General features: G+C 39.5%; 5 protein-coding genes and 1 long non-coding RNA gene across 10 annotated transcripts; all 6 read right to left on the bottom strand.

The window, feature by feature from the left end:
- Positions 1-11675: 11675 nt before the first annotated feature.
- On the bottom strand, positions 11676-13805 carry LOC131236661 (zinc-finger homeodomain protein 4-like). Its single transcript, XM_058233979.1, has one exon. It carries the CDS (start codon positions 12808-12810, stop codon positions 11989-11991), a length of 822 nt encoding a protein of 273 aa, XP_058089962.1. The 5' UTR covers positions 12811-13805; the 3' UTR covers positions 11676-11988.
- A 13139-nt stretch (positions 13806-26944) lies between these two features.
- Positions 26945-27481, bottom strand: LOC131224319 (uncharacterized). Its single transcript, XM_058219841.1, has one exon. It carries the CDS (start codon positions 27479-27481, stop codon positions 26945-26947), a length of 537 nt encoding a protein of 178 aa, XP_058075824.1.
- Positions 27482-80434: 52953 nt separating this feature from the next.
- Positions 80435-165803, bottom strand: LOC131236659 (uncharacterized). Of its 3 annotated transcripts, XM_058233976.1 has the most exons (17): positions 165512-165803; positions 164868-165001; positions 158461-158518; positions 158146-158361; positions 148085-148360; positions 139304-139438; positions 139097-139222; positions 124902-124946; positions 124010-124117; positions 114014-114156; positions 113795-113918; positions 101503-101577; positions 99657-100064; positions 99482-99574; positions 99241-99400; positions 92585-92880; positions 80435-80693 (listed from the first exon to the last, which is right to left on the bottom strand). In XM_058233976.1, exons 1-16 carry the CDS (start codon positions 165707-165709, stop codon positions 92618-92620), a joined length of 2562 nt encoding a protein of 853 aa, XP_058089959.1. In that variant the 5' UTR covers positions 165710-165803; the 3' UTR covers positions 80435-80693; positions 92585-92617. The 3 variants fall into 3 exon arrangements, with proteins under 3 accessions (XP_058089959.1, XP_058089960.1, XP_058089961.1); XM_058233977.1 differs by lacking the exon at positions 101503-101577; XM_058233978.1 differs by lacking the exons at positions 164868-165001; positions 165512-165803 and having other exon boundaries at positions 158146-158375; positions 158461-158501.
- Positions 165804-181172: 15369 nt separating this feature from the next.
- LOC131236658 (22.0 kDa class IV heat shock protein-like) lies at positions 181173-182854 on the bottom strand. Its single transcript, XM_058233975.1, has 2 exons — positions 182383-182854; positions 181173-181616 (listed from the first exon to the last, which is right to left on the bottom strand). The coding sequence occupies exons 1-2, from the start codon at positions 182837-182839 to the stop codon at positions 181297-181299; spliced, it is 777 nt and encodes a 258-aa protein (XP_058089958.1). The 5' UTR covers positions 182840-182854; the 3' UTR covers positions 181173-181296.
- Positions 182855-197223: 14369 nt separating this feature from the next.
- On the bottom strand, positions 197224-198630 carry LOC131236657 (uncharacterized). Of its 3 annotated transcripts, none has more exons than XR_009166823.1 (3): positions 198037-198574; positions 197653-197974; positions 197224-197518 (listed from the first exon to the last, which is right to left on the bottom strand). It is a non-coding gene; the product is annotated as an uncharacterized LOC131236657 (long non-coding RNA). The 3 variants fall into 3 exon arrangements; XR_009166822.1 differs by having other exon boundaries at positions 197653-197769; positions 197855-198567; XR_009166821.1 differs by having other exon boundaries at positions 197653-198630.
- Positions 198631-228178: 29548 nt separating this feature from the next.
- Positions 228179-246228, bottom strand: LOC131236656 (methionine S-methyltransferase). Its single transcript, XM_058233973.1, has 12 exons — positions 245883-246228; positions 244046-244239; positions 243570-243776; positions 243275-243370; positions 240607-240795; positions 240210-240398; positions 239884-240120; positions 233677-233811; positions 231840-232151; positions 231371-231550; positions 229657-230622; positions 228179-228696 (listed from the first exon to the last, which is right to left on the bottom strand). The coding sequence occupies exons 1-12, from the start codon at positions 246109-246111 to the stop codon at positions 228376-228378; spliced, it is 3255 nt and encodes a 1084-aa protein (XP_058089956.1). The 5' UTR covers positions 246112-246228; the 3' UTR covers positions 228179-228375.
- Between the last annotated feature and the right edge of the window lie 15169 nt (positions 246229-261397).

Raw genomic sequence — 261397 nt, 5'->3', positions numbered from 1 at the left:
AATAAAATATTTAAAAATATTATTACATACTGCTAAATAATTATTAAATAAAACCCTGAGATTTTTAAGTATTAAACGAATTATTTTAATTTCTAAATGATTTTTTTTTCTGCTAAAATCACAAAAACATAAAAACTGCAGAGATTTTAGAATATCACCAAATTTTCACAATAATATTGTCTAATAAAAATTCGGTGAAAATAATTTCAAAATCTCCCCCAACAAGAGGAACAGATGGTGTTTAACAGATTTTTTCAAAAGAATCTTTAGAGATTTGTTTTTTTCCCAAAGAGCTTTCAAATTGCCACATGGCATATGATTCAGCACTCCCAATTTAAAAATATTTTCATGAAATGTTTGTTGTCCTATGCTATTTTCAACGTTCTTAAAAGAATTGCTGGGACATGGAAAACTTTTGAATGAAATAATATACTTTTCCTTTGTTTGGGCAAAAAAGGTAATGTTGAAAAATCAGATTTTTGTTTTTCAGCTTTTCCCAAAAAAAAAAGAAGGAAATTTGGAATCCAGATTCAAACAAACAATAGAAGGAAAATCGAAATCCATGATTTTTCATTTTTCTAAGGGTTTTATGAGATTTTGTGCATGCACTTTAATCTTCCTTTGTACGCAAATACATGAAAATAGTTGTACTTTAATCTTTTTTATATATACAAATACACAAATATTATTCTGAAAAAACACCAGTGATCAATGTAAGACAAGTAAACTAAACAAAAAGCCAAGAGGCCAAAATAAATAAATAAATAAAACAAAAGAAGAAAAAAAACCAAAAAGAAGAATATGGCCAAAAATTTCATGGCTAAAAATCAATCTTTCTATGAAAGTAGCATGTTAAGATACAAGCTATTTACTAGCGTCTGATAAAACCTACTCATGACTATATTTGGTAGTTGGAATCTTTCATCACATGGCTTTTAAGTTGAGTGCCCGCCCACAAACCCTAAAGTCATGTTGATTGACAATTCTAATGGGCATATTGTAAGAATCCTATAAGGTGGGCCTTTTGATCAATGGTCTCGATTATTCTAAGAGTTGGATAATGTGATCAAGTTTACCAATGAGCTCCATTAGATTGTGATACATTTAGAAATTCATGTAAGGGGTGGAGTGCTACAACTGTAATATACACACAATGTTTTAAAGGAATTAAGATTATCAAATTCATGTGGAGCCATATGGAGAGGAGTTTTGATAGGTTTCAAACTCATCTACATTCTGTAACTATAAAACTAGGCTGGGTCTTCAATCCAACACCATCGACAGAAGTTACAGTCACATTACAACTTCTCTAAAAGGGTGTAAGGAGAGGAAGATCTCAGCATCCTATCTCTCGCAATGGCGTCATAAAAAGGTAAGCCATCTAGCCCCTTTAGTTCTCCATATCTAATGCACAATGAGGTCTTTTGGCAATTCCGCATTATCAAATCTTACAATTGTTATCAGAGCCAATAGTGTATTAGGTATGGTGAATCTATAAGGATTATCGCATCTTATTTAAATTCCTCTGAGCTAAATCTATGTTCTGATCCAAGTATAAATAAACTCAGATCAAGTTGTTGGAATTCTGTTTCGTATTTTATTTGGCATCCAGCAATTACAGACTTACAGTAGTATAGACTGTTGTGTAGGAGATGATAATAATAAAAATAAATAAATAAATAAATAAAATGTTTGGAGGTTCTCTATAAATAATAAGAGCATACATTTCAAAATTGAGAAGACTAGCTCTCTCTTGGAAACTTAATTTTAAAAGAATTAAAATATTCTTTTTATATTTTGAAAATAATCTTTTATTAAAAATTATGTTGTAAAAGAGCAAGTGGTTAGATGGAGATATATTGAGAGACTTAGTGAGTAGAGCCGCACATGAACCAAGTTAGCTTGGTTAACTCCCTCGACTCTATTTAGAAAAGCATGACTTGACTCGGTTCGAAACTAGGTTTGAGTCGAGTTGAGCCGATTTTTTTAGCTCGAAATTTTTTTGAGCTGAGTTCGAGTTAGGCCAAATTGGACTCGACTCGGCTTGGAACTTGACTCAATTCGAATTAATTCGATTCAGATCAATTTACTTAATATAAATATTTTATATATATTTATATATTTAAATAAATTATATTATATATATTAAAAACTTTAAAACCAAAACTCGAACTCAATTCGTAGGCTCGAACTTGAATTCAACTCGAAAAATCGAGCTTAAGATTGGCTTGAACAAGCTCGAGCTGCTGACCAAGTTGAGCTGAGTTGCCCAATCAGGCTCAAATACCGAGCCGAGCTGGACTGAATTCGAGCTGAGGCCCAGCTTGACTGGGTTCAATTTTAAGGTTGGTTTTCCTTTTCATATGCAACATCGTCTAACTTATACATTCCATTTTCTATTTTTCTATATCTTGTTTTCTTGATGGATAAGTCCTGCGTGGCTGCCATTAGCCATGAAATAGCGTGCCCAATGCTTCTGTAAGGTAAACGACTTAACGTGTATGAGATTAGAAGGGATTAGGTGGGATGGGATTCATCTGGTCCTGTGCCAATTCCAGTCCATGTTTGGGAGGAATGGAAAAAAGCTTGGAATTTGATAAGATGGAATTGAGTTGGGTCTCGTGCCAGTTTCACTCAATGTTAGCAAGTTGTGTAGGTCCCACCATGATGTGTGGGCTATATCCACACCATCCACCCATTTTTGAGATCATTTTAAAAGCATGGGCCAAAAAATAGGTAGCCTAAAGCTCAAGTGGACCCCACCATAGAAAGCAACAGTGGATTGAATACTTACCATTGAAAACTTCTTTGGGGCCACATGAGTTGAGCTGAGTTGCCCAATCAGGCTCAAATACCGAGCCGAGCTGAACTGAATTCGAGCCGAGGCCCAGCTTGACTGGGTTCAATTCTAAGGTTGGTTTTCCTTTTCATATGCAACATCGTCTACCTTATACATTCCATTTTTCTATTTTTCTATATCTTGTTTTCTTGATGAATAACTCATGCGTGGCTGCCATTAGCCTTGAAATAGCGTGCCCAATGCTTCTGTAAGGTAAACGACTTAACGTGTATGAGATCCACCCCGTCCATCAGCTGGAGGACCACGTTTTTGAACTTAGTACCAAGAATTAAGATGATTCAATAATCAGGTGGGCCACCCCATCTGGATTGTACATAAACATCTATGTTCACCCAGTATAGCCCACCTGAGATTTGGAATACCGTGTTTTTTGGGGACTGCTCTTATCATCACGATGAAGGTTAGATGAACGGATTGGATGAAATATAGAGAGCATTGTGAGCCCTACACAAAACTATCCATACCCACCGTGTCCTATGCAGATTCGGATTCGGTAGTGATCCCTCCAGCATCCAGATGACGGCAGTGCTCGAAAATCTCTGTGGGCCCTACCATGATTTATGCGTTTTATCCATGCCGTCTATCCATTTTTGGATTATTATTTTAGGGCATGAAGCTAAAAATGAGTCAGATCCAAATATCAGGTGGACCACACAACATCAATCTATGTTGATTAAACACCCACCATTTAAAAGTTCCTAGGTCCCACTGTAATGTTTATTTGCAATCCAACCTGTTGATCAGGTCACAGAGATCTCTGATGAAGGGAAAACACAAATGTCATCTTGATCTGAAACTCTGTGGTCTCCAAGAAGTTTTTGATGGTGGACGTTCAATCAGTCACTACTTTTCCCTGTCGTGTGGTCCATCTGAGATTTCTATCTGCCTCATTTTCGGGATAATTTCTAAAATAATCTGGCAAAATGTATGGACGGCATCGATACAACACAACACCTACCGGTACTGACCTCGGTACTAGAAGGATCACTACCGAATCCAATACCTGTTGTGTCCCACCTGAATTTTCGACGATCATGATTTCTCTGTTTCAGCCTCAAGGAGTAGCAGCGTACCCGATGAACGGTTTGGATCTAACGAAAGATTGATCCACGTGGCGTTAGGTACACGCTCGACGCGTACAGTTGTTTGTTGATAGAATTTAATTCGGTTAACGGGTTTCTCGTTAGTTTCCCAAGAATGCATGAGACATGTAATAATGGTGTTTGTGAGGAACATGTGGCCCTCATCGGATTTACTTACTCGCGTGAAAACGCCAATACAATCATCAGCTCATGTTTTTAACGTCTTCATGCATCATTCATTTCATTTTCATCTGTCTCATCACAAAATCCCCACGCAAGCACACTTGCCATTATGCCACATGTGTCCAAGAACCCAACTTTCCATCAGGTGGGCCACACCTGCTGGATCTTATGGCTTCAAAGATCAGGACTGTTTGCCTCCTCAGCCTGGCTGCACTCTACAAAACAAATGTTTTGAATATATATATATATATATATATATATATATGTTTTTAATGTACATTGTCTGGCCTACCTGATCGTCATCTCAGCTCTTGTAAACACGTGCCAATACGCAGGATTCTGTGGGGCCCACCGTTATGTGTGTGTTTTATCTACACGGTCCATCCATTCTGCCAGCTCATTTTAGGGGATTGAAGGACTACCGTTGAAAACTTCTCATGAGTCACAGAGGTTTTGGATCAAGGTGATATTTGTGTTTTCCCTTCATCCATGTCTGTGAGACCTTATTCCCAATATTTCCTATGGTGTGGTCCACTTAGGGTTTGAATTTGCTTCCATTTTGGGATCATGCCTAAAATGATATGGAAAAAAGGATGAACGGAGTGGATAAAACACAGACATTGCGACGGGCCCCACATAATCTTTACACCACGTAGATACGTGGTCGTGGTGAAACCACGCAATCCGCATCCTTGTGCTCGCGTGTGGGGCTTCACGCTTCGGTTTCTGTACCCTGTCGGCTGGCGTTTTGAGAAAGCGGAGTTACTTGGTACTCTGGCGCCATATGAGGCCTGATATACAGGCACTTAGAAATTATACAAGTGGCATACATTAACTCAAATTAAACCGTTGACATTGTGGACCCCACTTTTCTCAACTTATTATCTCAAAATCAGAATTGTTAAACATTACCGACCTCTGATTCGTGGACACTTTCTTGTTGAGATAAGACCTTTGGTATATTTTACATTTAAACCGTCCAATAAATGTCATAAATCCGACAGTCAGATGATCAGTAAATGTAATTTTTTGTTTCAAGACTCATAATTTAGACAGTTTATTGTGTGCCGCGTATGAAAATCTATAGTGATTTCTAAGTGCCTGTGTATCATCCATCACACTCTGCCAGAGTATCAAAGTTTTTCTCTTTGAATAAAATACAAAAGATTAAAATAATTATATACTTGGCAGCTAAATTAAGTCTCTGAATCTTAAAGTGTTAGGGATTGATGAAGATTAATCATTACAAATCTTGATTAATCTACCATGTCGTTCATATGATTAATCATAGTCCACATTGGCTGCTGAAATGGTGGCCCACACACCAGACACTTGTCCCTTCATATCTTTAGTGGGTCCCTTGCCCACCCACCGCATAATATTACATTGGAATTTTCCATTTAGATGCATGGCACCACATGTGCTGACGGGGCGCAGGTGTGTAATATCTAAGCCGTTGATGTAGAGCGGGTCGTAGGACAATTTCATGGCCAAGATGGACTAGAAAGTAATAGAAGTGATTCAGATCGTTAGAACATTAAAAGGGACCTACCCTACAAAACAAAATGAGTTATCCAACATACCATATATGATTTTGGGTAGGAGAAGCTACTTTAGCTACCCATTCTTTTATGCCGTGTTTCCAACGCCGAATTTGTGAGATTCTATCATATCAACAGTCGAAAATTGATTTTAATTTCATTTTTACTGTTTGTATTAGGTTTTAGTTTGATTGTAACTCAGTTGGTCTTTAAGTGTTGTTTCCGACATGAAAAGCGCTTAGAAAAATTAGGAGAATATCATGTTTGAGCCAAATAGGATACTTTTTTTTAACAAAAACCACGAGGCTAGTGGAAGTCATCACCGTTTGCTATTTATAATAAGTCATGATTTTTTGAAGTTTTAGTTGTAGTTTGATTCTAAAACTTCTCTACAGGGTTCATAGCATTATTTAATGGATTATAAATTTGTTTTTGAGTATCAAGCCATTTATTCTCATTTTTCTAGAATTATTTTTATTTCTTATTTTTCTTGTGAATTCGAGGTATCTCCGTGAGGAGTGTAGATAAGCTCCATGGATTCGGAGAAGTTATCCCCAAAGGAAGACAGTGAAAACTGTGGACGGTCTGATCAGTTGATTGGCTAGATTTGTGGAAGTAGGCAAGATGGAAGACTTGGGTCTCACACCCGTGTGTCACATTGGCACATGTGGTAGTAGGTAGATAGACATCTTTATGGTGCTTTCGAATTAGCCAGATTCAGCAATTATAAACTAGCTTTATTAGGCTGAATGACCCGTCGACATGAGAGTCAGAGAAAAAGGATCCCAAAAAGAATAGTTATGGAAAAAGCTCACCATCTAATAATATGGCGCATGTTGTACGATCTGAGCTGTCCATCAGGTGGGCCGCACTGCTTAGATCCTCTCGCCTTACAATAAGGCTCTTGTACTCGTCAGGTGTGCCTCAGTATACAAAACGTAAGGGCATCTAATACATTATTTTTTCAAACCATCCGTTTGTTTGATAGACGGTCCAGCTGAGCAGAAAGTCTGATTTTCAGCTACACAATTTTAGCAGTGTGGTCCACCTGATGGAAAGTTCATATCTTGCACACGTATGCTATATTCGCACGTGTTCTTGGTGTGGATGGACAGGCCTGAGCAGACTTCCTAAAAACAGTAAGAATACGTTGAATAAAACAGCCATCAGGATTCAGATTACAAACATTATAGAGATTTTTTCTCCCACATTTGAATATAATATTTTGACAAACACATGGCCTGTAATCCTCGATCGATCTTCAGTTTGTTACAACTGGGGCCATAGGATGTAGATCATTGATCTGGTGGGCCCCGCCATGGATTTACCATACCCAAAACATTATCCTCCATTTCAAATTGATTACCTTTAAATATATGGTTAATTCCACCAAAAAAGGGCCGTTGGTGGGGATTTGGACGTTCGAATACAAATATTTTTCTCAGCATGGTCCATTCATGGTGGGCCCCAAGAGATAAATTGATGTAGGGATGGACGTGATGAAGTCGAGCACTGTCTTCGAAGTTTCTCTGGACTTCTCACAGAGATTCCTTGAATCCATGAGGGAAGAAAATAGAAAATAATTTCTAGTAAGTCTGAAAATAAATTGATTGATAATAAAAATGAGTTTACAATATTTACAATAGTGATATCAAACCTATAAAGAAGTTTTGGAATCAAACTCCAACTCAAACTTCCTAAAATCGTGACTTACTATAAATAGTAAGATTACTATTTATTGACAATCATGATTTATATTAGACTTCATGATTTTTTGCCAAAAATAATAAGCCTCCAATTTGGCCTACCCACGTTATTATCCCCTAATTTTCCGAAGCCCTTTTCATGTTGGGCACGACTCTTAAAACTCAATGGATCAAAAGTTATGATGGAACTAAAACTTATTATAAATAGTAAAAATGGAAATAAAATGGATTTTCGACCAACGATCTAATGGAATATCACAAATTCGGTGTGGGCAACAATGCGTAGCAGGTTGGTTGGCTAAAGTAGCTTCTCCTCCCCAAAATCATATATGCTATGTCGAATAACTCATTACGGTTTGCAGTATATGCCTATTTTAAGGTTCTGACAATCCGGATCACTTCTGCCTCCGATCAGGCCTTCTCTAGTCCATCTTGGCCATGAAATTGTCCATGACCCACTCTACATCACCAATGGTTTGGATCACTAAACCACAAGCAAAAATAAATAAATAAATAAACAAACAATTTTCTATAAATTACTCTCTTATTACAATCGGCATGAAAATATTTCCCTACAGTAAGTCCACTAGTTAATGTCTCATTAATTAATATGAAAGGGAGATGGTCCAAGTTAAACTAACATGTCCATTGATAGGAAGCAAGGATCAACCAATCAATGTGAGTTTGTGGGCCCAACCTTCTACACGGGCCAACATTTTGGATTGGAGGGCCCACTTTTGGCTCACCTATTGTCGCCAATGATTGTTGGATGCCAACAAATTGCCTTAACCTGGGTTCGAATTCAACCAGTTAAGAAGCTATAAATCAAGGTCACAATCTATTTTGTAGCTAGTTGTAATCACCTGATGGTATTGGAACAAGTTCAATGAGCAATGCCCATTTAAATCCTCACCGTTGTCACAGGTGGGTTTGCCTGGGATCAATGGAGGAGATTTTATGCATTCCTATTCAATGCTCCACCGTTCAATCTACCAAAATGCTACTGTGCTATGCCCCACAATCTAAAAAACCACTCCCAAGCATCACACATTGGCTATGGGTGTTGTCTAATGTCTTAAATTTGTTTATAACAGAGTTTGTCAATGTTATTAATAGAATACTCGATTCTATTGAGCAGATGTCGATGCCATCGACAGATGCTTGATCCCATCGAGAAAATTTGAAAAAATCCAAGTTAATTGTTGTATAGTAGTTTTCAAAAGTTGCTACTTGATGGGATCAAAGGTTCTTTGATGTCATCAATTGGTCCTCGACGGGTGTCGATGCCATCAAAGGTCTCATTGAAGGCACATGCAGAACTGTGTAAGTGCATGATTTGTTTATTATTCCAATTGTGGTAGTATATATGCTTGGTGTAATTGAGATTAAGTCACAGTTAGGGTTCTCTAAGACGTTCCTAAGAGTTCAAGAGCTTAATATTGCTAGGGTTTCAAGGATGATTTTTGGGGTTGTTCAGATCAATAAATCCATCTATCCCGTGGGGATTTTTCTACGTAAAATTTGTATGCTCTTCACATGTTTGGTTTCTGTTTGATTTCATCTTGTTTAATTGGATTCAAGTTTGCTTCCGCACGACACCCAACAAACACTACATCATTTGTTCAAGTCACGTAAGGTACTATTTGTGGAAAGGTTAACTTGGATAGCCAAAGTGCCATAAAGGAAAAAAGGCATATGGGTTAGGTTCTTAACATTTGGTAGTAGAGTCCACCCTACATCATTTGTTCAAGCATCATAAGATACTATTTGTGGAAAGGTTTACCTGGATAATCAAATTGCCATACATAAAAAAACATATTGATTAGGTTCTTAACATTTGGTAGTAAAGTCAACACTACACTGTTTGTTTAAGTCATATTAGGTACTACTATTTATGGAAAGGCTACCTAGATAACCAAAGTGCCATAAAAAAAAAAAGAAGTATTAGCTAGATTCTTAACATTTGGTAGTAGAGTCAACACTAGATCATTTGTTCAAGTCACATAAGGTACTATTTGTGGAAGGTTTACAAAGAAAAAAATGGCGTATTGGTTAGGTTCTTAGCATTTGGTAGTAGAGTCAAAACTACATTGTTTGTTCAAGTCACATGGGTTACTATTTGTAGAAAGGTTTACTTGAATAACCAAAGTGTAATAAAGAAAAGTACATATTTGGTTATGTTTTTAACATTTGGTAGCTGAGTTAATACCACCTTGTTTGTTCAAGTCACATAAGGTATTATTAGTCGAAAGGTTTACCTAGATAATCAAAGTGTCATAAAAACCAGCCTATTAATTAGATCCTTAACATTTGGCGACCGAGTCAACAGTACCTTATATGCTCGAGTCACATGAAGTCCTATTTATTGAAAAGATTATGGTTTACCAGTATAAACCAAGGTGCCATAAAAAAAAGGCATGTTGGTTAGGTTCTTAACATTCGGTGGGTGAGTCAACACTACCTTTTTCAAGTCACATAAGGTATTATTTGTGTTAAGGGTTATCTAAATAACCAAAGTGACAAACATAAAAAGAACATATTGGTTAAGTTCTTAACATTTGGAAGCTGAGTAGACATCAGCTTGTTTTTTCAAGTCACATAAGGTATTATTTGTTAAAAGATTATCAAAATAACCAAAGTGTCATATAAATAAAGAAGCTAAGGAGACGTTAGGCACCATGAATTTGGGGGGATTTGACGGGGTTTCAAATCCCCTGGTTGTTTGGCACCATAAAGTAACTAGAGGTTTCAAATCCCCTCAAACACGTGTTAGAAATCGAGAGTGAAAGTTTGGATTACCTCTAAAATCTTTCCAAGAGTTGCATGTGTAACATATGTGTCACTATACTATTAATCTATTGGACACATGGTCCATGTAAATTAATGGTTAAAAATCATTGGTTAGTCACTTGAACGTGATCTTGTGCTTGTAGCTCATCTGAGACTTGGAATTTTATCATTTTCGGGCAAAGTATATATTTCAATGAGCTTATTACAACTATTGCGTCAAACATTACATATGTTCACTAATTAGAGATATTAAAGTTGATTTAGTAATTAAATTCAAACCCATGTAAATATATTATGCACAACTACTTTGGATTAAAGTTGATTATAAATCCAGGGTGCCAAACACAATGGAAGGATTTCAAATCCAGAGGTTTCCAAATCTAAGGGGTTCCAAATCAATGCTCTCAAATGGGCCATAAGTGACTGCTTATGTGGACAAGCCGCTTGTAGATTGGTGACACATATGTGAAATGCTTAAAGATTAATAATAGCACATGTGGCGCTATACAGGTACAACGCTAAAACCCGACCCACTGAATCCAACAATCCAATCATGTGCATCCCTAATTGGTGATGGGGGTGAATTTAGTGGTACTGATAAGTTTGGGGCAGGTGGAAGTTTCGATGGTGGAAATTTGGGTGGAGGTGGTGGGCAATGGGGCCAGATTTAGTGGCGATGGCAAAAGAAAGTAAAAATGAATGACACACCTGTGTGAAGTTTGTCAGAACATTTGTTTTCTATATTATTAGTGAAAAGGCAATGCATTGCCTATTTGAATTCTTGTAGAACTTTGATAGAGGTCCACTCGTCCGGATGGCTAACAAAACATTAGACCATTTGACGGTCCACAATCAACATATATTACATCCTTTTTTTTCGTGTATTAAATCATAATGATGGAGTGATATTATCAGTTCTTTGGTGGGCCATAAAAAAAAATCACAGTAACAAATGACTAAATAATATTAAACATGGACGATTTTTGCCCATGCTCAAGGTGGTTTCTCTATTGTATGGTTGGATTAATGGGCTTGGACCCACATGATGGACGGATAGATAGCTGAGCGAAAAAACAGTAACTGTTGAAAAGGTAAACGGTTGTAGGGCCCAGATCATCCAATCCAGAAGATATTATGGAGCCTGCGTCAGATAATTAATCGTTTGGACCACCAAACCATGAACCTCACCTGTACGGACACCCATGAACGGCTATGTTCACCTGATTTTGAGTGAGACCCATGTAATGGACTACTTGAAGACAACATTAATAATATGTTTCCCCTAACATATTCTTGGAATTTTTTGCCATTATAATAGAATTGGAAATTCCATGGAAAGTTTCAGAATCTATCAAATCCAAAATCTAAGCAAATCCAAGAAAATGTCGAGTCTAAGGATTTTCCATTTCCATTTTCATGGAAATGAAGATCCTACCCCATTTTCTCAAATCCCAAACAGTGCCTAAACACAAACAAATATCACCCAAAATCACTACAACACAAATGTAGGGTGTAAGAGAGCTTTCCCAAAATTAAAACAAGACAAAGGACTAGATAAACAAGACAAAAGTAAAACAACTTGAAAATAAAGTGAGTTCAACCATAGAAGAGTAAGACCCAAACCCATTCTAATGTTAAAGATTTTAAATCATTTTCTACGCTGGAGATGAACACATACACCACTCAATTCAAAAAATATACCAAACCTAATAAAACTACATCATGCACCCTCCTAATGCAAAAAAAGAAAAAAAAAAAGAAAAAAAAAAGACCAACCTCTCTCCATCATCTTGCATTGATCTTTCTAGAAAAAGGAAATAAAAAAATCAGCCCTCAGTGGAAGTAGGTGTAGAAACCTTCTTTGCAAGGTTATGCTTGTTGTTGTGCATCCAAACCTTGAGAACTCTCCTCTTCACACCAATCTCTTGGCAGAACTGCTGCACCACTCCTTCCTCTTGCTTTTGAATCCTCCACCCAACCTTGTCAGCAAACTCCAACATCTTTTCCTTCTGCTCTGCTGTGAACTTGGTCCTAAACCTCTTCTTCACCATTGGATGCCTGGCCTGGGCCCCACCACCCCCCTCCTGTTCATCTGACTCTGATGGCAGCCCTCCCAAGTTGTATGACATTATCATCTGAGTAGTGGGCCTGGGGGTCATGAGGCTGCCTGCTGTGGGGTACCCAAATGCATCTGGCCCAGCAATCAGGACACCCTTCTGGCCAACTACCTTCCTGGGCCCCACCCTGAGATGATGGTACAAGTCACAGGAGGGGTCGCCTTCTATGTCTTTCCTGTGGAAGTTCCTGTGACAGCTGCAGGCTGAGCATTTGAGGGCTTCAAGGGTTCCTTCCTCTCCACCTGGCATGAACTCACCACACCCATCTGTGGCATTCCCACCCATGGCTGCTGCATGGTTCTTTAGGCATTCTTTGTACCTGATCGATTTCTTGTATGGCGTATGGTCCTCTACTACTAGTGTTGGAGGAGGGATAGGCCCATTTGAGGGAAGGAGCTGGGTAGCTGATGATGGGATGATGTGGTGGGGGTCATGGATCATGTGGGCATGAACATGAGGTCCATGTCCACCACCTGCATAGCTGCTGCTTATTGGGATTGGGATTTCTACTTCATGAGTGGAAATATCCATTTTTTTCTCTCCTCTTTCTGGGTTTTGTTTGGATGACAAAAAAGACCAAAAGAAAAGAGAGAATGAGACCCAATCCAATAAATTAGCAGTTGTTTTGATTCTGAGGTTCTTGACTCTTTCAAATAAACATTAAAAATAAAAATAAAAATAACTTCAAAAAAACACACTTTTCTAGTAGAAATACACACACTAGAGAACTGTAGCAACTGAGATTCTTAAGAACCTTTTCTTAATACCCATTTCTTCAATTTTGCTAACAAACCCATAAGAGATTTTCATTTTGGGACTGAGATTTAGGCGACCAAGCTACATACACATTTCTTTTTTCTTTTTTTCCTTTTCTTTTCCTGGTAAGCCCAATTGAAGGAAGGAAGAAGGAAAGAAAAAGACTAGAAAACTGGACCCGGCTAATTAAATTCGCAGTTTCTTCTGGTCTGAGATTGTTGGAGACTCTAAGCTAAGTACCAATATCTTGTTTTCTCTGGAGAAGCTATGAGAGAGGAAAAGCACAAAGAGAAAAAAAGAATTAGAAGGTGGGAGATACTGACCTTCCTGAGAGCCTTTTGTCTAAGAAAACCAGATAACATGACACAGTAGTTTCGAATAGTTGGAGTTTTGCTACAATGCAGAATGCTGGTGGGTCGGTAAGGAGACTTCTCCCAAATTCAAACAAATGAGAGAGAGAGAGAGAGAGAGAGAGAGAGAGAGAGAGAGAGAGAGAGAGAGAGAGAGAGAGGTTGGGTTGGAAAGGTAAAACAAGAAGCAAGCTCCTCTTATTTTTTCCTACTTTAGAAATAGAGTATGGAGGAAGAAAATGGAATGCAGACCATCAAAACAGCATGGGTATTTCCTCTATTATAACCATGATTGATTACCCATATCAGTTTCTCTGTACAAAGCTGAAGCAAACAAAGGAGAAAAAAAAACTATCTTCTTCTAAGTTCTATCTTGTTCAGAGAGAGAGAGAGAGAGAGAGAGAGAGAGAGAGAGGTGGGTAGAAGAAAATGGAGAGGTTTTGTGGGTGGGTTTTGCTAGTAAATGCACTAAACTAGAGCTTATAGCACTAGTGGGGATGAGAGAGAGAGAGAGAGAGAGAGAGAGAGAGAGAGAGAGAATAAAAGGGGATTTTTACGGGAAGAGATAAAAAAAAAAAAAAGAAAGAAAGAAGAAGATAAAAAGTGGGGTGTGCTTTGCTTTGCTTGCACTATCCGGTATCAGGCTTACGCCATTCAGAGCGCTGTGTTTGTCAGACTCTTTGAGAGAGAGAGAGAGAGAGAGAGAGAGAGAGAACAGCCCACGGAACATTCTTTAATAAAAATAAAATAGCCCAATTTACCCAAATGCCCCAGTCAATGTCGAAATTGACTCCATGACAACCGTACACATGCCTGTTCGTACGGTTATCCCCATTTTCCAAATCTCCGACCCATCTGCGGATACAGCACAACCATCCATTACATACCATTAATCGGATGGTTGGGATCAATTCATCAGTCTGACTTTTAAACATATGGCCCCATCCATGATGGGCCTCACAAATTTAGACGGTCTGGATAGCTGCCCATAATTGCCACATTTGAGGAGGATGAGCCACAAAATACACTTTAATGCTGTGAGTCTGTGACGTATGACGCACTGGCACCTGTAAAAATTACTTACAAATTGCTCAAGTAGCATACAAGTAATTGGAACTAAACTGTCCAAATTACGGGTCCTAATTTAAGTGTGTTATAAACAAAAAATCAAGCTTGTCTGATTATAATATTGGTGAATGTTTATTCAACTCTTAAAACTGAAAAATAAAAATAAAAATAATAAATAAATAAATCCAAGGGGCCTATTTAAACAAAGAAGCTCCCATGAGTCAGATATTATGATTATCCAACTAATCTGATTTTGGTACCTTTTCCTCCTTTTTTTCTTTTACACCCACTCACCCCCACATGGGCACTTGAACCCATGTTTACACTCACATATCCACATGGGCACTTGAACCCATGACTTTAGTCTTAAAATGCAGAGCATTTGCCACTGGGCTCTGCACCCTTGAATTTGGCAATATGACCCAGTGATGGTCTATTTAAATTGAGTTAATGTCTGCCCCATATGTGTAATTTCTAATTGCTTTTGTATAAAAAATCACTCAACCCAATTGTCCAAGATGCATTTAAAGAAAATTGAGAACTGGTGCCTGCACCACTCCTAGTAATATCATCGGATATATTAAATATTTATTTTTCAATGCACCTGAGGGCTAAGAATATTCAATGGCTAAAAGTTCCTTGTACCAATGGAGTGGTGCAAGTGCCCCAATTCATAGAAAAACTACTTAATGCCGGCACTTATTTATACCCTTAATGAGTCATCAATTACCTCAGTGGTAGACTCTAAGGAGTTTCAACACGAAAGTCTTGGGTTCCAGATCCACACGTGGTGAAATCCCACTACGGTGTGCATGGGTGTGTGCGTCGGTGCGTGTGTTAAAAAATAAAAAACAAACAAACAAACTACCACCAGGCCATGTTATTATACTACCATTTCGGTTTCTATCTTAATACAAGTGAAGCCCGTCATTCACTGATCCAAACGGTCAACCTTGTTGGGCCCACTTTGGATTGTCTGCACACTAAATCTAAAGCCACGACGATGTTTATTATTTAACTGGTAAAAGGCCAAATATTGTATATGTGGACCTTGTATCTTCCACTTTGGGGAACTTTTGAGTGCATGGACCATCCATGGTAGGTCCCATCATGTCAAGGTTTTGGACCACTTAATCATGGGTCCACTTAGTGTCTAGTTAATTAGGGTTTAGAGATCATAACTTTCTAGCACTAGGTGCCAAACTCTGTGAGTTGTCAATTTTTTTGGAACTGGAATAATCTTCCAACTTAAGTCCCTTTAGCATATTTAGCTTTGCCTCATTAAGATGGTGAAAAAGAATAATTTTATTCATATTCTTTTAAAAGATAGGATATTTTTTGTGTTTTATTGAAGCTTGTTGGACAACTTAAGACTTGAAAGTGTTATATTTAGAATCTATTACACCATTGTAAAAAGGTACTCCGAATTTATATTCAATTCAAATAGATTATTGTATGTTTGGTTATCTTATAATTTAAATTTGAAGAAATTAAAAAAAATCTTCTCGATTGTTTGTTGGTTATTTTTAGAATTAGTTATGGTGAAATCGTCTGCCTACATTTCTTAGATCCATGGCTAGGATTTTTTCAGTCCATGAGATGCTGGTAGTGGACCATGATGCAAACATCTTCTCAATAAGAGATCTTTTCCCCCATTGTCCGTTAATGATATGGCCATCAAATCATGCATGCACTAAATCACTTTGATATCCAACCATCTGATCGATGAATACAAAATGGAAGATCTTGTTATAATAGAAAAGGTTCAATCATCCTAAAAATCACTTTGATTTGATGATCTTGACCATCCAATCAATATAAAAGAATTGGAGGATCCTTGCACAAAATATTTTGATATGATCATCCTAACCATCTGATCAATGAATACAAAATGGAATATCCATATTTGTTATAATAGAAAATGTTCAATCATCCTAAAAAAGCTGACTTTAATTTGATGATCTTAACCATCCAATCAATGTATAGGAAATTAATGGAGGATTTATTTTTATTGTCTAGAAAAGATTCACTAAGTGGTCTTGACCATCTATCACATGGGGCCGCCTCTGATTACTGATCACCACACTTTGACTACATGATTCTGACCATCCAATCCATGGCTACAAAAGTGGACAATCCAATCAATGGCTACAAATGAATGGTCCATGTTATAATATAGAAGGTTTAGTCACTGAATGGGACCATCCATCATGAGTGGCCACGCCCATCCCTATTGAAAGTGTTTTTGATTGGATATGGTCCTAAACATCCAATCAATGATTTATAAAATGAGCAATACATATTGTTGATAAGAGATAAGATCCAATCATTGATCTGGCCTATTAATCATATATATATATATATATATATATATATATATGTTGCATCTTTGATTGCCCATGCCTCTGAATGTCATTTTGGTGGTAATATCCTAACCATAGGATCAACTATTAATAAAATGGATTGTCCACATTGATTATAACAAAGAAGGTTTGGTCACTGACAACATCTTCCAAAACGTGAGCCCACCTGTCCCTCCTAAATGTCACTTTAACAGATGACCTTAGGCTTCCAATCAATAGCTAGGAAAATGGATGGTTCTTATTGATTGTAATAGGGAGTCCCATCATTAATGTGGACAATGTGGGTCCATCTTTAGATTCTTCCTTTTTCTATTACACATTTGATAATCAGTCATTGAAGCTGCTTCACCTGCTAATGGAGCAATCGACCGGTCACATTTTAAACGATTACTTCGCACAGGGGAATATTGAACCACATGCCATGGTCCAAGTCTGTATAAGTCAATATAAATATACCAAAAGCACACGCAATTCAATAAGAATCAATCTAGATCTTAATGTAAGTAATCTAAACCTCAAAATAGAGCTAAATTAACAATTTGGCAGAAAAGCAAGTTTGCTCCTACATTTTTCTTCTCGGGACGCTCTCAAGTATTTACGCAATCAACAACCAATCAATCAAATGTCAAGAGTATGTTAAATATAAGGAGCAAAACTTAAATGGGTCCTTACTCATGCCTTGATGAAAGACTCACAAGAGTTTCAACACGAGGTCATGGGGTCCAGAACCCATTGTGGTGAAATTCTACTGTTGGGGTGTGTGTGGTGTGTGTGTGGTGTGAGTGCGCACGTGTGTAAACTTTTTTATAAAAATGTTTGCTTCTTGAAGACGACCCAATTATGACAACATTTTCACCGCTATGTGTCTAAGTTATGAAGACGGGGTGAGGAAGTCTTAGAGAAAAGGGTAAAATGTTTCCATTTCTCTCTAAGATTTATCCTCCAAGCTTCATGTGAGAAGGTCATAAGGGTAGGGTGCGGATCAAAGAGCTCTACTTATTTTCTTTAATCAAGGTTCTTCTTTCTCTACTCGCATCATTGATTAGGGTTTCTCGTCTTGTGACTAAAGATTTTACAAAGTAGATTTGAAGATCTAAAAGATCCTCTACTTTTTGCTTATTGTATTGCTACATTTCTTGTCTCATACACCCTCCCATTGTAGTTCTACTTTATTTATTCTTTAGTTCATTTATCTACCAGTAACAAGCTAAAGCTAAATTCTAAATAATCTTAAATACTGTAAAATCGAGTTGTGGAAGGTTGCCTCACACCTTCTTTCCCATCAATTGAAGCCCTTTCTTCCTTTCTTGGAATATGTAGTGGTAGACCACATGGAGTTGTTCAAATCATAATGAAACATTTTGCCCCCTAGTTGTCATGGTCCTACTACATCTAGTCTATCATAAATTTTGAGATTTTGGCACATGATCGATGACTTGTAATGTTAGCATTTATCAGAAAATGGGCCACATATGGTATTAGTGTTTGGATAAGTTTTTAGATGGTTTGAATAATCTAAAAGAGCAGTACTTGATGGGGCTCACAAGGAGGTGATTAATTGCATGCACACTATAATAAGACCACATGTACCATACTTTTACCTATGTAAAAGTTAAGTTGAAGGACTTCTCTCTTCTAAATAAGAGGTGTGGAGACTATGAATTTGGAGTAGCTAGGATGATGCTTCGGAGTCAAAGTTCATCTATAAAAATAGTCTTGGTCACCAGCTCTCCTTAGATTTTTTCTGGCATAGTTTCTTCCCATTGAGAAGTGCATTCCACCAAGGAAGAGGAGGAAGATCCAAAGACAAACTATTCAATTGCTTTTATATATGAACATATAAGTATAGAAATATATGTGAATTTTTTTTTTTTTTTTTTTAAGAAAAAAAGAAAAGGAGAGCTTTCCATTAAACAAAATGGCCAATTACATTCAGGAGGCCCCCAAGAGAAAAAAGACCCAAAGGACTCCTATCATAGGACCGAAGTATAAACAAAGCTCTATACAGAGAAACAAAAATAGAGAGAACCCGCATCCTAGTGACGACCCATCTCGACTCTCGAACCATCCCTAATGGACTCGAGCCCCACCTTGTCAAGGAATAACAAACCTCTAACCTTAGCAGGAAGGTTCCCATGGCAATGAATCAGCACACTGTCTTATCCCGAACTCCCCAAACGGGCCATCTGGTCAGCCACGGCGTTTCCTTCCCTGAAGATATGTTGGAAAATAAAATTTCTACATTGCCTAATGTGGTGGATCCTCTGGATCCAATACCCCCATTTCCAGCCGAGGTTATGAACGTCAGATAGGAAATTGACCGCCAGCTGCGAATCTGATTCCACAATCACAATCGTAAAACCGCTACGAATGCATAGATCCATTCCATCCACGATTGCTCTCAGCTCTGCATTGACATTCGAGCCCATCCCATATCCAATGGAGAAGGCGAATTGAAAATTACCTTTATCGTCTCTACACACACCTCCCCCACCTGAGTTACCTGGATTGCCGAGAGACAAACCGTCCACATTAATCTTCACCCAACCTAGTTGCGGTTTGACCCATCTCACCACCTTGGGCTGGTGGGAGGGGCCAAGATGGGGGCTTCAACGGCAGGCAGAGAGAGAGAGGGGCGAGCCTGACATGAATTCCAGCAGTGGCCGCTGAACGAGCAACATGGGCCGTGCTGCCGTGAAAACCCAGTAATGCTCCCTCCCCCAATTCGCCATTGATGAGGGAAAACCACCAATTATCTCTGGCAATCACAAAATTAGTCAAAGGAGTTATGTCATCAAAGAGAGCAGTGTTCCTACACTTCCAGATGCACCATAAAATGATGGACGGGGCCAACTTATGCAATGTAGATCTCGCCGAGCCAGAAGCAGTGGCAGCCCACCACTGGGCCAATCTGGCCTTGACCGAGTCAGTCTCCAAGACATGGACGCCAAACAGCCTGCTGAAGAAGGACCAGGCCACAGTTGCAAGCTGGCTGTTCAGGAAAAGATGGGAACTGGATTTAGAGGAGTGGCCTTGCCGAGAATTACGACAGCAACAGACACATTTGGATGCCAAACTAACTTCATGAGATTGGATAGCTTCGTCGACTGCAATTGCTTTCGATAACAACCTCCAGGAGAGCAAAGCGATCCTCGGCGAGAGTTTGCCATGCCACACCCCACGCGCCCAACTTCTGTTAGGCAACGGAGAATGGCATTTCTCCCAGGCCGACGCCAGGGAAAACCAACCCAACGCGGAAAAAGGCCATATAGGGGAATCAATCCCTTCAGAGATGCAGAAACCACGTTGAAAAATAAAGTTGATGACCCACTGAGGCAGGAAATTGAAAGACGCTGAGGGGGCTAGGGGGCCATTTTTGTCTTCAGCTGAAGGAGGGAGGCCGGAACAGGGGGCTGAAGATAATAAGTGGAGTGGGCTGAGACCAGTCCAATTGTCCAACCAGAATTTGCAGCTACCTTCGCCCAAATGCCACTGAACGAAGGAATCCATAGCAGGGATCTCAGCGAATTTTTTTTTCCAGATTGAGGACGCGAACGTAGCCGGTTGAAGTAAGTCGGGCACGGATAGATCATGACTATATTTGGCAGCAATGAAGGAGCACCAAAGACTTTTTTCTGCCACAACTCTGATCTCCCAGGCCATCTTTAGCCGATATGCAGACATGATATCCTTCAGCTTCCTAATCCCCAGGCCCCCCTCTTCTTTGGGGGAAGCAATAGACTTCCAGCTCTCCCAATGACATTTGCTTTTACCATCTTTCCGGCCCTAGAAAAATGCCGCAAACCTCTTCTCAAGGTCTTTCAGAACAATGGACAGGATATGGACGGCTGCCAAGGTGTGAATGGGAATGCTGGTCAATACATGCTCGATCAAGACCGCCTTCCTCGCTTGCGATAAACATCTTAACTGCCAGCCCCTGATGCTCCCTTCTACCCTGTCTATCAGAGGGCAAAAAAAGGAAGCCTTCAGTCTCCCTATGACCAAAGGGACCCCTAAATAAGTAAACACCCCTGTCGCTCTAGTAATCCCAAGGACCGACTCAATGGTGCGCACCCTCGGTTCACCCAGCTTGGTGGAATGGATGAACGCGCTTTTTTATAGATTAACTTTCTGCCCCGATCCCTGCTGATAACTGTCGAGGAATGACTTTAAAATCCTTAACGACGAGAGCCCATCGTTGAGAAACAACAGTGTGTCATTCGCGTACAGAAGGTGGGAGACTATAGGGCAACCACTCCTAGTCTGATACTGCTTAAAACGACTGTTGATGCCTAAAGATTTGAGACCTTTTCTCAGAACTTCTGTAGCAATAATGAAGAGACTAGGCGAGATCAGATCCCCCTGCCTCAGCCCTCTCGAGGACTTAAAGAAACCAGAAACCTCCTCGTTAACTAGAACCGAGAACCAGGAATTTGCCCAACGTTTCTCAACCAACTTGATCCACGTGGAACAGAAGCCGAACTTAGCCAAGACCTGTTTAAGGAAAATCTAATTGAGCCTATCATATGCTTTTTCTATATCCAACTTGAGCACAATATTACCTCCCTGAACCTTTCTGTTTAAATCTCTGAAAAACTCTTGAGCGAGAGCAATGTTATTCGCAATCGATGTTCCTTGCACAAAGGCACCTTGTTCTTCCGAGATGAGGAGCGACATAAGCTGGTTCAACTTGTTTGCAATAAGCTTAGAAAACAGCTTGTACAGAATGCTACAAAGACTGATTGGCCTAAAGTCGGAGAATTTATTCGGTGTCGCCGCTTTGGGAAGCAGACAAATCAGAGATGCGGAGATCGCTCGAGGGAGATTGCCACCTTGAAACAGGAAGGAGATAACCTCAAACAGATCTCTGCTCACAATGCTCCAGCAGGCAGAGAAGAAGGAGGCTGTAAAACCATCGGGGCCAACCGCACTTTTCACAGGAATTGACTTTAACGCTTGCTGAATCTCCAATTCCGATGGGGGGGCCGTCAGCAACGCATTTTGGTCAGGGGAAATTGTAGAAGGGATGACATCAAACAGGTCATTACACATGACACTCGGTTTCGCCTCAAACAAACCAGAGAAATGGACCACCGCTATACGTTTGATGTCTGCATTTACAACAAGAGTCTACCCCGAATCAAGGGTAATGCTATGAATGACTGATTTTCGATGCTTTTCTTTCGCTATAGCGTGGAAAAACCTAGTGTTCTTGTCATCCGCAGCGAGCCACACCACCCTAGATTTTTGCTGCCAAAAGGATTCCTCTAGGAGTTGAAGGCAGGAGAGGTTCGAGACCGCTGCATCAAATTCAGCTGCAAGTCGCCATTTGATAGGAGCCCATCCGGATGATGTTGAACCAATCTTTCACATTTCTCGACTTCTAGTTCTGCCAGAGCCAACATGAGAGAAAATATTCCTAAAGACATCTCTATTCCACACCTTCAAAGCCTGCTTGACACTTTTTAATTTCGCTATGACGTTGTGTATTGGGTGATTGGAACCGGTTGAAACCCAGGCTGAGTTTACCACCTGATGGAAAGATTCGTGACGAATCCACATATTTAGGAACCGAAAAGGCTTCACAATGCTGGGCGAAAGTGGGGGGCACTGGAGTAAGAGCGGAGCATGATCTGAGTTAATTCGAGGAAGATAGGTAACATGAAAACCAGGAAAAGATACGGACCAGGCCGCATTCAATAAGACTCTGTCCAATCTGGCCCACCCATGGGCCAAACCGCCTCTATTGTTACTCCACGTGAACTGGTTGCCAGAGAAACTGGCATCCTGCAGGCCCGCATAGTCAATAGCAGCCACAAAGTCAGCCGAACTCGCAGTGTCTGGGACAGTCCGACTACACCTTTCATCTGCAGCAGAGGTTGCGTTAAAATCACCAGAAACTGGCCAGGGGCTATGAATGGCCAAAGATAGAGATGCTAAATCACTCCATAGGCCACGTCTTTGGAGCCTGACACAACTCGCATAAACGAAGTCATCGTAATAGGCAAAGAAAATTGCTGCAGAGTAAATGTAATAGATAATGATTGGTTAGTAGAATGAATAAGGGAAGTTGAAATCTGAGATCTGCAAAAGACCCAAATCTTTCCTCCACAAGCGGCGTTAGAGAAAGATTGGTAAAAGCCCAGCGATAAGCCAACCCCCACTCTCTTATTATCTGAGAGCATAAGTTCAAGGAGGGCCACAATGAGAGGATCGAACTTTTGAATGAGACACTTAGCAGAGAACACAGAGCAGCGATTTCCGATACCGCGCACGTTCCAAACGATGACTTTATCCATCAGTAACACAGCCTGAATTAACCGCCATTCTCTTTAGTCTTCTGAGCCGAGATCCCCAATCTCCTTTTGAGTATAACACCCTAGTCCGCCTCAATGAGCAAGGTTTCCTAGTATCCTTCTGGGCTACCGTTGAGCTTGGAGAGAGTTGTCCTATATGAGGCTGTGGAACCAACTGAGAGGGCGTTGCGATGCAATCTGCTGAGGGCTGCTTAGGATCAGTGGCTGAGCCCAAAATTACCGGTGACCCAACTTGAAAAAGAGAAGATACAACCTGAGGGTGCTCAGTTCAATGTCTCTCCATCCTGACCTCGGGAGAGAAGAATGGAGACAGATCAATTTCCAGTTCCGTGCTGCGAGGCGAGTGTTTAGGGGTTGTGAAGAGGCCGGTGGGGTCGTCATCCTCTGCTGGCTCTCCAACAGCAACAGTATTAACCAGATACTCCTGACTACGAATATCAGGAATACGATCTTCAGGTAGACTGTTATTACTGATTTCAACAGGGCGGTCTCTGCTGCATTGCATCCCAACGGTGGATAGAGGGGAACAACCAACGGATCTGGATCGATGATAGACCATAGTCTTGTGACTATTAAATCGGAGCAATGCCCCTTTGACCTGAAGCAGCATAAGAACCTGTGGCTCCTTACGAGGCTACCCGGCCGACATTTTCTGCTCAGCCACCTCCCTCAGCGAACTAAGATCCTGAGTTGGGGCAAATTTGACTAAAGGGAGAAGAGGACAATGAGATGAGGGCGCCACCACCGCAAAGTCTGATGTGAGCAGACCAGAAGCCTCCCTTAGGCGAGGCTGGGAATTGCCTGCCAAATCTTCCATCTGCTCTGAGAGTCGGAGTGGGACAGATTTTTGAATAGTTGGAGTGCGTTCCAAGGCGCCTACTATTACTAACGGCTGAGGCTGAAAGGGGATCAACTGGTTGTTTTGCTGCAATTCCCCTGTTAATCCAGTTAAACCAGACTCCTCTCCTCCTGAATTCGTGTCTGAGTTCTGTAGGGCTGGACCATGGAATAGAACGATCTTTCCACCCATTCTTTTGTGTTGCCCACTTCCTTAGCTACGGGAAGGGGCGTGCGCTGGCCCTGAATAGCTTCCATCGGCTCCAAAACAGCATAAATAGGGAAGTCCTTGTCCAGAACCCGCAGACCCAATACTCGGCTTAAGTCCACCCTTGGGCGCAGCTTAACTTTCAGTCTAGCAAACACCTGGAAGAGCCCAAGCCTCACATTGGCATCCACTTGGATTACCTTAATTAACAAAGTAATTAGCTAAATCAATAATCACTGCCTCAAACCATGCGTGAGTGGGAATGCCGAATAACCTTATCCAGCATCCATCTTCAGATGGGTTCCGATTTGAAGACCAGGGGGAGGTAGACACTATACCCATGCGGGTCTGAAGAGACTTATCTTCTTGAAATTGTATGAAGTGTTGTTTGTTCACTCCCCAAGTATAGGGTTGTGATGTAGTAATAAACTCGGTAAGACCGAGGTCGAATCCACAGAGACTAATACCTATACGTTATCTGAAACCAAGTAGAACTAGAACTGGACTAAGATGTGATCTAAACCAAATAGAATTTAAGGAATAATTGTGGAATAATTATCTAAAACTTTAAGGAATTCAGAGGAAGGAAACTAGGGATTCAGAGGATCCACTTGTAGAGATCAGGGAAATTTTATGCCTGCTTCAAAAATCATGAAAATTAAACTGAACTTCTTCTGATATAATTTTAAAGAGATGAAAGGTATATAAATTAGAATGGATTCCATCACCACATCATGCCCAGGAGACAAAGTTAACAAAAGAATTAAACTGATTACCAACCAATCAACATGCTATGAAGGTCAGGAAGGGTACCGTCATCCAACCATGCCCAGGAGACGATGGCGAACAACAGGGCTTCCTGACGTCATAATCAAAATAAGGAAAAAGAAATACTCAAAGCCATTGCAAACCCATTGTAATTTCAGTTACAACAGGCCATTAAAAACTAAAAATATTCTTATATTAAAATTACATGAAAAACCTCTTCAATTTAAACAAAAAGCCACAAGCAACATCTCTCCCATCAGACTACAAGCTTCACCTCTTAGCCCTAGCTAAGAGGTTTAGCCGACCATGATTAAGCTAGGTTCAAAAAATAACAAGAGAAGAGAAGAAGAAGAAAAACAAGTACTAACTCTCTCTCTCCATGTGCTCCCGTGCAGCTACCTCCAGCCCTGTCCCATATCACTTCCAGCTTCCTTCATTTTTTTTCTTTCAAAAAAACCAAGCTGATTCTTCCTCCAAGCTCCCTGACATCCAACTCCCCCCCTTTCCCTTTCTTTCTTCTTCTTTTATAAACAACAAAGATCCCCTGGTGGATGCTGGAATCGGTGCATAAGTAGGTTAGAAGAGAACAAGGACTCACGCACTCCTCTTTCGCAGCGAAACCGCAAACAGCCTGATTTTTGGATTGATTTCTGGAACAGCGAACCTCCCCACCTTGGAATCTGACTGCATGGCGAGGTTGAAGGCCCAGCTTTGTAGAGTTTGGACGGTTCGGATTGGCCATCCGACCCTCTTTATGGATATGCAATAGCCCGAAAAATCTGGGTTTCTCCGGACTGCGTAAACAGAGCTTGCGTAGTCGTTACGCTGTGACGATGGTGGGGTCCACAATCCATTTCAAATGAGAAATCCAAGCCGTTCATCGGATTTCTCTCGGAATTTCGATCGGGAAAGAATGGTTTTTGCCGTCCGTTGGTGCGGCCCACGTGATCAATCTTAAGCCGTTCAACCTGCGTTGAAATGGTTGAGACGCCATTGTCGTTGGTATTTTGAAACTCTTCCACCTAGGCCTTGGTAATATGGACCATGGGAATATGATGAATGGTCCAGATTTGTCATCTGGAGAGCGAGTGGGGCCCACTGCTGAAAAACGGACGGACGCTGTCCGTCCGTTGTTGTTGCGGGAGAAGAAGATGGGTCAGCCCGTCTTTGACCGGGCTGACCGTCCGATGCACGGCCGGTGCACTTCAGTTTATGTGCACACATTGTACATGTAGGTCCCACGGAGATGTTTGTGACAAATCTGCTCTGTCCATCCTCGTTAGAACCTCATTTACGTGGTTGAGACCAAAATTGAGACATATCCAAAGATCTAGTGGGTCCCAAATCATGATTTTAGTGGCTGATCTGTCCGTTGGGACACTTGCACAGGGATTAAACGGATGAAATTTGACATGTACGGTTAATTTATGGTCCTCGGGCGATGTAAGAATTTTTGATCTGAACGGATGGTGGGAACCCTGTGATCTTGCATTCTGGATGTCTTTCGGGCCATTTGAGCTTCAGTTTCTCGATTTCCTTGAATCTCTGGCATGCACATCCGTCGATCTTGGTCTCCTGGGGTCCGTCGCTTGCCTTGGTGATTTTAGACCGTTAAATCCATGCTTTTAGTACCTTTTCCTAGTCCAGGCTCGTGAACACGCCCTGCAACACAAACACGATTTAAATCGGGCCTTTAAACAGTATCATGTTTGAAAATCCCGGCAATAATAGGGTCTGATATGCAATATTTGACCCTCAACATTGTTTGGATTTAAAAACTAGAAGGAAATGGTAAGGGGATAACCTGGAGATATCAATCGAATCCACCGTGTACGTGGACTCCCGTAAACCATCAATTAAATGGAGGATGGAGATGGACGGCAGGGTAATCCTACAGATAAGCCCCAGCTGTAGTCTCTTCAGATTTTGCTTCACCGCCCTTGGATCCACCATTGATGATGGGATATTGGGAATGAAAACTCTGTGAATCTTTTTGCTCTAATCGGAGGCTGCCACTGCCAAATACGATCTCTGCCCCCCATCAGATTCGACGACAAAAGGGGGGCTCACTTGATCCGTCGAACCCTTGGCCGGACAGGGGCCCTGATTTAACGACCCCACCTCCCTGTTTTTGTGCTTTGCCCAACTCACATTGATGATTTTGCCATCTACTCGTCGTTCATTGAGAATGGCTATCGCATTCGCTGCATCTTGCTCGTATGCAAATCTCACAAATCCATATCCCCAGGGTTTCCTAGTGCTAGGTCTTGTTGGGATGTATACATCCAGCAGCCGTCGGTATCTGTTGAAGATACCCCACAGATCCTTGCTTGTAGTATCAAAGGAGATGTTCCCAACGAAGAGACTGAAATCTGATTTGGGGATTGTGGGAGGCCGAGAAGTCAAGGACAATCCCCGTCGCTTTGATCGAGATCTTAGAACAGGGGAAAATCTCTGAGGAAGGAAGGGGGAAGGAGGTCTCGCAGGCCGCTGAGTTGTTCCCCTAAATCTGCGGCGAGGGGAACGACCCCTCATGAGAGAGCGGCGCAACAAACCCTAATGATTAGTGAGTGGAGATCATCCATTACGAATTTGAGATATAGTGTGTGCATGATATATGTGAAAAATCAGATCTACTCTAATCTCATGCACAAGATCCTATGGAATAAACATTAATATTTGGTATAAGAGCTAAGTATAAATTAATGGAGGATTGTGTTAGATCACGTCCCTCTTCCTTCAAGTACCTGTGTGGTTTCTGATGGTTTGGATCGCACATGCTTTCATTGCGATTTGAGAACCGTTAAACCCTACAAATTTGCATAATCTACAGCTTCATTGTATTCTTTTTCTTTTCTTTTTCAGTGATGGAGATTGGTTCATGACCAATTCACGTTAAAGAATCCCATGAAAAATCAATGAGGAGGAACCGTCATGATCTTGGATACCATGAGCACATCACTCAAAGCTATAGCTAATATGTTTGATAGTGGCATTCTATGTTGTCCTATCCTACTTTTTGGACTGATAATCGTCAAAGAACAGAGGCTGTAACCTATATCACTTGCAGTGGATTGAGAAATTAATGGCCTGTTTATTAAATATCTCAACCACTTGGTATAAGGTGTTTTGCATATGGCAATAATTCATTGAGACACTTGTATCTAGCATCTTATACCTTCATGGTGTGATGCTGTTACCACCACATCACCAACTATGCTTTCATCACCACAGCTCATGGTGTGATGCTTCTACACATCTTTATGTTGTGCTTTCACCATCATGTCTCATGGTGTCACTTGCGACATGTTGCAGCTTGAAAGGGTTATATGGGGATTGACTATATGTTGGCAAAGGGTCCTTACTCTTACTCCAGTGGTAGACTCTCAGGAGTTTCAACACCTGGTTGAGGGTTCCAGTACCCATAGGTGGTGAAATCCCACCATGGCGTAAGTGTGTGGTGGTGTGTGCGTGTGTAAAAAAAAAAAAAAAAAAAAAAGACTATATGCTGACAAAAATTTAAGTGTAGTGACCCCAATTGACCCAACAACCCCGTCTCCTTGTCCAAGGACATTGATAATGTCCACTAGAAGCAATGGAGTAGGTAGAATACTAGTTTATGGGGATTTGAGGATCAAATGGTTTATGTGCTCCACTAAAATGGTGAGAGTTAAGGAAACACGCCTCTTCTTATATTGAAAGAACAGGGAATCTTTAATTTTGTTGTTACTATGCATTAAGGGTCAATAAGGTGACATTTGTTTCCAAATAGGTGGTGTTGGATTCAAAGGATTTCACCATTTGGTAGGAGTCAAACAAAATGGGGCGGATGATGTTAAATGCATCATGTCAAAGGATTCATCTTACTACAAAGATGCTGAGCTATTTGGGCCCGTGTTATTATCATCTACCCAATCCCATGTTATGAGACCCATTCACGTGTTGCAATCTCGGCTTAAAGAAATGGATTATGACGTTATACTAGGTTCACATCAGGTTTGACATTTAAGCTCATCATCGTGAGTAATCTAATTGACTACCACGTTGAGTGGATAAAGATTAGCATTATTTTATAATATGAGGAATTTATTCATGCTTAACATAATGAGATATTTTTCTAATGTGAGCTTTTAAATTTCCTGTCACAAACATGCATGTCGTGTCAATTATCTTCCAAATTAAATGCAGTCCACCACGTATCTTTCAGTTTTAACTTTCAAAAGTGAGATGAGATCATCAAGAACCATATATTTCATTTTAAAAGTTATCAGTGGGATCATGTCCGTAAAAAGGAAACTAGTAGTAAAATATAAGGATGATGCACTCATCTATTTTGAATGAGCTTGATTAGGAGCTTGTAAATGGAGGTGAATAAGAAATTAAATTAGAGGAAAATGAATTGGAAGTAAATGGCTTACCTAGTTGTGTTTGGATGGGAGTAAATGAAATGCATTTTAAATCCAAATATTATGTTTGGATGAGAGTAAATGAAAAGAATTAGAATGCATTGGAATTTTTCAATATATTAATGGGACTTTATATGATATTCCAAAGCAACTTTAATATTTCAAAACATTGTACATATGTGATACTTTATAAAATGATTATGATAAGCCCATTGAAATATTTACTTTAGCTTAAAAAAGAAGAAATTTTGAGCTTCAGGTAGGCCACAACTTTAAGGATCATGAACAAGCAACTTGTTAACATTTTTTTAACCATCCATTTAGATAGTTAACCTTTGGGCGGTTTGGATCATTTTATTGGTGTGATTTTGGTAATCTAGTTGATAATTAGATTGTTTGGGAGTGTCATTTGTGTGCGCCATATGTATGGTGGACGTATACGTAGTGGCACTCGTGTAACTTTCCAAGGAGCTCAAAAAGGCATTGCACCCCATTTACTTTCAAATCCTCTCTTACTCTTATTTCATTTTATTTCCATGCATTTATTCTCCTCCAAACATACTTCATTTAACTCTATTTACTCCTATTTACTCCATTTACCTTCATTTACTCCCATCTAAATGGCCCTTAAGTCTAATTAATGCACCTGAAAATTGTAGGTGGCTGGATTTAGGAGCTACCACTCACATTTCAAATTCCATGCAATGGTTTACAAGGAATTGACAAGCCAATAGTGTGAAACGCTACGTTTTCATTGGCAATGATGTTCATGACAGATGTTAAGACTCCAAGGGTTTCTAGGTTAAAGTTACAGTTAAGATTTATTTAGACCTTGACGATAAGTAGCTTATTTGAGATAAGTAAATTTGATTTATAATAAAGTCAATAAGTAACTTTTTTACATAAAATTACTTATGCACTTAAAGTTCATTTATTTAGATTTTCTACTTTTCATAAGTTGCTGAAGAGAGGCATAGGCAAGATGAAAGAGAGGAGAAGCTAAAAAGTAAGTTGTTTACCCAACATATTTATTTTCTTAATAAGTAAAAACTAAGATAGGTCATTTGTGGCGTTTGTAACTTATCTTAAGCAACTTACAATCCAAAGGAGACGTAAAAGATAAACATTTTTCTTTGGTAATGGAAAGTTTGTGCTGTCACCTGCCTATGTTTGGACAATCTTGGATGTCCATGTATAAGGTGTGAACTATCACCACACACTAAGACACTTTGATTTCGTCCAAAGTATTTTATTCTTCATACTTTATTCGACAACACTTCATTTAAAGTCCCTTTTTATCTGATTTTTTACCTTTTTGTCCACTAATAAGTCCCATTATGGAATCCTGGCTAAAATTTTCACCATATCATCATAAATGAATTGATTATGTTTTTATTTGGTGGTGGATATGCTATGTTTAAGGGTGAAATATATGATATTTCATGACTAATCAGTCGGTGCAAAATTTCATAATATTTCTTGTAATTTGGAGTAACGAAACACACATTAAACTACCACCTTTCGTTAGATTTTTTTTTTTTTTTTTTTAAAAGAACTAATGAGAAATGTTCTAGTGCTCGCAGAGCATTTATAAGTTATAGGGCTTATAGTTGCAATGGAACACTTCAATGGTCCAAAACATTGATCTAGATCGTTCGTTATGTCCAATAAACATTTTATGGATGGCCATGTAAACACCACACTAATTCAACAAATATTAACCATCTGATCAATGACCTTTAATATGGACAGTCAAGACTGTTCACACAAAAATATGTCCAATCCACAATTTGATCCATCTATTTTTAGGCCCATCATTGATTCTTAGGATTCTAAAGAATGACCTTGTTATGCTGGGAAAAAAGGATGGCTATATAAAAAAAAGAGGCCAAATTAAGGTTGGATTGGATCATCTAATCGGTACAATTTTTGTGTGAAAGTGCATGAAATGTCCTCTGGACTTAATGGACAGTTTAGATCAGTAGATCAGAGTGTCCAAGTGAACCGATGCAAATAGGAGCACAATAACTTATACAGTAACATGAGAGCATTGGAGCATTTCTCTAACGTGATCATTTAAATGTTTTTTTTATTTTTATTTTTAACTTTTCTAATTCGAATCTTCCCTTTTCAACACAAAATAAATAACCCTATAATTTAATTAAATAGATTAAAAGAAAAGAGCTTGGAATTTTCTTGTTATTAACATCCCTTTCAATATAAGATCTGGGAATATCTCGTCGTGGTCCTCAGACCTCAGTGGCAAGTGTGCAATCGAGGCTCTTGGTGCACTACAGAACACGTGGACAGTCTAACCAGTGATCTGGACCGCTATTAGATTCGCCACAGTATTCATGAGGTCTTTTTGGAAAGCTCATAGTCATTGGAGGATGCTCACCTTCCAAACATTGGCCTATTACTGATGGATGGTTGTGGTCATCCGATCAAAATGGGCCCTCGAGATTGAATGTACTCTGTTGAATGTACGGCATGGATCGGATGGATCCAAGCCCATCCTAAGTGAACTCTATTTAATGTACGGCATTGATCGGATGTAAATATTTCTCTTATCGATCTGAGGTTTTTTAGGTAGCCCACTAAAAGTGGGTTGAACCTAACGGACGGTTCAGATTGTTGATCTAATGGATCACTCATTGAATAGAGTTTGCATTCGAAGATAGACACTGATCTTTGGCCTTCCACCAGTCTACCGTGGAAGTTTTGCTTTAGGCCTTTTCTCAACCGTCTATTTTCAGGGCACCAGAGGAATCGCTGGATTGCCCGGTGAATAAGATTTTTGTGGCATTATGTATCCACTATACCGCCCATCTGATCAACCGTGTGGATCACTTAAAAGCGGACCCCACTTGTATGAACGGAGGGCCTGGGTATGCTTGGTCATATCCACCGTTAGAGGATAAAAGTAGTATTTACATGCATGGCAACCCAAATCATGGGTTCTGCTATGAATGGACCGTCGTGCTAAATTCACAGCTATAGAATGATCCTTCCAGATTATTTTAAACCATCTATTTGATGGTTAGAATCGTTCAATTCAGTGTGTTTTTCATCCAGAATAGGCCCTACAACGTGGACGGTCTGGATGAGATGGAAGCAATTTGTTTGGGTACAAGAACACAGATTTGGATAGCCAGGACAACCTACATTTGAATGTACGGTTAAAACATGGCACGTATTTTAATTGTAACAAGGACATACATTTTGGTGATGGGAATCTGAGAGAGAGAGAGAGAGAGAGAGAGAGATGTACTGCAGCAATTGGAGTGAGCTGGGCCACCAAAATAAATGGTTTTGATGACACTTAGATCACACTTTTCAAAAACCCGAATCCGAATCCCTTATCAACATACATCCATCTCAATCAGTGACAGCCCGTATTTATCTTTATTATGGATATCCATGCATCTACCTACCTATCTATCTCTCTCTCCTTTGCACCACGCATTTCAATACACCCATTATCCATAACACAACTTACATACCTTCTTAGAATTTTCCTTTTATCCACATCTTTCTACCATAACTTTTAAGTATTCTGCCTTTTTATTTCATTCTTTTAAGAGGGGAATGCTCAAGCTGTGTGGGGCCCAGTCATCCCAAGAATCATCTGCATCAAAAACTCAGGTAGAACATACCACATGGAGCAATCTACAGTCACGTACAAAAACTATTTATTCACTTGCTGTGGCCCACCTACATTTTGAAATGGCTTGCTTTTCATTGGGCCACTTCATTCACGTCACGTCCACCTGATGATTGGATTGGATGACATATACACAATACCATGACATTCCATCTGAAAGTTTCTATGGTGGGCACTTCCTCCACAATGTCCCCCATTGTTCCCTTATCTGAATTATGGGTCAAGCTGGAAATCACGTGTATTCCATTGAGATAGCTTTAAGGTGTTTTTCTTTTCTTTTCTTTTCTTTTCTATTTCCACACGAACTCGTACAACCTACAAATGCCCATGCACTCACACCACAAAGGGTGCTCGAACCCATGAGCTCATGTTGAGCCATAAGCTATAAACAGCTGCGGGGTTGTACACATGTATTTATCCTAACATGTGTATGAGCCTGTACATTGGCACGTTTCTCTATAGTTTTTTTTAAAAAAAAAAAAAAACCTTGACTCTTATCAAACCTAGTCGAGTCCAGGCTACTCAAAAAACTCGGGCGAGTTTCTCCAAAGCTAATACTACTACTAGTACTAGTACTAGTTTAGTTTCTTTCTTTCTTTCTTTTTCTTTCTTTCTTTCTTTCTTTCTTTTTTTTTTTTTATTAAAGTTATTAGATATTTACAAAAATAGATAATATATAAATAATATCGAGTTGTGTCAAGTCGAGTCAAGTAATAGAATTTTTTTTTTTGAGTTCTGTCGAGTCGAGTGCGGGTAAACTCCAGTTTTGACCTAGTCATTACCAGATGTAGTCTCTCTAGTTGCCAAGAAATCTGATTGAGTCTTTTAAAAAAATAATAATAAATAAATAAAATTTTTAACCGAGTTTTTAAACTGTGGTTACATCAAAACATGGTCTATATCTCATCATGGAAATAAGGGTGATTTAATTAGTTTTCTAGCCATCACAACTCTCAAAACAGACCTTTCACTCAATGGGTAATCTTGATTTGTGTGGATTTGATCATATAATTTCTCATATATATTATTTATTCCTCCATAAATCTTGACCATTCATCTATCCTCCCTTTTTCTTTTCTTGAAGAAAAAAGATGGAAAGACTTGATTGTTATAGATTTAATGATATATGCTTAGACTATGGTTGATTACGTCTACGTCGCCATTAAAATATTCCCCAAGGATAATGACATGGAAGAAAATCTGTATTATTTGAACCGTCCTTACTTTGATTTATGATGTTTTGGACTAGTTAATTCATTAATTATTAAAAGAATCTCACTTTATGGAAATGCAATTATATCAAATTTCATACTTAGGCTTCAAAAAGCAATTACAAGGGGTTGCTTGAAAGGGAGGAAATAGACAAACCCAAGCTTAGGGAAAGATCTTCCTCTTCTTTTAAGCCATCCCATCTAATTTTGTAATGTGATTAAGTCAAAAAGGGAAATGCATATGGACTTAAACAAAACCCAATTTTTATCGAAGGGATTGCTTTTCAATTATCTTAAGAAGTGTTCATTTGAATCAGTGCTTGTGGCCCATTTGACGCAACTTTGAAATTCTGTGAGTGGGACTCAAGTTGATAAGTCGCTTCCTGGCCGTCCATTTGTATTCCACAAATTAAAAAGTTACAAATCCCATATGATTCTTTGGCCATGGTGGGATGCAACATCCCACTGATGGGCAGAGTGGTCACACATGTTTGAATGTAATCATACGTTGGAGATGTGTGGGGCCCACCCATGATGTCTATGTGGAATCCAAACCGTGCATCTGGTATGAATTTTTCTGTTCATCTTAGATCCTCATCTCATCCTGTAACTCAGGTGGAAACCAATTCAGTTAGCAATGTACAATATGAATATATTCACGTGGTGTGGCCCACATGAGTTTTGGAATGGCCCGAGTTTCATGGTGTCCCTTCATCCGAAGGGACGTGGATTGCCTGCGATCTCGATTATAAGAAATTCCTGCAGTGGGAAGATTGGTGGGAACACCGGGGTGTTTGTGAGATCGACTTTGTCCATCCATTTTGCCAGATCATGCAAAGACACGAGTCCAAACGAGGTAGATCCAATACTCAAGTAAGCCTCGTGTGGTTTGCTCCATTAGATGATCTTAACCGTCTGATTGTGCCCCCGGTAAATGGGAACCGTGGGTGCATGTTCCACTGGGAAAGCCCAAATCTGATGGCTGGGATAGCGGTAGCAGGCATGCCGAAGTATACCCCATCTTATGGTGTGGCCCTCCAGATGAATGGCTCCTATTACTGAAAGGTAGGGCCCACTTGTATGCAGGGGTGGGCAGAGACGAGTTTGAACCAATTTTGGTTTCATTTATTTATGTCACGCCTTCTTTGAGCTTTACATGAGCCGAGCTTCGAGCCTAAACTTGATTTGGTCCACATTATACAAGCTTAAGTTTGATTTGATTTGGTTCAATTATCCGAGTTGAGCCAAATTGAGCAAAGTTCAAATTGGTACTTATTTCTTTTGTTAAATAAACAATATCATAATGGGGCCATGGAGCTTGGACACCCGCTATGGGGTCACTAGCCAATTCAATCCTGCTTTAACATACTGATTAAACTTTGTGGGCCCGCCATCACACACACACACACACACCACCATGTTCGTCCTTTTCTGTGTATTATTTTAAGACATTATCCAAAATTGAATCGTATTCAAAGTTTGAGTGGACAAAATGAGCAAATAGTATGCATTATGTATATGTATCATGTATTATTCATGTCGCCATATATATATATAATCCATGCGATCTATGTCTATCCGGTTTTGCATGTCATTTTAGGACATGATCTCAAAATTGAATTATATCTAAAGCTCTAATGGATAACAACATAGAAAACAGTGTACATGTAATCTATGAGCCATATCAAGTGGAGTCTATCTGAGCTAAACCAAGCCAAGCTTTTTGGTTTGAACGAACTTCTATTGGAACCAACCCGACCCTTGGAGCTGGTTAGGTTTGTGTATAAATCTACGGGCGGTTAATTTATTACTAATTTTTTTTTAGAGAAATGAAGCGTAAAAGGAGATATGGCCTCGAGCCTCCGGGCATGTAGGTTGTCTGATGGCGGGTGCAGATTAGGTGCGGCCCTTGCCATGGGGCCCACCTTGATGCATCCATTCTATATCCATGCCATCCATCCGTTTTTCCAGATATGGCATGAGACCAAAAATGAAGAAGATCTAATTCTCAGGTGGACCATACCATAGGAAACAGTGTTGCTTGAACACCCTACCATTAGGGCATGTTTGGATTCGCGTATAGTATTGTATTGCGATGTAATACTGTATAATGCATATACTCCGGACATTGTACACTGTATCCATGAGCATTATCATTGATCAGTAGAATGTTTGGTATGGAAATTAATGTAATCAATGGATTCACCAAATTCAATGTTTGTTCAAGGAACGGACTCCCTAATGCGAAAAGTCCCCTGATTTGCACATCTTCTAATCATTTATCCTGTGGAGAGATGGCTCTACCATTTCACAGTTCTTCTGGCTCTACTGTATCTCATCCCCTCTAAAAATATTCCAACAGCCCTGCTTTTCTTCTTTCGTTACCCTTCTCCAAAGCAACCTCTCTGTCTCTCAATTTTTTTTTTTAAAAATATGATTAATTATTAAACATCGATCTGAAGATGAACGATGGAGAAGAGGCAGTGCGTCGCCGCAACGTCGTCAGTTAGTATCGGAAAAAGCTCCTCCAGCACAAGGAGCTTGATTCCAAAGTCCGAGCAGGTCTCTCCATTGAAAAAACCCTAATTCCTTGTTTTTTCTGGCATTTAAACCCTTAATGTTGATAATTCCACCCCAACATTGCTGAATTCGTTAAAAAATATCATTGTTTCCTTTGATTGCTTTCGCAAATTTCTGCTATGAACAAGCTGCCTTTTTGAGATGGAAGTAGCTATTTGAAGGGGGTGGAATTCAAAATCCCTCTTTGGATGATTGAGAGTGTGATGGGGCAAAGCGGGATTAGATTTGATTTGTTTTAGCGTCTTTGGTTGATTGAGAGTGTGATGGGGCAAAGTGGGATTATGGTCTTGTAATGGGTTTGATTGGTTACAAAAATTTGGGTTTTTCTTTGAAGACTAAGGTTCTGATAGTAAATTGGGGTTCTTTGCAGATTCGTTGTCTGAGTACATGTTAGAACAGAGATGCGTGCCCATCCGTTTTTGGTTCGGAGATGTATATGGGCTGCTAATGTATATCGGATTTCAAATCTAATTCAAACACAAGATAATGTATTATTTTAAAATAAAACAATATAGTACGTTTTGGGCCTGTGATCTAAACACGCCCTTAAAAACTTCCTAGGACCCAATGTAATGTTTTGGAATGTTTATTTGCACACAACTGTATTGATAAGGTCACAGAAACCTGGATGAAAGGAAAATATAAATATCAACTTGATCCAAAACTTTCGTAACCCATTAAAGGTCGATCATCATTGTTTCCTATTTTATGGTCCACCTGAGAATTGGATCTTTTTGGAAGATGTAAAATGATCTGAAAAAATGGATGGATGGCGTGGATATAGCATACATCCATCATAGTGGGCCCCACGGTAAGGGCTACACTGTCTTGCGTGAGGCCGGACCACACCTAATCCGCTCCTGATGGACCCGTTTGCATAATTGGGACCTATCGTTCTCCCATCCAAACGGTTGATTTGATGATCCCTACCGTGATGGACCATGTCAAAATCTCCCTGACTGAAACACAAGTTTGGCCTTCCTCAGATGGAATATGGAATCATTACTGTATTGTTCTCTAATCCATTAAATTTCAATTTTGTGGCTTGCACATGAAAATGTTATAATTGTATAATTCAAGCAGGGGTTGGTTAATTTGTGGCCAGGTCCATCAGATCAATGGTGTTGATCACCGTTTCTGTAAGGACTGAAAGCAAATGAATAGACCATAAACATTGATGAGAATCAGGAGTGCCCTATAACGAAAACCAGGTTGTTCCGGTGAAAAATGAGGTACGGATGTTAAGGTGACACGAGTGCCTACAGGAATTCCTTGCAATGGGAACATGGCCCCTAAGATAGGTCATATCCTTTTCATAGCACAAATGCCAATGTCTCACACGTGTATGAGATCTGGATCATTCATAAGTTAGTTTCTACTGTGGACGTGCTCTGGGTCAAGGAAACGCGCAGGTAAGGTCAACAGATGGGTCATGCTTATGAGAAAAATGTATCGCTGTGAAAAAAAGAGAAGACTGGTATTGTCTATTTCAATGTGTATGTGTCGTTTACCCTGGGAATGAACCAACCTAATCTTTTGGCCATTTATGATGTAACTTGTTTACACCCGTGATGGTACTATGTAGAGTTGGGCATCGAGTCAAGTCAGACTGAGTTAGGGCTGACCCAACTCGATTTGGTTTTGAAATATGCTTGACCCGAACTCGAATCGACTCGATACCAAGTCCAGCAAGCCTGACCCAATCCGTGTCTGGTATGCCCTAGACTGATCCGGACCAAGTTTGAACCGATCAAAAGTACAAGTCAAGTTGAGTTGGCACCGAGTCGGATCAAGGGAGGGAGGGAGGGAGTGGAGAGGAGAGAGAGAGAGAGAGAGGAGGAGGAGGATGAGGAGGGTGGTGGGTAGCCACCAGATTTTGAAGAAGAGGAGGATGAGGGAGGGAGACAGAGAGTTTGGGTTTAGATTAGGGTTGGGTGTGGGGGTAGGTTTAGGGATACTTAAAAACTAGGGTTACACACACACACACACACACACACACACACACACACACACACACTCGAATCCGAGTCGAGTCGGGTTTTGGATCGAGTTACTTGGTAACTCGGACTCGACTTGGTTCGAGTTTGGATTGGGCAAAGCGTACTCGATTCAGACCGACTCACCCATTCAGTTCTCATCGAGTCGGGTTCGAAAGAGTCGGACAAGTCGAGTTAGTCAAGTCGAGTCGTCCCATGCCGAGCTCTAATACTATGTATAAATAATGGAAGAAATTTTAGTCACGCTTAGATGATATGTTCCCCAATATCATTCAACGACACTTAACTTATAAAAAATAGGACTGTTCAGAGTAACCTACCAAAAGCAGAACAACTAGATGAGACACTACAATAAAGGACATACAACCTTCGCATGAGTGACATATGTGGTCAAGCAGTATGCTTGACAAGTTTATAAAGATCTACCGAGATAAGAAACACATCGCAATTCAGATATGCTTGGCAAGGCCATCTCACAAAATCAAATACTAAAATAATAATAATAAAACTTTCTAGAGATGATTAGTGCCTTCATAACGACTACAAGGTTCAAGAAGTGGGTTTCTCCCAAATTAAAAATACTTCAAGGGATGTGATGAGGAATATGTGTCCGAGGGTAATATGGATTGATCCTGTAAACTTTAAAGATCTTGAGCTGGCAAGGAAAACCAATTATAGTTGCTGCCCTCCCAATCTATATAACAAGCACACAATGAAGAGCTTAAGCACTAAATGAGACATCACACACAACCTCTTAATGTATAATGTTGTCTTGTCTAAGTTTTAGTTTTAGATCCCTCAACTTATGTCCAACCTTGCTATAGAATGTATGGAGTTTAGCATAGTTTTGATCATTGTTATCTAATGCAATGGCTACAATATGCATAAAATTACTGTAAATATCAATGACCTACCATTGTCAGATTCCAATCAACTGAGTCCATACTTGGAAGATCACCTCGGTTACATCCTGCTAACCATTCACCTCAATTATTTGTCCACACAAGTGATCGCATGTATTCATCTTTTATTTTTATTTACTTATTTTATGTTTATGCTGATTATAATGATCTTCAAAGTAAATCAATAAAAATTGATGACCAATCTTAATTTTTTATTCTCTTACTCTATTAGTGTATTACTGAGAAACATAAGGCCTACGATCACCATTGAATGAAAAGTTCTTAGCTCAAAGACAAAAAAAAAAAAATCTTATTCACAAAGATTAACTCTCATCATCTAAATTACTCGATCGCTGCAACATTGGTGGTTGGACATTCAAATAAAGCTTCATACGTCTGATCGTATGAATCATTTGGCATCGAGGGTTGTAAGCGTTTCAATTAAACTTGAGTTGAGTATAATTCTAGCACACTCACACTATCTTAATTGTACTTGTTTGATCAAATAAGGACCACTTGTTAACACACGTGGTCTCGTGTTTGATTAAACTACAATAGAATCCACTTACTAAATGGCCTAGATATCACTAACACGTGACATAATTCCCACCCCAAAATTCTTATCGGAAGGATGGTTTCTCATTTGCAAAATCACATGATCTTCAACCTTAAGAAGACATGCAGAGTACTCTTAGATCCTTAGTATGTGGGAATGAGGTCCATGTATTGGTGATCAAGATGGTTGATCTAATGGGCCCTGAGGTGATCGAAATTTTTTCTTGGACGTCCCTAATCTTGATGTGACATGTAAATACATGTTTAAAAAATATGGCTAAGGATTGAATGGCTAGGATCTTTTAATGTGAGAGATTTTTGGTTAATGACCCATCCATGGTGAGGCCCATCAAATGAATGGTTTGAACTGTAGAATAATGGTCTTATTGTACATACCTGAAACCAAAGACATTGCTTTTCCTTCTTCATTGCTGGGGGAGATGCTATTAAGTAGAGCTGGGCATCTGTCCGGATTGGATCGGAACCGAGCCAACTCGATCCGATCCGAAATCCCATTGGTCTGACCCGAACTCGAACCAATCTGTTACCGAGTCTAGGTCACCTGACTTGGACTGATCCAAAATGTAGATTGTCTGATCCGATCCGAGCCTGACTCGGTCAGGAAAACCGAGTCGGATCGGATTGGGCTAGGTTCGGATCGGTCCAGATGTGAGTTATTATATATCACGTGTGTAATATTGGAGTGCCTGTGTATCAAATGTCATACGGAGCGGGAGTATCATACAAGAAAAGCAAGAAAAGCAAGCTCTCATCCGTTTTTTCCTCTTTTTCAATCGTTTTTCCTTCTTTCTCTCTCCTCCTTTCCAGGTGTCATTTTCTCTTTTGCTTTCCGTCCAAAATGGAGAAAGGAAACCCTAGCTCAGAAATCCAATAGATGTTCCATTTCTAGTTGGTAGAAGATGGAATCATCAGTCAAGCTATCGATGCTCCATCGGTACATCGCTGTTCCTCTCTCTCTCTCTCTCTCTCTCTCTCTCTCTCTCTCTCTCTCTCAGCTATTGCTGTAGATTGATGAGAGTATCGTTTCATTGTCGTCGCTGTTCGGGTTCTTTTGATATTTGATTTGGATTTTTTTTTTTTAATTTCTACTCTGAATTAACGTGATTTGGGTGTGAGAAATTGATTGCTGAGATGATTTTTTTTTTTTTTTGGGGATATTGTTTTGGAATTTGATCGTTGGAAGGTGGCGGACGTAGAGCTTGTATGCTTTGATGACTGAGATTCTTGTTGTTAATTAGCAGCACTGGAGTTGTATACGCTTTGATGCATCTGATGGTTGTTGTATTTTATCTGCTGTAGAAATCGATAGTTGGTGCTACCACTTATCGGTGGTATCTTCTCCATGTTAGAGCTTTAAAGTAGCTGTTACATTGAGAGCAAGGTCCGGATCGGATCGAATCAGATCCAATTGAATCAGATACCGGATCGAATCGGGTCAGATTAGGCCCAATTCGAACTCGACTCGAAAAGATTTCGGATCTGGATGGAGCTACCTGATCCGCACTGATACAGACCGTCAATTCGGTTCAAATCGGGTCGGATCCACCGGATCGGATCTGAAATGCCTAGCTCTACTATTAAGGGATGAAAGTACCAAAAATGCCTTTATTTAGCTCATTTCTTTGAAAGCAGTGAAGTCGAAAATTATGGAGCCCACACATGATACGTGTAATATGAAGCCCGCTATGAAGGGAAACGGATTGGCTACTCCCCCTGACACCAGCCAATGGCTAGTGATCAGTGCTCTGTGGGCCCCACCATGATGTATTTGTTTCATCCATGCCGTCCATATATTTTTACAAATCATTTTACAATATGAGACCAAAAATGAGCTATATCCCAATCTCAACTGAACCACATTACAGGAAACAATTTTGAATGAGCATCAACCATTAAAAACATTTTGGGGGCCATAAAAGTTTTGGATCAAGCTGATTTTTGCTTTTCCCCTTCATCTAGGCCTATATGACCTAATAAATAGATTGGATGTCAAATAAACAGTACAGTGGACCTTAGGAGGATTTTAATGATGGATATCCATTCACTGTTATTTTCATGTGGTATGGTCTACATGATATTTATATCCCTCTAATTTTTTGTATCAAGCCATAAAATGATCTGTAAAAATGGATGAAACAAATACATCATGGTGGGGCCCATAGAGCACCGACCATCAGCCACAGGGCTGGTGGCAGGGGGAGTAGCCAATCCGCTTCCGCTATGAAGTTCACACCACCTAAAATCTGGCCCACCCAATTACCATATCAGCTGCACAAGAATTTAGATGCTTTTTAGTGTGTGTGTGTGTGTGTGTGTGTGTGTGTGTGTGTGTGTGTGTGTGTGTGTGTGTATAGCACCCGTTTGCATTGAACTGGTGCGGATTTTTTGAGAACTCATCACATGTGATATGAGTCCAAAATCTGAAATGGTCCACGTGATGCAACACCCCCATGAAACTCCAAGGCCCAACTTCTACTTTAACTCAAAACTTGGTGGGCCATGAAAAAAGAAAATAACTTCCTCCTTTGGTTTGCATGTCTCCTTGCTATGGCCCACTAGAGTTTTAGATCAAGGTGAAAATTGGTCCCTTGGGGTTTCATGGGATGCCACATCACATGGACTGTTCAGATTAGACACCCATGACACGTGCAAAGATACGCAAGTGAAATGCGTCAAACATCTACTCCATCAGTCAAGAAGCACCATTCCATGGTGGGTGATGGGCCTAAAAATCAATTCAACCCATGACTTGGACAGGCCACACCACATATAACAGTTGAGAGGGATTACCCCCCCATTAAAACATTCATAATCATTTATTGGGCCCACCGAGATGTGGTTTTAAAATCTAGCCCATTCATTGTGTGTTGTACTTAGATGAGCGGTCAGACCAAGTTTCAGCCGCATCCAAAACTCACGAGGCCCCCACCAAGTGTTTTTATATGTTTTACGCATGTCTTCACATAATTTTAGATGGTATGACCCACTTGAGTTCTGTATACGGCTGATTTTTGTGATAACCCATAATCTAAAGGGTTCCCATCAAATGCACGGTGTTGATGTCCCACACACATCATGGTGGGGCCCACACAACTCGATCTCATGGGAAGTTCCGATGAGATCGACCTCATAGTAATAATTCCATATATATATATATATATATATATAAAATACCCATCTTGTCCTTTGATCTGCTAGAATTTTGGGCGCACTGTGATGTATTTGTTTATTCAGGCTGTCTATCCCTTTTCTTATATCATTTTAATGTATGAGCTAAAAAATGAGGCAGATGCAACGCTCAAGTAGACTTGAGCGTTGGACCTATCTCATTATTCGGTTCATCTCTTAAAATGATCCAAGAAAAGGGATGGACAAGGAACGTGGATAAACGATACATCAAGGTGGGCCCACACACAGATCTGCCCGTCTCTGGCCAGGAACGTGCGGGGGTAGGACGCAGTTAGCAACCAGAAATTTGGTCCTTCTATTAGTTACCTCACGATTCTCGATTCTCTACTTTTAAAAAGAAAAGTTAAAATGAGGCAATTAAGTAATATCTCTCTTCAATAAGCATTACTTTGTAATTTCGGTACGTGGAGGCATTATTTAGTAAAATCCTTTCTCACAAAATTTCCATTACAAATTTGCGAAAACATTTTTATTTTCTTCTTTTTTTGGTTTTTCTATTTTCGTCTGTTCTACTATGGAATGAGAGAGGGAGAATCTTCGTTGCAAGCTCCCATCAATAATCAAGCACTAATGCATGCCATCGCTCTGCACGTGTGCGTACATTGATTGATTCTGTGCACTTGAGCTTGTACGCCCATTTACACCATGTGTCACCTGTGGGGTGCACTCAACATTCACTTCACAGCGACCGTTCTGATCACACGTACACCATTCAGATGTACGTACACATACACCCACATAAATACATGCACACGTACAAGTTAATGACCGCTCGTTGGGTTACAGTAGATTTTACCTACAGGCCAAAGTTTATTCTCTGAGTTGTTTTTTTTTTTTTTTCTGCTAATACATTATTTCCTGTGTGGGGCCCACCATATTGTGCATATGCATCCAACCTGTGCATTAAGCCAGCCCCAAGATGATGATGGGATCACATAAAAATCAGTCTTATCTAATCACTAGATAGGCACACAATAAAAAATTACGAACAACCAAACAGAAACTTTCAAACTTATAAGCCATACCACATTATAGTTAGGTTATCCTAAAATTCTTTCAAATATAAATTTTAATAGTAAAGCTATCCCACTAGATATATAGATTAAATGTCTTATACACATTAAGGTAAGCCTCATACATATAACCGGTGCTGATTAAGCTTATTCTACTATGACATGTAGAAGAGCTGGCTTCTTTTACCCAAGCCAAGTTATAAGCTATTTCCTGTTTGGATGTTTGGAAGGTATTTGGGTGTGGGAAACACTTTCCAAGAAAATGTCATTTCTCATTATTTAGAATTCATTTTTTTGGTGAAAACCATTTTCTAATAATGTTTTTTGTAGAAAAAGTCTCAAAATTTTCACGTAAGTCCCCTTTTTTTTTTTTTTTTGGCTTTCTTTTCTTTCCTATCCAAATTACACTATGACCAACATACATGTATAAGCTGCGTATACATATGTTGATAGATGTCTTAAATCTATAAATCATCTGTCTGTCGATGACAAGGTCGATACCATTGAGATTTTTTTGAATTAATCGATTTGATTGCTGGACACTTTGGTGCCTTTACGATGCCATCGAAGACCATTCGATGTCATCAAAGGTTTGGTCGGTGTCATCAGTAATGTCCGGATTTTCATATTTGGTCCCTGGAACATTTTGGTAATTTTTCGATGTCATCTTGACGCAGGGGAGGACGTGAGGTCGAGCACCATCTTCCTCAAGAGGATAACTATTCTGAATCCACGGAACTTCTCTGGACTCCTCACAGAGACTTCTCGAATCCACGAGGAAAGAAAGCAGAAAATAGAAATAAATTCTAATAAATTCGAAAAAATTCGAAATTGATTGATGAATTCTTAAAAACGAGTTCACAGCCCTTATAAGGGTACCAAGCAATGGGAAAGAAATCAGAATCAAACTACAACTCAAACTCCTAGAATCCGCGACTTACTATAAATAGTAAACTTACTATTTATAGACGGTCCTGATGTCTACTAGTGCGTAAGGTTTTCGGCAAAAAATAGTAAGTGTCCTATTTGGCTTCACCAAACCGTTCTCCTAATTATTCTAAGCTCTTTTCACGTTGGGCACAACTCCTAAAGCCCGACGGATGAAGAGTTATAATCAAACTAAAACTTACTATTTATAGTAAAAACGGAATTAAAATAGGGAAACGACCATCGATCAAGGGGTTTTTCGCAATTCTGGGCTGCGCAACCGGGCATAATAGGGTTGGTTGGCTAAAGTAGCTCATTCTACCCCAAAATCATATATTTTATGTCAGATAACTCATTCCGGATTGCGAGATACGCCCGATCTAAGGTCCGATGGTCCGGATCACTTCTGTCGTCGACTAGGCCTTTTCTAATCCATCTTGGCCATGAAACTGTCCGCTACCTACTCTACATCACATCTAAATGGCTTCGAGGTCATCGAATGTTAAATTTTGATGACATCGAAGTGTGTTCAATGTCATCGAACGATTTTACACAGATCTGCAAATTTGCAAAATTTGTTTATGATTTTGATTGGAATTCTCGTAAAGGCTATATATTTGGGTATAATCGGGATTGGGAGATACCTAAGGCTTTTTAATTTGTTTCTACGATTTTAATAGCTTGTAAAGGGAGATTCATGGCTTGTTTGAATTAGTTTTATCTCTATTTCTTATAATTTCTACTTTTATAGTGCTTTTTATCACTTTGTGCCGTTGTTTTTTTCCGTAAATATTTTTCTACGTTAAATTCGGGGTTTTTGCGTTGTGTTTGCTTGGTGTGATTAGATTACTTCACTTGATTCATCTCCCTGTGCTTCCATGGTCTCCCAACAACATATATCAACATATAAAGTATGTATTTTAGTTATATCATGGCGGATGGCTATGATGGAGCCCATGACCTACATGTTGCAACAGTAGGGGTCTGAATGGCTAGGGCAAAGGTCAAGTACTCTGCATGCATCATGTATACATACATATCTTTCAGCCCGGCTCTTGAGATGGGGTGACTCAAGTATCAAGCTGGTCCGACTGAGTCGGAGTCAATTTGGATGATCGGCCTAGGAAAAGTCTTAAAACAGTGCTCAGGACACATGTAGAGGCCCATTTTTCGAGAACACACTAAACGTTTAAGGGTTAATTATTTTTCTAGAGACTGACATTTAAAGGGTATTTGATTATTTATTTATTATTATTATTATTATTTTTGGGTTAACTTGTTAGTACACACCCATGTCAGTACACACACTCCATGTTAGCCACCCCCGCTAGGGATCGATACCAAGACCTCAAGTGTTGAAATGAGGTATCTCCACTCAGTCTGCCAGTTGAGCTATGGATCTGGGTGTGAAAAGGATATTTGTTTGGATGACACTAATTTGATGATCCAATCCATATTTAATTTGGACAATTTTTTAGCCATTCTTTAATAGAATAGTTAGAATTATCTAACAATACGGATCATTTACCATCCTAAGTAAATCATGTTGAAATTTGAGTTTTGAAAAACTATTTCAATTGTATTTATAAAAGTAAAATAAGAAAGAAAAATTATTAGTTCGAAGAAGTCGAGGTGCGATTTAGAATCACTCTAACTTGAAACTGAATTTGCCATCCATGGACCACCTCCCAAGTGTAACATAACTTTTCATGCAATCGATCATCAGGATATAATAACTCTCACCTAATGCCAACAATGCACTCACTGTATATGGGCTTTAATCATTTGTAGTTTTAACCTAAATGAAAAAACATGTAACCACACTTTAAAGGTAAAATTAGACTTTTTCTTTTATTTATTTATTTATTTATTTATTTTATGCTTGAAGGCTAGACAAAAGAAGTCTATTTATAGACTTTATGAAGACACCCTTGAAAGTGTAGATATGCCCTTTTAAAAGGAGTTGTGACTATTGAGTTGAAACCCAATTGGTGTCCCCAGGTTTGAGAAGACAACTTTTCAAAATAAAAATGAAAGGGTACTAACTTTCCAACTTGTGTGAAAAGACATGTCCATAGACTTGCACACATCCATGGCTATAGCCTTGGCCCGGCCCAACGGAAATTTTCAAAAACACTAATTTATTTTAAAATGCAACAAACCATGATAAACCCCAGCAAAGATGTTGGTGAAATCTTCGAATTCCAAATGTTTGTACGTTTGTGTGTAAATGATCTTGGCCTTCAATATTAAATGATTGATTAGATAGTTAAGATGGGCATGTATGGTAATCCATTAAAGGGCAGTGAACCTAATGAATTGTATAGTTTAATGGATTAGACTTAAGTGTCCCAGTGCAGGCAACTAGCAGCCCACAACTTAAAAAGAGTGCTCTATCTTTATATTGTTAGCATAAGGACTTAGTGGCCTTTAAATCCGAAGGGGTGATTGGAGGAATCCAAATGGGATGATTCAAAGGACGAAAGATCAGCCGGATAAAGAAACTTAGATGGGCTAAAACTCTACATTCACATGGTGTGGCCTGCCTGAGTTTTGGATCAAGCTCTTTTCCGTTATTAACTTCATCCCAGCGAACCATGCCTGATGAACGGGTTTGATAGAAGATACAAACCATGGTGGCCCCACATACAAACCCATAGTTAGAAACTCGTCCCCATTGTTTACTGTGGTGTGGCTCACCTGGGTTGTGTATCTGGCTAATTTTTGGCAGTGCGGCCTAGCAACGAGTAACGCACCCGATGGACAGATTGGATGTCACACAGACAGCACAGTGGACCCACTTATATATATATATATATATATATATATATATATATATATATATATATATATATATATATATATGGAAATGGTACTATATATGAGGATGACCTCATGGGAACTTCCCATGAGGTCGAGTTGTGTGGCCCCACCGTGATGTGCATCAAACATCAATACCGTGCATTGCTCGGACCCTTTCCCTCCGCTGCCCTCGGCCAGTACAAGATAAAAATGGAAACATATCGTACGTACTTTCGCCTTACCATTTTGTAATTTTGGTGAAAAGCTTTCATACCCTTCAGTGAATTGACTACTCAGGCATTCACTAACAAGTTGTACCAGTAGCATGTATGTAAGTCAATTTAATTCGTCCAAATCATGGACCCCACTTCAAACTTGTCATTAAAATAAAGAAATTACATCCTCACCTGAACGGCTTATTGCTGTGAATTTAATACGGTTAAAATGAAATATAACCAATGGTCCTTATTCACTGAACAAATGGTCCATTAATCAGAGTTTAGAGCTCTTTGATCAATCTAATTTTGAAATTATGACCAATCTACAGTTGGTATGTAGATTTGGACAGTTTAACTTGAGTTATGCATATTAGAATATTTAAGTTCTTAGTGCATGTATATGAATCATTATACTCTCCAGCAACCAAGAGAGTATCCTACATAACTCCTTGGCATTTTTACCTCAAAATTCTATAGTAATTCTGATTTTAACAAAGTAGTAAAATCGAGAATTTTGGGCTGTATAGTATATGTATGACATCTAATCCGTCCAACAAATACAATCCACCAAGACAATCCGATGAACTAAAAATATGTATGATTTAATCATAAGGCGAGTCCACAAAAATATACAACACCCTATCTATTCAAAATTCACATGTAACTCATATGATGAACGGGTTGGATGTCATATATATGCCACATGGGCCCCACAAATTTTGATTTTTCCCTATTTAAAAAAAAAAATAATAATAATAATAATGAAGGCATTTTGGCCGTTTCTCTCCCAAAAAACACTGCCCTGATAGCATTATAGGATGAAATGACAACTCCCAAGAAATTTCGTGATAAAAAATCATTTTTCCTTTAAATTTTCCTTGTAGTAAAGGAGAAATTCTACTGATTTTCCTGCCAACTGTTTTGAAGTCACCTTTCTATGGATTGGGGGATCCCTGATGTGTGACATTGGTGTCGTGTGGCCCATCTACTGTTGGACATTCAAAATGAGCGGTATGGATATTGCCTTGGTGTGCCAGAAGGGGCGAGTCTCCTTAGCATTTCTCTTGGAAGATCATATATATATATATATATATATATATATATATATATATATATATATATAGAGTTTTAGATTCCACATGTGTACTGAAGACGTGCTTGGACAGCAAGACCGCCAAACTATCATTTTGGCTCACTTCATACTCATACAACATCTCTTCCCTTTCTTTCCTTTTTCATTGCTATTGTTTCTCTCATTTCTTTTTCTTTTTCTTTTTCTTCTCTAAATGCATTAATGTTTCATGCATTTCTATTTTCGGGTGTGTTTGGTTGCACCAAACATCATAAACTTGAAATTTCAGGATATTTAGTGCAACCAAACGCACCCTTAAAAACCCCAGGATTAAGAACTTGAGAATGTAGCATAACTGTTAGATACCATTTTAGCTCCCTTCGATTGTGGGCTTTTCCTAATTTTTCATTGCTAAGTATAGTTATGGTTTTGTCATCTGCTTTGCCTATTCAGCACATAAATTCAAGTTCTATTTATCAATATCCATGTTGTTGGATTCTTACAGCTTTTAGTTTTTTTTTTTTTCTTCACTTGAAATATGATCTTTCATGCATTTTCTATTTTCTAGCTAGCAGCTTTGCAATTTCAATAATTGATAGGATTTCTACCGTGTCATGTTTAGTCTTGTTGTCAGACTGTCAGATTTGCGTGATTTTGAGCCTACATGATGAATGGACCAGTCCAATTTTTTTGCGCTAGGGATGTTTGTGGTGGGCCCCACCTGATGAATGGCCTGTCATCTCAAGTGGCCGAGTACACCTTGGCTCCCTACATAATGCCAAGATCATGTCATGCCGTTGGTGTTATTAAAGGCTCTGTCATCCCAGAGAGTGTACGTTGCACCACATAATATGGCTTTACATATACAAACCACTGCACGAATGTGAATGTGTTGTACGGAAATGATCACATGAACACTTGGACAGTCCAGTCCTCCAATCCTCATTAGGCCCAGGACCCATTCTATGGGGACCATGAAAATATATCACAATCCAAACAATAACTTATAAATTGGATGGTTGAGATTGTTTATATATAGGATGTTTGGGCTACATCACACTATTAGTCAGCAGTTGATCTTTGCAGTGACTGATTTTCTAAAAAAATTATTTAACAAATTACTATTTCTAACAGTTTTAAGGTGTTTGCCCCCCACCACATTTAAAATCCCAATCCACAACTAGGTGATTAACGATTCATCCTCCTTCTACATTGAAGCCAAGATCTTCGTGCCGAGCGTCAATCAAATCATAATGAATAGCTCTAGAAAAGACAAGTTTGTTATTTACATCTGCAACAACATGATATCCATCTAAAATCAATGAAAATGACGGTAGAAATTTGAGAGTTAGTAGATGACATAGAAGATCATAATTTCTAATAAATGAAACTTGTTTGAATTTGCAAAACCCATCTCTCTCTAATTTTTCTATTTTAAAAAAAATAATAAAAAAATATGTACATTAGAATGAGTTTTTCTTATCTAACTTTAAATAGTCACGTGATTGTTCAAGGCCCCTTTACTATCTAATTAAGAAACTACTTTAATTGGAGGTCACATGAACCCAATGTCACCCAAGTCTACGTTCAGCTTTAAAATGGTTTAGGACTCGTAGAAAGGGAAAAGTGCATCTTATGTGCCCTTGTTGTAATGTGCATTGTTGTTTGGATGTCTTTAATATGTCATAAACAGGGGATCTCGATCAATTAAATAACCTAGTTGATCAATTGAGCAAATTTCAGATTAAACGAATTGATATCTAGATAGTTTTGGATATGTTCAATTAATTGAACTTGGCGGATCAATCAATTAATGTGACTTGAAAAATTCATGTTAACTATCTGGATACTTTTGGTCATGTTCGATTAATCGAACATGGGGACTTAATTGATGTTGATCGATCAATTTTTAGATTGACGGCATATGCAGTTTTGCATAATTGCACGATTTGGGTAGAAAAAGAATGACTAAATCAATTCTAGGGTTTAGAATGGAGAAAATAATGGTTCTCATATATGTAAGTGATTCATTTCTTGTACTTTCGTTTTCATAATGGATTTGCTCGTTGCTTTGTACCGTGGTTTCTTCCCGCAAGGATTTTTCATGTAAAATCGTGTGTTTTTATACATATTTTGTTTGTATTTATCTTTCGCTGTATGATTTGAATTCAGAGTATTACTTCCGCGATTCCCCAACAAGTGGTATTTGATCTATACATTGGAATTTGACTCTGAATATGAAACATAACGATAAAGGGAACTAATGTAAAGTGTAAGACATATAAGTTCACCGAAAAAATAATAATTTTAAACTATGGAAGGTAAAGATGAGAAGCCTTATAGTTCAATAAGGATTGCAACAGGTACTCTTTGGTGTAGCGAAGAGTCCTGCGATTATGAGCAATGAAGAGTGGAAAGAACTAGATGAGAGAGCGAAAACCTTGATTCAATTATGTCATCCAACGAGATCCTTTATAATGTCCTTAATCGAAAGACCACCACAGGGCTTTTGACGAATTTAGAAAGCTTGTACACGACGAAATTAATCAATCTTAAATCGTCTGTATCTGAAAAAGAAATTCTATAAACTAAAGATGACGAAAGAGTCTGATATTAATGAATACATCAGCATGTTTAATCAATTACTTTGCAAGTTGATAAGTATGAAAGTGAAGATTAATGAGGAAGACCAAGCCTTAATTTTGTTGAACTCTCTTCCAGAGTTTTATGAGAGTCTCGTAAAAACTATGCGCCATAGTGAGGAGACTATAAACATCAAAACTATCATCTCAACCCTTCATTCGAAGCAGTTGAGAAAGAAGGGCAGTGGCGGTGGTTCATCTACGGATACATTAGATGTTATGAGAAGAAATTTTGAGCGGGAGAAGGGAAACTCACGATCTTGGTCTTAGTGTAAGGGAAAATGGAAAATAAAGTATTGAAATTGAAGGAGACATAAGTATATGAAAAAAAAATATCGAAATCCTAAAGCCCAAAAAGGAGAAAAATAAATGAAATGTTGAGGGAGGCCGACATAGTGGAATCCAATGAGGAGGTGGGTGGTTGTGACGTTCTAACTACATTCAAATCCAAGTATCTCACTAATGAGTGGATTTTGAATTCAGAGGCTTCATACCACATGACCTTTCAATGAGATTAGTTCACCAATTATAGCAAATGCGATGGCGTCAGGTGTTTATGGGCAATGACTTTACATGTAAGGTTGTTGGTGTCGAAACAGTGCACATTAAGATGTTCAATGGAATGAAATGTATCCTGACAGATGTGAGTCATGTTCATGAACTAAGAAAAAAATCCGATATCCTTGGGTGCTCCCGATGTATTTTAGTGCAAGTTCACCGAATTTGATCGTGTTATAAAGGTTTCAAATGGGGGTCACTTATTGTAATGAAAGCGTAGCAAAGCGGTAACCTTTACAAGCTGATCGGGAATTTCATGTCGGGTGGAGTTACATCGTCTGTAGTAGAATCTACATCGACACGTTTATGGCATGCGTGCCTAGGTCATATGAGTGAGTGTGGTATGAAGGTCAACTTCTAGTTGCTCATTTGTACTAACGGACGGAGTGATCAACTGGATGTCGAAGCTTCAGTTTGTGGCTTCTCTTTCCATAACCGAAGCTGAGTATATGACAATGATGAAGGCTTTCAAGGAATGTATTTGTTTGAAAGGAATGATGAACGAGCTTATGCTTTAGCAGGAGGCTGTGCCGGTTAATTATGACAGAGAAAACGCGATCAAGTTGATAAAAAATTCGGTTTAGCATTCTAGAACTAAACATATTGGTGTTCGTCATCTTTTTATCCACATGCGCTTGAGGGATGAAGAATTACTCTTGAGAAGATTTATACCAGCGTAAATCTAACAGATATGCTTACAAAAGTGGTTCCCACAGAGAAGTTCAAATTATGTTTGAATTCTTTAGACTTGGCATTGAATTGATGAAGCCAGAATGTGCATGAGAAGCGATGATAATAGTAAAGCTATGATGGAGGTGATTATAGATGAAGCTTGGAGCTGTGATTCATGATGATTAAAGGCATGATGGAGATTATTGTTTGGATGTCTTCAATCTGTCATAAACATGAAATCTTGACCAATCAAACAACCTAATGAATCAATTGAGTGAACCTCAAATTAAATAAATTAGTCTTTGGACAGTTTTGGACATGTTCGATCAATCCAACTTAGCAAATTGATCAATCGACAACTCAAAAAATTCATATTAACTCTTTGGACACTTTTGGCCATATTCTATTGATCGAACATGGGAGCTCGATCAATCGAGGGTTTCTCGATCGATGTCGATTGATTGATGCTTAGATCGATAATATGCATATTTTTGTATAATCGCGCGATTTGTTTCTTATTTTAAGTATAACACTATATATATGGGTGTAATTACACGATTATGGTAGAGCAAAGAGGGCTAAATCGATTCTAGAATTTGAAAGGGAGAAAACAAGGATTTTCATATCTGGAAGTGATCCATCTCTTGTATATTTGTTTCACAGTGGATTTGTTTGTTACTTTATACCGTGGTTTTTATTTTATAAGGGTTTCCCACGTAAAATCGTGTGTTCTTATACACATTTTGCTTATATTTATCTTTCATTATGTGATTTGATTTGGGATTCGCTTCTACAGTTCCTCAACATGTATGTGTGTTCAGTTACAACCCAGCAAGCATTATCCATTGTGCTATGTAACATGGCTCTATGTAAATGGAAGACTCTACATGACAATTTAATTCTCATTCACTTTCAATATATATATGACTAAAATTTTTAATTTTGATTTTGAAAACTTATGAAGGAATTGGCAATGAACTTTTTTAGAAATAAGAAATGGGCATTTAATTAATTTCTTAATCGAGGAATCCTTTTCCTTCTGCAATCAGAATGTTACTTGCATTCAAGTTGTCATGTTCAGAGTGCAAACTCAGGTGGGACACACTGATAATGTACAATCACTCTTATAACTTATATTCCATCTGAAAGTTTCTATGGTGAGCATCACCTTATCCAATGTTTCCATTATTTTCTTTGCCTCACCTGTATTTATGGGACAAGTTAGGTTTTGGAATATAAGCCTAGCACTTAAAAGGCCCATCTAATACACGTATTAGATAATACCCAAACAGCACAGTTGGCCCAACACAGCTACCTCCTTTTGACGATTCACTTCTTTTTTCCCATGGAGTGCGACTTCGCTGCGAAACTGAACCAGCTATGTGGGTGAAACCCTGACCTTAGGGCCCACCTTGATCTAGTCATTGTATATCCACGCCGTCCATCTGTTTTTCCCATTTATTTTAGGGTATGGTCCCAAAAATGAAGCAGATAAAAGTTTTGGGTTAATCACACCACAGGAAATAATGGTCATTGAATGCTTGCTATTAAAGCCTTCCCAGCATCTACCTTAATGTTTATTGACCATCCAACCTGTTGACAAAGTCACAAAGTAAAAATAAATAAATATCAGCTTGATCCAAAACTTCTGTAGCCCACGAAAGATTTTTAATGGTCAATAACCATTGCTTCCAATGGTGTGGGCCTCCTAAATTTTTTTCTGCTTTGGTTTTATAATTCTGGCCTAAAATAAGCTGAAAAAAAATATGGACAGCCTGGATATACAATGCATACATTGAGGTGGGCCCCTACGGTCGGGGTCTCACCAACATCACTGGCTCGGGTAGCAGCCAAGCCGCGCTCCTTTCCACATACACTGCAAGTCTCACGTTCACTGGCTTCTAAAATTTAGGCAAATCACAAAATTTCTCTCCACTTGTGCCACGACTTAGAAAGTAAATTAGAGATTAGAAAATTTTTTCTTCTTCTTCTAACCATTCATTTGTTTTAATATGTTATGGCCCACATGAGACATGAAATGGCCTAAATTTTATGACAGAAGATCTAAACAGCATATTGCACTTGATGGAAAGCTTAGATTTCATGCACGTGTCATATTATGACACATGTGCCGGCGTGCAAATGTATAGGCTCCCACACACGTGTGAAATGTATCTATCCATCCAACCAGAGACCTTCTTTTTGTTTTGTTTTTTAATTTTTTGTTCGCTTTTTTTTTTTTTTTTTTTTAAGCAACGATAATACGGTTTGCATTGTTCTTTGGAACCGTGATCAGTCAACCCAACAGCTAGATTGTTCAAATAGATTAAGTGGATATTTTTCTACAATACGGACCATCCATTTTCTGGGGTGTTGATTGATGGTTGTAATCTTCTTAAGAATGTGTGTGTGTTTTCTTGGGAATGATTGAAAGGACGGCTGCGATGAGTTGATAGGACTAGCTTGTCCAAAATCGATTTATGGCATCATAAGATCAGCAAGAGTATTGTCGGATCATTTCTCAGCTATAAATAACAGCAGTACTGCAAGAGTACTCTTATCTCTGTGCAAGAAAGTGTACTGTACCATCGCTATGCAAGAAGAGAACTGAGCACCTCCAGACAAGGTACCGCAGCTTGTGGTACCGTGTCATCTTTCTTGCCAACAGGTCACTTGTGTGGGAAATCATTACCATTAAAGCGGTAGGCCCCACTATGGAGATTACTGTCACAAAATCAAGCAGGTTCTCTCATCAGGTGGGCCGCACATTAAGAAACAATGGAAAACTGACGGTTAAATTCAACATACAGGATTAGGCGTCCTAGTAAACATATCAGCCTGAATTCAAGAAGGATGTGGGGCCTATCGTTTTCATGGTACTGATCTCCTAAAAAGATGGCATGTTAGCCGAAAGATGGGACGGTATCACAAGTTGTAGTACAGTTGTAGTATCCATAGGTGGTGAAATTCCACTAGCATGAGTGTGTGGGGGTGTGTACGCGTGTGTAAAAAAAAAGAAGTTGTAGTACAGATAGCCTGTAGCTGATCTGTTCTCGTACGAGAAATTGCGAGTCATTTTCAAGCACGAAACACAAAGGAACCAACTTAGCCAACCCGCACATACGTGCAGGATCACGGACGTTCATCAAATGATCCTCAGTGCATCTGCCCTATGTTAAAAAATCAGGCTGGCCCACTGATCATGTGAGTAGCACGTGCACATTGGATGTAGACCTTTGGTTATGACTTTTCCATACCATCCGCCTGAGAACTAGACCCACATCTCTGACCATCGACCAGAATCGTCTGCCCCACCTCTTACAGGAATAACATGCAATACCAAAGCTCTGTGGGCCTACTGTGATGTTTATGTGAAATCTACTCTGCCCATCAGTTGTTACACGTCATTCTCACAGTACACAATAAAAATCAGCTCTATGGAAAACTTAAGTGATCCACACTGTGGGAACAATATGAAATCTAATTCATGCATTGTAGCTCACCTGACTTTTGGATCATGCTGATTTTTGAGGAATAGATTCATCCTGATGATTATCACCCAATCAACGGACTGAATGGTATTTTAAATAACATGGTAGTCCCTGGAAGGTTTCCATGGTGGGAGTCCTCTCCCCACTGTTCTCTACTTGTGTGGTCGACCAAAGATTTGAATCGGCCTGATTTTCTACTTTAGATACTAAAATGAGGCATCTCATCTGATGCACGGAGTGGATTTCATACAAACATCACCGCAGGCCTATAGGGCGGGTGTTGCACACTCTTTCTACAGAGGTGTTGTGAATATTCCATCCCATGACATGTACATGTGTGTCTTTATGTATGGCTATGGAGAGAAACGAAAGGAACCGTTCATCTGGTGGGTCCCATGGTGAATGGACCATAATAACTCAGGGGACAATCCTAAGTCTTCAATGTGTGGCGCACACATGAACACAAAAGACAAAAATAAGCCACAGCTCGCATTCAATCCATCATCAGAAGGTTTTTATTATTATTATTATTCAATCTACGCTACGGCCAACGGACGGCAGTCCCGTTGTGTCATATTGGACAGCGGATTAGGTGTGATCCGGAAATAGGTTGGGTGTTGTCCAGACCATGGGGCCCACCTTGATGTATTTGTTGTATATCCACGCTGTCCATCAGTTTTTTCATATCATTTTAGACCATGGACCCAAAAATGAAGTACAATACAAATCTCAAGTGGACCACACCACTGAAACAGTTATCATTAAATGCCCACCATTAAAAAAATTCCTAGGACCCACTGCAATGTTTATTTGCCATCCAACCTGTTGATGAGGCGACACAGACCTGGACGAAGATAAACACAAATATCAACTTGATACAAAATTTTTGTGGCCCCGGAAAGCTTTTAATGGTGGTTATTCAATCCCTACTGTGTGGTCCATTTCAGATCTGGATCTTCTTTATTTTTGGTACCATGCCATAAAATGAGCTGAAAAAACTGATGCATCGCATTGATCTACATCAAATACATCAAGGTGGGCCCCACGGTAAGGGCAACACCGAGTATTCACCCGGCTCACACCTAATCCGTTCCCAATATTGTCATCATGTTGGTGGGCCTGATCTCCTAGTTCCTTCTGCCCCACCCCATGATGATCATCAATCATCAACGAGTCCCACCATAGATCATATGGTAAAAATTTTAATTCATCAGAGATCTAATCGTCCACAAAAAGGTGCACTTGGTATGGAACATGGAGGTCTCCAATCAGTGAGATATTTTTCATGTGAGAAATGTATGATGTTACCTTCTACGTGAACGGTCTAGATCGTCAAGTGGTTGGGCCAAATAGGCGAGCCACGACGGGGCGAGCCTTGCTAGAAATCCCACCGTTGGAGTGGATTTGCAAACTCGGATTGGATTCTCCATTTATTGAATTTCATGGTTAGTCCATGAATGACATAAGTGGCCTTTGTGTGCGAGCGCGTGTCAGACAGAGAGTGTATGTGGTGGGTCCCCCTGCTTTAACGCCAATGGGAAGATTAGACCATATCAAACATGAAACTGTCAGAGGACAGAGATGGGGAGTCAACATGGCCATTTTCTACCAATCAGAAGACACCGTGCCTCAATGTACTACGAAACTGTCCAAGATGTGTGGTCCACTTTAGATAGGTCACTTGCCTGAAATCAAATCGGTTGAATGATCCTAACCGCTGATTCGAGTGCATTTGTTTACTGACTTGTGAAATTCTCCTTTTAAAAAAAAATAAAATCTCAACCGCAAACTAAATCTCGACAAACTGATCATTTGAATATCTGAATCAGTGTAATTTTTTGTTTATGGATCATCAAAAGGTGGGCTCACCATTTGAACAGTTTAGTTCAAGTTAGGTACGTTCCATGTGTACAATTTCTAAGTGACTGAGTATAGACCATTAAACGCTTCCAGAGTACCAAAGCTTTTCTCTTGCAAACACTTCAGCATCGTCCGTCCATGAAAATGCAATCACATGAAAACAAAGGTATGGTACGACTGTATTATTAAAACAATAATCAAAACCTAACCTATCATATCTTCTTTCTTTCCCGAAATAAATTTCATATGTATGGTACACTCAACTTCCAAGGGAGATGTTATGTTACAGATAGTAGAACTGGAATAGTGTACAGCAACCTCACAACAGCCCATGGGTGGAAGGATGTTGCATCGATTGTAGCCGTCCGTGTAACAGTTTCCACTACTGTGGATGGGAAAGGGTTAAGTAAGGACATCCATCAAATAATTCTGAGTGTCTTATCGGTGACTTAATTTCATGGCTTCACTGTCAACATTAGGATGACGTGGGGAGCCACCTCTTACATTGATACATGTGTGTGTCTGTCTGAAGGTCTTAAGTCCAACCGGTTGGACTAATGCTTACGGTCTAGATAAGCTCTTACCTGTTAGGTGCATGGGACATCCAATCGATTCAATAGATTGGCCTCACCGTGATGAACTCTTCGTGCAAAAATCAACCCTATACACAAACCAAATGATCCACACCATAAGAAATAATTTATAACCATTGACAAGTAGCAAAATATAAGTGTCATCTACTTGACGAGTGGATAGGTCTGATTTGTTCACGAAGAGCTCATGTCTGGACCAATCTATTGAATGGATTGAACTATATATATATATATATATATATATATATATATATATATATATAGACACACACATGGGCTGCCCAAAGTGGCATCTGATCCCTCCAACAGGATTGCCCTGTGCATGAAAATGGGACGGTCCAAAAATTTATGCAGATTAGGATACCCCGTACCATATAAATTAAACAATGAACAACAGGCTAGAAACCTCCAAATTCACTTCAAATGTAATTGGTGATTCCTCTATATATGCTTATTTATGCTCTTCCGTAGGATGGTCACACACATTTGATAATAGTATGGGTTTGTGGGGTATTCTATTTTCATGGTAAGGTCACCATTCCAAATACTTAGATGATATACACAGGCAGCGTGGGCTCATACACAACTGCAGTAGATTTAACTGTTTTAGAGTATCCTTTTATAAGTATGATTCTGACCGTGCTTTATTTATTGTAAAAGGCCAATTCCAATACAAATCTTAGTAAGTTGAGCTCAAACATACAAAATGCTCCTTAAGTGCTTCAATGTACGTTTAGGTGCATACAATTGTCTTCTAGTTTGAGTTGGGAAGCAGTTAAGACTCAAATATTGCATAATTTTCTCCATTTACATCTTAGTTTTATGAACATGAATCAGCTTAATGTTCTATTTTATTTATGTATGTGTTGTAAGGTAAGTTTAAGAGCTTGTATTGAAAAAGGGTGTTAAAAAACATGAATTTGATGCTTAAGAATCACAAAGGCAAGGGATGGATATTAGGAAACTAAGATTGAAAAATTCACATGTTAAATATCTAAGAAAATCAAGTGGGGAATGAAAAGAATCGAAGATTTGAAGTAAAGAATCCTGAAATCGTCCTGAAAAGTGTATTATGAAGCTTTGAAGTTTATTTTGAAAAACTGTGCAGCGGAAAATATATTTTGAACAAACTGTGCAGCGAGAAGTATATTTTAAAAAACTGCGTAAATATGAGGCGGTTTCTAGAGTTTTCCAACTTTGTACGAAAATTAGAGTTTCCCACTTATAAATAGGGCTTCCTAAGGTATTCATAAACATCATTCAAAGCATCCCAAAGCAAAATTTAGAATTTTTAAAGAGTTTTTAATTTTATTAAAGTTTTATAAGTTATTTTTTTTATTTTAGATATTTTCTATTTGCATTTTTTTCTTTTTTATTGCTTTTTAATTCTGCAATTTAATTGTGTTTTTCTACGTTCCTTCTAACTCAAGCTAGAAAGGAAGCACATGAGTTTAATAATTCTTTAAATTATGATGATTGATTGTTTTAATGATGAGAAGAATGGTGTATGCGTGTTATCTATTGTTTATGTTTTATTTTTTTATTATCTTGTGAGATCTATATGTTTCCATCATATGAGATTCATATTATGGATAAGATTACCCTATATCAATCAGATTTCCTAGATAGGAGAGGTTCTCAACCTGCTATATTTATTTGACTTTCATTATCTCATAGATATTGAATACTTAAAATCACTAGCGCTTGAGAATATATTTTATGTCACTTATTAAAATATTTAAACTGTTTTATTTTTCGATTAGGCTGACCATAGTGCTCAGATCCTAGTTGTATTATCCAAGTCATCATAATTTTGGAACATTAACATATGTGTGGAACTTTGAAGCTTGAGTGTTATTTTAATTCAGTTGAATTACATCCATTCAAAATTTTCAAAATTAAATCATCAGTTTAGTTTTTATTACTTAGTTTGTTTTGCATTTGATTTTTTCCTTCTCACAATTCATCTCCTTATGTGGTCGACCATGTATTCACGAGATACTACTTACGAACCTCTGCACTTGGAGGCAAGCAATCAGCAGTGAGTCCAATCAGACCGAGTTAGGGTTGACCTGACTCAATCTGGTTTTGAAATAGGCCTGACCCAAACTCGATCTGACTCGGTACCGAGTCCAGCATGCTTGACTCGATCTAAGTTCGGGTCCGGACCGAGTCAGAACCTGTCAAAAGTACCGAGTCGAGTCGATTTGGTACCAAATTGGATTGAGAAATGAGGGGAGGGAGTGGAGAGAGAGAGAGAGAGAGAGAGAGAGGAGGGTGGTGATGGTGGTGGGTAGCTGCCAGGCTTGGAAGAAGAGGAGAATGACAGAGGGAGAGAGAGAATTTCGGATCAGATCAAGTTGGGGTTAGGGTTGGGCTCGAGCGCACAGGTAGGGTTAGAGATACTTATAAATTAGGGTTTTTTTTATTATATATATACTCAAATCTGAGTCGAGTTAGGTTTCGGGTCGAGTTACTGAGTAATTTGGACTCGACTCGGTTTGAGTTCAGATTAGGCGAAGCTTAATCAGTTCGGACTGAGTCACTCATTCGGTTCAGATCAAGTCGGGTTTGAATGAGTCAGATGAGTCGAGTCAAGCAAGCCGAGTCGTCCCGTACGCATCTCTACTTTTAGTATGTTAAAATATTGTTTTAAGAGTACAAGTGCACTTATATACACTAGGCCTATTTGTCTTTTAAATTACAACTGTTGTAAATGGCCATAAATGGATGATTAATGATTATTTACTCTTGTAATTCTATGGTAAATGAGTAATTAATAGTTTTATAATATAAAAATGTAATAATTATAATTTACTTTACCTATCTCCTTGATGAGTATATTTGAATCTCGATTTTCGAGCCAAAATTTCTATTTAAACATACACCAAAAAATAATAACTAGGACTCATTTTCTTTACATTTTGTAGGAAATTCAAAAACCAAACAAGCTCTAGATGCAATTCCCTAGGTATTCTTCCTTAAACAAGCCTTAGATTATGGTCATCATCAATGCATAAGTTTACCAAACATCTATTTTATGAAATTTTGACACGTCAAATAGAATGTTGAGCATTTGATACACTTAAGGTTTGTTTGGTTTTCTAAATTCCTATGAAAGCGAAGTAAATGAGCCATCATTATCATTTTTAAGTATTTATTTAAACAAGAATTATGGCTTAGTCAAATAGGGTGAAGGTAAAATAAATTATAATTATTAAATTTTTACATTATAAAACTATCATTTTTATAATGATTCCAGGCTGAAACAAACAAGTAAAAAAAAATCAACATTGCAATTAAATGCAAGTAATGTCACCGCACAATTACAAGAGTAAATAATCATTACATATTTACGATCACTTATCGTTTTAATTTAAAGCCTATTTGGTTTTCCAATTTTCTATTAAGTTTAAAGTAAATGAGCCATCATTATAATCTCTAAGTGTTTGTTTAAACGGGAATTAGGACCTGTAGATGAAAGTAAAAAACACTTATACAATAAGTAGGTAAAGTAAATTGTAATAATTGCAATGTCACTTTATAGAACTACTATTGTTATAGCGATTTGTGGGCAAGTAGCTAAATCATTATTACAGTTAAATATAAGTGATACCACCACACAATTACAAAAGTCAATAACCATTGCTCATTTACAATCATTTATTGTTGTAAAAAAAAGTCATATATATTAACAATGTTATCATGCATTCACAACATTTACATGATTTCCCAAGTACCATTTTGCGCATAAAAAGAGTAAAATGAGGATAATATATGCGCAAATATAACAATTATTTGGGTATAGTTTATCATTGCTTAAAAAAAGTTTAGGTAGACATATATGTTGAAAAACTTGTGTGGCGCATGAAATTAAGAATATAATTTTTAGGTCACATGTGCCAAATATTCTATATGTATAATCATCTATGTTTAAATAATCACATGTCTCATGTGTCATCATTAATCCTCAAACACCTCACATATGTCATATGTATCTGTGGACGTTGAGATCTCATGTCAGAATCAACTCGAGGCCGCTTTTCGATGGGTTGTCCCTTTCGAAGCTTTGCATTGTAATTGATTGATTATGTTTGACCAGAATTGCTACAAGCTAATTTATTTGTTTCTACAGTCAGCTAGACCTTATAGAAATGTTGAAGTATGGATCTGAAGATTTCCTCCCCTAAGATGACTCTTTGATTTTACCATCTGAGATTCTGAGTAAGAGACTGCGGTTATAGAGAGAAAATGTGTTATGCACCCACTTTGCGCGTACAAATGTACAGTCTCTACTTCATAAGATCTTACTGTTCTTGAGGGTTAGGACTTAGTTCTCATATATAAATATATGCAATGCTTATGACAAAACATAAGGTAATTGGTAGTTTTTTTTTTTTTTCACAGGATCCAATTATATCGGCAAGCCTCATAACATACTTTCGAGCCAATTTGGTGCAAAGTATGTTGAATGATGAGATGAATGTTGCGCTATGTAAATGTTATGGGTAGATAAAGCTTTATGGAAAACAGTTAGGTGGACTGTAGTGTCATAAGGATTGTATCGAGTGAATTGGATTGAACTTGGGTCATCCCAAGAGGCTAGTGTTAGGGCTGGACCTGGGCTAGGATCTCTTCCTCACTCTCACTCTCCTTGGTGAGGTAGATGGATAAGGGGATTTAGGATACTTGAAGGAGGCTTCTTGATAAGAGGGATGGTTGGTAAAATATAAAAGAATGATATGGGATACTAGATTGAGGATGCTTTTGGATTGGTAAATGATGATCTTTAATGTGAAGGCTGAATGGAATATTTATATCCCACTAGCTTGTTTTCTGATGATTCTTGCAACCATGGGATAAACTTAATTCCCTTTTTTATTTGTAATACGGTGGTACATTGAAAGGATATACCCACCATCATTTGAAACTATTGACAATAACATACATGTGTTATATCTAAACCGTTCATTTGTTTTGTAACCTCATTTTATGGCATGGGCCTAAAAATGAGGCAGATCCAAAACTTATGTGGCCCCAAAGAAGTTTTCAACGGTAAGTATTCAATCCCCATTGCTTTCTATGGTGGGGTCCACTTGAGCTTTAGATCTACTTGATTTTTTGGCCCATGCTCTAAAATGATCTCGAAAAATGGGTGGACGGTGTGGATATAGCCCACACATCATGGTGGGACCTACACAACTTGCTAACATTGAGTGATATTAGCACGGGACCGATACGATTCCATCTAGCCTACTTCCAAGCTTTTCCACTCTTCCCAAACATGGAGTGGAATTGGCACAGGACCAGATGCAATTCCATCCCACCTAAGCCCATGCTTTTGGATTGGTAAATGATGATCTTTAATGTGAAGGCCGGATGGAATATTTATATCCCACTAGCTTGTTTTTTGATGATTCTTGCAAAGCTTGAAGTTAAAAAGGATTTAGATGATTGGGATTTGAGATTGCCACGTGGTAAAATCTCATGTGTTGGTTTGAATAGAAAAATGTGTAATTTTGTCTCAAGAGATGGGCATCAAATTAATTTTAAAGTTTTGCACGTGTATAAAATAAGCAAGGAAGACGAGTGCACACAAGTGGACAACTGCTGGCCAAAGTATGGCTAGTGCCACATGGTGAGAGGAACCCTGGGTGCTGCTTATCCTCCACTTTTACTCCAGCTTAAGAGGAAGGCTCCTCCTGTACACGTGAATTACTTTGGTCCGTTGAAGCTGCTTTGTTATCTCCTCTTTCCTCCGATTTAGGCTTTGGAATTGGCTTGAGCCAAAATGGATTTATGGACTGGTTTAACAATGTGAGCTGACTGAGTAGGCTATGTGGGTTGACTGGGTGAGTTGACTCAGTGGGTTAACTCTATAGGTTAGGTTTTTCCTAAAATTTGATTTTGGGATCAAGTTTAAGGTTTTGTCAAGTTATCGCAATTGGGTTAACTGAATTTTATACTTGGTTCTTAGGGTTTCTAGGGTTTGGATTCGAGTTTAGCTTGGGATTAAGGGTATGAAGTGGGGTTTTTATTCAATGTTCATCAAGCTTATCAGCCCAATGTGAGGTGTCTACGGTATTAATTAATCAGTATACAAATATATAATAATAATATATATGTCACTAACCATCTTAAATTCTCTACATGCTTCACTAATTTATCTTAGGTGCGTATAGTACCAACATTCACGCATTCATGTATTTAAGAATCTCCTTTAAGAGATGTAACAAACTTTTGAATGGTGGCCAGCTTGTAAGGGGCATTGAATGCTTCTTCCAGGCTAGAAGCCTTATAATTACTCCAGGAATTCAAATCTGTTTGGGCCAGCTTGCAGGAGTTGGTTATGTCCTTTTTTTTTTTTTTTTTTTTAATGCATGAATGCAACTCCCAGAAAATGGAGCCAACAAGGATCCAGTTCCAGTGCCTCTATGGTACCTCCACGTCATTGCTGCATGTTTGGCATAGGACCGGATCAAAACCGTTTATTTGATAGGTCAAACGGTGAATAGATTGTATTCCAAAAATCACACTCTTTGAGTCGTTGTAAACTTTTAATCTGTCACATACAAGTGGCATTTAAAAGATAAAGAATTAGAAATGGATCGTGGTCAGTAAGAAAACGTCCATTTTTATATGGTTAGGATAGTGAAACAAAAGCAGTTTTTCATTGGTAGCTTATCAGTGGTCACGACATCAGGATGCTCCATTAGGATCATATACACATGTGCCACGTGTACAGTAAAAGACGTAGTGACACGAAATCAGGTACGTCTAAGCTCCTGAGAAACAAACCAAGGAAAAGCAAAAAATAAAAAATAATAATAATAAATTAAAATTAGAAAGAGGGTGTCCACATAGGACGTTACCTGCGATCAGAGGAGCTCAAGCTAAGGATACGCAATGTCCTGGAAACTCGAATTTGGACAAACGGGGCCCATAGATGGGTAATCCAGACCGTTGACATTATGGGCCTGGAGTGGATGGAGGATTCCCGGCAATTCTTCCTGATTGTAAAATTCTAGACAGTATAACATGGGCCTGCTAATAGACGGCTAGGAAGAGAATAGAACAACGGTCCACACTGAAAGAACAAGAACCACTTGTCCAAACGCATCTGTACATAGTAGATATGCGGTATAAATAAATAATCAACCATCAGATGATTTCTAGTTCAATCATCTATCTGAACGTTACATTCAGTAGGCCCGACCTTGGATTGCCCAGGATTCTCAAGAATCACTTCAATCAAAATGATCCTAACCATCCCATCAGTCACTTGAAAAATAGACGGTTATTTAATAAAATAAAATAAAAAGACAGTTGGCTATTGGACGGGTACGATCTTGGGATGGTATTCCACAAAAATGTGGCGGACTGAATGGATGGTCTATGATCAATTGATTAGGCTGACTACATGTCCAGATGCAATTCATGTGCTCCACAGGCTAATGATGCCGTGAGTCAGTGAGTGGTGATGGTGGGGTGAGGAGTGGCGATGGGTGCCCACTTCTAAGGTGGATTTGGGTCGAGCTAGATGATATTGGGCTGTGTGGCCCATCTAAGTAAACGGATCAGCTTTATCTTAAAGACTACATAACTTGACTTGCCCATGTAGCTTATCAATGTGTTGGGCCAGACAACCCCAACTAAAATCCAAACAAAACTAATATGCTACTATACACACACACACATAATGTATATATGTTTCTTTTAGACTTGGAATACCTTTAGCGTCGTTTTATTTGTGCTGAGTTTGGACTGGTTGGTCAAACCCAACCCAAATGGATTGGGACAAATTGGGTTGATGAATTTTAAGTGGATCCCTTCATACCACAAGGTCATGAACTGTCGAATATCTAGGTCCTAAAATATACATATAGGCATGCTCACTTGTGCACCTTTGCACGTGTTATGAGTGTCTAACATGAACAGTCCATGTAATGCGGCATCCCATGAAACCCTAATGGATCAATTTTCACCTTGATTTAAAACTCCGGTGGACCATAGCAAAGAGAAATGCAAATCAAGAGTAAACTGTTTACTTTTCTCATGACCCACCAAAATTTTGGATCACAGTAAAAGTTTATCCCGCAAGGTGCTACATCACTTGAACCATTCAAAATTTGGACGTATGGTGAGTTCTCAAAAAGTTAGCAAGAGTTCAATGCACCTGAGCATTTAGCCAACTATATATATATGTGTGTGTGTGTGTGTGTGTGTGTGGGTTGCAATAACTTTTGGCATAAATATAAATCCAAACAGTGCACTAGATGAGTCACCCGGTGGAATCCTTAAACTAACTTTTCGCCCTAATATAAAATTTTTGGTGAGTCCCAGTAAGGTGAGAGACAGATCATGGGCACGAAGATTTTACCATTGCATATTTTAAACAAGTCAGGGGGTTAGCTGGGAGGATTCCATGAGGTGACTAGATTCTATACCCACATCACGTGTTAAAAGTTATTGCATTAGAGTTACACAATTCACATGAGAGCATTTGCGTGTATATGATATACTTAAGTATTTTAAATATGTTTAGTGACAGGGATGGTTGATTTCGTGGCACACATTGGAAGGGCCACATTATAGAAATCAGATTCATTCGACAACACTAACTACCCGTTGTTATAAGATTTTTGTGGATGAATATTAACCGCTGCACTAACCTATCAATTTGCAACATTCTAATCAGTTAGCTAACATATTCCAAACCTGTTTGCTTTTGAAATATGTCCTACCCTCATAGTGGGTCACTAAATAAGCAGTCCTGATCACCAGCTAGGATCGTCACATGTACCACCAAGATGAGAGAGATGCATAGGAGTTTCTATGCATCGACTTGCATATTACCATTTCTCCTCGTGGTGATAACTGATAATAATGCATGCGTAAGAAAAATGATTATACGCATGAGCAAAACCCAGTACTGAATTCTGTCGGTTTGCTTTGCTTTCATCTTAAAGATTTTTCATCCTACTTTTCACTTCCAGATGCCTCCATGCACCTCCTTCCTCAGTATTAACGTGGCAAGCTTTTGTTTTTTATTCTGACCATTTATCTGGTGGGCCACTGTGTGGATCGGCTATATTCCAAAGGAAAAATAATTCGACCGTGGAAAACATCCGATCAGTTACCTGAAAATAGGACCGTCAGAGGAGCAGTCTGTATTCAACACTCAAATTTCACAAAAAAGGGTTGATCAGACAGCTCCAGCCGTTGGATTTTGGACCCATCGATGATCAATGGGATGGATGAGCAGATTAACCGTCCTAATTAGCAGACATGTTTGCCACTTGCATGGTGAGAGGCATGATAGCATCTCTCTTTTAGTTTTGGCGGTTTGATTTTCTTCTTTGGCATTTGTCGTTGGAGACTTTGTTGGAAGAGAATCTGGTTTTTGAAGCTTTTTAGCTGAGATAAGTAGAAAAAGAAAAGCCGTTGGGCGGATATTCCCGCCACTTTTTAATTTTGTCTGGACGCAGCCAAATGCACGGAATTCTTGGAGGGATAAGATTCAAAGTGGAAAAGGGCCCATCTTTTAAACCGTTAGTATCCTCGCTGGCCTACCACCACCCAACCGAAAGAAACAAAAAGAGAAAGGGTATAAACAAAAGCTCTAGAGCTCTAGCGTTTTGCTCAGTGCTTTATTCTTCATGAGCTAAAATATCTTCTATTTATCAAAGTTGGTTTCTTTTTTTTCTTTTAGATCTTTTTTATAATAGAACTTTGGCCTCATTTGGTAGATAGGATTTAGTTTTGCAAATTTTTAGATTTCAAACATTGTGCCTGAGGGCAGCGAAATTTACTCTTGCAATTAACAAAATTATTTTATGAATATATTAAAATAAATATAATAAGTTAAATACTTTTAAAATGCTAAACATAATATATCATATGTAAATATAAATCATTGTACTAAATTCATTATAAAACAATCTTAATCAAAAAATGAAAAATAATAAAAATTTTAAAATACCATTGTACTGAATTCATTGTGAAACAGCATTAATACAGTGTTCTTCATTAGATGCACCACCATATTAGGCCAAGAATCCAAAATCAAGTCCAATCTTAGGGGCCACACCAAAGGAATCAATGAGGGAAATTGGGATGGCCACACCCACCATAGAAACCTGCAGATGGCATGTGGGGTCTACCATAGTTTGTATATGATGTCCAACTCAATCATGTGGTGCACTCCATGCACCAAGATGGAGGCCAAAAAGTTTAGATCACTAATATTCTTTTTTCACCACAATGGTTTAGCATATGAGAGATTCTGATATATTAAGTAGGTTGTTGGTAGGATTCCAGAACACAAGCTATTCCAAAATTCGGGTGGGCTCCACCTTACGGATATATAGTTAATGCTCAGTTGTGCACCAGTTTGTACGTAACTATTATACGTGATGTGAATCCAAAATCTAAACGGTCCATGTGAAGAATCAACTCATGAAACCTTATAGGCCTAATTATTACTTTGATCCAAATCTTTGGTGGGCCATGAAAATTGAAAATAGTTTCCTCCCTTGATTTGCATTTATCTTTGCTATGGCCCACCAGAATTTTAAATCAGGTTGAAAATTTGTCCCTTACAGTTTCATGGGATTCCACATCACATGGACTGTTCGGATTAGATGCCTATGACACATGTGTAAAGGTGCAAACGTGCATAGGTGTGCAGGTGAGCATGACTCCAGATATATATATAGTTTTTAAGTGTGATTATACATTACTCCTATGGTGTGTCCTACATGAGTTTTGATGAAAAAAAAAATATGATTCTTGGAATGTACAATGAACATAAGTGGGCACACCAGATGCACCATTTGGGTTCCACTTAACATGTCATAGGTGGGCCTCCTAAACGAATGGTAATTACAATAGGTTCAAACATATGTGAACATTCCATGAATTTCTATTGAAGTGGATTGCAATTTATTCATTTCATTATGGCACCATCCTAATTCATAAATAGGACAACGCGTAATTGCAACTCCATGAGTTACTAGCCACTAGTTGCAACCTTGGGCTAACCCCTTGTCTTGAAGCATAGGACTGAACCACTTGGGTTATTAAGCTTTTACCCGACCATATTGCAATTCATTTGACTTGATGCAACTTTAATATTCTTTCTAATGAGCTTAGTATTTTCTGGGAGTACTATAGAGAACTCCAAGCTAGCCCAAACTAAATTAAGTGCATTCAATTGACCCATTGAGCCATTGGTCCCAATGGTTCTAACCATAACATCACATCACTAGAGACTATGATATACCAATAAGCCATTGCACTGGTCACTGTTTAAAACCCAAATGAACAAATGAAACTTGCAACTAGCCTATTTAACTTTAATTAATATTGTAATATTTTATGATATTTGGTGCAACCAAACACACCCTTAAGCCTCGGTATTCTAATTTTAGTTATTGTTTTCTCCTGTTCCCATCACTAAGTTTCAATCCAAAGGCACACTAAAAAGCAAATGTGTAGCAAAGAAAAAACTTCCAAAAAGATGCAAATGCCAACTTTAAAGAAAGGTGATTCGACCCTCTTATAAAGGGGAGATGGAACACTTGTACCTGGTCCATGCCGTTCATCAAGTGCAAGAATGGAGATGATATGAACGTGTCGTGTAACATAAATCAGGATAGTACACCCCCAAAAATGAACCACGTAAGTACATTGAATTTAGGCTATTGGACGTTTTTCTAGCCACTCATTTTTATCGTACAAGCTTGACATGCTTATCAATGGATGAATATTATTTTTGCCCATTGCATGCTTATAGTATACGCTACCGAATGAATTGCCCAAATATATGAGGTGTTCCACCTCCTCACATACAAGGAGAGAGAGGCATGCACGGGGAGCAGATTAGGGGCGCCCATGGGTCCCACCTTTATGTATATATATATTTTATATTCATTAGATCATTTAGGACATGATCCCAAAATGAAGAGGATACAAATCTCAAGTGGACTTTACTATTGGAAATAGTGTTGAATGAACGTGTTATCATTAAAACTTCTTAAGGCCCATGATGCAAAACTTCAGTGGCCTTTTAATGGTTAATCACCACTGTTTCCTTTGATATAACCTGAAAATTGGACCTACTCTATTTTCTGGTTCATGCCCTAAAATGATCTCATCATAAAATGGATAGATAGCTTAGGTATAGAAAACATACATCAAGGTGGGGCCCATGGCAGGGCCCGCACCATCTTGAGGGGGGTAAAAATTAGGCAGATCAAAACTAAGGTCAGCCGCACCAACAAAACAGTGGGAATATCCACCGTTGAAACTTTCCTGGAGCTGACCATGATGTTTATATGCCATCCAAACAGTTCATAGAAACCACTCCGAGATAAACCGTAGGAACAAATATTGTCCTGGTATAAAACTTCTGCCACTGCCTGGCGTTCAATCCCCACTGTTTTGTGTGGTATGGCCCACATGAGTTTTATATCAGCCCGTTTTTACTACCCTGTCCTTTTGTTGTCTTTCAAAACAGATGGACGGAGTGGATTTTTCACGGACATTTCTATGGCCCCCACACAGCCCCGGACCCCGGGTCACACGCGGAAACAGTGGGGAGTGGCTCACATGATGAAAATGCTGAAGAACCCCCTCAAAATTTAAAAAATAAAAAACAGAAAAAAAAAAAAGACCCTGAAAGCAGTACATGTGAGCTGTAAGAAACAGAGATATTACAACGACCAGCTCATCACATCAGTAAGTGTACCATCTGCTGACATGAAGAACCATATATCCAAACCGTTGATGTCATAAGTCCTAAAAAGGATGATGGTCCCCTAGAATTCTCCTAGAATAGAAATTCTCTCCCGTTTTATCATTGCTCTACGAAGTCATGATTAGGGGGGAAAATAAAGCAAAGGCCCTTGGTCAAAGGAAAACAGACCAACAATCAAAGGGTTAGAAATCATAGATCTTTGATATCTCAGCCACATCTCCTATCTGCTGTAGGGCCCATCAGATCAACGGTATGGATCACCAAACCATGGTTCCCTGCCACCCCGTGCAGCGTTTGCTTATGCACAGAAACGTAAACTTCTGGTACGAAAGAAAAGTAAATGAAAAGTTACCGTCCCGACTCAGATCGCCAGCATGTGTCGCCACATAGGGTACACGTGCGACACATGCTGAGATTCTCTGATGATTTAAGCCGTCCATTTTCTTGTTGACATCATTGAGAAGCCATGATCCTATGGTCACACTTCATTGATGATCCTCACCTACGATTTCTTAAGTTGAATGAGGCCATCGAAAATCTTAAATGTGATGTTCTAAATTCATATAAAATAGATTGTCCAAGTCATTTGTCCAGTATGATTTTCCTACAATGGCCTGTATAAGATAAAATAAAGAGTATGAACGGTTCCAATATCAGACCATCTCAGAACGCGGGCCCCAGTCGAGCGTCGCATGCTGGTATTATGTACCGCGATATTCAAGAGTTCTGATTTCTACCGAAGAGCGTCTTCCATTTGAAGCCCGGACACGTGTGGATGAGAAGTGGGAGCTTTGGGGCCCACCGTGAAGTATGTATTTTATCCACGCTGTACATCCGCTTTGAAAGATCATTTTAGGGAATGATCTCAAAAATAAACAAGATTAAAAGCTCAAGTGAACCACACCATCGGAAACATTGGTGATTGAACTCCAACCATTAAAAACTTCCAGGGACCTGCAAAACTCTTCGATCAAACTGATATTTTCGATTTCTCTTCGTCCAGGTGGGTGTGACCTTATCAACGGGTAGGATGGAAAATAAACATTATGGTGGGCCCTAGGAAGGTTTCACGGTGGTAGTCAATATCCTTACTGTTTCCTATCGTGTTGGTCCACTTGAGCTTTGGATCTGCTTCATTTATGGGCCCATACCCTAAAATAAGCTAGTAAAGCGGATGGATGGTGTGGATATAAAACACATAAATCACGCTGGCCCCGCAGCGCCCAACACCACCTAGCTGGGTGGTGTTGAGGTCACCACCCAATCCCCTCCCGAAGAAACCGACACAACCTCTTTTCTTTTCTGGAAAGTGGGGTTGAACATTGTGGGGCCCAGGTGATTGTGAATGACATCCATCCCATCCATAGGAGCAGTCCATCATATGATCTGCAGAACAAAAATTAAAGCCGATCCAAATCATCAGTTGGACAACACGTGAATTTAGAGATGTTGGGTCGTGTACATTTTTTTTTTATTTTTTTTGGGTCTGGCGCACCTGATGGTGGGATCACCATGATAGTTTGTTTGTCCGATATCATAGTGGATTTAGGGATGTCAATGGGCCGGGCTCGGGCCGGCAAAATAAGAATTTTAAATAAGGCAGCACAAAATCCTGGCCCGAAACAGTTCAAATCCGGGCTAAGACCAACCTCAGGCCCGACCCGTTGACAGCGTTAGAAGAAGAGAGATGCTCCACAGCTCCAGTGCTCTCAGAGCACCATAAGTTACAGTGCTCCTGGTCGCACTGAGACACCTAGACTGTCCAGTCCATTGGTCTGGACTGTTCATCAGGTTCAGCGCACATTTCATAGGCTACCATGTAAGTATCACACCAATCTCGGAAAAGTATGAACCATTTGATCGAAGATATTTAATATGGACGGTTAACATCAATCACATAAAATAGGTCTAATCAACAATCAGATCTGTCGACATGTGAGGGCCATCATGGATTACTTTATTATTCGAAGGCATCACATTTGTTAGGTAATTGTAACCATCTATCCATGGCTTTGAATGGTACAAATGGCTGTGTAAAATAAGACGACAAAAAAAAAGAGACTGGGTCATCTTCTGTTAAGTACAATTATTTGTATGAAATCCTAACAAAGATATTTTGGATTTAATGAACCGTTCAGATTGACCGATTAAACTCTCCAAGCAAACAAATGAGATTGTGAGCACCATAACTTAGTGTTTTCAGAGCACCAGAGCATTTCTCTTTTTAGGAAAAAATAAAAAATAAAATTGTACAAGGGCACTCGGATGATCGCATGGTGGCGCCAGCTTTAGCTGGATCCTATTAGTACATGGAACCAAAATTTAAGCAGATTCAAATGTTAGGTAGACCGCAACAAAGGAAACAGTAGTTATTGAACACCTACCATTAAAAACTTCTTAAGACCCATAATAAGTAGATCATTAATGCTTACTTGCTATCCAAATGCTCCATAAGGTCAACCAAACATGGACGGAAGGAAAATACAATACAAATATTAACTTGATTCAAAACATTTGTGCCTTACAAAGATTCTAACAGACATTCACCATTTTTTCTAATAGTGTGGTCGGCCAAGGTTTGGATCTACCTAAGTTTTGGGATAACATCCTAAATTGAGTTTTTTTTTTAAATGGATGGAGAGTATGAATGTACAACAAATTCATCAAAGTGGCAGCCACACACTAAGAGTAATACTAGCTAATGTGGTCCGGGGTAATACCTAATTCACAAGGAATATGATCACCTAATGACTTTCAAGCATGCTTTGTGCGATTGACATTTAATAGTGACAAATGACCAGATCAATAGCCATCATGGCCAGAGATCACTTCGTCAAAATGTGATAAAGTAGATGTGGATTGCGTGGTGGACACCACCGACTTTTGTGGAAATCTATATTTGACAACGAAATGGCCCAACTAAATCTCACCACATCAAGTAACCACCGAAGCCAATATGCTCGGGTCACAACTCAATCCACGTCCAGATCCATCCATCTGCAGCACACGTGGCATGGTTCTGCATCAATCCAGTTCGTCCATCTACTGCGCCTTATGATGGGTGGTTTGAGTTTAAACAATCAAACCTATCATCCAATCAATTCCATCCATTTACCGCAACTTTCCCTACTAAATATTTAACAATTGACCATTTTCATATCCTAGGGTCGCTTTAGGGCCAACCATAGATGGATGTGACCATTGACCATCAGAACTTAGTCTCACGTGATCTGATATTTTAAACCCACTTTCTGATGTATGCACCCACTTTTCCACCTTTGGTAGTGAAATCATATACCACTTGTAATAAATGCATATTTTATTTTATTATTTTTTTAAAGGACATGAAAACCGGATTCCGTAGAAAACTAAAAGAAGTAAATTTCGAAAGTTCTAAATTTTTTTTTTTAAAAAAAAAAAAACAAAACAGGAAATCGTTCAAATTACGGACGCGGATTAGGTGGTGTTGCCAACACCAACCCCAGTGGCAGTTTGTGGATGTGTTGGGCGCTGTGGCCCCAACTTGATGTATTTGTTTTATATCCACACGGTCCATCTAATTTTCCGGCTCATTTTAGAACCTGAACTCAAAAACTAAGGAGGCTTGAAGCTAAATAAGACCACGCCACAGGAAACAGTGGGTATAATGATATCCACCGTTGAAACATTTTAGGGCCCACCGTAATGTTTATTTGTTATCCAACCTGTTGATAAGGTCACTCAGACCTGTACGAAGGGAAAACACAAATATCAGCATGAAAACACAAATATCAGCCTAATCCAAAAAAATTTCAGCCCTCAAGAAATCTTTAATGGTGGGCATTCAATCACCACTGTTTCCTGTGGTGTGGTCCACTTGAAATTCACATATTTTTAATTTTTGTGATCATGTTTTAAAATGAGGGGCTAAAACAGATGGACGGCGTAGATATGCTGGGCCCCACAGCGCCTAACACATCTACAAACTACCGGTGGGGGTGGTGTTGGCAACGCCACATGATCCGCGTCCTCAAATTACAATAATTCAACCAGAGAGTACGTTTGCGTTGGCATAGGAATTTGAGCTGTTGATCCTGTGGGGCCCGCTGGCCACATGGCCCAATTATGTATCCCATTCTGCCTGCCTGCCAAACAAATAGACACGTGACACATGGCATCTCATGACATCACCTAAGCGAGAGAGAATCTCCCTCTCTTACTTTTTTTTCTTTTTCTTTTTTTCAAAAATAATAATAATCAAGTGATTTGTTGATTTGCAATGAAAGAAATTGAAAGAGGGGGGAAATGGGCGAAAGAGAAATTCGTTTGTATGATCTTAAATAAGAGATTAAGGGACACTTTGACAGTCGAATCCATTCATCTAGACTGCTCACTGGGTTCATTGCACATTTAATGAGAAACCTTGAAAGAAATCGCACTTATCTTACAAATATTTACCATTTGATTGATAGTCTTAAATACAACACCTAAGACCATTCATACAAATAAAAAAGGTCTAACCAACAATTTGATCCTTCCATTTGTTAGGGATTATTATGGATTGCTTATGATTACAAGGCATTGCTATTGTTGGGCAATCATAACCATCCTAGGAAAAAGGATGTCTATAGAAACTAAGACCAAATAAAAAAATGGATTAGATCATCCAATGAGGATTTTTGCATGGTAGCCCATGAAATGTATTCTGAATTTATTGAATAGTTCGGATCCGTACCTTGAAATGTATTCTGAATTTATTAAGTAGTGCATATAGATAAATTGAATTGTCCAAGCAAACTAATGCAACTAAGAGCACTGTAGTTTCTAGTACTTGAACATTTCTCCTCAATTAAAATTTTATTTTTTAAAGTGATGTGTTTCTGTAGGTAGGTTAGATTAACTCTTTTTATTATTTTTATCATTTCTATTTTTGGCTTTGCTTTGGTAGGATAGCTTTCGTTTCCATGTTTGCTTGCTTTAGTGGTATAGCTTTCGAAGGAGAGAGAGAGAGAGAGAGGGAAAAAGGGAAAAGGGAAGGGAGGGTGGACCACAAGGAAGAGAGAGCACGCTGACATCTTTTTTAAGCAGCGAAGAGGATGCTTGCAGGGATCATTCTCAAAGCCCTCACCCACTTAATACTCTCTCTCTCTCTCTCTCTCTCTCTCTCTCTCTCTCTCTCAGAGTATCAACGAAGGAAAAACATTTATACTCGAGCAGTGTGACCATCCAAACACCTGCACGCAGCTGTTATGAAAGAGGAAATCCTTGTACCTCAATCAGAACCATCTAAATTATGGACTCCAATTTTGGATGGCTCATTACCCAAAACGGCACTGATGTGAATTAATAATCAACAGCTGGATTGCAACCCAATACTTTCCATTAATACAAAGGTTACAATCATCTAATCAATCCCACTAAAAGGGGCCCATGATTTCAACAAATGAGATTTAAAATCAACATCCTCTCAGTGAATCATATAATTCCTCTATTAACATAATATTGTTCACAAAATGCATGGCATACATTCTCTCAAATTAAACTGAATAAATTGTCTAGTTTAATATCCTTTAAGTCACATTCCCAAAATCAGCTTGGTTGGACATTCGCAAACTGTGATATGAGGACACTTATTTGTTGAATTAGGACCATTGGTTATTTTTCATTTTTAACTGTCCACTAATCATATAAACAATAATTTTAACTTCTTAATACAACTAAAGTGCGACCATAATTTGAACATTTTCATTTTAACTTGTACGTCGTGAAGGAAATTGTCTACTTGTTATGGCCTTTAGTTGTTTGGCTGTAATCCTCCTACCCAACAGTTTTTATTAATCATCGGTGAGATCAGTTGGACCCCACAAGGGTCGAACAATCCGTACTCGTTCTAGTAGCGTAGTACTGGAGCGTATATGCTCTTGATTTTTAGCCATGTGCGTGCAGTGTACCGTACGAGGAGGGAGGGGGAGAGAGAGAGAGAGAGAGAGAGAGAGAGAGAGGGTGCGTGATCCGAGGCCGCGCACGCCCGCACTGCAGCACAAGGACCAACCTCTTCCGACCAAAGCCTGCCCACTAAGCGACAAAATTCCTGAAATGGCTGTGGAGCCCCACAATTGAATGGAGAGCGACATTGTCAGCCTCTCGCACCCGATCAAGTGCAACCAATTGCACTTTGCCACCTGTACCCAACACCCTTCGTGAGGACATTTGCAGTGCTGTGATGGTTTGCATATGCACCCTGAAAATTTAAACGTGGCATACATGTTACTCAACTAAAACCGTTGATATCTCGTGCCACACTTCAGACCAGATTGATTAACGAATCCTCCAAACAAGGGACATTTGTCGATTGGAATCGAGCAGTTCCATTTTTTATTTTTTATTTTATTTTATTACTATCATTTAAAGGGTCTATTAGATATCCATCAATCAGCCTCTTAGAAATTATCACCCACATAAAATGCCGTACAAGATTGAGGACAGACGCGATTCGTCCATTACACCTGTTTTACACAGCTGGCGTAAGACGCCCAAGCACTGTGAAGACCATGTTTTTATATGTAAACCTACTCCGTCCATCAGGTAAAAACCCTTATCCTCTTAAAGTACACACCGGTGGCCCGCCTTATATTTGGATCAGCCTGATTTTTTGTATTTTACATTTAATCCGGATGAGTTAAACGGGTTTGACGAAAGATACCACACCGTTGTAGCCCCCACACGCAAACCTGTGGGTTGGCATCCCATCCCATTGTCCCCCTGTGATGTTGTCCATGAGTTGTCCATGATGCTGATTTTTTGCTCCCAATGCCTTGGAATCGGGGATGGAACCTGAATGAGGAAGTGGATTTTACATGTAAAACATGGGGTATGGCACAAGATTTGAGCGTTTTGCTTGCTACATAAAGAGGTGTTGTAGAGGATTTGGGTCCAATGAGGACGGTGTAGAATTTCAGACAGACAGTTCACCGTCTGACATCTAGTTGGTGGACAAGTGCACCCTTTCCTTCAACCTTTGGAACATCACCACTGTACAGTATAAACAGAACCATTAAAGAAGAGAAATGGTACTGCCACAATCGTTGAGAAGTTCAAGGGGCACAAATGTTGATGATCCATGAAGTAACATGTCGGGCCCACCATGAACCGTCCGTAATTCAGTTAAAATCAATTCAGGAGACCCAACTTGTCTTTGCAACAGGGCATGTTGACAACGAGCCCCCCTGCGATAGGTACAGGATCTTACACACAAATTATGAGTGCAAATCAGTTAATCCCATTCGAAAAATATCATCAGTATACTTGGGTCCTTCATACAAGTGTGGCCCATGGTTCTGTGATCTAGACATTCAGTCTATGCACAGCGCAATTTATAGAACCTGGCCGAAAATGTTATCTATGCGTCAATCCTAAAGCTTTCACAGGTCACCTGCGAATGGATAGTCAAGGTATGAATCATGGAAATGGTAAAAATTCGGAGAAGGCCAGAGATAGGATGCCTAGGATCTTCAACGTGAAAGATTCATGATGGAAAACAGGACACTGAATGGCAGGCCCCAATGTGTTCAAAACCAAAAACCCAAGGATGTTGCACTTCCTCAGATTGAGGCTTTATGTAATTCCCATCACATGGCCCAATTCACCATCTCCTAGTGGTTAGCCCATATTAAAGCCATAAATCAATGCTACTCGCTATTATGTTACCGTTACATTATGGTAGCAAGGACAGATTAGCAGCTAAAACTTCATAGGATTTGGGGAATGGTTTTGATTTCCAGATTCGAGAAACAAATCACCAACAAATAGGTTGGCCGCCCACAACATGATTGCTGGGATTTTAAACATTGTTAACAACACTACTAAATGCAAAAACACCAAAAAAAATGCACACCCACTCATGGAGCATCTCAGTGGAGCAACTTTTGGACCATGGGATGGGTGATCATCAATGGTCAGAACATCCACTTCCGCTGTTAGAATACTGCAGCATCATAATACGCTGCAATATAGATGCATTAGGTCCAAAGAACAGGAGCAGGTTTCAAGATGAGGGTAAGGATAGGGTTCTGTATCTGAACCCCGCCACATTTGTAAAAGCAGAGTGGTGGGCCTCATTAACGTGGCTTTATTAAGGCCATTGCCCCTTCAAGTATGATGCAGATGAGTGGATCTCTCTCACTAAACACAAGACCTAAGATCTAATGACAAGTCTAAGAATGACAAGGCTATCACGAGGACCCAAGCTTTGATGAAATGTCTAAGAATGACGAGGCTATCACAAATTGAAGAAAGTATGGGGAAGGTGCAGTGGGACGGCAGATGCTAGGAAATATCAGACATTCCACGCAGCATACAAAAACTTCACTAGTCGTCTAAAGCATAAACCCCAGTTAGCTCAAAACTCATCTGGGCCAGTGTAAAGGCTTTCACTAAGGACACTCGCAAATTGGAACCAATACATGAACCACAATTTCTGTTTTTTATCTTTTTCCAGTACTTAACGCCATTTTTGTGACTCATGCACTAAAATGTTACAAAAACTAGTATACCAAGAGCAATATACCTGACAATCTCCCAAACATAAGACTCGAGAGCCACAAAATACCAACACCAGTTGTTCCAAAACAGCATCCTGTAAATATATTTTCAGAAATATTAGACAGCATTAAAGGCAAGATGCAGAACCACATAAATATATAGAGATGAAATGTGAGAACCATCTGATCATGAGAAAAACAAAAATGACAGGTTTGCACTTTGGAGCAATAATAATACCCTTTAAACTGCTTGCTGAAAAAGCCAACCATAACATGGAAGCAGACAAAGTGTCGAATAACAACCCTGGATAAACAGACCCTGATACATCCACATATGAGTTTTGCTGGCTCAACATGCATACATGCACTGGCAACCCATCTACAAACAGCACACAACAAGGTAGCATGGGAGTTCCTAGCCATCCATCAGGTGGACCTTACCATGTAGGCGCTTTGGTCCAAATATCAGGCCAGTGCAATCATCGTGTGGACCAGTGCAAGAAACGAATAGATCGTAACATTTCTATTCCATATGCTGGCCCACATGACAAGGGGACGCATCATTTTTGGACAAATTCACCACACAGTGAAACCCAACTGACAGTTTGGATGTCTAGCACAGGTTCCAGCCTGGCAAGCGGGCTTAAATGTAAATCGGTTGGTTTTGTACAGATGAGTAGCAAACATCACCATGCATATATACACATGCCGAGTCATCATTATCATCATCTAAAGCTTTATCCCAATTAATTGGGGTCGGCTACATGAATCATGTTCTGCCATTCCACTTTATCAAGGTAACGCCTTAGCATGAATTTGGAATGTCAATTTTTTTAGATTAAGATTTTATTAATAAAGGCCTAAGCCAAAGAATTACAAACCAAACCAAGAAGGAGAGGAAAAACTCTTGCCTAGAACCTCCAAGGACCACTAAATTACATTCAAATCCCCTATTAAATACCTTCACTACAGGCCCAATTCGGTTCCTAAAACCAGTGTTTATGATATCGGTATCATGTTACGTATCTCACACTTAGGATACAGATACGTATCGATTACCGCATGGGATATATTGTTTGTATTGGGGAATTTATCGCACTTTTTGGCAAACATGGGGAAACATTGAAAATTTTGTTAATGAAAATTTAGGGATTGTTAAAAAGGATATTAATACACACTTTTTAAATCATAATATTACAAAAAAAAAAAAACTTGTGCACATAATAGGTTTCCTTTGTATAGGGTCTTAAGCTATGCGTTGTCTAACTGTTGTCTAACTGGACTGATACAAGTATATTCAAAGTCTATTCATATAATTTATAAATGTAAGAAGACATGTATGGAAAACACAAGCAAGACAGTAAGATTGCAACCAATTTGGGAGAGTGCGGAAATTTTGGATTTTTCCCAATTTTCCCCAAATCGCAACACATAACCCCAAATTCCAAAATTATAGTGTATGTGATGATGATTTCATCAAACACTCCTACATACTCTGAAATTAGGCCCAATTGGTCGCTAATAGAAGTGGAATTTTGAAGTTTTAATATATTTTTTTAACTATTTTTCAATGAAATAATATTTTTTTTCCAAAAAATCTCCAAAACTACATGAATCAATAGATCAAACCTTATATATGTTTGATTTCATGTTTGGACAGTAAGATTGCAACCAATTTGGGAGAAATTGCAGAATTTTTTATTTTTCTCTAATTTCCCCCAAATCGGACCACCTATCCTTAAATCTCGAAATTGAAGGTTCAAATCCTTGCTCTTTCATGCAAAACATGTTGAATTTTGGCACCGATTTGATACGATTTAAATAAAAAATGATCAAATGCAAAAATACTCATCGAATCGAAACCGGCCCCAAATCTTCTTTGATCTTGATTCTGACTTGAAATCTTTGTTTTTCTCGCAAAAGATTCAAGAGGATAGACCGAAATCCATCCTAGTGGCGTTTAGAAGAGAGAAGAAAGAAGGAAAAAAGATGAGAAATTGAGGTTTTTTGCATTTTCTCTCAAATAGAGTCGCGGTTCCCGGACGTTATCGACAATATCTGCCGATATTGTCAATACATAGGAAAAAATCAAAAGGAGTTGTAACGATAGCTCACAATATATCACGATATTTGCAATATCGCAAGATACATCACGATACATTAGCAATATCGAGAATTTGATATGATTTAAACAAAAAAAATAAAATTACCAACGTGCAAAAATACTCATCGAATCGAAACCGGCCTCAAATCCGCTTTAATCTTGATTTCGACTTGAAATATTTGCTTTTCACCCAAACGATTCAAGAGGATGGACCGAAATACATGTGTTTAGAAGAGGGAAGTAAAAAAGGAAAAAGACGGGAAATTGAGGTTTTTTGCATTTTCTCTCAAACACAGATGCGGTTCATTGACAGTATCGATGATATCTGTCGATATCGTCAATACATAGGAAAAACTCAAAAGGAATTGTAACGATATCTTGCAATATATCACGACATTTGCGATACCGCACGATACATTGCGATTCATTAAATGATACCGAGGATTTTTAATACTCCAGTGGAGTCTCATATCCCCGAGTTGCGATGTTGATAATATCATCCAATATATCAACTGATATTATTGATATTGCAAACACAGTCTAAAACATTGGTTATTTCTTTCTTCCTAAAGGAACAATATGCAATCCAGCAAGAACAACCTCTATATTGCTCTCCCTATCCTACCCACTCCTCCCCCGTGCCAAGCTTGTCCATTGAACCTGGCATTACCCACAACACTCCAAACAAGGTAGAAGGGCTTTCATAAAACTCCTTGGCAAAGGGACAAAAGATGAAGAGATGATCGACTAACACCTCGGTTTCCATACATAATAAATACATTTGGGAGCACCATCTTAGACAAAGATTGTCATCGCTAGCACCTAGTTACTTCCCACTAACCACGCCAAGACTCCTACGTTGGGTAGGGCACAATAACACCACACAAAAGTTGCAAGACAAACCCCGCCTTCCGATGGTTGCTAGATAAATAATTTATAAAGAGATTTGATAATGCATAGATGGGACTTCTCCTTATCCATACCATTTCCCAATGAGAAAGCCACCCCTTCCAAAAACTCCTCCTGCCTCAAATATTTTGTCTTCATGATCTCCTTCCAAAGACAGCTTCATCGAACCAAACCTCCATGGCCATTTTCCTAGGAGAGCAGCATTCATCGCCTATAAATTTCTTAAACCCGCTTCCCCATCTTCGTATGTTCTGCACACTTCTTCCCATTTCATAAGGTGAAATTTGAGCTTCTATGAAGCTCTCTACCATAAGAGATCCCTCCTAAGCCATTCTAGATTATTCAAAATTGCTTTTGGGCATCACAAAAGAGACATAAAAATAGACCAAAAGATTGAACATTGCTGCCTTTATCAACTTGAGGCTTCCTCTCAAAGGAAAGGTGCATGCTCTTCCATCTTGAAAGTTTTCTTTTGAATTGCTCACTCATTTTGTCCTACAAATGCTTGACCAGTTTCCCTATACACAATGGTAACCCGCAGTAGGAAAAAGGAAATGACCTCGAACAAAAACAGAAGATACTTGCGAAGCCTGCTCACCTCCTCTTTTGGAAGGCGCACCCCTAATAACTCGTTCTTGCTAATATTCACCTTTAGACCAGATACTGCCATAAAGAATGTAATAATTTTCCTCAGATTATCCACTTTTTACTTCATCCGTGTCATAGACGATGATAGTGTTGTCTACATACTGAAGATGAGATACTTGAAAATCAGACTTGCCTACCTTGAAGCCATCTATAAGCATAGTAACTACACCTATGGAGAAAGCGGGTCTCCCTGACGCTAGCCCCTAGATGCAGAAAAGAAGCCTTTTGAGGATCCTTTTACCAAGGCTGAGAACTTAGTTAATCATATACAAATTTGGACCCGGTTTCTCCACTTCTTCCTACAACTCAACTGACCCAACATATAGTCCAAAAAATCCCAATCCACGTGATTATATGCCTTTTATATATCTGACTTGCAAATCACCTCTTTATTCCCTTCCTTGTGGAAAGAGTCTATGAATTCATGAGAAAGTAGGGCATTGTGCACTATCTACCTCCTAGCCACAAAAGCCCCATGAGTCTTCAAGATTATCTTAGCCAAAATCACCCAAAAGCTAGATGTCAGAATTTTTGCTAATATTTTGTAAGGACCCCCAAGGAGAATGATTGGCCTTAGGTCCCTTGAGCATTCCACTCATTCCTTTTTCGGGATGAGAACAATAAATGCAGCACCTAACTCAACCGCAAGATGTATGCCTGCACAAAATTCACAAATCCACTCCTCCAAGTCACCTTTTATGCTCCCCCAAAATCTTTGGAAAAAAAAACTAGAGTAGGAAGTCCATCCAGGTTGGAGGCCTTATCACTTCCCAAGTCCTCCACTTTCGCCTTTAATTCTTTCTTCGAAAATCAGCTTCTCTAAAGCATCAGCCTCTTCTTTTGAAATCTGGTCAAAGTGCAAGTTGTCTAGTCGTGGCCTCTCCCACCCTTCCCTAGTGAGAAGTTTCTTATAGAAATTCACAATTGTCACACTTTTGCTTTATCCTCAACTCTCTCCCTATCCACCATGATACTTTTGATCTTGTTGGCTCTAACTCGGCCACTAGCCAAGGAAAAAGAACTTTATGTTTTCGTCGTCTTCTTTTTAGCCACATCAACCTTGATCGTTGCTTCCATCTAATTTCTTCTTCCCTCATCGCCAAGTAAGTCTCACACCAAGCAATGTCTTCGTCCAATAAGCCTATCCCCTCTTCCTTCAAATCTAGCTCCTGAATATCTCCCAATAGTGTCTCTATCTCCACTTCCCAACACCTAAGCACCTCTTTCTTCCACACACATTAATCTTTCATTTAAGAAGCCTCATTTTCTGAAATAACGAAATGCATGCATGACCTTTAAACGGGAAATATGCCCACTACTCTCTCACTAGCTTCTGGAAACCTTCTGCCTCGAGTCATGACAGTTCAAATATGAAAGGCCGTGGATCCCAATTTTCCTCATCCACTTCCAACACAAACAAGCAATAATCCGATACCAAGCGCGAGAGGACTCTTTGGTGCACGAGGAAACCTTTTTTGCCAAATCTATGGAGACCAAAAGGCGATCCAATTTTGAATTGACAACATTCGCCAAGGTGTATTTCGCATCCCCCATTAAAAGATCCATCTAATTCCTCAAGATCCAATTAGAGAACTCCTTCATGCTTCGATTAATGCAGCCCCCCATTTGAATTTCGAACACAAATTTGACCACAATAAAATCTCTTCCCATACATCAAGGCAATTAGCATCTGCTTCAACACTCATTCAATTCTTCCTAAAGTTGTTCCCGACGACCTAGGCAATTAGACCCATAGACCGCAACGAAAACCCATTGAAAGCCTGATAGCACATCTCTCAACAACAACGAAAGGGGTAAACTCCCTGCTCCAGAAATCTTCTTTGGCCCTAAAGTTAGTGTCCCAAATTACCATAATGCCCCCTATTGTACCCAGTGTTCGAAGTATCGGTATCGTTACAAGTTTTGTTGGCCAGGGATACGGAAACAATATCGATATCGCCGATAATATCGCTAATAACCGAAAATGCAAGGAAACATGGGAAAAACGGTGGAATTTTCAGTGAAACTTATGGATATGTTAAAATGTACATATTTGCATATTTAGAAACAAATACACACACACACACACACACACACACACACACACAAAAACACCAAAAAAATAAAAAAATAAAAAACATACATAAGAAGTTTCCATTTAATGGGGCCTTAAAAGCAGTGTTTTCAGTAGCACCCGTAGCGTAGCGGTAGCGTACGCTACGTAGCGTAGCGTAGCGATTTCGCTACGTAGCGTTACAAATAGCGTTTAGCGTACGCTACGGATACATAGCGTGTAGCGCAGGTAGCGTGCGCTACCTGTTTGGTATTTTTTTTTTTTCAGTGCAGGAAACAGTGGTGAACTCACATCACAAGCCAAACTAAAGTTAAAAAAGCAAAAACCTAATTCGAAAGGGCTTCCACCCCCAAACCGAAGCAGCCGACGCAGTTGCTGTCCCCACCCTTCCATTTGGAGACTAAAAATCCTCTCACAGGGCCAATCCGACGCTGTCGACGCTGCTCCTCTCCCCACCCTTCAATGTTGAGGTCGAAAATCTGCTGTCAGGCGCAAACAGTTGAAAAAACTACTTCCAGAGGCAAACCGATCGCTGTGGAGCTTCAATATTTACAGTTTTCAGCGATTCAATCTCATCTTGAGACAAAAATAGGTACGCTCCTTCCTTTTTCTTTTTTCTTTTTCTCCTTCTCCTCTTCCTTCTTCTCCTTCTTCTTCTTCCTCTTCTTCTTCTTCTCGAACTGCTGCGGGTTCCTGTTCTTCTTCTTCTTCTTCTTCTTCTTCCTCTCTCTCTCTCTCTCTCTCTCTCTCTCTCTCTCTCTCTCTCTTCTTTCCCTCTTTTCTTTCGGTTTCCCCCTCTCTTCTTTTTCATTTCCGGAATAGACTGCGTGGCTGTTTCACAGCCACGCACTTATTATTATTATTATTCTGTGTTCTGCGGTGCACGTTGAACAGTGCACTTGCACTATTTTGTTACACGGTCCGCTGTAATGTTTATTTTCCATCTAACCTGTTAATTGGGTCACACTGACATGGATGAAGGGAAAACACACATGTCAGCTTGATCTAAAACTTTTGTAGCCCCCAATAAATTTTTAATGGTGGACATTTAATTATTACTGTTTCTTATGGTGCGGTCCACCCGAGATTTGGATTTGCCTCATTTTTGGGCTCATGCCCTAAAATTATTTGGCAAAATGGATGGACGGTGTGGATATAACACATTCATCACGATGGGGCCCAAAAAACTTTGACACTTGTGTGCTACACTTCACAATCCGAGTCCCGCCTAATTCGGGCCCTTAAAAAATTGTACACGAGACATGTATTAACTTAAAAATAATAAGACCCTATCCATCAACTTCTTACTATTTAATATTTATCATATAATATATATATATATTAAAAAAATAAAAATAAAAATATAAGTATCGTGTAGCTTACGCTACACGCTACGCTATTTCGCTACACGCTACGGAGGGTTGAACGCTACGCAACACGCTACCGCTATTTAAAACACTGCTTAAAAGCATGTGTTGTTGTAGGAAATCAGTCCAACCATCCCATCTTCCCTATTTAACCATCCAAACATCCATCAATATTGCAAAATATCAACAACACATGATATTTTACCAAGAAATCATCAATAATTGGAAAGAAAACGAAAGATTCTGGTCTCAATATCGCGCATATTGCGATATCGATAATTTCGAGATATTATCAATATTTATCAATGACAAATTGAACACTACATAAAACTGTGCCCATGAAAAAAAAATAGAAATAAATTTTTTTTTTCTAATAAACAAAATTTTGATGATATCAATACGTTGGCGATATTATTGAAATATTGCCAATACACTTATGATACAAGCATTACCTAGAAGTTACATAGTCGAAAATATTTGCAATACATTGGCGATATTGATGCATTGGCAATACAAGCGACACCTAGAATTTACAGAGTTGAAAATATTGGCAATTACATTAGCGATATTGATACATTGGCAATACTTAGTAATACATTGCCAATACCTAGAATTTTTGCTACTACCAGCATTATCGGTATCGCTACGAGTGCTATCAGTATCGCTGAGCTGGAGATAAAGATAGTATCGGAGATAATTTGAACACTGATTGTACCCATGCGTCTAACACAGCCCAATCATTTAATATACCTCCCCATATAGAATCCACTATAATCTGATCTAACGATTGCAATTTTGTTTCTTGAAAAGCTACCAACTGAGCATTATATCGCATGCATAAATCCCAATCCTCGAACATTCCAACTAGTCAGCTTTATTGGTGACAACTCCTTACCCTTTCCCCATTTCTTCACTCCTAGGAGAAGCGCTCCTGTCATAATTGATGGATGAAATTAGATTAACTAGCTCCTTTCTACGCTTAACAAATTTTTGGAATTACATATTTGCATCACCTAAAGTCTCTTACACCCCCTTCCTCTACAAATTGGAATAATGCAATATAATCCACATCTCTATCGAACAGCTGACCTATCGTTACTTGAAGCCCTCTCAACGAGCCTTAAGACGTAATCTACAGAGGGCCTTCCTTCCACAACTTCTTTGATCACTTGCCTAGACCTTTGAACATCTAAATCTTCTGACCCCTCTATCAATGCTTCCTCCAAAATATAGTTTCAATCATATACATCCCTACCTGATCATGTGGCAACTCCCTAGCTTCATACACCACCATTGCCTTTTCCACTTCACCTAAGAAATCGAAGACTTGCACTTGCAACATTGCCAGCTGCTAGTCGCAAGTCCCACTATCGGCGGCTGACCGACTTCCGAGATATGTTTCGAGAGGATCCAACTATCACTTACCTTTGACTTTAACCTAGGTTTAAAAAAAACTAGTGAAAGCACTTTCCCGCATGTATCACCATTTAACCTTCTTGGCACTTGAGACTTCCATCAGGCATGCAACGATATTTTCGAGGCTCTCGTCTTCCACTAGGTTACGTGTTGCATCCTAACTAGTCCCCTCTGAGACTCGTGCTGATCTCTCGCACATATCATCTCTTCCTCACCTTTTCTATCGAGAAATGACTCCCCACCACGTGTCGTCTCCTCATTCTTTTTTCCGCCACCTACCCCTTGACAGCACAATGTGTCCCCTTCCTTTGCTACCTCATCTCTGCCATCGTTGTCAATTGAAATACATGTCACCACCTCGCTCCGTTTCTCCTCACCTACCCTTTGTGTGCCAATCTATGCCTTACACGGCCTTCCCTCCTTTGGTATTCTGCAGGAGCACTGAACATCTATGCCTTCTACCTCCGGCATTGTTTCTGACAAAGAGAGAGCCTCTGGGTTGAACTTTTGAGATCTATTTTCTAAGCTGAAGACTACAATCATGGCCTCCCCTACCATGACAAAAACCTTCTCCAACACCAAATCAATCTTCTTCCTCTTTATACGAAATCGACCAAATCGCGGCATTTCACAAGCTTCCAACACTAGATCAATCACGACCACATCTCCGGTGTTGGAGCCGATTTTCACAAAAACTTCATGGATCCAAGACCCCAGAGGGAGCTCCCGATTATGATACCATGATTCTTCCCAACCGAAGATGGACCAATCGACCCACCTGCAAACATCTCAAACCATCTCATCCCTAAACAAATTGCATGCCATTAAGAATCTATCAATGCTTACCTAAGGATGCAACGAAATCCACATCTCAAAGTCGCTTAAACGTTTGAAAACCCTTTACTAGATCAATCGCGGCATTTCACAACCTTCCAACACTAGATCAATCACGACCACATCTCTGATGTTGGAGCCAATTTTCACAAAAACTTCATGGATCCAAGACCCCAGAGGGAGCTCCCGATTATGATACCATGATTCTTCCCAACAGGAGATGGACCAATCGGCCCACCTACAAACATCTCAAACCATCTCATCCCTAAACAAATTGCATGCCATTAAGAATCTATCAATGCCTACCCAAGGATGCAACAAAATCCACATCTCAAAAGTCCCTTAAACGTTTGAAAACCCTTTACTCTTCTTTGACTTTGCAATTCTATGATATCCAATCTCATGCCTCCTCCACTGAAACTCCCGACTTGACAAGATGCTACCATGCTCCATTGGAATGAATTCCACGCACTTTCCGCCACCACAGTATGGACATTTACTTCTGGTCTTCCATTTTTAGATCTCTCCACAACCACAATCCACACCCACTGGCTTTGTTGAGTGAGGGAGCCTCCTTACTTCTGAGGTTTTTCGACAGGGGCATTAATTCCATGGGTTGGAATTCCAACAACCACATCTTGAAACAATGTGCCTCCCTCCTGCCTCCTCTTCCTTTCTTCACTGGAACCTTCCCCGCTTCTCCCTATTCTCCCTTTCCCTTCCCTTTCTTCGATCCCCAATGCACATTGTTTCACTACCTCTGAGCCATACCTAGCCCAATTAACTATCATCTTCCTTCTCCAAAACAAGTACCATTCATCACCTTGATTACTACTTTCATCTCCTCCAGATTTTCCATTCTTACAAATGCAAAAGCCTCCTATCACCACCAATCCTTGTACTTGGGTATAACAACTTCTTTCACCTCTCCATATTTCCCAAACACCCTTCAAAAATGCAACTTGGACCATTCCTCTAAGAAGTTCCCAGTGTGTGTGTGTCGTCGATAACTCTTGTAGCAACCACTTCTTGGCACCCTTGCTCTACTCTTCCCTTGGCTTCCTTTTTTGGACTATCGGAATACACTCCCCTACCTTCACATATCCCCGAAGTCAGTGATCCCATTTTATGAACCTTCCCATGTATCCTAACTCCCCACTTGAGTAATCCAGTTGTCATTACCTCGATTCGTTTCCTTACCTTTTCCTTTCAATTACACTAATTCATCATTGGCATTTCCCTCCAATGATTCTGAAGAATCTATCACTCAAAAAATTTTGAGAATACTAAACTTGGTGTGGGTCACTTGAGTTTCAGAACAACTTGATCTTTTAAACATCACTTAATCCTGGTGATTTGCGTCAGATGAATAGATTTGATGGCATACATAAACCACAGTGGTCCCCACACTAAACTAATGGTAGGTGTCACATCCTAACCTTTCCCCGCAATGTCGCTTACTTGAGTTTTGGACTGGCCCGATTTTTGGTTTTAAAGTGAAAATGAGGCAACGCGCCTAATGAACGGGGTGGATCTCATGCATGTTGTCCCCGCATAACGCTCAGTTAGAGCAAGCATGTTGTTTATGCATATGCCTTGTCAAGGCAAGCGAGATCCGATGGAAAAGATTTTCAAGGAGACCGGCTACCAGTTTGTAGACCAAGACTTCGGTTCCTCTAACAAGTCCTTATATGACAATTGTTGTGCATGGGTCCCACTGGCTCAAGGTATGACAAACAACCTCTATCAAGCTCGAGAAAAGATTCAATCAATAAAAAAAATAAATTTTTGAGCTTCATAGCCATACGGATGGGAAAAGGGGGAATTTGTTCTTTTTTACTTCGTTTGGGCTCCGATACTCTTGAAATATACCAAATGGATCTTCTTGTAGGGACAATTGATCGGCCAAAATCTCCTCTTCAACAGCTTTGTGAATTTCTAGAATTGAAATGTGGTTTTAGGAGCCATAAGTTTAGGATAGTAGAAAGCTTAGGGCATGAAGTTCAAATGCCATATTGTCTGGAGTCATGATCAAAATAATGGCATAAGTTTGATGTTAGCTGCCAACCTGACACAACCGTTTCCCTTATCGGGCTGGGGACAACAATGAGAGCACAAAACTCCCACAGGTGCAATGCAATATATTATTACATAGTTTAATTACAAAAATGCTATCTAATAGTCTATTACATAGGTTGATTACAATCAACAAGTTTCACATGTGTTGTGTCATATATCATAAATAAGTGAATATGGAAGAATCAAAGTAGAAGAAACTATATAAATAGATTACAAATGAGAGATTTGCCAAGCCTATGCATGTTTATGGTCGTGACCATTTACACACCAGCACACGTGCCAAAACAGCAAAAATGTGTGAGATCCAATTCTTCTATCAGGTGGGCCAGTGTCGATATTCAAGCCTAAACGTCTGACAGATGAACTTATCAGGAGGGCCACAGTGAATTAAACAAATGGACAGCTAAAACAGTTTTCTAGTTGTCAATTAGTTTCCTCACAGTGACGCACCTAATGAGTTAACCTACCTAATTTCTGGACCAAAAGATAGTGTCCCACCAAAATGGAAAGTAACAATCTGCTTGTGGCTTACATGAAAGCCAATATGACACTCACCAAACTATCACCTTCGCATATGCTGCTGCAGATTCACTTTTTCAGAAGCATGTTCCTGAACTCATCATTTGATTTTGGTTTATCATCACCTTCATTCTTCAGTTCACTCTTGCCCCACCCAAGAGGTCTAGCCAAAGTTCTAGGCAACGCAAATGTGTTCTTCCCCACAAGTTGCACATGACCTCCACGCCTATGAGAAACAGAAGATGTGGTATTACGTGGTACGGACTCTTTGGAGCCCTCAGCAGGCTCCTCCGCTGTATTATTATGGTCGCTACCAGATGCCACTCTTCTACCTACAAAAGAAGACAGACATAAGATTATCAATTTTTTATTTCTTTTTTAAAAAAAAAAAAAACATACCATATCTTACTGTAGGAAGGAGGGATGCCATGATATTGAACTAGATAGATACATGGTTCTACATTTAAAGAGGAATCTGCTGGATCTTCACAGAACTGTTTCTTCATAGCAAAGCTTGGTTCAGGGAAAAAGGTGAATGACACAGGTGCTTCTAGGACAAGCGATTAACCACACATGGAAAACAGAGTACTTCCACAGTGGTTATCTTGGTAAAGATGATAACTTGATAGTCGAAACTATTCCTTTTTTCTCTCTTTATTAAATAATGGAAGTTGCTGCAATCTGATTCCAATAAGACCAAGTCCTACTGATAACAAATTGCAGACAATACAATCAAGGGTAATGAGTGTCAATAGAGATCAGAGAACCATGACATGAATGCAAGGGTCAGGGTCGTAAAGGCACTGCAGGTGTCAGACATAACAACCCATTTAAAACCAACAAGCCAACACATCCATATGATTGCATGATGATATTGAACAGTAACATTATAATAAGGGGAAAAATACTATGAGATGTGGTTTACCTCCCATGAGATGCAAATGATTAAGACAAACGAGTGACAATGTGGCATCAACATAATCTGGCTACATCTAATGGAACCCACCATGGAGATGCCGTAACCAAATCAGGGGATCCCCTGGCAGATGTTGGGGTCACCAGCCAAACAGCATCCCACCACGCATCATGAGGGTGGGTCCACCATTGCATTTCATGGGAGCTCTCATATAAGTTCATCTCACTGTATTATTGCCAATATAAATCTTAATTTACAAAATCATAAAATGTAATAGTATCAAGAAAAACAGAATTACATCAAAGATCAATATTCTTCTTATTCTGTAGTTATATGATTAGTATACAAATATACCACAGCTAAAAGAAAAAACAACATTCAGGTTTTGTTAAATAAATGTATTGACAAATGTCCCACATTTGTTAGACATGATTTTTAGAAATTTGGAACATCTTGGTTACATGAGTCAGAAAATAGGCCACCTCAAGAAATTCCAAAATCAGCTCTCTTTTGCATCCAAAAATAATAATAATAATAATAATAACAATAACAATAATAATAATAAAAAATGATAATAACTTGGTCCAAAAGCTAGACCTATGAGAGTATCAATGCCTAGTTCACTAAGAATTTTATTTAGTTCACAAGAGAATGGAATTTCTTGCATACTTGGACAATCACGGAACCCAATGACATATCATATGCTAAACGAATAGTGTTATCATATGAGTGACATTTAACCAACTTGATTTCCAACTCATCATCATGAGAAACATGTCCATCCACAAAGGTGGAATCTATTCCGAGGTTATTCTAACACGAACATCCTCCAATATTATACTAGAGTTATTATTGTGTTCATTTCCTCGCGCTGACCAAGACAACCGCCTAAGGTTATACCATGAGTGCACAAGTTAACCAAAGGAATTTTCGTGACCAAATTAGAGGAACTTCTCAATATACATCCCTTAGGTGTAGATTTGATTGGTATCGTCCAAGTAACACCACAAATCAAGTTAACTTGGCCAGCAAACACACCCAAGTAATCATCCCGTGTCATGGTGACAATTATCTCGTCACATAGTGCTCACGATCGGGTGAGGTAAAACATGTCATTCTATTAAATTCATGCAAAGCAATTGTGAAAGCTATCACAAACCAGTGATCCATCATGAATCACCAGATGATAAACCTAGAGCTATTGCTCTCATTATCACTATCCAATATATGTGATATAGTGATAATGAGAGCGGAAACAATTAATCACATGAATTTTTCAGCATGAATTACAAAACAACAGATAATCATAGAGTAGAACTAATGAGGAAGAACCATATAAACCAGACGAATAATAATCAAACTATTGTTTCACAATGAACGGATAGTAATAATAATAATAATAATAATAATAATAATAATAATAATAAATTCATAGAACGGGTCCAATAAACCAAATTAGATCAACTAAGGTCAAGGACATAAAAAGGTTATGTACTCCTCAAGCGCTACTCTACTACTATTTGGCTCGACCTACAATACTCCCCAGCTCCTAGCTAATACATACTCATCATCCACTTCACTTTCAATAATGTCCATTCTAACCTTTTGTGCAATCAGATTGATAGCTTGTCAATCCAAGTATATAGAATGGTTTTTCTTAAGGGAATCATGAAAAGTAAGAGAGAGTCGTACCTGCATTGGCCTCCCGAGCAAGTTGCTTCTTGCAAGCAGCACTCCTGGCCGTGAAATGGCCAGGCTTTCCATGATGCCAGCATGCCTTGTTTCCCTTTCCTTTTTCCTTCCCCTTACCTTGCATACCAACAAGATTACATACCCTACCCTCTTAGGGTTTCTTCTTGCTCCTTTATTCACCATCTCTCTTATGCTTTTGAGAATTAGACTTGCCATTTGAGAAGCTTTTCGCTAGCTATAGTACGTCATTTCTAATGTCTCAAAAGGTTAGTTTTGTAGAGGACTATTTGCGTGTGCAGCTTCCCTTCATTTTACTTGAGTTCCTTCATATTATAATTCCCAATGAACCTATCAAACGTGTCAATGATATGAGGATGGCATTTATATTGACTCATCTTCCTTAGCATGCTCAATTAGCTCCATTTCATTAGCAACCTTAAGCATTTTCATCACATGTTTATTGACTGAGGCACCTCCTCAAGTCCCATGATGTACAATTTTCTCTCAAGGGCTTGGACTTGAACATTGACCTGGGCGTCAAAATACCCTTTAGGCGTAGGAAGATATCATTAGCCTTTAGCATGTTCCGCATTTGCAAAGTACATAAGCTACGAAGGCCAATATATACAGTTTGGCCACCTCATTGTCTATTTCCCACTTAGCGTATTTGGTAGAGACTCAAGGTTCATCATTAGTTGCGGGGATGGGTTCAAGTGGAGGAGACTCGGGAATGGCATATATTAGTCGCTCCAAGGAATGTAATAGTTTGAGCTTCTGGAACCAATTTATAATATTCTTCCTAGTGAAGTTCTCCTCCGCCTGCTCTTCAAAAAAAAAAAAAAAGTTCTCTTCCGCTTGAACGTGGCCTTGAAACCGATAATGAACCCTTGGGTGTCTCTTCCAAATATGCTAAGTGGGAAAGCGAATGAGGTAGCTAAAGTGTACCTATTGGCCTTCGTAGCTTATGTACTTCACAACCAAATGTGCAACATATTAAAGGTTTCCTGCACCTAAAGGTTATGTTTGATGCCCAGGTCAATGCTCAAGTCCAAGCCCTCAGAGAAAAAATTATATACCATGAGACTCAATGGGCACCCCAGTTAATAAGCATGTGATGAAAATGCTCGAGATTGATAATGAATTAGAGCTATTAGGACATGTCAAGGAAGATGAGACAATTATAGATGACATCCTCATGTCATTGATACCTATTCATGATAGGTTCATTGATAATTATAATATGAAAGAGCTCAAGTACAATAAGAAGAGGTAGCACACACAATTGGTCCTCTACAAAGCCAACCTTCTGAGATGTCAAAAATGGAATATGTATAGCTAGCGCAAAACACTTATGGTGACAAGTCCAACTTTCAAAAGCGTAAAAGGGATGATGAGCAAAGGGACAAGAACAATAACCCTAAGAGTGCAAGTAATCCTGCTAGTAAGCAAGGGTAAGGGAAAGGAATACTAGCATTGTGGAAGGCTAGGCCATTTCGAGGCCAACTGTGTTGCCTACAAGAAGTAACTCACTAGCAAGGTGTTCCATGTCCATTAAAATACAATCGTGAATGCCAGTATGTATAGGTAACGGTCATAACCATTACACGATATGGGGATGAAACGAGGCAGTTGGTTTTTTGGGACCGTATCAGCCGTTACGAGGGTCGTAACAGCCATTATAGGACATGATGACCATTACCCCCGGAATGGTAAAAAAACCACTTTTTTCTATTAAATTCATTTTTTCACTTTTCTTATTCCAAAAACTTTTCTAGATTATTTTACGACAGATTTCGACCACTCTTACTATAGTTTTTAGGATTAAAACCATATATTGAAGCAATTTGGGCGAATAGAAGCCCTAAGGGCCATTTTTTCAGAAAATAGAAAAAATGGTATTTATGCCTTTTTTCGATTTATAGTTCTAATGCTTGATTGTGATGAGTAAATATTAGAGACACATAACCATGTTCATAAATTCGCCAAGAAACTAGATACGCTCTCATAAACATCTTAAAAAAAAAAAAAAAAAAAATACATATTTGGAATATTTACATTATTTTAAATTTTCTAAATATTTTTTCAGAATTTTTCAGGAAAAAAACAATAATAATAATCTACCGTTACGAGGGTTGTAACGCTCGTTATACCACCCTATTGACCGTTACGACCGATACTTGTATCGGTAATGGTGATGACCGTTATGGAAACCATTACCAATATAGGATACCTTGCTCGGAAGGGAGACGAATGTAGGTATGACGCTCTCCTCTCACTTTCTGTGGTTCCCTTTTTTAAAAAAGGCATTCTATGCACTTAGACTGATAAGCTACTAATCTGATTGTGTAGAAATCAAAAGAGACGGGATGGAAAGTGAAGTAGGGAACGAGCATGCATTAGCTAGAAGCCGACGAGCATCATAGGCCAAACCTGATGTAGTAGAGTGGCACTTAAGGAGGACGTAGCCTTTTTGGGTTTGTGACCCTAGTTGATCTATTTGGTTTATTGGACTTGTTCTATGGATCTATTACTATCATTTGTTCCCTGTAAAATGGTAGTTTGATGATTATCCTTCTGGTTATGTGATTCCTCATTAGCACTATTTTGTAATTATTTGTTGTTTTATTATTCACATTGAAAAATGTTATATGACTGGCTATATGAACTCTTTAAGGTATCCCATGTTAGACATAATGGTATTAGATTCCATCCAAAGACCTAGGGGAGATACCATGCAATAGTTGCAAGATTTCCACCAAAGACATCAGAATACGTATCCATATTATTACCTCATTTAGATGTCTAAACAGTTGGAATTTTGGACAGGACAGTATGTTACTGTTAAGAACATAACATTGATCTTATGGTTGTCACCAATGTGCTAGATGGTAAGATAATGAGAGTAATAGCTCTGTGTGTATTAATTTATGATGCATGAGGGATCAATAGCTTGGGATGGCTTCTACATTTGCTTTGCATGGACATAATATGTATCCCATGTCAGGGAGAATGACATGCTTTATCTCGCCTGATCGTAAGTACTTTGTAACGAAATGATTATCATCATGGCAAGGGATAATTACTTACATATGTGTTCATGCCAAGTTGATTGGATCTGAGGTGCTACACAGACGATACCAATCGAAGGTACATACCCAAGGGATGTACACCGAGAGGTTCATCTAATTTGCCCACAAAGATTCCCGTTGTTAACATATCAGCTCATGGTATGACTATAGACAGTCGCCTTGGTCAGATGAAGGAAATGAACATAGTAATGACTTTAGTATGGTAGTGGAGGACATTTGTGTTAGAACAACCTTGGAATGGATTCCATTTGTGTGGATCGACATGCTTCTCATGATGATGAATCAGATAGCAAGTTGGTTAAATGTCACTCATATGGTAACACTATCTGTTTAGCATATGATATCTCAATGTGTTCCATAATGATCCAAGTGTGTAAGAAACTCTATTCTCCACACGATTAATCACATGCAAGTATAATTTAAACCATCCACTTGGTTTGTTTATTTCTAGAAATTTGATGCTATGGCACGCAGGTCATTCCTAGTAATGGATCCATTGTAAATCATGAAAATCATGTGTAATTGTTGCATTTACACTTAAGAGACCCAAATGTGCACATTATTGCAGTTCAATCCTCCATTTGTTTTTTATAAAATCCACAATCGCAGATAGAACCATCAGAACCCTTGATCTGATCCAAAGGGTTGATCTGGTCAATCTAGACCCTTGACGTGATCCAGATATTCAGTAAGGACAGTTGAATGGTCCATATATTGCAATATGAACAGTTGGATAAACCTAAACTGTACATTGGACCCTTGGATGGGCTGGATTTGGGTCCTATCTGCAATCTAATGGCCTTAGCTTCAATAGACCGGGAAGACAACCATTCTTTGGTCTCCCCATTAGATGGTGGAACCATCCTACATCAATGTTGGTCTCCCATTGGATGGTGGAATAGTCCTGCATCAATGTCTCTTGTTCGAACATTTACTGAGATTTACAGAATTATCAGTCCTTTTAAATTCTTGAAATCCATGACATGGAAACATACCCTGCCCCCTTGCAGCACTGCTTCCGGAAGATGCTCTCTTTCGGCTCTGCTTTGGATCTGACCTTGCAATGCTCAATTTCTCTCCAAGCAGCTTCTGCCTGTTCTTGGCAACAGCAGCTTCAAGATGTGCATCATCGGAGAAATCCACATAAGCAAGTCCCTGTACAAAGCCAAGGGGAGTCACTCAAATACACAACAAAAAGAGTTTATATACAAATTCCAAGATCAGAGGGTGACAGACCCTTGATTTGCCAGTGAACTTATCCTTCAATAAACGAATAGCAGTTACACCACCACTATCACCGAAGAATTCACGTAGATGTTCCTCCTTTGCCTATACAGGGATGCAGGTGTTAGTTTAGGTCTACATACATGACTGAAGCTTAAGATCATTCACTTATGTGACAGTAACTTGCCTGAAGGCTAATGTTTGAAATAAAGACTGTGCATTGGTCTGTGTAGAAGCTTGGTTTGGCTTCTTTGGAAGGGGAATCTCCTACAACTTTCTCATTTGTGGTTACAGGGTCTGCAGCTCCAGGTAAATTGGCTCCCTCTGAAATATTGATAGATCCTGCATTATTTTTTTCAGATGATTTCTGCACTGTATCTTTCTGGCCTGCGTTGTTTCTGACTACTTCCATTTTCTTAGTTGTATCCTTTTGTCGCTTTGGAGGAGGCTGTTCCTCAGTGGATCTGGTAGCTGTTTTCCTTTTTTGGGAGGCATTTTTTGCAGGAGGGTTCTCTTTCGGAAATGCTGAGGCAGCTGTATTTTTGGATTCCTGTTGTGATCTAAATAACTTGAGCTCCTCGAGGCGGGGCAACACCTATGATTAGAAAGAGGAAAACCATCAAAGGCTCTGAAATCTACTTCAAAGTTGGCACTTCAGTCACACAGAGGCCTAGAACACAGCAGAACAGAAAAGCTGAGGTGTATCCAGAAAAAAAAAAAAAAAAGGCTACTGCAAGGACAATGACAAGCAAATGTTCAAAAACTTGGACTCCAATTGGGAATCAATCTTCCTATTTCTAAGCTGCTCAGCCTGGTGACAGGCCACAGATCACCCAGACCTATCGTCAGCAGTATAATGATGGGCCCCACGGTCTGCCAAATCAATGGATGGGCCCCCATGATCAGTATGATCAGTTAGGACGCCCACATATGCAAAGCAAACCGAATGTAGACGATCCAACTTGTTGGCCCCATAAGACAATTCACTTGATTAGTGGACCCCACAGATTCATGTTGTCGGGTTAAGTAGTTTCATTTACTAGAAATTTCCAGTCCAGTTTCAACTGTTGGTTGCTTGATGCACAAGTTGATAAGTGTTCTAATTTTAGCAAATGGTTTTACAAAACGAATATGTAGCAGACAGGTTTTCAAGAAAGACTAGTGAAAACAATTACCATCTATGAAGCGATTGGTAACTCTTTGGAACAGTGACACTTCTAGTTTCTAGTGGAGCAACTGCCCAAGAAACTGTTCGAACACCATGTTCAAAGAGCCCCGGCAGTGTTGTATGTTTAAGTGGAGATTTGGCAAATGTAAAGCCATATATGCTGCTGGAATTCATAATATTGGTCGGAATCCAAAAAATTGGAATTCACCTTGGTGTTGTGTCCTTGTCACCTGGTTGATGCAAACCTCCATATAGTCTTTCGAATCAATACTCAAAAGTCAGGCAAAACCAAGTCAACTCAGTTGAGTTTCAAGTCAAGCAACAAGGTTTCATGCATTCAGTTTTATGGCAGAAGCATAGTCTCAAGGCCGCACAAGATAGCAATAGTTCATGCTTGAGGTTTCTTTACCTGGAGTTTCTCAACTTTCCACGTAGGTATAACAAATCCGTCGTCATAGTATTTGTCCTACCAATAGTAATGATTTCTTTTCTTCTTCTTTTTTTCTTTTTTTTTTTCTTTTTTTTTTTTTTTTTTGCCTTTTAATTTTTTGCGCATTTGATCATTATCATGTGCAAATTTGCATTCTCTTTTTAGCACATGGATTAAATACATTATTTAGGTGGTAACAATAACAATTCTCATCAAAATCACAACCATTGTGTGCATGTACTGGGCAAAGTATTGGTTATACTAACCACCTGAAGTTCTATTAAGCCTGCTTTAATTGCAGCAAAGAACCACTAGTAAACATTACATAAAGTACTTAGCATTTCATGAAAAAGTTACAGATGAAGCTACGATTAAAAAGCAAAAGCCACATGATACCTAAGCAAGCAAATTGAAACTAGTGCCAAGAAATCATACCTTCCTTTCAGCATGGTCGAAATCTTCCAGAGTACCAAATTCTCTCTCAAACCGTAACCAAGAATAGCAGATGTCCTGAATGATTCTGTGTTTTAGGAAAGGAAGGTATCATCTAATCCATAATATACTACATATCAGAATGGACAATCAAAGCCTATCCAAGATTAGGTCAAAGACGTGAAAAGAATATACATTATATGAGACCTATTTACAAAAACATATCCCAACTGAAAAGCAGCATCAGATATAAGCATGGATCCCCTGTCTTTATTAATTATGTAAAGAAGTCAATACTATTATTTAGAAGACGGGGATCCAGAAGACTTCATATTACTCTCCAAAGTGATTAGCCACTGTAATAAAGGTTAGGAAAAATGGAACTCTCCACCCGAAGCCAACTCCTGCTGACTGACAAGCTCGGCATGCAGCTTGAGTCATCACCTTGTGGATACAAGAGGCCAACAAAATATTAATACCGATGAGAATGTCAAAATTCTCATGAGAAAGAGACAACCTCCCAAGAGGAGATTATTTTATCAAGCAACTGGAATTCAAAGAGTCATTCTGAACTATCAGGGCAGAGGTTACATAGTTAGCAATTTGTTGAGCTTGGCCTACTTTGAGTAATTTTGTGAGAGTAATGTGCTAAAACAAGGGACTCTTAAATGGGGAACGAGGCACATTTTACAGCAGGTTAATCTGTTCTATTCATGAGCTTCCTAGAGTTATCTTAAATTGTGAGTGGATGAGGGGATCTATTGTTATGTAACAGAATCTTTTGTTTTTGAAGTCAATAGTTAACTCAAGAGAGAAGTCTTATTTCTGATCAAATAGGTCTCCTGTAACACATGCACTGAGCAAGGATGCAATCAAATGTCTGACATGATGAGGACATAGCAATGAAGTTGTATTTGGTCGTACAAAAGCCCTCCCAGAGTTTTAGTTTTCGCTTGGTTGGTTGGTAAAGGTGCTCATCTTAGATAATTTGCAGAAGGGACACATGATCACCCCCAATGTTTGCACAATGTGCCTCAACAGCCAAAGGTTGGAGCACCCTAGAGAAAAGTCCTCAAGACCCCCAATCCCTCAAACAAAGCTTTACACGATCCAGTAACCTTTTATTACAAAAGCACCTATTATTCCTTTCACCCCAAATGGACCACAAAGAAGCAAGGAAAACCAATCTCCACTTTTTCCTACCAAGCTTCCCACCATCAGAGCCATGCCAAGAACGAAAAAGACCTTCAATGGAAGAAGGCAAAACCCACGAACAGTGTCAAAGACTCAAAGTACAGATGCCGAACCAGGTGAAGGAAGAGATGGTCGACGGATTCCGCATCTTCAAGTCATAACAGGCAGACATTGGGGAGGATGAGGGCCCTCTCGATGAGATCGTCTTCCGTTAGTATGAGGCTCCTACTGGCCAACCAAGCAAAGGCAGTGGACCTTCAAAGGGGCTCCATAGGACCAAAATGGGCCTGTATAACAAGTATTGCTACGAGGAGCTAGGAGCTTCTGACTAAGCAAGATGAAGGCAGAAGAAGCAGACGGAGAATGCACCTGAACTTCCAAGCCTCCAAAGCAATGCATCACTATCTCGTAAATTTGACAGGAACCCCTACACCCAGGATAAAAGGCTAACCAAATCATCTATTACAAGCAGTGTTCGAGTTGTCGGTATCGCTACAAGTTTCGTTGGTCGGAGATAAAGATATAATATCATTATCGCCGATAATATCGCCGATAACTGGAAATGCAGGGAAAATGGGGGAAATATGGGAAAAATGGTGGAATTTTTCAGTGAAACTTCAGGACATGCCTAAATACACATATTTACATATTTAGGAAAGAAAATTTTGCAAAAATAATGCATTAAATTAGAAGTTTCCATTTAATGGGGGCCAAAAAGTATGCGTTGTCATAAAAAATCACTCAAATAGTAACCAAAATTAATTTATATAATACAAATGCAAGCTTACAACAATTAAGACATGCAAAAGTAAATGAATTAAAAAAATACACATTTCTAGCCATGTTTCATCCCCACATAGAGTGACGAGGTGGCTCGTAATCATTGTCCAAATCCCGTGGCAGTTGAGAGTAGTACTGCTACCCAACATATTGGCAGCACTGTTCCCAGGTCATCCTCTGCTCGTAGCAATTGAGGAACTCTCTTATGTACCTCTGATAGTCATCCTCCCCAAACTGTATGAGTAAGCCTAGACGTGGAAATTGTGTGACATACATCGATGGCATTTCCTGACCAGGGTACTGAGGGAATAGATCAAGTCCAACCCTGACTCCTTGATAGTATTGCTGCCAGTCATATTGGTACCCCGAATATCCTCTTGTCAAAGGGTCATGACTCGAAGAACTATCTTCCGGCTGCCTGTACACATGGGTAGATGAGCGTAACTGAATGTTAGAGCTGCCATGGTCATACCCGTGATATCCCCCATGAGCATAAGGTGGGACAGAGGTGGAGCTCCCCTGATCTGAACTTATGTCCATGATGACAAGCTGCGTGTAAGAGCATCAGCCGCGGCGCGTCCGGCTTTCTTCTTCAAACGACGCTCGAACATATATCTGGGCTCTGATGCTTTCGCCCTGGGTGGTGGACGAGATCCATGATCCTCGTCCTGAGTGGCATGGTCAAAGCTCTTCTCCTCAGTGAACTAGCCAACGGATCGTTGGCTCTGAGCCGTCGTGTACCCCCCACCACTACCATCCCCACTCCCACTAGTACCACCTATACTAGTGTCGGTGCCTCCGTCCCCTCCCTCATCAACGTCGTTGTCGTTGTCGTTTCCAGGACCAGTGTCAAGTGGGGGTTGAGTCTCATCATCATCATCACTCATTACGACTTGATGATGAGGAAGGGGCCATGAAGATGCTTCTTCACCCTAATTGGAATGTGCCGAACTCCTCACCAAAGGATTAAAGGAGTCTGTATCCGCCTTCTGTTCCTCTACTACCTGATCGACATCGATACCCAGAGCCGCTACTCCCTGGGCTACCTATGGAGCAAGGCCTCCCTCCACATCATCTAAATCAGCTGATTTGACCCACTCATAAAGTGGGTCCTCATCATCATCACCTATCTGTGCCATGTTACCTATAGACAACAGGTCTAACAGGTCTTGATTTTCCTCCATGTCTCGGTCTACCCGCAACTGCCTCTCTCTTAACTTCATATTGTAATGGCAGTAAACAAGCTTTTGCGGCTTCTCATATGCTAGTCTGTTCCTCTTGCTGGTGTGTATGAGTGACCATGCGCTCCAATTCCTCTCACACGGTGAGGAGGATTCAGTCGTACGAGAACACGGACTGCCAATAACTGCAACGCGGGCATGTCGACTCCGTACATCGCCCACCACTCACTTATATATCCATGAGGAGCTTGTTTTAGTTTGAAGTTAAAACGAAAAATGCAATTACCTAATTATGTTACCATACTCACACGGCATCATCGTTTTAGTCGATGCTTTTGCTAGTGCGGATGAGAATGTACCCCTCGCATCCCTAAACCGCAACAACTGTAAACACGGATTTATAGGTTATTATTTTTAATCACTCATATTTCTAGAGGCTATAAGGAAGAAATTTTATTGCATTACCTGGTAACGAAAATCTACTTACGCTGTTGATTCTGAGAACAATCGTTCAAACACCTCATGGACGGCTATCGTCAAATCTTGATTCTCATGGAGCCGACGTTTATAATGAAATTTGGGATTCAGGTAGTATGTTGAAACCCAAATATTAGTTACTCAGTTGTATTAACATACAAACAAAAGTAATGCTTAAAGTACTCAGTTGTATTAACAAACTTACCAGCTTGGTGGAGTGGATGCTCGAGAGTCTTAGTCTATCGACGATCGATGATATCAATCACCCACTGATACAAAGTGGGGATTGCAATCATTATCCCCTATCTCATAATTCTCATAAGTTCATATATTGACCCTCGAAGGCCACATCTCATTATCTACGGCTCGTAAGACACTGTATATCGGATGCAGGAAGGAAACGACGTTGTGAACTTTATCCCAGAATGAATCGGAAAGTACTATATTCGAACGGGTCTTTGCACCCTCAGTCTTCTTCTGATTCCACTCCATGTATCTCTCAGATCTGAACAAATTTCTGAGACCCACGCGGTGCCTGTATAAGCTGTCAAGTGCAATGAAGTTCGTGGCGAATCGTGTCACGCCTGGTCTAACGATGTCCTCTCCACAACACTCACGCGTTGCAGCCAACAACCATGAGTAATTGTATATAAAGTTTGTCATTTTCCTCGCATCGTGGATGGTTTTCCTGACAGAATCCCTCTGTCCTATCTCCTTGAGCATTAAATCAATGCAGTGTGCCGCACACGGGGTCCAATAAAGATTGAACTTCTGTATCAATTTCTTCCCTGCCTTAACAAACACACTGCCTTTGTCCGTCACAACTTGGGCAACATTTTAGGACTTAACCTCTTTAACCACTCCTTTTAGGAGAGCATATATGTATTCGTGATCTTTTATTCTGGCCAATGCATCAATGGATTTGAGGAAAACCGGTTGTCCTCTGCAGTACACCATGAAATTGATAATGGACAATTTCGTGGGTCCTGTCCACCCATCACACATGATTGTTACCCCATACTACTTCCAGTTTGGCTTAAGTCCACGTACCCAAGCCTACAACTCCTCGTGTTCCCAATCGAGGTAGACGCTAAGAATCTCCTGTGGCGTAGGAGGCTTCACGCCGGGCCCGGCACGCTGCACCTTCTCAATCGTATTTTTGAAGTAAGGACTGGCTACTCCATTTGCTGGTACATGGCTCGAGATGAACTATTTAGATATAGCGCCACCCACTTTCTCTCTGAGCCCCTTGCTCCACATATTTTTTAATCTTTTTTTTATTAACGCCTGCGATGGGTGCATCTGGGACACGAGCGCTTTGCGTGCGTTGTAGGCCATGCCCGCTGCCTCCCCCAAATCGTTTGCTGCTCCCACCAGCCTTATGTCGGGACGTCTCAAACGACGGCCTACTCTCATCAATCCGTCTTCTTTGCTCCCCCTCCCACTCTGAAGCCCGAGATTCACAAATCACTTGTCTAAAATCACTCATTGCTCGAGCTATAATACAGTCATTGGGGTACACGATCCCCTCATCGTCGTCATCATCGTGTTGGTCGATAGCACCTAGGCCCCGTCCAGTGCCTCGTAGCTCCTCCCTCATATCCCTCCCAATCCTTTTGCTGCAGCTTGCGTGACTTTGCTTCGGTCAACACTCTTCTCATCTCCTCTCTCACTGGCCTTGTTACACTTAGACAGTCTCTTACATTCTTATATCCCCCTGCCAAATGTTCCTTTAGCCTAGACACTCTCCCACTCCGTATCACTTGGCCACAATAGTTGCATATGGCCCCATATTTATTCCCCTCCACTGGCCGTCCATGTTTCCACCCAATGTCCCTTGCTCCTCCTTTTCCCGATCCAGACGACATTTTACTCCCCAGTAGTATACAAATTTGCAATAATCGACAAAAGAAAAAAGTGCATCAGCTCGTATTCAGTGTAATAAGCCCAAATCATTTCAAGGGCTAAGATGTTAGATCAAATCAAAATTTCATATAAATTACAATTGAGGAAAGAGTTTGCAGATTACATAACAAGTAAACTTTATGGGGCCTATTGTGATTTATACGTACAACATGATGGGCCATGTAAATAAAGGGTGGACGTTATCTCCCAACTTGTTCCCTCTGGTGTAGCCCATTTATTTAACTAATTATCTTGATTTTTGGGAATTTGATATATTTATTCTATATCCACCCCATTCATCAGTTTTTGTATTTAATTATAAAATGATGTAGGTTGTCCACGGCACATATTTTGTATCCATGTTGTCCATCCATTTGGAGAGATCATTTTAGGGCAAGATCCAAAGAATGAGTTAAATCCAAATCTCCAGTGGACCCAGCACAGAAAATAGTGGGGCAGTAACGCCCACCATTAAAAACTTCTAAAAGGCACAAGAGTTCTGGATCAACCTGATATTGGTGTTTTCCCTTCTTTCATTGCTTTTTTAACTTTTGAACAGGTTGGATTTCAAATAAACATTATGGTGGGCCGTAGGATAGTTTCAATGGTGGGAATCACTCTCCCCACTGTTTTCTGTGGTAGGGTCCACTACAGATTTTTATCTGCTTCATTTTTTGGTTCATACTCTAAAATGATATCTCAAAATGGATGGACGGTGTGGATACAACACATACATTATAGTGGGGCCCACAGAACTTGGTGACGTCACTTTAGTAGCCAACTCGCTACTTAACCTGTCAGTATCTAATCCGTGTCCGTAGTTAGCACAGGACACAGATTGCGTACTGAGTAAGTCAGCGTGCTGAGTAAACTCTCTAGGGCCCACCGTGATGTATGTATCTTATCTACGTTGTCCATCCTGTTTTACCACTTCATTTTAGAGTAGAAGTTGAAAATTGAAGCATTTTCAAAGATCAAATGGACCACACCACAGGAAACGGTGGGATGATGACGTCCACCGTGGAAAACTCCTGAGGGCCATGGAAGTTTTTGGATGAAGTTGATATTTTATAAAATGATGTAGGAAAATAGATGGACGGCATGGATGAAACACATTCATCATGGTGGGGCCCACTGAGCATAGACCACCAGCCATTGGTGGGTGGCAGGGGCCGTAGCCAGTCCGTTTCTTTTGGCTACGGCTCTTGTCGGTAGCCAATCCACCCCAAATTGCATGTACGCTCTTATTGTGCCGAGAAAACTCAGTTGGGCCCACTGTGAATTTATCTGGTTTATCCACACCTTCCATACGTTTTTCCATCTCATTTTAGGCGTTGAGCCCAAAATTGAAGCTTATACAAATCTCAAGTGGACCATACCACTGGAAACATTGGAAATAATGATTTCCACCGTTGAAACCTTTCTCTGCCCCTGAGTGATGTTTATTTTTCATCCAAACTGTTCATAAGATCAAACAAACATGGATGAAAGGAAAAAACAAATATAATCTTGATCCAAAACTTCTGTGGCCCCTAAGAATTTTTCAACGGTATAACTTCAATTCACACTGTTTCCTGTGGTGTGGTCCATTTTAGCCCTATATATCCTTCAGTTTTGATTTAAGGCCCTAAAATTATCTGGTAAAATGGATAGACAGACTGGATAAAATACATAAATCACGGCGGACCCCACAGAGTTTACACAGTACGTTGTACTGAGTATGCAATCCGCTTCCATCCACCCCCTTTCAACAGCAACACGGGACTCTTCCTTCCTGTGCTGTAAGCTCAGGTGGGGCCCATTGTGATGTTTGTGAAAAATCCTTTACGTTCATCTGTTTTGTGAGTTCATTTTAGGACCTTATGGGAAAAACGAACTGTATTTAAAGCTCAAGTGATCTTAAAACGTGATAATTAAACGTCCACAGTTGAAATATTCGTGGGGCCATAAAATTTTTGAATCATGCCAATATTTTTGTTTTCAGTTCATCTCAATAGTAATGACTTTATTAACGATACAGATGGCTTCTAAACATCATTGTTGAACCCAGGAAGGTTTCAACGGTAGGAATTTCCCTAACCACAATTTCCTTTAGTACGGCTTACTTGAGCGTTGGAAACGGATTGGCTACTCCCCTACCGTGCTTTGTGGGCCCCACCATGAGGTATGTGTGTCATCCATGTCGTTCATCTATTTTTATAGATAATTTTATCTTATGGAAAAAAAAAGAGGTATATCCCAATCTCAATTGGACCACATTACAAGAAACAATGTTGAATGAACTTTGACCATTAAAAACTTTTTGGAGGGCCGTAAAGGTTTTGGAACAACCTGATCTGTGTTTTTTCCCTTAATCTGGGTCTATATGACCTAATTAACAGATTGGATGTCAAATAAACTGTACAGTGGGCCTCATGAGGATTTAAATGATGGATATCCAATTACTACTATTTTCCTGTGGTGTGGTCTACCTGAGATTTTTATCCATCTCAATTTTGGGATAAAGCCCTACAATGATCTGTAAAAATGGATGAAGGGAGTGGACAATATACATACATCATGGCTGGACCACACCGCAGGAAACAGTTGAATTGCACGTCTACCGTTGAAAAATTGTTGGGGGCCACAGAAGTTTTGTATATGCTTCAATTTTGGGCTCATCCCCTTGAATTAGATGGAAAAATAGATGGACGGCTTAGATAGACCACATACATTCAAAGTGGGCCCCGCTGAGTTTAGTCAGTACGATAGGAGCGTACTCCTCTTCGCACCAGTGCATCCATACCCTTTTCCTCCCACGGCGAGAGAAGCTTTCACACTCGCGGGGTTTTCGCGAGAGGGATTTTCGCGCGAGAGGGATTTTTGCTCGGCGAAATTCGATTTCCCGAGAGCAATTTTCGTTCGGTACGAAATCCGATTTCCTGGCGCGAGAAGGATATTCACTCGAAGGAAGAAATTAAAAAAACCCTAAAGAGGGGAGATGGCGAGTTACTGGCTTTGTCGATCGAGAAGCTCCTGTTCCAACTCCGGTTCCGACTTCCGATTAACCAGGTACTCTAAAATTTATTTTCCCCGATATTCCCGATATTTATCAGAGAAAAGAGGGGTAGGTAGCGCTACAGTCGAGATTTCGAAAATATCGGACGGACGCCGATAATATCTCCCAATATTTCATCGATAATGGAGTATGAAATGGCTTTCGCCGATAATATCGCCCATCTAAAAAAAATTGCCGATTTTTCGCCAACAACTGGCAGAGAAACGAATTTAGGGGGTTTCGGTGTCGCAGCGCTAGCGGCTCCGATATTATCATCGACATTATCGACATTTAACCGATAACTCGAACACTGATTACAAGAACAGTCAAGTTATGCCTAAAAGGAGGAAGCCATGCCCCTCCCCCAACAGAACTAGAGAAGCAGTCAGCCACCAATAACTCCACCACAGAGTACTTCTTTGTCAACAATCTTGACTAATTCAACGTTTCTACTCCTATTTTTACTAAAATTGCATTTCACATGCGCTGTTTAGTTTGACTAATTATAAAATCTTTAGATTCTAAAACATTCCTCCATAGTTCTAGCTTTGTGTTTACCACCTCATCTCATTAATGAAAACTAATCTACAAAAAATATACACCATAGGACACCTTCCTATAAATGCCCCCATTAACCCATCCATAAATAATGCAAAAAGATATAAGCTCAATGCCAACCCCTAGGGTATGCCTACAGTATTTGGGAACTCACTTGTCTCTCCATTAGCAGTCTTGGCAATTGTTACTGCTACCTCATATATATCTTTAATCACGCCACTATATCCACTTGAGACTCCTTTCCCAATACCCACCAAATTAACTTATTAGGCATTTCAAAACCTGTTGTGGGAAACAATGTTCGAAATATCGGTATCGCGTTACGTATCGCACCCTTAGGATACGGACACGCATTTTTCAAATTATCCCTAATATTATTAAAATATCTCTGATATTATCTTTATCTCTAGCTCAGCAATACCGATAACACTGGTAGCAATACCGTTAACATTGGTAATACAAAAAATTCCAGTTATCAACAATGTATCGCTAAGTATCACCAACGTATCGATATCACCAATCTAATCGCCAATATTTTCAATTGTGTAAATTCAAAGTGTCGCTTGTTGTCAAATCACCACTTTCTCTAAAAGCTTGAGCCGTTAGGGGATGGCGTATCAATGTATATCAAAGGACTTTAACACTCCCCTGCACGTGCAGGGTGGAACTATGCACGGGAACAAACTAGGCAAAGGTGGAGAGACACTCACAACTCACACCATAAACGGCCCCCTGTGGGAGATTATATTAGGGAGCCATATTTGTTACTCTCGAGATTCAAACACTAGACCATTCACTCTAATACAATGTCAAATCACAACTTCCTCTAAAAGCATGAGCTGTTAGGCGATGGCACATCAATGTATATCAAGAAGCTTTAACACTTGTATTGCTAATGTATCGATATCGCCAGTGTATCGCCAATATTTTCGACTACGTAAATTCTAGGTGATGCTTGTATCACGAGTCTATCACCGATATTTCAATAATATCGCCAACGTATCGATATCACCAAAAGATTGTTTATTTTAAAAAAAAAAAAAAAAAAATCATTTCAATTTTTATGGGCACATGGTTGTATGCAGTCTTCAATTTGTCATGGATAATATCTCAATATTATCGTTATCGCAAATATGTGCGATATCAAGACCACAATCTTTCATTTCCTTTCCAGTTGTTGATGATTTCTTGGCAAAACATCATTTGTTGTTGGTATTCTAAAATATCAATGGATGTTTAAATGGAAGGTTGGATGGTTAGATGGGATGGTTAGACTAATTTCTTATGACGGCACATGCTTTCAGGCCCCCATTAAATAGAAACTTATTATGTATGCATTCTTTTTGCAATTTTTTTTTTATTCCTAAATATACAAACGTGTATTTTTGCATCTCCTAAAGTACCACTAAAAAATCCACCGTTTTTCGTATGTTTCCCTGCATTTCTGGTTATCAACGATATCGACATGTTTTGGTATCCCTAGCCAACGAAACTTGTAGCGATGCCAATACTACGAACACGTATCAGTTATCACATGGGATATATCATTTGTATCGCGTAATGGATTGTTGTTGTTGGAAACATAGGGAAACATTGGGAAATTGGTCGAATTTTTCAATGCAACTTCAGTGATTGTTAAAAAAGACATTAATACACGCTTATAAATCAAAACATTACAAAAAACAAGTGCACATAATAGGTTTTCTTTGTATGGGGTCCTAATCTATGCATTGTCTAATTGAATTGATGCAAATATATTCAAAATCTATTCATATAATTTATAAATGTACGAAGACGAGTAGAAACACACGCAATACATTCAAAAGCAAAAGGAGAATCACTAGTTTAGGTTACATATTTAATTTTATGTTTAGACACAAAGATTGCAACTAATTTGCGAGAATTGGGAAATTTTGATTTTTTTTTTTCAATTTTCCTCAACTTGACCCATCTCCAAATCTTGAAATCGAAACTCCCAATCCATGATTTTGCATGCAAAATATGAAAAATAACGGATTTGTAACAATTTGACATTGATTTGACATGATTTACAGAAGGAAAAAAAAAAAAGGATCAAAAATAGAAAATGCTCACTGGATCGAACATGTGGGATTTATCACATTACTTGTGTGTTTCATATCGCACAAGTGGGATGCAAGATATATCGTGGGATATATTGGCCGATATCGCCGACACTTAAAACACTGGCAAGAATAGGTGATGGATCTGGTTCCACCATCATTGGCAAAGTCATGAGTTGAAAAAATAACACCAAGAGCAAAGGTAGAGAGACAACTACCCATCAGGACAAAACAAAGGTACAAGCACAACCGACAGGAGCAAAGAGAGCAGCCCTCGGGAATTAATCTAGTGGGTGCTGGGAAAGAATAGAGTTCATGAGGATATATTGACATGATTAGGGATGATATGTGGGAGTGGTAACAAATGTGAGGACATGTAGTGTAGAGACAAGTGAGTTTGAAACAATTGTAGACTTGCTCTAGGGGTTGGCAGTGAGCCCATATCTTTTTTGTATTGGTTATAGACAAGTTAACAAGTCATTTACAGGAAGGGGTCCTGATGTATGTTGTTTTCAATTTCTACATCAGTCCTACATTTTCTTCCACTTTTGATTTTGTTTGAGAGTTGAGAAACTTAGGTGTTACTTTCTATTAAAGTAATTCCATTCGCTTACATTTGGGACAGTTGAGCAAATGAACACTTCGGTGTCCTTACATTACCCTTCTAGTAGTGGAAGGGTGAAGCACAAGCATGCCAGTGGTAATCGCACTACCTGAACTAGAGAAAACTGGATAGCTCTAGTGATTCCATAGTTCTCACATGTGCAACATCACCATCTAAATGCAGGAATTGGTCAAGTTTGTAATAAAAGAAAATATTAGTTGCCTTCTCTTCACTTGGATAGAAGGTAGACTCCACATTAGAAACTACAAACGAAGCCTATCGAAATATAAAATAAGTATAAAAAACTGAAACACCAAGTTAAAGCTTCAAATCATGCTCAGAGCTAGCTAAGTAACACCTAACAGAGTACGGTAAGAAACCACCAATTCTACCATCAAGAATACAGTTCAGAGAAGCATCTGCTGCCCTTTTTTTAACAAGAGAATTTTATGCTGTCATAATATTACAAAAGCCATACCTCTGAACCTGTTCTCAAGAACCTTTTACTGTAGCATCTCTTATAGATGGATCTTGCCTCATTTATATGGCCCAGTTCAATTTCCATTGCAATATAACCTTGCCAGACTTCGAACATCGATCCACTAAGTAAACAAATAGCAAGTAAAAATAGCGAAAGCAAGAAAGAAGAAAACATAATGGTGAAATTTGCAACTTTAGATACAATGAAGGATCAGACCTCGTCTTAATCAAGCTCTCCCATACTCCACGAGCTGCAGTCAAATCTTTTCCAAGACTAGACTCTAAACGAGCCCAGTAAGCATGCATGCGCAGTAGATTGTCTGTATTCTTTAGGTGTGGAGACAAGAAGTCTGTAGCATGCTGCGGATAAAAGAAATATAAGATTCACAAACTTATTAAATGATCATTCTGAGCACACAAATGAGATGGAAGCCAATGCCATCGGAGTAATCAAAATAACTGTTGCAGAGGTGATGTGGTTATGCACTTCTTTTCTCGGTCTGTACAGAAATCTTCTAAAAGCATTTTGGATATCCTAAATGGTCCCTAACATTTGTAGGCCTGATAACAAACACATCCCAAGGCGCTTAGAGTGCATTGGATGCACTATTGAATTGAATTGAAATTACTAGAAGTAGAAGTGACCACATTGTAATTTCCTTTGTATTCATACTGAGGGTCTGGGCTCCAAATTGCAATTATGTTATATTCAACTTGGACCTGAAAGAAACACATTTTGGGGACTACCTATGAATACTCGCAAACATCACTAGTCTTCTCATCTTCTCTTGACCAAAATGAATATTCACATGTTAATTTGCTTGCACATCCCAATACAGCCTTAGTTAAGCAAACCTACTAAAAACTACAACAGTACAGTGTATATATAATGTAGGGAGAAACTGTAACTTGGAGTCCCTCTTGTGATATACATGATAGAATAGTAAACGTTCCTAACGTGATTGCATAAGCATGAAAACAATAACCGAGATATTCAATTTTTTGTTTTAAACATTTCACTACCCTGACAATAGATGAGAGAGTAATTATAATAGGTAAATGCGATGTTTTAAATATCAACGATATCAGCCGATATATCCCACGATATATCTTGTATACCACCTGTGCGATACAAAATGCACAAGTAGTGCTGATATATCCCACATGTTCGAACCGGTAAGCATTTTCAATTTCCAATCCTTTTTTTTTGGTTGAAATTATGTTACATCATTGTTAAATGATTACAAATCCATTGGTTCTTCATGTTTTGCATGAAAAATCATGTAGTTGGAGCTTTGATTTCGGTATCCATTGGTTCTTCATGTTCTCCATGTTTTTTTCGAAGTTTTCCTTCAACCAGCTATCAATTGAGACTAATTTCTAAGTATTTACGAGTATTTGATAAAATGATCATCACATACACTCTAATTTCAAATTTTGAGTGTAAGTGGTCCGATTTGGGGAAAAATGGGGAATTTTTAAATTTTCCCCAATTTCTCCCAAATTGCTTGCAATGTTGACTCCAAACATGAAATCAAACGTGTCTGGGGCTGATCTACATATTTGTTAAGTCCTTGTCAATTTTCGGAAAATAAAAATCCTTTTTTAATTAAAATTTATTAAAATATCTTTTTTTTTCAAAATTTCCCTTCAACTGGTTGTCAATTGAGACTAATTTCAAAGTATTTAGGAGTGTTTGATGAAATTATCATCACATACACTCTAAATATTATGCATTCAATTTCAAACATAGTTGCATTACTTAGTCAGACAGCGCATAGTTTAGGACCCTATACAAAGGAAACCTATTATGTGCACTTCTTTTTGAGATGTTGGATTAAGGTCTTTTTTAACAATCCCTGAAGTTTCATTGAAAAATTCAACCATTTTCCCAACGTTACCCCATGTTTCCAAAAAGTGTGGTAAATTATCCAATACAAACGATATATCCCATATGATAACTGATGCATATTTGTATCCCAAGGATGTGATACATAATGTGATACCGATATTCCGAACACTGGGTACATGTGTGTCTCAGTTGCATGAAGTTGGACGAGCAGGGAGTTACATGTTATTAAAATGTTAAAAGTCAAAGCATGTAAGAATCGAGTTCCATGAAGCAAGACCAAAGGTGAGGAATTGCCTAGTTGTTAGAAGATAGACGTTCAAAGCATCTGGGAACCGTACATGTGTGTGCCTAAGGGAAATGCTAATGACTACACTTTAATTAGAGCAGTAGCCAAATCCTCAAGGCTCTTAATTTACCTGTGGGATGGCCATTCATCGATCTAGGCAATCCATTTAGTCGAACCAGTAGGGACACACCATGGACAAAAAATCATGATGATTGGATGATCCTAATTCCTAACCATGGTTTTAAACTCAAAGACTCAGACCAACTCGTTCGGTCCTAAGTAGATTCATATTGGACAAGTCAGGTAGCTCGATCGAGTCAAGCCGAGTTTCCCCCTTTCTCTCAAAATATAACGAAATATCATCATCGTCATCTAAGTCTTATCCAAATTAACTGAAAATTACAAGGAAATATAAATATAGAAAGAAAAAATAAAAAAGTAAAGATATAGAAAATGATACCCAAGTTAATTTTAAGATAAAATGTCATCATGTGTGACCTAAAAATGAAATAAATATCACATCGATATGCTGAAAGGTTGAATAGGCACTGGATTTTTTTAATAAATTATTTTATTGAATTTTTTAAAAAAAATAAAAAATCTTGAGAGGCACCTAAATCATCTCTAGAGACTTCCATAACATAGATATAGGGCAATGTTTTCCGTATCGTTATCACGTAATGTATCGCACCCTTGGGATACGGATACATATCGGTTATCGCACGGGAAATGTTGGTTGTATCGCGTAATTTATCGTTGTTGTTGGGAAACATGGGGAAACATTGAGAAATTGGTCAAATTTTTCAATGAAACTTCAAGGATTGTTATAAAAATTAAAAAAATTAAAATTAAAAAAAAAAAAAAAAAAGAGACCCCAAATCACACTTAGAAATATTTTTGAAAAATCACAAAAAAAACAAGCGCACATAATAGGTTTCCTTTGTCTAGGGTCATAATCTATGCATTGTATGACTGAACTGATGCAACTATTATCAAAGAAAATTCATAAAATTTATAAATGTAAGAAATGTATGGAAACACAACCATTACATTCAAAAGCAAACAAAGTAGAAAACTGGAAATATACTTGTAGATTTCAAAAAAATAAATATTTTTTAACAATTTTTAATTAAAAATTATTTTTTTCCGAAAAAATCCCCGAATGGCCAACAATGTGTGGATCAATTTGTATATATGTTTGATTTCATGTTTGGACACTAATATTGCAATCGATTTGTTAAAATTTTTAGAAATTTTAATTTTTTTCCCAATTTTCCGCAGCTCGGCCCATCTTCCCCAAATCTTGAAATCGATGTTCCAAATCCATAATTTTTCATACAAAACATAAAGAATCATGGATATTTTACCATCTGACACTATTTAAAACATATAAAAACTAAAAACTAAAAAATCAAAACTAAAAAATATGCACCTAGTAGAATCTGACACCAAGAAGCATCCAATCGCGATTTCAGAGAAATTTCAAAGATTTTCTTCTAACAAACTAGAGTGGACTAGTCAAAATCACCTTACAATATACTAGGAAGATTTACCTTTTCTTTTCTTCTTTTTTTTTTTTTTTTTTTTTGTGCAAAAAATCAATTTTTGTAAATTTTTAAAGATTTTCTAGACAAATAGTGTCGGTTTCCTTTTATCCCTTTCAATATCGCACTCGGTATCGATATATCGCACGATACATTAAGAATTTAGAAAGGGGGAGCGTGGATATATCGCATGATATCTCGATATCCACGATATATTGCGATATTGTGCAATATATTGCACGATACCATGAAAAATGGATATTAAAGCTAGGTATCGTATCACCCAACTAGGATAACGGATATATCGTGGGGTATATCAGTGATATCGCCGAATACTAAAAACATTAGTATAGGGTTTAGAGGCAAAAATGGAGTGAAAATGGAAGAAAATAGAAAAAGGTGAAAAGGGTCAAAATCAGGCTGCGTTGCAGGGGACTGACTCAAAAGACTAACCCCAGACTCAAGAAACCCATGGACCAAGTCAACTGAGTCTAACCTGTCATGCAAGACTCAACGTATCGATTCAACTCGAGTCCGAGTCGACCAGGACGAATCGAATTGGACTAGGGAGTCTTCAAACCGTGATCCTAACCCTTTGAATACGGACCATTTTGCTACAACCATCCATTCTATACAAGCCATAGATGGTAGGGTTGGCAACATCAAACCAAGATGCTTCTTTGCAATCACAAGCAATACATAGTAGACCTTCTTGAATAAATGTTTCAAGATGGTGATTACACCTATTTTCCTTCTCCACTTAATCTTTATTACCCATTTTCATTCTATTGATCGGATGGTTAGGGCATCCAATAGGCACAATCGCTGCACCATGGCTTGCCCTATTGCTATGAATGAATGGACTGTCTAGATCATGGTTTGCAAAATAGTTTCGGCATACTGTATCAATCACCACTGATACAAGGTCATATTTTTCATAGGCAATATCGGTACATTTTGGGTGATACATATTGGTTTAGAAGAACGCATACCCGTTTCGGACAATATATCAGACAATGATCTAGAGTTCCAGACTGATGATTGCCCTTTTTATAGTAAGTTGGGCTCGAACCCAAGACCTCAATGCTAAAACATGCCCTCTCTACCAATGGGCTGCAGGTTAGAACTGTATTGATGATTGGCCATGCGGTGCGTCCTTTAAAACTTATGGGGATGTTACCCTATATTGCGTGTATCAAGTTATACTATATATACATTGCATCTCTACTTATTAAAGAAACACTTCAATATTTTTTTTTTCCGAAGGGTGATACATTTCTATAGGGTTAGATTTTCTTAAAAACTTCATAAACATGTAATTGATTTAAGACCATTAGTTAAAAGAATTAGTATCTTTTTTTGGTGATGAAACAACAACCCCCACATACATAAGAGGATAAATTGTTTATCTTGGGGGGGGGGGGTGATGGATTATCACAGTTCCCAGAAGAAATTGAATTGAAAGAGCAAATCTGCTATTCTGAAACAAGAGCATTAGGTGAATGGAAGAACCCTGCAATTAAGGTGGGTGTGTGTGTGTGTGTGTGTGTGTGTGTGTCTGAGTGTGTGTGTGTGTGTCTCTCAGTGTGTGATTTGATCACTTCCAGTTCTCTAAAATACCTTAGAGTAAAGTTCTGTGTGGGACATGTGTCAGACATCCAACCCGTCCATCAATTGCACCTCCCAGTTAGTGTTTTGAGTAGCGCTTGTAGCGTGGCGGTAGCATACACTACGTAGCGTACCAAATAGCGTAAATCCCCTGTAGCGTATGCTACGGACGCGTAGCGTCTAGCGCAGGTAGCATGCACTACGCTGCAGTTTTTTTTTTTTTTTTTGTGTACTTTGTTATAAACATTGGTGAACTCACACCACAACCACTTAACTTAAAAATAATTTTAAAAAATTTATAAAAATAAAAATAAAAATTTAAAGGCAGCATAGTGCTACTTAGTGTACCAAATAGCATAAATCCCCTTAGCGTATGCTACAGGGGTCGTAGCGTATGCTGCGGGCGCGTAGCGCAGGTAGCAAAAAACGATCGAACAGGGTATTAGAAACCCCTTGGAAACCTCAACCAAACGCAACTTCCTCTCCCCATCTTCAATCTTGTGATCCAAAAGCTCATCGAAGGGACTTCTTTAGCCGATTGTTGGAGACTACAAGGAGGTCCATTTGGTGCAGTTTCACGATCATTGGAGAAGAAAGGATGAGGAAATCAGATTTCCCCAATTCTGGTTCTAGTTGGCTGTGGAGCTTCAAATTTTAGAGTATTCATTAATTGAATCTCATCTTAAGATAATAATAGGTATGCTCATTCTTTTTCTTCTTCTTTTTTGAATTTTTTTCAATGTACAATGAAAATAACTTATTATTTGAGCATTTTTTCCTTTTTAAAATGTCAGTTACTGTGCGTTTTTTTTGTTTTTTATCATTTTTTTTCATTTCTTTTTCAATATCTCTATGGATATGGATTGTTTTATGTGATATGGCCTATGTGGGGCCCACCGAGGTGTGTGAAGGGGTGAATTTGCATTGCTTTCAATGGTATGGCCCACGTGGGGTCCACTGAATGTGTGAATGGGTGGATTTGCATTGTTTTCTACGGTGTGGCCCACATGGGGACCACTGTAGTGTGCGTATTTGTGGATGTGCATGTGTATTGCTTTTTTCTTACTATTTATCATTTTTTCTTTTTAAAAAAAATTAAAAAATAGAAGCATTATGTATCTTACGGTACACGCTACGGAGGGTTGAACTCTACGCAACACGCTACCGCTATTTAAAACACTGCTCCCAGTGTTAGGCCTAGAGCCCAAAATCAGCATGATCCATTACCCAGGTGGGCCGCACTACAGGGAACAATAGAGAAGGGATGCCCACCATAGGTTTGTGTGTGGAGCTAAACATGTTGTATATATAGCATCGGACTTGTCCATCATGTGTGCCTCACCTGGATGAAAGAGTAGCCCAAAATTCCAGCCATTCAAAGCTTAGGTGGGCCATAAGACATGATTTTAGAGGTTTTAGGCATGATTTTACATTGTTCCTTGAGGTGCAACCCACCTAAGCTTTGGATCTGACTGACTTTCAAGACATCCATTTTCATAATGGGGTGCATCTTATGCATAGTTCCTATGTCTAAGACATCACAGTGGGCCCCACTGTCAAACAACCATTTACTCTAAAAGCTTAAGCCGGGCGCACGTGCGGGGTGGGAACTCCACACGGGAACATACTGATAAGGGTGGAGGGACACTCACACCATAAATAGGCCGGGATTAATTTCCCAGTGCCTGGGCCGGATCTGATTTTTCCTGACCCCTCGTGGGAGAATGATATATTAGCGAGGCATATTTGCTGCTCTCGAGATTCGCACATAAGACCTGCTCTGATACCATGTCAAACAACCATTTACTCCAAAAGCTTAAGCTATTAGAGTGTGGTGTATCAATGTATATCAAGGGACTTTATCACTCCAACATCCACAACTAGTTAACAATATGGTATGGTCAACTGCAAGTGATCAAATTTTAATAGGAAAATGCTCCAGTGCTCTTAGAGTACCATAAGTTATAGTGCTCCTACTTGCATCAGTTACTAGGACAATCCAATCAATCAACATAAAATAGAACAATATCCACAAGTCCAAAACACATTTCATGGGCTACCATCCAAACATTGCAGCAATCTGATGATCCAATCCATCCTTGACTTGGCCTTATTTTCTATAGCCATCCTTTCTAGACCATGGATAAGGATGGTTACGATTGCCTAACAGAAGTCATTCTTTTATAATCATAAGCAACACATGATGTTCCCTAACAAATAGATGGATAAAATTGTCGATTGAACCTATTTTTATGTAAACATTCTTGACCGTCCATATTAAAGGCCGCTAATCAAATAGTTAATACTGTCAAATAGGTGTGATGTTTGCATGGTAGCCATGATATGTGTGTTGGACCTAATGAACAAGCTAGATCAATTGATTGGACTGTCTAAGCATCTCAGCGCAATCAGGAGCACTATAACTTAAATGTGCTCCAAGAGCGCTAGAGACATATCATATGCATAAATGGAGGACCGGTCTCATGTGAGCAATGCAGCAAGAGACCATTCGCACGAACAAAGTCTCATGACCCACCGTGATGCCCTACCATGATATGTATGTGAAATCCACTCCAACCATCAAATGCATCCCTCAAATTTAGGCCCAGGGCCCAAAAAAAGTGGATCCATGATAAAGGTAGGCAACACCATAGGAAACGGTTGGGCCACCATGGTGTGTGTGAGACATCTACTCCAACCATTAGGTGTGTCACCCAATTTTAGGCCCTGGGCCCAAATTAAGCTAATCCGTGATTCAAGCAAGCCATGCCAAGGGAAACAGTTGAAAGAGAGATGCCCACCCTTGATTTATTTTATTTTATTTTATTTTTTTTGGGTGGGGGGCATCCACTCTAACCATTAGAGAGTCACCACGCGTTAGGCTCTGGGCTCAAAAATCGGCCCCATCCGCAAGTGGGCCACACCAAGGGAAACAATTTGATGGGTGGGCATTTCTTCACTATTCCCACTCATGTGGCCCACGTGAATCACGGATGGACTTGATTCTTTGCCCTAGACCTAAATTGGGTGACACTTCTGATGCTCAGGGTGGATGTCACATACACATCACAGTGGGGCCCACCTGAGCTACACTCTCATTTGCTCACACACATCCCCCATACCACCCCCAAACTCAAGGTACACCCACATTTGCTCACACGCAAAATCCCCTACGGCACTGCTCGCATGGGACTAGGGCTATCAACAATCCAGGCTTCGAGCCACATTTTTTAACTGCTCAGGGTGGGCCTATTCAAATTTGTGCATTTGCTAGGCCCAAGCCCGACCCGTTGATAGCCCTACATGAGATCATCTCTCCACACCATGGTGTTCAAAAACGATTATGTTAAGGCCATAATGGCTGTTACATAACAGTAAGGATGGTGCCTATTACGCGATATGGGGTCATAACACCTTTGAAAAGAAATGGCCCGTAAAGGGCCGATACAAGGCTGTAATAGACCAATACAAGCCCATAAAGGGTTGATACGAGGCCGATATAGTGGTTTCTTTTTAAAAAATAAAAAAAAGACCGTTACGGGCCATAACGGCTGTTACAGCCCATATCATAATGGCGATAAGGCTGGCCATTGCAGCCACCGTTACCATTATTGAATACCTTGCCCCACACACAGAACTGATACTATCCCCACTTTCATGGGAATGTTCGAAATGTCCCCAAAGTTTTTAAGTGAGTTGTGGCATGGCCATTCATTGACCCAAACCTTTCACAGAAAATGCTACCATCCCACCTTCATGGGAATGTTAGTAATGTCCCCAGAACTTATAGGTGACATGTGGCATGATCATTCATTGATCCAAACCTCTCATTTGTTTATATGTATACACACACACACACACACACATCCAACTGGTCGAGTATTTATGTATGTATACGTATAGAGAGAGAGAGAGAAGCACTCACATCCAACTGGCCGACAATAAGTTAGCGTCCACCCTGCACAGATAAGCTTCAGCAAATCATGTGCATGCAACATCCCACCTGTCCAATAGGTGGATCACCTTGTGGATAAATCAGTCCCATCCACTCATCATGTGGGCCACACCAAAGAAAATAATGCTTAGGCACTGATAAATAAATAAGTAAACGAGTGTGGTCCACCTATGACATGTTGAAAGTTAGCCATTGGGTGGACAGCAACTATTCACCCAACTGGTAGGATGCCCACTACGCACACAGTGTCATTGGATCTGACTCGAAAGTGGCTCCACCACCGCCCCCAAAACAAAGGGACCCACCATGAAGAACATGACCACAAAAATGGCCAATCCACTAATCATGTTGGCCACACCACAGAAAATGGACATCCTCGATCTGATTCAAGTACACTTTTGGCCCATCTAATGAATGGATCAGCCTATTTTTTTAGATAAGGGATCTCTATGGTGAGTCAACATTCTGGATGGGTTGGATGCCAAACACATGAAAAGTTGGCAATTATGCGCTGGATGGACCATAACTCAACAGCAACTAGTTGTATGTGAGACTCTCAAATGTGTATCTATGCGCGCAGGTGTGTATGAGTGTGCATGTGGGCAAGTGCACACACGTATCAAAATCTATAGTTTCAAGGTAGAACCCCATCCTTGTAAAGCCGTAACCTAAACAAATCCCAATACAAGGCCAATCATATGGCTTTGTTGACACCCCAAAGTAATCCACAATTATTAATGCAGCTCCATGCAAACCAAGAAAAGAATAGAACTGTTCAGTGTTCACACCAATGCCTAACAAATGGCAAGTTTTTCATGACCAAAGACATTTATGGAAACAATCAAAGCCTATGGAGAAGACAATAAAACCAAGGAAAAATATGAAACCAGCTTACTGAATTTACCTAGTGGGTCAAAAGAAGACCAGAAGGAAGATATATGTGATTTAGAAGCAAATATAAAAATAACCTGAAATGTCTCTCTTATCACCCTGTAGTCCAGGTCATCCTCCATTGCACTAGCTAAAGAAATTCTCCGTCTTAAGCCATCTATTCGAGTGAGGAACACATCCATATACTGGAAACACAGTGTACAGTAACACATTAATCACCTTCGGACTTTCTGCTCCAAAACAAAGGGCTGAAAGTGAGAAGAAATCATAAATGAAGACAATTTTGGGGTATAGATGACTTCTCAGAAAATAAACGAACACGTTACAACAAAAGCACTTTCAATAACTGAAGAGAGGTAAGTTTCCTTCACTGCTACACTTTCTCAACCAACGAGCTCACAAGGTTGTGGAATTGTGTTCTTTATCTAAGTTCTACAAACTTTTTATGGCCTTAAGTCTAACGCCTTGATATTCATGTTCTGGCACAATGCTATTGCACTTCAGTAGAAAGGATGCTCTGGACAACCTTTGGACATCTAAGATACATTATAGATTATATATGGTACACCAAGAATTTGTAATTCTGGAATGGTACAACAGAATATCATGACTAACATAACCATTACCGGGTGCTAATCAATAAGCATGTTGGTATCTATTTCTAACAAGAGAGCCATTTTTGGCCCCATTGATCTCACTTGCGCTCCCGTGGCTAGTCAATCTCCGCACGGGGTTTTTTTACATTCCAGCATCCATTCCCTGTGGCTCCAAATTTGGTTAAATCTAAGTCTGACTTTTGACTTCCGTAAATTAGCATCTAATAATGAAAGATGCTAGTAGCAATCACTTTCTGAGCCATGGGACATAATTGATAAAAAGAAGAAGAAGAGGTTCAACATGCAAGCATTTACCAAGAAAACTCAGCTTCATGCTTCATTAAATAAAGTTGATGATGGTATCCTGCCTTACCTCTTCGAGGCTCAAAAAAGTTGATCGCAGGGACTGCTCAAAGACCTGAAATAAAAACATTTTAGACTCAGAAAGCCTCACCTATCCTTGAAGCCAAAAAACTAGTGACCCAGATTGATTCAAATATTCATGTGTACGCATAGAACAAAGTGGCATGTTAAGGAAAAGGTTGCCAACTCAACTACTGGACCGAGAAAGAGATGTGGGAAACAATGCAAGGACTGCACTGCTCACGAGTTCACCATCAAAAACCTCTTCATTTACAGATTACCTAATCAAAACTTAAACATAGCATGCAATGAAAGTAGATTGAGAATAGTAATAGTCTGAACACGGATTGCAATATTCTCAAGCTCGGCTACAATATCCCCTTCATTGGGTACTTATCGTCGTCATAGTCATTCATCACAGCCTTGCCCCAGCTATTTGGGATCAGCTTCTTTTTTCTCATGATTGCTAAGCAAAATTTCAACAATCAGATGCCTACCAGACGTAGACACTCCTTTAGCCAGGCTGGGCAGCAGTTAGAGCATCACAACCAAGAAGAGTTAAAGAAACAGAAACTTATCGTGAAACTTGTTAGAGAAGAAGTATAAATGCCTCGAAATCAAGCAATAATATACATGCAAGGATTAGGAAACTGCCAAATTCTGGGCATAACCTAACTCGAGTCTCAAACCAGACAATTAACTCAACTAAAGTCCCAAACCAGACAAGTTCACTTCAGAAGTTTTTTTTTCCTAGAGAGAGAACCGAAGCTTTGTGCCAACAAAATAAAAACCTCCAATGAAATTTAATGAAAAGAAAATGTGTTTTATTCAAGTTCTCATTGCCATACATGTCCAACCTCAAGATCTAGCCATGTCTTCTTCATATTATTATTGAATCATGTCTCCTCCTCCTTTACCCTTCTTGTACTCCAGAGAACCACTACAAAAAATGATCCACATATCATTCCATCAATAGATCCATATCCTCTCTTAACTCCTTGGATGGATCGCCTCTATAAAAGGGATAGCTAAAAAGGTTAGAAGTCTCAGAACTGCAGATCTAATCCAAAAGAAATCATCTGTCATCCATCCTGTTATATTGAATATCACAAGATGACACGCATTCTTAGTGACCTGTAGTTGGAATCTTCAGTGAGCTTTATAATCCCTTGTTATTACTTATAACCAAAATGCAGTTTATGGCTGATTGTACCTTATCTATTTCTTAACCCAGCTGGATCTTGCTTTTGTCAATTAATGCAGCACCAAGACGAAATGGAACTAGAACAGTACGGATCCAAGTACGTACCAATTTTTTGATTACCCATTTCATCTTTAGATGCTCCAATAGCTCTTCAATTGGCCCAATAATTCAGCAAAGAAAGATATGTGAAAGCTCTCCACACAAAGCCCAATGAAGTTGCACCAAAGCGCTTTAGAAGAATCATACCTCTAGGGCATGTTTGGATACATGGAATCCAAGGGAAAAGAAAGAAAATAATAATCATGCAATGATGATTTACGTGGGAACTATTGAAACATGGAATCCAATTTTGAGTTCTTGTTTGGATGGCAAGTGGAAATCTTATATTCATCTCATAATACTCACCTAGTTTCTTGTGCCAAGAATCCAAAATATGGGAAAGAGTAATGATTGTTTGGTGGAATCCATCCTTTTCTTTTCTATGCAAACAAAAGAAATCGCCACATCAAAGGAAAACCCTTTTCATTTTCCATTGTTTGGCATGGAATCCATGGTTTCCAAACATGGTCCTAGCCCAGGTCCTTGAATCCCATTGCAGGAAACAAGAAAAGCCAATTCCTAGTCATAAAAGATCTCATAAATCTATGCTAACCCATATGGCTATGCGTGCATACATAACCTTTAGGAAGCCCTAATTAAAAGCAAAGAAGGAAAGGCTAAAAGCATACAGGCCCAACAAGATTCCTTTCTTAAACAATCCCTAACGTATGATAAAATAAAACAATCGAGTAAAATACAAAATATAAATCCAAAACTTACGAAACTACTTACAAACCAACCATATAGGCTTCTTTGGACAGCCATATGGTATATGGGTTCCGTGCAATTTGGTATAAAATTCCAAGAATACCAAACAGGTTGGAATATAGAACTATTTAATTTCCTACAGTTGGTACATAAGTCCAAATTTGTGATCAAGTTGTGGTTGTGGGCCCCATGGTCCAACCGTATGCTGTACCATGCCATCCAATTGACTATGTGGGCTTTGGGCCCTCAGTCCAATTGGACCACAAATCAGGCACAATCTTACATGACCAGCAGTGGGGTCCATTGTAGACCCTATCTGGATAGTACAATCCTACATCATGTATCTACCCTTTAGGCCCTGTTTGATAGCTATGAAAATGAAGTAAATGGTGGCAAAAGCACCATCATTACTCACGCCGGGTGTTTGGTAGAGACAGTTGCATTCATTTGTTGGGATGTTGATAGCTCATCTAGAAGCCGCAGGAGAAATCAAGGCTTTTCGTGTGGATTTGTTATTCGGTGTTGTGCCTGTAGTATATGTTATTGTGCATTGCATGGCTTGGGTCCCACCCATGGGTACGTGTAACCGATCAAAGCCGTCCAACCACTCTGCAATACCATTGCAGCGACGTTGAACTAATCAAAACCGCATAACCCAGTTCAAGTGGTCCACATTAAGGAAAGTTGACAAATTAATGGTGCACTATCATTTTCGACATACGGCCCACCTTCATCTTTCTATGAGGTAGATCACAATGAAACCAGTTGATGGGGCCAAACACGTGTGGGAACATCAAACATGGGGGACCATTTCAGAAGGCTTAAAAAGATCTAAGCCGTTTAGTCCTCCTTAAGGGGATATATCCGCCATTTGAGGAGGTGGTGGCCCACCTAAAGTTTGGTTATGCTTCATTTTTGGGCCCAGGGACTAAGTTCCTATCCTATAATGGATGGATGACGTGGATGTGTCATACAGGTAGTGCTTGGGCCCTACAGATGGGGTCGTACCGGAGATAGAGGTAAAGGCATTTGTATCTTCCGTTGTGCGTTCGGTCACCATTTTCCAATGTATATCAAACAGAAAATCTGCATTTCATTACCATATCTGGGAGATGACCGTTGACAGATGGGAAGTCTGTGGGTCCATAGGAATCAGTGGACCCTCAAGTAAGCTATTATCTGAAACATTATTGCTTCTGCACTTTGAGCAGACGAAGACCGGAGACTGCCATGGCCATCACCCATCTCTGAAAAAGCATGCGATATTCCCAACATCCTTCATCATAACGCAAACAATAGGGTTTATGTCGTCAAGTTCAGAGGGACGATTCTTCAAGCAGGGCTTTACTCGGAAGAGAAGAAGGTCTACAGACAGTGGCCGAGGAAACCAATACAAAAGGATTGATTGGTAAGAGTGACCGCCCATCTTCATCTTCCCTTTGCATGCACAGTCGATAATCTGAATGCTTGAGTTGTTCTACCTAATCTGAATCCTTTTTTGTGGCCTTCTCATGATGTGGGTGGAAGAATTCAGAAGAAGATTCTTCGATACGAGGAACAAGGGAACAACGATCATATATTTCAACAACCACCTTCTCCATAGCACTGCTTTATGCAACATCCTAAGCCATTTCCACCGACTACTCATAAGGTAAGCCACTGCTCCATTTTCATCCTCATTAAACATGCACATATGATGTAAGGTCAATGCATGTGTTTAATCTACCATTTCAAATCTGTTACCTAGCTTAATCAATAAAAAATAAATAAATAAATAATTCTTTCTTATATATCTGTAATGGTTTATGGTCCCAAATCTGATGCATGTGTTATAATCTACCATCTCAAATCTGTTTCCTAGCTTAATTAGTATAAAAAAATAAAAAATCTTTCTTATATATTTGTAATGGTTGATGATTCCCAATCCGATGCATTTGTTTATTATCTACCATCTCAAATATGTTTCCTAGCTTAATCACTAAAAAAAAAAAAAAAAAAAAAAAAAAAATCATTTTTATATATCTGTAATGGTTGATGGTCCTCAATCTGATGCATGTGTTTATAATATACCATCTCAAATCTGTTTCCTAGCTTAATCACTAAATAAAATCTTTCTTATATATCTGTAATGGTTGAGAGTCCCCAATTTGATGCATGTGTTTATAATCTACCATCTCAAATCTATTTCCTAGCTTAATCAGTACAAAAAGAAGATAAAATTATTTTTTATGTATCTGTAACGGCCAATGGTCCCCCCCATTCCAATGCATGGGTTTATAATCTACCGTCTCAAATCTATTTCCTAGCTTAATCTTCCTAGAAATTCAGATGGGCCCCAATCTGATGCATGTATTTAATCTACCATCTCAATTCTGTTTCCTAGCTTAATCAGTAACCAAAAAAATAATAATAATAAATAAATCTTCCTTATGTATCTGCTTGCGTGGGCGGGGATTGGGTACCTTCCCACCAAGACTTAGGTATAGACAGATGGTCCTATCAGGGGCTATGTAGGGCCTACCGTAATGTATGTGTTACATCCACGTTGTCCAACCATTTTCACATATCATTTTTTACGTGTGAGCCCAAAAATGAGGCAGATAGAATGCTCAAGTGGACCTTACCACAGGAAACAGTGAGGTTTGAATGCCTACCGCTGAAAACATCCTGGGGCAGGGCAGTTTGCGAATTTTCCATCTCGTTTTTTCTTATGCTTCCATGGCACCAAAATCTCTCATGTATTTGTGGAAGTGTTTGTGATAAAATCCATTGTACACCTTCATAGGTAGGGAACATCATGAAAAATGAAAATAATGGTGCACATTGAATGCATGGGTTCCTCTCCTCCACTTTTTTTATGCTTTAATGGTGGGAAAAGGGTGTATTATATTATATCTATTGTATACATACACATCATATAATTATTATGAAAAATGAAAAATATAGAGATAAACTAAATTCTCAACTGCACATTGGATGCATGGGCATGTTTCCTCCATCCATATGTGGTTAGATATATCTCATTGTACTTATGAATGAAGATAATGGAACATTGTGATTGGATGTGTCCATTTCAGTCTATATCAGCGTGTGAGATCAAACCTGGATGAATTGGCTTATTGTGATTGCAAACTCTCTTGAATTTTTGCTAAAACTATAATGGTTCCACACAAATATGTCTACTATAAAAAGTGGGCTACATATCCAATTTGTATTGTATATATTCAGCAAAATTATGGGCAACGAGGAATGAAAGAAGAGAAGGGCAACTGCATTTGCCACAACCTTGGCGGCAATCACAAGTGCGTTTGGAGCCACCGAGTTGTTTCGCATCCACGTGATGCGGGCTCCAAGAAAGAAGAAGATGTGATGCTGAGCGAAGATGAATCATTAACACTATAATTAGGGCTAGCAAAAATGATTGTCTAAATCAATTGAGGATGGGTAAAGGGTCATTCTTCCGCTTGTGTGATTAGCTAAAAGAGAGGAATGCACTTGGAGAGGGTAGAACGGTGTCAATCAAGGAGCAACTTGTAATGTTCCTCCACACCGTAGGACATAACGTAAGGAACAGAGTGATTGGTCATCATTTCATTCATTCAAGAGAAACTGTGAGTAGGTGCTTCAATAAGGTACTTTAGGTGATCATTTCTCTTTACTCGGAATTTGTGAAGCAACCTAGTCCTGGAACACCTCCCGAAATCGCCAGCAATCCAAATCGGAGTTGCTATTTCGAGGTAATTTCACCGAACTAAGTCTTCTTGCATCATGTAATGGAATTGTATATCTGGTTTGAAGTTATAATTTTAGTCGTGTACTATGATATATAGGACTACGTTGGTGCAATCGATGGAACACATATACCCGCATTTGTCCCATCCATAACTAGTGCACCCTACCGTAATCTGAAGGGATTCTTATCTCAAAACGTATTGGGAGTTTGTTCATTTGATATGAACTTTACATTAATTATGGCTGGTTGGGAGGGTTCAGCCTCAGATGCCCATGTTTTACAATGTGCTTTGTTACATTCAGAAGCTCCATTGATTATCCCACCCAGTAAAATCTTACGTTTATCTACACGTTTCATATGCCCATTATTAAATATTTACATAAGAGCATAAGTGACTTATATTAGCCTATAATGTAGGTAAATAGTAAATACTATGTTGTAGATGCAGGATATGCACATACACCTGGATTCACGGCACCATATCGTGGTGTTCAGTATCATTTGCATGAGTACCAAACTGAACGTGCTCCTTCTAACCCCAAAGAGTTGTTCAATTATCGCCATGCCCAGTTACGTGATGTAATTGAACAGTGTTATGGTATGCTGAAGTCATGGTTACCCATATTGAAGATGGTGCCTTAGTACAAGATTTGAACACTAGTGAAGTTTCCACTTGCATGTGTTGTCCTTCACAATTTCATCCGAAGTGCAAGAGGGACAAATTCCTCAAGGAACTATCTGTTCAGAGGAAGACCAAGAGCACACGATAAGTCCAATTCAAGGAGATCATCTAGACGATATTATGCTAGTAACGAATGTAAGCCATCATCAGAGGGAAGAGTGGATAACGTTTTGGGATCAGATTGTGTCTAGGATGTGGACTGATTATCAACATTCAGGATGTCAATGAACAATTTATGTTTTTTCTTATTTAATTGCATATCACAAACAAACTTTGAATTTATTACCTTCTTTATATTGATTTGTAGTACATCATGTACTATGATTGTTTCATGCATAATGTAGTGGGCTTACTGTTATGTGATGCATATTTTTAGTAGATTGTTTCATGAAGTTTAGTTATTTTATATTCCCATGTGTGCTACACATTCTGCCATTACTTGTTTTAATTGATGTATCATACGATGAAATTGGACTTCATTAACGATAGGTTGTAGGTACAATGGCGCCAACAACGCGTAATACCAAATCAACACCTACTAACTCTCCGATGAAGGCGCCTGGGAAATCACCACATAAATCACTAGAGAAAGGAAAAGCTAAGGCAAAGTTTTCTCCAATTGCGGGGTCAAAAAATGAGATCATTCGTTGGGATGATCCAATGGATAAGGTTTTACTGATTTCATTATTAGAACAAATTGCATTAGGCTATAGCCTATAGGACAATTAACGACACGAAACGAGAGGCCTACACGATCGTGTGCAATGAGTTATATAAAAATCTTTGTATGTCATTAACGCCTCGGAATGTCATCGACCGCATGCACACTTTGAAGCAAACTTGCAATGACATCCGAGATATGCTTAATGCATTTGGAGTTGGCTAGGATGATACTCTGAAGATGGTGGTGGCTACACATGAAGTCTGTGACGGTTACATTAGGGTATAACCATTATCAATACTTGGTCGATGAATTGCATTATTACGTATCCAATTTATATATAACCGTATGTGTAATAATGTTTCCCTATATCTTCTTGCCTCATTATACGTACAGTCCCATCCGAGAGTTGCAAAAATTCGTGGGAAGCCAATCCATAGGTATGACAACCTATGGTACGTGGCGGGACAGGACCGTGCTACTGATCATTTCCATGTTACGGGGAACACATCATGACTAGGAGGCCAAAGACGGAAAAGAGAAGTTGACAAGTCCACTAATTCTCCTCAACAATTCAAGGACCCAGTCCAACTATCATTCGATGATGTTGTAGGTCATACAGGACGGAAGATCCGTTGGTCATATGATTGTTGTGGTGCCGAGTCTCAATCACACCGCATCACGATTCCTGTAGGTCATGCTTCACAGAGTACTCCTAACTCATCGGGGTCTAAGAAGAAGCCTAGACCAATGACTTTCCAAGAGGCATTCCATAATGGAATATCGTTTGTGGCTAATGCGGTTGACAAACTAGATATATCATTTAACCAATGACCAGTTGAGTCCAGGATGACACGAGTGATGAATGACCTACAAGAAGTGGTTGGATTGTCACACACTGATATCTTGATCGTGGGAAACATAATGTCGACGGACGAGGAAAAGGCAACATTGTTCCTAACACTGCCTGAGCCATATAAACTTGAATGGTTACAAATGCTCGTGCCTGACCATCTACAGAACACCATGTAAATAATGGTGTTTGTTGTCCACAGTGATTGGGTGTGTTTTGGTATGGTTGGTATATGGCGTTTTACAAATCTGGTCTTTTAGTTCTCAAGCTAACATCTCATCCCATATGTTATTTTTTGGACTTATATGATGTTATTTTTTTGACTCATTTGATCTTTGGAGTTGTAATGTACCCCCTACTAGTCTGCTTGAATGCCCTACACTTCATCTTTTGGCAAACAGGTTCATGTATATTTTGCGAGAAATACTTTGGACGTGTGTGTGTATTTGGCCATATGTATTTTGGACGTGTATGTATATTTAGCTAGTATATGATGGTGCATCAATAAAATTATGAATTCATTTCGATTGAATGTGGATAATGCATAGATAGATATCATTTTGTTAGACGAATACCAACCTGCAGGCATTTTTTGAATTATCTCCAATATTATCGAAATATCTTCGATATCATTGTTATCTCTAGCTTGGCGATATTGATAAGTAACACAAGTAGCGATACCAATAACACCGGTAGTATTAGAAATTCCAGACATTAGCAATGCATTGCTAAGTATTGCCAACGTATTGATATCGCCAATATTTTCAATTGTGTCAATTCCAGGCGTTGCTTGCATTGCCAATGAATCGATATCGCCAATGTATCGCCATAATTTTCGACTGTGTAATGACGCTTGTATCACAAGTGTATCAGTGATATTTCAATAATATCATCAATGTAGAGATAACATAGAAAGTTAGTTTATTGAAAAAAAATCCTATTTCAATTTTTTTTTATGAGCACATTGTTGTATGTTGTTTTCAATATTGTTGCTAATATTGATAATATATCAATATTATCGTCCTTGCAACATGCTCGATACCAAGGCCACAATCTTTCGTTTTCTTTCCAATTCTTGATGATTTCTTGGCAAAATATTGTGCGTTGTTGATATTCTGCAATATCGATGGATGTTTAGTTACATGGGATCAATGGGATGTTTAGACTGTTTCTTATGACAACACATGCTTTTAAGACCCAATTAAATGGAAATTTATTGTGTAAATATTCTTTTTGCAATTTTATTATTTCTAAATATGCAAATATGTGTATTTTAGCATATCCTGAAGTTTCACTTCAATCATTATCCCATGTTTTCCCGCATTTCCGGTTATCAGTGATATCGATATTGTTTCCGTATCCCCAGCTGGCGAAACTTGTAGCGATACCGATACTTCAAACACTGCCTGCAATAACTCTTTTCTAGATACGTCTTCACATCATTGGCCCACCTTCCCGGTCAAGCATTTGGGATTAGAGTATTTTCGAGTGCATTTGGAGTGTTTCAAATATGTATGTTACAAAGGCAACAAACCTATTGTCATACTCATTATCAACCATTGACTTAACAAGTATGCCATGCCTAAGTACTACGTTGTGTTTGTTGTGTTTGCTACAAGGAAGCCAGGAAAATACAAAACCTGAGAGGAAGCAGAAGCACAAGTGGACCGTTACAGTGGCAACCATCATAAGAAATTTTCAAGTTACAAGGACGCATTAGATGCATGGACCGATGAGACGGGTGTGCCAGTTCCTATCGATACAACTAGTAGGACATTCACCTCTGCTATGAAGCCTTTGTCCCAAAGCGAAGACGCTGCTATAGAAGACAACGATCCCGCAATATCGTATCATCATCCAATTTCTCACATTGACCAGTCGGCCAAGGATGTAGCATCGGTGCCTGTCGGCAAGCCTGGAGAAATCGAAGTTCTTATTCGTCTTCTATGTGTGATGTTCATATTTTACGTTTGGATTTGGTTATGCGTGAGTGTGTTTGATGTGTGACCATTCCGATGTGCATTTTCTGTGTGGTGGCATTAGGCTGTAGACTCATGGGCGTTTTGGACAGATAGCTGGTACTATTTTGGATGTTGTTGGCAAGGTACACAGATATATTGGTTTAATATTTTGAAGGCTCTGGTGGTCCCTTCAAGCCAACACTGCTACTTTGATCAGGTAAAAATGTATCTAATTAGCTTCAAACAGGTTTTGGATCACGTTGGGTGCAAGTGTATCTCGTATAATTCGTAATTACCCCCACTTGTTGTAGGAAATAGGTATGTTTTTATCTATATATTTTCAGACAAGTAAACAAGTTAACATGCCCATTATGTACAGGTTGGACATGGGAGTCATGGCCCTAGTGTAGATGGCCCATGGGACGGTAATAACACCCAAAATGATCCTTTGGATGTGTCGATTGTTTCAAGTTGTTTGCATGTGTGCACACACAGGCAAGAGTGTGCTTACGAAGAGATTTGCAGCGGCACATTGTACCAACCCAGACATTTCTAGGATATATGGTAGACCACCAGGTGGCCATTTCAGGTGTGTGTATGCCCACTGTGTGAGCTACCAATCAAATGAGGCATCTGAACTTTGAGATGGGACCATATATTTTGCATCTCTTTATCAAACACCATATTTGGATGGGCATGTGATCTGGAATTCTGCAAATTTCTCTCTTACTTACAATGCATTGCCTTTACAACCACTTCCATCAATTTCCCAGGTATCAAACAAGACCTCAAAACATTTGTCGCTTCATTTTTTTCAAAATATAAGGATAATGGTAATAACCATCCTACTCGAAGGGGCACAATATGATCAACATGAGACTGGATGCATAGAGTATACGGTGTATGGTAGCTAGGATTTAGGAATCAAACATGATGCATAATAGAGTAATGAGGAATGTTCTCATACAAAAAGCACATTACCTTTTTTTAAGGTAAAAAGCACATTACCATGGACCACTATCCAAGAAAAATGCTGAATGATTGGATCATGTCTGGATGGTCAAATCTTGAGTAGATGCCAAAAAAAAAAAAGAACCTGCACAAAGCAGGTACATCAACGGGCCGGGCTGGCCCGTAGGACTTGCCGGCCTAGCCCGCCTCAAGCTGGACTTGGCTGGAGTATCAAGCCTGCAGGCCTAGCTAGGGCTTCAAATTCATGCCCATTTTTAATCAGGCCGATTTGGACCATGTACAACAGCCCAGCCCTTTATGGTTTGCAAGGGCAATTTTGTAAAATCTAAAATTTATAAATTTAAATTTTTAAAAAAAAAAAAAAAAAAAACACCCACCCCTCCTCTTTCTCGGGCCCAGTATAAACATTTCAGGTTGGACTATTTTGGCCCATCACGGGCCCAGGCCGGGTTAAGGCCTATGGTGAACGATGTGGGCCGAGCTTGGACAGAGCTTGACCCAGCACTACCCCGGCCCGTTGACATCCCTAGGACAAAGGTATTGATAGTACGGACATCAAAAGCACCATAGGGAAGGACCAAATAAACAATCACAAAATTGCAAGCATCCATTAGCAATCACGTGCGAGTTGCAACGAACAAATAAAAACATTATTGACAAGCTTCCAATGGTCTACCTTATTATCAAGCATGACAAGTACATTGGTTTTATATGCCCTAGAAAGCCAATTGGACGATTAATTCTTTTTGTTGATTGGAACTAGGTCATTAGTGACCTGGTTGATGAATGGAACAGGGTCATAATTGACCCATTTTCTATATGCTTTTATTATTAATTCTTAATGGAAACTTGGACGTATGAAGGGGTTATAGGGAATCTCCGTGGAGAGTTGAGAATCCATAATTCTTAGAGTACCTGAAATATCCATCGCCAACCCAGTAGGTTAGGGCAGCCCAGAAATACCTTGTGGCCATCTTGTGTGATTTGAACCAATAACGAGGCGGGATGTAATAATTTCCACTATCGAGTATTTACTAGCAATTGGACTTTGTTCATGGGAGTAAGCATGTTCATTGGTTCATAAGGACCTCGTTCTACGCGTGATTGGATATCCATGTTAGATTACATCCAGTCTGCTAACCAAGAGTGCCCATCATGCATGCATTGAATCAAATTGATCATCACTAGCTTAGACTTGTCCTCAAATCTCAAATTGCAAAGGGACTACAAGGATCTTGATGCGTTGGCCTTGATGCACCTTTGATGCTATAGTAGTGGCTAAACAAGTATTATTGGATCCACACATTAATATTTATTTGAGGGCCAATGTACTTCAATAAGGGATCCACTTGTCAATAAATTTGACACAGGACAACTAACCACTTGCTCTAAAAGCTCGAACTGATAGAGCGTGGCTAATCAATCCCTTTATCTCAGGCCCCGATTAGGCCCTTGGCCGAACCCCCTTGTGGGCCCCACTTCACATGGGGCTCGCCTGACACGAGCCGCCCACCCCGAGTATGGCCCCACTTCTCACAAGTCACCCCACTCAAGCCTAGTGTGAAAATGCACAAGCATTAATCACCCCCAGTGAGGAGTCTCGAACAAAAAACCTCCCGCTCCAATACCACTTTTGATGTAGGACAACTAACCACTTGCTCTAAAAGCTCGAACTGATAGAGCGTGGCGAATCAATCCCTTATCTTAGGCCCCAGTTAGGCCATCGGCTGAACCACCCTTGGGGGCCCCACTTCACATAGGTCTCGCCTCACACGAGCCACCCGCCTCACACGAGCTGCCCACCCGAAGTGTGCCCCCACTTCACACAGCCCACCCCCACTCGAGCACGATGTGAAAATGTCCCTGCATTAAAATTTCCAATGTTGGATCTTTTGTTTCGCTATAAATATGGTTTTTTCACTGTAAATTTGGTTTTATCTAGCTTGATGGAAATCCAATGATCGGATCTTTTGATGTTCATTCTAGAGCTTTGCATTGGGTTTTAGAGACTAAGATTGGATGTCATAGTTAGTGAAAGGACACTGATCTATTTGGGTGAGTGGATTAGATAGGAAGGCGGACTTTTAATGATATAGGGCAATCCCTAAGTCAATAGGGTGGCAAAGCACCAAAACATATGCTTTCATAAAACCCTAGAACTCTTTATATATATATATATATATATATATATATATAGATCCAATTCCCAAAGTGGGGAATATGACCATGAGCCAAAAGCTTTCCCATCTCCCCATGTTTGGACATCCCAATGCCTAGACAGAGAAGAGACTTAGCAAGAGGGGGGGAGGCATAGAGAGAGAGAGAGAGAGAGAGAGAGAGAGGGATCTCATCCTCTTATCTCTTCCCATCTCCTTTAAGTGACCCATTTGATCAACAACTCACCTTCTTCTAACCATTCTCTACTATATATATGCACGAAGCAAAGCGGCAACACATTCAGGTGTTAGAATGGGGAAGCATTTGTTTCAAAATATAAGCGAGTACAAATAGGTAGGAAGTGGGAGCAAGAGCAAGAGTTTGAGGTAAGAGTGGCACCTAGTTAGAAGGGCCCTGCAAGGCTGCAACTAAGTTCCCTACAGCCCTTAGTGTAGAGATTTGGTGGCTTTGGTCCTACTCTTTTATTGGGATAGATCAAGATTCAGGAGATGCCTTCTCAATCTCAAAAGGAACAGCATCAACTCTTTGCATTAAGAGCACACAATCCTAAGGTAAGATTTCAACCATTCAGATTTTATTATATATCTAGATGGGAATCAATTATTAATTAATAAAAATAACTTTTACACTTCCATCTTTCGAGAATTTCAATAGACTATCCATCTGTCATCTATTGTATCCATTTTTTTTCTTGCATACTTATTTTCCAATTAATATATATTTTATAAACACGTCAACAGAGATTGCCATTATTTCCTCCCATTGATAAGATATGCCCTCTTCTTTCATGATGATGAGAATGAATCCTTTGATATTTCAAAATTTACATTTTAACCTGCTTTGCAACAATCTAAATTGTGACTAACACAAAGAAATAGTTCAAAGTGACCATTCCACAACTAAAATTTGATAAAAACAGAAGAACACCTAAGCATCAAATATTAGCATACCCAAGCAATCAAGGGACAACAACTACAGGACACAGTTAAACAACCAAAGACTTGGTCAATATTCAGAATCATTAGTCAACATTCAGAATCATTCGGAAGTAAGACAAACAAGCTACACTCTAATCAATTCAAAATAGATGTATACTCTATTTCAAATAAAAGGAAATTTTAAAAGAGGAAAAAAAAGATGGCACTGAAACATACAGCAGACAACTCTTTCTCTGGAGCACCGACACGCTCCAAGGAAAGCATGTAACGGACCCAAAGTTCTCCAATCCAGGGACAGTTTCTGGTGGCCCTTGAATAGACACCCCTCAAAACATTAGGAACCTGAAATAAAAGAAGTATCAGCTCCAATACAGTCCATTATTTGACTCCAACAAGTCACGTCAGAAAAGGTGCAGATAAAACCTTCAAAGTTTTGTCCAAGTAATGAGTATAACGAAGCCAGAGATCACTTGATACTGGAAATTCTGCAACAGCACGTTCATACAGAATCTGAACACGAGCTGGATCACCAGAAGACTCTTCAAATTTTATGTAGTTCTGCAATAAAGGAATGGCCCTAAGTTCCAAGCAACTAAAAGAATAAACAATATGGTGAAAGCCATACAATTCATACCAACTGAAGATTAAATCATTCTTTATCGCTCGATTTATTATGGCCCATTATGTGGGTGCTATGCCTATTGGATGGTGGGTTTTGGCTTCTAGATGCTACGCTTTGTATCTAGAAGTTGATTATCATCATTTAGGAGCAATTTTTTCCCCTAAAGATTATTGGCTACTCATGATCTGTGTTCGCCTCCCAGAGGATTGGTTTGTTGTCCTTAAGGGTGATCTATCATTCAGACTTTCATCTAGCTTGTGCTGTCGTTGAGGTGCGGTCAGTGGTGTACTATCAACCATCGGATTGATCATTGGAGTGACACGAAGTTTGGAGTGGTGTCTTGTGGTTTGAGAGCTTCACAAATACTCTACTGTGGTCTGACAGCTTCACAAACATTAATGCACCCAACTCACACATCCCATGTTAAAGGTCAATCTTGACGACACAAGTGAGTAAGTGACCAATGGTGTTCTGAAAGTCACCATTGGATTGTGGGGCCCACAAATCCTTCGAATAGTCCAAAGTCAGGAACCAATTGGACTGCATGATTAGCTCCAATATATCACCCATATGCATGATTTACGGCATGCATAGCAATCAAACAGCATGTACAGCTACATGTTTGCCTAGCAGTACTTAGGTGGCTATTCTATGAAGAGATCTAGTTGAAATACAAGTTTAGAGTGGCATTAACTTAAATGTCCACGGATATAAACCAGTTGTTGGCGTGGGCTTAGGGTGGAAAACACTGGTCTTTAGATTTCTCATCTTCAGTTCGCTGATGATACCATCCACTTTCGCGGTGTTGAGGTTGATATGGTGGATAACTTGAGGAAGATTGTGAGATATTTTGAAGTGGTCACGGGATTGAAGGTTAATATCATGAAGAATGAGCTTCTAGGTGTGCGCATGTCCAAGGAAGAGGTGGGGAGATTGGTGGAAGTCTTTAGGTGTGACGCGGGGTCCTTCCCCTTGACGTATCTCGGTCTACCATTAAGTATTGGAAAACCGGCAAAGCACCTATGAGATGAGGTAGTAGAAAGGGTTGCAAGGAAGTTTCCAAGATGGAAGAGTCGGTATCTCTCCTTCAGCAGCCGGCTAACGTTAATTAAAGCAGCTTTGTCAAATCTGTCGTTGTATTTCATGTCCATCTTTAGGTGTCCAAAGTCTATCTTGGATAGATTAGAGAGGTTGAGGCAGGACTTCTACTGCGTGGCTCAGAAGTGAAGCAAAATTTTCACTTGTTGACATGGGAAGAGGTTTGCAAGACATGCAGAGGGGGGGTAGGTAAGAGACCTGGAAAAGATGAACCTTGCGCTGCTTGGGAAATGGCTGTGGAGGTTTGGATCGGAAGAACGGAGCTTGCGGAGAGGTAATTGGAAGCAAGTACAGATATCAGGAAGGGGGACGTTGGGTTTAGGATTCCTCACTATATAGGGCATCAAGGTTGTGGAAGGCAGTTTCTAGCATGGCAATTAAGTTTGGGGAAGGGAGTAGCTTTTTCTCTTGGTGATGGGAAGAGAATTCGCTTCTAGGAAGATGTGTGGCCTGGGGAGAATTCGCCCCGGCATGAGTTTCCAAGGTTAGCCCGCCTTTCACCAGAAAAATATATTTTGATTGCTCGATGTTTCTCTTTATGTACAGACATAGTTACTTGGTCTCCCCCTTGTCGTAGGAATTTGTTAGACGGGGAAGTGGGCAAGTTCGTAAGGCTTCAGGAATGTCTTCAAGGGTGTAACCCGTCCTTGGGGGAGAGGGATGCGATGGTGTGGAAGAAAGACGAGTCAGGTCACTTCTCTATCTACTCATGCTATAAGATGCTTAGGAGCTCCTCAATAGAAAAAAGAGTTTGCACATCCAAGGTTTGGTTTTATAGCACCTCTCCCCGGGTTGCAGCTTTAGTGTGGTTAGTGGAGAGGAAGAGGGTGACAATAGCTAACCGTCAAAAAAGGCCGATGGTGCTACCCAACATTTCAATGCTATGCATGGAAGATGGATAATCAGTTAATCACCTATTCATTCATTGCCCTTTTGCGCAAAAGGTATGAGAGAGGTTTCTAGATCTCTTCAAAGCTTCATGGGTGATGCTAAGGATTATCAGAGATCTCCTTTTGGCTTGGCATGGAGAGGGGATCAGGAAAAAAGGGCAGTGTGGCAGTTGGTCCTAATGGTAGCTTATAGGCAATTTGGGGAGAGAGGAGCAATTGATGCTTTTGAAATAGGTGTGGGTCATAGCAAGAGGTTTTTAGTGGGGCAAAGCTAGATGTTGTGGGATGGGCCTCTTGTTCAAATCCCCTTGTTGGTTGTAATTTACCTCTCATGTTTGGGTTGTAGATTTCTGTGCCCTAGCTTTCCTTGGCACTCTTCTTAACAAATTCTCATTACCTTTTAAAAATAAAAAATTTAATAAATAAAATAAGGTTGCTGGAAATAAGCCTTATATGTGCAACCCTACAGCATATTTGTACCATATGTTTGAATATAACAGGCCAAATAGGGTTTGGTACTTTGGACTCTTTTATGTCAAGGGTTTGGTAGTTTGGACCCTTTATGTCAAGGGGATGGTATTTAATTGTTGTATGCATCATGCAATACTTATTCTATGGAATTATACACAACCGTAGGGCGTGTATAGCCTATTCAAGGCCGTACAGCTGGGCTGGCACATGAAAGTCAAAATTAATTTGGAATCCTTAGTTGTTTTTAGCTTCATTCTTTAGAGAATGTCTGGAAGAGCAAATACAATTCTGTCCTTGGCTTTTAGCATTAAATACAAATTTATATAAAGATTAAATACAGATTTATATATATATAAGGTTATTAAATATATTGCCATAAATGAGATGAAAAACATGGATCATTGATTGAATTCTATTAAGATTATATAGCATGGGTTGCTTTAGGCCCTGTTTGGATTGACGGTCGGGATTGTTTTGTATTGTATTAAGTGTCGAAATATGCCATATACTATGTTTGATACAGAGTTGAAATCCGGAGTCTACCATCTCCGCGAATACCTCACGGAATGAATATTAATGGATGGCGATGCAGTATCGTCAGTTGCCTGTGCATCATGCAGTACAACACACTCATGATGCAGTATTGGGTAAGAAACTCGATTTCTGAAAGAAAGTTGCATCTGTGGACGATCATTGCATGCTACTCCCTCATCTCTCCCTATCGTCCGCCTTCTACTGTATGTGGTCAGTCACCTCTTCCGAATCTCTTTCGAAGGTTTGCGATTCATATTATAGACGAAACTCGTTTCGGAGAGTTGGATCGGGACGATTTGGGAATTCATTTCCCAGATCGGAGGTCTGAAACCAGATCCTTCAGGAACTGGTGTCCTCCTTCCCGAATCTGTAGCGACGCGCTTCTCTCCTAAAAAAAATGACCTGACTCAGGAGTTAGGTCGCACCTGCCTCTTCGAACTCAAGTTTTTTTTTGGGACTTACATTTGAACTGGTTCGACTGAGTATCAGATTGGATCGATTTTCCAATCAGTAGTTCTTCGTTTCTACAACTTGTAATTTTAAACATCTACTTCTTTCCATTTTCTCACAATTTGTCAACTTCTAATCCTCCTATTCGTTTACTTGAGCATGTTCGGAATAAAACACTGGGTCACATCCTAATGGGTTCCACAGGTAGTAGAAGCTGAGAGTGGATCGGATTACCTATCTCACCTCAATCCGTTGTTGATGGTGGATGCTATATGCGCCCCATCATAAATGGGCGGATGGCATCGATTGGCTACAAGGGCCTAATTAATTCACAATCTGACAAGTACATAATAGATGGACGGCATGGATGCGTCACAGACATCATTGTGGGGCCCACATAGCACTGACAATCAACCCATCGAAACCGGGCAGTGGGAAACCTCTACTCGTATTGGCCTCAATATAAAAGGTATATACACTATGTAGCCCATATACATCGTATCCGAAAGGTGTTCGATAACGGTAACGGTGGCCGTAACGGCCACCACCGCTACCTTTACAATACAGGCATAACTGTTGTTACGGCCCCATAACGGCCGTTACGGACTCTCTTTTTTATTTTTTTATTTATTGAAAAAACCTCCGAAAAACATTTATCTACCCCGTAATGTTGATTAAAAAGTATGCAAAACCTATATGTCCCATAATAGACCATTACGGGGCTATTATGGCCTTTATAGTATATGTAACGTGCCGTTAACGGCAATTACAGGTCATTTTTTTCCATAACAGTTGTTACGACCGTTACAACCCCATAACGTATAACGGTTGCCACCGTTACCTTTACGTAACGACCTTTACGGCCCCGTAACGGCCTATACGGCACACCAAACATTGACTACTTGGACATATTTGTATACTTACCCAACAAGCAATCTTATCCAAACACTAGACTGTCTTCCATGAATGTGGATGTATATCGATTTTGGTCAAACATATACATGAACAGTAGATGGATACAATACAACACACTGGTTTATGTAAATCCAAACAGGCCCTTAGCATGTTGCTCTGCTTTCTAGCATTAGTTGCTCAACTTCTCCTTAACATGTGTTGCTCCATTCATTTATTTTGGGCTTATTTATCAATTTTGTGGCATCTCTTGGATGTTTGATTGTCAAAAACGTACATATCCTATTCAAATTTCAATTATTTCAATTTGATTATGTAAATTTACCTCTTGGGGGTGCATGTTATACTTGGACAAATAACTATGTAGTTCAATGTCAACATGAATTGATAAGTTCCAAATCTTGGAGATTTTCTTTTTTGAAAGGAATTGAAACTTTTATTAAAACGCGCCAAGATGGCTGATGAGGACATCCGAGCACCATACTAGAGGAGGGTTGAGCCAGTGCCTTTATGGCTAGACCACCATTAGATGGGGCCCACTTGCCCCGATTCACATTCCTAGTGACGTTAAAGACCTCAGGTGCATGTTCGTGCATTTTTGAAGACCTCACACTAGGAATATGCATGCGGGCTGCATACAGGAGTTTAATGGACACGATGATTGGACCGTTGGATCATCATCATTGGACATTTTGATCATGAACTCCCATGAGCCACGAAATAGTTTAGTTGTTTAGATTATTTACATGCTTTGTTATTTTTGGTATAGCTTATATTTGTGTTGACATTGGGGAGTTAGGAACGGCTTTTAATTTATTAAGCGTCTTTATGTTGAGAATCTTATCTAATAGCACCTTTTTGTAAAAGGTCTTTTCTAAAACTATAAAATAGAAAATGGGGTGGGTGAAGCCCAAATGCCATTATTTTGAAGAAAAAAAAGGGGGGGGGGGGGGAGCTTGAAGAATACTCCATGTGATTTGGAGCTTGGGTGTGGTGTGATTTCATTCCGCATTCAATGGAGATGCAAGGCTTCCATCTATCATCTTCCTTCTCTCTTCCTTTCTATCTAAAAGAGGTATTTTCCCAAAAACTTCTTCTTTCCTTCCCATATAAAACCATTCAAATCATCTTTTTCTTCAACTTTTCATCATCCAACTTCAACCCCAACCAAAATTAACCATTGAGGACCCAAAATCCCTCACTTCCATTCATCTAAAACCTTAATCACCCAATTTATTCCTAATTTCATCTTTTTCCCAAGTTCTAAAATAACCCTAATTCCAAAATCCTCAATTCCCATTAACATAATTTTCCGCTTCCTAACCCTAATCATAGAACCTACAAGTCAGCCCCTTGAGTGTGGAACGTGCCTATGCTAAATCGGAAGTTATATCCTTCTATCAGGCCTAGTTTTAAATAATTTATGTGATTTCTTAGCATGCGGGCATGTGATTTAGGTTAAATCAGATTTTATTTCCTATTATTTACTCTTAATTACGTGGCGGGTTAGCATCTTTTGTTAATTGAATTACTTTATGGACCCTTTCACATTCTCCATGTTGCATGATTAGATTAAATCATGTGTCCTGCATCAATGGCGCACCAAAAAGACAACCCATTCAAAGAACACGATTACAATCCTTTAAAGAATCTATACAAGATAAGGATTCTGCCAAACAAACTTTCACCCTCCACACTACTTGTAGCACTGAGTTGGTTATGTTGTTGAAAGATCTCTCATTTCTCTCACCCCCAAATGGTTCATAGAACAGCTAGTAAGATTAATCTCCAACCACCCTCTCCTGATTCCCAAGCTACACCTGTGCCATTGAATAAGCAAACTTGCAATAGATTCCAACATTGCCCATGCCATAAAAAATGAGTTGGAAGGCTGGCCCATACTGATTGAACAAAAGGACAATGAATAAAAAAAGATCCACTGATTTAGCATTTTCCATACACATGATGCGAACATTCAGGATCACCATCGCCCTTTTCTAGAGACTATCAATAGTCAGGACATGTTTCATCCCAAGTAGCCACACAAAGGTCGCCACTTTCAATGAGGCCCCATAGTGCAGGACAAGAGAAGTTGGGGCGACATTTAATTCCTCCATAGGACACCTGAGCATCTTGTAGAAAGTCCAAATCGAGAAGCAACCGGAGCTCTCCTTGCGCCACACCATTTTGTCCCTCACCCCCAGTAAAGGAGTAGAGAGATGGATCATGTCCAGAAGAATAGCTAGGTCTTCAATTTCCTCTTCGTTTAAATCCCTTCAATAAGGAGCCGCCCCCCTTTTTCCAAGAAACATCTAAAGACCACTATGTCACACTCCACCTCTAGATGAGTCAAACGAAGGAACGAGAATAGGAGGGGAATCTCACCCACCCACACATCCTTCCAGAATCTAATCCACTCCCCATTTCCAAGAGAAAACCCAACCCCTTGAAATTTAGCCTTCACGCTTGCTACACATTTCCATATTGAAGATGCTCTATATAAAGAAGACTCCCTTGCCCACCAACCCCCTTCCTCATAGCCATATTCAGCTGCAATTATATGCCTCCACATCAAGTTTTTCTCAGTCCCGAATCACCAACACCATTTCCCCGGCAAAGCCATATTGCCCTCTCCAAATACCTAATGTTCGGCCTCAGCCCTAAAACCACCTCAAAACAAGTAATCACCATCCTTAACTTGTTCACCATATCTAAATCTACTTCACGGAAGACAATAGTGACAATAGTGACATCGACATCCAAATCTTATAGTGAGATCGGGAAGCCCACTACCCAAAAGTCATGGAAAGTGTGGTACCTTGACTCTTTTAATCCCTATCCCATTCTCCTATATTTTATGTCGGATCCCTAGGATCCAACTCCATTAGTCGAAAACAATGTGACTCGAACTGGAAGGCATCGTGCGAAATGTTAAAAAAATGGCGGGGATCCTTCGATTAGGGGAGGGAGAGCTGGCATCTGGAGAGGCTTTCTTTTTTATCAAATAAAAATTTTATTAGAAGAAAAGTTTGCACTGCTAAAAGCTACAAAAATCCATCAAGGAAATGGATAAGAATTTCCAATACAAACTTACAAGGAGAGGGGCGAGGCATAGCTCCCCTATCAAGGGAATAAGCAACGCCATTGATCGGAGGCTTGCATTGAAACTCAAATTCCTTAAATTTAAAATCAAGGAATGAAAATTAATTTGATGATGGAGTAAGTAACATCAAGATCCTTAATAACATTCAATAGATTAACAGGAAGGATGTGGCTATCAGAGGAGGATACACCAAAAGATAGAAACTATGGGATCAATTCAAGAGGAAGGCTAAGGAGGTGGAAATTATGTGGCAACAGAGGCCCCAAACGCTTTGCCATAAAGAGGGGGCAAGAACACAAAATTCTTCAATAGAATCATTAGTGCTAGTGAACACGAATTAATTGGGATAAGGCTTAGATGATTATGACGATGAATCATTAGTGTTGGTGAAGGGTCAACTATATCCAAAGCCATGATGTTGATGGGGTAGAGATAGGCAGCATTAGATCTGTTATGTGATTGTTGAATTGTATCATAATTAATACACGGGATATTATTGGAGACACCCAAACTTAGTGAATTTAGCATTTAACCAAAATAGCGAAGAAGATGATTTCCTCAAAAGGTCAACTAGGAAAAAGGAGGTGGAGGCATTGAATCAAATGGTGGAAGGATAAGGCTTTAGGGCCAGACAGTTTCCCTATTGCATTTTTTTAGGGTGTTTTGGGAAGAAATATATGGTGTGTGTGTGTGTGCACGTCCATGCATGCGTGGTGGTACTTCAGGCTTGTAGGTTTAAGTGATAGCATTTTGAAAACTCAATTTTTTAAAATCAAATTTTCCGTAGACCATGTGTTGCAAAATTGTTACAACTTACATGTTTATCTTATAAATGTTTGTGTGTGTGTGTGTGTTTCAAAAAATTTCATACACACATACAGACATGGAATAACAGAGATTGGACAGAGGGACTTGAAGAAGGAAAAGGAGAAAAAAATAAATAGAAAATGGCACCTATCCTGATAGTCATAAGTCAAAAAGAATGAAACATTAAAAAGAGAAAGGAATAAACCAAAAGATTAAGCATCCATATTAAAATTATTCAGAAAGTGAAGCTGCTCCTGAGAGAGATTAACTATATCATTTCTAACATTTCTAATTCATATGCCACATATGAACTATACCATAAATTGCTGAAGCTTATCCACATCAGATGCATCAGGATTACAAAGTTGATCCTCATAATTAACACGGGCATTATACATCTGCACAGCCTTTTGATATGCCGAGGTAACATGGGATGGAACCCCATCCAAGTCATCAGAGTTTACATCATTTACATTTCCTTGTTCAGTTTCCCATAGCTTGTAGGCTAGAACCGTTGATTTAGAGTCGGCAAGTGGAACTGACAACTGGCGGTGGAATAGACTACGAATGAGATGAACCTGTCTTTCTTTTTCCTGCAAACACATTGAGAAAAAAAAAATTTACACTTGTCACTTTATAAGTTGGATTTTGCCCAGAAAAAATTCCTTGACAAGCAGATGTAGAAGAAACTCATCTCACCACGTTAACATAGAAGTTCAAATATTCAATAGTTCATTTGTAAGGGAAACACTTAGTAACATGGGAATGACTATATATAAATAACATGAAAACTAAAAACATGCATAGCTTTAAGAAATATATGATAACTACCTTGGAGAAAGATTTAAGAAGCTTACCTGCTCTTTTCTATTTATCCATACTTACCTCCTCCTTCCCCTGCTTCTCTTACCACTATACGGATAGAGAATGTTGGAGACAGAAGCTAAGCTAAAGGGAATTCCCTCCCCAGCAAAGCTATCCACAAAATTGTTTGCTTTACAACATCAAAATGATTGTGGTCAAATAACTTTAAGGATGTCCTTCAAACAATTTATAAAGTTGACTTCTGTGAAAAATGATCACTACAATGCCATCTCAAGTCCATTTCCTCCTCGTTTTCTAAACATATAAATTAGCATGAACATATGCTTCAAATTTCAGCCCAATTAAATATTTTGGGACAAATTGAATTTTTCAAGTTCCCAGGGGCTTTTGTGAAACATATGAAACATAATTGGAACTTCAACTGGATGTCTTGGTCCAAAGCCTAGGTAAGGTTGACGTCCGGCGGAGAAGATCATTCAACTATTGCCAAGTAATCATCAGAAATCCTATTTTGAACATGATTGGGAAAACAAGGTTTGTAAAACCAACTATAAGAATTCTTTAAGATTTAACTTACAGCTAGAATGGAAGGGATAAGAAAGTGAAACTGGAACCTGCCGGGTGTTTCTCAGTAATTCCTTGTTATGTGTATTTGAAGGGGGGTAGGGGCGTAAACAAACACTTTAAGTTAGATTTGGTCAGTTTATATAAAACACAATTAGGTCTTCAACTGGATGTCAGTTGGTCAAGCCCAGGTAAGGTTGACGTCCAGTGGGCAGACAATCATTCAACTCTTACCAAGCAATCATCAGAAATCCTACTTTGAACATGATTGGCAAAACAAGGTTCGTAAAGCCAACCACGAGAATTCCGTAAAATGTAACTTTCACCAAGAATGGAAGGGATAAGATAAGAGAGTGGAAATGGAACCCATCAGGTGCTTCTCAGTAATCTCATTATGTTTATTTGAGGGGTGGGAGGGCAAAAACAAACACTTAAGTTGGATTCAGTCAGTTTGGAGGGAAATCGTGTTTGGATGGATGGCCAGTGGTAAAGTCATATTGACAACCAATCATTTAAGGATGGGCAAAAAGAAACTGTTGATGGTTTGGATGGCCAGTAGTAAAGTTATATTGACAACCAATCATTTAAGGATGGGCAAAAAGAAACTGTTGATGGTTGTAGCATCGTCTAGGGAATGAGAAGTTGGTGGAGGGTTTGAGCCTGTAGTGCAAGGGTAGACAACTTGGGTGGGGGCAAACAATCTTCCCTTGCCACAGTATAGTGGTAGTGCTTCAAGCAATTCGCTGTAGCTCGGGCTTTGCTAATCAAACGGAGGCCTGAAATTTCCAGATTGATCCATTTGGAAAGACCAGAGTGATTGAACTTTTTGGTATAAATCTGCTAATGTGAACAAGATCTTACAAAGTAAAAGGCGGATGCTCGGGCATTGTTCTGCTTGGAGTTTGTTGGTTTTAGTAGAAGGTAGGATTTTGCTGGGTATGGAACCAAACTGCCCCTACTTAATGGGATTCTCTGATTCTCTTTAGGTGTCGTATTCTTATGATTGCGACCTGGACTCTTATTTACCAATAAAAACGATTCATAAAGGCCAAACCCATAGGACTGGGATAAGGCAATGATGATCACAATGATTTTTATTCCTAACAAGTAACAACAAATAATTTAATAATATCAAAACTACCACTAAAACCCAAAGACAAAAACATAAAATTTGTTGCTAAATCTGTCTCTAACTTTAAGGCAACCTTTAAGGCCAAAATGATCTAATCTCGCAACAGAAGTAGAAACAATCATTGTAAATCAAATAAAGATTTTCTAAATGAGCTACAGATCACCAAAAATACATAACCAAACTCAAAGTTAAGCCGCACTAGCCATGATATGTGCAAGGTATTCCATCATGGTAACATTGGCCATAACGGCCGTCACTGGTTTTTTATGCTTTTTAAAGAACTATTTTGGCCATTATGACCCCGTAACAGTTACCACTGTTACTGATACGTAATGGCCATTACATAATCATTTTGGTATACCTTGGATATGTGCATTCTTTTGAAAGATGTTAACACTCAAGCCAAATTTCCTCAAGGGGTAGTTGCGATACATCTGGATATCTGGATATTACAATTACTATGAATTGAAATACCTGGGCATTGTCATTGGCTCATTGCTAAGAATTATGATTTATCTGTTTGGATCACATCCTCTGTAGGACATTGTCATTCCAGGAATTGTAATGCTCTAGGTTAAAATATAAGTTGGAAATCACATGATCATAATAGAAAATGATCCAATCACTGATCTGGACCATCCATTGCCCATCAATGTTAAAAAATCACTCATCCGATGATCCTCAATAGCCATGAAAATGAACAACTCATATTGGCATTTCTACAAACAGTATAATCATTGATCTAGACCATACATCATATGGGTCCCACCCTCAATCTTCCCTCACTGTTAAAAAAAAAAAAAAATTCACATTTTTCAAATTATCCTCCATTCAATGTATAGGGAAATGAACAGACCATATTGATCAATATTTACTGTCCATTTTCCTAAACGAGATGATTAGGAAAATGGTCTGATCATTAACTTAGACCATCCATCAAGTGGGTGCCACCCTTGACTGCCCATCCCTCTCAAAAAATACTTTTGTTGGATAATCATAACCATCCATCCAATGCCTAGGAAAATTAACACTCCATAGTCCACACTTACCTATGCTACGTGAAAAGAGTGTGCACTTTTAGTTAAATGACAGTCTGTGAGTGCACTCTAGTGTAGTAAAAGTGGGAGCCTTGACAAGTGTGTGCACATTGATTGTGATCTTTGACACACACCCATCTACAACATATGTGGGCCCACCTTAAGCAATGGTAACCATCAAACATTTGCAGCCCTCATCATCAGATCCTAACCATTTGATCAATGCCTTGGAAACACATGGTTAAAATTGAATGGCCACAATGGTTTGCCACACATACACCGTTAACTCAGGTACAATCATCATTTTGATGACAATTTTAAGGCCCAGTTCATTCATGGCTGCAAATATCAGAAAAATGGAAACAATCTCCAAAAAAAATGGGTCTCACTAGTTGGAACTGAAAGCCCAAATACATGTGGAAAGCATTGTGTCAAGCATCCTACACCACAGAAGGCAAGGGAAGATCTCTCCACCCAACACATGGCAATGTGATGTATCAATTGGGTCCACCCATATACCGACACCAGGATGGATGAGTTATGTTTTTAAAGAAAACACAACACAATCATATCCATTCTTTTTTTCTACAGTTTATCCCAACGCATGCTTTACCGTTAACAGTTTTTCCACCATCACTTCGATGGCAACAAATCAAATGAACAGGATTGGCAGACGAGTGTGGTTTCCAAGACAGTAAAACTCCATGCTAGGGACATGCATATGGGCAGACCCAATTTTCACATGCATGCCTAATGTGAACTCCCCTTTGGCACATGCAACACCCTCCTCGTCATACTACAAGTGGTCTAATCATTGATCTAGAACATCCGACATTTGGGTCCCGCTTTGATTGCTCATATGCTTAGAAAATCACTTTAGTCGAATAATCATTCTCTTCCAATTAATGCTTAGGGAAATGGATGGTCCATATTGATGATACTAAAAAAGATCTGATCATTGATCTGTACCATCCATCATGTAGGTCCCACCCTTGACTGCCCATCATTCTTAAAATAATCAACTTTGGTCAGATGAACCTAACTGTCCAATCAATGCCTTGAGAAATGCACAGTCTATATTGATCATGTTCCAAACAGTTTGATCATTGATCTATATCGCCCATCACGTGGTCCCCAACCTTGTTTGCCAATCCCTATCAAAAACATTGTGATCAGGTGTAGTCGTCCAATCAATAGCAAGGGAAATGGAATATCTATATTGACCTTACTACAAACAATGCCATCAATGATTTACACTCCGATCATGTGAGTCCCACCTTTGTGATGCAAGCACACGGCCCACCTGGGCCCACAACCCACTACAAGGCCAACATGTTCAAATTTTGGACTGTTTATTTATAGATTTTGGGCCTAGATATCAATATCTGCAATTTACTAGTGAAAAATATGGGGGCTGCTTTAAAGATGTGATTGAAGATACAGGTAGATGTGATTCAAGATATAAGGACAAATTTGAAGATGTGATTGAAAATTTGGAGGATTATTTTCTAGATTTGCTTTTACTATTATTGGGTTTTACTAGATTGATTTGAAATCAATTATGATTGGCTTTAAATCAATTATGATTGGTTTTAAATCAATCTCTTAACTAGGGGGATTCTCATTGAAGATTCATTTGGGGTCTATAAAAAGGGAGGTGGTGTAGGAGCAGGCATTCCAAAATTTTCCAAGTGTAAGTTTTTTCTAAGTATTGTAAGAGAAGATGTTTGAAATCAATAAAGTTCTCTACCTCTCTACTCGAATATTCTTATGAGTGTAATTCTTGTCCACTTCTCTGTGATTTGGGTGTCGATATCATTGACTCGATAACCAAATTGCACCATTTTGTTATCAATGTGGGTGATTGTTGAGGAACTGTCAACTCTACATTATCTCCTAATAGCTTCGAAGGGGGTGACACAAGAAGAGTTTGTGCAAATTATCCAATTCATTCATGCACTCGTAGAGCAAGTAGATGAACTCACACATGCAATAGGCAATCTCACTAATCAAGTGGAGGAGTTGTAGCATAGAGGGAATTCGGAGACTGAAGTTGGAGCACGTGGATAGGTAGCAAAAGGTCCCCACCAAGGTCACAACAACCGGCCTCGACTATTAAAGATACCAATGATCAAATCTTTTGATTGTTGAAATGTTACAAAGAACCCGTAAGTAAAGTAGAAATTCCAAAAACAACAAAGAAATATGGGGAGTCAAATGAAAAGTTGACATCTGAAGTGAACAATGCATTAACGTTAAACCTACATTTGAATTAACTAATGGATCAATTGATGGATCCACTAAGGGGCCATTTGGATGGGAGTAAATGGAGGTAAATGGTATTTGAGGTGTATTTGGATGGTAGTAAATGCATGGAAATAAAATGAAATGTGAGTAAATGGACATATAAATGAAATCCTTTCTACGAGAGAGGATTTGGAAGTAAATGGGGTGAAATGCCTTTTTGAGCTCCCTTGGAGAGTCGCACGATTAAACAAAGGTAGCACCACCACGCACATGTCCACCATACACATGGCATGATACTCCGAAACAATTCAATTACCGGCTACATCACTAAAATCACACCAATAGAATGATCCAAATCATCCAAAGGTTGGCCATCTAAATGGATAGTTAAAAGGCATTGACAAGTTTCTTGTTTGTGATCCTTAGCCCACCTAAGGCTCAAAATTTTTTGATTTTGGCTGAGGTATATATTTCAATGGGCTTGTTACAACCAATCTGTTAAATATCACATATGTACACTAATTTGGGATATCACTTATGTTCTTGCAAATATATTGAAATTTTCCAATTTCTCCCATTTACTCCCATCCAAACAGAATATTTGGATTTCAAATGCATTTCATTTACTCCCAGCCAAACACAACTAAATAATCCATTTACTCCCAATTCCATTTCCCATTTACCTCCATTTAAAAGCTCCCAATCGAGCCCTAATAATGGTAGTCCCATCAATAGACATGCAAATAGGTCTCAATACTCAAATTGAAGAACATTTGCAAAAGATGACTGCAGCACAAAAAACAAGTCAAATGTTTCAGGATCTACGAAGAAATTTAAAGTTACAAGAAACTAGTTGGCACCAACAAAAGTGCAAGCGAAAGAGACATCATTTACAGTGGACTCCAACAAAAGTTTACATCGAGCCAATGCTAAGGGTTACACCACTAGCTTTCACCAAAGAGGACAAAGATTCGTCGTAGAGGAAGTATAAGTCAAAAGATTGAGATTGCTTTCCAACTCGAGAGCAAGTTCTTGCAAAGCTAGGAAGAATTGATACAAGCACACAACCCACCTAGGCCCACGACCCACTGCAAAGCCCAATATGTGCTGATTTTGAACTACTTATTTAAAGATCTGGGGCTACACATCAAGATTTGCAATGTACTATTTATGAAAAATATGGTTTAAAGATGTGATTGAAGATACAAGGAGTAATTTGAAGATGTGATTGAAATTTTGGAGGATTATTTCCTAGATTTGCTTTTACTATTATTAAGTTTTTTTTCTTTTTTTCCTTTTTTTTTTTAAAGGATGATGAAAATTTATTAAAAAACCTGCAAGAAGAAGAGAAAGAATACAAAATGGCCAAAAAACAAAGAGGCAAACACGAAGCTTCTATCCTATACAAGAAGTGGATTTCCATTTTGAAATCCACAATTTAAACACCTCCACGATAGCGCCAATCGGCCAAGCTGAATCCCGAAAGTGCCAGCTATTCCTTTCACCCCAAATTGCCCACCAAATAGCCAGGAGCGTCAGAAGCCAACTGGCCCAGTTGTGCCTCCCCCCAGATCCCCTATGCCAAGCCCACGGGAGATCCATAACCGATCCCAGCATTATCCAACACTCCCCAAATTCCGATATGAAGAACTATTATTAAGCTTTTACTACCTTAAGTAGATTAGATTGATTTGAAATCAATCTCTTAGTTGGAGGGATTCTCATTAAATATTCATTTAGGATTTATAAAAGGAAGGGTGGTGTAGAAGGTAGGCATTCTAATATTTTCTACGTGTGAATTTTTCAAAGTATTGTGAGAGAAGAAATCTGATATCAATAAAGTTCTCTCCCTCTCCACTCATATATTCTTATCGGCGGTGTTTTAAATAGCGTGTAGCGTAAGCTACACAATCCTTAATACTTTTTAATTAAAATAATAGAAAATATGATAAATTTTAAAAAATGCATAATTTCTATGAGTTCTTCACTACGAATCTAGATCATCAAACACTTATTTCCATGCAAAATCTCTCTCTCTCTCTCTCTCTCTCTCTCTCTCTCTCTCTTCCTTTAGACATATCTAAGTGTGACTTCTTTTTTTATTTATTGAAACGTCACAAATCCATGATATAGACCACAATTTGGATGGTCTGGATTGATCTAAGTGCTTTATCCATGATATGGACCACAATTTGGATGGTCCGAATTAGTTTAATGTAGTGACATGTGTCACAGGTATAAGTCATCACCATTTTAAAGTAGGTGTTAAACTAACATAGAAAAAACACTTAAAAATGAGAGTTCAAGTCGCTTATGCTATCTACACTATAGTGCATGTAGCGTACGCTACATGCCCTGTAGCTTACACTACCTGGGAGTTACGCTACGCAGTGTTTTCGCTACGCTACTTTATAGCACTATTGAAAACACTGCTTGTTGGTGTACTATTGTCCATTCACTTCCAATCTGGGTGTTGAGATCTCATTGATTCAATGACCGGGTTGCACCACTTTGATTGCCCATTCCTCTCAGGAGGGAGCAACCAGAAGTGGAAATATGAAAATCCTAGGTTTTCTTTGGGCATTGTGATCATAGTATCAAAGCCAACTAACTCAACTCGAAACTCAGCCAAGTCAACTCAAATTAACAAGATTTCAAGCCGAGCCACTAGGAAACTCGATCTTGTGTGCAACTTGATCCTAGCTCAGGAAGTTAGCTTGACGCAACTCGCAATGACTTGAACCAATTCACTCAATTAGGCATAGTTTGATTATTTGTAAACTGTGAAAGGAGAGGGAGGGAATCGAACTCTCAACCTTTGCTACACGCACTTAACTGTTGAGCTATTGAATGCATCAGTATTAAGTTCTCTAGTATATCTTTTATCCTATTTCTAGCTATTTTAAACATCTATTGCTATCCCTTAAATTTAAATTTAAATTTGTTAAATATAACAAGTCGAGTCATGTTGAGCCTTCAAGTCGATCCAACCTAGCTAAGCATCGAGTCAGGTCGAGTTTTTGGGTTTTCAAACTATGATTGTGATTCCTTAATTCTAGGGTTTTCGAGATCCCCATCAGGCGTTTTGAACATTTAGGTATTCCAATGTCCAGCAGCACAAACATAAAAAATTGCAACTCAAGTGGAGATTGGGATTCCCGAGAATACTACTGCCCCCAATTCAAACAGCCCCTAATTGTCCATTTATCTTCTATCATCTTCCATGACTACAACCCTATCAGTTTGACCCACCATTAATCTAGTTTGGCTAGCAATTGACAAAGGTTGACTTTTACCCAAGGTGGGCCGTAATGGCCATTAAGGGGCCATAACAGCCGTTACGCAATGGTAACAGTGGCAACCGTACGCATTACGGGGTCGAACATTGTAACGGCCGTTACACAATGGTAACAGTGGCAACCGTACACATTACGGGGTCGAGCATCGTAACGGCCGTTATGGAGAGAGAGAGAGAGAGAGAGAGAGAGAGAGAGAGAGAGAGAGCCATAACAGAGCTGATACAGTTTTTTCATTTTAAAAAAAATGTCATGACAACCGTTATAGCTCATATTGTAAGGGTAATGGTGGCAGCTGTTACACCCACCGTTACCATTACAGAATGCCTAGCTTATACCTCTTAGCTCACCATCAAGGCCAGACCATCCTAATTATGCCCTTCAGCGACCGAACAAGACTTACCTGCTTCAATTGACTCGTCAGCTTTTTTTGTCATTTCCAGCTTCATGATGGATATAAAATATGAGTAGTTTTAGGAAGAAACGTTATGTAAAACTAGCAAACCTATAGTTACACAAAGCATGAAGTGAAGCAACAACATATTCAGGTGGGGAGCACAATGCTTCTGTTTCAAAATGTTAGCAGGAATAAACAGTATAAAGAGGAAGTGTAAGGAAGAGCGCGAATCCAAAGCAGGAACTGCACCTGGTTAGAAGGATCTGGTAGCAAAGCCGCAAACCTATGAGGGGAGATCCTGGGCTGGCATCACACAGATGAACTAGTTCCAGCCTTCTTAACCAAAACGCAATCCACCATGCATACATAACATGTCTGGTAATAAAGGTTGCAATACATCATGTTGTAATATAGTCTGCCAATGCAGCACGTTGCAATATAGTAAAGGTTGTAATACAGCAAGGTGCAATATACCATGCCAACACAGCACGTCCTGGACTTTGTAACATAAAGCACATGATCCATGACTTTGGCAGCTATCACTTTTGGTTTCTAAGTTTACTATATGATGGTTTAGTATGTCACTGGGAGTAAAAAAGACCTAGGTGTTATGAATTTATTTATTTTTTTGAAGGATACCTAGGTGTTGTGAATAAAGGTTGCTAATTCATGCTTATTGGATAACGGTATCATATGCCAGTAGCTTTACACGAGAATAGAAAAAATTAACCAAACAACTATATTATTAAGTTTACGTGCTAAAAAAAGAATGCCATGACAGACAACAAAAGAAAATTTAATGGCACAAAAATCAAACAGTCACTCATTAAAGATGTGATGAAACCTAGAGCATGAAAACTGCAATTGGAAAGATTCTGACCTCATTGTCACTGTCATCAATAGTGACGAAGATAGCTTGCTCAAATTCCCTGTACGCTTCCCAGATCTTACTGCCATTAACGATATGTACTCCAGCAGCAGTAAGGGCACGCTCAAATAAATCCCTCATCTTCAAGATACCATCTGGTGCCAATTGGGCCACGGATTGATCATGCTCTTGTACAAAATTTATATAATCACACCATAGAGGCACTGACTGCAGAGAAATTACTACAAACAGGTTACTTTCAAAGCATTACGTTACATTGAAGTTAAAATAAAGGAACTTCATATCTTAAGGACCATCCAAACCCACCAAATACTCTTGAACACCTTGCTCATAAAGCTTCTCAGTTGCAGCAAGAGATTCAGATCTGTAGAATAACAAAAAACAACCACCAAAAATCTATAAATGAACAATTAGGCATAGTAGAGCAATGGCACAAGTCTTCTAGATAGACCAAATAATCTGTCTGTGAATATGAAATAAATCCACTGGTAACACAAACATATATTCAGCATCTTATCTGCATGCCCGCACGCGCGTCTTATCTGCACGTGCGTGCACAAAATAAAAATAAAAACAATAACTGCTATGACAATCACTTGAAAAAAGGACACTCTTAAGGAGAATAGTGCCTTTCAAAAAAAAAAAAAAAAAAAAAAAGAGGGGGGGAGAGCAGACTATTAGTTCTCAGTAAAACAAGGTTCTAACAATAAGCAACAGCTGAACGAAATAAGCTGAGAAACTTTTCTCCGAGGAAAAACTCCATCAATGTCTATAAAAATAGAGGAGTACAATCAAGCAAGCACATAAACTAAGGCCTCTTTTTTTTTTTTTTGAAAGATAACTGATTGTATTAAAAAAGAAAAGGGAACTACAAAAGAGTTAAAATCTGCTGAGGGAGCAGAGATTAAATAGGCCCCAAAAAGAGTAAATCGACATCTTTAAGAACATCAAAATGGGAGGCCCATTCAGCAATGAGACATTTGACGTTAGAGCCCGCAACATGAGACGATTTAGATTCGTTTCAGAAGCATAGGTTATTTCTTTCTGTCCACACAGACCACCACATAGCAAGAATCGCCATCCGCCATAACCGAGTTTTTGAGAAGCCTAATCTGATGCCGTGCCAAGCTTTCAGGGAGAGGTCGACGTCTTTGGGAAAACACCAATTAATATTGAAGCAAGTAAGGAGATCTGACCAAATGATGGAGACAAACGGGCAGTGGATGAGCAAATGCTCCACTGTTTCTTCCACCTTTAAACAGCACATGCACACATTGGTTAGGGTCATTCCTTTTTTCCAAAGGTTATCCACAGTTAGGATTTTCCTGTGCCCTGCCAGCCACCCAAAGACCTGTAACTTCGGGGGCACCGGGTACTTCCAAACGAAGTGAAGGCCATGAGAGATAGAGTTGTCGGGCTTAAGAAGAAGCTGATTATATAACAATCTGACATAAAAGATTGCAGAGGGATCAGCCTTCCAAAGCAGGTTGTCGCAGTTCGTCTGATTTGGGTGGCCATGTTGAATGAATTCAAGCAACCTGACATAATCGTCGATTTCCCAATCCTCCAAGTTCCTTCGGCATTGAATGTTCCACACCACTCTGCCTGCTTCTATAGAGTAATTTTCAGCAATGAAGCTGTCTTTCTTTGCAACTAACCGGAAAATAATGGAAAACTTATCTTTCAAAGGAGTGTCCCCTAACCAGATATCAGTCCAGAAATAAATGTTCTCACCATTGCCTATTTCAAACCCTATCCTTTGAAGGACTTCCTTCTGCATACACATAATGCCTTTCCAGATAGCTGAAGCCCTATATAAGGTGGATTTTTTTGTCCACCAGCCACCTTCCGAACACCCATACTTGCATTTAATAATTTTGTTTCACAAACTGTCTTTTTCTGTGCCAAGCCTCCAAAGCCATTTCCCCAAAAGGGCACGATTCATCGTTTTTAAATCCTTAATTCCAGCTCCGCCATCTTTAATGTGAGTGCATACCTGTTTCCAATCCATGAGATTAAAGGTTTTCCTATCTTCCATGCCGCGCCAAAGGAAATTGCGCCTGAGCGAGTCGATGGATTTTCGCACCTCAGCAGGGCATCAAAACGGGGACATGAAGTACGTAGGCAGGTTAGAAAGGGTTGCCTTGATCAGCGTAAGCCGCCCTCCAATCGACAGGTATCGACATTTCCAAGCAGCCGGATGGTGTTGAAATCTGTGGATGACCTTATCCCATTGGTGCTTCTTGGGGCGGCCGATGCAAAGGGGAAGGCCTAGAAATGTTGTCGGGAAAGATGTCGGGGAGCATCCCATCAACTCCGCAACCTCATTAACTTCGTTGCTGTTCATATTGACCCCATAAATTTTGGATTTGTGCATATTTACCTTTAGGCCAGCGACCGTTCCGAAACATCTTATTGCGGTTCACAGGTTGTTCACCATTTCTGTATCTGCTTCAGAGAAGATAAGAATGCCATCCACGAACTGCACGTGCGAAATCGGGTTTTGCATCCCTTGCACCTGCACTCCCCGAAGGATGCCTTCCGCTTGGCCTTTATGGAGCATACTAGACAGAGCCTCACCGACGATCAGGAAGAGGAAAGGAGACAGAGGGTCTCCTTGCCTAAGACCACAGGAGCTTTTAAAGAAGCCTTTCAGAGATCCGTTTAGGAGGATTGAAAATTGGGCTGAAATGATGCATTCCCGTATCCATTTCCTCCAAGTCTCCCCGAAGCCCATTCGCTTCAACATGTAAAGGAGGAAATCCCAATCAACGTGATCGTACGCCTTTTCTATGTCCAGGTTGCAAAATGTGTTTCTTCTTAGATCGATCGCTGGAGCGGAGGCATTCGTTAGCTATTAGGGCTCCGTCGATTATCTATCTACCTAGTATGAAAGCACATTGATTTAGAGCGATGATCGACCCGATAACCTTCTGTAATCGAGTAGCGAGAACCTTAGCCAGGATTTTGTATGGGCTTCCAATAAGGCTGATTGGTCTAAATTCGTTGAACGCTGAAGCTCCCGTGAACTTGGGGATGAGGGCAATGAAGGTTGCCCCCATGTTGTTTGATAATCTCCCTCTGGCATGAAATTCATTGATGAAGGCCATCACGTCTTCCTGGAGAATATCCCAACAGTCTTGAAAAAACTGGATTGGATATCCATCTAGGCCCAAGGCTTTATCGCCCACTAAAGCACTAACGGCCTTCTTTACTTCTTCTGGAGAGAAAGGAGATTCCAGGAGCGTTGTGTCTGCTTCACTGATATTCTTAAAGGAGAGATTATCCAGCCGAGGTCTTGTCCAGTCATCACTATGAAGAAGCGCTTCGAAATAAGAGATAGTTTCGCGAATGATCGTAACATTATCATCGATCCGCTCACCGTCGATAACTATGCTGCTAATTCTGTTAGCCCTGGCATGCATACTGGCTACACTGTGAAAGTATTTTGTGTTCCTGTCACCTTCCTTGATCCATTTGGATCAGGCTTTTTGTCTCCACGAAATTTCGTTCTCCAGAACTTTGGCCGAGAGGGATTGGATGAGATTAATTCTCATTGAGAGTCTCCTTTGTCATCAGATTGGCTTCAGCTCGAGCATCAAGTTGTTGAAGATCAGCGAGGATTGAGTCCATCTCCATTTCTCTTTTGCATCGTTCCCCTTGGCTCCACTGCTTGAGTTTAACTTTCAAGAGCTTAAGCTTTTGACATAATCTATAACCAGCAAAACCGATAGGCTGAAATTCCTTCCACCATTCAACCACCATATTCCTAAAGCCTACAACATGGAACCAAGAAATATCAAATCTAAAAGGTTTTGGTCCCCAATCTACCTCCTCCGATGACAGGAGCAGGGGCCAGTGGTCGGAGGTAGACCTGGGGAGGACAGACTGAGAAGAGAGAGGCATGATGTCCACCCAATCGGAAAAAAGGATGAATCGATCCAGTCTGGATAGGATCGGGAAGAGCCTTCTATTAGTCCAAGTGAAACGGGACCCGAGTAAAGGGAGGTCAACGAGCCTGTTGTCTTCAATCCAGTTGGAAAAGCGGACCATATTGGACTTAATTTTGGATTCATTCGATTTTTCTCCAGCAAACCTGATCATGTTGAAGTCCCCTGCAAAGCATACAGGACCCTCGAAGCTTGCTCTAACATCAGACAGTTCCTGCCAGAAATCTTCCCTCGATGACTTGGATGTCGAGCCGTAGACCGAACAGAAAAGGAAAGGAATCGCCATAGTGTTATTTTTTAGGATAGCTGTGACCGAAAAGGTCCCAACCCAAGTCTTCTAAAGCGTCCAATGCGCTGATTTCCACGCTTGCAGGATACCCCCTGAGCTGTTCGACGCATTCTTAGCCACCCATTGAGTGTCCGCTGCGTTCCACAGAGTCTTCATCAGACGATCATCAAAGTTCTGAACTTTGGTCTCCTGAAGGCATATGATCTGGGGTTTGCATCTGCTACAAAAAAAATTTATAAGCCTTCTTTTTTGCTTCGACCCCACTCCCCGCACATTCTAGGAGATCATCTTCATATGAGAACTGAACTGCCCCGTGTTCCGTTTCTAACTTCTTCGGTATTAGTACTGACAGCTCCTCCTGAAGACATTGCTAAACGTTGTAGCTCTCTGTTGCTGCTTGACCTTGGAGCTCGCTTGCGAGGTGATTGCATGGGATCAAGAGGCCTACCGCAAGCTTCGACGCATTGAAATAGGGCTAGAAAATCCTTCGGACAGTCACCAAATGACAATCCTAGGAAATCCCCTGGATTTGAAATAACCCAGATTGGGAATCCTCTGATTGTGTTTGGCACCCTGGATTCAGAATCCCGTGTAATCCAAAAGTAGTTATGCACAGTATATTTCCAGGGGTTTGAATTTAATTATTAAATCAACTTTAATATCCCTAATTAGTGTATGTGTGTAATGTTTGACACAATGATTGTAATAAGCCTGTTGAAATATATGCTTTGGCCGAAAATGATAAAATTCCAAGTCTCGGATGGGCCACAATCATATGATCACAACTGAGTGACTAGCCAACGATTTTTGACCGTTGATTTACATGGACAATGTTTGGACTGTGCAAATCATCTTATTGAAGTTATTTTAGTGATGCAGTTGATCATCTAACTGTTTTGGGATATCGTCAGTGAGCCACATGCCCAATAGATGAGTAGCCTAGTGACACACATGTTACACATGCGATTCAAGGGAGGATTTTAGATGAAATCGTAGCTTCCAATTTGGATTTCAAGCCCTCACTTTGATGGGATTTGAAATCCCCGGTTACTTTATGGTGCCAAACAACCCCTAAAAGGGAATTAGGTCCAGACGGATTACCTTTTTCTCAGGTTTTCCAACATTCCTATTCTTGTATGATTAGTTACATACAAATCTTTTATTAGAATGGGCATGTTTTGGTGCATTAATTCTTATGCTCTAACCCCATAGCACATTTAGATATCCCATACTGAAATTATGCATCCAGTTCAAGTGATTCTTGAGAGTATTTGGAGTAGCTTTTAATGCACGCTTCTTTGAATAAAAGAAGTACCAGGGAGGCAAGAACCAACATGACACTACTGTGTACAATGGTCTCTCCGAAACTGGATACAAATGCTAACTTTGTAGCTCATTACATGCCTCAATTTTTTACTGATTTTACAATAATAGTAATAATAATAATAATAATAACGTGATTAGGGATGCAACTTGGGTCGGGCTCAACCCAAACAAGAGTGACCCAACCTGAAATTTTAGCCGGGTTCAATTGGGCTGGGTTGTGGCCTGGTTGAGTTGGATTAGGTGGAGGTCGGATCGGGATCAGGATCGGGATGGAAGTCCTTGACCTAACCCAAGGTCAAGTTGGGCTCATGTTGAGGCCTCAGGCAACCCAAACCCAACCCTATATTAAATGCATAGTTATATTTAACGTATGTATAGTGAAAGATCTAAATTACTAATATACTATAAGATACTAAATTTGTGGCCCAACCTAACCCAACCCAAGATGGGTTAGGATTGAGGATATAATGCATCAAATTGGAATTGGGTTGGGGAGCTCAGGGTGTGCCAGGCATGGGTTAACCCAACTGGATATCTATTTTGGGCTCAAGTTGACACTCAACCCGACCAGACCCCCCAAAGTTGCACCCCTAAAGGTGACAGGGAAAACGGTAACTCAAAATAAATTGAGGCCTCATAACCAACTTCCACCTTAAAAGTTAATGCTGATTTTTGTAAGGGTCAAGACATAAGGCTCACTACTTATCGGAAAAAAAAAGGCCACTAGCTACAACTTGACAGTTTTAATCCAAATTACCAATGAAAATACAAGATAATTCGTGGAAATTGGAAACCATCTCATGACCAGATGCTGCATTTGGAAGCGAGAGTAAATTGAATTTTGAATTTTTTAAATGGCATCTGAATTGCTAAAATTCAGTTTAATCAAGAGGAGATGACAAAATTAATGATTTTTCCATGTCTTATAATGCGAAAGTAGACGTTGGATTAGAGTTGCTTCCTTTTTACGTCCAACTTGAAATTAGCACGATTGCAATTGTGAGCCCAAAGCCTTGATATCAATGATAAGGAGAGCACAATTCGGATATGTCCACCTCAAAAGTGCAACAATCATAATTCAATTTGATGATGCATCCAAGTCGTTAAATGAAATGCACATTAATTCCTGGTCATGTGGATTGAATTACCCAGTACTTAGTGAAGCTTCGTCCTTTGCCCACTCCTGCCACATCGTAGGACTCAAAGGAAACAATGCATTCATTGATTCCCTCGCCTGCCGTAGCTTTTCAATATGCCCCAGCTTCCTCAAAGATTTTATGTACTGAAAATGACAGATGAAACGCAATTCACTACAAACAATTGCAGGAATACTTCAAGAAAAAAATGAGGTCACTGGTATCCTATAAAGCAATAAAACATTGAGCAAGTAGAAAATTCCTCGAAGAGAAATGATCAGATGCAGAGCCTGTATCATGAGTAATGATACAGCCAATGTTTTCCTACCAACATGTCACGTGTGTAGAAAATCCAGTCTGTGCAGATATCGGCTGCACCAGACACTGAATGGGCCACAACAGCACACTCAGTCAGACCCCTGGCTATCCATTGATTTTGATGTTGCGTCCCGACCAATGAAGATAAGCCCCATTTTCATTTCAGACGGATTGGATATTTTACGAGCATGACATGTTGGCGGGAAAAGAGTGGACGTATCATAATTTATGATGCAGCCGCTGCATCTGATCATTTCTGTTCCTCAAATCTCATTCTTTTTCGAGAGCCGCAGACAAAAACGAATAAGCAGAATATAGATATTAGTGACCGGTATTACCTGAACATGAGCATCGTAGCTCAGCGGGTTCTCTGCGAGCTCTTTCTCTATGGTTTCCAGCTTCAGCTCTTCGTCTTCATCCTCTTCCGAGTCGGATCCAGATGAAGAAGAACTAGGGTTTTGCGTTGCTTGCTCAGCGTCACCTCCGTTGTTTGCACCGTCTAGGGTTTCCACCTCCATTTCTACGGCTTCCGCCATTGAAGCTTCTTCGCCGCTAGAGCTCGTTTACTCTCTCTCTCTCTCTCTCTCTCTCTCTCTCTCTACGCGCGCGGGAACACGTGCGAGGGTTTCTCTTTTTTCTGCTTTCTCGCTTGTTAGGGGGGGGGGGGGGGGGGGGGGGGGGTTTTTGGGCGCGGACTAGGTACTACCCCCGCCTGTTCGGAGCTCGGGACAGGCGGAGGCTCTGAGGGGCCACCCTCATGTTTGAATTCTATCCGCACCGTCCATTCATTTTTATATATAATTTTAAATTATAAACCGAAAAATAGAGAATATCAAATACTCAAATGGACCACACCGTTGTGATTAAATTCCCACCGTTGAAAATTTCTTAGAGACGACGGAAGTTTTGGATCAAGGTGATATTTGTTTTCTCAATTCACCCAGGTGTATATGACCGTATCAACAGGTTCTATGGCAAATAATAAAAACACGGAGGACCCTAAGAAGGTTTCAATGGTGGGCTTCCTTAGCACCGCTGCTTCATGTGGTTAGGTCTATTCGTGCCTTTGATCAGTTTTATTTTTGGTCCAATAATCTAAAATGATATGAAAAAAATGAATGGACGGTGTGGATAGAATTCAAACATCACCGTTGCCCCTCAGTGGCCGTCAGAGCCTCCGCCAGTCCCGAGCTCCGAACAGGCGGGGGTAGTACCTAATCCACACCCGCGGTTTTAATGGACCACCCGGTTTGCTTTTATGAGGAATGTGAGCCGGAGCCGGGTCTGATTTTCAGTCCCACAACAAAAACGCGGGCTTGGTTGACGATCTTGAGTTCACCTAAAGACCATTTAGTTCACCGGTCATGGTTTTAAAGGGTCGTTTGGCACCATAAATTGGAGTGTATTTGAGGGGGTTTTAAATTCCTTAGTTGTTTGACAGAGGAGCTTCGATTACACCTGAAATCATTTCAATGGTTGCAGGTGTAATATATGTGTCACTATACACTATCATTTTATTGGGCACATGACCCACTAATGATGATCAGTACCATCTGAACATTGTCCATATAAATCAGCACCTTCCAAACATTGTCTATATAAATCAATAATTAAAAATTGTGGGTTAGTCACTCAAATATAATCTTGTACCTGTGGCCCATCCAAGACTTGGAATTTCATCCTTTTTGGGCAAAGCATATATTTCAACGAGCTTATCACAACCATTATGTAAAAATTTACATATCTCACTAATTAGATATATTAAAGTTGATTTAATAATTAAAGTCAAACCCTTGTAAATATATTATGCATATACATAGGTACTTTTGAATTAGATATATTAAAGTTGATTTAGTAATTAAAGTCAAACCCCTGTAAATATATTAAGCATATACATAGGTACTTTTGAATTAAAGTTGATTCACACTCTAGGGTTCCAAATCCACACTCCCAAATAGGCCTTAATACTCGTGCAAGTCATCCGAATCGACTCGGACTCAAGTGAGATCCGACTTGATTTGACACAACGAGTCACCCTTAACTGGCTGAGTTGGGCCAATTCACTCTCAACTCAGGTAAGTCCTAATTCAACTTGAAATCGGATGAGTTGGTCCCGGTCAATGAGTCCTTAATCATACCTTGGTCTAACTTAACACATTTAACTCTATTAACTAACCATTAGCCTAGCGAGCCCATCGTGGCATAGTAGAATTATTGCAATCGCAAAACTTGCTTGGTTTTCGATTTGGGTCATTACATCGTGGTTTTGATATTTGATAAGCATTGGCATAGCCTTGTTCATGGTCTAGTTCGCACAAGCGTCCACACTCAAGTGTTCTATAGCCTGTATAAGCAACATTTAAAGAACCTCGTGACATTAAGGGATCATTTGGATACCATCAAATAAGTTCTTTTTTCTACTTACAACAATAGATATAAGTACCTAATCACTTCTTCTTTTTTTTACTTTTCATAAGTTGCTAAGAGAGGCAGTAAAAAGACCAATGAAAATAGAAGTTGATAAGTACATTATTTACAAAACATACTTAAGCAGCTTACTATCCGAATGAGCACTAAGCAAGACCAAACCCTTCTATCACATGTTTGAAATTGTCATTAAAATGAAAATAAAAACCAGCATGTGTTTGTCCTATACATGCTTATGTTGCCCATGAATGTTAAGGCATAAGTACTATAACTTAAGTAACTTATTTCTTTTTTATATGCAACAGGATACTTTGTCCATGATGGTTGTTTTTTCTGAATATTGCCCGTTGAGATAGGAATAACTACTGCTATGTGGTTGTATTGCTAGGCTGAGTATGAAGTTGCCTCCCTATAATATATACATAGAGGTATGCTCGGCTACGCACCAATTCGCAATTTTTATATATATATTCTTAACTGTTAGCAATTTAGCTTATCCAGCACATGTAAGGGACAAGGCGCTTAAGTGATTTGATTGAAGTTGTGTGTCGTGTGATGGGAAATCCTTCATTTTCATTCAAAACAAAAAAAACTTCGGTAAAATTGTGATGGCTAGTGCATTAAAAGATTTGTACATGCACATATATTAATCTCAAAATAAGCCGTGCAAATCATGGCTCCTAACATTGTTACTCTCAAAATAGAAATATGCATCGATTTAGTAGGGGCTCTGTTGGGCCCACCGTGATGTGTGGGTTTTATCCACACAGTTCATCCATTTTCTCTGATCATTCTACCATATGAGCCCAAGAATGAATAGACCAAAGCTCAAGTAGACTATATAGCAGGGATTGAGTGCCCGTCGCCACTATTAGTAGCTCTTTAAAGGCTGCATTAATGCCTCATTGTTGCTGCTTCACGGGTGCGGTGTATGCCCAATGTTTCCTGCACAGGTGATCTTCATAGCTGTGCCTTTTCACGGCTCTGATTTCCTACACAAGCGACATGTTGGCGACAGAGAATGTATGGCTAGGGCTAGCTGTGGTACCGTGGACCCATCTAACGAACGGTATGGATGATATGCCCGCTGCTCAATGCTAGCTCATGACTTGGTTGACACGTGATGTCTCCTATACGCACACCTGGACCTGGCAAGATGCTTAGCCGATGACAGCAACGATCTGAATTTGGATAACTGCGAATAAATGGCCCATTCGACGAGGACGAGTCACCACTATCCAAAACGAGGGAGCGAACTATCGGCGGCGTCTCGTCCTCAAAAGAGATTATGTAGGTCCGACCGAACACGCGTCCATAGCGAAAGAACTCATGAGCGTGACACAAGACGCGAGATCGAATCCGTCCCTCCAGTAGGTCCCACTATCAAGACGGTCAGGCGCAAGGATCAGGGTGGCCCACCCATTGGATAGTTCATAGTTTGCAAAACAAATGGACGGATGGGGGAGTAGTGAATCGTGGCTTCCCTTCATTTCCTGGAGCAGAGCAATCCTTAAAGGCTGGCCCACCTATGTGCGGCTTAGAGATGGGTCCCAGCACACGTGTCATGCAACTCCACGGAAACGGATTGGCTACTCCCCTGCCACCAGCCAATGGCTGATGGTTGGTGGTCTGTGGGCCCCACCATGATGTATGTGTTTCATCCATGCCGTCCATGTATTTTTCCAGACCATTTTATGGTATGGGACCAAAAATGAGGTATCTCCAAATCCCCAAGAGGACCACATTACAGGAAACAGTGTTGAATGAGTGTCGACCATTAGAAACCTTATGGGGGCCATAAAAATTTTGGATCAAGCTGATTTTTGTTTTTTTCCCTTCATCTGGGCATGTATGACCTAATCAACAGATTAGATGTCAAATAAACAGCACAGTGGACATTAGGAGAATTTTAATTGTGGATATCCAATCAATATTGAGAATTTTAATTGTGGATATCCAATCAATATTGTTTTCCTGTGGTGTGGTCCAGCTGATATTTATATCTCTCTAATTTTTAATAAGAAGCCTTAAAATGATCTTTAAAAATTGATGAACGGAATGGAAGAAACACATACATCACGGTGGGGCCCACAGAGCACCGACCACTAGCGACGGGGCTGGTGGCAGGGGGAGTAGCCAATCCGTTTCCACACGCCACACTTATCAGCAGAATGGGTCCCTCCATTTATTGGCTAAAATATCCTTAAAGATCAGCCCACCTGCTGTGCGGATGGGATCATGCACGCAGGTGGGTCCTAGGGCACGTGCCTAGCAATCCCTCGTTCCAGGGTACACCCGCGCTACTAGCTAGGCGAGCGGAGAAGGCAGCGTCGAGTGTACGCGGATTGCCAGAGCCCCGGGGTGGAGGAAGTTCCTGTAGTCGGAAGCTGTGTGGGGCCTACAGAGATTCCAGTCACAAATCCACTCCGTCCATCAGTTTTACAAGACGTCAATAAGACAAAATACTAAAACTAAGGCAGATCCAAAACTCATATGGGCCACACCACATGAAACAGTGGGAACGAAACGTTCACCGTTGAAAACTTACTGGAGCTAACCATAATGTTTATATTATATGCTATCCAAACCGTTGCTAGGGTTATTAGGACTCATATAAACAGGAGGATACAAAACTTCTGTGGCACCACAAAGCTCCAATGATCTGCGTTCAAACTCTACTGCTTTATGTGGTGTGTGACACGTGAGTTTTAGATGTTCCTTATTCTTAGAATCCTGACCTATTTCTGCTTTGAAAAATTGATGAACGGAGTGAATTTGTGATGGGAATGTCTGTGACCCCACGCATCTTCCTCCCACTACAAGATCTTCCTGTGCACGGCGGGTCTGGCAATCTACGTCCAATGTGGAGAAGGCTCTAAGTCCATCGGTTGGAGAGGAAAGGGAGAAGGCCTTTGGTTCATTGCGTTAGACCATAAGTTATGGTACCCCCGTTGGATAACATCCAAACTTTCATGGAGGAATAGGGCTGTCAATGGGATGGGCTAGGGTTGGGCCGAGTCTGTTCCAAGCCCGCCCTACAAGTCTGAACCTAATCCCAAATCCAGCCCGGGCCATGACAGGTTGAAATAGTTCAGCCCGGAACATCTACGCAAAGCCTGACCAAAGTTCACCCGAGCACGAGCCCTGAATATCTCGGTGGATATATGATATTTTGGTGTGCCGCATGTGACGGAGAGGGAGAGAATAAAAGAAATGGGGGAAATTTAGGTTTAGAAAAGTCCTATCAGACTGGGCTGAGTTTATGGGCTTTTAGGGTGCTAAGCCCAAGTCTGGAACGATTTACAATCGGGCTCCTGATTTTAGCCTGAGCTCGAACATCAGGCCTGATGCACCACCCCAAATCCAGCCTAATACATGCTAAGCCCAAAGGCCTGTCGGGCTTACTCAGCCCATTGATAACCCTACGAAGGAATGTTAATTTGGACACTAGTTCTCACAATAACTTGTGAGAACTTTCTTAGAACTCATTTTCCCTAATATGAGCCCAAAATCTAAACCATTCACATGATGTAGTATTCCATCAAGCCTATAGGGCCCAACTTTTACTATGATTCCAAACTTTGGTGGACCATGGCAAAAGAGAGGCAAGTCAAGGGAGGAAACTCTTTCAATTTGTCATTGCCCACTAAAATATTGGATCAGCGTAAAAGTTGGGCCTTAGGGGTTTCATGGGGTGCTGGATCACATGGCCAGTTTAAATTTTACACTCATATAATGACAGATGAGTTCTCAAATAGTTCTCATGAATTCTCGTGAGAACTGGTGCACAAGTGAGCATTCAGCGTCCCATTTGGACAATTCATTCAAACACAATTATATGTGTAAACAAGGGCCTATGTACAATTTGTGTGTGTGATTAGGACATGTTGGCATACCAGAGTCATACACGACTCAATGTTTGAATGAATGTTGGTGCCCCCATGTTGAGATAAACCGATTAACACCATATTATAGAATTAAGCCGTCATCTTAACCACCGATTGTAATTATGATTAGACAATTTGTAGAAGGGTTATGGTAAGTCCTTCCTGATGGATTCTTTTTTATTCATGTTCAAAGTTTTTTATATCAACGTAACAACGACCATATTTCAACAATAAATTTAGTAGAGAAAGAAAACAAAAACTGAAATATTATTATATTAATGATTTTTACAGTACTAGCACTTATGATCAACTTGGGAAGAAGGGGGGGACAAACCGTTCATTGCCCAATCACAGACGAAGCTTCGTAGCGGGTCAATTGCGATATGCGGTATGGGCGTTTATTCATTGCTCGGTTGAAAAATGAGCCTAGTGATAAGACAGCCAATGGAGGGCGAATCTTCGACATTTTGTTCGTTACTTAGTCGAAATGAGGCTTCGTGGCAAGATGATCAATAAGGTGATTGTAACGGCCTTAAATTTTGGTACATTATTAAAAAACTAAATTAAATATTTAAATATTTTATTTTTAAATAAAAAATAAAAACAAGTCAATAGTTGAGTTGGTAGCGAAATTCTTAGTTGAGAGAGAGGATTAGGGATTGATTCTTGAAGTGGTAATAATAAATTTTTTATTAAATATCATAAAAAAATTCAAATTCAGGATAAGGGAGGATGTGCTCATCCTATCTTATGAGAATTTTCTTTAAAAGGGATACGGAAGAGGAAATTCTAAGAAGGCTTGATCGGGTAAGTTTTAATTGTTAGAAATTCTAAGAAGGCTCGATCAGGTAAGTTCTAATCGTTAGATCTTTTTAACTTTTTATTATGTTGTTAATTTCTTCTTGATCTATATAATAGATGGCGTGGATCATCCACACAATTATTGTATAGGTATATAGAGTCAAATTTAATAAAGTGATGTTTTTATGATTTTGGTCTAATTAGTAATATTTTAGGAATAAATTAAATTGATGGAATTTGATTGTGCTAAGATAGATCTGTACGGATCATATGATTCTTAAGACCAAAATATACAATGGCCATAATTTTTAGATCAATCTAACAATCAGATAGGCCACATTAGTTAGATCTAAAAGTGTTTAATAAAGGAATCTTAGATTTTTGCACAAGTGTTGGTATCACTTGGCGTTGAAGGTCGAGATGGGCCATCGGTGTATGTGTGGTTAGATCCACACCATCCATCTAATGTGTAGAGGCAAAACATGATAATACCTTAAGAATCTGAATGAACTGACCATCCGATGGACCATCCCGATCAAGTAATTATCATTCAATTTTATAATCTTAAAAAAGAGAAAAAACTAGAATAGAAATTTTAATTATTTGATTATTTTGGATCTGGCCACCTAGGATGTTAATCAGAGGTGGGCCCCACCATGTAATAAAAACATATGAATAATAATGTTGTTGATATAACTGATAGGATTTCTGAATTCAAACCAACATAATTACCCTGTGGATTCTACACTACCAGACTCGGGTGAGTAACCCAACTTGTCTTATAATTCATTAAAATTAAAATAAATCATTGTGATTGTTTGATTGATTTACTGGTTTGAATATTTTGATATGATAATTGTACGATAAATTTATATGTGAGTATTTTAATCGAGACAACTATGCAAAATATGAAAAATATGCATTTACATATCATCCCTCATTCATTGCATTGCATAATACATGGTCGATCTTAGGGGCCCTCCCTAGAAAAAATGTCAATCCTGGTAGAGCGTTACCAGATGCGGGCTATGCCCAAGCCTACCGAAAGGTGGAAGCCTACCCAATGGGTGGATGCGGGTTGACGACTTCCAACCCAAGTAGATGGACGATCACCCTATCTGATGCATTCATACCCCATTTTACATCATTGTACGCATATTTTTGTATTATTTTAATTGATATGATTATGAACCATGCTGGGTTATATCACTAAGCATGGCCAGCTTATATTTTTATTGATGGAAAAACCGTACAGATGTGAATGAGGGTGGGCCGGTGGCTCAAAAATAGGAATATGTGGTCAAGCCAAAAAGGACTTAAGGGACACGTGACCCTACTTGACAAAAGAAGAAGTTGCAGCCTTAGACTAGTCATGATATTTTTACTTTAATTATATTTAATTTTCTGAGATTGTAAATTAATTCTTTCAAGTTGTTGGACATGTTTATTTCATTTTATAAGATTCCAATTGAGAGGGTCCTTAGTTATGTTTATGATTAATTATTGGAATAAATGATCGTTTCTTATTTTTGAGATATTGTTGAGTATGAATGGAATGTAAATCTACGGTAGAGCTAGTAGGTAAATGAATAATTGTATAATTAAATGAAATTAGTACACTCAGTGTACGTGTCATGGGCCGAAACTTGGGTTTGAGGGTGCACACTCTGTACTCGAATTTCGGGACGTGACAGAATGGTATCAGAGCGATGTTCGTTCTAAATTTAGTGTGACCTGTAAGTTATGATCCCACATACATACATAATTGGTAGATTCCCTTTAATTAGAAATTGTACACTTAGGATTCCCTATTTAGCTATTGTGTATTAGGGAAAAAAAAACGTAGAAAAAAATTAATAATAAATAAATAAATGTTCCATATTCATTGATATATTATTTTTTAAAAAAATGAATGTATAAAACAATGTTAGGATGTTTTCCTATATTGTAATTTAATATTATTTGAACCATAAAATTTTATTAAAAACATTAAAATTTCCAAAATCCTGCTATACAGAAATGGACAACAGTAGTGACTCTGATTGTAAAAATCGTAACTATAAAAAAATATATATAATTCTAATGGTGGTGATTCAAAAAAAAAAAAAAAACTTAATTGTAGGTTGTAAAGTTTGGATTAAAATTTATTATAAAGAAAAAAAAAATCTAGATTCCCTGCACTCAAATTAAATGTGTTTTACATTGAAATGAGTTATTCTGAATCAAATATAAATTTTAAAGATATTTAGTCGACAAGTTGCGTTGGACAGTATGAATCATCCACAACTTGTAACATTCATAACTATAAAAGTATAACTCCGATCGATGCGATTCAAAATCCTGATCGATGATAGACAAGTTTAAATTAAAATAAAAATAATTAGAAAATCGAAATCAGATGGTCATTATACTGATTTAGGGACTTAGTGTAGACTTGTCAAAAATTCGTCAAATTTTGGATAGGTCATACTGCGGGAATTTTAGAAATTCATGTGAATTGCTGACTAAGCTAAAATTTTATAAAATGACTGTATACTTGTCATGGAATCCCAAAATAAATAAATAAATAATTAATTAATTAATTAAAATAAAAATAAAATATAATTTGATGTTCCTAAGTATTTAAATAGTGATTATGACCACATCCATTAAAAAGAAATTAAATCTGCCAAAAAAAAAAAAAAAAAACTAAGTTCCTATTAATTTTTGCTGAACGTAGAAATAAGAATTTAAATTCTCTATACTTTTATTTGAATATAATTTAGATTAAGATGGATTAATATAATGAAAATGAATTTTAAAAATATTTTAATTCACAAAATTCTGCTGGACAGCAATGGGCAGCAAGAATTACCCAACTTATAAAATTCATAGCTATAAAAGTACTACTCCGATTGAGGCGATTCAAAAGCCTGATCGAAGATAGACAAGTCTATATTAAGATAAAAATAATAATAAAATTTGAATCTTATAGTAAATATACTGATCCAGTGAATTAGTACGGGCTGGTCATAAATTATCAAATTCTGGACAGGACTGACTGCAGGAATTCTAAAAATTTTTACAGTTCGAATTTTGAGCTAAGATTTTATAGAGACAGTAAACTTATAATAAGATCTCCATATAAATTTTTAACATAATCTGAAATTTTATAGTATAATAAAATGTAATATAAACAACAGTCATTAAACCGAAAATCAATTTGTCCATACTGACTTTCTATAGATTTGAGTTAATAGAATTTTTCATTTTGATAATTACCTTTGGTTAAATAAATATTTTTTTATTTGAAGTACTTCATTTAAAGAAAAAAATATATTAAGTATTAAAAAAAAAAAAACCATAATCTCTACTAAATTTTAAAAATTCCTTCTTATAGGATCATAAGTCCATATTTGGTGGAAAAAAAAATATTTAAAGAAAAAAAAAAGAAATAAATAAATAAATAAATAAATATCAAACTCACTAGAATTTTTTTCAAGTATAGGATAATGTCTTCCCTAAATTTCAAGGTATGGTTAAATTATTTCTAATTTTCTAATAAATTTCAACATTATAAAGTGAAAATCTAGATCAGTTTAGTATCCCTGATCAAACCAGATAAAATTATCGTTCAAAATAATTCCTGAATATTTTTTTTAGTCATATAAATACCCTTAGACAACTCCATAAAATTTTATGATGATTCGAATTGTAAAGAAATTATAAACATTTAAGCACTAGGCTGTAAACAATAGAAACGACTGTTGGACAGCAGGATTTTTCACCCTTAGCAGCGATAAAAACCCTAGTAAAAGTAATAATTTTAATATGATTTTTTTTTCTTTTTTTATCATATAGTTAATAACATTTTTTTTTTTCAAATTTCAAGTCATTTTGACTTGTGATTCGAATGTTAAAATTCTGTAAATAACATTGTGTCTGTGAGTCAAAATTTAAAATATTTCGTTGGTTATTTGAGTGATGCAATACATAAGATCATTGATTGTTATGGTATCTGAAACTTAGAAACCCAACCTAAGAGCCCATAATATAAAAAAGAAAAAAAATTTACTCCTTATATTTTGTTAAATAATGAAAATCACCTGATTTGAGAAACTCATAACTAATTAAGTACGAGTCCAATTAAGGTGATTCAAAGGCTACATCGTAGATTAATAAATCGAGTTCAAAAGAAAATAATTAAGAAAATAAAATTTTAAAATTTTTTTAAAAACTAAATTTTATTTTTAACTGGAAAAAAAATGTTTATTTTTAGATAACCCTCACTGTCTGAATTTTTGAATCTTCTATAAACCATAGTTTTTGACAAAATTTTACATATTTATAAATTCACTATTACAAAAACTAAAAGACCAATCCGGTATATAAAACCATCCATAATATAAGTGTGACCAATGCCAATAAAAACAAAAAGAATAAAAAAAAGAAAAAAAAATTGAAATGTTAGTTTCTAAATCTCGAGGACGAGATTTTATTTTAGGAGGGGTAAAATGTAACAACCCTAAATTTTGGTACATTATTAAAAAATTAAATTAAATATTTAAAGATTTTATTTTTAAATAAAAAATAAAAACAAGTCAATAGTTGAGTTGGTAGTGAAATTCTTAGTTGAGAGAGAGGATTAGGGATCGATTCTTGAAGTGGTAATAATAATTTTTTTTATTAAATATCATAAAAAAAATTCAAATTCAAGATAAGGGAGGATGTGCTAATCCTATAGAATTTTCTTTAAAAGGGATACGGAAAGGTTTCTGTATTAAAAAAAAGGAGATAGGAAGCCTAAAGTAAAAGGAAGAGAAAATTCTAAGAAGCCTCGATCAGGTAAGTTCTAATCGTTAGATCTTTTTAATTTTTTATTATGTTGTTAATTTCTTCTTGATCTATACAATGGATGGCGTGGATCATCCACACCATCATTATATAGGTGTGTAGAGTCAATTTTAATAAAGTGATGTTTTTATGATTTTGGTCTAATTAGTAATATTTTAAGAATAAATTAAATGGATGGAATCTGATTGTGCTAAGATAGATCTGTACAGATCATATGATTCTTTTGGGCAAAATATACAATGGCCGTAATTTTTAGATCAATCTAACAGTCAGATAAGCGACATTAGTCAGATCTAAAATGTTTAATAAAGGAATCTTAGATTTTTGCGCAAGTGTTGGTATCACTTGGCGTAGAAGGTCAAGATGGGCCATTGGTGTATGTGTGGTTAGATCCACACCATCCATCTAATGTGTAGAGGCAAAACATGATAATACCTCAAGAATCTGAATGATCTGACCATCCGATGGACCACCTCGATCAAGTAATTATCATTCAATTTTATAATCTTAAAAAGGAGAAAAAAATAGAATAAAAATTTTAATTATTTGATTATTTTGGATCTGACCACCTAAAATGTTAATAAGAGGTGAGCTCCACCATGTAATAAAAACATATGAATAATAATATTGTTGATATAACTGATAGAATTTCTGAATTCAAACCAACATAATTACCCTGTGGATTCTACACTATCAGACTCAGGTGAGTAACCCAACTTGTCTCATAATTTATTAAAATTAAAACAAATCATTGTGATTGTTTGATTGATTTACTGGTTTGAATATTTTGATATGATAATTGTATGATAAATTTATATGTGAATATTTTAATCGAGACAACTATGCTAAATATGAAAAATATGCATTTACATATCATCCCTCATTCATTGCATTGCATAATGCATGGTCGATCTTAGGGGCCCTCCCTAGAAGAAATGTCGATCCTGGTAGAGCGTTACCAGATGCGGGCTATGCCCAAGCCTATCGAAAGGTGGAAGCCTACCCAATGGGTGGATGCGGGTTGGCAACTTCCAACCCAAGTAGATGGACGATCCCCTCATCTGATGCATTCATACCCCATTTTACATCATTGTACATGTATTTTTGTATTATTTTAATTGAGATGATTATGAACCATGCTGGGTTATATCACTAAGCCTGGCCAGCTTATATTTTTTATTGATGAAAAAATCGTACAGATGTGAATGAGGGTGGGCCGGTGGCTCAAAAATAGGAATATGTGGTCAAGCCAGAAAGGACTTAAGGGACACGTGACTCTACTTGACAAAAGAAGAAGTTGCAGCCTTAGACTAGTCATGATATTTTTACTTTAATTATATTTAATTTTCTGAGATTGTAAATTAATTCTTTCAAGTTGTTGGACATGTTTATTTCATTTTATAAGATCCCAATTGAGAGGGTCCTTAGTTATGTTTATGATTAATTATTGGAATAAATGATCGTTTCTTATTTTTGAGATGTTGTTGAGTATGAATGGAATGTAAATCTACGGTAGAGCTAGTAGGTAAATGAATAATTGTATAATTAAATGAAATTAGTACACTCAGTGTACGTGTCATGGGCCGAAACTTGAGTCTGAGGGTGCACACTCTGTACTCGAATTTCAGGATGTGACAGTGACAGCCTATTCGAGGTCTTGGTGGAACCAAGCACGTGCGCAAGATTATCATGAATTGACTATCCATTCGTCATCTGTAGAGATGGACACGACTCGAGCTAGCTTGTTTGGCTCGCTCGACTCGGCTTAAACTAGTTCAACTCGGCTCAAACGTTGGGTTCAAACCAAGTTGAGACATTATTTTAAGATTAAAAGATTTTCGAGCTGAGCTCGAATTGACCCTGGCTCGATTCAACTCGATTCGAAGTTCAAATCGGTTCGACTCAGTTTGGCTTCAATTTTGCTCATTTCTTTATATATATATATATATATATATATAGAGAGAGAGAGAGAGAGAGAGAGAGAGAGAGAGAGAGAGAGAGAGAGAGAGAGAGAGAGAGATAAGCCTTAAGAGATGGGCGCCCATTTTATATTTGACCTAGCCCTAAAATTTTGCCTATTCTAATTTCTGAATTCTTTTCCCCACATCCTTGCTCGCTGAGTCTCAACAACCAACCCCTCTTGACCTAATGAATCACCTTGCCCGTCTGCCTCGCATTTAGCCCTCTCTCTCTCTCTCTCTCTCTCTCTCTCTCTCTCTCACAATCTCTCTCTCACTCACTCTCTCGCCCATCTAGCGTCTTGCACAATCGCTCATCTGCCGCGCCTATTGCCTACTCTCGAGTCTCGACTCTCTCTCTCTCTCTCTCTCTCTCTCTCTCACACACACACTCTTGCCAGCGCCCCTCACTTTAAGAAGAAAATTCAGGCCTATATACAAGAATAATTTCACAATTATATCAAGGAAAAAAGAGGACTAGACTACAGTCCACCCTCACTCCAGACATCCGGTCGTCCGTCTCTGCACGAACTCGGTCTCAACTGTTCAGTCTGCCACAATTCGGTCACCTTTTTCAAGCAAAACATGGTAACTCTAGTTTGCCACTGTCTAATCACCTTAGTGAATTGATTAATATATTTATGAATTTCTTTTTACGCACAAACTTGAAATCTCGACCTCGAACTTGGCTCAGAAAGCTCAAGCTCGAACTATGCTTGAACTCAAGGTTGTTAGATCAGTGTGACCAAACCGAGCCAAGTCAGGTTGCCTAACTCGAGGACCAAGTCGAGCTAAACTCGAGCTTGGGTAGTCTATTGGTTGAGCTGAGCCAAACTGTGCCAAGCTCGATTCGGTTTGACTCGATGTCCACCTCTAGTCATTTGGTATGACCAAAGTTCGTGTCAAGATAGCTAATGGAATTACCTAATACATCATAAGAAAAGTCCCATGGCCTTTCATTATAAAGTTAGCAATATTCCTTATGATTTAGTGGGATATTGTGGATAGATAAACAAAGTATTATACATTGGGGTCCTATGCTCTCAAGAGTGATAATGGTTAAAATTAAAATAAAAAGATAAATGCCTATGATGAACAGACAGCATAAAAGCTAATTTTGGTTGTAATTGTGTGAGACTAGAATTTGAACAATCGACTATGAAAATCTCATTAATTCTTTCACCACCAGCATAGTCTATCACGTACACATGTATATTAATTAGAAATGGACTCCCATGTACATGGCTTTGTGTATAGGGAGTCCTCACATCATTGCATTCTCATATTAAAAAATGCATTTAATGTTGGATTAAAAAAAATGCTTTGATAAGATTTTCACTTAAAGCAAAGAGAGAGACTTGCTTTAATAACGTTCTTGCTTGTATAAAATAATTTTGGCATGGAAGCAAATTGTGTCATCCCCAAAGGGGCATATTGGGCATAAGGGGCATATTTGTATGGGGCCCATCGTGATATATATGTTTATCCAATATCTTTCCTCGTACTATCATTTTAAAGTATAAACAAAAAAAATGAAACAAATGAAACCCTAAATGGACCACACCAATAGTAATCTTAGGTTTAAATGCAAGAGTCATCATCTTGTGTTGCATTAAATGCAAGAGTCATCTATGGTATAGTCCACTTGAGCATTGGATCTTCCTATTTTTTAGCTCATACCTTCAAAATGATTATAGAAAAAAAAGAATGGATGGCATGAATAGACAGATACATCACAACGGGCCTTCATACAGATCTGTCCGTTCCTAGATATCGAAAGACAGGAGCGGTTCGTAGATATAGACAGAGAGGAATAAGATAATCCACTTATTTTAATAGAACTCTAGTATTAAAACTAGAGTTTAATACTTTCTTATGTCCACATTTCATACTAATAAAGAATATATTCTTGACCATTTAGCAAATAATGCCAAATGATAGCGGTCTCCTACCACTTAAGATTAATCGGCCCATCAGAGGCCTCAGAGTAGTGTTAGCACATGGTGGATGCAAGTTATCCGCTGACCTGTGGTCCAACTGGCTGGACTTAAAACCATACCTGCTCAGAGAACCTAGAAAGGATCCTAATTCACAACTCAAAAAGACATTTCCTCTCTTATTACTTCATTACATCATTTATGCATAGACGTCCCAAACTCCATCCTCTCCAAGCCTACAACCTTACACTACACGTGCCTACATTACACCCGTGTGAAATCAAAGCTCAACCTTCTTATGGCTACCATCCCCAAGCTTCTCCTTCTCCTCGGCTTCAATGCTAATAAGCTTGGGACCCTTGATCTGGTCAGGTGACAGCTTGGCCAAGGTAACAGTCAGCACTCCATCTTCCAATCTAGCCTTCACATTCTCCAAATTTACATTCTCAGGCAATCGGAATTGGCGCCAAAACTTTCCATAAGAACGCTCCACTCGATGCCAGTGCCCGTCCTTCTTCTCCACCTCTCTCTTTCTCTCTCCACTTATACGCAGCACCCGATTCTCATCCACCTCGATCTTCACTTCCTCTTTCTTCACACCTGCAACATACACATGGAAAACACGCGCGATCTTCACACCTGCAAGATTCACATGCTGTCGCCCGCCCGATGTTCTGGTTATTTTTGTATTTTCACTTCGTTCGGGTGGGATTACACCTGTTAACGGCTTTGATGAAATATTTCGGTAGTGACCCCTCCTCCATCTGTCCATCCATTTTGCTAGCTTACTTTAGGGCAATAGCCCAAAAATGAGGTAGATCCAAATCTCAGGTGGACCACACCACAAGAACGAGTGATGATTGAACGGCCAGCCACCATTAAAAACTTCTTGCCAGCCACCTAACTTCTGGATCAAACTGTTATTTGTGCTTTCCCTTCATTCAGGCCTACCAGACATAATCAACAAGTTGGATGGCAAATAAACATTACTACAGGCCTTAAGAAAATTTTAATGGTGAGCATTCAATCACCACAGTTTCATGTCGTGTGGTCCACCTTAGATCTTAATATGCCTAATTTTCTACTTCATGCTCTAAAATGAGAAAGGCATGGATAAAACACATACATCATAGTGGGGCCCACGGCAGGGGTCACTGCCGAATCCGATTTGGAAAGATACACACCTTGGTAGCCCACAGACGTACGAACCTATGGTTAGCATCTCATTCCCACTGTTTCCCGTGGTGTGGTCCACCTGAGTTGTGTATCTTGCTGATTTTTTGCCTCAAAAGTGTTAGAATCAATGATAGAAGCTGATGGACGGAGTGGATTTCATATATACAAATGGAAGCCCCAACAAACTTACCAGGTACATCGAGCATGATAACGTGCGCCTCGGGTGTCTCTTTCCAGTCGACCCTGGCGGGCAAGGCTGCCAGCTCTTCCTTTTCGATGCCTAACGGGATTTGCTCGAGAACACGGAACGGATCGGGGAACCTGTCCTGCCACAGCTCCGACAGGACATTCCCCGGACGGTCCAGTAACGGAATCAGCGACCCCTCTAGCGGCGACGTGAAGGCGAGAAGCAGGAGAGTAACGGCGCATATAACGAATGTCTGCATCTTCGTTGCTGAGCGTTTACGTTTCCAGAAGGAAGTTTGATGCCGAGATTCGAGATCTTTGGACAACGACGAGCGGGAGGAGGATTTTATAACGGTGCGGACTGTTGACACGTGGCATTGAGAGTCGTTTCTTGAAAGTTCTCCTGAGTTGGGGAGGGATGAAGGGAAGGTTCCCGCTTTTTTTATGACGTGGGAAGTCATCAAAAGAGGAGGATTCCAGACACTTCAGGCGATCTCCATCTAAGCGGGCCGGGTTGAGCGGGCCCAGTTGCTCAACAAACTCGACTATACCAACAAAAGGCTCTGTGCGGCCCACCGTCCTTCGCGTGTGACATCCACTCCGTCCATCATCCCGCTAATTAGGGCTGAAAGTTGGGCGGGTTCAACCCGACCGACCCATGATAGACCCAACATCGGGTTGGGCTCGGGTTGGGCTCGGGTAGAATGCATCGGGTTCAGTCTCAGCCTGGGCCATACAAACACCAACCGTTAAAACTTGGGTCAAGCTTGGATTGAGGTCTTGGGTTGCCCGACACAACCTGAACCGATCAATATATATGTTACTTATATATTATAAATAAGTGTGGATCACTTGTTTTGAATGCACAAGAAATTCCAGTGCTGTCAAGTCTCATTGGTCCACGTCAATTTTAATATATATGTTACATATAAAACTATAATTGAGTGTGGATCTATTTTGAAGGCACAAGAAATTCCAGTGTTGTCGGGTCTCATTGGTCCATGTCATTTCCAATATATATGGTACTTGTAAATTATAGTTGAACGTGGATCATCTGTTTTAAAGGCACCAGAAATTCTAGTGTCGTCATTTCTGATGACTCAAGCTAATAAGATATGCTGGATTTCTCTCTCCCAAATAGATTGCATCTTACAAAACAGGACTTGTCTTATATTTTAGCTTCTTTGTTTAGAAAAAAAGTGAAATTCTTTACGATAAATAACTACATATGTAATTAATAAAATCATGCATAGGTATAAAAATAAGACGTGTTTTGAAATATAATAATAATGAAAATATTAGTTTGCATCCACCCAACTGAGCCCGCTTGAGTTGGGTTGGGTTGAGAATTTCCAGCCCAAAGTTGAGTTGGGTTGGATGAGGGTTGAGTATAGGAACCTTGAGTTGGACTAGGGTTGACCACCAACCCAACCCGCCGACTTCTAGCCCTACTGCTAAATGCTAATATTGGGACGTAAACATCCAGTTGATCTAAGAGTCAAGTGGGTTACATAACAAGTAACACCATTGAAACCTTCTTGGGTCTCCTGGGATGTTTAGATGACATCCAATCCGTTCATATGGTGGCCCCCACAAGGATGAAGGGAAAAAGCCAATTTCAGTCTCACTGAAAACTTCGTTGGCCCCCAAGAAGATTTCAATTGTAGGCATCCCCATTCCCACTTTCCCCCGTGATGTGGCCGACTTGAGTTTTGGATGGCCTTGTCTTCATGAGCTGGCACACATAGATGGACGGAGTGGGGGTCACACCCAGCTTTTCGTTGCATGGGCTCCCTAAACCAGTTTATTGCAGGAAGTGGGGCCACACCCAGCTTTTCGTTGCATGGTCCAACTTGTTGAATAAGTCCCTCCTCGAGATGTCACCAACCCATCCAGCTTGTATTGCTGGACTGGATGGGGCTGACATCCCTGCATGCTGGGATGATGTGTATTCTACCTTGGACAGGCTATGATCTGAATTTCCAATTCAGTCATCTGTTCATGGAATTCTAATGGATGCTCGAATAAAACTACCCATCTGCATCTAACTGAAAAGTTCAATGGATTAAGATGCACAGTCCAATGTTATCTAAACTCACAACCTCCTATTGACTTGCTAACTCTTTTTGACCTTGCTTCCCTCTGAAATAGAGAAATACAACCATGTGATTTGATTCGTTGTCCATGGTCATGAGATGATCATCTTAGGTGATCCTTCCGTTGACAGGTTTTCCATTTTGAATCCCGCAATCCAGATTATGGACCAATAATCCATATTTAAAAGTAGAGATCTATACTCTGATTTAGGCAAAACAAGCATGTAGACAATATCATGCATATCGATTCATATATAAAACTATCTTGTATGTATATAGTGCATGAACTAGAGCCACCTGCATGGTCCTAACCATGGTGTATTAGACATTTGAGGAACTAGCGCCCACCAACCCCGTCTTGTACCATGTAATGGAACATTTGGATCATCCAAACATCATGTCTTGGGGTTCCGACACATGTTGGAAGGCTGTAAGATGGGTTTCTCTTGATGAGATAGAATTAGTATTTCTAATATTAACAATATCAACCAATATATTCCACGGTATGTCGTGTATTCCATGTGGGTGATATGGAACCCCAAGACAGTATCTAGAATTTTTAGTATCAGAGAAAATATCATATGATATCACAATACATCGCATAATATCACAGATACCTCAAGTTGCCATGACTAATTCGCTCTTACGATTATAAATCGGTCCGTAATCATTTCTGAGGCCCTTAATTGCTCCCGTGACCGTAACTGCTCCATTGACTTCTAATCAATCTGTAATCGCTCTTGAGACTTGCTGGGACCTATAATCAATATGAGGAAATCCAATGCGCCCATAATTGCTCTTTGGACCACTATTGGGAATATAAACTCTCCTACGACCTCCAATCGATCAGAAATCGCTTCAGACAATATACCAAAATTGTGAATTTGCGACGGAACATGTACGCAGCAAAATCAAATTAATGACGGTTTTGGTGCGTCGCTATTTGTAATGCAGCAAAAATCAAAGGACGGATGTGAACCGTCGAAAATTTGTAATGTATCTGCGACGGATTCAGATCCACCACAAATTTATGATGGATCCTATTCATCATAAGAATAAAAAATGCGTGAGATTGATCATGTAAATGCTAGACGGATTCCGAGGATTAGGCCAACTAAGGACCTTCTACTTCTGGAATGTAAACGCTCTGGTAACTATAAATCAGTCCGTAATTTATCCTGAGGCCCTTAATCGCTCCCATGATCGTAATCACTCTATTGACTTGTAATCAGTCCGTAATTACACTTGACACCTCCTGGTACCTATAATTAATCTAAGGAACACTGACGCGCCCGTAATTGCATTGTGGACCTTTAATGGAAATATAATCACTCCTATGACTTCCAATCGATCAGAAATCGCTTCAGATAATATGCCAAAACTATGAATTTTTGACAAAACTTGTCTGCCGCAAAATCAAATTAACGACGGTTTTGGTCCGTCGCTATTTGCCATGTAATAAAAATCAAACGACAGATGTGAACTGTCAAAAATTTGCGATGGTTTCAGGATGGATTCAGATCCACCACAAATTTATGACGGATCTTATCCGTCATAAAAATAAAAAATACGTGAGATTGATCATGTAAAGGCTAGAAGGACTTCAAGGATCAGGCCAATCAAAGACTTACTTCTGGAACGTAAACACTCGCGATTATAAATTGGTCCGTAATCGCTCCTAAGGCCTTTAATCGCTCCCCTAACCATAATCGCTCCATTTACTTCTAATCAATCTGTAATCGCTCTTGAGACCTCGGACCTATAATCAATCTAAGGAAATCCGATGCGCCCATAATTCCTCTTTGGACCACTAAATGGGAATGTAAATGCTCTTACGACCTCCAATCGATCAGAAATCGCTTCAAACATTATGCCAAATTTGTGAATTTGTGACGGAACATGTACGTGGCGAAATCAAATTAATAATGGTTTTGGTGCATCGCTATTTGCCATGCAACAAAAATCAAAGGACGGATGTGAACTGTCAAAAATTTGCAATGTATCTACGACAGATTCAGATCCACCACAAATTTATGATGGATACTATTCGTCATAAGAATAAACAATGAGATTGATCATGTAAATGTTAGGAGGGCCAACTAAGGACCTCATATAACTAGAACGTAAACACTCTGGTGACTCTAAATCGGTCCGTAATTGCTCCCGAGGCCTTTAATCGCTCCCATGACCGTAATCACTCCATTGACTTCTAATAAGACGTAATCGCACTTGACACCTCCTGGGACCTATAATTAATCTAAGGAACTCCGACGTGCCCGTAATTGCTCTGTGAACCTCTAATGGAAATATAATTGCTCCTACGACTTCCAATCGATCAAAAATTACTTTAGACAATATGCTGAAATTATGAATTTATGACGGAACCTGTCCGTCGTAAAATCAAATTAATGACGGTTTTGGTCCGTCGCTATTTGCCACGCAACAAAAATCAAATGACGGATGTGAACCATCGAAAATTTGCGATGGTTCCGGGTAGAGCTGGGCATCGAATCGAGTCAGATCGGATTTGGTCCAACTTGACTTGATTCGAAATTTGCAGGGTATGACCCGAACTCGATCAGAACCGGTACCGGATCCGAGTCATCAGACTCGAACAGATCCGAACTCTGCTGACGTAGAACCGATCTGCGTCCGACCAAGTTAGGAAACCCGAGTCGGATCGGATTGGGAAAAGTTCGGATCATTCATTTTTTCAATGGTATGAGAATCATTATTCTCATTGTTTCCTATGGTGCGATGTACTTAAAATTTAGTATCAACCCCTAAAATGATATGAAAAAACTAATGGACGGTGTGGATGAACCAAAAAATTCAAGATGACCCCCACACAAGCTCACACCAGCTTCCTAAAGAAGCTCCACTTATAGCTTCCTGAAGAAGCTTCACGTGACCACGTCTCATAGCTTCCGGAAGAAGCTTCAAGTTCAAGTACAATGCTATCAATCGGGTGTACTAACAAGCAAAGAAAAGAAAAAAAAATAAAAAAACGTACTGCTTAGCTGACACCAGCTATAAGCAGCTCTAGGTACGTGTCGTGCGAAGACGAGCACTGACGCTCCTCGAGCTCTGAGTTGTACGAACCGGTGGGCCGCGGATTAGGCTACTGAAGTGATGTCACCAAGTTATGTGGGCCCACTATGATGTATGTGTTGTATCCACACCGTCCATCCATTTTGAGATATCATTTTAGAATATGAACCATAGAATGAAGCAGATAAAAATTTGTAGTGGACCCCACCACAGAAAACAGTGGGGAGAGTGATTCCCACCGTTGAAACTATCCTACGGCCCACCATAATATTTATTTGAAATCCAACCTGTTCAAGAGTTAAAAAGGACATGAAAGAAGGGAAAACACAAATATCAGGTTGATCTAACACTCTTGTGGCTTTTAGAAGTTTTTAATGGTGGGCGTCACTGCCCCACTGTTTTCTCTGCTGGGGTCCACTGGAGCTTTGGATTTAACTCATTCTTTGGATCTTGCCCTAAAGTGATATCTCCAAATGGATGGGCGGCGTGGATACAAAACATACATCATGGTGGGGCCATGTACCTTTGATCTCATTTAAGCCGTTCGAACAACTAAGAGCTCGAGGCGCGTACGCGCTCGTCTTCACACGACACGTACAGCCTGTCACTTGTGCAGCTGGCGTGAGGGACGCGGATTAGCTACTGACAGGTTGAAAGCGGATTGCGTACTGAGTAACCTCTGTGGGGTCCACCGTTATTTATGTATTTTATTCACTCCATTCATCCATATTAACAGATAATTTTAGGACTTGAGCCCAAAACGGGAGCATATAAAAATCTCAAGTGGACCACACTATAGGAAACAGTGTGATTGAACCTCTACCATTGAAAATTTCTTGGAGGCCACGGAAGTTTTGGATCAAGCTGATGTTTGTGGTTTCTCTTTATCCATGTTTTTGTAATCTTACCAACGTGTTGGATGACAAATAAACATTACTGTGGGCCTTCGGAAGGTGTGGAAATCATTATTCCACACTGTTTCTTGTGGTATGGTCCACTTGAGCTTTGGATTTACTTCAAATTTGGGATCAACCCTTAAAATTAGCAGGAAAAATTGATGGACGGTGTGGATAAACCACATACATTCACAGTGGGCCCAACTGAGTTTACTCAGTACGATAAAAGCGTACAGGTGTAACTCAATACGCAATCCGATTTCTGATAATTACATATACAGCAGGTCTTAAGTCCAGCGGGTTGGACCGTAAGTTACGGTACAACTAGTAGATAACTTTCAACCTTTCATGTTTGTACAGCATCCAAACAATCCAATAGGTTGGCACCAACATGATGGTCACCTTATAAGTAAATATTCCATATCGAATCATCAGGTGGACCACATTTACATTTTTTTATTCATCAATGGTTACACATTGTTCTCATGTGTGGCCCACCTGAGGAGCAGATAGGGTTGATTTCTACGCCAGATGAACCCCATGATGGTTCTAACTTCCAACCTAGTAGATTTGATTATCTGACTTAGGTTAGGATTTGGAATCGTTCGGCTATGGACTTAGGGAAAAGAAATTTTTTTTTTTTAAAAAAAGAAAGCATACCTGTCTTCTTCGAATCAGGGACTGCCGGACTCGTTGCTGTGGGGTTAGAAGAAGAAAGGATCGAGGGACGGCCGGACTTATTACTCTGGGGTTAGAAGAAGAGAGGATCGTTCAACGGGTAGGATCGGTAAAAGTATCAGGGTAGAAAACTTAAAAGTTATATATATAGGAAGTACCCATTCCGGATCAGGTAGGATCGGATCGGTTCGGTTCGGATCCATTCGGTTCAGGTTTCGGGTTGGTCTGGATGGACCACGATCCGGCATTGATCCAAAAGATGGTCGGATTTGATTGATCCTACTCGATCCGCACCGATCCAGGCCGTCGGTTCGGTTCTGACCAGGTCGGATCCACCGGATCGGGTTAAGAATGCCCAGCTCTAGTTTCGAGACAGATTTAGATCCGCCACAAAATAACGACGGATCTTATCCATCATAAAAATAAAAAATACATGAGATTGATCATGTAAAGGCTAAGACTCCGAGGATCAGTCCAACCAAGGACCTACTTCTGGAACGTAAACACTCTTGCGATTATAAATCGGTCCATAATCGCTCCTGAGGTACTTAATTGCTCCCCTGACCGTAATCACTCCACTGACTTCTAATCAATCCGTAATCGCTCTTGAGACCTCCTGGGACCTATAATCAATCTGAGGAAATCCGATGCGCCTATAATTGCTCTTTGGACCACTAATGGGAATATAAACACTCGTATGACCTCCAATTAATCAGAAATCGCTTAAGACAATATGCTAAATTTGTGAATTTGCGACGGAACATGTACGTCACAAAATCAAATTAACGACAGTTTTGGTGCGTCGCTATTTGCCACATAGCAAAAATCAAACGACGGATGTGAACCGTCGAAAATTTGTGATGTATCTGCGACGGATTCAGATCCGCCACAAATTTACGATGGATCCTATTCGTCATAAAAATAAAAAATGCGTGAGCTTGATCATGTAAATATTAGGGCTGAGGATCAGGCCGACTAAGGACCCCCTACTTCTGAAACGTAAATGCTCTTGTGACTATAAATCACTCCGTAATTGCTCCTGAAGCCCTTAATCGCTCCCATGACCATAGTCGCTCCATTGACTTCTAATCTGTTTGTAATCGCACTTGAGACCTCTTGGGACCTATTATTAATCTAAGGATCTCCGACGCACCCGTAATTGCTCTTTGGACCTCTACTAGGAATATAAACACTCCTATGACCTCCAATCGATCAGAAATCGCTTCAGACAATATGCCAAAATTATGAATTTGTGACGGAACATATCAGTTGCAAAATCAAATTAACAACAGTTTTGGTCCGTCTATATTTTCCACGCAGCAAAAATAAAATGACGAATATGAATCGTCAAAAATTTGCGATGGATTCAGATCCGTCACAAATTTATGACGGATCCTATCCATCATAAAAATAAAAAATACATGAGATTGATCATGTAAAGACTAGGACTTTGAGGATCAGGCCAACCAAGGACATCCTACTTTTTGAATCTTGTGACTATATTTCGGCCCGTAATTGCTCTTGAGGCCCTTAATCGTTCCCGTGACCGTAATCGCTCCATTGACTTCTAATCAGTCCGTAATCGCACTTGAGACCTCCTAGGACCCATAATAATGTAAGGAAGTCCAACGCACCCGTAATTGCTCTTTGGACCTCTAATGGGAATATAATCTCTCCTACAACCTTCAATCTATCAGAAATCGCTTTAGACTATGCCAAAATTGTGAATTTGCGACGGAACATGTCTGTCGCAAAATCAAATTAATGACGGTTTTGGTCCATAGATATTTTCCACGGAGCAAAAATAAAACGACAAATGTGAACCGTCGAAAATTTGTCATTGATATGTAACGGATTCAGATCCATCACAAATTTACGATGGATCCTATCCATCAAAAATATAAAAAATACGTGAGATTGATCATGTAAAGGCTAGAATGACTTGAGGATCTAGCCAACCAAGGACCTACTTCTGGAATCTTGTGACTATAAATCGGTAAGTAATTGCTCCTAAGGTCCTTAATCGCTCCCGTGACCGTAATCGCTTCATTGACTTCTAATCAAGCCGTAATCGCTCTTAAGACCTCCTGGGACTTATAACTAATATAAGGAACTCCGACACACCCATAATTGCTCTTCGGACCTCTAATGGAATATAGTCGCTCCAACGACCTGCAATCGATCAGAAATTGCTTCAAGACAATATGCCAAAATTGTGAATTTACGACAGAACATGTCCATCGCAAAATCAAATTAACAGCGATTTTGGTCCGTCGATATTTGCCACGCATCAAAAATTAAATGACGGATGTGAACCGTTGAAAATTTACGATGGATCCGGGATGGATTCAGATCCGCCATAAATTTACGGTGGATCTTATCCATCATAAAAATAAAAAATACATGAGATTGATCATGTAAAGGATAAGACTCTTGAGGATCGGGCCAAACAAGGACCTACTTCTGGAACGTAAATGCTCTTGCAACTATAAATCTGTCCGTAATCACTCCTGAGGCCCTTAATCGCTCCCATGACCGTAATCGCTCCATTGACTTTTAATCAATCTGTAATCGCTCTTTAGACCACCTGGGACCAATAATCAATCTAAAGAACTCCGACGCACCCGTAATTGCTCTTTGGACCTCTAATGAGAATATGATCGCTCTTAAGACCTCTAATCGATCAGAAATCACTAAAGACAATATGCTAAATTTGTGAATTTACGACGAAACATATCCATCGCAAAATCAAATTAACGACGGCTTTGGTCCGTCGATATTTGCCACGCAGCAAAAATCAAACGACGAATGTGAACCGTCGAAAATTTGCAATGGATTTGGGACGGATTCAAATCTGCCATGAATTTACGATGGATCTTATCCATCATAAAAATAAAAAATAAGTGAGATTGATCATGTAAAGGCTAGGACTCTGGGGATCAGGCCAACCAAGGACCTCCTACTTCTGGAATGTAAATGCTCTTTCAACTATAAATTAGTTTGTAATCGCTTCTGAGGCCCTTAATCGCTCCCGTGACCGTAATTATTCCATTAACTTCTAATTAATCCGTAATCGCTCTTGAGACCTGAGACCTATAATCAATCTGAGGAAATCCGATGTGCCCATAATTACTCTTTGGACCACTAATGGGAATATAAATGCTCCTACGACCTTCAATCGATCAAAAATTACTTCAGACAATATGCCAAAATTGTGAATTTGCGATGGAACATGTACGTAGCAAAATTAAATTAACGACGGTTTTGGTGCGTCGCTATTTGCAACGCAGTAAAAATCAAAGGACGGATGTGAACCGTCGAAAATTTGCAATGTATCTGCGACAGATTCAGATCCACCACAAATTTATGATGGATCTTATTTCTCATAAAAATAAAAAATGCGTGAGATTGATCATGTAAATGCTAGGACTCCGAGGATCAGGCCAACTAAGGACATCCTACTTCTAGAACGTAAACGCTCTGGTGACTATAAATCGGTCCGTAATTGCTCCTGAGGCCCTTAATCGCTCCCTTGACCGTAATCACTCCATTGACTTGTAATCAGTCCGTAATCGCACTTGATATCTCTTGGGACCTATAATTAATCTAAGGAACAATGACGCACCTATAATTGCTTGTGGACCTTTAATGGAAATATAATCGCTCCTACGACCTCTAATTGATCAGAAATCGCTTCAAACAATATGCTAAAATTGTAAATTTTTGACGGAACCTGTCCGCCGCAAAATCAAATTAATGACAGTTTTGGTCCGTCACTATTTGTCACGCAGCAAAAATCAAACAACGGATGTGAACTGTTGAAAATTTGTGATGGTTCCGGGACGGATTCAGATCCGCCACAAATTAACGACGGATCTTATCCGTCATAAAAATAAAAAAATATGTGAGATTGATCATGTAAAGGCTAGAAGGATTCCGAGGATCAGTCCAACCAAGGACCCTGAATAGCATCCCAATGGCCACTTGCTACATGTGTTGTTAGTACGCGATCCACTCCGATTCTCCGGCTGAAAGTGGATTGTGTCCTACCCTGCCCATGAGATTTGAGTGGCGACCGTGATATATGGGTTATATCTACACCATTCATACATTTTTCCATGTCATTTCAGGATATAATCCAAAAAATTAGTCAAATACAAGAAAAAGTTGGACCACACAATGGGTATTAAACTCTTACCATTGTAAACTTCTTCCCCGCAAAAAGTTTTGAATCAAGCCGATATTTTTACTCTCTTAATCCAGGTCCATGTAACTTTATGAATGGGTTGAATGGAAAATAAACATCACAGTGGGACCTAAAAGAGTTTCAACAGTGAGAATCATTATCACAGCTACTTCATGTGGTGTGGTCCACTTGAGCTTTGGATCCACCTCGGTTGCGTGATAATGCCCTCAATTGATAAGTAAAAATGGATGGACGGTGGGATAAAACCCATAAATCACGCTGGCCACTCAAAGCTCCCGCCATTTCCTAGCTGGGGGCAGGGGACGTGGATTTCCTGAAAAGCCTTCAACGTGAAGTTCCTGCGCATGGATGTTGGATGGGGCCTACTGCCATGTTTGTGAGAAATCTACTCCGTTCATCCGTTTTCAGAGCTCATTTTAGGACAATGGTGGAAAAATAAGGTGGATCCAAAACTCAAGTGATCCACACGAGAGGAAAATTGGGGAAAGAAATATTCACCGTTGAAACCTTTCTAGCTCCACCTTTATGTTTATATGCTATCCAAACCGTTTATGAGGTCTTTACCACTGGAATCAACTGAAAATACAAAAAAGTTAGCTTGACATAGAGCTTTTATGGCCACAAGAATGTTTCAACGGTTCTCACTGAATCCCGGCTGTTTCCTCTCGTGTGGCCCACTTGAATTTTGGATCCTCCTCGTTTTTTTTATAACATCCTAAAATGAGCTCGAAAAACTGATGAACAGGGTAGATTTCTCACAAACATGACTGTGCCCCCACCCAGCATCCTTGCCCAGTTACTTCCGCGTCCGAAATCTTCATCCTTTCTGAACGAACGGGGATTGCGTCCTACCCTCTCCCGTCTCCAGCTGGGAACGGGCAAGAGCTTTGAGTGGCCACCGTCATGTATGGGTTTATCCACACCGTCCATACATTTTTTTCGTATCATTTTAGAGGCGAAACTTAGGTCAGATCCAAGGCTCAAGTGGACCACACCACAGGAAGCAGTGGTGGTAATGATTCTCACCGTTGAAACTTTCCTAGGGCACACCGTTATCTTTATGTGTCGATCGAATCTACTCATAAAGTTACAAAAGACCTCGATGAGGAAAAAACACAAATATGTGCTCCATCCATAACTTTTGTCGCCCCTACGAAGTTTTCAACAGTAAGAGTTTAATCTCCGTTGTGTAGTCCTCATCTGTCTTTGATCTGCTTCATTTTAGGCCATATATCCTAAAATGATACAAAAAAGTTGGACAAACGGTGTGGATAAGACCAATACATCACGGTGGCCACTCAAAGCTCCTGACCGTTCCCAGCACGAGGGAAGCTGATTGCGTACTGAGTAAACTCTGTGGGGTCCACCATGATTTATATATTTTATCCATTCCTTCCATCCATTTTATCGATAATTTTAGGGTTTTAATCCAAAAATGAAGCATATTCAAATCTCAAATGGACCACACCACGGGAAAAAGTGTGAATTGACGTCTACCGTTGAAATTTTCTTGAGGGCCACTAAAGTTTTGAATCAAGCTTATATTTGTGTTTTCCCTTCATCCATGTTTTTTAATATCTTATGAACAGTTTGGATGACAAATAAACTTCAATGTGGCCCACTTGCAAGGTTTCAACGGTGGAAATCATTATTCCCACTGTTTCCTGTGGTATGGTTCAGTTGAGCTTTTTATATGATTCAATTTTGGTTTCAACCCTTAAATGATCTGGAAAAACGGACGGACGGTGTGGATTAAACACATACATTCATGGTGGGCCCAACAGAGTTTAGTCAGTACGATAATAGCGCAGTAACTCAGTACGCAATCTGATTTCCAGCAGGAGACGGGCAGGGGTTTGACTCAAGACGCAATCTGCTCCCTGTCTTTCGCAGCAAGTTACGGCCTTGTAAACATAGGTGGCCCACCATAATGTTTGTAAAAAATCTACCCCTTCATCAATTTTTGAACTGATTTTAGGACTTAGAGACCAAAAATAAGCAGTATACAATACTCAAGTGGGCCTCACTGGAGGTAAAGTTGGTAAAAAAAATTCCTACTGTTGAAACCTTTCTGGCGTGGCGTCGACAGTGATGTTTACATGCCATCCACACCGTTCATAACATCCATAACATCATTCCTACTAGGATCCATGCTCTTTAACTTTATTATAATAGTTATCACATCCAAAGTGTCCACGTGTCAAGTTTGCACAACATCCAAGTTGTTCCAAATGTTGGTCCCACCGTGATGTTTATTTGACATCCAACCTGTAGATTAGGTCATACAGACCTGGATGATGGCAAAAAATAAATGTCAGCTTGATCCAAAAATTTGGTAGCCCGAGGAAGTTTTTAATGGTAAGAGTTCAATCAACACAGTGTGGCCCACTTGAGATTTTGATCTACCTCAGTTTTAGGTTCATATCATAAATTTTTTTTAAAAAATGTATGGACAGCATGAATTTATCACTAACATCTTGGTGGGACCCACCTTAGCCTTCATAGAAAGAACTTCACGTGAACCAGAGTTATCCGACCGTTGATAGAAGGTTTACATGCGAACCGAGCGTCTCTCTCTCTCTCTCTCTCTCTCTCTCTCTCTCTATATATATATATTAGAAATACGAAGAAAACAGCTCTATGAAAGATATGGGAACTAAAGAACTAGGTTAGAAATGAAACACAATTGCCAATAGGCAATAACTGTAGCTTATAGAGATTCCTGGGGACCTTATCGGTGTACAAGTCCCCTCGACAAGTCTATGATCATTTTCAGAATTCATAGATACTAGGAAAGAATCTAGCAGCTCCCCACACTTAAGTAGTACAGTAGTCGTGCAAGTATTCCATACCATACATCTTCACACCTTAAAACACAATCTAAACGCTGGTTTGGAAGATTACTCGTGTCGTACCTAAACATCCATTAAAAAAAATACCCAATAAGACAAGTAATTTCCATTTTAAAGAAGATCGGACCGTCAGATTTTAAGATGAGCCATTAAAACTTCAAAAAACATTCATGTTACACGATTTAGATCGAATGTAGCGATTGAAACCGATCGTTGGAGGGCCACTACACATCTCGGAACTAGATAAGTCAAACCAGCCAATTGGTTTTGTACAAGTGATCAGAAGCAACAATGCAAAGCACACCACACCAACAGAAGACCTAGTGCAGAAACCGATTGCAGGGAATGCGCACAAACAATTTTATTCAAAACAGAAACTCTATTTTCTCCTCTCTTTGTCGGAATTGGATTCCTCTCAGATCCAAGAAGGGTTTCCTCGCAAATCCGGACTGTTTATAGGAGAGTATCCCAACCGTTCAAAAGACAAGCACACAGATTGTGGTGTAGTGAAGACAACCAAGAAATCTTGACCAAACTTGACAATTTTCTTTTCGTAAATTGCAAATTCGCGAAACCTCGATCCAAATTGATCTCAGCCATTCATCCATGTGCCTTGGGATGCAAGCAACTGAAAGGAATCACACAAGCGCATCTGGCGCCAAGATTTCCGGTCGCACGAGTTGAGGGAAGCAGGAAGCTTCTACCTTCAAACCCACTGGGTTTTCAATCTTGAACCTTCAAAAAGTGGGCCCCACAAGCTCCATGGGTCCCATATGGACCGTCTAATGCAAAGAATTTGAAGAAATAAATCCCCAGTGTGATTTCGCCATTAAAGGTGGACTTATCTTCTTTGTTTGGACATTGACTGTACAAACTCGTTAGAGCACGATTCCGAGATCTAAAACGATCACCAGGTGGGCCACATAGAGGTTATTTAATCCCCATAATCTTACGAAGATCCGTCGTCAGAAAGGATTCCAAAACAGATCCAACGATCGGCGTAAAAACCACGCATGAAAAAACACACACACATATATATCCAATGGCCACGTTTAAAAAAGGGGGTCAACGAATTATCAGTAACGATTTTTTTCCAGGCTGCACCACAAAAAGGACCGGGCCACACCGGTTCACGCCAATCATATGCCTCAACAATAGCAACTCTACAAAATACATCAAACAACCCCTCAACCTAAACACAAGATCTACAGCAAAAAAAAAATAATCTAGCCCATGTCCAGCTTAACCTGCACAAATGGATGAAACTCCGAGAAAGCGGCCTTGGATGAGAAACAATAAGTGGCGTACCAATATCACTGCAAGAAAGCTCATCGTCCCTGGAAACTCCCACTAGCTTCAACTGAAAATAAATGGATGAAACTAGAACAGTAAACGACATGCTAATAAATCATGAATACAAGATCATAAATGAAAACTACAACAACAAAATGCATCAAATAAAAACCAAATTAAAATGTTAATTAATAGGAATACCATCACATTTACGCTTCATGCCGTGGTGTTGTACAGGAACAAGATGCGGACACTTCTTGAGTGGGTACGATGATTGACGATGACCTCAGGGCTGGAAATTTGGGTGCTCCATGGGCCCTTACAAAAAGTAGAGTACAAATGAGCAAATTGAAAATAAGTGATGGCAAAATCAGTTTACAAAGTGAGGTTAAAATGAACTAACCTGAATCTCCTCCTGTGAAAGCATTTTGCCTGTTTGTTCTTTCAATTGCTGAAACTCATCATTAAGACGTACCAACTTCTCTTCCAGCTCTTTTATCTTTAACAATTCAGCCGCTATTTGCTGATAAAGAATTTGTTCATGAGGCAAAATCAGTTTACAAAGTGAGGTTAAAATGAACTAACCTGAATCTCCTCCTGTGAAAGCATTTCGCCCGTTTGTTCTTTCAATTGCTTAAACTCATCATTAAGACATACCAAATTCTCTTCCAGCTCTTTTATCTTTAAATCTTTTAGATGCAATTCAGCCTCTATTTCCTGATAAAGAATTTGTTCATGAGTTTTGTATCCATATACTAAGCAGCACTTCGTGACATCTCTAAAGAGGGTTCGACGACTTGTGGAGGGGAAACTCTAAAGATTGAGTAGCCAAGATGCAGTTGGAGCTGCTGGGGTCACTCTTATCATTTGCAATTCGTCATTGTGGCTGAAAGATGATGCGTGGGTGGGGATTTCTTTTTGAATATCTTGTTGTCTGATAGGGTGTTAGGTTTCAAATGGGTCATACGGGTTTTATTTTGTTTCAGAAACTAAGGATGTTGAAGGGAAAAATCTCGAATTGGAATGGGGAATTTTTCTGGGGCCATGCTTTGGAGAAGGATATAATGTTGTCTAAAATTCAGGCTATCTTCAGGAAGGGGCTGATCTTTTGGGTGATGAAAGGGATCACAAGATGTGTTGAGGGGGGATTATTTGTTTTTCTAGAAAGGCAAAGAATTTTATTAAGGGTAAACCCCCCACCCCAAAAAAAAAGCCTAACAAAAAGATTTTTCCTTTCGCAATTGCTCCATTTGGCTCTCCCTTTTCTGCCTCTTTGCTACCATGGGATCACGATTTCTCTACAAACACAGGATTGCAACAAAGACTCAATATTTTACAAGAAAAAGAAAACAACTTCTCATTATATAAGTCGACTTACGATTGCTTTATTTTGAATGTTGCAAGCACGATAAGCATAGTTCAAAGTTTCCAATATCACGGTGGGGCCCACACAGCTCGACCTCATGAGAAGTTCTCATGAGGTCGACCTCATAGTAACCATTTCCCACACACACAGATTATATATATATATATATATATATATATATATATATATTAGAAATATGAAGAAAACAGCTCTCTGAAAGACATGGGAACTAAAGAACTAGGTTGGAAACTAGTGATGAAACACACCTGCCCATAAGCAATAACTGTAGCTTATAAAGATTCCTGGCGACCTTATCGGTTTACAAGTCCCCTCGGGACAAGTCTATGATTATTTTTAGAATTCATAGATACTAGGAAAGAGTTCTGCAGCTCCCCACACTTAAGTAGTACAGTAGTCGTGCAAGTATTCCATACCATACATCTTCACACCTTAAAACACAATCCGACAGTTGGTTTGGAAGATTGCTCATACCTAAACATCCATAAAAACCCTGTAAGACAAGTAATTTCCATTTTTAAGAAGATCGGACCGTCAGATTTTAAGATCAGCCATTAAAACTTCAAAAAACAGTCATGTTACACAATTTAGATCGACATGTAGCGATCGAAACTGATCGTTGGAGGGCCACTACACATCTCAGAACTGGATAAGTCAAACCAGCCAATTGGCTTTGTAAAAGTGATCAAAAGCCACAAGGCAAAGCACCGCGCAGCAACAGAAAACCTAGTGCAGAAACCGATTGCAGGGAATGCGCACAAACAATTTTATTCAAAACCGAAACTCTATTTTCTCCTCTCTTTGTCGGAATTGGATTCCTCTCAAATCCAAGAAGGGTTTCCTCGCAAATACGGACTGTTTATAGGAGAGTATCCCAACCGTTCAAAAGACAAGCACACAGATTGTGGTGTAGTGAAGACAACCAAGAAATCTTGACCAAACTTGACATTTTTCTTTTCGTAAATTGCAAATTCGTGAAACCTCGATCCAAATTGATCTCAGCCATTCATCCATGTGCCTTAGGATGCAAGCAACTGAAAGGAATCGCACAAGCGCATCTGGCGCCAAGATTTCCAGTCACACGAGTTGACGGAAGCAGGAAGCTTCTAGCTTCAAACCCACTGGGTTTTCAATCTTTAACCTTCAAAAAGTGGGCCCCACAAGCTCCATGGGTCCCATATGGACCGTCTAATGCAAAGAGTTTGAAGAAATAAATCCCCGGTGTGATTTCGCCATTAAAGGTCGACTTATCTTCTTTGTTTGGACATTGACTGTACAAACTCGTTAGAGCACGATTCCAAGATCTAAAACGATCACGAGGTGAACCACATAGAGATTGTTTAATCCCCATAATCTTACGAAGAGCCGTCGTCGGAAAGGATTCCAAAACAGATCCAAAGATCTGCGTAAAAACCACACATGAACGAGTTGCATCAACTCGACGTTGAGTCAACAGTTCGAAAGCTTAGGCTTTTTTAGAAGCCTGTCCCGGTGAGGAAGCCAGAGGAAGAGAAATCTTAAGAGAGTGAGAGAATTTTCCTCTTTAGAAAAACTCCAGTGCTCTCCTTGCTCATTTCTCCTAGCGTTTATAACCAACCTCCGATGGTTGGGAAAACCCTTAGCTTGTGCCATATCCTTGGGCAATAATCTAGTTTATAATTTTGTTTAATGTTAGGATGTACATCATAGATAGAGTCTTACCATAGCTTACTAGATGAATTGCCCATTTGCGAACATTATATGCATTACAAGCTTTGTATGCTTGAAATTGTGTTATTGACTCGCATTATGATTGCTTGAGGAATGGATGAAATACATAACTATGCTGTAGATAAGGAAAATTGAAATTGGCTTAATTTTCCTTTTGGGTGACAGATCGGTGAGCATGTCCGGATTGCTCATCTGAGTGCATATTAGAATTGTCGCTTCGCTGAACTAGTTAAGTGAGCACGTCGAGATTGTAGAAGGTTCCTAATGTCTATGCCATGTGAGATCCAGGTGCCCTGATCTATGAGCACTAGAGCTGGGCATCAAGTCGATTCAAACCAAGTTACGGCTAACCCGACTCGATCCAATTTTGAAATAGGCATGACTCGACTCTAGAGTTGTACACGAGTCAAGTCGAGTCGAGTATTGCCCTACTTGTACTCGGCTCTTAATGCCAGAGTGCTGCTCGTACTCGGCTCTACTCGGCCAACGAGTATGGACTCCCTGCTCGTAGTCTACTCACCCGAGTATGAGCCAAGTACGAGTAGTAAATGAGTCGAGTCGAGTCCGAGTTTTCTTGGCGAGTTCGAGTACGAGCAGAAATCGAGTTGAGTCGAGTGCGAGTTTTCGAGGCGAGTTCGAGTCTGAGTCTGAATATGAGTCCAATTCGAGTAGGGTTTTCGAGTAACGAGTTCGAGCTTTGAGCCGAGTTCGAGTTATAAATTGCGATTAATTTGAATTTCAATTCGATTGTCAATTGGAATTCGAAGTTAAACGAAACAATAAAATACATAAAATGCACATAATTTATGATTAAAAAACTTCGATAATTACATTAACATATTCACATAATTACATTACATTGTTCAAAATGACAATTTATAACTAATAACCTCCATAAGAGGAGTGTCTTCCTGCATTGACATCTGATCCATCGGAACTGCTATCTATTTTTTCATATACAAATTGGTTTACTTCCTCTGAGTCAGAAGGCGAAGAGATATTTCCTTCGTGCTCTTTTACACTTTGAACCAAAATTTTCAAACTTGCTTTATGTGAAAAATTGAGTGTAGTAGCCAATGCCTTATAAAATTCACTGAGACGAGTCAAGAATTTGAATTTATTACTCTTTTTCTTCTTTTTGTTTGTTGTACTCGAGTAACTCGACCCTGCTTCAACATCGTGTTGTCTTTGACTCAAGTATCGCTAAAGTCTAGAAACATCTTCCATACTGCGTTTTAAGGCGAGTTGGAATTGTTCTTCCTCCAAAGCTTTTAATCTGGCTTCCTCCTCTGCATCTTTTGTGGATGTCATCCGTGTACTAGATTCAGAAGCAGCAAAAGTTTTGGATGGAGTGGAAGGTTTTCTATTCGAATCTAACATAGCTTGAAAAAGAATTTGGACATCCTTAGGGGCATTGGGGCATGGTTTTGCATCACCACCTCGACATGACAAGTGTAAGCGAAAGCGATTAGTCTTGTTCACAAACTTTGCACCACACAAACCACACTTAATCTTTATTTTTCTAGACCTTGGTGGCGATTCAACTAGGGAAGCATAGTCCCAAATATTTGTCGATGGGTCCGATGGCGATGACGACATATCTACACTCAATTTTTAATAAAAAAATCAGAATATTAATAAATAATTTGAACTTGATATAGGAACAAAAGAAAGCAATATAAATGTATCAAAATTCAAAAATAAAAGCAAATGAACAGGCATATCGCATATATAAATAAATATCAAAGATTCAAAGTCTTCCAAACCACATTCCAAAAGGACCAACACTTTCATGTTTGCAGACTGCAGTTGCAGTGAAATAATATTACAGATCATTCAACATTCAACCAAAAAGAATCGAAAAACCGAAAATAATTACTGATCTACAGGTAGAGACTCGTCACGAATCTCAATCTCTTCTTCATCATCATCATTCATATCTCCTCCCCATATCGGGTGCAACCAATCTTGCATACAAATCAACGCTTCAACTGTGTTTGGCGAAAGTGAGCTTCGATACTTGCTCACAACCCTGCTCCTTATGCTGAATGCAGATTCTGATGCCACTGTTGAAATTGGTATTGATAATATGTCCCATGCCATCACAGATAATGTAGGGTATTTTGATTCACTAACCTTCATCTTCCACCATTCCAACACATCAAATTTAGATCGCACTATGATTGGCTCCTTGAGGTACATTTCTAACTATGATTCCTTAGTATCAACTCTCATTCATGCTTGTGCCAAGTATAATATGTATTCATTTAGCACATCCGGATTACCAGGTACAGAAATATCGGCATCTCTACTTTCATCAACACCCGCTGCAGTTAAAGTAATAACATACGATTTGTATAAATCTTCAAGGGCTTGACGAACCATAGACGTCTCTGCTGCCGCTCTTTCAGTAGGATAAAGCTTCATGAAAATAAAGTTAACTAATCCCATATTGCAACGGAGATCAAGAACAACTGCCAAGGACATTAACAGATGACATTCGTCCCAATATTTATCGAACTTCGTCTTCATACCAACTGTCATCTGGCGTATGAAATCTGGACCCGCACTGACATTTTTCTGTAAAGCATCCTTAATCTTCCAAAGAGACGGAAGAAACAGATTCGCGGTTGAATACTGATTCTTAGAAAAAATATTTGTGCAATCGTAGAAAACTTTGAGAAATGTGTGAACTTGTTGTGCTTTGGCCAATCATCTGTGCTCGGCAACTAAGAATACGTTCTGTCACGTGCCGCGTATTCAGAAAATGCAAGCTGTAATTCCATTACCGTATCTAACATTTCATAGGTCGAGTTCCAACGTGTACAGACATCCAACTTCAACGTTTTTTTAGATGGCACATGCAAATATTGGATGATGTCATTCCATACACTTAGTCTCGATGGCGACCCCCTTATATATTTCACACTTTCTCTTATGTTCTCTATAGTGTCGTTGATTGCTTTCAGCCCTTCTTATACAATCAAATTTACAATATGGGCACAACATCTGACCTGGAATATTTTTCCTTCAAAAAATAAATTTCCTGTAGCCCTGAACTGGTTACGTAAGCATGAAATGACACTGTCATTTGCTGAAGCATTGTCTAAAGTTATTGTAGAAATTTTCTTCTCAATGCCCCATCCTTCTAGACGACTGTAGATGCAATCTGAAATAAGTAAACCAATATGTGGAGGAGGAAGGTTGCAGAAGTTCAAAATTCTCTTGCATAGTTTCCAATCCTTATCGACATAGTGAGTGGTTAATGAAATGTATCTTTTTCTTTGATTGGACGCCGTCCATAAATCAGAAGTCAAAGTTATTCTGGTCACTGAAGCTAAAACTTCTTTCAATTTCATCTTCTCCTTAGCGTATATCTTCAAGCACTCTCTCTGCACTGTGACGCGGGAGACATTCTTGGCCCGAGGGTTAAGGAATTAACAGAAAGTCGTAAACCCTTTACTTTCTATCATTCTGAAAGGTTTTTCTTCCAGAATCACTAATCTAACATACCACTCATTCAGCTTCTCCTTGTCAAACTTATGAGTGGACACTATGCCTTGGGAGTCGTCTTCTTCTGACTTTGTAAATGACAACATCTGTTGGCCGGGAGGAGGGAGTCTTGCTTTCTTAGGACACGTTATCAAATGTCTAATTAGATGTGTCGTAGATCCTCCTGAAATATTGCTGAATAACCCTTTACAGTGATTACACTTTATCTTCTGTATACCGTTAACTGTCACGTCTTTGAAATTATCCCACACTATTGATCTCTTCTTCTTCCCTTTACATACAGTTGATGTGTCTATCCTCTACGGTTAGAGGAGATGTGGCCGATGCACCCATTCCAGGGGTATTTAGGCTTTCGTCTTGACAAGTTATCTATAAAATAAAGTTCTCGATATGTTATACGGCTATACCTAGGGTCCTAGACGCTAGACGGGCATAATTACTTAACTGTCTAAATTAGTCACCCATTCAAAGTTAGATGGATTGTAATGCTTCATTTTTCAATTTAAATGCTACGCCGAAATTCCCGTAGCATCTCCCCTTATCTTTCCAGAATATATTAATCTTAAATTTGATTCCCATGTCAATTATCAACACAAAGTGTGGACATTTGATGACGGAAATAAATAAATGAAATATATCCAGAGAGAAAAAGGAGAGACGAAACCAGAACAGACATGCATTTAAATTTGAATAAATGAAGACATTACAATCTAACCCTGAACTGTCCAAAAAGGGATAATTTGAGCAATTTCTATGCATCCAAGAACACACTGAATCTATGTCCGGCAACATAGAAATTCTCAAATGGGCAACTGATTATCCTATACTACAAGTCTACAACTAGAACAATACAAATAATTCATATCTATGCAAACAAATGAGCATGCTGAAATTGACATTCATCATCTAGCTAATAAATAACAAAATGTCAAATGAAAAACCAAAGGCATTTTAAAGTGGTAACATTCAACACTAACAAAGTAACAAGTAGACTGTCATTTATAAAGTAAATTAAGAAACATGGAAAACATAACTATTAGGGCATGGGACTTGAATAGTACAGGACAATAATTAACATATTAATAATTTCTATATTAACATATTTCTATAGTAACATATTTCTATATTAACAATTTGTATTTAGGTTAATCCCAAAACTATATTTCTATATTTCAAAATCAGAAAGAAACTCGAGGAACTTTGTATTTCAATAACTTCTATACTTTTGTTACACCTGACTCTCATCCCAAAACTATATGTACACTAATTTGAGATATTAAAGTTGATTTGGTATTCAAATTCAAATTTTTATAATTATAGGTGACATAAAATGACTAAAAAATGTGTTACTGATAAAGCTTTGAACCATTAAATCTGACAGCACCATGCTTCTAAAAATCACTTTCTGATTTTTAATTTGAGATATTAAAGTTGATTTGGTATTTAAATTCAATTTTCTGTAATTATGGGTGACATAAAATGACTAAAAAATGAGTTACTGGTGAAGCTTTGAACAATTAAATCTGACAACACCATGCTTCTAAAAATCACTTTCTGATTTTGAAATATTTAGGGAAAACATAAATATTAGGTTAATCCCAAATATCAGGTTAATCCCAAGTCGTTCCTGCCCAGCTCGCCCGTCTTCGAGTTTCTTTCTAATTTTGAAATATTTAGGGAAAACACAAATATCAGGTTAATCCCAATTCTAAATATCAGGTTAATCCCAAGTCATTCCTGCCCAGCTTGCTCGTCCTCAAGTTTCTTTCTGATTTTGAAATATTTAGGGAAAACACAAATATCAGGTTAATCCCAAATCTATATTAAACAATTTCTAAAAATCAAAAATCAAACCTACACATTACCGGGCGAGCTGGGCAGGAACAACCAACAGCTGCGTGCAGGGCAGGGCGATGACGGACGACTGGACGAGTGGCAGCCTGGCAGGGACGAGCTACGGCACCGGACGAGTGGCAGGGAGGAGCTCTGTTACTGGACAGGGGCACCGGACTATCCGTAGGGACGAGCGGCAGGGTCTAGGGGTCTAGCACCGCCGGATAGGGGACGGGCGAGTGTGAGAGAGAGAAATGGAAGAAGAGGGACGGCTGGACGGCGCTGAGAGAGAGAGAGGGGGAGGGGGAGGTTCAAACGGCCGCTGGAGGGAAGAAGGGTTTCGAGCGGGTGCTTGAAAATGACGGGCGATTGGGTGAGTGACTCGGGTACGAGTCGATTACTAAGTCGAGTACCTCTAGACTCATACTCTACTCATAATCTAAATGAGTAGATGAAACCCGCTCGTACTCTGCTCTAACTCAGACGAGTGGAGTCGATCGAGTACTCGAGTTTAGCCTGCTCGTGTACAGCTCTACCCGACTCGGTACCAAGTCCAACATGCCTAACCCGATCTGAGTTTGGGTCTGGCCTGGACTAATCCAAATTGAGTCTGACCTGGTCACAAGTACCGAGTCAAGTCGAGTCAGCATCGAGTCGGGTCAGGGGCAACGAGTATCCACGGTCTGAAATCACAACTCAAAACCTAGATTCACTTGCCAGAATTACAGCCTCTCCATTAGCTATACGGCATCTCAGATCTAAAACGTCAAATCTGAGTTTTTTTTTAACATATATGTATGAGTCAAGTTTTGGATCGAGTCGAGTCAGTACCGAGTTGGATTTCGGGTCGAGTCGAGTTATTAGGTGACTTAAACTCGACTCGATTTGAGTTCGGATTGGACGAAGTCAACTCAATTTGGATCGATTCACCCGCTCGGTTTGAATTGAGTTGGATCTAAACGAGTCAGACGAGTTGAGTTTGTTGAATCGTCCCGTGCCTAGCTGAAGTGAGCATGTTGGTGTAGCTTATTTACGTGCATGTCAAGATTGCCACAACACCGAACCAGTTGGGTGAGCATGTTAGGATTTCAATCCTAATGTTTCTGATGTTGAGATCTTGAATAAAAGTACATGCCTCGCTGGACCGCTCAGGTGAGTATGTCGAGATTGCTGTCAGCATCATGCGATTCATGAAAAGTCGCAATACTTAATTATCCAAGGTGAAATAATCATGCATTCATGGCATTGAAATCATGTAGTCGTGCATTGGATCCTATTTAAATTATTAGTACGTTTTTATTCCATTAGTACTCTATTCAGCTTCCACCTTTATTGAACTATCTCTACCTCCTGTGGCATTCAATTAGGACGAATAAAATCTCATTGGCTTCCAGCTAACCCAATCCAACAACATGCAGTTTTTTCAGGAAGAAGAGTTCACAGGGGAAGCCAAGTACTTGGACAGTTATTTTTACTAAGACGCCCTCCGTAATTTCGGTTTTATTTTTAGTTCATTGTAACTTGATGTATTAAGACATTAGTGAAATTTTCTTTTAGTAGGAAGTAGAAATGAATTAAAGAGTTTGTGATGCAGGATATGAAAATTAAATATGATATGCAAGATTTCAGGCTTTAGATCACACTAATTTTAAAACATTCACAAAAAAATTCCACATCCCACATAAAAGTCAAGCATTCAACAAGGGGAATCTATGCGGATCCAATCCTACACATGTTAGGGCTGGATCAATTAAAAATTATAGATTAAACAATGTTTAAAAGAGAGTAAATTCATCCACACATGCAAAGGATTACTTCCCAATCCAAGGGATTCACATGTTTCAAATCAGGAAAACTTAGGGTTTGCAAAAGTGGAATAGGATTTCGGATTTAGGATTATCTAGGATTAGGGTTAGGGAAATAAGGCAAGAGAGGAGTAAAATAGAAGAGAGAAATAAACCCAAGATGATCCACACGTGTGGACAGCGGCCCGGGCCTGACGCATGTGCATGGGATCCTACCCGCACGTGTGGGGCCCACGAATCTGAAATCAGCCAACTAGTCGCTGGTCGACCAGGAGAGGTCCACCTTCACGGCAAGTTTCACGCTGATTAGATGTCTGGTTTGTGCACGGTGCTCCGCCGAAGTTTCAGCTCTCTTGCAGGGTCAGATTATGAAAATCTGCTATAGGGAAAATATTAGCTGCAAACGTGGGTGGATTTGATGAGGGGATGGCTGTAGGAGATGAGGAATATGGATGGTAGGAGATGGGGGCGATTCGGGATGGATGTAGCTTCGCACCACGGTAGTTAGCCCTTCAAAGAAGGGAGAGTTTCGCACCCAATTAGGCTTTACAACTTAGAGAGTATGAAAACGCAGAAATTTTATTCAATCTTCAATGAAAAAAAATCTACAAGGGGTGCTTATTTATAATAAAATCCTATACTCCAAAACTCGTGCCATGTACGTACCCTAATACATGGAGACAAAGTAATAAAAAATAACAACTAATCAAAGTAATCTAAACCATCCATGATATTCTTAATAACAATAATAAGCCAAACTCAAAGTACTAGATCGTTTGGAATAGAGGGCCACGATCATGAGAACCCATGGTGGGATTCACGTAACGATCGGGTTCACTCCAAGGAACCAAAACAGTCCTCTAACTAGGGGGTCCTCCTTGGACATCGTCATTGATCCAGATCGATGGTGGGGTCCTCCTCCTTACGTACGTTGGGGGGGGGGGGGGGCGGGCATGTGCACGAGATGTCCCCATCAATTTGAAATTTGAATTTTAAATTTAAGTTTGAATTAAGTTATACTTTAATGAAGTATTTAAGTTTAGTTAAATATGTGATGTGTGGAATGGAATTGCAAGAATGTGTGCTCGAATTTAATACACACACTGAAACTCGAGATTTGGGTCATGGTGTTCGGGTTCCAAATTTTGGGACGTGACATATTGGTATCAGAGCATGTTTTAGCATCAATTAGGGCCTAGGCTTGTGGACTTCACCTAGGGAATAAATACTCTGTGTGTTTAGCGTTCCTAGATATTAATAATCGTTGTTCTCAATTCATAGATAAACCATGACGGTACACAAGGATAGTAACGAGGCACCCTCCGCCCCACCAACAGTCGAAGACGTTGCAGCACTAATCCCAAGATTAGTTGAATAGGGACTTACAAGAGATGATGAGGGTACTTGGGACCACTGTTGTTAAATGCAACTGCATATTCACATATGCAAATTCTCCCATGCATTTCGCATATGCCATGATGGCATATGCGATTGCAGTGTATATGTGATCACATATGCCAAAAATACGAGAATATGCGATCGCATGTGTAGATAAACCATGACGGGACACGAGGATAGTAACGAGGCACCCTCCGCCCCACCAACAGTCGAAGATGTTGCAACACTAATCCCAAGATTAGCTGAATAGGGACGACTCTTGCAAGAGATGATGAGGGTACTTGGGACCACTGCTGTTAAATGCAACTGCATATTCGCATATGCAAATTCTCCCATGCATTTCGCATATGCCATGATGGCATATGCGATTGCAGTGTATATGTGATCGCATATGCCAAAAATACGAGAATATGCGATCGCAGATGCGATGTACGCAATCGCATATTGGCATCCACAAATTATTTTATTTTATTTTATTCATTCATTCATTTTATTTTATTTTTGCCAAAAAAAAAAGAAAAAAAGAAAGACCTTTTGCTATAAAAAGACATTCAAATCTCCTCCATTTGCAACATTCTCACTCCAAAACTCTCTTACTCTCTTCTTTTTTCTTACATTCTTACTTCCAACTGTAATTAATATCTCTCTTACATAGTTCTTATCCAACTTCCAACATCTAAGTTCCTAGTTCCTACTTATTTACAAGATTAAAGCAAGAAGATCATTTATTCATTTAAGAAGAGAAGTTTACCTCTCTCTTGGAAGATCATGATTCAAGCTTCAAGCACTCTCAAGGAAGATTCAACTTTTAAGATTCAAGCACTCTCATTCTACAATCTACATTTCTCTCTCTCACATACACAATAAACCTAATTCTTGAATGTTGATGACTTGATGTATACTCAATTCATTGTTTAATTGATTTTATTTCTCTCAAATGTATTTTAAAAATGTAAAATTAGATATCTATTAACTCAAGAAAGTTCCCCCTAATTTCTTTTTTTGAAAAAAAAAAAACATTTTTCTCCTATTTGTCAATTTTTTTTAATTTTTCGAAATAAATAAATAAATGTGCGATCGCATATGCAATTGTGGGATGGTATATGCACATAGTCATGTGCGATCCCATATGCGATTTAACAACATTGCCTGGGACCATAGTGAACGTCATTGAGCGCCAGAACACTAAGAGTGATATTGGAACCACCCTTCAAGCCTAGGGCTGCACCGGAAGTTTACTTGAGAAATTTAAATGAATATGGCCTCCCTCATTTAAAGGGTCCCACGACTCAAATGAAGCAGAAAATTGGCATAATGAGATAAAAAGCTTTTTGGTGGGTTGGGGTGCAAAGACGATGAGAAGGTCATGTTAGCCGCCTTTGTGTTTGAAAGTGAAGCTCATCATTGATGGAAATCCACGGTTAGATCTATCACACTAGGAACCATATGGACTTGGGGGCTTATTTTGCAAAAAATTCAATAAACGGCATTTCCCTAAAACTGATTGGGAGCAAGAGGTTCTGGAATTTTTTAACTTGGAACAAGCAGGGCTCTCGGTCAGACAATACGAAACCAAGTTTACCGAGTTATCTAGATTCACCAATTATATGGTGCAGGAGGAGGAAGTGAAGGCTTGAAAGTTCGAGAGGGGTCAAAGGCCACCCATTCATAGTAGTGTGGTTACCTTCGAATTACCCACTTATAATAAGACCCTAATAGCGTAACAAGATTATAAAGAGTTCTAAAAGGGGTGTGAACAGAGAAAGTCGGAGGTTGGGCTAAACAATAAAGCCACCCACGACACCTCACAACAATATTCTGATAGAAGGTAGAGAATGTTTCTGATCGCTCAGGACCAGTTTAGTCGTCCGAGCGGATGTTTTGGGGAAAATGCTTTAAATGCGAAGGAGTGGGTCATACTCTTCACAATTGCCCTTAGTCGCATCAACTAGAGTATCAAGCACCCCAACAATTCTACCCAAGACCTCAGCAGCAACCATACCCAAGGCCTCCATCGAACGCACAACAGACACAATAGTATCAGTGTCCACCCCCACAATATCAAATGCCACCCCAACCTCACCGACAAGCACACCAGCCCTATCAATGGCCTAGATAATAATCTCAACAGCCAAAGCCGCATTAGACGTAGCCTCTACCACAACAAAAATTAGGAGGCTAAACTCCACGACAACAAGCTCAAAGCCATGTCTATGCAGTAGCCCTGCTAGTAGTAGAACTAGAACCAACACAGGTACAAGGAAATGCAACAGGAACAGGAGCCGGTGCCTGAAGAAACACGGGATGATGAGGACATCTGAGCACCTTTTAGAGTTTATTAGAGGAGAGTTGCCCCAATTTCTTTATGGCTAAGTGATCATTACATGGAGCCTAGTGGGCCCAATTCAAATTCATAGCCATGTTGAAAACCCCACAAGCATGGTCTTGCATATCTGAAGACCCCACATTGGAAAGATGCATTTGGGCTGCTTAGTTAAGAGTACCGAACCATTGGATCGATTGGATACATATATTAAATCGTTGAATTTCGCACGATGGGCCATCTTGATTCTTGACCATTGGACCTTTTGATCGTTGGGTTGTCTTAATCGTGGACTCATATTAGACATTAGTTTTAATTATTTTGTTTAGTTAGTTTGATTGTTTTGGTTTATTTTATGATTTAGTTGATATTAGGGGTGTTTCAAACATTTTATACTATTAAGGGTGTTCTTGTAAAAACACCTCAAATAGAGCATATAAGGCTTAGACATATGAAGCCTAGGGCATTATTGGCTATTGAATGAAATTTTCTTCTTAATTTGTTTTGGAGCAAAATTCTTCCTATGATTGGAGTTCGGTGTAAAGCCATGGAGTGATTCCCCCTATCTTGTCTTTCTCTTCTTTTTTCTTCTCTTCAAGGTATTCTTCTCATTTTTCTCTTCTTCCTTCTCTCTACTTTCCTTCCTTTTCTTTTGTTTCCTCCCAAATCACATCCCCACCATTTCCACAACCCTTTAGACCTAAACCCTACCCAACCGTACAATTGTACGAACACCCGTACGACCGCACGAACGAAATCGTATGGCAATCCATACGACCAGCCCTGTTTCTCCTTCTTTTTTTTTTTTTCCTTTTTAACTTCCTACACAGCGTCTATGGACCATGACGTGTTTGGAGACTAGGTACCTCTTGAATCTCACTTCACATTTAAATGGCAAATCGTGAATGAACACACATTGAATTGTCCGATAGGAATGGAACTTGGCAATGGCTCACTTTTCAACAAGCTCTATCGAATAACCCAAAAATCGAGATAGATCTCTCAACGGTGAAAATGACGCATTTTAATGGCTTGCTTCGATCAATGGTTCAATATAACGCGTGTACATATCTAATGTAAAAAGTAACTGGTAGTTTTGACATATACCATACGAGCTTTGAAATGAACGGTTTATTTTGACTCTTGGATGGCCCGTTTGACGGATCCAAGCGTGATGGATGGTTAGATAGTGTGCTAGGAGTAAGAAAATCGGATAATTAGTGCCCTAGTCAAAAGTATAGGTTATTGTAGGTTGGTTTTATTAACATGTAATTACGAGGTGGGTTTTTTTTATAGGTGGTTCATGGGTCACGATCGGATAGATATAGTGGGTGATCGACGGTTATATTTGAGCTAATTTATGAATTAGCATATGGCCTTGTGAGTGTAAGTGGCAAGGGTGTACAAGTACGTACTAATATATCTAAACACGCGATCATATAATTTATAATTACGTAGATCAATGATTCGCAGTAAATAAATAAATCCCATACATCAATGCTTACAACTTGCATATTTTATAAATACACAACTTGCATATTTTATAAATACATGTATGCATGGATGCATGAATGAATGCACGTGTACCTGTACATGTGTACACAAATGTTTAGAAAACCACAGGTTGTTACATTCTACCCCGATCATTTGGGAGCTTGTAAATGGGAAATGGAATTGGAGGTAAATGAATTGGGAGTAAATGGCTTCTTTCATAATTGTGTTTGGATGGAAGTAAATGAAATGTATTCGAAATCAAAATATTTTGTTTGGATGAAAGTAAATGGGAGGAATTGGAATGCATTGGAATTTTTCAATATATTTACAAGAATCAATGTGATATCCCAAATTAGCTTTAATACACGAATTAGTGTACATATGTCATATTTAACAGAATGTGTACAATAAGCTCATTAAAATATATACTTTATCCAAAATTGAAGAAATTTGAGCCTTAGGTGGGCCACAAAAATAAAGCTCGCAAACAAACAACTTGCTAACGTTTTTTATCCGTCCATTTAGATGACCAACCATTGGACGGTTTGGATCATTCTATTAGTGTGATTTTAGTGATGTAGCTAATAATTGAATTATTTTGGAGTATCATTAACATGCCACATGTATAGTGGACATGTGCGTAGCAGCATCTTTGTTTACTCGTGTGACTCTCCAAGGAGCTCAAAAAGGTATTTCACTCCATTTACTTCCAAATCCTCTCTTAAAAAGAGGATTTCATTTACAAGCCCGTTTACACCCAGTTCATTTCATTTACATGCATTTACTCCCATCCAAACACACCTCAAATGCCAATTACCTCTATTTACCCCCGTTTACTTCCATCCAAACGGCTAAAAAAATTTCGTCCTCGAAATTCAAGCGCACTTAATATGGATGAGAATACTCTTCTTGAAATCATGGTTTATCTAAGCGTTCGATATGTTCCAAGTGATGTAAGTTTGTGCATGTGTGAGTGTGCACATGTGTTTACATAAAATTAGACTCTTACAATCTACCCCTCTTAAGAAGACTCTTGTCCTTGAGATTCAAACGTTCCCTCAACCAAGTTTCTGCTGCACACTATGATGTGCTTAAGCGTATGCTACAAACATTTGCAACACAAGTGAACAAGCAATCACATTACAAGAAACAACAATAATAAACTACAAAATTAGACATAGAGGTGCATCTTATCATTGATGTGCCTAAGTGTGTGCGACAGGGCCTAACCCTAAGTTTCTCCCTACCATGTCTAAGCACCACCACGACCTATGCTTAAGTTCCTCTATTAATCCCACTTAAACTCCATCAAAGCAAACTAACCAACTAGCCTCGGGTTCACTAAGACAAATACCTAAATTATAATATACCCATAACTAAGGCCCTCGATAAAATCAAATTCCTAAGCTCTGATACCAATCTATCACGCCCCGAAATCCGGTATTTGGGTTGGCCGGACCCGAACCCGCATTCCAAGACATAACATATACTTTAAGCAATTCATAACCATAATTACAAGAATACCCACACATTAACCTCCACAAACCAATAAATATAATACCAAACTCAAATGTCCTTACAATAATCTCGTCTCACATCTAATGCCCAATCTACTCTTCTTTTTTTTGGTTCTTTTTAACTTCCTAAACAATGTCTCTGGACCATGATGCGTCTAGAGACTAGGTACCTCTTAAATCTCACTTCACATTTAAATGGTGAATCGTGCATGGACACACACTGAACCCTCCGATCGGAATGGAATTTGGCCACGGCCCGTTTTTCAACGAGCTCTATCAAACGACCCAGAATCGACATAGATCTCTCAATGGTGAAAATGATGCATTTTGATGGTCTACTTCGATCTGTAGTTTAATATAAGGTGTGTATGTATCTAATGTAAAAACTAACCAGTAGTTTTGACATACACTCTACGATCTTTGAAATGAATGGTGTACTTCGACTCTTGGATGGCCTGTTTGACAGATCCAAGTGTGATGGATGGTTAGATAGCATGCCAGGAGTAAGAAAATCGGATAATTAGGGCCCTAGTCACAAGTCTAGGTTATTGTACGATCGATTTTATTAACACGTAGTTACAAGGTGGTTTTCTATATAGGCAGCGCATGGGTCACGATTGGATAGATTTAGTGGGTGATCAATGGTTATATTTGAGCTAATTTATGAATTAGCATATGGTCTTATGAATGTATGTGGAAAGGGTGTATGAGTATGTACTTGTATATCTATACACAGTCATATAATTTATAATTATGTAGTAGATCAATGATTCACATTAAATAAATAAATCACATATATCAATGGTTACAAGTAGCACAATTTATAAATACATGTATGCATGGATGCATGAATGAATGCACATGTACCCATAGACATGTACACGAAGGTTTAGAAAACCACGGGTTATTAAGAATTTCGTCCTCGAAATTCAAGCGCACACAATACGGGTGAAAATAATCTTCTCTAAATCATGGTTTATCTAAGTGTTCGTTATGTTCTAAGTGATGTAAGTTTGTGCGTGCATGAATGTGCATACGTGTTTACGTAAAATCGAACTCTTATAGGTGCCTTATACGATTGAAGGGCATATTAAATCTTGGGACGAAGGGGTTGGAGGGAAGCTTGGAAAGAAAAGATGGAAACTTTTTTTTACTCACTGCTTTTTATGCCATTTGATTAGAGAGGAATAACCGTTTGTTTCGAGGAAAAGAAAGGGTCAGTCAATGGGGTCTCTGTAATGTTTTCCAGTTCATTAAGGATTAGGCTCCATGATTTCTTATGGGTTGGAATTTGTTATGATTCTTTGTTCATGAAGAGTGCCTCCAACATCTCCTCAAGTAGCAGATCCAATCCACCAATCTTGTACCCTTTTGAGTCATGGAGTACATTGAGATCATCAACCCTAAGAGCTCTCACCAAAATGGGAGAGATCTAGACAAAGTTTCTTTAGGGCGTAGAGGACAGGATATGGGTAAAGGGATCTCAGAAACCAACAGTTCTAGGAAGGGGATTTACTCCTAAAGGGATTGGGAAAGGTTCTAAGAAGGGCCATATAAGGGTTGCCTTCTCCTCCCGTGTCAGAGGTCAATATCAATTTAGAGCCTGTCTCTTAGAAGATCTCTTGAGTCTCCCCCACCAAAACAACCATGCCAATTTCCGTGACAATCATCCCCTTCGTCAATCTCAGAGGCTTTCTCCTGACAACATCAGTGAGTATGTCCATAGCTAGGTCCAGACGAAGGTCTAAGGCTAGGAGCCCTTCATTCTCTCTATCTTCCTCCCCCTCCCCTCTCCACCAAAATCCTACATCCAAAGAGTCATCTTTCTCCGTTCTACTAGCATTCTCATCATAAAGACTCATCTTTCTCCCTCTATTTATTGTATCCCCCTCTTTATTGGGGAAAGCAGGCTAGTTATCTCAGTTAGATCGGGAACTTTGGAAATGGAGATGATTAAACTCCATGGTGCCCCTAGTGAGGGGTTGGGCCCTAACACTGAAGGACCACATTAGCCCGGATGCTCCCGCAAAACAAAATTTGCATTGTATGGAGCAGACGGAGTACACGTCCTCCTTAGCTGGCCAAGTGGCTCCTCCACTCCCCCTGTTGTTGTAATATACATGCCCCTTCCGCAAAGAAAGGTACACACAACTCTAAGCCTAAAACCCTCTTCTCGACTAGCCCCAGATTCCTTGGCCTGACTTTGGCATCGGAGGGTCCCCTGCTCCAACCAAGGTCTCCTTTGTCCGTTCCTCGTGCATGCATTCAAAGGTCCACGGAAGGCTAACCAGTTTTCGACATCAACAATAATGATAAAAGAATCGATCTTACAAAAAACAAAAACAAGAAGGATTGATTTCATTATTAAAACCAAGGTTTAAAATATTGTCTGAAACTGATCCCCCAATCAGTACCAGTGTCGCCCATTAATGATACTGCTGTATCGGCCTGAAACAGCCTGACACACGGCGATATGGGGCCATATCAGTGGTGAATAATACAATTTCTGATAGGCCGATTTTTAACCTTAATTAAATCTGATTGAAAAGGTTTTGTCAAGGAATCAATGTGGAAATGTTCAAACATGCTTTATGGATCAGTTTCCTGCGGGAAGATGTTCTTGTTGCAAAAATCTGGCCGACTCAAAATAATCAATGTTCTTCAAGACATTGTAATTCTATATGATTGCACATCTTGATTTGCTGAGTATATTTTTCAGGTGGACTTTGCTCACATGCTGGACTTGGACAGTCTTGGTTTCAATGTTAAGGTGATTCCTACTTTTTGAAAAAAAAAAAAAAAACGTTAAGGTGATTCCCATGCTTGTATCTAGGGGTGGCAATGGGCCAGACCAGCTAGGCCCAGGCCCAACACAACACTTAAGACCCAAAGCCCAAGCCTGACCCCAAAAAAATTGGTTGGGCCTGGTCCCACCCCGAGCTAACCCAACCTGGCCAAAATTTAATAAAATCCCTATTTTCCCTGTGAATTTTCTGAATCTATTTGTTCATCAAGTGGGCCACGCACCAAAAAAAAAAAAAAAACATTTTAGAAGATTGAAACCAACGTTCTACATTCAAGATAGATGGTTGCCTATGATTAGAATGGCATATTTGTAGGTTATAAGACGTGCACATGTAAATTCGGATCAGTTCATGTCGGGTCAGATTAAGATGACTTGAGCCCAATCCCAACCTGAAAGTTGATCGACCCATGCATGCAAGGCCCAAGCCCGGCCCAAAGCAAGGTCTGGCTTGTCGGGTCGGGTGGGCTACTCCATCCATTGCCACCCTTGTATCATATGAATTTTTTTAATCTTTTGTATATCACTAGTGTATTTTACTCCAAGCATTTACTGTGGCTGTATAGATTGTTGATCTGTACTGAAAAGCATGTCAATCAATGTTATGGAAATCAAACTAAAACGCAAGGGGTCATTTGGATGTGTGGCAAGCTGACAAAGATGTCCACTTTCAGAATTTAAATCTTGGACGTGGATGTCAAGATGTTTGTTTGGATGCATGGATAGGGGCATCCACGTAGGGCTGCAAATTGGGTTCAGGTCAACCCGAACCCAAGTTTGGATTGGGTTATCAGGGTCCTTGGGCCAGGTTAGGGTTGGAAAACTCTAACCCGATCTGATATCAGGTTGGGTTCAAGTTGAGTGAATTCAGGTCAGGCTAGGTTGGGTCGGGAATAATCACATGTAATTAGGATCGGGTTGGGTATTTTCTGTTGGAATTCAAATCGGGTTGGGTTGCACATTGGGTCTTGTTGAGGTTGGGTTGGGCTCAGGTTGACCCTTAACCCGACCCAACCTGCCCGAGTTGCACCGTACATCCATGGATCTTGATATTTGCCTTTGGATGACAATTGACACCTCACAAGTCCTTCCTAAAGAGTGTCCTGCAGGAGCATATATCGAAGAGGTGAGGTATGGCATATAGGTGCACAGGTTCCAGGCCTTGTAATAAATGGGTGCTTAAATGTGAGTATGCTCTCTCCTGAAATCTGGGCTGTGTATTGTTGGGTTGCATGATTGCATCTTCTAGAGTACAGTTGCAGTAGGCATGCAGATTAGAGTGTTTTTTGTAGAAGCCTTTTGTCTACCGGTCAGCTACATTCCAGCCTCCCCCTTGGACAGCACAATATTCAATTTTGAAGGCAGCTGCATTCCAGCGTCCCCCATGGACAGCACAATATTCAATTTTGAAGGCAGCTGTATTGCAGCCGCCCACGTGGACAGCACAATATTCAAATTTGTGGGCAGCTGCATCTAAACAGAAGCCCTTTTTCCTAGACAATAATGTGGCCAAACACAAGACCTCTCCCTTATGTATTAAGTGGAACTTCCACACATCCAAATAGCCCCTAAAATCATAGGGGGTGAATCTAATAAAATTGTGAGATTGCAACTGCTTTTGGGATATTGTTACAATCAGTGTTTTAAGTATTGACGATATCGGCTGATATATCCCACGATATATCTTTTATCCCACCTATGCAATACGAAATGCACAAGTAGTAGGATATATCTCACATGTTCGATTTGGTGAGCATTTTTTTTTCTTCTTGTAAATCATGTTAAATCAGTGTCCAATTGTTACAAATCCCTGATTTTTTATGTTTTGCATGAAAAATCATGGATTGGAGCTTTGATTTTGAGATTTGGAGGAGATGGGCCAAGTTGCGGAAAATTGAAAAAAATCAAAATTTCTCAATTTCTCGCAAATCAGTTACAATCTTTGTGTCCAAACATAAAATCAAACATTTATGTAACCTAATGTAGTGATTCTTCTTTTTCTTTTGAATGTATTACTTGTGTTTCCATACGTCTTCTTACATTTATAAATTATATGAATAGACTTAGAATATACTTGCATTAATTCAGTTGGACAACGCAAGGATTAAGACTCCATACAAAGAAAGCCTATTATGTGCACTTTTTTTTTTTTTGTAATGTTTTGATTTATAAGTATGTGTTGATGTCTTTTTTAACAATCATTGAAGTTTCATTGAAATATTTGATCTGCTTCCTCTTGTTTCCAACAACAATGATACATTACGCGATACAACTGATACGTATCCATATCCCAAGGGTGTGATACGTAACATGATACCGATATTTTGAATATTGGTTACAATATTAAAGAATCAAATAACCCAACGAGGTTTGGGCGAGCGGCCTTCACCGTGGGTTTGCTCCCTATACGTGTGGGTTTGATTCCCTTCCTTGGCATTACCCAATACACGTGGTTGTGGGTGTTTGTGTGTATCCGCAGATTAGCCTCTCTTCAAAAGATGTGGGGGCACACCGTGTCTTCAAAAAATAATAACTAAAAAAATTTAAAGAATCAAATATGAAAAACCACTCAATGGATCTGAAAAGAAGAAAACAGCAAAAGAGGTCTAGGTTACATAAAGACGGAAATAACAAATGTCTAAGTTACATACAGATTAGTCTCTGTACTAGTGCCAGAATTCTGAAGACCAAAAAATTGCCTATATTGTTGCTTCCTCAGGAATGTTTCAGAAACATCAAAATTGTTCTGGTTGCAGTGAAATGGCTGATACAAGCTCTAGCATTTAGAGCTCAGGAGATAACTAGAGAGCCCAATTCTCTTATTATGCAAAAGAAACTAGGGGCGTCTTTGTTGAAATGAAAATGATATCCACAAAATCCTACTTTGATGCTACTTGTGAAAAAAAAAAAAATGGTGCAGGATCCGTTTTCCTTTTCCAAGCTAATCTGCAAAAAACAGAGAAATCAATCTCTCCCAAAAATGTCGATAGAATGATTTCCAACTATTGAAAGGAAATAAAGCGACGATATGACTGTTGACCCTTCACATTTCTACATGAACCATGAAAAACTGCACTGAAACCAAACACAAATCTCCCTATGGAATACAGGTTTTCCATATCCATGAAATGGATTCAACAAACAAAAATGTGCCCTATAGCATTGATTTTTGAAGTGGTTTAATAAAGCCCATTATAATAAATATAAAGCATGGTATTTCTCATGATGTGATTCAGGTTGGTTATCAAGGGAAAAGTCTCAAGCTCCGGATTCCATTCCCCAGACGCGCAGAGGACAGGAAGTAAGCCCTCTCAAAGCCATTAGCAAAGAACTAGTGAAGTCCTTTCTGTTACTTAGGAGTTATGAGAGCCATACACTCGGGTAGACTATCAATCATCATCAGATTTGTAGCGCATCGGTTCTCAGGTGTCCATATGGAATGCATACTGATCTTGTTTCTTTCTTCTTTCTTCCTTTCTTTTTTAGTTTTTTATTTTTATAAATTCCACGCCATCATAGGACACTGCATGATGATCTTATTTCGTTTCCCTGGTTTTCTTCTTTATGAAGTGGCTTTTATTTATTATTTATTTATATTTGTATTTTTTCTTTTTATGACGGATAGGATCCATCATAAATTTGTAACGGATTTGAATCCGTCGTAGATCTATTGCAAACTTTCGACGGTTCACATCCGTCATTTGATTTTTGTTGTGTGGCAAATAACGATGGGCCAAAACCTTCGTTAATTTGATTTTGCGACGGACATGTTCGTTTGCAAATTCACAATTTTGGCATAATGTCTAAAGCGATTTCCAATTAATTTGATGTCGTAAGAGCGATTATATTCCCATTAGAGGTTCGAAGAGCAATTACGGGCGCGTCGGAGTTCCTTAGATTGATTATAGGTCCCAGGAGGTCTCAAGAGCAATTACGGATTGTTTAGAAGTCAATGGAGCGATTACGCTCACGGGAGCGATTAAGGGCCTCAAGAGCGATTACAGACCGATTTATAGTCACAAGAGAGTTTACGTTCCAGAAGTAGGAGGTCCTTGGTTGGCCTGATCCTCAGAGTCCTAGCCTTTACATGATCAATCTCATGTATTTTTTTATTTTTATGACAGATAGAATCCGTCATAAATTTGTGATAGATCTGAATCTGTCGTAGATCCATCGCAAACTTTTGACGATTCACAGCCGTCGTTTGATTTTTGCTGGATAGCAAATAACAACGGACCAAAACCGTCGTTAATTTGATTTTACGACAAACATGTTCCGTCGTAAATTTACTACTTTGACAGTCTGAAACGATTTCTGATCGATTGGAGATCGTAGGAGCAATTACATTCCCATTAGAGGTCCAAAGAGCAATTACGGGCGTGTCAGAGTTCCTTAGATTGATTATAATTCCAGGTCTTAAGAGCGATTACGAATTGATTAGAAGTCAATGGAGCGATTACGGTCACAGGAGCGATTGAGGGCCTCATGAGTGATTACGGTCACAGGAGCGATTAAGGGCCTCATGAGCGATTACAGACAGATTTATAATCACAAGAGCGTTTACATTCCGGAAGTAGGTCCTTGGTTGGCCTGATCCTCGGAGTCCTAGCCTTTACATGATCAATCTCATGCATTTTTTATTTTTATGACAGATAGAATCCGTCATAAATTTTATGATGGATTTGAAATCGTCGCAGATCCATCGCAAACTTTCGACAATTCACATCCGTCGTTTGATTTTTGCTGCGTGAAAAATACCGACATACCAAAACCGTCGTTAATTTAATTTTGTGACGGACATGTTCTGTCATAAATTCACAATTTTGACATATTGTCTGAAGCAATTTCTGATCGATTGGAGGTCGCAAGAGCGATTATATTCACATTAGAGGTCCGAAGAGCAATTACGGGCGCGTCGGAGTTCCTTAGATTGATTATAGGTCCCAGGAGGTCTCAAGAGCAATTACGGATTGATTAGAAGTCAATAGAGCGATTACGCTCATGAGATCGATTAAGGGCCTCAAGAGCGATTACGGACCGATTTTTAGTCACAAGAGTGTTTACGTTCCAGAAGGGGTCCTTGGTTGGCCTTATCCTCGGAGTCATTCTAGCACTTGAAAGATCAATCTCACGTATTTTTTATTTTTATGATGGATAGGATCCGTTGTAAATTTTGTGACGGATCTGAATCCGTTGCACACTTTCGACGGTTCACATCCGCAATTTAATTTTTGCTGTGTAGCAAATATCGACGGACTAAAACTGTCGTCAATTTGATTTTGCGACGGACATGTTCTATTGAAAATTCACAATTTTAGCTTATTATCTGAAGCGATTTCTGATCGATTGAAAGTCGTAGGAGTAGAGGTCCAAAGAGCAATTACGGGCACGTCGGAGTTCCTTAAATTGATTATAAGTCCCAGGAGGTCTCAAGAGCAATTACGGATGGATTGGAAGTCAATGGAGCAATTAAACTCACGGGAGTGATTAAGGGTCTTAAGAGCGATTACGGACCGATTTATAGTCACAAGAGTATTTACGTTCCAGAAGTAGAAGGTCCTTGGTTGGCAAGATCCTCGGAGTCCTAGACTTTATATGATCAATCTCACGTATTTTTTATTTTTATGACAGATATGATCAGTCGTAAATTTTGTGACGGATCTGAATTCGTTGTAGATCCATCGTAAACTTTCGACAGTTCGCATCCGTCGTTTGTTTTTTGCTGTCTGGCAAATATCGATGAACCAAAACTGTCGTTAATTTGATTTTACGACAGACATTCCGTTGTAAATTCATAATTTTGGCATAATGTCTGAAGCGATTTCTGATCGATTGGAGGTCGTAGGAGCGATCATATTCGCATTGGAGGTCCGAAGAGCAATTACGGGCACGTAAGAGTTCCTTAGATTGATTATAGTTCCCAAGAGGTCTCAAGAGCAATTACGAAATGATTAGAAGTCAATAGATCGATTATGCTCACAGGAATGATTAAGGGCCTCAAAAGCGATTACGGATCGATTTATAGCCACAAGAGTGTTTAGTTCCAGAAGTAGGAGGTCCTTGGCCAGATCCTCGGAGTCCTAGATTACATGATCAATCTCACGTATTTTTTATTTTTATGATGGATAGGATTCGTTGTAAATTTGTGATGGATCTGAATCCGTCGTAGATCCATCGTAAACTTTTGATGGTTCACATCCGTCTTTTTATTTTTGCTGCGTGGCAAATAACGACAAAATCGTCATTAATTTGATTTTGCGACGGACATGTTTCGTCATAAATTCACAATTTTCAGAGTCTGAAGCGATTTCTGATCGATTAGAGGTCGTGGAAGCGATTATATTTCCATTAAAGGTCCGAGAGCAATTACTAGTGTGTTGGAGTTCCTTAGATTGATTATATGTCCTAGGAGGTCTCAAGAGCGATTACGGATTGATTAGAAGTCAATGGAATGATTACGGTCACGTGAGCGATTAAGGGCCTCAGAAGTGATTACGGACTGATTTATAGTCACAAGAGCATTTATGTTCCAGAAGTAAGAGGTCCTTGGTTGGCCTGATCCTCGGAGTCCTATCGTTTATATGATCAATCTCACGTATTTTTTATTTTATGACAGATAGGATCCGTCGTAAATTTTTTGACGAATCTAAATCCATCGTAGATCCATCGCAAACTTTCAATGATTCACATCCATTGTTTGATTTTTGCTGCATGGCAAATATCGACGGACCAAAATCGTGGTTAATCTGATTTTGTGTTGGACATATTCCATCGCAAATTCACAATTTTGGCATATTGTCTGAAGTAATTTCTGATCGATTGGAAGTTGTAGGAGCGATTATATTCCCATTAGAGGTCCGAAGAGCAATTACGGGCGCGTCGGAGTTCCTTAAATTGATTATGGGTCCCATGAGATCTCAAGAGCGATTACGGATTGATTAGAAGTCAGTGGAGCGATACAGTCATGGGAGCGATTACAGACCGATTTATAGTCACAAGAGCGTTTACGTTCCAGATGTAGGTCCTTAGCCTGATTCTATGAGTCCTTCTAGCCTTTACATGATCAATCTCATGTATTTTTTATTTTTATGACGGATATGATCCGACGTAAATTTTGCGAGGGATCTGAATCCATCGCAAACTTTCAACGGTTCACATTCGTCGTTTGTTTTTGCGACGGACATGTTCTGTCGTAGATTCACAATTTTTACATAGTGAAACGATTTCTGATCGATTGGAGGTCGTAGGAGCAATATATTCCCATTAGAGGTCCAAAGAGCAATTACTGGCGTGTCGATTTCCCTAGATTGATTATAGGTCCCAGGCGGCCTCAAGTGATTACGGATTAATTAGAAGTCAATGGAGCGATTACAGTCACGAGAGAGATTAAGTACTTCGGGAGCGATAACGGATCGATTTATAGTCACAAGAGCGTTTACGTTTCAGAAGTAGGTCCTTGGTTGGCCTGATCCTCGGAATCCTTATAGCCTTTACATGATCAATCTTACATATTTTTTATTTTTATGACAGATAGGATCCGTCATAAATTTTGTGATGGATCTGAATCCGTCACAAACTTTCGACGGTTCACATCCATCGTTTGATTTTTGCTGCGTGGCAAATATCGACAGATCAAAACTATCGTTAATTTGATTTCGCGACGGACATGTTCCGTTGCAAATTCATAATTTTAGCATACTGTTTGAGGTGATTTCTGATCGAGTGGAGGTCATGTGAGCGATTATATTCCTATTAGAGGTCCAAAGAGTAATTATGGATGCGTCAGAGTTCCTTAGATTGATTATAGGTCCCAGGAGGTCTCAAGAGCAATTACGGATTGATTAGAAGTTAATGGAGCGATTACACTCACAGGAGCGATTAAGGGCCTCAAGAACGATTATGGATCAATTTATAGTCACAAGAGTGTTTGCGTTCCAGAAGTAAGAGGTCCTTGGTTAGCCAGATCCTCGAAGTCCTAAACTTTACATGATCAATCTCACGTATTTTTTATTTTTATGATGGATAGGATCCGTTGTAAATTTTGTGACGAATCTAAATTTATCGCAGATCCATCGCAAACTTTCGACAGTTCGCATCCGTTGTTTGATTTTTGCTACTTGGCAAATATCGACGGACCAAAACCGTCGTTAATTTGATTTTGCGACGGACATGTTCCATTGCAAATTCACAATTTTGGCATAATGTTTGAAGTGATTTCTGATCGATTGAAGGTCGTAGGAGCGATTATATTCTCATTACCGGTCCGAAGAGCAATTACCGGCGCGTCGAAGTTCCTTTGATTATAAGTCCTAAGAGGTCTCAAGAGCAATTACAGATTGATTAGAAGTCAATGGAACGATTATTCTCACGGGAGCGATTAAGGGCCTCGAGCGATTACAGACCGATTTATAGTCACCAAAGTATTTACGTTCCAGAAGTAGGAGGTCCTTGGCCAGATCCTTCCATCTAGCCTTTACGTGATCAATCTCACGTATTTTTTATTTTAATGACGGATAGGATCCGTCGTAAATTTGTGACGGATCTGAATCTGTCATGGATCCATCATAAACTTTCGACGGTTTACATTCATCATTTTTTTTTACTGCGTGGCAAATAACAACAGACAAAATCGTCGTTAATTTGATTTTATGATGGACATGTTCTGTCGTAAATTCACAATTTTGACATAATATCTAAAGCGATTTCTGATCGATTGGAGGTCGTAGGAGCGATTATATTCCCATTATAGGTCCGAAGAGCAATTACTAGCATGTCGGAGTTCCTTAGATTAATTATAGGTCCCAGGAGATCTCAAGAGCGATTACGAATTGATTAGAAGTCAATGGAGCGATTACGGACTGATTTATAGTCACAAGAGCATTTATGTTTCAGAAGTAGGAGGTCCTTGGTTGGCCTGATCCTTGGAGTCTTTCTATTGTTTACATGATCAATCTCACGTATTTTTTATTTTATGACAGATAGGATCCGTCGTAAATTTTGTGATGGATCTGAATCCATCGTAGATCCATTGCAAACTTTCAACGGTTCACATCCGTCGTTTAATTTTTGCTGCATGGCAAATATCGACGAACCAAAATCATGGTTAATCTGATTTGGTTTTGGACATGTTCCATCGCAAATACACAATTTTAACATATTGTCTGGAGTGATTTCTGATTGATTGGAAGTTGTAGGAGCGATTATATTCCCATTAGAGGTCTGAAGAGCAATTACGGGCATGACGGAGTTCCTTAAATTGATTATGGGTCCCAGGAGGTCTCAAGAGTGATTACGGATTGATTAGAAGTTAATGGAGCTATACGGTCACAGGAGGGATTAAGGGCCTCATGAGCGATTACGGACCAATTTATAGTCACAAGCATTTACGTTTCAAAAGTAGGTCCTTGGCCTGATCCTCGGAGTCCTACCCTTTACATGATCAATCTTACGTATTTTTTATTTTTATGACGGATAGGATCCGTCGTAAAATTTGTAACGGATCTAAATCCATCGCAGATCCATCGCAAACTTTCAACGGTTCACATCCGTTGTTTAATTTTTGCTGCGTGGCAAATAATAACGGACCAAAACCGTTATTAATTTGATTTTGCGATGAACATGTTCCGTCGTAAATTCACAATTTTGACAGTCTGAAGCGATTTCTGATCAATAGGAGGTCGTAGGGGTCCGAAGAGCAATTACTAGCGTCTCGGAGTTCCTTAGATTGATTATAGGTCCCAGGAGGTCTCAAGAGCAATTACGGATTGATTAGAAGTTAATGGAGCGATTACGCTTACGAGAGCGATTAAGGGCCTCAGGAGCGATTACGGACCGATTTATAGTCACAAGAGTGTTTACGTTCCAGAAGTAGGAGGTCCTTGGTTAGCCAGATCCTCGGAGTCCTTACTAGACTTTACATGATTAATCTCACGTATTTTTTATCTTTATGACGGATAGGATCCGTCGTAAATTTTGTGACGGATCTGAATCCGTCGTAGATCCATCGCAAACTTTTGACAGTTTACATATGTCGTTTGATTTTTACTACGTGGCAAATATCGATGGACCAAAACCGTCGTTAATTTGATTTTGCGATGGACGTTCCATAATAAATTCACAATTTTGGCATAATGTCTGAAGCAATTTCTAATCGATTGAAGGTCGTATGAGCAATTATATTCCCATTAGAGGTCCCAATTACGGGCGCGTCAGAGTTCCTTAGATTGATTATAGGTCCCAGGAGGTGTCAAGAGCAATTACGGATTGATTAGAAGTCAACGGAGCGATTACGCTCACAGGAGCGATTAAGGGCCTCAAGAGCGATTACGGACCGATTTATAGTCACAAGAGTGTTTATGTTCCAAAAGCATGAGGTCCTTGGCCAAATCCAAGTAAATTTGGAGCCATTTAAAAAAAAATAAAATAAAATTCATCCTAGCTCATTTCAATTTTTTTTTTTTTTCTAGAATTCAACTTCTAATGCATGTGTAACTCCGTGTAGGTCTAAGCCACAACAACACACATCATTCACAAGTATATTTTAAGTTTCACTTCTTTTGCTTTTGAATGTATTGCTTGTATTTCCACATGCCTTCTTACTTTGTGAATTATATGAATTGACTTTAAATATACTTTAAATGTACTTACACTAGTTCAATTAGTTTTTAAGTGTGCATTAATGTCTTTTTCAAACAATTCTTGAAGTTTCATTGAAAAATTTGACTAACTTTTCAATAATGACCACGCATTACGCGATACAACTGATATATCATGCAATGACCAATATGTATCTGTATTCCAAGGGTATGATACATTACGCATGATAACAATACCGGAAATATTGGCTAGAACCATAATATCAATCTCGAACTAACTTGAATGCTGAAAATTCAAACAAATTGTTAGAAAGTGAGAATAAACAGTGCATAAGAGGAAAAAGGGACAAAATGGTTTTGGAATCCTGTAGTAAAATATCTTTTTGCCATTAGGACATTTTTGTTTACAGGGTGCCCATCAAAACCACCAACAAAGAGAAACAGAAAGAAGTATGATTCTATCCATAGATTTCCCACAACCAGAAGCCATTTATTTTGTGCAACACCTAAGTCGCAACAACCAATATGGCTGGAAAAAATGTAGAGGTCTTAATTGCCAAGAGCCAACTTCTTGAAGCTGATTATGCATTCCAATGCCCGTTCGAATTCAGTGTCCTCAAGGGCAATTGTGAAGCGGCAGAAACCCGGGATGCCAGTCCACGAGCCGCTGTTGATGCATAAACCGGTGGCGCAGAGAACAGCTTCCCGGATATTGGAGTCGGTGAGCTTGGCTTCATAAGAGCCACTGCTTGGGTCCAACCCTTTAGAGTGGCTGATCTTGAGGGTTTTCCCTAGATAAGCTGATGGCTTTGCAACCATGGAAACACCACCACAGCAATCAATTGCATCCCAACCACAGCTCTTCAGCGTCTGTTTCTCAAGGACATTAAGAAAAAGGACGAGTCAGCTGAAAAGACGTGTGAAAAGTAGTGCAACTCATCCCAGAATGTTTTTCAAGTAGGAAATTGCTATCCAAATATCAATTTACTGAGAAAGCAGCATTAAAAACTTTCTGATCAACTTGGAACTCTGTCAAGTTCACTTGGTTTTGCTAGGAGTTGGAGCAAGGTATTCAATAACGGTAATAGTGCTGTAATGATCAGGCTTATGGCCATTATGGGCCTATAACGGTAATAAAATAAATTAATTAAAAGAAACTGTATCAGCCTGTTACGGGGACCTAACGGCCATTACAGGCCTGTTATGGACCATGTTTTTCAGAACGGTCATTAGAGCCCTGTATTGCATTGCTAGTCCCACTGTTTTTTAATATCATGATTTTGAGGTCTTCCAAATAAGATTAGCTACTTTTAAGGTTGAAGCGCCATTTGAAAACTAAAGCTCAGAAATCAGGATTTACAGTTCTGAGTTTCAACTAAAATGGGACAATGAAAGGAGAACTGACTCATAAAATCAAAGTTAGGAATCAGTATCCTAAGCCTGGCAGACCAACTCAACTCGGTCAAGTTCTGAATCAATAAGCAAGATTTTGAAAAATGGGCTCGAGAGGCTTGTAGGGCCTTGGAATGGGAAGAAAGTACAGGGCACATGAACCATTAAAATAGCATTCAGCTGGGCCGGGAAAAAAAAATCAAAATGCTGAATAGGACGGCGGGAAAGACCCAGTTGAACCAGTTCAAAATCCAGGCTCCAACCCAGGCCCAGCCAGTTGACACCCCAAAATACTTTATGCCTTGAATGAAGAAACACAGAGAACATGGAGTCCAAGCCCTAGCAGCTAAAATGCATGACTAAAATTTCAAAACCGAGACCTTTAAAGCTTTAACATTGTCTGCTGTAAAGAGGAAAAGGGATAAAAGGGGAATATACCTCCTTTAAGCGTTTAGATCTACTCTTCAGGATCTTTTTCTGCTCAGCAATAGCCTCAGATAGAATCCCTGCTTTCTGCTCTCGCAAACCCAATAGCTTCTTTATAGCATACTTAACAGTGCTATCCGGCTTGCTCAAGCCGGGAAATGAATAAAATGATTCAATCAGAAGAGGCTGATTTAGAACCAGAAACCCGAATGAGAGTCCTCCGGTCAGCATCTCGAAAGACAGCCCCCCGAGCAAAGACACACAGAAACCAGAGTCTGAGCCTGTAATTTTTGATAAACTGTCTTCCAAATTCCATCTGCCCCAACCATCTGTTTCGAATTCCAGTCCTGAAAATGAAGTGTCAATCAACACCCTTGCTCCAAACTTGGCGCATAGAGACAGTATTCCTTGGATCTCTTCCTTGCTATAAAGCAAGCCCGTTGGGTTAACTGTTGGCCCTGAAACATAAACCCACGGCCTCTTTACTGTCCCAAGCAAACCTGCAAGTGTCTTCTCCGTAATCTTAAATCCTTCTTCTGGACTGGTGGGGATATTCCTGATGTTAGCTTTCATGAACTTGGCAGCAGACACGTAAGTTCCATTTGAGCCAGAAGGAAAGAGCAGAGTGCCACTTTCTTGGATGCAGCAAAGGACCATCTTGTTGAACAGAGCCAGTGGGGAGTCCCCACATATGAACTCTAAAGTACTATTTGCTGGGAACCCGTAATTGCTCTTGATAAACTGTTGGATCCCACTCTTAACATCAGTTTCGGATTCGCCCATGTTCTGTCTAGAAAAACTCTCAAAGACAGCACCCTTGATGGCTAAAGGAACAGGCAGGAAGCTTTGATCTGCATCCATGTGAATCAATGATGAATCCTTTGGTTCCGTAATGGACAGCTCTGCATCATTGAGGGTTGAAATGGCAGAGCTTGCAAAGCCAATCATCTCAGCAGATTTCGTCTTTGCACATTCCCTCTGCAGAACTAATAGGAGTTTAGCCAAATGCAAGGAGCATAAACCCTCAGGCCAATATTATACTTGTGTTATGAAAGTATGACTGTATGAGGAACAAAGGCAGGTGTGTGGAAAATTTCCACAAGCTGCTTATTAGACCAGGACTGCAAACCACTGCTTCAGGTTGTTTGCAAGGAAACCTAGGTTTCCATCATAATAGAATCCATGATCTCATCTATATGAGCCAGCAGAAAAAATGCAAAACCAACAAAAACCTTGCTTTGGTTTTTTGAATTTAGTCATTCATCAACACAGTTAAATCAATATTTCTGGAAACCAAAAAAACGAAAAGAAAAAAAGAATCACTTGAACTTCTAATATTCCAATTGCTAGAAGACAATTAAGAATAGAAAAACAAGTGGGAAAAAAGCAGTATTTCAGCAATACAGCCAATGGAATAAAGTTTCAACAAAAATTTCATCACAACTCAGAGCAATGTTCAAAAACTCAAGATTAAACTTAGAATCATTCTGTTGATTTTTCAAGTTCAACTGTGTTGAATCAATGAAAAGCTCACTGATTATAGACATCAATCATCAGAGTCATTCATTAACTGGGCTGAGTTTTTTACAGATAAAAGACTTGCTACTAATTGCCCGGCCAAACCATGTCAACTCAGTGTCTATAACTGAGCTTTTCAAACACTGTTCCAGAGAATTGAAGGCCTTTCAGCAATCAATAACCATTGTCAAAAGGGGTGGAAAAGAACCTGCGAAGGGGGATGACGGTCAGCAAGCTGAAATGCCAGAAGCTCATGGAAGAGGCAACCATAGTAGTACTGACTAAACAAAGCAGTATGCCCTTCTAGTAACTCAACGGTCTTGGATAGAGCATTAAATACGCTCTCTTCTTCAGAAATGACAAAAGCTACTTCCAAATCTGAATACACCTGAAACCAAAGTTATCATTCACTGTTAAAAGAATAATCTCAATGTAAGCAAACCACGCCAAATTAAAGCTTGAAGAAAAGGTATTCACCAAGATATCTTTATCTTTTCCTTTAAAAAAAAAGAAAAAAAAAGGGCTTTGACTTGGTCCAGTGAATGAAAACCTCGCTGATTTTACAAATTAGGATTTTGGATCAGAGATCAGCCAAATCAAGTTGAGTCAGGTGAGCTCCATGAGGATCTTCAATTTTCAAGAACTTAATATAGCACTATTGCAGACCCTTAACTCACCTGATTTTTAACTAGACCACACAGAATTGCTGCGTGTGAGGGCAGAGCATTCCCAGAAAGATATTTCAGTACCCCATTTGAACTAGGTAAACTTGATAGCTCAAGATGGTCAGATATGTCCAAGAAAAGTCGCGAACCAATGTCTCTAGTAGTGTCTAAAAGGTGCACAAAAGCAGAACTGGTGATTGCCTCAAAATGTTCCATGCCTGTAATGACAACTTGTGGTTTCATCTTCTTTATCAACTCAATCATTAGATCTGATTGGCGAGGAGCTTCAATCACAGTAAGGACATCATCTGCAGTCTTGTCATCCTGCAGAAGAAACATAATAAAACAATGGGCACAGGCGATTGAAGTGTCAGGAGCATCTCATCAGAAAGTAGGAAATTTAATGTTTTCAGGTTTTAAAAGTAATGGCAACTTTGAAAGGTAAAAGAATAAGAAAAGAGCTGCAATGGTACAGAACATTGCTGAGGATTTTAACACTAAAAACATAAATTTGAAAATTAATTAGCCAGGATGGAAACTGGTCTTGCAATTTAAAATTTTGGCCACGTCAAGGAAACACTTCTCAAATGTATAGAAGAGGTTCTGAATCCACTGTCAACGAGGCATGTGAAGCCTGCCCACAGTGATTCAAACTCAGCTGAATTCTTCTTTAACCAACGAGTTTGAACCCTGTTATATTTTACCTAAATTACAATAATTACTACTAATGCGATAGTTTTTTTTTTTTGGCTCTACTCACAAATGAAACCATATGAAATACAAACTAATGAATAAGGGCAGTATTTGTGGAGCTGACACTAGCAATATTCTTCTAATATGCATGGTGTCATGTGTATCCAGTCCCACATACGAAGTATGTTAGGCATGGATAGATTATAAGGGGAAGTCATTTGTTATTGAAGTCATGAATAATACATTCCTTTCCAGCTCATGGATATTTTGCTCATGTCTGACAAATTTATGGAAATAATATTTCGGTGGTTCTCCAGAAGGAAATCATGTATATTTGTAGTAACAATGTGCCCCAACAGGTCTATGATTAGGCTACAGGAAATGAAAGAGGATTATGGCGCCTGATAAAAATAACGTGTACACTTATTTCTTTGAAAAGTCACAAGCATTCTAGTAAGCACCATTAGAGAGAAAATATACTTATAACTAAAGTCTACACAGAAAAGCCATTACGAATTAATGAAAAGGCATAATCCAACCCTGACTTTGTCATAATGAAAATTTTACCCAATTAACCCATACAAGTTTTACATAGCAACTACAACAAATAACACATGCTTCAGTAACAACATTATGAGTTGAGATGGACATTTTTCCCCAAAAGCCAGCGCCATGCAGTTATATGACTCGAGCAATCAATTCCTCAGGAATTAAGATATCACTGCAATTGACCAAAGAGTAAATGCATAGAGGTGGCTGACATTAAATGCCCTTTGTCCCATGGAGATTCTGTTTTATCGTGCTCATTGGGAGGTCATGAGATTGCAGATGCATTGGCTAAGGATGATGTGATACTGCTGTTTTATGTCTCTTCACTCTGTATTCTCTGCATGCTCTCTAGTATTTCCTGATGAATAGATTTCTGTTATCTGTAAAACAGTTGTTACCATACAATATAATTCTCCTCCCTGAATTAAGCAGATTCCATTTAATGTCAAACAAGCAGGAAGCATAGTTTAATAACTGGTTGGTTAAATGAATCACAATGAAATAAACAAGCACTGCTTGGTTGTTTCAGCAAAGCAAGCAGTGCTTAAGACCAAAAGAAAAAAAAAGGGGAAATAAGAAGAGGAGTATATATGACTTGTTCCCATACCTCAATTGCCAAAGATGTTAGCCACTCCTTGGGCAAGTGCCTGGTCAGATGTTCGTCAACAATAGCCAGCCGTGGTGAAAACAGTCGAAGAGCATTCTCAATCGCCACAGCCCTTGACGGGAATACAACAACATTCTTGCACACCAGTGAAAATGGAGGAAGTCAGGATTTCTTTTCTTCTTCTTTTTATTTTATATTTTTTCCATTTTTCATATTACGGAAAAAACATTGAAAATATGGAAATCCCAAAAAAAAATTCCAAATACCAGAATATAATAAGTTCCTGTTTGTTTGACATTGCGGGACAACAATCAGTCATATTAGTTGAAAGATAATTCTATTGGCACCTATCAGAGACCTTAGCTCCAATGTATAACTCGGACACAGAATAATGAAATTAATTGGGCAAGTGCCTGGTCAGATGTTCATTGATGATAGCCAGCCATGGTGAGAACTGAGAACAATGGAAAAGCATTCTGAATTGTCATAGCCCTTGACGGGAATACAAGTATACAACAACATCCATGCGCAATAGTGAGAATGGTGGAGGTCAGTGTTTCTTTTCTTTTTCTTTTTTGTTTTCTCATATTGTGGAAAAGCATTGAATTGCACACAAAGTTTGCATGAACTCTATAGGAAAATATCAAACAGAACTACAGCAATCTCTCACAAAAATTCCAACTACCAGAATATAGTAAGTTTTTGTTTGTTTCAAGTTTCCATATTGTGAGACCACAGTCAGCCATATTTATTGAAGCATCATTATATTGTCACTTATCACTCCAATGTATAATTTAAACATAGAGAATTAATTGGAATGAAAATTATAGATTAGGTAATATAACACAACCAGGGACTAGAGGATCAACTGAAAATAAATGGAAAGTGATGCAAGACAACTTCCGGCAATCGAAATAAGGCCCAAGTGGACCCCACATCTGCATGATGGACATCTGTCCAGGGCATGATTAGAGAGTTTGATCACTTTTTGAGCTCCATACCTGCAAACATAGCTTAGAGTCAAATGGTGGGCTCCACATATGATCCACGTGTGGATATTGAAGAAAGGTCAAAATTGCAGCCTTCTAAAAGCCATATGGTTGAGTTTAGAGACTTGTGTTCATTTCTTCATTTAATTGCATTGGATAGTTATTTTAGCTCGGGTAGGTCTTTTTATCATTAGATTAGTTTCCTTCTGTGGTTGAAAGTCTTCTCCTTTATACAGTTATAAGGGTAACATTAAGGAGATGCATTATTTGATTGGATAAAAGATACCAGTTTCTGCTGGACTACAGTTATGGAGACTCTATGATGTAGGACAATTAACCACTTGCTCTAAAAGCTCAAACTGATATAGCATGGCGAATTAATCCCTTTATCTCATAGTCCAAGATCCAAATCCATGGGTTATGTCCTCGGCCGAACCCTCCTCGTGGGCCCCAAATCCATGGATTCTGCCCTACACAAGCCACGCATCTCACACGGCCTCCAAATCCATAGGTCATGTAGGTCACCCACCCCAAGTGTGCCCCTGCATCCCACAGGCTATCCCACTCGAACCTAGTGTGAAAATGCCCACACATTAATAACCCCTGCTGAGGAGTCTCGAACACGAGACCTCCTGCTCTGATACCAATTTGATACAGGACAATTAACCACTTGCTCTAAAAGCTTGAACTGATATAGCATGGCGAATTAATCCCTTTATCTCATACCCCAGGCCCCAAATCCATGGGTTAGGTCTTCGGCCGAACCTTCCTCGTGGGCCCCAAATCCATCGGTTCCACCCTACACGAGCCACCCATCTCACACGGGCCCCAAATCCATGGGTTATGTGGGCCACCCACCCCGAGTGTGCCCCTACATCCCACAGGCCACCCCACTCAAACCCGGTGTGAAAATGCCCCCGCATTACTCTACGTGATTATCCTTAGTCTTCCCTTCATCTTGTTTACTCTTTCCACTGGTTTTTCACCCATCCTATGCCTATATTTGTGATATGTGGCAATTGAAGTGATTGGGTACTTAGTTTTCCACTATTGATGTTCGGATTTAGTATATCTAAGCAAAACAGCTTAGCATCACATCTGGTTGCAGATAGAAACCGAATCTGAAGTTCAGTTGTTACATAGAGTTTCCATCATAATGTCATATCGTGGTTTTGCTTAGAATGTGATTTTCTGAATCAGGAACATATTCCAATGATTTTCTTTAAACAAAATAACAAACAATAACACCAACTGATCACTTCAAAAAAGAAAGGAAAAATAAAAAGAACAATAAGAAAGAAGTTCAAATTTAAAGGGAGACAGATGCTTGTGTTAGTGTTTGATGTGTGCACGTGAATCACCCAAAATAAGCCAAGCAGACTTGACTTGCCAACTTGCCAACTTGTCAATACCAAAATAAATAAATAAATAAATAAATATTTGAGAAAAGGTGTTAGGAAAACAAAAAGAAAGTTATTTAACCATCTTACATGTAACTTTATAATAGTATTCATAAATTTTTTAAGCATAAAACACGAATATCTGAACATTCTTTCCAGTGTATATGCTTAAGGGTATAAAGTCTAGGTGTTGCATAATTTTATTTTTTGTAAAGTAACCAAATTTTATTAAGGAAAACTTAGAGACAAACTACATCAAACGCATGGGGAAAGATGCTGATAGATCATCGCATACATTACAAGAAGACATTTCTCTCCAGAAGTCAAGGATTTGCTCCTACCACAACCCTTAAAGATTAACAATCCCCCCTTAGGTGTGTTACATGTGTATAGAAGTTAAATCATATTTAAATAAGATATCTCGGGTAATATCACTGTTGAGTGAGAAAATTCACAATATAAGGGTCCATAGCCCTGGCCACTTGCACACGGATTCCCCATTTGCACTTGCGGCTTGTGTTGGGTGGTATTTCTATCAAAAGGAAGGTGCTAGTCTTTCCTTCAAACCAAGCGAACAATGTTCACGCAAAAATCTTCTTGGCTTCATCTCGTGGCAAAAGCCACAGGCTTTTGCCCTTTGAATGAGTGCAATTGGTCTTATGCAAAAGGGCATTCCCAGACTGGCAAAAGGCTAACACGACAGCCATGTAGCACTTCCAGTCATGTTTGTAAACCTATGTGATACTTCTAATCGCCTAAGGCACCAGAGTTTATTTCACAAAATTTGTAACTAGGTTAATACTAAACTGATAAAAAGCACCCTTGCGTGCATAAAGGCACAAATGTCTCCTCGCATTTCTTGCTAACTGTAGAGGGAAACAAGTCTTTTATGATACAAAATTACAAGGAAGAAATTCCAAGAAATGTCTGGAAGCACAAAGTAAAAGAACCATTGGAAGATTCATCAACATATACTAATTTAATGAACCATCTTAATGATGGTATACCATAAACTTGGCTATATTCAATAAGAAGTAATTGCAAACAAATGATATCACTAAAACAATTGATCGAGAGAGTGAGGGAGAGAAAATTAGAGAGAGAGAGAGAGGTAATTAAAAGCCAAGCGAAAGGAACCCAGCCAGAAACCCAGGTAGTTTGAGAGATCGAGAGATTCCTCGGGGATTTCATCTTTGAAGGGAGAGAGTTGTGGAGATAAAGTCAGATCGAGAGAGATTCTCCATGAGAGATTAAGCCCTTCTTAAAGAGAGAAGTTGATCTTCCATTGAGGCTTCGAGGAGAGGAGCTGATGGGGACATCAAAGGACCTACTCAAGTGTACCAGAGACGGAGACGACCCCCCACATTAGCATAACTTTCTTTATGGATGGGAGATGAGTTCCAGATGGGGCCCATCAAGCCATTTTGAAGACCCCACATGTATTGGACATGCATCAGGAAGACCCTCACTTTAGGATGATGCATGTGGGCTGGTTGCGCTCTCACACGAAGATCTACCTGGCTACTGTGTTTTTCACGGCACTTCTCTTATCTCTTGGAAGTATAAGAAGTAGCTACTGTTTCCAAATCCAGCACAGAAGCTGAGTATCGGGCGATCTCCGCTGCGTGTAGTGAGCTTGTCTGTTTACGTGGACTTCTTTCTGACTTGAGCATTCCTCTGCAGAATCCTACTCCACTCCATGTCGATAATCTAAGTGCTATTCAAATTGCCTCTAACCCGGTTTTTCATGAACGGACGAAGCATATTGAAGTTGACTGTCACTTTATCCGCGAGAAATTTCAGTATGGACTCATTTCTCTTCCACATGTTGCATCCCATGATCAGATTGCAGACATTCTCACCAAGTCCCTTACTTCTACACGTCACTCATTTCTAGTTGGCAAACTATTACTTGTCGATGACCCGCATTAGTTTGAGGGGGGATGTTAGACGGGCTCACATACCTTGTATAGCTAGTATACCTTGTATAGTTTGTTTCCATAGATAGAGGATTCTGATTTTATTATTTTACTTGTATAGATGACTATAATCTCTATATATTCAACCCCTTTGGGTTGTCTTAAATACAGAAAACCTTTCAGCTCCTCTCTGTTTGCAGGAAGGCCATTGCAAACTTGTGACTCCATATGTAAGAAGGTTTTTCGCCTTCTCTCTTAGCAATTGGCCCCACATTCATTTCTAGATGGATCGTTGGATCTCAGATAGGCCTCTCTTCTCTCTTTTCCCAAGCTTGGCTCAAGTCACCTCGGATAGGTCCATTTTTGCAACCAATTGTTTCTATGATGTGGGGTCTACGATCTGGTGCCCTCCTTGTATGAGAAATTTGTTAGATTTTGAGAAACAAGACTTCCTCAAGCTTCTGGAACTTTTGAGTGTTGTTCGTCCCTCCTAAGGTATTGAAGACTCACTGATGTGGTCCGTGAATAACTCAAGTAGGTTCCTGGTCTACTCGTTGTTCAAGCTTCTCTAATGCAGGGGCATTTTCACACCGGGCTTGAGTGGGGTGGCCCATGGGATGCGGGGGCACACTTAGGGTGAGCGGCCTATGTGAGGTGGGTGATTCGTGTGAGGCGAGTCCCATGTGATGTGGGGCCCACCGGGCAAGGGGGGGTGTGGCGAAGGACCTAACCCATGGGAAGTGGGGCCTGGGCTATGAGATAAAGGGATTGATTCACCACGCTCTATCATTTCAAGAATTTTAGAGCAAGTGGTTGGTTGTTCTGCATCAAAAGTGGCATCAGAGCAGGAGGTCTCATGTTCGAGACTCCTCACCGGGGGTGATTAAAGCAATGGCATTTTCACACCATGCTCGAGTGGGGTAGCCTGTGAGATATGGGGGCACACTCGGAGTGGGTAGCCAGTGTGAGGTAGGTAACTCGTGTGAGGCGAGACCCATGTGATGTGGGGACCACGACGGGGGTTAGGCCAAGGACCTAACCCATGGGAAGTGGGGCCTAGGCTATGAGATAAAAGGGATTGATTCACCGCGCTCTATCAGTTTGAGCTTTTAGAGCAAGTGGTTAGTTGTCCTACATCATTCTCAGTGGTCCCCCTCTAGCAGGGGTTGCTTTCCTTGCTTTGCTTGGTCTTAGCATTTGTTTGACTCCTTGTTAGGGGGAGAATTCTCACTATAGACAATGTGAAGAAAAGGGGGATAGTTCTGTCAACTTTGTATGGAACGTGCGAAATCAATCAACCACCGCTTTATCCACTACCCCCCTTCATCCATGGGGTGTGGTCATGCATTCTGGCCCTTTTCCACACTTCATGGGTCATGCCTTTTGCTACCAAGGATCTACATTTTTCCTGGCACAAGGGAGACGCTGGAAAGGACCACAAAGCGTTTGACCATCATGGCTTCCTTTTGGGTCATTTGGTGAGAGAGGAAAAACCACTACTTCCAGAATTCCTCATCTTCTATCTCTTGGGTGGTGGCCTTCATTATTGGGGATGTTGTGGAGTGGTTGTTTTGTCTCTCGATTCTTGACCATTTTATTCCTTCCTCTCTCTTTGGGTTGTAGTAGGACTAACTTGTTTCTTTGTCTTGCGCTAGTTTGTTTTTATTTCTGTTTTTGTTGTCTTTGTTTTCTTCAGGTTGTAGCAGGTCTTGCATGTTTTTCTTTTCACCTTTGGCATTTTTCTTCTAAAATTTTTTGTTAATCTTAAAAAAAATTGCAATTAATAACCCACTCAGACCTACAGCATCAGAATGTAAGCAAGCTTACCCACACACCATAACTAAAAAGAGAATAAATGAAAGAAATGAGTGAAAAACCGAACAAATAGTAGTTTCTTACATTGGAATTAACAGGTACATGATGATATATCCTCATAAATCCTGCAATAAGATCGCGAAATCGTGTGCTTCCAGCTGGAGGCTGATAGGGAAAAAATGAATTCTCTTTCAGAACACTGGCCAGATAAGCTAGGAATGGGATCTTCTCATCAGCTACTGAATCATCATCAAAAGATAAATCCAAGGAACTGCTGATGTCTTGGAAGCCATTCTTGAGAAAATCAAATATGGTCTTGACCTGTCAATTTACAGCAAAGTGTCAGCCATGTGCATTTGTGCACCATAAGGTTAATAAGTATCTGCCTATAAAACAAATTCAGTGCATGCCTGATTTGGTTGGCGAAGTTGGCAACTGTAAACTGATAAAGAATGTGAAATGCGACCACCAGACTTCCCATAGGCCCAGGCTGTTCGAGCACAGATAGGCTGATCACCAACAAGCCCCATGAAGAACTCAAAACGATGAGGGCTATTCTTCTCAATTTCGACTAAAGCTGAGATGTCTGTATCAGTGGCCTGAAATAACATGTTTATAGTCGTTACTTTCCTTGGAACAGCTATTGCCATGACAGAAATTGCACATTAAAGAGAAACAAAGATTATATGTCGATTAAAAGAAGGAATCTGTACAATATGTTAACGTGGGAGTTATTCTATGCATGAAGTGCATTTTGACAGATGGCCAGAAGGCCATATATTTACCAAAGCTTCGAGGGGTACATACCTGAATTACTTTAGTCTGCCAAAGCTTTGCAATGCGGAAACCACGGCGTTCAAACAAGCGCTTACAAACACCTTGACCAGGACGGCCTCCAATATTGAAGATCATGATACCCATGGGTTTGATAACAGCAATGCCCTCCTCAACTGCCCTAGCAATTAGACCTAAGCCAAACTGATCCTCAACAAAACCCTGAATAGAAGCAATAAAGATATATTCAATATAAATTCGCTGAAGCTGAATACAGATTAAATAAAGGAGAAAGATACATCACTCAGTTTAACTTAAATGACTGTTTGATTTAATATGAAAATCAAAGGCCTTACTGTACAATTGTACCCAAGCATATCTTTTAATTGACATTCAATCTTCACACCTTGTTCATTACAGATAGGGAAAGGGGGTAAGGAATGTCCACTATAATTGTTCAAGCAAAAAGATTATTTCCTCAAATAAGTTGAGTTGTGTGATGATAGGGACCCCTTATACCTTAACCAGGGCAAATGATTGATAAGTATTGCATTTGACTTTACATTGGAGATATCTTTCAGGAAATACTGAAGTTCGATGGATACATAATCCTTCAAATATCACAATAGCATCAGTGTAAACAATTTCAGTTTCAGTGACCATCTATTCCTCTTTACGTAAGTGAAGCTGGACCTGATGCGCTTCTGGTACCATCTAGTAAATGTGTTTTTTTTTTTTTTTTAAATAACTACCATCTGGTAAAGGTTACCACCCACGTAACTCAAAATATATGCATATACGTCGATCAATCCACATTTGCAGAATGATGGACACCACATGGATGCACCGATGTCTGTAAATGGGCAGAAAAGGATGTTTCTGGTCAACAAATCTATGCAATTTTTTAATTCTTCTGTACATTTGTTATTAAACATTTGTTTCTGACATCCAAAACAAGTGAAGGATCAGATAGTTTTTAACTACCAACCGGCATGTTTTTTGCATGATTCTAAAGCTCGTTGGTTTAACTCAAAACTCAGCCGAGTCAACTCAACTCCACGAGATTTTGAGCCAAGTTAGCTGGGAAATTTGGTTGCCTGACTCAATCCTGACTCAGGACAACTCATTAAGTCAACTCAACCACTTGGTTGACTCGTGTGACTGGAACCAAGTCACTCGGTGAGTCACAATGTCAATATTAATAAAATGTAAATGGGGAGGGAGGGAATCAAACCCATGACCTCTGCTAGAAGAAAGATGAACTGAAATAGACCATTGAGTGGCTTGATGACAATATTTGCAATTGATATTACTTAACTATGTTATCAAGTCCAGTCAGGATGTGTCTTCGAATCAAACCGACCTGGCTGAACATTGAGTCGAATCGAGTTTTTGGGTTTTCAAACCATGGTGTCACGGGTCACTGATAATCCAAGAGGTGCACCCATAATATAAAAGTCTGCATCCATCGTCATGTGCACCAATCCAACAGTTTGCAGGGATGCTATTTACAAATTGGAACCAGAAGTTCAATGACTCGTAGACCTAAATAAACTCATAACATTGGATAAAGTTGTAGGAGGATAATCAGCCACACTTGCATTAAATAACTACATGTTAGTTGATTGTTGCTCCAAGATTTTGTTATAACTGATACATATCATTCAGGTAGCCTATCCGCATCTTTATGCTCTTGTTTTAAGCATATGAGAGAATGTCTCCATTCTCTGGATCCCACACAAATTTTTCTCTTATTCATTCATTATGAAATAGCTTAAGTGGAGTGTTATTTAAATGTAAGAAAAGTTCTCCGTCCACTTCCATTCTCAACTTAAGCCGTTACCACCCACTCTCACAGTCTATATATTTATGAAGAGAACTCACAAATGGAGCATGGGTACAAACCAGCTAAAAACTGTTATCCATGCTAGAAAAGGTGCTACCACCTTATAAGCTCTGCTAGCCAGTAAAACACAAGTAGATCATCATCACCACCTCCGTGAGTGCTGAAGACTCAGTTTCTGAATTCCCAGATATTTGGATAAGATTAAGGATAATGGCGGCCCCTTCTCCAAGATTTGAAACCCAAACAAACTTGGATTTGAACTTTAGAAGTTCTGCAAAATTCATAGTGAACATTCCAATTGGGCATCAAATTCAACTTGTGATGATGTGAATTATTTCTACATGATTATACTTAAGAGCAGTAAGAACCTGTATTCTGAGATTTTTGACCTTGAAGTTCCGCCGAACGTAGCCTTGCAATAGTCATGTAAAACAGGATTCTTTTTTTTTTTTTTTTAATGGCAAAACAGGAATCAATTATTTTACCAATGAAAAAGCATTTACTCCCCCAAAAGACTCAGACTAAATCAAATGTGCTCTAACACTTATTTGAAGGTAATGCATTAGAAATTTACAGCACTCAAAACTTTCGCGCATGCCCTCATATGAGTTAGACATTGGTGCACACAAAACTTTTATGAAGAAATTATCCATTGACCAATACAAACGAGGAGATTTCCTTAACAAGTATAAGGAAACATACAAGTGCACATCAAACAATAGAAGGTTCTGGAAGCCTCTTTAAAATTTTGGACTTAAAAATCTGGATGCTAACAGATTGCAAAACAATACAATTAAAAAGAAAATAACATATTGCAAAACATCAACTGAAGTGAATTAGTAGGAAAAAACTAACCTGGAGCGCACAATAGTTACTCAAGGAATATAAGAACTCCTCACTGGCATTTTCAGTAATCATCTTTGACATAGCCTCTGGATTTGGGTTGAGAATCTGAAAAAAAGAGAGGTATTCATCAGGTTGAGGTGACGAAGTAACAGACACCATCGATTTGTTTATGCTACCATAATATTTTCTGGGCTACAAACTCCCCTAGACTCAGTAAAGCATAGGAAAAGAAATACATGAATAAAAATATTACTTTAGCAAAGACAAATGACTAGAGGACTTCAGGTATTAAAAGTTGTGATACCTGAGGTATGCATCCAACAATTCGTTCGAGCTGTATGTTGTGATCCCTACAATAACCTAGCAGGTCAGATTCATGGAACTCCACCCTATCAAGCAAAGTTTTCTTCTCTCCATCATAGATAGGAAGCCCATTTTCATCCAAAGCATTTAAGTATAAATTAATCCGAGCAACTTTGACTGCCCTTGGGTTTATATCAAGACCGTAAACCTGCTAAGTAGTCATGTCAGTGCTTCCTAATGAATTACAAAGGGGCTGTCTAAAAGAAGAATGATGATGCACAGAAACCCAAATTTCTACAATGTCAGCATATATGAAGTTGGCAATAAAGATAGAGAGCATTCCCTGAATTAAATAACAACACCAAGGCAAGATCCATGTTAGTTGTCGCTCTGAAAACTAATCTAATCAGGCATGGGGCAGAACATGAATCAAAGAATATCTGGCACAATGGTTAAAGTCAAGATACAACAAACAACCTTCAAAGGGGACCACTTCTCAGCAAGAGCTATTGATATCCAGCCATTTCCACAGCCAAGCTCGGCAACCGCCTTGTCCTTGAAAATGGAATCGGGATGCCTGTTTATTCCTTCATAAAAGGTGAAAGACCAGTCTTCCGGTATAAAAATGCTTGGAATCTCCAACAATGTCAATTTTTTTCTCTCCTGGTAACCTGCAAGCAGCAAGGGAGGGTCTCAATCTCAGCCATGCAATAGCTAGCATGCAAATTGTACAGACTCCCATTACTCGAATCTATTTGTAAAAAGAGGCCAACTGAATGCAAGTATCAGAATTTACAACACAGAGAAGCAAGAAAGAACATGTACCCATCACTAACCTCAGATAAATGTACATTGACTGTGAACCAAAATTTGCAGATAAATAGAATTTTTGTCTGACTTTTAAGGAACAGTGATTGATCCATTAAAAATGGAAAAAAAAAAGAAAAGAAAAGAAAACGAAAAGCTACAATAACTGTTATTCATATAGAGGTCCAGTTTAGTGGTCTTTGTCTCAATTTGACAGAACAGTGGTTGATCCATTAAAAATGAAAAAAAAAAAAAAAAGAAGTAGAAGAAGAAGAAGAAGAAGAAGAAGAAGAAGAAGCTACAATAACTGGTATTCATATAGAGGTCCAGTTTAGTGGTCTCCTGACTCCCATTGGTTGCATGGTATAGGACACCACTTTTCATGGTGCGGTCCCATCATTTTCCATCAACCGGAGTAAGCAGATTATTGACAGTCGCACATACACCACGAGAGCTGCCAACCATGCCATTTAGCAATTCATTCTTAAAACAATTATAAAATTCACTGAATATAACAAATAAATGTAAAAGAAAATTAGAAATCTATAAATGTAAAAGAAAATTAGAAATCCACGAATGTTTCAAGCATATGTTGCCTCAGAAGAGAAAACGAAGGAGAATCCATGACATGTAATTCTAATACCAACAGATAAAATGAAAAGAAAAGTTAAATGTAAATGACTTCATCTCAATTAGATAAAACCACACTGAGAAACGATCACATTCGACACTGTATACAAACTTTCACATTAGAGCCCATCTTTCTTTCCCGTCGATCTCAAATGTGTAAGATATCCTCGTCGTGTAGAAGGCATTCACACCATGAAGATTACATGGGACGACAGTTACACAGGTCCACCCATTGGATGGGCCATGCTGTCAGAATTAATTGGACATCCAAACCTAATGACTGGAACAGACTAGTTAAATACGTGCGAGGTGATTTCCATGGTGGGGCCCACCTTATGCACAGATCAGATATCCTACGCATGCGACTGTAGAAAGAAGTGTATGTGAACGATTAATATACAGTGCCTTTACTTGATCTCCTCTCTCAACAGTACTTACTACAAAAGAATTTTACAAACAGAGAAAGAAATTTCAGAAATTAAAAGGAAAAAATAAAAAATAAAATTATAGGAATACATTTGAGATAGAACTTGTAGGAATCACCTACTCCAGAAACAAAAGCGTGCCATTATTAAAATAGTACAAAGCTGTACTATTCCATTGCGAAAAAAAAAAAAAGAAAAAAAGAAAAGAAAAGGAAAGGATGCTTCTATCAATCAGCGTGGTTGTATATATCAATTCATAAAGAAAATGGAAATTGAGAAAGATTTATAGAGAGAGAGAGAGAGAGAGAGAGAGAGAGAGAGAGAGAGAGAAAAGAAAAAGACAAAGGATTAAATGATCTCAAATGCCATTAACAAACAGAACAGGAAATTCATCCATTTCACACACACACACAGAGGAACCAATCGCTGTAAAGAGAGAGAAGGAGATCAACCTTGGAAATCGGCGAGGAGGACGTCATGAATGCGGAAATGGAAGGTATGGAAGCAACGATCGGAATCTTCCTTAGAAAGGAAGCGATTCTGAAGCGAGGACAAGAAGATCCTGGCATCAGCTCTGGAGTTAGGATCCTCCAGCTTCTCTAGCACTGATTTCAGAGCATTGTAAGCAGAATCCCCTGACTTCTCGCACTCCTTCAAGAAATCCTCCATCCCTAACAGCATTTCTTCCCTCGCTTTTTCTCCCTTCTTCTTCTTCTTCTTCTTCTTTTCTCTCTTTCTACAGAAATAAAAAATAAAAACACACGAAAGAAAGGCGACGGAGAACTAGTAAACGGTTGAGAGAGAGAGAGAGAGAGAGAGAGAGGGGGAGGTGGGTGTGGTGTCAGCCGTTTGCGGATGGCGGGGCTTTAAAAACGGGACGCGGATTTCCTGCGAAAGGCCTGCGCAAGATTTTGTGTGGGGCCCACTATGATGTTTTTGAAAAAGCCACTCCGTCCATCCGTTTTTCGACTTCATTTCAGCACATGCGACCAAAAATGAGGAGGATTAAAGACTCAATTGGGCCACACGAGAGGAAACTGTGGGGATTTAGTGACAACCGTTGAAGCATTTATATGGCCACAAAAGTTTTGTATCGGTTTAATTTCTTGGCTTTTTCACTTCATTTCAGTGAAAATGACCTTATAAACGGTTTGGATGGAATATAAACATCAAGGTGGATCCTGGGAAGGTTTCAACGGTAGGAATTCCTTTCCACACTGTTTCATCATGTATGGCCCACTTGAGTTTTGGATCCTAATCAGTTTCGGTCTCATGTCCTAAAATGAGTTCAAAAAACGGATGGACAGGTTGGATTTCTAACAAACATCACAGTGGGCCCCATCTAGAATCCTTGCGCAGGAACTTCCCGCGAAAGGCTTTTGCAGGAAATCCGCGTCCTTAAAAACGAGTCCACATCACTGTGCCTGGGCGACTCAAAACTCAATATTTGAAAAATAAAAGAGAAAAAGTATTTCCAGAGGCTTGTTTACAATACAATACATCGGGACCTTAACCCTCGAATATGATCATCTTTCAATGATCCAAACCGTCTATGTGACGAATCTCATTTTTTACGGTTGATTACGTCTTTGATAATTCGATTATTTTGCCATGAACATGAACCGTCACCGTATTATAATGAGAAGGTTAAAATATTCAATCCAAGAGTTTTTTCAGGCAACCCCTGCCAGAAGAGTCCCATCAAATAAACGGTTTGCGTCGTTGTGGAAAAATAAATCCAACGGATAGCGTCCCAACGTACCTTATTTCAACGCGTCGGGATGTATTCAAGGGAACATCCCCATTTGGTTGGAATGCGTGCATGCCGTTTTATCTGGACCGGAATCCTCCACGACACCTTTTTTACGGGATGTGTAAAACACCCGAGTCTGTAGGGTCCATCATGTTGCGAATGTAAAATCTATTCCTTCCATCAGGTTTTATATTATATGTTAGGCATGGATATAAAAAATCAGCTCGATCTACAATTTAAATGGACCACACTTTATGGAATAGTAGGAATAGGACGCGGACCATAGGTTTGTATGTGGGACCACTTTTATCGAACCCGTTAATCAGGCCTCAAAGTCACCAAGACAAAGAGAAGATGCAAAAATATTGCTGATGAATAAACTCAGGGATGTAACGCAGTGTGAACTTAGTGGTTTAAGCAATTTTACATTATTCCCATTGGTGTGGCCCATTTGAGATTTTAATCAAGATTATATTTTTTACCTGCTGTAAAGATAATGTTTTTCACGTGATGGACGGAGTCGATTTTACATATAAATAATGGTTAACGCCACGAAGCATGTGTGTTTTATGCGCTCAGTAAAACAGGTGTTGTAAACGGTTCCGGTCGGTTTTGATGTCGTGTTGGGTCCGCATTCGTACGTTGGTTCTATGGTGTCCCTTCAAACGTGCACATGGCATTGTTGTACCGAAATCCAGACCGTCCGAATTTCTGGATCAAGTATGTACGGAGTGCAACCTGAAATTTGCACTGATAAGATAATATTAACCATATGATTTTCCCTCGCAATTTGGAAAACTGATTTTTTTTATTTTTTTTTTGTTTTACTTTTAAATGCTAATTGGACGGTTAGGATTTCTTGGTCAGTGTAGTCTTAGAAACAGCATCCGTCCATGATGTGATATAAGCCACAATTTGGATGGTCTGGATAGCTGTACCTCAGCGCTACAGGTGAGGAGAATGAGTCACTACGCTTTTTTTTTGGTGCACAACGTACGCAGGAGCCTGTCGTGGCAAGGACCGGCTAGAACTGTGTGGGGCTCACCGTGATAAATCTGTTTATCCAGGCCGTTCATCCCTTTTCTCAGATCATGGTATGGCATGAGCCGGCAGATCCAACGCCCTGGTGACACACACCAGTGATACTCTTGCATTTAATGAAACTTGGGCTTGGTGGATTTAATATAACCCAAGCTTACTATCTGGTGTGGTACACTTGACCGTCGGATACGCCTCATTTTTTAATTCATGACTTAACATGATCTGATAAAAGGGATGGACGGCGTGGATAAGAAGATACATCACAGTGTGACCCACACAGATCTGGCCGGTCCTTGTTACGTCCGGGCTGTGGTCGGACGCAATCCGCTTCCCTCCCTGATCCTCGGCCTCCGCGATATAAATACTCGGCTGTGCATTAACGAGCAAGGCTCGTGGTTCAACGAATCAAAACGATTAAATGTGGCGAGGAACATCTTTTCTTAAGACGCATGATGCGCTAGTCGGAAGCCGGAGTCCGCCCTGGGAGGGGCATTTGTGGGGCCCACCTTGATATATGAGTTTTATCCACACCGTCCATTCATTTTTCCAGATCATTTTTCCATATATTGTCTCTTCGTCCAAGTGTTATATGTGACCTTACGAACAGGTGGGATGACAAATAAACATCAAGGTGGGCCCTGAGAAGGTTTCAACGTTGGTATCCTAATCGCCGCTGCTTCCTTTTATGTGGTCCACTTGAGCCTTGGATCTGGCTCATTTTTGGGCACGTAGTAAAATGATTTGGCTAAATGGATGGACGGGGTGGATAAAACCCATACCTTGCAGTGGGCCCACGGAGGCCTGCCTGGACCGAGTCCGTCCGGGCAAGGTAGGACGCAATCCGAGTCGGTAGAACCCATGTATGGTGGCGCCACGTGTCAATCAAGAGACACCAGCCCCGTGGCTGGTGGTCGGTCCTCTGTGGGCCCCACCATGATGTACGTGTTTCATCCATTCCGTTAATCCATTTTTAAAGATCATTTTATGGCCTTATATAGAAAATGATAGGGATATAAATCTTAGGTGGACCACACCACAGGATAAAAATAATGAATGGATATTCACAATTAAAATCCTCCTAAGCCCCACTGTAATTTTTATTTGACATCCAATCTGTTGATTTGGTCATAAAGACCCAGATGAAGGGAAAAAATAAGTATCAGCTTGATCCAAAACTTTTATGGCCCCCAAAACGTTTTTAATGGTCACAATTCATTCAACACTGTTTCCTGTAATGTGGTCCACTTGAGATTAATATATACTTCATTTTTTTTAACATACCATAAAATGATATATAAAAATAGATGGACAGCATGGATAACCCATACCTTGCAGTGGGCCCACGGAGGCCTGCCTGGACCGAGTCCGTCCGGGCAAGGTAGGACGCAATCCGAGTCGGTAGAACCCATGTATGGTGGCGCCACGTGTCAATCAAGAGATTTTGTAGAGTGTAACCTGCCTTGCCCATGGATCAAAGTCATACATATCCACCAATCCTAGCCGTCAAATATTCTTACTTTCTCCTGCGTCACTGATCAAATCACTAGTACCATTGGATTTGTTGTAATTTAAATCATATCCATCCAGATTAGCACATCATCAGCGTGTTGTAGGTACGATGGAGAGATGGAGGACGCGGATTGCGTGGTAACCTAACCACGTAGCTACGTGGTGTCAGGACTCTGCGGGCCCACCTGACATATGTGTTTTATCAATGTGATCCATCCATTTTGCCGGCTCATTTTAGGATATAAGCTAAATATTGAACTCAAGTGGATCAGACAACACATTAGTCAGTGAGGATAACGACATCTACTGGTTGTTCGTAAGTTTTGCAGTTAGGAAAAATACAAATCCTAACTTGATCCAAAACTTCCACAAAACCCCGGGACGTTCTCAACGGCAGGCGCTCAATCCCCGTAGTTTCCTATAATAGGGTCTACATGAAATTTGGATATGGTTTAATTGGGAGCTCATGCCCTAAAATAAGGTGGCAAAATGGATGAACGGTGTAGATACATACAATCCAGCTGCACCACCACTTTTTGCTCTTCACTCTAAAAATAAGGCTAATAACAACCAAGTGGGGCACCCTATAAAATTATTAGGATTTTGACCAAAGTAGCACGGTGGTATAGCTAAATATCTCCAAAATTAAGACTTAACTAAATAAATAAAATAAAATAAAATAAACCCCTACTTATCCTTCATACCTTAAAAAAAAAAAATTAGGATGAAATTATCTTCGCTTGGATTCTAATGCTTGTATAGATATTCTTCTTCTTCCTTTATTGTTTTTCTCGAACTTACTTTTCTTCTTTCTTTTCAAGGTTTTTTGGGAATTTACCATCATCCTTGTCCAATTGGATTTGGACAATTCGGCGTACAATCATTGTGATTAACTTCTTGACGTATATATGGGCATCATCAACAACTTTTACAGCTTAAAAACGAGTGTTGTTTTTACTTCAACTATCACATTTCTTAGTGATGGAAGCTATTGATAAGCGGAAGACATTTTGAATAGATTATTTATTTATTTTTTATTATTTTTTACAAAATAATATTTTCTTAAAGATGGAAACTACTTTTAGTTGTGAATAGAGATAGATGGCAGTGATTCTTATCTTAGGGAGAAGTGATTATTGGAAGGAATTTGAGGTGGGGATGGATGGTTGTGGTTATCATATGTAAAACAATAAAGGAGATAACATTTGAATTTTATAATGTATTGCTTTGTAAGACAATGAACATATATCATTTGATATGTGTCAATGTTGTAATGTGTTAAGGGTTGCAAGGCCCATCATGATGTTTGTGAGAAATCAATTACATCCATTCATTTTGAAAGATCGTGTTAAGATATAAGACCAAAAATTAATTAGATCTGAAACTCAAGTGAGCCACACGATTGGAAACAGTAAAAAGGGGTTGTTATTGTTTAAACCTTTACAGGCTTAACTAGGGGTGCACACGAGTCGGTTTGGTCCGGTTCTAGGGTGAAACCGGAACCGAACCGTTCCTAACGGCTCTAGGATATTCGGAATCGGAACCGGACCCGGACCGTTGGCACCTTAGAACCGAACCGTTAAAACCGGTTCGGTTATGGATCGGTTCCACGGTTCCGAGCTTTTTATAATCCAGTCCAATTGCACGTTTAATTTTATTATCTAGCCCATGAGTCAAATATGGAAACAATCAAAGGGTTCTTGGTTCGGTTCTAAGTTCGGTTCCAGGTTCGGTTTCACGGTTTTGTTTTATATATCGGATCTACGGTTTGGTTCTATGGATCGGTTCGGTTCTACATACCCCCAAACCGAGAACTGAACCGATGTAACCGGTTCTTTAATTTTTGGAACCGGAACCGGAACCGGAACCGGTGCACTCTAGAACCGGACCGTTTGGTCGGTTCCGGTCCGGTTCCACGGTTCTACCAGTTCAATGTGCACCCCTAAGCTTAACTATGATGCTCATATGCAATCCAAATCATTCATAAACTGGCCCATAATGCTCATAAGGTCCTTACCACTTAGGATAAACTGAAAAAATAAAAATATTAACCCTATCGAAAGCTTTTGCAGCCCCATGAATGTTTCAATCATGGGTATACAATCGTCACTGTTTTCAGTTGTGTAGCTCCCTTGAGCTTTCCATCTACCTTATATTTTAGTTCATGATGATTTGAAAAACATGTGAACAATGTATATTTCTCACAAACACCGTAGTGGGCCTCACAATATTTACCCCGTCCGAATCCCTCCCACCATTACGTGCTGAGCTCGACACAAAAGGCAGTTAGAAGTAATTTTCTTCCAAATTTTCTGAAAAAGCTGCGATAATCAGGCATTTGGCATTACCACTCAAAATCTCAAAAACATATCCAAAACTCTAAACTTACATGACATGGCCCACTTGAGCCACGGGACATTGTGATTTTTAGCAAAGTGGTTCATCCAATAAGGTTGATGAGCTAAATGACCGTACCAACAATTATGATGGCATATAAAACCAACCGTGGACATATAACTACTATGATGGATCGTACACAAAACTAATGAAAGGCATGTGACCATATTCCTAGCTATTTCATATGACGTACCTGCCTGAGTTTTTAACCAATATGAATTTTTTAGTTTCGAGATTATAGCATGAGGAAACTTATCTACCACGCCAGTGGACGTCATGAAAGTTACACCCACGCGGCTCTCATGGGTAGCTAAAGTGACCCATGCAAGGTACCTACCATGGTGCTTTTGTTAAAGTTGCACCATTAGAAGGGTGGTCTACCCAAAAAAAAAAGGTGGCAATGGTCAGGTGGCCCTGGGCCGATGAGCCTAACCTGGGTTTGAATTCAGATGTACCATCTTGGCCAATGGTCCATGCTTTGGTCTCACATTCATGGCACCATCCTACAATTATAACATTACAATCTTTGATTAGGCATGGCCCACTCGATCAACGTATAGATTAGAAGCATTCAAGCCAAAAATAAGTATTTTATTATTGTTCAAGGCAGGTAGGCTCTTTTCGGGCCTTTGAAGGTCAGGCTCCTAAGATTCAGCCAAACCTGAAGGGATTTGGCTACGACCCCATGACCAGAGCGATGCGGAATGCGTCCTACCCCACCCGGACAGTAATCCGTCCGGGCAGGGCTCCATGGGGCCCACTGTGATGTAAGTTTTTTATCCACGCTGTTCATGACTTTTCTTAGATCATTCTAAGATATAATCATAAATATGAAGCAGGTCCACAGATCCAGTGGACCACACCAAAGGAAGCTGCAGTGATAATGACATCTACCGTTGAAACCTTCTTAAGGTCCACCGTGATGTTTTTTTTTTTTTACCATCCAACCTATTCATTAGGTCATGTAGACGTGGATGAAGTGAAAAAAACAAATATCAGCTTGATCCAAAACTTCTCCAACTCCCAAGAAGTTTTTAATGGTGGACGTTCAATCCCTACTTTGTGGTCCACTTAAGCTGTCTACCCGCCTCATTTTTTGGCTCATACCTTAAAATGATATGAGAAAAACTATTAATGGCGTGGATAAAACAATTACATCACGGTGGGCCCTACAAAGCCCTACCTAGATGGATTACCGTCCGGGCCGAGGTAGGACACAATCCGCGTCCATAACCAGAGACGTGGTTGAGATCCTAACCATGGGGCCACCTTGATATGTACCTCCTGGACGCGGATTAAATACTGACAGGTTGAGTAGCAAGACACGCTACCGAAGTGACCTCACTAAGTTTTATAGGACCCACCATGATGTATGTGTTGTATCCACACCATCCATCCATTTGGAGATATAATTTTAGGGTATGAGAAAAAGAATGAGTTAGATCCAAGTCCGGAGTGGACCCCACCATAGAAAACAAAGGCAAGAGTGACGCCCACTGTTGACACCTTACTAAGGTCTACTACGATGTTTATCTGAGATCTAATATATTCACAAGTTAAGACGGACATGAAAAAAGGTAAAATGCAAATTTCGGCTAGATCGAAAACTTTTGTGGCCCCTCAGAAATTTTTAACGGTGGATGGCATTCTCTCCATTGCTTCCTGTTGTGGGTCTATTAGAGCTTTGGATTTAACTCTTTATTTAGCTAGTACCCTAAATTTAATGGTGGATGGCATTCCGCGTCCATACATTGTATGTCTAAGCTAAGAATCCGTTTTTCCGGATCTTGGCATGCATTAAAAATGAAGGGATCCAAATCTTTGCTTTAACCACATCACAAGAAACAATGGTAAACGATCGATAAAAAAACTTTTGTGGGCCACGGAAGTCTTGGATCAATATGATATTTGTGCTTCCATTCACCCAGGTCTGTGCGACCTTATCAACAGGTTGGATGGCAAATAAATGTCACAGTAGACCCTATTAAGTTTTTAATGGTAGGGGTTCAAAGATCACCGTTTTCTGTGGAGTGGTCCACCTGAGATTTGCATCTGCTTCATTTTTAGGTTCAGACCCTAAAATGAGTTGGAAAAAAGGATGGACGGCCTAGGTTATACAAGGCATACATCGAGGTGGACCCCACGTCGGTGTCGCAGCTAAATCCACGCCTGCCGAACCCGGCCATTGCCACGCTTTTACAGAAGATCTTCTCCACTTACGGTCGGTTTTTGATGGAATACGGAGCTGCATCACAGCAGCGATATGGGGCTCTGGCCCACCTTTGGATGGAATATATCCAGGAGATCTGGACCATTCATCAGAGATTTTAAGCCGTGGATGTGCCATGGACCAAAAATCAATATGAGTCTGCTGATTAGGCAGGTCATAATTGAATGAGAAAATCGGTATCTAGGAAAAAGGTCCAGCGGAAATCAATGTACATTCATTCTACCATGATTCAATGCACATGCACTGCCTTGTGAGTAGCTCAGATCAATCACACTCGTGCCGTTCGAAGGTGGAAACGTGACTCCTCATGACACGCATGATGCGTTGCACTGCATTCCATCCAACTCACTCCCAAGAAGTCCGGGAGAAAAGCCAAAACCACCGTTGCGCGTTTTGAGGAAGGGGCGTGCTAACGTGCATGCCGATGCGTGAAGACTTTGTGCATTTCCCTCCTAGACGCACACGTGTCAAGCATGTCTGGTGATTAGCACTGCTGTTCCAGTTAAACACTGGACGGGACGGATAATCCATGTTGCAAAATCAACCTGATTGGACTGCGGTGGCCATGGGATCAGTGGCCTACAAGAGGAATGGCTCGAAGAACGGTCCTCATTCAACGATCAAAACTGAAAGTAGTTAAGTGGTCAGAATGATCTAATCAATGAGATATTCGGTCCGTAATCCGTCCACGTGGGAGCCCCAGTCCCACTCGCTAGGAATATTTTCACGTGCACGTCATTGATAAAATCATGTGCAGTTCCCTCCTAATGTACACGTCAGGTGTATGTATACAACCGTCCTTTCGGATGAGCGAATAAGACTGGCTACCAAAAGGTGCCTTTGATTGGGTACGGTGCGAACCGTACCACAGAGACCACACGGTGGTGAGTTTTCACACGTGGCTGCATCTGAGGGCCTGATTGGATCCACCGACTCTTCAGGCAATTTTCACTAATAACGTGATGTAAGTGTGCGGTCATTATTATTATTGTTATTTTTTTTAATACTTATTGAAGAAAAAATATTAAAAGTTGGATGTCATAGGAAAGAGGTAAAAAAATTTATCACAGGTAAGTTTCACCTTATATTATAACATCCAAACATTAATATTATTTTAGTTTAATTATATTTTATATTAAAATAATATAAAATTATCATCATTATAATTTTATAGTAGATAAACAAATAATGCAAATATATTACCGTTGATGCAAAAATCTGATTCACTCTTGTCGAGCTCCGAGAACTCGCGCCAAATCCTGTAAGCCTGCACCGGAGAAGTACAAATGAGACCCTGCCTAGAGCAGGTGACTCTTCTATGCCAAAATCAAGCTAGGAATCTGGGTTTAAGTAATGTGGGTAGGTTTCAAGTGAGAGACTTTTTTAAAAATTATTGTTTTATTATTTTTTTACACACGCATGTACACCCCCACACACTCACACCTAAGTGAGATTTCGCGTACCTATTTTTGTAGATATGTCTCCTATTTATACCTTTATCTTGAGATGAATGTATCTATCATTCTCGGCACGATTCCTGTAACGCTCCAAAATTTCACAGCCAGAGTTTATACTCGTGCCCGAGAAAACCGGGTGTTAATAATGTATAAACTAGATGCTTTAAAATCGCACCCTAATTTTTTTCTTTTGGATAATATCCAAATACATTCATGAAGGTACTCATTCACGAGAATAAAATCAATATATTGATTATTTCATTAGAGTAGAAAAATTAAATAAATAATCAAATGCTCTCTCAATGGAAGCTTATTGCATTAATCGAGTTCGCAGCGGAAGTATAATACTAAATAAATAAATTATTTTTGTATTCTTTCGGTATAGTCTTCTATAGGTAGATGGTCCTCTAGGTCTTCAATCTGTAAATCACCTGCATCATATGTACAGTTGGGAGTGGGTTAATGTCCTACTCATAGTGATGGTTATCCTTTAAGATTAACAGTAATTCAAGCGATTTATAAAAGCAATATAAAGGTTCTGATATGTCCAATACTCCACAGCTACAAGAGGTATCAATGCACAAACAATATATATGAGATGCATGTCTAGCAAAGTATATGCGGTTCATCACACTTAATGATCGCCACTATGTGAAATATGATTAGAGTTATCTAACTCGCCCCGCATCCCATACTACGAAAATTCATCGGCGTGTCCCACGCTTAACATGGTTCTATGCGGTTATCCCAAGACGAACACAACACATGACCAGGTGAATTACGCAACCCCGATTGGAGCGATTAATTGCGACAACCAACCCCGAAAGAAAAATTGATGTAACACGTATATAGAATGATTCATATACACCAACTGGTGCACCATCACCCGTGAAATATGAAATTACATGTCGCCCCAAGGACGTTGCCGAAAACGCATTACGTCCACGATATTTATTCGATCGCTAGAGGAAAGATTCCCAACATAGTACTTGCACCAAGAGAGAAATCCTTGAACTATGGGAGTTTAGGAATATCATGACACCTGTCTGAGCCTTTAAGGTAAATAAGAGACAAGTGGCAATGACCCACTCAAATAAGAAGCGAGTGATGAAGGTTAACTCAAATATGAGATGAGTGGAAAAGGCCAACTCAAATAAGATTAAAGGCAAGAGCAAGGCTCGTATCCATAGCCCCACATAAATTCAGGAAGACTCCTTGCAATGGACATCATGTCATAATCCCAAAAGGGCCAATAATTGTTGATGACAATTTAAACAAAAACAGAGAGAAAATCATGGTAAAAGGTATGTAAAAAGTGAGATAAAATGCATCAACTCAATTAAGATAAAAGGTGAGATATCATGAAGGCATGTAAAAGGCAGGATAAATATAACAACTTAAATTAATGTAAGCTTAAAGGATAAAACTCTCACCTCTAATGTTGTTTCTTCCTTGAGCATGTGTGTCTGCCGTAGGATTTTAATTCTAACCTAATGTTAAACAACTTGAGTGGTTAGATTTCCTGCATGATCTTTCTTACCTAGTTATGGTGAATGTTGTTGATGCAGTTTTCGGCTCACCCCCTTTCTGGTACTTGAATACCTGCACAGGAAGTGGACAAAGGAGACCCTGGCTTATGCAAGGGACCCTCCGATGCGAAAGTCTGGCCTGGAATCTGGGTCTAGTAATTTGATAAGGGCTTAGAGGTGAGAATGTGTGTGTACCTTTCACCTTTAGGTGTTTCTTACTTATAGGGAAGACGTGATCCCATAAACTTGGGATACTTCCCTGGTTTGTAGGAGATTTGATTCTTATCCAAGCTGATCCCGAGATCTTCGATCTCCTAGATTTTCAGGATTGGAAGTTATCTTCCGAGTATCTCGGAACACAGATCTTTATTATCAAGCCGACTCCTTGCCTCGGCTCTGAATGAGATATAATGTCGAGTTATGCTAATCGATTTGCTCACCGATCAAGTTGTGGTCGGCTGAAGATGGCTGACCTATGACCGACCTAGCGGGTAGACCGGACTAAGGTTGGGCCAAGATTTGATCGACATATGCCTTGGCCGACCTATGCATTGGGTCGGCATTATGTGCCCTTGGAGGCCTTGGCTCTTAACTCGGCGCCGATCGGTCTCCTTGGAGGCCTCGGCTCTTGGCTCGGCACCTATTGGCTCTTAGCTTGGGACATGTGGGCCTTAGTTAGGCTTGGCGCCTAGTGAGTCCGGGCCATGTTAGTAGAATTGGTCCATTCTATAAGCTAACTTATCGACTTGTCATATTTTTCCCCCAATAATTGCTATAATTTAACTTGGTATATTAGGTTAGGATATGTCTAACCAATATATCTGTTTGGATATAATCTTAGTAAGACGGAGGAATTCTTCGGTTAGTGTGTAACTGTAACTGATTCGTCCCGAGTCCACAACCAGATTTTCTAGTTGAGTTGATGCGTTTGACTGGATCTTAGATCCAATTGTTTGGAGTGGAGGGAAGGAAAGAAGTCTAGAAGGAGGAAAGGTTTGAACGTGAGGCCTACCTTGTGTTGGCTGGACTCAATGACTGTTGATCCCTCTTTCCTATGTTGCTACTCTTCTTTCTTTTTCTTTCTTTTCTTTTCTTTTATTTCTCTTTCTCTTTCTCTCTCTTTCCCTTGCAGTGCCTCTCAAATCACTGGGTGAGGATGCCCTTTTATAATAGTTCAATAATAGTTCAGTTAGTCTTCCGGGCTCTTCTTACGAAAGTTTTCGCAAGTCTGGCTTACGCAGTCTATTTCTTGTGCAGCAAAAACAGGGAGGGCGATTTGTGTAACAACTGAGATCAAGGTGCCCATCGATCCGATCCTCCCAACCTGACTTCTTGGGAGTGGTCGGATCTCCCGTTGGAAGGGTTTGGACGGTCTGGATCGGACAAAGGATCCGAAGGTGGGTCATCCAACACGCAGAGAAGTCCGGGTCATTCCGGGTTTCTTGCTTCTTGCGTATTGCTGCAGACGGGGTCTCTCAATGCGTGGAGATTTTTTAGGTGTTTCCTGCCTCTTGGTTATGGTCGGCTTCCTCTCTAGCATAAATCAGACGATTAGGATGTGGTGGAAGGGGTTGCGTAAGAGATTCCAAGGGAGTGTTGTGGTCGAACCTTCCTCAGACGGGAGTCCTTTGTACGCAAACTTCTTTCGGAAGCTGTCACAGCGTCCTGAGTTTGCTTATTTTGAGTTGGGTGAGGCCTAGTGATCCGATCATTGTGGTATGATCTATCCCGACCCACATTTAGTGTTGTCTAGTTAAGTTATGACCTCAAATTTGGGGTAGATCCTCTGATTAGGTGGCCCACAAACGAAGTAGTAAGATACGGTAAAACCATCTTGTAACGCGATTTTGCCGGCCGTTATTACAACATTGCGGAAAGGACGTTGTTTCAGCTGGTTTGTATAAAAGTAGGTGGGGTCCACTTATGATGATATTCTAGGAGATTTACTCCGCTCATCATCTTCTTCGTAACATGTAGGCTCATGGGTTAAAGTATGAAGTAGATCCAAGATCCAGGTGGACTACACCATCCACTTATGATGAGGCAATACCCATCGTCGAAGCAAACCTCTGTTCACTTACGTGCATGCACTTTGAGTTCCTTAAATTACAGTTTTGCCATCATTCTTGTCATCGACTTCCAAAGTACGTTATGTTTGATGCACTATCCGATTTCCTTGAAATTGAGCAAGTATTCCCCATTTTTTGTGCTATTTTCATCTATCAAGTTTGGGCCCCGATCTCTCATCTTTTAATGGTTAACATGCTTGATAATTTCAAAATAACATTTATACACGTCTAATTGTCACGTTGCCCAGTGGTTTGGACATAAATCCTAAGATTTTCATAATGATTGAGTTATCGTAGTATTCGAGTGACCCGTTTGGCGGATTCAAACATGATAGATGGTCAGACGACATGTTAAAAATAAGTAAACTTGATGATTATTATTCCACTCATATATCCAGGTGATCGTGCGATCAGTTTTGTAAATGGATAAACACAAGTGAATTTTTGGAGCGATCGAGAGATAGAACATGTACACCATTAGATTTGAGTGACTTGTTCACATATGTAAGTTCCTCAAATTACAGTTTTAAAGGTGGGTTATGCATATTCATATGGGGTGAACAAGATGAACAGATCAAAATCTTAATCTGATAAGTGTACGGACGGATGTAGAGGTTAAGTAGCTAGTTTACTATGATCGAAGGGCTAAAATTCAACATGTACAGTTAATTTATGATAATCAGGCATGGTATGAAATTTCACATGAAACAGATAATGAGAACCATGCTATTTGAAATTCAAGGGTATAGGTTGATGACATTTTTGTAATTATTATTGATCTAAGAGTTTTGTAAAATCTAATGATTCTGCATGGTTTTATGTTCATTTATAAACAACTCTTACAAAAGATCTCACGTTTAAATTATTATGGATAAAGAGCTATGCACTGATTTAGTCAAAGGAAGGTACATATATCAAACCATATGATCAACGGTCTGATGACTTGATTTATGAATGAGGATCATTCTCAATGGTTAGATTCGTGTCAGGGAATGAATGTAAGGTTAGTATAGCTAGGTTGGTGTCGTACACGTGTACATAATAGGTTAAATTCATGGTAACACTCGAGGACTTTCAAACTCGAGTATTGAAAAGTTCGGGGTGTTACAATCCCTGTCGTTGAGCGAGAATGGTGTGTGCGTTTATGTTAGCCATTACCCTGAGATCGTGCGCTAGATGTTGCTCCAGACATGTGTTAGTAGAGTTGATCCCTGAGCATAATTATAGGACACCCCTTCGTCCGAGCCAACCCTTACAATCTGAGCCTACAGACGGGTCAGCCCTAGTCGCTGACAAGGGTCCGATCGGAGTGATCGGGCGAGATGTGTAATGACTTCTTCCGGATTCTAGGCTAATGTCAAAGCTCTACAAAAGAACTTAGAAGCTCAACATTGATTGTTATGACCAAGTCGGTGTAGACAAACCATTACCGATCCGAGGCTCGACTCGGCTCATCGACCTCTGTCATCTGTCCTACTATGACGATCTCCTTCACTGACTAAGTCGAGCTTTCCTCAATTAGGGTCGAATTATACCTGTCTTGGTGCAACTGCTCAATCGGCCGAGCCAAGTTGTCATGCCCCAAACTTGGAAACCGGGGTCACAAAATTCTCGATTGTCGAATCCGGCTCCGACAGCCTCTGTGGAACCCCATTCCCGGCTCCCGGCACCCCTTTACCAGGTTTCGATCCTGGGATCCTACAAGGAGGATTTTCAACATCAATTTGATTCGTAATGAGTATAACCACAAGAACACCATCACAAAATCCACTATGATCAAAAACTTTAAGGTACCATGCGTAAGAAGGGAAATACAAGACAATAAAGCTAAAACTCTGGAAGCTCTGTAGCATGCTCCTGCTCCTGAACTGCTACTACTTAGCATCACTTGCACGTAACGGTCGTGCATAAGCTTATAGAAAGCTTAGAGGGTGGTGAAAGTGTGTGCATATGGTAGAAATGCAACTTTGCAATATCAGAGT

This window comes from Magnolia sinica, chromosome 2 (genome assembly GCF_029962835.1).
Source record: "Magnolia sinica isolate HGM2019 chromosome 2, MsV1, whole genome shotgun sequence".
NCBI classification, from domain to species: Eukaryota; Viridiplantae; Streptophyta; class Magnoliopsida; order Magnoliales; family Magnoliaceae; genus Magnolia; species Magnolia sinica.
Note: the sequence above shows the minus strand (reverse complement) of the source record. Positions and strands in the feature narration are given on the sequence as shown.

What these genes read in the sequence shown, in the direction of transcription:
- LOC131236661 (XM_058233979.1), bottom strand. Translation starts at nt 12,810, where the DNA reads ATGGATATTTCCACTCATGAAGTAGAAATCCCAATCCCAATAAGCAGC.
- LOC131224319 (XM_058219841.1), bottom strand. Translation starts at nt 27,481, where the DNA reads ATGAGGGGTCGTTCCCCTCGCCGCAGATTTAGGGGAACAACTCAGCGG.
- LOC131236659 (XM_058233976.1), bottom strand. Translation starts at nt 165,709, where the DNA reads ATGGCGGAAGCCGTAGAAATGGAGGTGGAAACCCTAGACGGTGCAAAC. An exon ending in ACTTGGACAAAACTTTGAAG is followed by an intron (nt 139,223 to 139,303) that starts GTTTTATCTGCA and finishes CTTTTATTTCAG; the next exon opens with GTTCCTAATGTTTTGAGGGG. An exon ending in TCGACCATGCTGAAAGGAAG is followed by an intron (nt 100,065 to 101,502) that starts GTATGATTTCTT and finishes TTCTAATCATAG; the next exon opens with GTGTTGCCCCGCCTCGAGGA.
- LOC131236658 (XM_058233975.1), bottom strand. Translation starts at nt 182,839, where the DNA reads ATGACTTCCCACGTCATAAAAAAAGCGGGAACCTTCCCTTCATCCCTC. An exon ending in TATCATGCTCGATGTACCTG is followed by an intron (nt 181,617 to 182,382) that starts GTAAGTTTGTTG and finishes TGTATGTTGCAG; the next exon opens with GTGTGAAGAAAGAGGAAGTG.
- LOC131236656 (XM_058233973.1), bottom strand. Translation starts at nt 246,111, where the DNA reads ATGCTGTTAGGGATGGAGGATTTCTTGAAGGAGTGCGAGAAGTCAGGG. An exon ending in TTGTTGGATGCATACCTCAG is followed by an intron (nt 243,371 to 243,569) that starts GTATCACAACTT and finishes TCTTTTTTTCAG; the next exon opens with ATTCTCAACCCAAATCCAGA. An exon ending in GTAACTATTGTGCGCTCCAG is followed by an intron (nt 240,796 to 243,274) that starts GTTAGTTTTTTC and finishes GCTTCTATTCAG; the next exon opens with GGTTTTGTTGAGGATCAGTT.